The 236,062-nt window shown below is 37.7% G+C and overlaps 1 protein-coding gene across 2 annotated transcripts; it reads right to left on the reverse strand.

The window, feature by feature from the left end:
• Positions 1-26,407: 26,407 nt before the first annotated feature.
• On the reverse strand, positions 26,408-219,901 carry LOC5577431. 2 transcript variants are annotated; one of them, XM_021846967.1, is made up of 6 exons: positions 218,670-219,894; positions 185,826-185,919; positions 162,634-163,283; positions 38,594-39,158; positions 29,027-29,682; positions 26,408-28,964 (listed from the first exon to the last, which is right to left on the reverse strand). In XM_021846967.1, exons 3-6 carry the CDS (start codon positions 162,820-162,822, stop codon positions 27,189-27,191), a joined length of 3,186 nt encoding a protein of 1,061 aa, XP_021702659.1. In that variant the 5' UTR covers positions 162,823-163,283; positions 185,826-185,919; positions 218,670-219,894; the 3' UTR covers positions 26,408-27,188. The 2 variants fall into 2 exon arrangements, with proteins under 2 accessions (XP_021702659.1, XP_001663359.2); XM_001663309.2 differs by lacking the exon at positions 185,826-185,919 and having other exon boundaries at positions 218,670-219,901.
• Between the last annotated feature and the right edge of the window lie 16,161 nt (positions 219,902-236,062).

Below are 236,062 nucleotides of genomic sequence, written 5' to 3' on the forward strand. Positions count from 1 at the left end.
TTAGTTGTCTAACAATCGAACGAACCGTTTTTGCTGTGCAGCTTTTTGAATATTTTTGAACCATTTTCACATACACCCTTTTGAAAAGTTAGTCGTGACTCAACTTGAAGATTTGATATCGGAAAATGACTATTTAGATGGAACTGAAAAACTGTGCAAAGTTTCAGATATTTTTGAAATGGTCGATCAGAATCGACTTGCATGCCTCCGTGGAATCCCTCATCTTCGAGCAAAAATTTTGTTTTTGATATTTATCATTGAAAAAATAATGTTGATATCACCCTAAATGCTTTAGAATGTCAACAATCATGTGTTTATGCAAAGTGCTTGGTGAACTTTCAAGAAAACCGCCATTTTCATGCCAAACTGGAGGTGGTCCGTCTTACCCCGGCGGGCGCTCTTACCCCGTCTTCCCCTAACTGTACGGAGTATTAAACGATTTTAGCTTTACAATGTATTTTTCAAATATTATGAGATAAAAAATGGAGCTAGCTTCAGCAAATAATTTTTACTTACAAAGTTTCGTTTGGATTTGTCCTCTATTTTTGGTGAGATTTACAAAGCCAAACTGCAATGCTCTGAAGAACAGCCTACTTTAAAAAGAAGGATGAATTTATTATGAAAAGGATAGTTATAATATGCAAACAATTAGGATGTAGTAAAGTCTCCTTTTGGACGCTGCTACCCACTTCCTTCACTAATATTATTTTAGATGTCAGTCTACTAGCATTGGAATCTACCAAAATATTTTGTGGCAATTAAAGATCACCCTGATATTATCGCTGCAAGTGTTGTTCTATGGAACCCGCTTATAGACCAACCTGATAGACAAATGTTCCGCTGTGGCATAGAAACGCTCATATACTTGTACATATTAGAAAAACGGAGGCTTCTGATGGCCGCTACAGTAAAAACTTTTGTTGGTTTGATGGTCATTCAGCTGAATTTCGATAAGATAACCACAAAAATTAGTTGTATTTGATTCAAGACAATGAAGAAATGATGGCAGAAAAATGGTGAGCAGTTCGATAAGAGACCTGACTGTTTTAATTAGGAAGATTAAATAAGGGAAAATTTCTGGAATATCCTTTCTCTTATCTTCTTGTATTAAATTAAGGCAGGATTAACTTCAATGAATGCCTTAAGGATATCCTGCTTTTCATAAACATAGCTGTTCCATACGAAAATATTAGAGACTAGATCATCCAACGAAAACTTGAAAGAACAGCCTTCTAAAGAAAGAAGGGTAAATTTCTAGTAAATGCTTACAGCTATGACGTGAATAATCACTTTGACAACGTGATTCTATGCTACAACCTGTATTCATAAGAAAGGGAAATCTCTGTTTAAAAACATAATTGAATTATGAACACCTCCAAAGACTCCAAATACCGGTGAGCACGCAGCTGTTCAGCAAGATTATATGTTCTGGGTTCGAATTCCTCTTTCGCGGAGGAAATTTATTGCATTGACCATTTCCTTGACTCCCTTGGCACAGAGACACATGTACAAGAATGATAAATTGACAAAGAATGATCTCAGTAAATAAAAGGCACCCATTGTGGAAATTCAACAAATTTTGTATGAGCTGTAATATTTTGACAACAACCCTCTTGATCGTTATGAAATTTGTGAATGAGCTTTTAATAAAATAAGCCTTTTATTTACTGAGATCATTCCGGTCTCGGAAATGGCCATTTTTGGTTTTATGAATATTGTGAATGGACCCTTGAATTGGGTAAGTGCTCACTAAGCTAAGAAATAGGTTCTGTACCAGAAAAAAAAATAAAAAGAAAATAGTTGCCAACAGAATATTTCGATAGAATAGCTCACATATGAATGAATTGAAAATATAGGATGAAAACCATTAAGTTTACATTAGAGACACATACATGAATGGTCAATCTTTTATAACAGTATAGTCATCATGTTTTGTCCGCAAAACAAGAAACTACATTGCATCTCATACTATTCGGGGTAATGGCTCATTCGGGGTAGTGGCGTTCGGGGTAATGACCCATTCGGGGTAATGGCTTTCGGGGTAATGGCGTTCGGGGTAATGGGATGAAGCCGACTTTTATACACAGAACTGTTTGCATAGTCTACCCAACCTTCTGAGCAATAAAACATTTGCTGGGACAAATAGTTTCTTTTTTTTGTCTTATTTTATGAATATTAACGATTGCTTAATAAAGACTGGACTCGGGAAAAATGAGACACACAAAAATGATCACCAAAAATTCATTTTAAATCGGAGACATCTCAAATTTTCAGGGATTAAATAACTAAATATTAGCTATGTTTTGACATAATTTATTTATTGAATTTTCTCCCCCAAGCTGAATGCTCGTATAATTCTCTTAACACTACTCATGAAATCTTGGGCGAGGCTTTGCCCATCTTTCTTACAGAATTTCTCCCAGTTTTTCTTCAAAGCTCCATCGGTTTTGAATATTTTTTCCGCTCTTCTTCAACTTCTTCTTCCTTATCACCCAAAACTTTTCGATCAGCCGAAGTTCTAGTGTACTTGGCAGGTTCGCCTCCTTCGAGACCACATTGACGCCCTTTGCTTCGTACCAATCCATTGAAGCGAGATCCGGCCAGAACATCGTGGGACCACGGTGATAGTTGAGGAAGGGCAGCAAGCGTTTCTGCAAGCATTCCTCTCGATAAATCTGCCCGTTTATGGTGCCAGTTGTAATGAACGGCTTGCTGTACCGTCCGCACTCGCAGATCGCCTGCCTCAACAGGTACTTCTTCGCGAATTTGTCCATCTTTCTCTTCCGGAACTTTTCCGGAACATCCATGCGGGACGTACCGACTCGAGGCCGGAAATTTATTTGCTGTCCGCCTTGATGAAAACGACGAGACAGCCAGGTTTGACCAGCCACTCACGGTACAGCTTCCGCGCACGCAATTTAGCCACCGTGTAATGCTTGTCAGTCCGACGGTTATTTCTAAGACGGTTCTTTTTTACGATCGAAATTCAAATTAACGACCGCCCAACTAACAATTTTAGCGCTATAAGCTAAGATTATTTGCTTCATGCTGTATAACAGTTGAATTGAAGTAACAAACGCTGCAAAACATGAAAGTTGTCAGAAATAGAACGATTAGCGTTAATACAGCTGTTACGCAAACGTTTTGCAGCTACAAATCTTAGCTGAATTAATTTCGTCAGTTAACGCTTTTGCTGCTTTCACTAAGCTGTAACTCAACGCCGTAAAAGATAGCAAACCTAGTGATGTGGAATAAAAGTCCCCATCATTGATTTGACTGCTTCTATACAAAATAATTTGTTATGCTGCCATATATATAATTAAGAAGCGCTTTGTCGTCAAGTATACATTGAACATACAGCAGTAAACTGTAAAACAACTACTTGTGGCGCATCTACGCAGCCTGTTGGATGTAGACATTACGTTTGACGTTTCACACCCTTTTACAGCCTAGTGAAGTGGTGTTAGCGTTGCTATGACGTCTTTTACCATCATTATTCAATATTGTATGAACCGTTTTCGATGTAGAACAAAACGGTGTGTTTTCTTTTCCTTTTATATATACTGTAGTGGCAGCAAGGACAGCGTCGAGACTTGTGGATGCAGAGATCGTGAGTTCGATCTCAAGCGGTGGCAGCTACTTTAATTGTGTAACGTTGAGAAAGCGCCTTCCAAAGATGTTACACAGCTACTAGTCGTATAATCAGGTCCGTCCCACTCGGGCTCAGAATGGATACTACTTCTAGTACTGCATTTGGTCCCTCGGTAGTGCAAAAGGTACCCAAGTTTGACAGATCGCTGTACACTTTTCACGACATTCTTGATTACCTTATGAGCCAACAAATGTGGGCAACTGCAAGGAACATGGAAATCTTTAATTTGTCTTTGGTAAAACTGTCGAGTTAGAGCAATGATCGGGATGAATATGAGCTGCAGATTAAAAATAGCTGAGTAGATTCTCCAGATTTGTTGGTGAAAGGATCGCATAGAAGCTTTCGTTCGTATGACGTATGTACAGCGCCTTAACTCAGCATTAAGCCGGATAAAGAGGGCTTAGAGAATGTTTACATTTGCACTAATTGTTAGTTGGGCGTTTTTATAAATGATCAATATCTCAAAAAGTCATCAAAATAGAGGGTCTTGATGTTCAGCAAAGTAGTGAACAACTTATTAGATTAAGCAGGTCCGTCACACTCGGGCTCAGATTGGGTACCACTTCTAGTACTGCGTTTGGTCCCTCGGTAGTGCAAAAGGTACCCAAGTTTGACAGATCGCAGTACACTTTTCACGACATTCTAGATTACCTTATGAACCATAAAATTTTGGGCAACTGCAAGGGACATGGAGGTCTTTAATTTGTCTTTGGATTAAGGGCAAACATAACTTAGAAAGATGGCATCTTCGGGAAACTTGTTCAGTAGCTAAAGCGCTATCATTATAAATGTATTGAGAATCAAAATTCAGCCACCAGGCAGCGCTAGTGAGCATAAAATTATTGTTTTGCGGTTATATCAGGATCCGGACCGCTTAGAAAGATGGCGTCTTCAGCGCTATCGTTATAAAAGCCATGAGATTCGAAATTTAGTTCAAGTCAACAAAGTTGTTCAGTAGCTCAAGGGCTACCTTTGTTTGAGCCATGAAATTAGATTAGTGATTAGAGCTAGTGAGCATGAATCTTTTGATGATAATAAATCTTCGAGCTGTTTAGTAGCATACCTATAAGTAGATGAAAAAACCGAATTTAGTACTATACCATTTAATTCCACTAGAGTTTGTATCCTTTGACATATACGCGTATTTCGACCTCAACTGTAAGGCCGTCTTCAGTGTCGTGTACTAGACTCGAGTCTAGTACACGACACTGAAGACGGCCTTACAGTTGAGTCGAAATACGCGTATATGTCAAAGGGTACAAACTCTAGTGGAAATAAATGGTATAGTACTAAATTCGGTTTTTTCATCTACTTATGAATCTTTAGTTTTGCGAATATCTCAAGATATCATGATCACTAAGATAGATGGCGTCTTCGACAAAATTGTTCAGTAGTTCAAAAAATATCATTGTTTGAGCTTTGAAATTTATTATTTTGACCTCAGGTAGCGCTAGTGAGCATAAAACTCTGGATTTGTGCACTTAGAAAGATGACGTTTTCGGCAAATCTTTTCAGTAGCTCAAGATCTATAAGTATTTTACCAGAGAGATTCGAAAGTTTTACACTAGGTGGTACTAGTGAGCATGAAACTTTCATTTTAAAAATATCTCGTGATCCTGACCACTTAGAAGATGGCGTCTTCGTAAAAATTGTATATGCTAGCCAAGAGGTTCGAGATTTCTGGCAAGTGCCGTCTGGGGGCAAAATATTGAGTTGCATGGCTCGAACAATGATAACCTTTGACTTACTGATCAATATTGCCAAAGGCGTCATTTTTCTGAGTAGTTAAGAACCAAAGATAAATGCAAAACAAAAGTTTTAAGCTCACTTGCTCTTGATTAAAATAACCAATTTTTCGGAAGACTCCATCTTTCTAAGAGGTCGTAATCCTGAGATATCCGCAAAACAAAAGATTCATTCTAACTAGTGCCGCCTGGTGGTGAAATCTCAAATCTCTCAGTTAGAATAATGATAGCCTTTGAACTACTAAACAACTTTGCCGAAGACCCCATCTTTCTAAGCGGTCAGGATCCTGAGATATCCGCAAAACAAAACTTTCTACACATTAGCACTTGAGCAGTGTTGCCAACTACGACGAAATTTTGAAATCTTGATTAAAAACTGGATTACAGTTGAAAAGTGTTTCTATGTTGTAAAGAATTTCATTTTTCTATTTCGCTCAAGTTATATGGTTTTAATCTTTTCTGAATTATTTTTAAAGAGTGTTGCCAGCTACAAGGACATTTATGCTTCGGCCGACTATATGGCATGCAACACTTCCTTCAATTTTGGTGAACATTCGGTATCGTTATCTTTAAAATCGATAGCTGTCTGCATATAACACCCCCATATAATTGGCTCTTTTTTTAATTTCTTTATTAGTATCATTCCAAACATTACATTCATTATTTCTTATATCTAGGTGTTCTGTGTTATTAGGCAACACTATCATCCTTATTTGGTAAAACAAATCTAAGATTTTATTAACATTTTGTTAACAACATATTATATTTCATTTGCCGTAGCAGTTCAGATTTTTTACAGGTGAGTTGATTTCACCTGCTTATAAGAGAAATTTTTTTTTTAATAAACTTAACCTAACTTAACCTAAACATATAACGCATTAATCGTGGCAATAGAAGATTGTAACGATTTTTGCCTGAAATTATTGATTATTTTATTTGACATTTGTTTCAATGTTTCAACATTGGATATTCTATGTAACTCATTGGTACTATACTAGGGGCGGGACAGCTTTTGCTTTTGAGCAAGCTATTGAGTGAGATTTTGAGCAACTCTGAGTAACTCTGGTTACTTGATTTTATATGCTCATAGCAACCCGTACCCGTAATATCTCGTTGCTATTTGAAAACTGAAGCCGTCAATGATGTGCGTTCTTGATAACAAAAAACTATTCCTTCTAATTTACGGATACCGTTTTGATTCATATTACGGACAGCTTCAAATTCCGGACACTCTACTTTGTATGGGAAACATTTCACACGAAATGTTTCAATTTTTGCCGTTCAAAAGTTCCCAATTTCGAGGCTCTTTTTAGTAAGCTTTTTCCATAAATATCTTCGAATATTTATAATGCCCAACTACCTTGGATGTCTATTTAGTGGTTTGAAGATTTCAATTGATGATTTGACTGTTCCATTATTGATTATCATGAGCTGTCCGGAATTCGATTCAAAGTGTCCGGAATATGAGGCAAAATTGAGGAAGCGTCCGGAATAAGAATCATGTAAAGGCCACACATTTTGATTTATTTAAAATTATTCAAGTTGCCGAAGCGTATTCTTTACCCACCTTTCGAAAGATAAGGGCTTCCTACGCTCGATAACGCTAAGGTATCATACATAATGATTTATTTTGTATGCTCTATGCTGGGATATACTTCACTGAGTCCTTAAATGTCCGTAATATGAATCAAAACGGTAGATATTGGTTAGGAAACCTTGGAAAACGTGGAACAGTGCTTGTAGCCTTGGAATTTGTAGAATCCGAGCTACTTGAAAATGTCTGTTCCGAAAATGTTTGATTTCTATACTGAATAGTTCCAGAAGCTGTAGTGCTGAGTTAAAATGTTTTATGAAAGTGGTGCATCCGTTATTCAATTCGTGGAGCCGGGACCCGTGTGGCTACTAACATCAGATTGAATCTAAGTTTATCTAGAATTGCGAATTAAGATCCCGCTTCAGTGCACACGAAGAACGTTTTCCTACTCAATAAGCGTTGCAACTGCTATCTATGCTCTCTCTATTACAACACGGTGTAACGTATATTTTCAACTTTCAGTGGATTTTATTCATTTCCCAGAAAATAAATTTAAATTCGTTCACCATTGATCATTTTCTTACTACGATTAGATCGTAATAATCTTAAGCATATGAATGCGCTTTGTTATGTTTTGACGAAAGTTTTTCACTCCGAAGCTCACGGCAGTTGGCTTGGACGCAAGACCCACCATGGGAAACCTTATGTACCATGTTGATTCGAAATGTCCGGATGCCTCAAATCCCGGACACCGGCCTTAAAATACACATTTTTTTCGGCAACTTTTATGCATGGATAATGTAGAAGACATCTTAATTATGGATGAGCATGAGCATAGATGACCGTACAATTCGTAGTTGCTACTCCGTGATTGACCAGAGCAATCGAAGTTGCACAGAGATTTAATAAATGGGGCTTGGGATTAGTTTTCCATTCGCCAATGTGAGTAGAAGACATCCTTATGATGGATTCCAAACGAAAAAGTAGCAATTTGGTTTACAACCACCTTGAAAAAGGCCAGTGTCTGGCTTTCAAAGCGTCAGGCATTTCGATTCAGCACGGTCTTGATGAAATTAAGAAATTGCCACTTTCACTGGGACAAGCAAATGTGACCCACCGCAAACTTCATTATCATAATCTGAAATGCAAAATGAGTTAAGGCCGCACGGGACGTCATCATAATCACCCTATCCATTTCAAGAAGCAAATCCCAAGAACCACTCCATATATCGATGCGAAAATGTATCACTATGATTCTATATATGTAGTGCACAACCCGATACATTTTCAGCTTCATCGGTTCACTAAAACTCTAGATTTGCTTCCACAAAGTTTTGATGATTATTGTTAGAGTGAGACGAACGATAGGGAAAATAACACGGTCTCCCGTGTCACCTTAAATTATCTGTAACAGAAAAAAAAACATTTCACATATTTAGTACTGTGTTATGCACTCTTGACGTCAGGTACTATTCAGATCCAAGTAATCGTTATTAGTTGTGAGCAAAAAGTGAGTAACTCAAGCTTGCTCTGTGTTCAAAATGTTGCTCTGAGTAAAGCTGTCCCGCCCCTAGGTATCAGAAGGCCGGCTCCAAAGGCACGTTCCCCACCAGTTGGGAGATTTGTGCCATCGCCATATTTGAGCCTATTTCATCATCTACCCGATGGGAGAGGAAAGGGAAGGGAAAGATGGGAGGAAATAGGAGTGGGTCCCTTGAAGAGGGAAGATCGCATAAGCGAAATGAGAGCATGTAGCTCCATACCACAATGGGTTCGAACAGCGCCCTAAAAAGGGCACTGCAAAACGCGTGAGCGTAAAGAGAGCCTATAGCTCATTACCACAGCGGGTTAAGAATAACAGGATGTCCTGAAGATTCAGGCTTCTGTATTCAGTTTCACTTAATAAGTGTTTACCAAGTAATTGGAATCGCATTTGCGCAAAAACTGGACAGTTACATATCAGGTGATACGAAGTTCCATAATCGGAGTCACAACTATCACACACAAATGAGTCAGCACGCTGAATATTTGCCATGTGATAGTTGAGTCGGCAGTGGCCTGTCAACGCTCTGACCAAGAGACTGCAATTCTGCTTTGACAGATTTGTTAAATACTTCGCCACCTTTGGAGATGGCTCAGTAATATACAATTTTGTTTGACGACACGACTCCAAACTATTCCAATATTGCTTGTGCTGAGTTGCCGCCCAAGAGTTTATCTGAAGCTTCACCCAGCACTTCGAAATTGGAATAGCCGGCTCAGGGCCAATGAAGTCATGCGATGCTCCATCGCGAGCTAGCTCATCAGCCAATTCATTTCCAGCGATGGAAGAATGGCCAGGTACCCATACAAGGTTTACAGAGTTGACTGAATTCAGTTCCTCAATTTGAGTTCGACATGCGATAACAAGCTTCGACCTTGAGTTGGCCGAAGCGAGAGCTTTTATAGCAGCCTGACTATCTGAACAGAAGTATATGACTTTACCCATTACGCGCTGTTGAAGTGCTGATTGCACTCCACACATAAGAGCAAATATTTCCGCCTGAAAAACGGTGCAGTTTCTACCAAGTGAGTAAAACTGATTCAGCCTTAGCTCACGAGAATATACTCCTGCACCAGCTCTACCTTCAAGAAGGGAGCCATCAGTGTAACATACTATATTGTTTGATATACTTCTTTCCAAATAGCCAGACGTCCACTCTTCCCGTGAAGGGAATTGTGTGGTAAATGTCCTGTAAGGAAAGTTACAAGCAATTGTGAGATCACTTGGAGCAAGGACAATTTTGTCCCAATTCACCAAAAGTGGAAACAACGAAGTGTGTGTAGATCTACGATTCACTGGATTTTTCTCCAGTAGATCCAGTACCCATAAACGGTAAGAGCAAGAAAGTGCTTCTTGTTTAAGATATATGTGTAGTGGCGCAACGTCGAAAAGGGCCTCGAGCGCTGCTGTGGGAGTTGTAGAGAACGCACCAGACATCGCCATCAAGCACATCCTTTGGAGATGGCCCAATTTTGATTGGATTGTTCTCACTTCGCCCTTTTGCCACCACACAAGACATCCATATGCCAATATTGGTCGAACAACTGTTGTGTAAATCCATTTGATATATTTGGGTTTGAGGCCCCAAGTTTTACCAAAGGTTCGCCGGCATTGACCGAAGGCCATGCAAGCTTTTTTGACTCTGAAATCAATGTGAGGTGTCCATGAAAGTTTGGAATCTAGAATGACTCCGACATACTTTACTTGATCAGTCACATTAATCTCAGTGCCAAAAAGACGTAAAGGTCGAATTCCATCGCGGTTTCGTCTTTCCGTAAAAAGAACAATAGATGTTTTATTCGGGTTAACCGAAAGGCCATATTGGCGACACCAACTCTCGACTACCTGAAGAGCACTTTGCATCAGGTCGAATAGGGTGCTTATGCACATACCAACTATCAGAGCTAGATAGTCGTCGGCAAATCCATAAGTTGGAAAACCGCAATTATTGAGTTGCCTCAATAGCGTATCTGCTACGAGATTCCACAAAAGTGGTGACAAGACTCCCCCTTGGGGGCATCCGCAAACACTCAATTTTCGAATCGCTGATTGACGCAATGTCGAGAAGAGATGTCGGTTTTTGAGCATTTGATGAATCCAATTGGTAATCATTGTAGGTAGCCCATGGTTTCGTGCGGCTTCCAATATGGCATCGAAAGACACGTTATCAAAGGCACCCTCAATATCCAAGAAAACACCCAAGCACGATTGCTTCTGAGCGAATGCTTTCTCGATATCGTATACAACTTTGTGTAAAAGAGTCACAGTGGACTTTCCAGATTGGTAAGCATGTTGATTCACATGAAGAGGCATGTTTGCCAAATAAACATCACGGATGTGATGATCGATAATCCGTTCCAGACATTTCAGAAGAAAAGAGGTCAGACTGATTGGTCTAAAACTCTTCGCTTCCTCATACGACGCACGTCCTCCTTTTGGGATAAACTTTACAGTAATATCACGCCAGGATTTGGGAATGTACCCGGTAGCAAAACTGCTTACAAGTAGCTTTTTCAAAACATGTTTGATAAACTCAAATCCCTTTTGGAGCAGAACAGGATAAATCCCATCCGCTCCTGGAGATTTGAAAGGAGCAAAACTATTAAGTGCCCATTGAATCGATTCAGTAGTTACGATACTGCGAGCCGAGGCCAGAGACTCGTAACTACATGAAAAGACATTTGATTCATCCGTAGATGCTATGTCCACACATCCGGGGAAGTGTGTATTGAATAAACATTCTAAAACTTCTTCATCGGAAGAAGTAAAGTCACCATTAGGTAAGCGAATTTCGTTCACTTGGAAATCCTTAGATTTTGCAAGAATTTTGTTCAACCGACTGACTTCACTCAAACTGGAAACATTTGTACAAAGGTTTTTCCAGCCGGATCGTTCAGCAGAACGAAGAGCCTTCTTGTAAGCCTTGCGAGCTGACTTGAACGACTCTGATCCAGCTGAACGGCGTCTGTTCCAACTCCTTCTACATTGTTTCCTGAGTCTAGTCAGATCGGAATTCCACCATGGGGTCCCTCTTGTAGTCTTTACAGACCGCAGAGGACATGCTTCTTCAAAAGCTTCCATAATGTAGGATGTTGTAGTATCAACGGCATCATCCAGATCACTTGGATTTTCAATGGACGGAGAATATCCATGAAATTTGGTCGCAACCAATTCAATGTAGAGTTCCCAGTTTGTTGACCGGGGATTCCTAAAACGCAAAGTCTGCGCAGTTACATTTGAATGTTCAAAGAAGATGTAGCGATGATCAGATAATGATTCCTCATCTGATACATGCCAATTCGTCAACTCGTGACTGATTCTATTCGAGCAGAGCGTTATGTCTAACACTTCTTCTCTATTAGAAACCATGAAGGTTGGGCGATTGCCTATGTTAAGTAATCCAAGGTCTGTACTACTTAAGTATTCCATCAGACTGGAACCTCTCAAATTGATATCCGAGCTGCCCCAGATGATGTGATGAGCATTGGCATCACTGCCCACAATCAGCGGAAGGCCTTTTGTTACGCAGTGTACGACAACTCGTTTGAAGTCATCCGTTGGGGATGGTTCATCATGTGGTAAATATACCGAACAATAGACGTATTTCCTGTTGAGGTCACCAACAGAAACATCGATTGTGACAGCACATACATCTCTGGTAGTTAACTCAGAAATGAGTGTAGCAACGATTGCTTTATTAACGAGCACGCATGCGCGGGGCATGGAGCGCGAGTTTGCCATTTCAAGCTTGCTAAAAGTAGCAAAAACTGGGTCCACAAGGTTACCTAGATAGAAGTTCCCTCTACGAAAGTAGGGTTCTTGAACTAGCGCCACTTGGGCTGCACCATTTTGCATGAGTCTGCAAAGATTGATCGTTGCTGTTCTTTTATGCTGAAGATTGATCTGAGCTAACCTAACCGTAGCCACTACCCAAACTAGGCAGGATTAAGCTTTTTGCAATCTCAGCACGAAAAAGACCAGCAACGAAAAAACCAGATCGGTATCTATTTAAAGTCGCCAAAGGCGAAAGAGCACAGAATACACTGTGTAAAACGCATAATGCGAATCCATATAGGTGATAATTTAAATTAAATGTCAACATATTCATAATCCCACCCTTATTAAGCCTCAAGATAGAGACTGAAGAAGGGCAGCCGATTATCTCGGAGAAACACAAGGTCACCTGCACCATTGCTCCGGGTAGCACAGGAAGGACTCAATACTGTGGAGGGCGCCCTGGTACCCCACAGGCTCCGTTTGCGGTTAGGTTTTATTTAGACCCCCCTAACCATTCATTCTTAGGCACGGTACGCATCACACCATAAATTAGGGGTCACCTGTGAGGTGGACTTTTACCACCGGAACAGGCAATCCGTAGTGTTAATTCTTAGCCAGTTGAAACAACCGCTACCGACACTACGCGGCTATCTAGGCTGCTCGGGAAAAGGAGGTTAATATTGATGATTAACTCCTGACGTGCCCAAGCAGCCACTAAATTCACTATGATTCTATATATGTAGTGCACAACCCGATACATTTTCAGCTTCATCGGTTCACTAAAACTCTAGATTTGCTTCCACAAAGTTTTGATGATTATTGTTAGAGTGAGACGAACGATAGGGAAAATAACACGGTCTCCCGTGTCACCTTAAATTATCTGTAACAGAAAAAAAAACATTTCACATATTTAGTACTGTGTTATGCACTCTTGACGTCAGGTACTATTCAGATCCAAGTAATCGTTATTAGTTGTGAGCAAAAAGTGAGTAACTCAAGCTTGCTCTGTGTTCAAAATGTTGCTCTGAGTAAAGCTGTCCCGCCCCTAGGTACTATACCAGGGAGGAAGCTTCAGAATCATTTTCAAAATTTTATTTTGAATTCTCTGCAGAGCTTTCTTCCTGGTATTACAACAGCTAGTCCATATTGGTACAGCATACAACATGGCTGGCCTGAAAATTTGTTTGAATATCAAAAGCTTGTTCTTAAGACAAAGTTTTGTTTTTCTATTAATAAGGGGATAGAGACATTTTACATATTTGTTACATTTGGCTTGAATGCCCTCAATGTGATTTATGAAAGTTAAATTCTTATCTTGCATGAGCCCTAGATACTTAACTTCATCTGACCAATTTATTGGTACCCCTCTCATCGTGACAACATGTCTACTTGAAGGTTTCAAAAACAGAGCTTTTGGTTTATGTGGGAATATTATTAGTTGAGTTTTGGAAGCATTAGGAGAAATCTTCCATTTTTGCAAGTATGAAGAAAAAAAAATCCAAACTTTTTTGCAATCGACTACAGATGACACGCAGGCTTCGTCCTTTGGCGGAGAGGCCTGTGTCATCCGCAAACAAAGATTTTTGACATCCCTGAGGTAACTCAGGTAAGTCAGATGTGAAAGTATTGTATAATATTGGTCCCAAAATGCTGCCTTGGGGAACACCAGCTATATAATTGGCTCATTTGATAACAATCGTGCAGTGTTTCCATCTGTTACCAGAATATGAAAACTTGAATGGTCATTTTGTAAAGCTCTCAATCTAAGCAACTTTGCCGGATCGGATCGGTATTTCCATTTATTTGCATTTTTCAAAAACATAATTAAATCCCCGATTTTTTTACGACCGATTCTTTTTACGACTCCTCGATAACGGTCGTAAAAAAAAGGTTGGGGTGTATTACTTTTGGAATTTCCTAAAATTAATATGAAAGTATTGATCGGTAAAAATTTAATGCCTGATTTGCTACTGAAAAGGAATCGGTAAAGAAATTTCTCGCCGATTCCTTGCAGAAATTTTCTACAGCGACTCCCATTTGAAGTTACAGTTCTTTTCAACTGCTTACTGCAATCAGAAAAAAAGCGCATTCTTGATCTATTCCTTGCAGAAAATTCCCATGCATCAAGATAGGCCGAGAAATTACTTGTCAGCAGCGAATCAGGCTTAAATAGTAAAGGTTCAAACGCAATGATAGCAAAACGGCAACGGAAAGCGGAACCGGTTTGCCAGCATGAACTATATGCTTGTCGACTCAGACTTGGTTCATTTTCGTTCGTTGACAGCTCAGTCAGGATGGTGTGATTCATGCTGGCGAACCGGTTCCGCTTTCCGTTGCCGTTCCGCTATCATTGCGTTTGGGTCTTAAAACTATTAAAAAACACACTATTGAAAAAAAAAAAAACAACTAAAGAAATTACCTTTACAAATGCTCATAGAAATTGCTCCTAGGACTACTACACGCATTCTTCTACTTTCCTTAGATTCTTCCAGGATGTCTTCAAAGAATCATTGCTGGGATTCTTCCAGAAAGGTTCCAGGAAGTGCTTCGAATTTTCCCAATAAGATCTCACCGATACCTCTAGGTATTTTCTTAGCAACCCTTCAAAGAGTTCTTTCAGTGATTAAAGAAAAAAACTTCAGGATTAAGTGCACCAAGTTTTATAATGATTTATTTGAAAAATTACTCGTAACCATATACACTTTAAATGGGTCCTAGCTCGACTAAAAAGTGCAATTATAATATAAATGGAACATACAAATTGTAAACAAACAATTTGAACGAAAAATGAAGAAGTTTTCGCTATTTCACAGAGAAAGGAATAGAGATAAATGAAAAGTCCACAGGGATATTGCTTTTTTCAACAATTTCTTGACTTCTGGTCAAAATTAATAATACTATATATTTTCATTTACTTATGAGTCTGCTCGTCTCTAGTTGAACTATGGTATTTTTCCACATAAAGATTTTTCTCATAAAAGTGTGAGGCTTTCTTACTGCATCAATTGTGTATATAGTTGATCAAATTTCAATTTATGAATGTAATTGATTTGAGGTCAAATCATATTGACATCATTTCATATTTTCTCGGTGTGAGACAATTTATTCAAGAAATGTTGCAGAAAGGTTTGAAAAGGCTTGTTCTGTGAATTGCTCCAACTGAGTTTGAGCTGTTGGTAGCATTTCTTGTGAAAACTGACCAGATATTTGAAAAATATGTATATTTAATAAAGTTCACGAGAACATGGGGATTTGTTGTTGAAAAGTAGATGCATGTCTACGAGAAGGGCAATTCCAACATTGCGTTTCTATGTTCACATGTTACATGGACGGCTCCTAAGTTCTCTAATAAATTACAACTGCTTCACAATTATTACCCTTTAGCAGCACCTTATATTGATAGTCCATACTGTCAATGTCGCCTAACCTGATAACCATTTCTGAAACGCAATCACTTACTATTCAAGTTACTTTTGGCGGCTACCATCAATCAAAATAACTCACAACGATTCCAAAAAAAAACTGCCACATTGTCACTGCACCTTTGATTCCCAACTCTGTCACCATTTTTTACTAGCTCAACAACCATGGAGCTTCAAAACTCGCGGACGATGTCAAGCCGTGTGACGAACATTGGTGGCTTTCCCAGCAATTGTCTGCTAATTAGTTTCCCAATAATGGTGCTGAACACGACCTTGCCAGCGATTTAGCAAACAATCGAACAATTTCACAGTTTACCCCCACGAGTCAATTTGGAGTTCGGATATGGTTCCGGAGAATAAACTGAAACACTAATGGTTTATTTGTTTTGAATAAATAATAGTTTTTGCTTGGTTTATTATCAACGATCGATCATATTATACTGCTTTACATTTTTCGTTGTCTTCTAAGGGTGGTTGTCTATCCAGTTGTACAGTTCAGTATAAATTTCAAATTATGCTAAAAATCTATAATAGAAGCATGTGGGTCAGGTCCCACGCGGTGTTTAACTTACTTACTACATAAGTGTCAATTTTTCTTTCTACAATTGCAAAACTTAAAGCGTTACCGATTCGTTGTTTTATTACATGGGGTGCCGGAGTCTATGTGATTTGTTAGTTTTGCTATAAGGGTTATAATTTAAGGTTTAAATTTGCACGTACCCGCCAGTCAGAGTACCGTAGCGGCAAAGGTTTTTCGTTGTTTGCGTTTGAATTAAATACAGACATTCATTATGTGGGTCGCTTACCTGGACAACTCCACAGTTATCTCGTGTGTAATACAGTTGCAGTGGCAATGTGGCTGGCCATGTCGATAATGAATCGGCTGGTTCAAAATGTCACTGCGATGTTATTGATTTATTTAATTGCGGTCATTTGATGAACATGTTGAATTGGACTGCGTTGATCGGACCTGTACTGTCCGGTAGTGGTTGCTGATTACGATTGGTTTTTACTTATAAAGACATGGTACGGAAAGTGACAGAAATTGGTGTTCTGATTTATTCTGAATCATGAAATGAGCTATATATTTCGATAAGTAAAGATATTAATGATTGTCCATACGTGACAAATCAATTGCACCAGAGGAGATGGAACTGGTATAGTGATAAGAACTCACGCCGATTACTTGGGATCTAATTTTAATCCCGAGATAGTCACTTATGACGAAACATTATAGTGACGACTTCCTTCGGAAGAGAAGTAAAGCTGTTGGTTCCGAGATGAACTTAGCCTAGGGCTAAAAATCTCGTTATTATTATAAAAAAAGATAAAAAAATCAAATGTCTGGTGGTATTCAAAGCGATTTACGTTCGATTAATTATCTTATTTGGGTTTTTGTATCCGCACATATTATGTATAGGAAATTAAGTTCATCTCAAGTACTGGAGTACCTACTAATAGGACACTTCGAGGTGATAGATTGTGTTAGCCTTTATGTTGACTCCAGAATATGGTGTGATTTTCATGGCTCACAAACAGGGATGGTTTCCTGTTGAACGAACTAACGGAAATTCCTTACAGAAAAAAAGTTTAGAATATATTCTCTAATAAAAGTGTTGATCTATTCCAGCAAATTTTCAACAGAAAGTGAAGCATCTAGAGTAGGAGTATTATGGTAATAATAGAACCCTACATCGCAATACATGATAATTTGATTGTTTTAAAATTTTAAAATATGTTGTGAGTTTCAACAGTTAAATACACCCGATTCTGTTTTTATTTTGATGCAAAATGTGTATGTTTTCTATATTTCACACATGACTAAATAAAGAACCAATATGGCTTTAACTGGTCTCCGGATTACATAAAACAACTTCCTTGAAGTTTGGAGTCTTTCAACCCAAATAAAAATGCAACCTAAACAAAGCTTCAATGACAAATACACAGAACACACTAAAGATGTTCTTATCGACCATGTTTTAACGAACATCTCAAATTTTATGAATTTCAGAAGTTATGTGGCAAGCGATTATTACACAAGGCATGATGCACAAAACCGTTTTCATAAAACAAGACAACCTTAAAATCATAGAATACGTAATAGATTTCTATGAAAATTGATTTATCAAGATCTAATCTGTGTTCTGAATCTATCAACCAGCTGAAATTATTCCGAATCCTCTGATACACCTGGCTATCGAATTCTTCTTCGCAACTAGAATAAACATCACCTTCGGTTCAAAGATCTTCTAAAATACGATAAATGTGCTCTCAGAGGTATCCTGGAGCGATAAGAAATTCTAGGCTTTCCGAACAACTAATCTTTATTTCTTGAGGAGACGTTATGGTTCTCAAACGTCCATCAGATTTTCTATATGCTTGATAGCCATGTACGCTCGGACACAATGATTCTACTGATGATTTCACATGGAGTTTCTTTTAGAATGCCTTTGAATTTCCCCAGGGTTGTAGAAAAATTTTCCAAAAAGATTCAGAAATTCAAAAACAAAGGAAAGTACACAAAAAGTCATGAAATGTTATATAATTTCCTGCAAAGTTTTTATCAGATCAGTTCAGATTTAGAAACTTCATAACAAATCTTTAAAATTTACTCATGACAAATCTTCTGGGTGTCTACCAAATTCCATCCAGATGTCTTGATAAATTCGTTCATAGTCATTACTGAAGTCAGCTCTTACTATTCTTTTAGGGATTCTTCCAGAAATTCTTCCAGGCATATATACTAAAAGTCTTCCAGTAGTCAAAATGCACAAGCCACTACCCCAAGAATTCTTTCAGAATCTACCCAAAGAGTGCTGAGTTATTCCACAATATCTTGTCCAAGAAAATATTATTCTGAAAGCAACAAGTATTTTTGCAGAAATTTTAGAATTTTTTTAAAAACGAGAAAAAAGTACTAAATATACTTGGGGCCCTCCATACAAAGTGGCATACAACAACGGATTTCAGCCAAATTTTGGTTAATAAATGGAAAAATTCCTTATTCGGTCCCTCGATCCTATGCTTGATACAAAAGTTTGTCATATTGCAATACAATTTTCTCAAGATTCTACAATTTGCCTTAATAGGGAAGATTGAAATATGACGTTCATCGTTTTCCGCGATTTCTAGACATCAGCATCTGTCACGCTCCATTAAATATCTATAAAACTGGCGTTCTACGCATATTTCACGACGTGTATATGGGAAAGGTTTATCACAAAATCATCACTTGGGGCCCTCCATACAAAGTGGCATACAACAACGGATTTCAGCCAAATTTTGGTTAATAAATGGAAAAATTCCTTATTCGGTCCCTCGATCCTATGCTTGATACAAAAGATTGTCATATTGCAATACAATTTTCTCAAGATTCTACAATTTGCCTTAATAGGGAAGATTGAAATATGACGTTCATCGTTTTCCGCGATTTCTAGACATCAGCATCTGTCACGCTCCATTAAATATCTATAAAACTGGCGTTCTACGCATATTTCACGACGTGTATATGGGAAAGGTTTATCACAAAAAATAGGCATCGCTGAATCTTTCACCATTCGAAAATATAGGTTTTTAGCTTTCATTTGACGTGTTCCCCAAAAAAAATCCACCGAGGGATCCCGAACATTTTTTTTTATTTAAAATGTTTGTTCTTTAGAGTACATTATTTTTAAAAGTAATCATTGCAAAAGACAGCTTCGTAGGATAAAAGTTCTATTTCCATATAAAAGTTCATAAAATAAATAAATATATATATATATATATATATATATATATATATATATATATATATATATATATATATATATATATATATATATATATATATATATATATATATATATATATATATATATATATATATATATATATATATATATATATATATATATATATATATATATATATATATATATATATATATATATATATATATATATATATATATATATATATATATATATATATATATATATATATATATATATATATATATATATATATATATATATATATATATATATATATATATATATATATATATATATATATATATATATATATATATATATATATATATATATATATATATATATATATATATACATATATATATATATATATATCTATTGAGTTTCATTTTGTAAAAAACAAAACTGTCCTATGTGATTTTGAGGATTTATTGAGCTATAGGACACTTATTCGATTAGATATGTTGTAAGTTCGACTGTTCACTTATTTATACTGTGGAGGTATATCTAACCGAGCACTGTTTCTTTTCATGGTTAGAATACATTAAATTTATTCTTCTTCTGTCTGGCATTACACCTCTGCTTCCCAGCTTAGAGTTCGTTCAGTACTTAAATATTGATTGAGAATTTTCTTTGCCAATCAACCGTTAAAGATTAAAAGTAGAATAGATCAACATTACAACGGCCTACGAAAGTAAATGGAATATGCTTAAACGCCCTGTAACCCAAGCCTTAGCAAAAAGCTTAAAAAATCCTCATTAAGAATATTATCCAGGCACCCGGAGTAAGTGACACTACACAGACTTTTTAATAGTATTGAAGTTATTTTGATGTTTTTAGCTTGGAATTTCAAAATTTAATAAGAATATAGTGGAAGATATTTCCTGTTAAATCAAATCATAAAAATAATTCCACCGTGAAAGTGGTTTTCTGACAAGCAGAACAACAATAATACAATTTTCACAAATACTGCAGTAATTAAAACACGTAAGTAGCTTACAAACAAGAAAGTTTTACCATTTTATACTCCTTTTAGATTGATATCATATTCATATAATATATATTTTCAACATGAGATATGGTTAATTATGTGATTATTGGCAACGGTAAGTGTTATGAGGAAGAATAAAAAGTTAAATTTCATGTGCTCACTTGCCCCGTAGAGTTGAGTAACTGCAATTTACAATAGATTTTTATGACTTTATTCTAAGGGTTTCAATATCTCGAAAAGATACCTTCCCATTCGTGCGGACATCAGCGAATACAGGGTGAAACTTTTGCAATTTTTTGGGCTGTTTCATGAAAGCAACATCAATCAAGTGGCTGCATTATTGGTCGTAGCAAAATGAGCTCCATACAGCATGTATTTTACATTACCTTTTACATTAGGGGAAGTGGTGGTAAAATGAACAGGGGTGGTAAAATGAACACCGTGCCTTTTATCGAGTAAAAACAAATTTCGATGAATTTTTATCACGCATGGACGATTAAGAGCATAAATCTGAGTGTTCGAATTGATACGGAGGTAAATTGAAGTGAAAATGTCAACAAAAACTAAGATTTTAGAAAACCACGTTTGAAAATTAGAACTGACGTAACTTTTAACTCGGAAGACTTGGGGTTTTTCAGTGAGGTGAATATCTTTATGATATGATGTCAAATTTGATACCTTTAGAATTCTTTTTGAATGGGTTACAATCATTATTGCGTGTATTTTTGGTGGAGCAATGAAAATTTTCAGAAATATTTGTTTTGCTCACGTTTTTGGCATGGTGTTCATTTTACCACCAACCGCTGTTCATTTTACCCACGTAGTGCAGGTAAAATGAACATTTGCATCGCTTTTTGGTAGCGATGAAAATATGAGAAAATTTAGCTATTTTAGTCTGAATCCATGTAGCTACTATAGATTACATCACTATTTTTGATGTTGTGCGGTTGAACTGTACAAATTCCTCGTTTTTCTATCAGAAACAAGATGATTTCCTTAAGGTGTTCATTTTACCACCCCTTCCCCTACATTTTTGCTTATTTATGAAGCCAGATTGTGCCTGTTGACCACGATATTTTCTAGGATTTAACAGATGAGTTAACACAACTGCAAAACTATTTTCAATTCAAAGAGTCACTATTTTGGCATGTTGTTTTTTTTATATCATACTAGTGGTCCCGGCAAACTTCGTCTTGCCATCAAGTAGGCTGTTGCAAAACGTCATGTAATCCCCCATACAAAATGACACTTGAGTCTTCTCCCGTTTTCCCGGTTATTCCGGAGACTTTCCCAAACTTTTTCCTTGCACGAACACGTCGCATCCCTTGTCGAGTACAACAGTGAAAAACTTACCTCAATCCGTTGATCCTTTTTCAAGTTATTTCCTGACATACAAACACCACTCCATTTTTATTTATATAGATTAATTGTGGAAAACATGACAATATTAACCCAGCAGCAAGTGATATTGATTTGTAAAAATGGTTCAAAAGAGCTCTATTTCGTATCAATCGTTTGGCAGCGTCCATTTATTACGTAACGCTAAAATCGTTAATTTTTGACCACCTCACCCCATCCCCCTCCGTAACGTTTTTGGTATGGAAAAATTAAACGCTATCCCCCCCTCCCCCTAGAGCGTCACGTAGTTTGTGGAATTTTCAGGATGGTTGATTAGATCTCATCGGTCGAGTATATTTTTCTTACACACAATATAAAAAAATGAAACAATCATGATAGGCGAATCAAATTCTCAGTTAATGAGTAACCGAAGAACTCTTATTTGAGAACTTGGCTTTGTCTCAATAGGGGTGTAATTCCAGAAAGAAGGAAAATAAAATTAATCTTTTCTAAATATGAACAGAAACAGTTATACACTAGAATCAAATACACACTTAAATCCGAATGCCGAATGAGAAATTTCTAAACAGAAAAGCATTGCTCTGGAAATTTCCTAAGAATTGTTCCTAGGGTGCCGGTGCCATTAGTAGACTACCTAAGCTATAAAAAATCATAACAAAATAACGAAAAGTCTTAGCAGAGATCTTTTGGCGTCAACAGAAAGATTTCAACCTCTACTATATGGGAAAAATAAAAAGAGTGATAAAACTTATTTTTTAACATAAAATCGCTTGAGCCACTATTGGTACACGTGTTCTAGTAGTTGCACTAGTGCTCCAGTAGTAGACGTTCTGATCCTCACACCATGATTTACAAAGCATGAAATTTATAAATTGGTTAGGTCATAATATCAGGATCACAAATCATGGTTCCTGGAGTCATAATCATGATTCCTCATAAGCGTAACAAAAACAAGCGTACTCGAACAAAAATTCAACTTCAAATTATTTTTGAACACATTTGGATTAAAATTACTTCGATAGTTGGTAAAAATTGCTACGGTAATACTAGAAGAAACTCAAAACAAATTCCTTAAAAATCGCTTAGGAAATACTTTGTGTTTTTAGTGGAATTCCTAATTAACTTCTTGAAACATTCTTTGAAGATTTTGGTAACCGTAAAATGAAAGTTGCTTGACGAATTCAAAACTAGAATTTAGAGTAGCTCCTGAAAACTTATTACTACAATCAATTCTGCCTTACTCGAAATTCTGTATCTCGATATTTCCCGTTATCCGATGGAATGCGCGGACCCTTCAGTCTAGCATATTTTGATCTCTTACTCCCTTATTTGATCTTCTACTTCCCTTACTCGTTGCAACCTGTTTCAGTTTCCTATGAAAGTTTACCTCTCCAACTCGACATTTCCATTTTTTTTTCTAAATATCCTCCAAATTTTAACCAATTTCATGAATTTGAATATTGCTGTTTGCATTTGAGGTGCAAATCTTGACTAAATGTCCTCCAAATGCGGTAACACAAACCAATCAAAGGACTCCTAGCAACGATTATCTAAATCGCCGCTGACCTAGATAGAAAAACCTATCTTTGACATCGCATTGCTTGTGGAAAATCTTACCGCGTTTGGTGTTCCCGCATTTGATATTTGCATTTCAAATGCACACAGCAATATTATGGTTAAACCAAAAACGAAATAAAGACCTCCATGTTCCTTGCAGTTGCACAAAATTACATGGCACATAAGGTAATAGAGTAAATGCCGTGAAGAGTGTACTGCAATCTGGCAAACTTTGGTACCTTTTGTAGTACCAAGGGACCAAATGCAGTACAAGAAGTGATACCAAATATGAACCCGACTACTATGTATCTGTTAGACTCTGATTATACTAACAGTGAAATGAAGCTTCACAACACATTCCAAGGTGATACACTTTTTTAAAATTTCCAGACTGTTGAAAAAGAGTCAAATAGGTTAATGTGGTTAACATTTTTATTTTTCATGTTAATTTTACTACTTCGAATGTATTTTGACAAATTGAAGAAAAAATTTAAAAATGAAAATTATGTGCTCTGTATCTCGATACCTTCCTAACTCGACGATCTATTCAATATCGAGTCCGGAAGAGGAGTTGACTGTAGTTTAAATATATTGATTTTTCGACCTACACTGAGGTAAAAAAAAACTTATCAATTTCTCAAGAAATTATTCCTTAAAATTTGTAAATTTTTCTTATGATTTTGAAGAAGATTTCCATTATTGATTTACACTGAGGCAAAAAAACTTAACAATTTCTCAAGAAATTATTCCTTAAAATTTGTAAATTTTTCTTATGATTTTGAAGAAGAATTCCATTATTGATTTTTATAAGTCATTTAATGAATTTCTCTAACCAATACAATGACATAAACGCAATTTCAATCATAGATAGTTGAAAACATTTGCTCATTATTTCAGGCTCGTTCTAAAATTGACATGTTTTGACAACATGTGATCAGATCTCGCTTAACATGTACCCAACTTCGAAAGCGGAGCAGTTCTTTTAGCTATTGCTATGAACAAAAATTTCAAATAACGGTTCTTAAATAAAACATAACTCACACAAGTGTGTTTATGAAACATATGATCTCTTTTTCAAAATGGTTAAGCGTTCAATGAAACCATAATTTGGTTTATGGAAAAATTAAGTATTTTTTCTTCAGTGTAATCGAGTCCATCTTTTTTGAATGTTGGAAAAATGATTCAAACTTTAAAAAAGAATCTTGTTGCAATAACTCTTAAGAGAATTATTAGAAACATTCCTGGAAAAGTTGATGTTGCAAAAGCAGGTAAAGGTGAAATGTCTATTTTTTTGTAAGAACAAAATCTTGGAATTGGTTATAGATATATTTTTTGCATAATTTACGATTTTGGTCATTTCTAAAGATTCTCTGAAGAAATGGAATGCGTCGAATTATAAAATAATAAGTTTAAAATCAATCAGTCTGACCTATTTTCTTCTGGAATCCCAAATAACCATAAGCACTAATAACAATCCCACAAATCACAGGCTTTATAATAGCACTACAAATTCTGACAAGCCTAATACCGTGCACTCCCGCTAATTTGAACCGAACCTCATGCAAACCATCGGGGTTTATTTTTAGTTTGAACATGTAGTCACCCTTGGAAAATCATGGATGAGAACAGTTTTCCCGGGAAGAGCAACGATGGACGGTGTGCAAAACTGCGTGAAGATCTCGGGCGAACACTCCAGTTCGTTCGAGTCACGGCGGGGACTACGACAGGGCGACGGACTTTCGTGCCTGTTGTTCAATATTGCGCTTGAAGGTGTCATGCGGAGAGCCGAACTTAACAGTCGATTTTCACGATTTTCACGTGATCCGGACAATTTGTTTGCTTCGCGAACGACATGGATATTATTGGGAGAATATTTGAAACGGTGGCAGATTTGTTCACCCGCCTAAAACAGGTGCACCAGGACCTGGAGAGCGTGGGTCACAGTCGAGGATTGAGAGAAGCAGCCATGAACCGAGTGAATTGGCGAAATATTGTTGGCGTGGCTTTATCATAATAATCGATGTAAAGCCAAATAAATAAGTAAGTATGTAGTCACCCTAGAACTGTGTTTATGGTTACCCGTTTGGCTGTTTTGTTTTGATTCTGCATTCCGTTCCACAGCGTTCCATTTCACTTTACTCCGTTCCATGAGCTAAATGACGTTTGAACCATTTTTAATCTGAACCATGTGAAAATTAGCGGGGTACAGATTAAAAAAGTGTTCAGATTAAAAGTGGTCAAACCAATAGGGGTAACAGCACTTGCACTGTATAGGAGCCCTATTACTGCATCATTAATGCTTTTAAGCTTGATACATAGAGACATCAAATACTTAAGCACTATATTGATAGTGCCATATAGGGCATGTCTCAATGCTGTCCAGTATTTTGACAGATGTACCACTTTCTTAGTGTTAACATGTTGTGGAAAAATGGAGCAAAGCATAAATATCACAATCAAGGATTTAATGTTTGGGAAAAGTAACGGTTTAAATTGGCTTCTCCACAACAATATTCACCGCCAGTGGCTGGATGAGCAAGGTAGTAGGACTTCAATAATCCAACATTACGGGTGTCGAACCAGAAGAAATTTTCATCACCTTATAACAAGGATCAAAATGTGGCAATCATCGTAATGAAGACGAAAAACGATAAAAGTAATGATTTTAACGCAGAGAAATAGGTACAGAATTCTTCCATGATTTACCTTGGCATTTGAGTTTTTCTCGGCCGAGTTGTCTGAAGCTTATTAATAAAAACTACTTTAATATGATGCATATTGTGGTGCTATTGATACCCTGCATTCCTATTTGATACTGGGAGCTGCAGGAAATCGAAGGCTGCCTACAATAATTACCAATTGGATACCAAATACTCAAGAAACGAAGTATCATCTTTGAATTGCATGAAACAGCGATTCGGAAATTAAGTGTCTGCGGATGCGGAGGATTTATAAAAAGAGCTTTAGAGAAGCACTGATTTAGTACTTTCAAACCATTACCTAGATGCGTTATCCAATATTTTGTCTATTATGGGGTAGATGAATGTAATGCATAGTGCTTAGTTTTATATATTATTTTTGGAGAATCAGGGTGCTAAAAGTGTTAAAAAGTAGATGTTTTTGCGTGAAAATTGAGGGCGAGCCGGAATAATGTCAAATCATTCTAAAATAATGTGTAATATTTCGCAATCCTAAAATTTACTGACTGAAATCAAACTGTAACTAGCATCACCAAGCTCCTTGATCATGTGAAAGCTGGGGTCTAGTGTTAATGAAATACTTAAGAGCAACTTGAACTGTGCAAGCTTTTGCTATTAGATCCAATTTTGCAAATTTACCACGATATATAGAAAACTACTTTTAATACAATAGATGATAAATTACGTGAAACCATCCTAAACATAGACACTGCAATCCAAGCCGATTGCAAAATCTCTTTACACCCATGAGGAACCGCTCTCATGCCCACAATCCCATGGACACCAATTACATTCCATCATTTCATCAGACGTAAACATTTCCCAATCTGCACATAGCGTCCCCCACGAATTAATCTATTCAGCAAAAATTTCGCTTTCGCCGGCAAGTGATCGAAATTCCGCACAGGTTTTCGCCAACGCAAGCAACCACCACCGCACAATCACATTCATAGATGGGAACGACCATCGCGTACAGAAATTCATTGAACTACTGAACTAATTTCACGCCACAAATACGTGCGTGGAAAACGGAATTTCGTACAACAACCTACAGAGCTAGAGCTAGTCTACACAAGTAAACAACAACGGCCACTGGGGATTTCCTAAATAAATTGCCGACAGTCGGCGGCTCAAGGTCGTTCACATGGAACCTCCGATTACACAAACGGACCCGAGTAGTACATGCGCTTCTTTCGCGGTAGGATGATCGGCTTCGAGCACAGCCCGGAATCGTCCAGAAAGTGTTCGTAGTTCCCATTGGTTGCATCAACCGAGGATGATTTCATCTTCTCGATTTTGGGCGTCTCGTTCAACGTCATCAGCTCTTTGAACGACAAACTGTTGTACGGGATCTTGCCGTTTTTAGGCGGAGTCGTAGCGATGGACGAGTTCTTCTGGATGATGTCCGGTGGTTGCACGATTGGCGGCATCGATTTGTATGCCTCGTCTAGGTTGTATTCCACGTTTTCCAAGTCACTTCCACTAGCCTCCGAACTGTGACCGTTGACCGAGTTGGATTCATCCGGAGTTTTATCGGTTTGCGTCTCGGATGCGTTACCGGAGTCGGCCTCGACGATGATGTCCGGTTGGTTGGATTTGCCATACTCGGCGTCCAAATTGTACCAGTCGAACTCAGCCTGTAGCGGTAGTTTGCTGTCCTCGGCTATGATTACGGGGGGCGCCGGAGACTTTTTGACCGGCGATGTTTTTGGAGATGATCCATTCTGCGAGATTGGTGTTCCGGGAGATTTCAAATTCGGTATGAATGATCCGGTTTTGCTGGGGCTGGTTATTATCAGTTGGTTCAGGCTGCCGGAAGAATTCAGATTTGTACTCAGAGGCTTTGACTGTAGGCTTGATTTGAATGCAAGGGGTTTACTGGGTTTCGGCAGTGATCCGTTGAGTTTTACACTCATGTTAAGATTCGACAAGGACCCAGAGTTCATCTTGCTAAGGAAACTCATCTTGTCTACGGATCTCAGCTTAGATTGATAACCCAATGTTGGAATGTTGCTAGCGTTTTTGAATCCCACACCCAGATCTTTGACTGGGACGTGTTTTTTCGAAGCATTTCGTATCGCTGGGGACTGCTTATTGATCTCTGCCAGAATCTCCGATAGCTGTTCTCTGAACTCGCCATCTTTCTTCGTAGGGGTTCCTTTCGTCTTCACCGGTGTTCCTTTGGTGGACTTTGTAATGTAGTTATCGTGGCTTATGAACTTAGCGGCGGGTTCCTTCTTCGGGGGTACAATTTCAGTCACGTTTGGCAACTTGGGCACGTCTGCAAAGGATTCCTCCGGATCAGTGCTCTTCTTGCTTTCAGTTTCCTCAATTTCTTCATCAACAACCGAGTAATCGTCCTCGCAGGCTTCCTTATGAATCTCCGCTACTATTTGAACACATTTGACTGAGTCCTGTATCTCACTGATTGAGCAGTAATCCGGTTCAGACTCGGCGATATCGCTGTTACCGGAAGTCGGTTTAGTTTTGATTTGAACCATTCGTTGTTTGGATATTTGCTGTAATTTCATTAGATTGGCAGGTTTGGGTGGTAAGGCCGGTGGAATTTTACGTTTCTCAGCTGCTGCTAGTTCTCTTTCACGATCTTCCGAACCAAGCTTGGATTCCATATCGACATAATAGTTGGAATACGAGTTCTGCTCCGACCCAATGGGTTCATACTCGTTGCTGTAAATGCTCTGAATTTCGTATGTAGGAGATGCCTTGTCTTCCTTACGGGATACCGGTGTCGATTGTAGACTGATCCGCGGAACCTGAACCATGCTGTTTTGAGTGGAGAAATGTACACGCTTGGATCGAACCTGAGTTGGTTCTTTTGGTGGCTCTTGTGCTTTGATGTACATATCATCGTCGTTTTCGTTGGACGCGCCCTTTTTCTCTCCAAATCCATCCATCGATTGTTGAAGAAGTATCTAAAACGAGGGTGCACCAAATTTACTTTGATCTTTAATAATGTGTTTGACAAATAACTTACCTGATTAACACATTCCAGCACAGGATTTACAGCAGCATTGCTGTACGGCTTTCCTAGAGCTGAATCCGAGTCCTCCATATCGCTGGCACTTGCATACCAATCGTCGTTGGTTTCGATAGTTTGCTTCATTTCCATTCCTTCTGTGTACTTTTGCTGATTTCTGCTGGGATGTTTCCCACTCGTTTCTTCCTCATAAATAATGTTATCGTCGTCCAGCAGCCTAGCATCGTTGTCTTCACTCGCCTTCAAGTTACTTTTAATTCCATGCATCGACTCCATCCTATTCGAGTAGGACGGTTCAACCAGGTCGTAATTATTCGCATCGTCGACCATCGCTTTATTTTCCTTATCGCTTTCGTAGTTTTCGTAGATCACAATTTTAGGCACATTCTTATTTGGTTCGATGTTTTCGTAGTTTTCGATTGCTACGGCAGCGCTACCGAGTCCCAACCCAAGCAACTTACTCCCGTTGATACTGCTGGTGGTACTTTTGAAGCTACTGTTCCGCGAAGGTCGCGAGTATCCTTGGTAGGACCGTTTGCTCGTGTACTTGCGGCTGCGTCGAGCATCCTTGAACGAATTGGCACGAACGTATAGCGACGAGTCCTGCTCCTCGCTCGACGAAGCGTACTCCACGCTGTTCAGCGAGAGATTCTCTGAAAGAGGGGAAATTGTAGACAGATTTTAATACATATTCCCCGATTTAGGACGGTAACTAGAGCGTAGATGAACCGTAGCTTATGGTTCTCATATGGATTATCTTAATACCTTGATATCTTGACGATATCTTTAGCCTTGCGGTTATTGTCACCATGCAAAAAAGTCCATGCCTTCGAAAGAGCCGTTCAACGGACTAAGTCGGATTTAATATTCTTGAAATTCACGTTCTTCGTGTACGTTTGAAACTCGTCATCACTCGGTGAGTAGTAGACTCAGATGTAGCATTCCTGACTTATGCCGATCCGGCTCTGAGCACAACCCCCATGAAGGATTGTGTCAACCCTAGCATGGTCACCCTGCTTGCATAGACAACTATGGGATCACGAGACGAGACCCATGATCCAATCTAATGGAGCATATAATCGCTTTGGATGGTGAATCTAGTGGAGGAAACGAAGATGCGATAGTATTCGCAAGGAGCGCAAAGATGCAGAGATCGCCAGTGATATCACAGACGGTAGCAACCAGTACTAGCAGATGCAGCACACCGAGTGAGCCACCGGGAAACCATCGGGATGCAGGCTTCCTGAGAGTAGTGTTCACACCAAAGTTCGTCAAGACAATGTCCACCTCAGGATCAAGCAGCTGGTCACGAGCATCAAGTCCATCGTTACAACCGCAGATCGCAGACTGAAGGAATTAGAGCGGAAAAATCCGAAAAGGCATCGATTCCGATGAATGCAACAGTTCTCAGGCACGCCTAGGAGCATCTCCATCCATCTGCTCGGAGAAAAGAACGAGGGATACACCAGGAGAACAGCAAGATCTCAAAAGCAGAGAATTGGCAATGAGTGCGTCAACGAGCAGAATAACGGCAGTATTCAGCGCACCGTGAAAGGCGCCGTGAAAAGGTCACGTTGGCAGGGACTGTCTGAAGACACCACCTAGGTGCATGCTGTGTAAAGCGGAGGATGGTAACGCCCATTCTACGGGTGGCTACAAATGTCCCAAATATCAGAACTCAAAAGCAGGGCAGTAATAATAATGAAGATATCGCTGGTGAACCTGAGGTGCAGCTGTTATGTCCCCCAAGCTGGACACTGGAGCAGTACACCCAGATGTTGGATGTGCTATCCGACAAGCTGATCGGTCAAACGGCGGTAATCATCGGAGGAGACTTCAATGCTTGGATTGGGGTAGCGGACTGACCAACGCGAGAGGATATAGTTTACTGGAAGGCTGTAAGGCTGTGCAACGACGGTTTCGCTAGGACGGTAGGAAATTCATCATCGATATGACCTTTTGCAGCCCGTCGCTGATCATCAATATGAACTGGAGAGTTAGCGAATAATATACCTACAGTGACCATCAAGCGATCCACTACTGCGTTGGCCAAAGAAGTTGTGCAGTATGGCAGAGAAGGAATGGAGAACGTAAGTTGAAGATGAAGCATTTTGACAAGGATCATTTTGTCAAAGCACTCCGAGCAGTAAGCGTCGCTCCAAATATGGATGCAGGAGAGCCGCCAGAAGCGTTGGCGAGAGCGTGTGAAGCAAATATGCCGAGAAAATTGGAGCCAATCAGGCAGCATCCATTTATTACGTAACGCTCAAATTGGATATTTTTGACCACTTCCCCCCCTCCGTAACGCTTTTTGTATGATTTTTTTTTAATTTTTGTATGAGCCGTAACGCTTAAGGGGAATGGAAGAGTAGGGCGATTCAAATTTTAAAAATGTTTGAAAATCCAATCTCCCATTTGCTCCTTACCATCCTTACCATAAAAATAGCGTTCTGTGAAATTTTCAGCTTTCTAGGTGGTGATTTAAAGGTGGCCCAAAGACAATGTAGGTTTATATGGAAATTACTATGGAGAAATTTAAAGAAATGTTCCAAACACGCTAGTACTGTAATGTAAGTAGAAATGTATCATCCCATACTGAAAACTCATTATTCAAACCTTAATGAAGGAAGTGGCGGAAGAAACAAATCCCTTTTAGGCTAATTTTGTTTGCGATTTTTGTACATGTTTGCAGGGCTATAATCCCATATTTAGCTAAATAATATCAAACAAGCTCATGAATATCTCTTCTGCTATCCGTCGGGCTGAATTTCTCTCTTCAGCAAATTTCTTTATTATGGTTTGAAGAATGAGTTTTCACTATGGGATAATAAGTTTGTACTTACATTACAGTACTAAAGTATTTGGAACATATCTCAAAATTTCTCCATAGTAATTTCCATATAAACCTAAATTGTTTTTGGGCCACCTTTAAATCACCACCTAAAAAGCTGAAAATTTCACAGAACACTATTTTTATGGTAAGGATGGTAAGGAACATATGGGAGATGGAATTTTCAAACATTTTTGAATTTTGAATCGCCCTAATGGAAGAGCGTACCGGCTGGACAGTGCCGCGTTCAAACGGGAGATAGCGACGAATAAATCGAATTGCCACAAGGAGTTGTGCCGGGAAGCTGACGAAAATCCCTGGGGCAACGCCTATCGAGTAGAGATGGCGAAGATCAATGTCCCAGTAACTCCAGCAGAAGTTTGCTCCGACAAACTGATGTTGATAGTGGACGGTATATTTCCTACGCATACCGTTTACACCGTACGCTGACGTAGATCAAGAAAATGCCGATATCCAAATTTCTAATGCCGAGCTAATAATGGTTGCGAAAAGATTGAAGCTGAACAATGCTCCAGGTCGAGATGGTATCCTTAACGTAGCGCTAAGGGCAGCAATCTTTCAGAGGTGTCTAGCGGAAGGCTGCTTCCCAGACAGATGAAAGGTACAGAAGCTGGTATTGCTACCAAAACCGGCCGATATACTTGCTGGATACTCTTGGTAAACGTCTGGAGAAGGTCATTTTCGACAGGCTGACGATCTACAGAGAAGACGAGAATGGATTGTCGAACAGGCTGTTCGTATTTCTTAAAAAGGCTTTGACGGTGGATGCTACTCGGGCAGTCTTCGCGTTCGCGGAGAAAGCGTCCAAGCAGAAAAAGAGAGGCAATCGATACTGCGCAGTGGAAACGATAGACGTTAAGAACGCGTTCAACAGTGCCAGTTGGGAGGCTATCGCCGCTGTGCTACACAGAATGCGGGTCCCCAAATATCTGTGTTAGGTTCTATAAAACTGCTTTCAGAACCGGGTACTGGTTTACGACGAAAATAAAGGACGGATGTCAACCAAAGTAACGGCGGGAGTTACACAGGGATCCATACTTGGTCCAACACTGAGGAATATGATGTACGATTGAGTGCTAACCTTGACACTGCCGAATGGAGTCGAGATCATCGGGTACGCAAATGATGTCGTTCTTACGATAACTGCGGAGGAGATGGAGATGCTGACGGTGGAATCGCTAGACACCATTATTGAATCGTGGATGACTGGAGTCAAGCTGCAGTTGACTTCAACAGCCACGTAGACTATGCCTGTGAAAAGGCGGCAAAAGCCGTTAACACTGTAGCTAGGATCATGCCCAACATTGAAGGACCAAGAAGCAGTACGAGGCGTCTTTTGACACCCGTATTATCGTCCATACTGAGATACGAAGTCCCGGCTTGGGCTGCAGCGTTTACAACCGAACGCAATCGAGAAAAGCTCTCAGGTTCCGGCTCATGGCTGGCAAGTGCCTAGAGCACTATATCGTCGGAGGCAGTTTGCGTTATTGCCGGAATGATCTCCATCTCCATCACTCTCCCTAAGGATATTGCATGCTACCAGCAAAGGGACACTAGGAATGTGAGGAATACCATTAGATTGGATACAATGGCCAAGTGGTAGCAGTAGTGCAATAACTCGGTGCATCAATTTCGATGATCAATTCAACGGATATCTCAAAACCCCAATGAGCTGGAAGGTTGGTGTCTTTAGTAAAGTTTTGCAGCATATCAAAGGCTACCTGATAATTTATCTTCTGTATAATAAAAAATGGAATGGTGTTTGTAGGTTACAAAATGGCTAATGGCTAATCTTCCATGATTGTTATCGTGAAGTGTTCCGATGTGTTTCTGAGTACAGAAATTAGTAGATAGTCACTGGGAAAGTAGAACAAGCAGGACGACACTAAATTGTCAATTTGTATGTAATCATAATGCTGCCTACTATGTGGCAATACAATGCTTGCCGGGATAACTAGTAACAAATATAAATGGGAGTTTATCCGCTAGACGGCGCTAACAACAAATTGTCCACATCTCGAGAATTCCGGAAATACTTGGACCATATTCTCAGATTTTCAGATCCATAAAACACAAGAGTTTTCGGGAAGTTTTGAAAAATTCAACAAAATCCATTCAGAATCAAAAAAGTGATGAACATTTCAGTATTTTTCAGCATGTGAAAACTGTGTTAGCTGGATGAGGATTAATTTCTCATAAGAACACTTTGAGTTGAGAAGCATGCTCTGTCCCAGTTGGGACGTAACGCCGAAAAGATGAATACATTGACCCGGTAGCGCTGAGTAGTGATAAATTTTAAAATCTACTGGTTAAAACATAGAAGCCCTTGGTCTAATGAACAATTTTGCCGAAAACGACATCTTTCTAGGTAGTCATGAGCCTGAAAGATAAGCAAATCAAGAACTGCATTATTTACGCAACGCTTTCTCCGTCTGATGATGTCTGATACTCTCAAGAAGTCTTCTACGAAATTGCAAAAAATGTTGTACATAACTCGTTGCAGAAGTCGACTTTTACAGCACTCGTCGTAATTATTATTACATTTACGACTATTGCTGTAAAAATCATCATTCTTCAACTTGTTCCGTGAACTACTATTGTGGATGAATCAAAGCAAGCTACGGATTAAGCGAACCTGCTTTATTTACATGAAAAATCAAAAATTTTCGTTGTTGGTTTTCATGATAGGGAAATGGAAAATATTAGCTAGTGTTCTATATAATTCCAACCGTTTGCTATTTTAGAATGAAGAACGATCAACGGTGGCAGAATGTTCAAAACCAAAACTAGATGTAAGATTTCTAATATCACGAGAACTGAGAATAAGCAAGTCAACGGAACACAGAGCGGAGGAAAGTATGAATTTGCTTTACGGCTTGGCGAGCAAAGCCTACTACTATTACCATTCCCAGCACTGGTTTCAACGACTACCAACGTACCAAAGGTCTACATGCGCAAATCGTTCCAGGTGCCTAACATAAAGTGAAAAAAAATGTTATTTCTGAGAATAATTGATAAATATTGAAAATTCGATTTCCCTACTGAGCGATTTCTTACAGCAAAATTGTGAAAAATTTTGACAGACCAATCAATAATTCTAGATCATATAGGGTATCCGTCCTATTATGGAGGACTTAAGCACGGTGTTCAAATTTAAATTGTATTTCAGTGGCCAAAACCTAAATATGATAGTATTTTGCAACGTGAAGTGTTAAAACTATCCTTTATCTGGAGTACAGTGAAGTAAAAAAGTAAATTTTGGAATCAAACATACATTTTTTAACATAAATCTGAAGCTCTTCCTCTGTCCTATTATTGCGGTATTTCGTCCTATTATTGCGGTAGTGCCGTCCTATTATTGCGGTATACCAAAAATCATAGATTTTATTACATTCAGTATACATTCAATGCCACACAATGTTCTAGCATTGAAAATATACTCCCTCTATGCTAATGACATTGCACGGTACTGTCATTTTGTGTGACTTTGGACATACTATAAAAAAACTAATTCATTACTTTATGTCACGATTCGAAAACAAATCAACAGAATCGAATGATTTTCTGCCCGGTTTCGTCTCGTTTTTCATCGTTGCTGGACAATGTTATTTACATTAGACAAGGTTCTTCCATCTGAGACCACTAGTCGCAATATAAGAAATTATTTTTTTGACTTAAGTATAGCCACAACTTTAATGCTTTCAAACATATTTTCACTAGTTTTCACAAATCCAATGCAATTTTGAAAGATTGGTTCCTTGCGATCATCTTGTATCTTGGTTTTTCAACGCATTTTTGGCATGTGTTCCGATTTTCAATCAGTTTATGTGATTTTTCGGTAAAACATTGCGTTTATTTGCAATATATTTGTAAATAAGAGCAACTACAGGGTAAAGATAAACATAAATCTTTTGTTGAACTAAATTAGTGTATGAATGACACAAAATTATGTCACAAAATAGTATCCTTATAATATAATTAATGTTTCCAGCAATTACATTCAAAATGACTATTGAAATATCGAATTTTTGAATGTGATTTACAGATACCGCAATAATAGGCAGGAAGCTATTTTCATTGTCCTATTATTGCGGTATATGCTTTTTCTCAAAAATATAGAACTTTTATTCAAAATTGAATATCTATCATGTAACTACATCCATATTGAACTGATATACCCGCAGCATATAATTGGTTTGGTTCTAAACTTAAAAAATCACGCTTATGAAAACCCGTCCGTAGATAGAAGGACTGGTTAAAAATATAGGCTTTTCTTGACGCATCATTTAAAACTGATCTTCCAACGATCAAAATCGTTTATTTTCAAAGAATTTATCTAGTACGACTTGGGAATATTATAAACTTTCATCATCACCAATAATATCCATAGTAAATAGAGTTTTCGATTGTCAATGAGCGTTTAATTCTTATACCGCAATAATAGGGAATACCGCAATAATGGGCAAATTACCCTACTGATAATATATTTTGGTTTATATAATAAAATCCTTCGTTTGAGTTACGAAATGGTTCGTTGTTTTAATAAATAACATATCATATTTTTTGAATGATTGTTTCATTGTACGAATGATTTCGTGGATGATACTCATCTGTTTAGTAATAAAAAGAAGCATTTTTTAATGATTTGTACAAAAGATGTCTGGAATTGACGGGGTTGGTGGTCTGATGGCTACCGCTTCTGCTTCATATGCAGAAGGTCATGGGTTCAATCCCAGGCCCGTCCCTTTCCTCGTACTTTGTAGTTGTATATCTCTCACTTGCTTCTATCTTCCATTCTAAATATATCACACTCAAACTATTCGTTCATAGCAAACGCTAGAACCAGAGACGGACAAGAAACCGTTTCCCTAACGCTTCCTACTTCCACGCGCACGCCTTTCTTACGCCTGATACATAGGCAGTCTGCTAACCACAAAAGCAAACCTCTCTGCCCCATGCCTTTCCCCCAATCCATACACTCTCGCATGAACTGACGTGAATGCAGTGGAATATACGGTCCACGTGGGAGTCAGTTCAATGCATCATCAATTCCTCCCCCTTCCCCTCATTGGTCAGCATTCTGACGTGGCAGGTGCCATTGTTGCCTAAAAATAGAAGATCACCAGCACTTATACACTGAGGATGCCTGTTAGTCCCAAGCAGTCATTCGGTTGGTTCCTTGTGTAAGTGCAGCTGATCTGGCGATACTGGAGTGCATCCACGGGCGGCCAATCAAGCTCAAGCTCAAGCAAGCTCATTTGTACAAAAGATGTCTGGAATAATACGAAAAGTTTATAGAAGGAAAAATGTGATTTTCATGCATTCTACGAAAATGATCCGTGCATATTACGAACATGTTAATTTATTTTCCGAAAGATTCGATACACTGGTATAAATTACAAAATTACGAAACAAGTCTTTGAAACCATTTCGTTGCAGAAAACAACGAAATGCTTTCGTAGAGCTAACGATTAATTTTGTAATATAAAACAATTTCGCGTGTAGTGTTTCTTCATGCAACGAACTAATTCATGGGTCACTGGTCTATCCCTCGTGGCATGTTTTGACAGTCATGTTGAGATACTTTTGCCACGACGGTTGTTTACGTTTCTCCTTTCGCCGATGAAAAACGGCAAAACAATCAATTCCGCGGATCGCCACAACACGCACTTTGCTTTAAAAAAATGGCCGATCATGAAATGCCGCTTGAAACCAAGTTGCAATAAGAATGCACACAAAAATACTAAACTTTATTGCTTTTTACGAAATGTTTCGTATTTTTTCCTGGCAACAGTTTTCTCATCTACGAATCATGAAGCGTGTATTTTACGAATATTTCATAAAGTTACTAAATCGCAGGATTGAGCCAAATACGATTATTTCGTATGGTAAATGAAAATGGCGTAATATGTATGTAATGGCGTATATGTACGAAATCTTATTTTACGAAATTTACATCCGAGAAAACACGAAATACAGTTTTCAGTGTAGCTTACTTAGATCATACTAAAAAAACTGTAGGCAAGAAACGTCAAATTGATTCACCCCTTTCAGTTCTATTCCTAGCGTCAAAATCTGTATTGGTCAAAAAGATTGATCTACTAAACATCAAAAATGGTATGCTCATTAGCACCGCTTTGTTGCAAAATTTCAAATCTCATTACCGAAAACATGGAAGCCCTTGACGCACTAAACAACTTTGCTCAATACGTCATCTTTCTAAGAAGTCAGGATCATGAGATGTCAGTAAATCAAATATAGCGCTGCCTGGTGGCAAATTTCAATTTTATAACGCACAACCTTGAATACCCTTTACATATTGAACATCTTTACAGAAGCAATCATCTATCTATGTAAGTAATCAGGATCCTGATATATTTTTTAATAGAAAATTGAATGCTAACTAGTGTGGCCTGTTGACAAAATTTTATATCAAACGGCCCATCGTATAGTAACCGTTGACCTAGTAAACAATTTTGTAGAAGACGCCAACTTTCTAAATCTAATTCTAAAAGCTCCCATTCCACCACACTAGTAAATCGTAACGGTCACAAGATATTCCATATTGGAACCAATTAATCGAAATCTCATAAGCTACGGGTCTTCATATACACGATTCCGTCCTACATAGGAACCTATGAAATCTATATTACAATACTACATCGTAGTAAGTCAGGTGATGTGTATTGGGAAGCATCACTCTAAACACTTACCCGTATTCACACTCTCTGTTCCGTCGTCTCGATACTCTACGGTTTGCGTTCCACTGCAGCGAAACTCTACCCCATAGTAGCATTTGCGACACTTCGGACAAAACTGCGCCACGTCCGGCAGATCTTCGTCGGAAAATTCCCCTTTGGCGTCCTCCCCGAGCTTCCGTTTCATCCGATTGATTGTGCAGCTCTGTCGATTGATCACGTCGTCCTTCTCGTGCAGTTGCTGCTTGATCAGCTTGTGCTCGTTCTTGAGCCGAGTTTCGAAATAGATCAACGCTTTCAGTATTCTCGAAAGCTGATCATCCCGGAACTTGCGCTCCCAGTCCAACTCTTTACTGACTAGCTTCAGGTGGTTCTTAGTGCTGATCACCCCCTCCAGGGTGCTAACGCAGCGACGTTTTTTACCAGCCACATTCGTTGGTAGCGTTGCGGACGATCCTCTGAGCGGTAAAGTTCCTCCCATGATGACACTCCGATCGTCTGCATCGGAGCTTATGACCTCCGCATTGCGCACCTCTGTAGTCGTCGAGTAACTATCGTCGTTTGCCGTATCGCTCATAGTCTGCAAAAGAACAAAAGATAAAAAGCAAAATCAGTTAGATGTATATGATAATTTTCAATATCAAGGTAAACTACTCCAACTAGCAGACCCTGTAGGGTAAGGTGGGGCAGAAGTTCGACCTTGATAAATTAAACAACATTTCCAGAAAAAAACTGTAATACAATATATTTTTTGATTCCAAATTCATAAAGGACTCAATTATTGCATGTTTCCAGATTTGTGGAGAAGAAATAAGTGAATTCCATAACTCGGTCGTAATTTCGAAAACCTCAATAAAACAAACTTTCGTTTCGCTGTACTCTACAATTCTAGGAAGTGTAAATCGATAAAATATGTTTGCCTTGCTTATCACCTCAACAATGTTTAACCGTAACTTCCATTTGCGGTGACTTATGCCATGCATTGCAGTTCCGATAAACTTCCCATATTTTATCTTGATCCATTAAACATTTGTCCATCGTCAGGTGCAATGGCCCCTAATTGGACCGACTTGATGCCATTTCCACAACTAGGCCACCAGATCACCCAATCAGTAATGTAACACGCGCTTTCCACGCGCGCGTGAATCACTGAATATTGAATGGAGCACACGCAGCAAATGCACTTCACCTACGCTTTCATTGTTTTCGCTGCAATCCGAAAAATCCCCGCCGACTCCTCTGCGGTCCTAAAGTGCCTTTTTCAAACAGAGAGGAACAAAGCTTTTACCGGCATAGATCGACACGCACACGCGGACACGAGTGCATGTTTGCGGTATAAATGCGTTCCATTTGCACCTGAAATGCTACTAGGGTGGGTGTACCAGTGTTCGCCATCATATAGAAAACATTTTTTTGTAAATCTGATAGAGCATGTGGTGGAGTTGCTATCTTCATTCATATGCGTTTATAACATCAATTTTTTCGTAATTTGAAACCCAAATTTTTGATAATTTGGGTGTTTCTATTGAAACACGGCTTGATAAATATACATTTATAGCTGTCTATTTGCCTTTTCAATACACTGGGCATCAAGTTAATTTGGATCAAACTGATTTGCAAAAATTGACTCGCAATAAGTCATGGAATTTGTCGCAAAGCAATTCCAACAGATACGTTTACATGTTTTACCTGTTCTATAAACTCTTCTACGATTGATTTGATCTTAACCGACTCTAGTCACCTTTGTTACCAAATGAAATTCTCAATACTACGAGTCGTCTGGAAAAGATATAAAATATACATCGATAGTGATCTTGTTGTTAACATTTCTTTGCATACAATTTTTTTTACTGACGATGCTTTTGAAATTTTAACATATTCCATGTTGAAGCAAGGAGTATTGCAATACCAAAACGTGAGGTAAAATTCGAATCCGTGATAATAGACGATGCTCTTCAACTCTTGATCTGCCTTAAAAAAAACGTGAAGAGAATGCAATTTCAACGCACCCGCGATCCTGCTATAAAAATAGCAAACAAATAGCATACACAAAAAATAAAAACGTTAGACTCAAGAAACAAAAGTTTTGATATTAAAATGTCTCAATTGGACCCTGTCTATAAGCCCTTTTTGAAATTATCTAAGATTTCATAAAACCTCAGAAGCCAATTCCGGCCTTGAGAGAGGAAAACAAATTATTTCTGTGATGATGGAATTTTTACATCCTCATCAAGAAAATTCCAAATTCATTTTGAACAGAATTATGGTCCACATCAATGAAAATTCATTTTTTGCCAATGAACAATTCGGATTCCGACATGGACATTTGACCACTCATCTACTTTTACGTGTAACAAATTTGATTCGTTCCAACAAATCTGAAGGCTATTCCACTGGTCTTGCTCTTCTAGACATAGAGAAAACATTCGACATTGTTTGGCATGTCGGCTAGATTGTAAAATTAAAATATATAAATACAGTATATAACTGAGATGGCGAGTACCGGTACATCTACCCTGCACCCGTTCACCATGCACAATCAGGGTGGAAATAAAAACTGACTCACATATGTACGACGAGCAATGATTAGAGACCGAGCTCAAGGTTTCCGATTTCAACGTTGATTCACGTGCGTCATATGGGAGATACCTACTGCGAAAGGTAGGCACACGATAACGATACGTAAAGATGAGGATGTGCATTTTGTTTGATTAACATACTCCATCATCGTTGGGACAACAGAAGTGCACTTAAAAAGAGATCTCTTGATCTGGGTGATAAAAGGAACATTGGCAATTTTCCAATCGAATGCATGGTGTTCCAGAAAGCTTCTATTGATAGTGTCTTGATGGAAGGATTACACAAGTACCATTTGGGTTTTTTGTTACATCTAATAAAGCTTTTACGTTCAAGGATCCGTCATCGTAATAATCATCATCATCAAAACTTTAAATCAGTTTTCGTTTTCAAAATTCAATCGACGAAAATGTGCTAACTGCGTTTCGGTTGGAGAAAAGAATACAGTGAACACGCTTACTGGGACCCAGATAGCCGTAGCGGTAAACGCGCAAAACCAAGCTGAGGGTCGTGAGGTCGAATCCCACCGGTCGAGGGTCTTTTCGGGTTGGAAATTTTCTCGCCTTCTCAGTTAATAACTGTGGAAGTGCTCATAAGAACACAAAGCTGAGAAGCAGGCTCTGTCCCAGTGGGGACGTAACGCCAGAAAGAAGAAGAAGAACACACTTTCATGTAACGTTTCATGATTTTAAACAAATAAATACTGCTAAAATTGATGACGATTCCTTCCCCAAACAAGGCAAACAATCGATATAATTTTACTAGTAACATTGAGACCTCAAAATTAGTGTTCAATATGATGAACATTGGTTAAAGTTTCTCTCTCTTTCTCGCTCTGTTATCAATTTCATCTTTGTTTTCAATATATTCAGCAAAAAAGATGACACTTTTTTAATATTCTCCAAAATCTCTCACGAGAAGTTCGCTAACACGAATCTCAGACATATGATCGATAAACATTTAGCTGAAAGACATTTGGTCGAATGACATATTGTAGAATGACGTTTAGTCAAAAATACATTTAGCCGAATACACATTGATTAAAAATAGTTTGATTGAAATATAAAGCATATGCCATTTGGTTGAACCGACATTTCGTCGAAAAGACACTTGGTTGAATCTGAATAATATGGAAACAAAGCTTTACGTAATCACACGACGCGACGTGAGACAGGACACAACACTTATGGTTCTTAAAAACGTTAAAAGGACATATAAATTACCTTTTTTTAACAGGTTGGACATCGTCCTGATGATGGGCAGCATCAAGCCCGAAACCGGTAGTCCTAGAAAAGCTCAAAAAGGATAAGCTTGAAAATGAAAAGTCGACACTGATCTTTAAGGGTTTAACTGACACGATCGATCTTCCATACCGATCCTTTCTTTCGTTAACTTCACAAAATTGAAAATAATCTGTTATAGTTCTTGTTCATGAAGCCAGATTTAGTGATTCTTCTACAGCACGAACACATATTACGAATGAATCAGTTTTCCGGAATAATGCAAAGAGAGCAACGATGAATAGAAATCTATGAGCAAATAAGTGCTTATAAACTGTCAATGTCAAAATGCGTCTACATGCAAAAAAAATGTGCGGTAAAAGCTACCATTTTCGGGGGTTAACTTGCGCTCACACCGGCAATTTTCAGCAGACCAGAAATGCGCTCGATGTTACCATGGCTGTAGTCAAAATCAGATTGTTGAAAATTATTTCTGTCAAATGTATCAGTATGGTGGTGAAATGTACTACCAATATAGTAAATTGCTCTGAAATTCCACGGTTGTTTTATGACTGGGCGTTGTCAACTAAAAAATATTTTTTTACCACAGAATTTTGTTCCCATTTACCAGCTGGATATGTTTCAAAATCGCAACGTTTCCTATCGCAAAAATCTTTCTCGGCGTAGGAAATATTTCAAACGTATTTAAGCAACAAAATAGGTGAATGGTAATTGAACGTCCAAATAGTTTTGGATGAACTTTCGAACAAACCACAATGGATAAAGAGTTAATTCGTTATCAGAATATTTAGATTTAAAATGAACCATCTACCCATTTATATTTGGACATGTCAAATGTATGCTAATTTTTGAAAAGAACAAAATATCTTGTGGGACACGATGCTTTTTTCTTTCAAGTAACTTAGCAAGAGTATTTCAGAAAGTTTTGGAAAAATACAACAGATAAACCAAGCCCAGATAGCCGTTACGGTAAACGCGCAGCTATTCAGCAAGACCAAGCTGAGGGTCGTGGGTTCGAATCCCACCGGTCGAGGATCTTTTCGGGTTGGAAGTTTTCTCGACTTCCCAGGGCATAGCAGGTATCTACGTACCTGCCACACGATATATACACATGCAAAAATGGTCAATCGGCAAAGAAAGCTCTCAGTTAATAACTGTGGAAGTGCTCATTGAACACTAAGCTGAGAAGCAGGCTTTGTCCCAGTTTGGACGTAACGCCAGAAAGAAGAAAGAAGAAGAAGAAACCAGCCTCTTTTTAACTTGTGGTACAAGTTTATACAAAAATGCATACCTGGAGAGGACGACAAAAACTAAAATTTACAAATGTTGATTCGTCCTATGTAAATGATAGTCAAGAAACTTATTTAAATTTTTCTGCTTTGACTGGATCGAACTATTCCTAGGTGATCTCATTATAACCATTCGAAGTTTCCAAAGCAAACTTTGCTGTTCACCCAAAGTCATTAAACCATCAGCAAAGCCATATATTTGTTTAAGGCTAAGTAGCCCGTCATTTGGTGCTTACAAACGTTAACGTTCAACGCGCCGTCATCGTAATCATCGTCATCATCGAAACTTCAAAAGCAGTTTTTTTGTTCAGAACTAAGGGTATGCGATATGGATTTTTTCCATGTCGATACGAAACGAAACGATACGCGGAATATTTTGCGCTGATAATGACGAAACGAAACGAAATTTAAAAATGTTTCGTGTAACTCGATACGAAATCAATATCTCACGGAATTTTTCGAAACGAAACGAAATTTTTGATTTAGTTTCGCGGAATAAACGTTTAAGTTTTTTTTCTTGTCAAAAGCTGGAAATTTGACAATAGGCATAATAAACGTCTTGTTAAATCCTCTATCATATGGAAACCTAAGCGTTGCTCAGCGGAATCCTTACATGTTTTGGTAAGACTTTTCTCTGTTTGTTTGAAATCTTCTCAATAACTTTATAAGGTTTCATTTCAATATATCTGACACTCACACAAGGTAATGAGTGGGTTTAATTTAAATGTTACAACTAAGAAGTGGGTTGAAAAGCACTTACAAACATTTAAAACAATCTCAAAAATTTTGAGAGGAGCCCAAAATTTATTTGATTTTTAGAAATGCCCTACAATTTTTTTAGTCATGTGGATGTGATGTTATGCTAATATATACCGTTTTGATTTATATTACGGACAGCTTCAAATTCCGGACACTCTACTTTGTATGGGAAACATTTCACACGAAATGTTTCAATTTTAGCCGTTCAAAAGTTCTCACTTTAGAGGCTCATTTTAATAAGCATTTTCCATAGATATCTATGAAAATTTATAATGTCCAACTACCTGAGGTGTCTCTCTAGTGGTTTGACGATTTCAACAAATGATTTGACTTTTCTATTTACCGTTTTGATTCATATTACGGACAGCTTCAAATTCCGGACACTCTTGTTTGTATGGGAAACATTTCACACGAAATGTTTCAATTTTCGCCGTCCAAAAGTTTTCATTTTTGAGATTTGTTTTATTAGGTATTTTCCATAAATATCATTGCAAATTTATAATGCCCAACTACCTTAGACGTCTCTTAAGTGGTTAAACGATTTCAATTGATGATTTGACTGTTCCATTAATGATTATCATGAGCTGTCCGTAATTCGAATCAAAGCGTCCGGAATAAGAATCATGAAAAGGCCACACGTTTTGATTTATTTAAAATTATCCAAGTTGCGGTCGCGTATTCTTTACCCACCATCGGAAAGTTAAGGGCTTCCGACGCTCGATAACGCTAAAAAATCATACAGAATGATTTATTTTGTATGGTCCAAGCTGGGTTATACTTCACTGAGGCCTTAAGTGTCCGTAATATGAATCAAAACGGTATGATTTGTTTGACCTGTCCGAAATTCGAATCAAAGTGTCCGGAATATGAGGCAAAACTGAGGAAGCGTCCGGAATAAGAATCGTGATAAGTCCAGCCATTTCCATTTATTTAAAATTTTCCATGTTGCGGAATGGAAATCTTCACTCACCATTCCAAAGTTAAGTGTTTTGATGTTTCGATAACGCAGAGGAATCATATGGAATGGTTTAATTTACATGCTTTTTGTTGAGTTAAACTTCAATGAGGCCTTAAGTGTCCGTAATATGAATCAAAACGGTACCGTAAAACGGGGTAACTTTGATAGTTTTTTCGAAGAAAATTTGAACATTTTTGCATGCTGTTTCAAAGATTTATATTTTTAAAACAAGTACTGGCATCCTAGCTATCGATTACAGTCGATAAATTGGCAAATGATTTATTTTGAATGGATATATAATTTTTCATATAATCGAAAGTTGGTTTTCTGTTTTGGGGTAACTTTGATAATGGAGTATGATTCGAACAAAATTGAATGAATTACGAACATTTGTAGGGCATTGCATACCTCTGAGCGTTTAACGTTATATGGAAATTTCTGACTCAGATTACAAAAATGGTCACAGTTTGTGAAAATGCTTTTCGCTAAAAGATTTGAGACCGTATTCAAGTTCTATGATAACTAGGCTGTCAAAGATAAGTGGCCAACTGTTCAAAACTACATCAAATAGTGATCGTAGAACAAATTGTTTGTAAGCGTTTCGAAAATGCTAAAATCGTGTAAATTTTTTAAATTCGTATAAAAAGCCTAAAATGTTCTTGATTCAAATGAAAACCGCTCTTACATGAAGTGTCATACTAATATTCTTTAGTTTTGCATTCGTTTTGCTTGACTGATTAAGAGAAATTATGATATTTCGATTAATATGTGGTGGGTTACGCACTATCAAAGTTACCCGCATTATCAAAGTTACCCCGTTTTACGGTACCATAAAACATGGAATAATGATATTCATTTTTTTACTGTACTTTATGCTTTGTGGCTTGAATGAATGTGATTGGGGACACAAGTCGATAAGTGATCATGAAAACACTAAACTAAGAAGCAGACTCTGTCCCAGTTGGAACATAACGCCAGAAAGAAGAAGAAAAATAAGTAGAACAGAGGAATCACTGGAATATTTGCTGGAGTATTGAATTAAATTAAATCAATCAAGATAAATTTAAAAGAAGTGCAAAAGTAATGAACTCCAAGAAATATTGCGACAGCAACTTAACCAGGATTGCCTGTTGTGGTTAATTTAGAAATTCCTAATAAATTTTCTGGAAAAGCCATGCGAACTTTTAGAGTAAATCATGTAGAAAATACTGAAGGTATTGCTATTATTTTGTAGAGCAAATACTGGAGAAATGATCCTATTCCAAAATCTGTGAAGGAATTTCTGAACAATTTTTGGAAGAATTAAGGATTGTTGATATTATCTCATATTCAGATTCTTGGTTTAAAACTGACTACAAAATCACATTTTCACTAAATTTTGAGCCTATTTTAAAAAAAAAATGAAAATTTCAAACAAAAATTTTGAACCTGGACTACATAGCATAGAGGAACCGCGAAAAAGATTGACAAGTTCACCCATATTCGTTCAGACAATCCGTCTTTCAATGAGCTAAATTTAATGTTTGGCTGATGTTTTTTTCTCGAGATTTAGATGTGCGAAAATCGAAAAAAAAATTGTTGCGCTTTTCCATTTGGTGGGGTACCAAACTTGAATCTAAATCCGGAACCAATTTTGATGGTGCATGCAAATTTATAACTGATTTGTGATTTTTACTAAAACAAATCATCAAAATCGATCGAAAGATGGCGAAAATAGAGAATTTTGTAATGATATATTATCAATAATCACATTTTTTTTAAATTGGGAGTCGTGAGGAAATTATGTCACGTTATAAGAGGAGAGAGAGAGAGTTGGTGGTGTGGTACAGCGTGACTAACCTAGATTCATTTTTCGATATAAAATAATGTATGCATCTTCCTTGTTTAAGGTGAATATAAATCGAAGGCATACCTCAGAATTTCAAGAGCACAAATCTAACGTACCCGACAGCGGTTCAAGCTGAACACTTGATCTATTGGTCATCGAGTAACCAAACGATTGAGTTTTCAGCTTGAATGGACGTCTGGTTCTTTAGATTTGTGCTCTTGAAGATTTGAGGTGTGGCTTTGGATCAGCCAAATCAACGTGATTTTTTACGGCGACAGCGACAAACAATCGCTGCGGTTTCGCTGCTACATGTAGAATTTTATGACACAACATCGCGGAGAGCCTTTACTCATTGATGCGTGCTATTAGTTTTCTCTTCTATTCTCCCGCTGTTCTTATGCAGAGTCAAAAGTGACGTCATAGCGGGAAAGCAAGAGAGAGAACTAATGCGCGCATCAATAATCTGCACCACCTGAGCAAATCCAGAACTTCTGGGACTCACGCTCCGCAGCTTTTTTTTGACATTTGTGTACAAACAATTTTTGCGATATATTAACGGATTTGCTCAAAAGGACACGCGATGTTCCCCGGAGGGAACCGTGGTTTTGCTCTCTTCATTCTTATGGAAGATAACATTGCGGTAGTTCATCAAACGCAGTTGTTCCTTTCCTGGGCTATTCGCCGCGAGGAATTCAGGGCAAATGGGCGTTTTTGGAAATTTTACAACGGCAGTGCAGTTTATCATACCTGCGGACTAGTCAATACTACAGTCATCCTACGGAGAATATCTCATCAAATAGAGTAGCAATAACGCAGAACCCATTTTACCTACGCGAACAATAAATCTATACAGCATCGCAATCAACAATAACATGCTTAAGGTGATTATAGAACGAAGCCACACCTCAAATTTTCAAGAACACAACTGCCGTGAATCGCAAGTCAGTCCCATCTGCATTTTCGTCAAAATTGAGTTGAGTTCGGTTTTCACCGTCTCTTCCGATGCTCTTTCAGCTGCACCAATGAAATAATATGATTTATTCGGAAATATTAGAAAAAAAAACAGCAAGTCAAATTGTCCCATAATGAAAAGTAACCGCATATCAGTCCCACTACAAACTTTCGCACCGTGGAATACAAAAATGTAACTTATTTTGATCATCATTACAATTTTCTCGGAAAGATATCGTTGTGAAAAGAAAGTTGGTAAAGTTTCATTAAGATCGGAACATGCTCCAATCCTCTGCAATTTTTTGAATATTCGAGGATAAAACAAGTTTGAGAACTTCACAGCCCATTTTCTCAATGCCTACTTTGGGACTGACTTGCGATTCACGGCAGACAAGACTTGAGAACCAAACAGCGCTCTGCAGTTGAAAATCTATCTTATTGGTCACCACCAGCAAGCAAGCATTTTGATTAATTTTCAAAGCGAACTGTTGTCAGATTTTCTCGCCTTGTGCACTTGACAATTCGAAGTTTGGCTTTGATCCATTCATAGGAAATAAAATGTCATACATATGCCTAGAAGCGTTGATTCATATTTGTGGGGCATTGAAACCAAGGGATTGCTACAACGATCTTTTTCTGTTGCCGCTTATAAAACGATAGCGAAGCTCACCCATACGAATATGCACATCAACAAAGTAGCTGGTGCAAATGTGGGGAAATGAACCACGGCACACAAATTGAACTCATTACTTGTGTTTCATTCTAAAGAAATTGATTCACACTTTCTTTTATGTCTGTAAGATATCTATGGTTTGATTGTCCGAAGAAACATTTGCATTTCTGCAGCTCATTACCATCATCAGGTTTAGCAGATTTCATTGCGCTTCATGCGTTTTGTACCGTTTTCTCTGGTAGGAAAAGGTAAATATCCGAAAAATATAAGTGTTTTAGTGGAATTTGACTCTGGTGTATAAATCATGCTCCCGATAAGGAGGCACAGCTCAAGCTGTCAGATTCCATAGTGAAAAAATCAGGGGGGGTTGTGTACAAGACACGACCGCATGACGTTAACTACGCCAAGTGATTTTCTGCATTTGAATTTTAGTCGATTGTCATAGTTGCAGCCTTCCTTTAGTTCAAACTCTAACATAATATCGTAACGGTCGCAACATTATAGATTTTCAATTGACACCCAGTATATTGCCGTAAGACGTAGTTAACGTCAATATATTGCATTTCAACGGAACAGCAGCAGCGTCCTCGGAAACATCCTCAAATTGCCGTATTGTCAATTATTCGTAATAAATCAATTATTGTATGATGCTATGAGATGAATTAAGAGATTATAGCAAGTATGTGGTAAACACATAAGGGAATATTACATAAATAACTCTTTAAAACACATTTGTTGGCTCTGAAAAGGGCCGATTGAATTGGGGAATTTGCGTTACACGGGCACATTTTGGCGGCTTTGGTCGATTTTCTTCAGCCATCTCGTACAAACAGCTTGCCTCTGGTAGCGAGGAGCTAAGCAGGTTTGGAGGAGCTCTTACCAGCTCAAAAGCGAAAACAGAATGAAACCGAATTCAACGAAGGAGGGATGCTATATACCAGTGCTTCCCAAACTTTTTCAACTTTCGCCCCCTTGAGGCCAATATTAATCTGGAATCGCCCCCCTGATATGTGATCCAAATATTTTAATAAGGACAAAAAATGTATTCGACTCGCATATCCAAAGAATCATAAAACAAAAACTATTACGTACATTTAAGAATATTTTCCTAAATATCGGTAACCTGAGCTGTAGATTATCGATTTTAAGAACATCTTGCGTACATTACAGGCTACTGATTTAGTCGGTAAAAGTTTGGTCCAATTTCAACTTAACAAATGTAATGTATTCATAGGCGCCTTGTGACGTAGTTGGGGACGAAGTTCTCCAAAACTGAACCAAGTGCAATGTTTTCCAAGCAAACGCATTTATTTTTGCATGAATATGTCATATTTGGGTGAACTGCAATGATAATGTTCGCAATTGTTCGTTTTTGAAAGATCTCACCCAGCGAATTATGATTTATCTGCTGTTTCCAAATTTACTGGAATAATTTTCAGAAATTGTGAGTAATAAATGCCTGTTTCTAACGCTAAATCGAATTTTTCGGACATTCTGGAGGTATAAATCCAACGCATCTCTGTAATTTCTTCAAATCTATTTATAAATAGAGTTTTTTGTCTTTAACATCGCTGGGAACGCGATTTTCGTAGGTAAAATTTTCCAAAATTTGTTTATAAAATGATTAAAAACATCACAAATGGTACTGTAGATATTTTTTTTAGAAAGCTGGATGCCAGAAATATTAACTTCCAAACCTTAAAGTTCACATACAAAAAAGATCCTTATATATATTGGGCATTTGCAAAATCTCATGAAAATCTCTAATGCTGACCATTCTGACCACATGATATTTAAAAAGCTCAATGAATAACACAAATATTTTGTGTTTGACAATCATGTAATGTTGTCTATGATAATATTTAAATGACCATGATCAGAGATATTACGATCTAAGGTAAAATAGTCTTTTGGCATTGATTAACCTTCAGATGTGTGTCCTCCGAAGGTTATGAGTAATTATTTTCAAATGCTCCCATGTTAGCTTTTTCGCCCCCTTTCTGAATTTTTCGCCCCCCAAATTCTGTTTTACAAATTTTCGCCCCCTTGAGCCTGAAAATCGCCCCCATGGGGGCGAATTCGCCCACTTTGGGAATCACTGCTATATACCCTTAGAATAGCAGGTGATGCTCCTCCTTTCAATTTCTTCGTTTTCTTATCTGGGAAATAGGCTATATGAAACTGAAGTCTGGGTAAGGGATGTACAAGATTAGTATTATGCTGTTATTGCATCCCGACGGCACTGCAGCAGCGTCCTCGGAAACATCCTCAAATTGCCGTATTGTCAATTATTCGTAATAAATCAATTATTGTATGCTGCTATGAGATGAATTAAGAAATTATAGCAAGTATGTGGTAAACACATTAGGGAATATTACACAATTAACTCTTTAAAACACATTTGTTGGCTCTGGAAAGGGCCGATTGAATTTGCATAACATGGACACATTTTGGCGGCTTTGGTCGATTTTCTTCAGCCATCTCGAACAAATTAAAGAACATTACACAATCAACTCTTTAAAACACATTTGTTGGCTCTGAAAATTGTCGATTGAATTATTGAATTTACGTAACACGGACACATTTTGACGGCGCACTGGTTGCAATCCTCCTCGCCCGGTGAGATTTTCGGTGCTGATGACGATGTGCGCTTCAACAAGCGGCTTTGGTCGATTTTCTTCAGCCACCTCGTACAAACTTACCTGCGCCCCGATTCCTGCAGCGCCAATTCTGGAAGCGCGAGTCCATTGAGAAATCTTGAGCGATTTCACAATCCGGACGCTGGTGTTTTGCCGCCGCTTGATGATCAAGAGCTTGCCTCTGGTAGCGAGGTGCTGACGGCGCACTGGTAGAAATCCTCCTCGCCCGATGAGGTTTGCGGTGGCGATGACGATGGGTGCTTTAACAAGCGGCTTCAGTCGCGGCGGCGGGTTGTTGTTCCATTCGCGTTCCATTGAAAACTGAGCTGAGAATGCGAAAGGCACTCGAGACTTGCTCGCCGACCATGTTCACAGTCTGACGGCAAAAAGAAGAATGAGCGAAGAAGCAGAAATCGGTCTGCTTTTATAGTGCGAAGCGGAACGCAAAAGAAGCATGGAAAACAGCTTGCACGTGATTGGTTGCGTAAGAAAGGGGTTGACATTTTCCCAATTTTCAATAGTTTATTGTCAATAATCAATAGTTTTCTCTATTCGAGGAAATTGTTGTATACATTTCCGATCGATTGGTGGGAAATTGAAAATCTATCGATAAATGACTGATTCATTAACGTTCAAAATCTTACATAATTTCGTGACGGTCGCAAAATTTTAGATTTTCAATTGACACCCAGTATATTGCCGTAAGACGTAGTTAACGTCAAAATAGGACGTCATCCCTCTGATTGAAACCCATACGACAGTTATGAATCTAAGATAAGACGATTCCTAAAGAAACGCCAAAACGTATGCTTTCATTAGCACACCATTCGTTTGCCTCGCAGATAATTTGCTGTTATAGTGTTCTGATCCATGATATGAGTCGATTTGATCCATAATATGGACCCATTTTTGACTGTAGCTAGGAGTTGAAGCAAACGCTTTGCTTTTTTTTGTGCGAAATTCAACTCGAATTTCGCGAAATTCCGTTTTATTCCGTTTATTTTCAAGTTTCCGTGGAAATATTTTAACAATTTGGCGAAACGAAACGAAATAGCAAAATACAAATTTCGCCTGTGCGAGTTCCGTGGAATTCCGCGGAATTTCGTTTCGAAGCGTATTTGACGGAATCATTCGATATTTCGCATACCCTTATTCAGAACTAAAAATTATTCGATTAAAATGTGTTCGCTGTGTTTCGGTTGGAGAACAGAATACAGTGAACACATTTTCCTGTAAATTTTCTTGATTTTGAACGAAAGAACTGCTTTTGAAAATTCCGAAATCAATGACGGATCCTGCCCCCTTAAAAGGACATATAAATTGCCTTTTTTTTTTCAAATTGCAAGCATGGTTTAGTTTTCATGCAACAAAATCGCAGTATATATCAGGGCTCTCAAATTATCAAACCAACTAAAGTTGTTTTAACTTATTGGAATCTTCTCTATTCAATTCCTTAATCCCGAAGGAGCATTGCAAGATACCTTCGAACGGAGTAGTGGAGAGCAGTTTGTATAATAACAGTAAAGTTGTCCTATAATTATTTGACATCCACAGTTACTTCTAAGCACGTAACGCTCCTTCTGGGAACTCTGAAATTCGTTTCTAGAAAAAGTGGTTAAACTATAGCTACAACCATTCATGGGGCTATCATTGGTGAAATTGTTCGATGAATACTCGGCAATAAGACCAGTGTTGACCAGACTCATTTCCCCGAAATTCGAATTGTGAAGCCATGAACTGTTATAACTGTGCCTTGTATTCCTGAGATGAAGGGGAAGGTGGTTGGGCTTGAGTGTTGCACATGGGATCCGACAGTTTCGATCTCGGTGGGCTGCAATTCAAGTTTCGGTGAAATGATTCGCACTCACTCACTCACTCATTTCATTTCACCGAAACTTGAATTGTGGCTCTCTGTGATCAAAATTGATCGATTTTGTGTGCAGTACTCAAGCTTAACCATCTGCTTTTCTATCTTAGGAGGATATAGCATGGTTGTAATAGTTCGTGGCTTCGTAGTTCGGAAAATGTTATTTTCGGGGAAATGAGTCTGAACAACACTGAATAAGACCTGAGAAATTTTCGAAGAAATTTTTTAGGAACAACTGGATGAATTTCGAATTTGCCTCTATTTAGGTGTACCATTAAAAATAGCTAGTAGTATTTCTGGAGGTTTGTTTTGAAATAAAAAATCGGTTAACTTCTTGGGAAATACTTTTCTCTTATTTTTTACTATTGAAAAGCGATAGAAAAAAACCGTGAAGAAAAGTTTCGACATTTACATAGCAATTTCTTGGAGAAATTGAATGGAAATCCGGAAACCACAATAAGGAACTCGAGTTGAGCTTAAGTTTGAGCTTGATCCAGTATCGCCAGAACAGAACATGGATATTGGCATAGCTAGGATTTTTTTTTCTGATGGAAGGGAGCCTAACAAATTCTTGTCAGTTCAAATAATCACGATTTTCAGAAATATCTCATTTTCCATAGTTTTGTATTATTATATTGAAATTTTCTCTAAAATCGCTGCATAGCACCTGCTGTATTTATTACTTTCAATTTTCAATGTAATACAATAAAAATCTTTCAAGAATTCTTCCAGAGAACTCAACAGAATAAACCTTGCGATTTTTCCAAGAACTTTTTAAGGTATTTAGCCATTTACAGACAAACCTTTGAGAATTTCCGCCAATACTTTTTCGGAATCGTAACCATATTTTTTCAGTGGCCCCTCTACCAGTTTCAATGAGTCCCTCCTAGGATTTCCATGATAAAATAGTCATGGGATTTGTAGTCATTATTCAATGAATTTTTCTTGGAAATTCTTCAGGAATTTAGTTTATAGTCGGTATAACATTGATTTGACAATTCTGTTGAAGAACTCTGTCAGAGAGTGCTTTAGAAATTCTTTCAACAAATGCTCTTCGAGGACCATTTCCATATTTTTATTGACCAATTTCAAATGTTAGTTTAAAATGTCGTTATATCGATGTGTTAAGAATCGTCTGGAATTACTTATGATAAATATCAGAAAAAAACCAGGAGACTCATCAGAATTGCATTCAGAATCACACAGCAAGTATACTTCCCGCAAATTTTGCACATTTGCTCCCTTTGAGATACTTCTTAAAAATTTTCTTTATGTTCCTTCAACAAATCTTTCAAAAAATCCGTCGGAAATTGTTCATGGAATGCCACAAAAATCTTCAACATTTATTTAGGAATTCCTCAAAAGAACCATTGAATAGTTCTGCCAGGTGTGTCTCTGAGGATTCTTTCTAATACTTCTGAAGATTATTTTTATTAGGAGTTCCACAGAATTCAATTGTGAAAATATTCGTAATGAAATCTATGCGATAATCGATCTGTATATTTCCCACAGGAAATTCCGCAAGTGTTTTTAGGATTACACTAAAATTAAATTGGTTCTCTCACATTCCTCCAAAATTGTTTTCCAAAATATTGAATTAATGGAGCGTGTTAAAAACAGTCTATCAGGAGACAACTTCCAAGGGATTTTTGTTTTTTTTCTAGAGAAACATGTTGGATGATTCGGCGAGGAATTCCATCTGAACTTCAGTTCAGAGAAAAACAACTATTGGAAAATTTATTAAAGATTTTCCTGTTCTTCTTGGAAAAAGCTGAAGGTTTTACTAAAAAATAATGGTATTTTTGTTTTTCAGTCCCTTCCCGGTGATAAAATCGAAATGGCAATGTACTTTGGAAAAAGATCGCTCAAGAAACAGATTTTTTCATACTTGCGGGCAAACTTTTTAAGGTTATTTTGCTAAAAATTTCTGCATAGATTCCATTAACGGTTTCTAATTGCAGAAGCAAAAGGATTCGTGGATTATTTTAACAAACTTCGTCATGAAATTTTTACTGCAGGCTGGCTGAAGTTTTAAATGTGATAGATTAACAGTGGAAGATAGAAATAAGTGAAAGATTCAACTGCAAAGTACGATAAAAGGTACGGGCCTGGAATTGATCCCATGACCTTCTCTTCTTCTTAATGCATTTCAATCGAAAATGTTTCAAATCGTCAACTGAGTCCGTTACCCATTCGAGAAATTTGTTTTTCAAGAAAGCAGGTGAGAAATCTCCTTTATAGTTTAAAGATTCATATGGGCATTCAAAATAATCAAAGGTAAAATACTTCAAAATTAATTTTGGTAATAATTATTGATAAACCTTAGTGAAGGACAAAATATTTAGACTAAATTCCAAAAGATAATAAATAAAAATAAACGATAATTAAACATTATTTGAACGTATATATGAAACCTCCTAGAAGAAATCCGTGAAATCCTAGTAAGAAATCCCAAATAGAATTCTTAGCATAACCTCTGGAGAAGTTTACACATGAAATCTGGGGAAAAAAAAGTCCTATATTAATGCCCTAAGCAATTCCACTGGATTATATTGAGAGATTTTTAATACTTTAGTAGTCGCGCTGTTGTATGTTGTACAACACTGGTGAAAAAAGGTAGCTTACCATACACAACATGAGCGTGGTGGTTCTGGTGAAGACAAAGCGTGCGACGACCGAAAGGTTTTCATGATTATGATGATATGTACTTTATGCCCAAGAAAGTTATTTTACAAAAGATTCTGGAAAGTCCAGAAATGGAACCCAGACATTATAATACAGCGACCTTCCTTAGCCGAGTGGTTAGAGTCCGCGGCTACAACGCAAAGCCATGCTGGGTGTCTGGGTTCAATTCTTGATCGGTCCATGGTCTTTTCAAAAAATAATTTTCTTTGACTTTTCTGCGTATAGAGCATCGTCGTATTTGCCACACGATATACGAATGCAAACACGGCAACTTTGACAAAAAAAACAGGTTCTGTCCCAGCGAAGACGTAATACCAAAAAGAAGAAGAAATAATAATAATACTATCCAAATGCCTTCCAATAAACGAGACACGCTTCAAAATAACAAAATGCTTTCAGAATAAAATCTTTTAGAAAAATGATATACATTCGAAAAGTTTAGGCCGTTCCCAGCTCCTTATCACATAGCAACGACCACTCCACTGTTCGCAAAAACTAGTTGCACCGCATTCTCACTTTGCGTACTCGCAGCACCGTTTTCTTGTTGTACACATAAAGCCCCTTTAGAAAACAACACCTCCTGATCTTCATCCAGAGTTGGGAAGGTCCTCATCAATCATTAGCGGCACACGCAATGGTCGTCACCATCGTCATATTGAAAGCACGGGTGCATCCTCACTCTTATTTTGCAGTTATAAGAGAAAATAGTCAATTGTGAGACAGCCATTTTATATCATTCATGTTAACATTCCTTCAATTCTAATGGAACCCTAAAGAAAATTCAGTAAGAACATAACTTTTTGGCTCATATAAATATTCTACAATGATTTAAAAAATTAGGAAAATTCATGACAACAGCGACACGCAACTCAGCAACCAAAACATCATGCATAAGTTGGCTCATCCGATGACTCACTGGCACCTGCTAGAAATATAGCAAACATGTTCATGAACAATAACATTGGGTTTGGTAGATTTATGACGGGTTTGGTGATTGTATCAATTTTGACGTTCGCTCTCGCAAGAGAACTCAATGATTAAGATTTGAGTGTGAGTTTACCTACACTGATGACAAAAGCTGTGTTCGTGATTATCCTTAAATGTTTCAAAATGTTTGTGAAATAGCAATATAAAAGTTGGCCTAAAAATCAAGGTTTTTTTTCTGAGTAAATCAAATGCACCGGTGTAATTCAAAGTCGAACCTATTTTTTTCGGAGCTTGTATAGTAAAATACGTCGCTACTATTATTAATTTTCTTTAAATGAACTTACATTTTACATAAGAGGGTGACCTCAAAAAAGAATACAAAAATGTATATTTTTATATGAAGGTTTAAGAAACTATCACTCAACGGAAAATTTAGATCAATGTTCAAAGATAGTTTTTAATGAAATTTCTTGTAATTTGTCAAAAGCTTCATACTCTTCCAGGAACATTTGAGAGAGCCCAAATTTTTCAAAATCGCTTTCGCCCCACAATTGATAACCACCCCATAGCTTCCAGTTCATACTCCTCACTAGCATCAATTGCATGTTGAATCCCACTCGAACTCGGTCTGCCGCACAGGGCCCGGAGATTGCATCGGGGCCGATATAAGACCCGTTCAAGTTCAAAGTCAAACAATTACTACCATGTTTGATTTATGCCTACACACATGTGCAGACTGTGGCCACGGCTAGACTGACTGCTGGTCGATACTCTCCCCCAGTGATATCTACCGGCTCGGCGTGTCTGTGTTTGGACCAAGATCTCGTCGTCTAGTCCGGTTCCGACCGCGCGCAGCCCACAACTTTGCATTCCCTGTCCTAGCCCAGTCTATCTTCAGTTCATTGCGGCACGGTTCGATCGTGGACAGTTAGATAAATATATAGAAAAGGCTAATTATTCAACACGCAATGGGTGCCTACCGTGCGGTTCGCTTCCGACCGATGGGTGTTGTAAAGACCGATAGCAGAAGTACCGTGAAACGGGGTAATTTTGATAGCTTTCTTTAAAGAAAATCTGACTATTGCTACATTTTGTCTGAAAAATGTCATATTATATTTTTTCCAACAAGACGGGGTTGGTGGTCTAATGGCTATCGCTTCTGCTTTGCAAGCAGAATGTCGTATTCAATCCCAGGTCCGTCCCTTTCACATGTTTGTAACACTCTTCCTAATAGCTCTCTTTCTCTATCTCTCTGCGTCATTATGGCGCAAACATCATCAGTTCTATGTATCGCTAGAATTGAATATATCGACTAAACCGCTTACCACAGTGGTATCCATACGGTGGAATACTTCATCCATCACTAATCAAATACTCCTATTTCCAAGGTAGCTGTGGGAAATGCAGGAGATTCTCCGGTTTTCTAGTAACAACGGCTAACTAATTAACTTCCTTCATCTCCCCGGTGGATATGAGGACGTAGCCGGCGCCGTTATCAATCGAGAAATATCAAGGGTAGTGTGATTGTACATTGAAGATGAAAAAAAAGCTAAAACCCAAGCTATATCTGAGTGGTTCTCTGTGCAATATCACTATCCTGATTGATCACGGAGTAGCAACTACGAAGTGTATGTTCCATCAGTTCGTTGTGTATGTTCCATCGTTGATCGTTTTTGATCGAAAAATGACATATTATATTTGGTATCTTTGTTGTTGATTGCAGTAGAAAGCTTTGGTAGATAATGTTAGAGCAAGGTTTTCCGACGAAACAAAACAGGTTAATACGTAAAACGCTGGGGATGCTATTAAGAGAACTGGCGTGCAGATAAAGGGCACTATCATCGGTTGGATATGCTCATTGGCTTGGCTGATTACCAGAAATGTTGTTATCTGATTTAGCAAGCTGTGGTGTCCGCACTATCAAAGTTACTCACATTATCAAAGATGCCCCCTTTTACGGTACTTTCGCAGCCTTCGAAGACGGAGAACCCACCTCCCTTTTGGGGCCGATCGTTGTCACGTGTAGCGTGTGAATAAATGTACAGCTTACAGTTCCATAACAAATGGACGATGGGAAGTTTGACTTCGTATGCGGAGACCAACCAACCCATTAGATGCCCCAGGTCGAACGAGAGTGTCTTTCAATCATAATTGGTGTGATTTTCTCTTCCTTTCCGATATGCGGCGGGCTGTTATTATTTGGAAAGGAAGTGATTGCGACCAATGCAATGGTGGCGCAAATGACAGACCTATGTTAGATGCGGGTTGCCTGGAAATGGGCTCTAAATTTTCAAAACTGATGGGTGCCGTAAAACTGCTAATTAGATGAAGTGAAATTGGAGGCGGATGTCACATGAAGGGGCAATCGTTTTTGTGCTATTGCGTTCAGTCCATGGATGAGTGAAAGTTTGTGAAGATGATGTTGCAGCTATGTACAAACCAATTAAGCAGATTTGTGTTAGATACTTGACAATTTGTCAAAGATGATACAATCGCTAGTACGTGAGCTGAATTAATTCTACGCAAATGTATTAGAGCGCTTTAAAAGTTGTAACACTACTCGAACTCACCTTATAATAAACAATTGGTTTATTCAAACTCTTGGGAACGTTCAGAATTTTTTCCGAGATTCTACATTCTTAGAATCGTACTCCATGAACTTCTGAATAGGGAATATCTTTCAGAAATTAATACAGAAAATCAATATAAATTTATCAAATAAAATATCCCTAGATATTCTTATGAAAGTTCCTAATTCTTCTTTGAAATTGCACACTGAAAACAGCTATAACACTATTTTCAGGATTCGAACCCTGGTCTAGCGACTGGGGGCCGCGACCGGTAGCTCTCACCACGCCGAGCGAATGGCGATCAATTTTCTACGAGTTTTGCTAGTCAAAACGGGTTCCTTGGAATTTTCGTCGAACGAATCCGATAGCTTTTTAGGCGAAACATTGATGGAAAATTGATGTGATCGAAACCACTTACGTCGGATTATTGAAACATAACCATGATTTATATCGGCTATTATTAAATTATGTTGCTTGCTGTGTGGATTGCAAGAAAAATATGCTGTTAATATAAATCAAACAGTCATTCAAGTCATTGTTCCAAAGTATGAGTCAAATTTCAATTGTCTATGACTTGTTTGAAAATCAATGGAGTTACATACTTGGTATCTTAATTGACATAATACGTAAAACTTTTCTAAGCCAAACGTAAGTATGGAATTTATGAGTTATATTGATCATGAGCGGCGATTCGAGCTTCCCCAACAATCCCTCGCAAAAGCTGCTCGAAGAAACGCATTTCGCTCAAATCGCCTACAGCTTTACACACATGAGAGAGCACATTCCTTTCCCTATTACTGCCAACCAGCTCAATCCTGTCTGCCTACGTATACTCATAGCTGGACGACGCGTCGTCGCGTCTGCGCTAATCTCGAGTGTCGACAACCTTCAACAACTATCCGAACGACCAATAATAGTCGGTCTAGTGCACTGCTCGGCGGCTACGGAAACGCACCCATAGCTTAGTATTAGTTCGAAGTAGCGGTTACCGATCATCCAACCGCGTAATCCCCATCCCATGACACATAACAGCTCTCATTCCGCACGGTGAACGGTAGCCACCAAACGGTCAGTAGCACCTTACACCTCACTTGCCACAGCCTCACCGCGCGCCGTAGTCGTCGTCGTAACAACCTCGGATTGAAATTTCTAATTTGTTGATAAATGTTTTATTTATTTACATTTTGCACCTTTCATCCTTCCCACCAACCGCGAACTCCCCGTTCGGTGAGGACCAGAAGCCGTCAAAAGAGTTAGCGTGCCGCAGAGCAAAAAGTCGATGATCCCCGGTCTTTGCAGTCTCATCTGGTGCTCTCTCGAGATCGGCTTACAGAGGTGGACTATCGTTGAGGGTCATGGGTGTAGCTAGGGTTTCCATCAGCGCAATAGTTCCCGAATTTGTCCAGGTATCCCTCAAAGAGTTTTTCTGGAGTATTCCTTCAAGGAATCCTCACGAAATTAACTGGGATTCCCCGACCAGTGGATTGCATCAGAGTTGTTACTGGTTTTGTTACTCAGTAAGCATGTTTTTTTGTTATAATTTTTGCTGGTTAGTAGTTAGAATCAGGGATGGGAAAAATTATGAAATTCACACTACAAGTGTAGGAAATCACAGTCAGCGAAGCCAGTGAAACTCACGCCGTTGCTAAGGGCAACCCAAAACTACTGCAGAAAAATGTTCTATTTCCCGCATTTATAGCCTTCATTGACCCTAATGATTAAGAAAATTCATTCACCCAATATAGACTACTTACTTGATGAGATTCACACATTTTTAGTACCACGTGATTTTCCCGAAATTCAAGCCTACTACTATTACCATTCTCAGCCCTGGTTAGAATAACAAAAATTGTAACACAATTCCCCTACACTAAACAAGGTTGAAACAAAATATGTTATATTTTGAACAAAAATGTTACCCATTGTGTTTCATATCAAACAAAAATATAACTCATTTAGTGATTTTCCATAACAGAATCATAACAACATTTGTTATAAGCAATTTTTAATTATGTTTTAAATTGAAAAAAAAAATTAAACAGACTTTGTTATTGAAACTGAGTCTATTTTAATAATGTTATAATTTTTTACATCAACTCAATATGCTTCCAACAAAAATGAAACAATTTGTTATTTAAATAAAATTGTGCTTCAATTTTGATGTAATACACTAATCGGGTCCTGTAGACATGTCTTCAGGATTCATTTTCAGTTGTTCCTCCGATATGTTGTACTCTTCAAGGAATCTTTCCAGAAACTTTTGAATATTTTCTATAAAAAATATTACCTAAATTAAGATTTTTCACAAAGGAAGGTAGAATTTCTAGATTTAATTTAAAAAATGATTCCAGCGAATTATCAAAGTATTTACTGGATTAAAAAAATATACAAACGATTTTCTAAAAACAAATCTATTGTGCCTACCGTCACTTCCAAGGAAAATAATTATATATAGTAACTTTTTATAATAAATAACTGAAACAGCTTCTGGAGCAATTGTTGATGTAATTTAAGAAAACAATGACTGTAAAAATTCTTAATCTGATGAAATTTATAGTAGAGTGCTTGAAAGACTCGTGAGATGTAAAAATCCTTTGATAACCTTAGCAATTTTATAAATGTTCCAGAAGCAACATCAAATTTCTGAAGCAATCTTTAAAAGAGTTGTTGAACAAGTTTCCAGAGCTATCGAACACGTTGTTTGTTTTTTTTTTTTTTTTTTGAGTCCCAAGTCGCATTTCGGAAATAATTCCTTAGCAAATTTTGAGAGAAATTTTTCATTTATTTCATTTATTTATTTATTCCAACTGATCTTACAACGATCTCATTGAAATTTGATTTAAGACTAAATATTAACATGAAAACAACTAATACAAATACACAACGGAAGGCAAACAACAATTTACAAATACAATTTCAAACAATACAGATTGCTTATTACGTAACATTTGGCATCATTCTAAAGTTCCGAACACCTATGATCACGGTTCCCACAAGTGATTGTGAACTCCCTGAAGAAAATTCCAGCAGGCCAAGTCGATGGAAGTAGAGCAGTTTGCTTGAGGCACCCTTCAATTCCAACTTTGAAGGAAACATACGGTAATGGCGAAGGATCTTTCCATGCAGGTTTAAGCAGTTTCACTACAGCAGAGACGTTTGGACCCAGAGAATCTACAACCATCTTGGTTATATCATGTTCTGTAACATGGTTCTTCAGCCTCGTAAAGAAGAGCCAACATTTTCCATTCAACACATCGGGGACAACGGAAGCGTTAGGGTTCGTAGTATTCTTTGTTGCGCATAGCAGTTTTGGTGACGTAATCGGGGAAGACTGAGAAGCGGGCGGATCAGTATTGAAGGTTCGAAGAGATTGCACTTCAATTCCAGTTTCGTTCATAGTAACATTTCTAAGGGTATCCTGGATGACAGCAATTTGTTTCTTAATTTCCAAAATTTCATCTCCGTGTGACATCTTTACTTCCACAGCTTCTGTTCGAGGGCTCGCCTGAAGATTAACGTCTTTCTGCGGTAAACGATCATTTATCGTCGTATTTGATGACGCTTTTCACTTGTTCATCATTTTGTTTAATGTTTTACGCATCAGCGAGGTATCATTGATGTCTCCTACCCATAAAAACATATGTTTTGCCCTTCCAAAATAATCAAAACAAGAACCCTGGACGCCATGTTGAATTGATGTTGGGTTGGTAAATATTAGCTCATGCCACCCTCCTGCTCTCTTGGCTGTCTTGCTATATTATTAGGTGGGTGATGAAAGATGAACATGTTCTACCAAGGTTGAATGTATCGTAAAATTGCTTCAATGATTGGGAACGATTTAAATGTGACGTCCATGGAAATGTGACGTCCATGGATTTCTAGATCCTCCCCCCTACCCTCTATCACGCTTTATCCAATACCTTACACACGTACTGTCACACTTTCTTAGAACCCCACCCCTCCCCCAAATAATGGACGTCAATTTAAAATGACCCCTAGACGGTTTCATCGAGAAGTGGTTGAAAAAACAATCAATAGTGCGGAGCGTCCACTCGGCCGCCTGACTGTTGAGCGCAGTTGGAAGGGCCCAGATTGGTTGACAGATGGTCAGATTAACTTCAACTCTGGATTAACGCTTGTAATTTTTAAATACAAATTTTTGCTGTGTGTGTCTCGATCTCTCCCTATCTCGAGGTACCTTCGATATCGAGATGTGAAGAGTCGACTGTACTACATAAATTAGAGCTATCGAAGACGATTTTTTTTTTGTTTTTTTGAGTCTCAAATCACGTTTTGCCAATCTGCTGCTACCGAATATTCAGTGATAGCTGAACAGTACTGGGTGGAGTGTAGCATGAAAGCGTCGAAACCGATTGTGTAAAAGCGAGAATCAGAAGGAACACGAAGAGAAATGAATACCAATACACTTGTATCTGCGAGGCACGAGTGAACGCATTTAGCATCCATTCACCGAATGCATTGAACTGACTGAACGGAATCTCACTCACTGAATCATTCCGTGGTGTGGATTGCCAGTCAGTGATCGCTCATCGGCACTCAAACCCGAATGCCACTCGAACGGAATCAGAAATATAAACAATCATTCGGCTGCTTTCGGGTTAAAGAATCGGTAGCGACTCAATCAGTCGCCGTTTTTTGTTTCGCTTAATGCTCGTCGAGGAAGCAGAATGGGCACTGGAAATTGAAACGTTCGGCTTGGTTAAAGAAACTGCTTTCTCGCTCCCGACTGTGCGTGGAAGCGATTGAGGGAAACGCAAAAACTGAGTGACTGTTTCTTGTGAAAAAAATGTCTGAGGCAATATCTGGAAAAGTTGTAGAAATAGTCTGAAATAATCTCTATATTAATTAATGAAAAACAATTAGGTAAGAATACTAGAAAAACTCTGTCAAGAAGAATAATATGGGGTCTCGCAAATCAAAATTCGGGTAGAGTATTTTTGATAAATGTCATTAGAAATATTTTAAAACATTCTTTTAGAGGTTCCTACTAAAATTTTCAAACATCTGGAATCCATCTCTGTAAAATTCACATTTTTAAAAAATGCTATTGGAAAAATATAGTTAATTTGAATTTATGACAAAAGGTCAAAAAGACAGAAAATCGAAGGGTCAAGAGGTCGAAGAACAAAAAAAGAAGGGACAAAAGGTCGAAAAAATTCTTATCAAGCAAATCATTTTCGACATTTTGTCCTTTCAACGTTTTGTCATTCGACTTTTTGTCCATAAACCAGTTAATTTTATTATATATTATGGGTTTTGCCCTAGATTTGAGCAAGAAGACTTTTTTAGCAATATCATCAGAAAATTTACAATGATTTCTGAAAAAAAATAATTGTGAATTTTCTGATGACATTGCTAAAAAAGTTCCAAAAATAAGTGGAATTGCTGAAGAAATCTTAAGAAAACTTTTTTATCTTCATAAACAAGATTTTGGGAAGCCTCTCAAAGACGTCTTTAAGGTTATTTTTCGAAATTGTTTCTGGACGATTATCAAGAGTCATTAAATGCATTTTATCACATGTTTTTGGAGAAGTTGTTTTAGGCAGAATTTCACACGAATTACACTGCGGAACACGTTTTTGTCTCCAGCATCAAAATACCTCTATTTACTTAATTAAGGGTTGCTGAATTCATTGCCGTTTACAGAAAATTAAAGCACGTCTTGGTTTTGAGATATTGGCTGTTGAAAATGCAAAAATTGACTATTTCAGCCAACTTGCATGCAAGTTTGCCAGCTTGTAAGGTAATTTATTTGCTTAATTTGCCACAGAATTCAAACTTTATGTGTATAAAAATACTTATCATCAAAGTTTACAATACTTTTGATGCGGAAAAGTTATATTTTGATGGTTTAGAAGATTGTGCGATATTTGCCAGAAAACCATTCGCCAGAAAACTATTCGCCAGAATGACATTCGCCAGAGTACCATATGCCAGAAAACCATTTGCCAGAAAGTACCATTCGCTAGAAAACCATTCGCCAGAATGTACCATTCCCCAGAATTGACTATCCCCTAGTTTTTTTTTTCAATTTTTTTTTCAGGTAAAACAAGTTTGCAATTGTAGAGCCTTAAAAAAAGTGAGAGATTATTTTGGTTAATATACTCAAAAAAAAAACAGGGTCTCTTGGACACAATCTACCGTTGACTTAATGAGCCAGCTTCGAATATCCATATTTTAATTGTTGGACTAGGTACATATTATAAAAATATCGATTTCTCGAGCATTCAACGATTAACATCAATATTTGAAGTTTTATAAATATGAATTGAAAAGGCAACACTTAATAATACTGAGGGACCGTGAAACTAGAAAGAATATACAATAGAATAACAATTGCATTCATTAAAAGCTGCTTCATTATATATGAATAATACTGCTTACTGATTTAAAGGTTTGATACTTAGCATGACTGATAGCATAGGTAAGTTTTTTTTTAATATATGTTGTCCTTGTAAAATTGTATTATGGTTTGAAAGGCTTCACAAGAGGTTCACTCTTCTTTTCAGCATAAGCTGTTCTTCAAAGTTTTGTTGCTTCTTATGGACTAATTCATTTAATATTTACGAGGTTTCAATATACGTTGCAACTATCGTTCTATAGATGTTAAAGCATGAGATTATGCTATTTTATAATTATTAAATACCATGTTTCTGGTTTTTCAGTTTCAATTTTTTTTTTTCAATATTATTAAGTTTTGCTGGGAATTACGGTTTGGAATATTTCACATAAGTTTTGTTGCTAGTTCATTGGATATCTACAAGATTTCGATATACGTTGCAACTATTTGTGCCGTCAGTTCGATGAAGTAATGGATGCCACCACTTGCAAACCAAAGTTACATTTGTAAAATTAATAAGAACATCCTATATATGGAGAATTCTTATTTGCCAAAAACCATGTCAATTTTTAAATACTTTTTCATGTACTGAAATTTAGGTGACCATTATTACTAAAAACCTTTTGGTCTATTTTTACCCGAATGTTGTTCACTCGAATATCATTTCCCCGAACGCTAGACACCCGAATGACACTTTTTCCTGCAATCCATTCTCCCGAATGACCCAAAATTTTTTTTTTTTTTTTGGTAGTTGTACGAGAAATTCTGTACAATACAATATTCTGATGAAGAACAGCTCGCGGTGACAGGAATTGAAATTTTCTCAAAACTAGGTAAAACAGCTTAGAATATTGTATCAAAACCTCACAGCCAAAAATCTCGCGAGAGATGTAGAATAACAGTGACATATTGTATCCGCTATGTGCACTAGCAGAAAGCTTGAAATTAGAAAAACGAGATAGTTACCGTACTATTTGTTCAATTTAGTGCCTTTGAACATGTGAAAAGTGGCACAAGTCGAATATTGTGAAGGCCATCCTTGGATTGCGAGATATTTCATGATCAAAATCGACAAGAAAAATAATTCTGGGGAATGGTACTTTCTGGCAAATGGTTTTCTGGTAAATGGTACATTCTGGCGAATGGTTTTCTGGCAGATGTCATTCTGGCGAATAGTTTTCTGGCGAATGGTTTTCTGGCAAATATCGCACAATCGTTTAGAAAAGTATTGTATTATGCCATATAAGAGAAACGAAGAATTTTGTATGGAGACTGCAAGCATGTTTAAAAAATCGGTTTAATCTAAATTTAATCGTAAAATTTAAACTAAAATATATCTAGAACGAAAGTTTAGGTCCTCTTTCGCATGCTCGGTGGATGAAATCACAAAATTGTTTGATAAAATGGTCGGCGTTAAGTCAGAGTGGACCAAGTGACATTTTTCATATTTTGAGAAAAACGGGCTCAAAGTCTAACGCTTTGTATTTTTTTATCTCAGTAAAATTTTGGTTCAATATTTCTACCCATCCTTGTGTTACTTTCAAACAATATAATGTGAAGTGAAAAACATGAAAAATCACAATCCGAAACTCTGATAGAACGATTTTTTGATGGACTATGTGCACTTGGTCCACTCTGACTGAACAATTTTAAGAAAAAGAACAATCATTTAATGCTTGCGTGGTCAAACTGGGTGCATATCTTTAAGCTGAACATATTATCAAGACCCTTCGACATCAGTATCGTAAATTCTTCAATAATCCATATCTTCAATCTCAAAATCAGTGGCATTACGATACCTTGGAAATTAAGGTTTTGAAGGGTCAGGGCGTTGAAGACCAGAAATATTCAAATATGCGTTCAGTCAGAGTGGACCAAGTGCACATAGTCCATGAAAATCTTGAGTACTGACCAAAATATACTGGTCCAATAAGCGGGTTCTAGGACAGTCCATACATACACCATAGAACTACCATAAACTTCTATCGAACTCTGAAATCGACTCAAAAAATGCAATAATCAGTCAGTTTGTTGCTTTTTGACACTTGGTCCACTCTGTCTGCACAGAAATTGTTGCAATTTCTGATCATCTACTCAAATACGGTAAATGGCCAGATATCAAAATAAGATCCATCGAATTATGACATGTTTATGAGTTTCTATTGATGGATGGGAAGAAGAATCATTCCATGTCAAAAAATCTGGAAAATAACTTGAAATGTCTTGCATTTTCTAGAATTTCTCAGCGCATCGATCGTTTTCGTTGTTATGGTATAAAGCACTTGGTCCACTCTGACTGCATACTTTTATTGATTTTTATTGATCATCCAGAGTAGATTTGTTACATATCTCTCCCAGTTTTCAACATTCATCAAATCGGATCAAAGTGAAATGGAGATAACTTTATGTTGCATCTAATGGCAGAATAATCCAATTTTCCCAAGTTTTGTACTTGGTCCACTCTGACTTAACGCCGACCAAATATACTTCAAATTTTAGGTAAACATCAATAAAATCTATGGGCATGAGGCGTGGACTATGCTCGAGGAGGACTTGCAAGCTCTTGGGGTTTTCGAACGCCGAGTGCTAAGGACGATCTTCGGCGGCGTGCAGGAGAACGGCGTGTGGCGGCGAAGGATGAACCACGAGCTCGCTCAACTCTACGGCGAACCCAGTATCGTGAAGGTAGCTAAAGCTGGAAGGATACGCTGGGCAGGGCATGTTGCAAGAATGCCGGACAACAACCCTGTAAAGATGGTGTTCGCCACGAATCCGATCGGAACAAGAAGGCAAGGGGCGCAGCGAGCTAGGTGGATTGATCAGGTACACCAGGACCTGGAGAGCGTGGGTCACAGGCGAGGATGGAGAGAAGCGGCCATGAACCGAGGGAATTGGCGAAATATTGTTGGCGAGGCTTTATCAAGATAATTGATGTAAAGCCAAATAAGTAAGTAAGTAGTATCAATAAAACCAATGTTTTATACAACTTTGGCGACGTGTAGCTAAAAATTGTGACGTGCTGGGAAATTTCTGAGAACGGCATCAGATTCAGCAACTCCAAATCTACTAGAGACACATAATTTGATCCTTGAGACACGCATAAATGTCATTTTTGTTGCGCTGTGTTATAAAAGGAATTTGAAAGACAACCAAAGGAGCTGCTAGAGATTTTGCAGAATTATGTAAATTTCAAGAATTAAAAAAAAAACTTGAAGTGCTTACTAAAAACTTCAGCCATCTTTTAAGAAATATCAGGCGCATTTCCAGAACTTGTTCATAAATGAAGACCTAGAGGGATCCTGCTTGCAACGAAAACAAAATCTCTGGAAATTTTTTTATGAAATTTTTTTTTTAAATTCTTCCCATTTTTTTTTTAACTCAAAAATAATCTTGGAGAAACACATGGTAGAATTTTGAGAAGAAATTCTGTGAAAATATTTAAAGAAATCACCGAAAAATTGAAAAAAAGATCAGGACATTTGTTTGAAAACAAAAAACAAGTATAATTATTAAGATTTACAAATACTTCCTGGAAAAATGCAAAGAATTGAAATATTTAGAAGAATGTCTTGAAAACCATCTTCAGAGATTCCTTCCATAGTCCATTCTTTTTCGTTGATTTATTTCGAAATAGTGAGGTACAGGAGGCAGCATGAACACCGGGGGCAGAATGGACACCCTCTGTATCTCTGCAAATGCGAATAATTTGCAAATGCGAAGTGCATCGTGTAATAGGGTGTGGGTTCGATTCCCGCTTCAGCAATTAAAATTATGGCTGTGTCATTGAAGCATGCTTATCCGTTGTCTTATGTTAAGTTACAGTCTGTGCAACTGAATGACTGCAAACGGTGCTTGTGTTTTTTTAAATAATATCTGGTAGAAGCTTGATTTTTGAATGTACTCTCATGATGCAATTCTTTGTAAATATTATAATGATGGAGACAATTTATGAAAAATTCAAACAAAATAATAACCTGTAACAAACCAGTTTATTTAGAACTTATTTTCCATCAGCCAGAAGGGAATCGCCCCAACCTCCTGCCTCTCTGGCTACACTTATGAATCTTTTTATTTTTCTTTTTCTTGGCATTACGTCTTCACTGAGACAGAGCCGGCTTCTCAGCTTAGTGTTCACTGAGCACTTCCACAGTTATTAATTGAGAGCTTTCTTTGCCAAAGTTACCATTTTCGCATTAGTATATCGTGTGGCAGGTACAATGATACTCTAGGCCCAGGGAAGTCATGGGAATTTCCATTACGAAAAGATCCTTGGCCGACCGGGAATCGAACTCAGCCACCATCACATGGCTTTGCTTTGTAGCCGCGTACTCTAACTGCTCGGCTAAGAAGGCCCAACTCATGAATATAACTAGTAAATCTACTGGCAATATTATTTTCAGAAAACTTTAAAGTTTCAAATCAGATTATTGTCAGATTCAATATTTTTTCGCAAGACCTATTGCATACTGCTGATGAAACCTGCACCCCTCTCTGGCTACGCTAATGCAATGGGTCCCTATTGTTGCATACCAACTGTCTGTGAACCCGTGTACAGCAAAAACGAAAGAGAGAGTTGATTCCAATTTCGCTCGTGGTTTTTGGCCGTGTGACAAACCACCACCAACGCAACCCAAACTATCCAACAACAACAAAAAATCTCGAGGTCCGAGGTTTCAACCGTCTTGAGTGGACCAGCTGCGTTTATTCAAATGAACCCTTTCTCTGTCGCCTCTCACAGTGACACGTTGCAGGACAAAACAAACAAACAAATTGAAATTCTCAAAATTGGCTGGCAATATGTTTTTTTATTTATACATTAGTGAACGTCATTCCACAAAATTTCAGATTGATTGGTTTTGTTTTCGAAGCCACCAATTCTTTGTTTCCGATTTCAGGTTGCTTCTTTGAAAGTCTTAAAAATGTAATTGCTTTAAATTCACCATCTACAGTTGAACTAAGTATGATCTTCAAGCAGCTGTATTTCAACTAAATCTAAACCAATTGAATACCAACAGGCCTTATTTGAAAATGTTGGGTGTTTAGTTTTTACAAAAATGGTAGCGTATTAAAATTTTTGAAAATCTGTTCATTTTGTTCAAGTTGTTGGGAAAAATGAGTCACTCGTTAGTGAGCAACAAATAACACAACTTTCAAATGAGCAAAAGTTTTGATGGTTCCTTTCTGCCCGAATTTTAAAAATTTCACATTCGTGATTCACTATGTTATAACCAATTCCACATACAATATCTTGCTCCACAATTCTTCTAAAATTCCAGTTGAATTGCCTTACGAAGGTTGAACTTCTTTTTTTGTACTTATTTAAACTTAAAGACAGTCGGAATTTCAAATAAAAATCATCCGGCCAAAATACATTGCAATTTTGGAATTTAAATTAAATATTTGATTATTTTGACTAAGAAAGCAACCTTCATAAAAATAAACAATAATTGCAAATTTCTAAATTCCAGTGTAATTTGTCGAGTGATACCAACTCTACTACTTATCGTTTTCAATCGATTTGGGACAGCTTTGTCCGACTTTTCTATGAAGGCGGACCACCGTGCTGCGGTCCACCATCCGGATCACCACGCGATAATGCGAACCTTTGGTCATGCGGGAAAAGATCTCTATCGCCTAATTGCCCGTTTTCTCCCATCAGGCTCACACATAACTAGGGGGCGGTCCCATTCGGAGGGTAGTTAGCTATTTGTGGGGCTTGGAACGAAGCTTCCACCAGCATAGCTGAGAAAATAAAAATATCTCGTGTGATTAGAGATGGGCTGGGTGAGCTTAAATACCCCACCTCCCCACGTCAGGTCAGTGCATCTCACCATCTTCTATGCGCTTACATTTCTCTCGTTTGCTTTGGTATATGTGAGTGCGAAGGGGCTCGATAAAAAGTGGAAACTGAATCCGAAGAAAGAGATTAGGCATCTTTTAGACGTTTCGTCTGTTTACGCAATTCTGTGGAATGCTGCGCAGCGCTCATGGCGGGTATGCCGAAGAAAGGTCATCACCGGACGAGACGGTCACAAAACAGTTAATCAAAGCTGTTACGATGGAAAGCTGGGGGAAGGAGTAGCGGATGGATTACTTCCAGGAAATTGCCTCTAAATAATAGTTTGGATGTCCCCTTCCATTGAGGTGGTGATCAGTAGTTCGATCACCTAGCAATTATAGGATTGCGCGTCTATCAGTTGGCACTTAGCTTTGAAATAATTACAAAAAATAATAGATTCATTTCAGTTTATCAGTCCAAATAAACATATGAATTATTCAAGAAAAATAAATTGCTGGCTACACCAGTCTCTAATTATTGCAGATGCAAAAGGGAACAATTTGATTTTCAGTATCTTCTAATTACAATTTTGTAGATAAGCAAACGAGGCACATTACCTTCTAATTAAACATAAGCTTTGCTGGCGCCAGCATCAGTAAATAGCAAAAACATGACCGGAAAATCACATGTCATGTTCGTTACTCTATATTGTTTTTATACTGCCACCATTGTCGTTATGAGCATCGGTAACGAGGTACAAAAACGTCAACTTTATAAACCAGCATAAATGGCTGTTAACATAAACTTTACCATCGTCATTTCGTTGCAGTTGCTATTTTGTGTCATTGCACGTTGCTTTCCTGGAAGAACTTGTGCGATTTCTACTTTTTCATAGATTCAGTTAAATACCTCCATGCTTTGCTGTGACAGTGTAATTCAAATTGAGCTAGAGCTTAAGCCAAAATTTCATAGGTTCCTAGAGAGTTGGTTCAAGATTATAGAGACAGATAATTCTGCCAAAGATTTTTAAAGTTCGCAAGAGAAACTTACTAGCACGATCTTAACATGTTTCAAGGAACTCTCATTTCGTTCGAAAAGATTTGGAAGTTCTCAGAGATCTTCCGTAATTGTCGAAGGATTCTCAAATATTCCCGACAAGTTCCACATCACAAGCTACCAATAGTTTAGAATGTACCAAAGCAGTGAACTCCAAAGATCTCTTTTAGTATGAATATAGTTTCAGTCGAACTTTTTCGCTGATAAAGAGAACACTACAGAACTTTATACTTGAAAGAGTAACTCGTGAACTTACCAACAACTAGAAGGTTTAGAATAGGTTTAAATTAAACTTATTTCTTTCTAGAAGGTAAATATCTTTCTCTGCAAACGAAAACTTTCGTTCTCTACTTTAAAGTTCGTTTAATTACTTAAAAAGTGAGCTGATTAAGTCACAACCAAGGATGGAAATCTAGTGATCATGACAAAACAAATGATGCATCATGGTTGTCCTTTATCATGCGATCATAGCAACAACGATAAACCCTTAATCGTCAAGCCATCACAACAAACTCCGCTTCGCGAAAAATGAATCGCTCGACCTGTGAGTTGACGATCAATTGTTCGCGAATCAAAGTCATAAATTTGGAGAATTTTTCTGATTTCACTCCACGATTTGTCTCCTAGCTTGTCGTTTTTAATCTAAAAGTCAATCGTACATGGTATGTGAGAAAGATTATCCGTGAATTATAAATTGATTCGCATTGATCGCAACATGTTACAATATCCGACAAACCCTTTGTCCTACGACAAACAGTTCATCGGATGCTCGATATATCTATGATTAGCGCGCGTGGTGAGGTGTTGAAATCATGTTGCAGCAAGAGCGACGGCCCTCTTGGACCATTCATATACCGTGTTGTTTGTCGTTAGAGCTGATTTTTTTCCATCCTTGGTCACAACATGCCCTTTTATCCGAACTATTGGTGACTTGGAAAGGCTTACAAGGGTTCTCAAGAGGTTGTCAAGGGATTTTGAAGAGATTTTTAGCAGGTTACCAATCTTTCCCATGTGCTCACAAGAGGTTTCTCAAGGCACCAATGCATTCTAAAGGAATCCTTAAAAAACTTCTGAGTAGTCCCAAACCTCTGAGTTCTGAAGGTTCTTGAGTCTCTAGGAATTTTCAAAGAATTTACATGGTTTCGCAAGAGACATCAGAAGTTTATTGTGATTCCAAACCGCTCAAAATAAATTCTGTAAGTTCGAAGCTTTCTGAAAGTTTTCAAACGTTCACAACCGATTCATGGATTCAGAGGTTCTCAAGAAGTTTCCAGAGGTTCTTAAGAAGTTTGTAAGGAATTTGTAGACGTTCAAAAGAATGAAGGTTCCCATATATTTCCCAAAGGGTCCTAAGGAAATTGCCAATGGCTTCATAGATGTTCAAAAAAAATATAAAATGACTTTTCTGGGAATTTTTGGGTGATTCCTAAATTTCATAGAACTTCCTGAAGGATTCCAAAATGTTACTGATGTTTCTAAACGGTTCCTAGAGAAGCTTTAAAAGTTTTTAGTGCGGTACATTCCATGTAGTCCCCACGAGTTCCCAAGAAATTTTCTGTTAGTTTTTGAAGGGGGTTTCAGCGAGTCTCAGATGTGTTCAAGAGCCACCAAGAAGTAAGTGATTTCTATATGTTTCAGGAGCACGCAAGAGGTACCAGAAGATTCCTAAGGGTTTCAAGGGTTTATCAGAGCTCTCAAGCCTTTTCTATTCACCAAAAGTTTCACTAAAGATGTATTTCTCCACGTACTTTTCAAGAAATTCCATTATGAAAATATATAAGATTTTTTCTTGAATTTCTTGAAGTGGTGTCAAGGATTTTGTCTAAGATTTTTTGATAAATGCTTCCATAAGCACCTCCAAAAATATGTACAGAGATTTCTTTAATGATGACTGTACGAATTTCTTAAGAGATTTCTCGAAGAATTTCATCAAAAAATTCATAGAAATTCATCAGAACAATCTTCAAGAAACTGGTTGATTGTTAATCCAGAAATTTCTTAAGAAATTATTCTAAAAATTTCGCCAGAGTTGTGTTTAATAAATTCTTTGATAAAATCTCTGCAATGGTTACTCTAGGATCTTTTAGAGATTCCTTCAGTAATCCTCTGAGCATGTGTCCAGGAGTTCTATCACGGAAACTTTCCAGATTGCACCATGAATCTTACGACGAATTCTTCCTTGGATTAATACAGAATCTTAGGTTTAATTTTGCATTTAATTTTGCCCCAGCAGCTGCTGGAGGCTGGTAAATTTTTTGTACACTGTATTGTTTCATCTGTGTTAAGTGTTGCATGCATGTTTCGTTTGGTGGAAGTGTATAGGGGCTAAGCAAAATGACTGAGTGCAAGCAATGTGGGGCCCCGGTATTAATTTCTGAAATACCGACCTCATGTACAGGTTGTTTGAGTGTGTACCATTACAAGTGCACACCACTGACGAAAGCTGTTGCTAAGCTTGTCAGTGAGAACGAAAATCTGCTATTTAAATGTAGTGATTGTTTATCAAGCCAGTGTTGTGGCGAGCAGAATTTAACGCTCCCGACCGTACGAATGTTCGAAGAAGAGATGAAGAAGATTTCTTCTATTTCGGATTCGTTCAGTGGCGTTCGGGAGCAAATTGCTGCTCAGATAAACGACGCGTTAAAAACCGGGATGGAGGAATTGGTGAGAAGTCTAAATAGTACCATGGATAAAGCAATTTTTGAAATGTCAAAATCTGTGAGCAAAGAGTTGGAAAGTATGAAATGTTCATTTTTTGAATTTAACTCGAATAATAATTTAGTTGCAATGAATGATAAGCACGGTACATCAAGTACGGCATCGGAGCCGAGCCTGCTTCCCAGAGGCAAGAAACGTAAGGTTCAGGAAGACGTTTGCGCTATGTCGGATGATGTTTTTGTTCAAAGTATTAGTTTCGCGGATGTTGTCAAGAGTAATGCTGGGATTAAAATTAGGAATAAGAGTACAAAAAAGAAAAGCACTGCGAATGATGTAATGCAAGTGACTCGTAAGGCTCGTCCGGTCATTGTGATCAAGCCAAAAGAGTCCAACCAGAGTAGCGAGGATACTCGCAAAATTTTGATTGACAAATTGGATCCGAAAAAACACAAAATAAGTAACTTGAGACACGGGAAAGATGGCTCTATTATTGCTGAGTGTGCAACAGGATACAATGTTAATGTTGTGAAAGATGGCATTCAAAGCGATTTGGATGAAAACTACAACGCTGTTGTTCCCTCATCGGTGCCAAGACTTTTAGTGAAGGGCATGAGCGATCAGTTTTCCTCCGATGAATTCATTCGGATTTTAAAAAATCAGAATGAAGACATCGCGATAAATGAAGTCAAAGTAATAAGGATGTATGAAAATCCACATTTCAAGTACAAAAAGTACAATGTTGTTATTGAAGTTGATAAAGAGACGCATAGTTGTTTGTTAACGGCGCAACAAGTGAATGTTAAATTTGATCGGTGTCGTGTTGTTCCAGAGATTAGTGTTTTGAGATGTTTCAAATGTGGAGAAATCGGGCACATGAGCATGAATTGTAAAAATTGCGATGCATGCTGTAGGTGCAGTGGAAGTCACAAGACATCCGAATGTACGTCAACTGTTTTGAAATGTCTCAATTGTATAAAAATGAATAAAGAACGTAAAATGAACTTGGACGTCAACCACGGAGCATTCAGTTATGAATGTGAAGTCTTTAAGAATTTGTATCAAAGAAAAAAGAGCAGCCTACATTTCAATGAATAGCAACCAAGTTCCAGTAGTAATGTGAATCAGTTCGATATCTTGTATTTAAATATAGCCGGTTTATCTACAAACTACGTTGAATTACGTCAGATTGTAGAAGAAAAACGTCCATATCTAGTATTTTTATCAGAAACGCATATTGTTGACATAGATGCATTTGATCAATATAGTATTCCGGGTTATAATGTGGCTGCATGTTTATCACATTCGAGACACACTGGCGGAGTTGCTATTTATGTCAAAGAATCAGTTCAGTACAGGCTTCAATTGAACGAAGTTTGTGAAGGTAATTGGTTCTTGGGCATCGCAGTTGATCGTGGCATGAAGATGGGTAATTACGGTGTATTGTATCACTCTCCCAGTTCAAGTGACCAGCGTTTTATTGAAATTTTGGAAAACTGGCTTGAGACGTTTGTAGATTGTAGTAAATTAAATGTTCTTGCTGGTGACTTTAATATTAATTGGTGTGACAATTCGAATTCGAATCATTTGAAACGATTAGCTGACTTTTTTAATTTAAAACAAAAGGTAAATGTTTATACACGTATTTCCAGACATAGTCAAACTTTGATTGATCACGTTTATACTAATTTGGATTCCGTTAGTGTTATTAAAAATTCTGATTTAAAAGTAACAGACCATGAAACATTAGTTATTAATATTGATGACAATAGAAGAAATAAAAGTGACTTTGTAAAATTAAAGTGTTGGAAAAAGTATTCAAAACATGCCGTTTCAAGTCTTGTCGAAAGAAATGTTGATTTTCATACAAACGACGGTTCGTTAGATCAAAAGTCAGCTGTTCTAACTGATGTTTTAAAAACCTGTACCAATAAATTAGTCGAACATAAATTTGTTTCGTTGAAAAATTCGAACAGCTGGTACAATTTGGATTTGTTGCGTTGTAAACGCAATAGGGACAAACTGTACAAAAAATGGCGTAGAAATAATAATAATACAAATTGGAATAGGTACAAGGTCGCGCGTAATAAATACTCGCAAATGGTTAAACAAACTCGTTGCGAGTATATTCAGAGGAAAATTGATCAGCATCAAAACAACAGCAAAGAGTTATGGAAAATTTTGAAATCCTTGTTAAAACCTAGTAATTGTAAACCGCGGTCCATAACTTTCAATGGCACATTAGAAGAATCAGAACAAGTAATAGCATGTAAATTTAATGAGTATTTTGTGGACAGTGTTTCATCGATTAACCAATCCATTGAGTTAGTAGATGAACCTGACGAAATAAAACAGCCGATTAACAATAATTGCACATTTGAATGTTTTCACCCAATAACTTTGGAAGACCTACGAAATATTTGCTTTTCTATGGGAAAAACGGCTGGCGTAGATAACGTTAATGCGAGAGTAATACAAGATTGCTTTGATGTCATCGGACACAATTTGCTGGACCTGATTAATGAATCGTTACAAACTGGGCACGTGCCACAAGTTTGGAAGGAATCACTTGTGATTCCTATTCAAAAAGTTGCTGGGACGATTAAAGCCGAAGAGTTTCGTCCCATCAACATGTTGCACACATTAGAGAAAATTTTAGAACTTGTTGTAAAAGGCCAGCTGTTAGCATATTTAAATAGTAATAATTTGCTAATACCAGAGCAATCGGGATATCGGGAAGGTCATTCTTGTGAAACCGCATTGAACCTGGTGTTGGCAAAGTGGAAAGAAAACGTAGAGCGTAAAGATACGATTGTTGCTGTTTTTTTGGATCTCAAACGCGCTTTTGAAACGATTTCTCGGCCCTTGTTGTTAAGAACAATCAAGCGCTTTGGATTTTCGGGTTCTGCATATAGATGGTTTGAGAGCTATTTAACTGATAGAACCCAACGGACTGCTTTCAATGATTCTGTTTCGAGCCCCGTGGTGAACAGCCTTGGCGTACCACAGGGGAGTGTATTAGGGCCCGTTTTATTCATTATGTATATAAATGACATGCGACGAGTTTTACGTTTTTGTGACATAAATCTTTTTGCAGATGATACCGTGATATTCATTGCGGCTAAAAATTTTGATGATGCCGTTGCACATATGAATGCAGATTTACGTTCTCTGAGTAGATGGTTGAAGTACAAACAGTTGAAATTGAATATAAGTAAAACTAAATTTATGTTGATATCGCGGAATCGAACAAATATAGACGTCTCAATACAAATTGATGATGAGACAATTGATCGCGTGCGCGAAATTAAATATCTTGGCGTGATTATTGATGACAGATTAAAGTTCGACGCTCACATCGACAATGTTATCAAGAAAATAGCCAAGAAGTATGGAATACTCTGCCGATTAAAAAACGATTTAACGATTGCTAGTAAAATACATTTGTACAAATCAATCATCTCTCCACATCTGGAGTTTTGCGCTTCCATTTTGTTTTTAGCAAATGAAACACAAATATCGAGAATGCAGCGTTTGCAAAATAAAATAATGCGTTTGATTTTGAGATGCAACAGATTCACTTCCTCGTATTTCTTATTAGATGCTCTTCAGTGGTTATCGGTGAAGCAAAGAATTGTATTCTTGACGATGGTGTTCATTTTTAAAGTAATTAACGGTTTGTTGCCTCGATATTTGTGTGATCGAATTGAAAGAGGAAGTGACATTCATAGATATAATACTAGAAACGCGACTGAATTAAGAACACCACAGTTTTTGTACGGTGCTTCACAAAACTCTTTGTTTTTTAAAGGAATAAATGTTTTCAATTCGATGCCTATACACATCAAACGTGCTGCAACTCTATCACAGTTTAAGAGACTATGTATTTCACACGTCAAAGCTGCCTTCTGAACAGCTACATGTTAACTTTTTTGTACTTGACTAATATTGTATCTTGACGAAGTTTTGACTAACGGATATTTTGTATTGACTATATTGTAAAATATGTTTAATAATTATTGGGGCACTAATAAACTACGATGTTCGCCTCGATGATGATGATGGATTTTTTATATATTGACGTAGTTATAGTTTATTCCTTTTTATGTGTAGTCTACGGAGGTTTGAGTCCCGCGCGCGGTACACAGGTATAAACGACTGTTTGATGACTTATCATTTGAATTGAGAATTTATGCTGTTGGTGGATGCCATGCATTAGTAGTAAGTTTTCTGGTTGAATGTCGGAAATTTCTTGAAAATGCAAATGTTTCCGATAGTTTTGACATCATCGGCGGGGTTATCAATTCTGGCAATGTTTTGGATTTTGTTGAACTTTCTTGATCACTATTAAAACTTATGAAAAGTGTGGTTGAGACCAACAGATTTTTACCATTTTTTTTTGCTGTATAGTATGGGAACTTGTAATGTTGTTTATATCTGTTGAAATAATCAGACCGTTTATTGTTTGCAAATCTGGTTAACATTGATCATAATTAATTATCTTAAAGATATATCGTCTCGCTCAAACCTTTGTAGGGGTATGTGGTGGGACCATCATCATCATCATCATCATCATCATCATCCAAAGATTTCTGCGATTTCTGTAAGACTTTGAATTATCGCAGAGATTTTTCAAGCATTCTTACAAAAAAATAAATTCCTTCCAGAAAATCCTGCAGGTATAATTGGTATGATGCAGGCAATAATTTTAAAATCCAATGATATCAAAAGAATTTGTTGAGGGAATGTCCCATTATTGTTTTCATTGTTTGTTGTGTTTTATTGTTTTGTCCGTTTCTGTAGATAATTGTCGTTAGGTGTGATTGTTTTGATTGGCGTGAAAATCAGGAACAAATTTTAAGATCACCTCGAGGACAGTGATTAAATCACAAAATTGTGTATGATATCAAGTATGAACACATGAAGCATTATTGCAAGTACCTACACGTCTAATCACCAAACAAAATAATATTAAATTTATCACGAACATCTAAGTTCTGAGAACTCCACTGTGGGGTGCAGTTCTGCTAGGATAAATTTGCCTACGCTAGTCTTTAAAATTTTTAATTGAATATACAATCGAACCATCCAGATGGAAATGGGATTTGAACCTATTTGCTCGATGAGTAAAAATGTGAGGCTCAATTTGATTCCGTATTTGTGTTAACAGGAACGCTTAACATGATGCCTTCATGAAATCGATGTCCCTTATCTATCCTATATACTCTCTTCGTCTTCGTGATTACAATTAGCATTCCCAAGGAGGGATAGGTGTCTAACAGCATTGGAATTAATTGGAAAGATCAATTTTCAAGTTTTCTCCCAGGACCTGAAAGGTAAACCAACGATGTGAAAAGTAGTGATTGATTGATGTTTTTTTCAATAAGCCTTCAACGCACACTATGTGATTTTTGTTCTGTGCGGAGATAGCCCACTGCGCGTTATTTAAATTTCCCCGCAATACATTTTCATAAGAGATTTTTCCTTCTTTTGATTATAGGCTGTTCTTTCAAAATTTTCTACTCTCATAATTATTGACATTGAAGCTAATAACACGTTAATCAAAAATATTCGGTAGAGTGACTTCTGTCTTATAAGTGAATATTTACTGAAGTATTGAATGATAATATTGTTGTCCGATATTGCACCTTCTCACAAAAACAATATTCTTTCAATTTATGAACTTTCAGAACAAGTTATTTTTTAAACTTAAACTGCAGAGAAAGTTTGTTGTATATCAATGATAAATTGTTTATGTTTAAGAGTAACCTGTCTTATGCAATGCGCTGTTCTGAACAATAAGAGCGCATGTCAATTTTCACAGAAATTGCTCAACTTTGGCATAGTATAGTTTTGTTCCATTCCAAGTGTTGCTGCCAACACTGTTCTTTCCTAGTTTGCTTTTGAAAAAAAAAATAAATTCCTTTTGAGATTAAATTATTGTATCACAGCGTAAGTTATCACAGTGAGTTTCTTAAATCTAATTCAACCTAAAACTATATCACAGATATGTAACTATATGAGCATCGAGGTAAAAGAGAAGACGATTTTGTAACATGCTCGAAACCGATTGTTGTAAGTACAAGTACAACAAATACATGCAATAAATAAATCTTTTTAAAGCTGATTTGCACCCAATAACGGAGATTGCGACCTGCTAAATGGAAATCGGCCCGAGTCACCTCTATGCTCTCTTAACACCAAGCATCCGAGAAATTTTTCCTCAGAACTATAAATATGTTCAATTTTGCACATTTTCAAGTTATTGTAAGCCTCTGTGAAAAATCACTACTACATATGTGATATTTTTTCTTTTCTTTTTTTATTGAAAAAATATAATTTTTCCATTTTAGAATAGTTTTTCTAAAATATTTTCAACATTTTGGTTTCGGGTGTAGGTTTATTAGTTAGGTTGTGATACTAAACTTAATGTTATGCGGAAGTTTCTATTTTAAAAACTGCTATTAGTTCGATCAATTTCACATAGTATGTGCAGGGGCTCATAATGTTAGAAATCAAGTAAGAGGCTCATAAGTATTAAAATCAAACATATTTGAAGATCTGTGGAGAAAATTTTAGCTCGATTGCTTGAAATAGAACAAAACTAGAGCACGCCAAAGTTGAACATTTTGTATGAAAATCGACATGCGCTGCTATTATTCATTTAGAATAGCACTGTAGCTTCGAAATATTGATCCTTGCGGCCAAACGTCAGTCGGCCAAATGACCCGGAACCCTTTTTGAGCCATGAATTTACAAATATACAAATTATTTTCTTTGATAATCCTTTTCAAAACGTACTCTTCGGATATTAGCAAAATTTTAGGAGAAAATGTCTTATTGAATAGCCACTAGTTTTGCTCAACTTGGATAAGGTAGCGATTTGCGTTTTGAGATAAAAACGATTCTTCTGAAAAATACAACTAAGACACCTTCAACATGGTTTTGCTTTGTGGTCGCGTTACACTAGGTTAAGAAAGGCCCTATTATCAATTAAATTTTCTGAAAAATATAACATTTTACAGCATTACACTTTATTTTCTTGTTCAACAAAAGTTTTGAATCCAGAAAACCCCCTGGAAGCTTCTGTTGACAGCATCAGACACTCTTGAAATTCCTCGATAACCACTGAAATCCAACACAACTTCTGATCATTATTTCAGAACCCATTGGTAACATCGTTGAAATCTTGGAAACCTTTGATAGCTCCAGCAAATACAACTTAGGAAACAAGAAAAAAAAGTTCAAAACGTTGAGGCAAATTCAATAAGTGGTTTGAATTTCTTGACACTGCTCAGTCGAATCAATAGCATAATAAATTATTGGATCTAACTCTACTATTTAATTCCTTAAAAACATTCGGAAACTCCTCAAAATTCTGAAAATTCCTGAAGATTATCTAGAAACTTTTAGAAATCCATTTATTTTCCTTAAAATGTTTGTGGATCGCGATCTGACAAGCTATGTTTGCTTCAAACGAACAAACACGGGCCTCCGACAAGACTTGATTCACAAAATTGCCTTTCGTGAAACATTAACTTCCTAAAATGATAATTCAAGAGATAAAATTTGAAAAATATTGTTTCTGACCTCCATCTTTTTGCTTGTAGACTAGTTGTCTTCAGATTGAGAAGATCCAGCTTTTTACGAGCGTTCATGGCCACCACAAAGAAGCTCGCTTTCTGTTAGGGACTAGGCGATCTGACATTTGGATTGGGTCGTTTGATAGCAAATCGAGAAGATCGATCAAGAAATTTATTGATTAGCTGTCAAACGACCCAACTCAAATGTCAGATCGTTTGATCCCTGTTAGAAAGCGAATTGGTTGCAGCCATTAGCATTCATAAGAAGCTGTATAACATTGTAATGCAATGGTTTTGTGTTCAGATCACTATTGAGCTAGACTTCAAAATGCCGATTAGATAATGATACTGCCCATGTTCACATAACCGACGTAAACGCTATTGACAATTTCAGTATTATTCCTACATTTTTCAGCGTATGATCGCAAATAGTGAGCCGGATCTTGTTCTTGGCACTTTTAATTCACTTCGGCAGTGGGGTTTTTTGAAAGCTACTGAACTCATATTTCTCCACAATATACGTCCTATTGAAGTGCTCTTTTTTGCAAAGTTTCAGACAATAAGGATTCTACCCCATTACTCCGAATCCCATTACCCCGAATGCCATTAACCTGAAGGCCATTACCACGAATTCCAAAACCCCGAACGACCCATCACCCGAATGACATTACCCCGAATTCCAACATAATGGGAAAATGTCATCATTATCATCATGTCAAGATAATTGTTTATTCGGGGAAATAGCATTCGGGGTGATGGAATTCGGGTAATGGTACATTCGGGGTAATGGAATTTGGGGTGATGGCAATCGGGGAAATGGCATTTCGGGGTAATGGGGTAGAATCCTCAAATAAACGAAAATATGCTGAAAACGTTACTATGCGAACATGAGAGAATCAGAGAAGAATCTTTTCTGCTGGGAAAAATTCCATTACATTTTATTTACTATATTTCAAATTCGAACACAGTGTGAAAATCCTCAAATAAAAAGTATAGATACTTATTTTGGATTTACAGTTTGCAGAAGAACATTAAGGTAAAACAGTTTGGAATCAAACTTCTAAGATTGCACTAAAACTTCACTTCTAAAACTAATCTCGTGAAGAAACCATCAAACAACAGTGCGCTTTTTATTTTGGCTTTGTGAACAAGCAGAAAGGCTAAAGTAATAAGATCAGAAACGTTTGCCAACTTTTTCTCTAGTTTAGTGCCTTTGAAAACGTGATTGTGACGGCCTTTTTTGGATTGTGACAGCCTTTTTTGGATTCCGAGATGTTTCACTTTAAGGCACTCCAGTGTAGATGTAGAGTCAAAAATAAAAGAAAGCGAAGATACCGACCACAGTTCTTGGATTCAATATCACTCTTTCAATTCAACGCAATCAATCTAATCACTACATGACATCGATACACCGAACGATGCAGTCCCCTGTAATGGTACATATGTACCACCTCCCCTGAAATAATTAAATCGTGACTATTACTGTCGCGCTGCATTATCGAAATCACTACAGATAATGAAAATTATCACAATTGACATGTTGAATGACACACCCGCGCGTCGCCACTGATATTGCACATCGATCGACCGCTACAAACAGTCAGCCCATCCATCGACCGTCAGTCAATCAATCAGTGTGGAGAAGGACAAATCTGAGCCCAGCGCAGCCGGGAGCATTAGACTGGTGCAAATTTTATGGTAAACGAAGCAACTAAATCGCTACACAAGCTGATAAAATTGCATGCAAGTTGGCTGAAATCGTCAAATTTAACATTTTCAACAGCCAACATCTTAGTGGAATACCTATGTATAAACGAAAAACCGAATTAAGTACTATACCATTTAATTCCACTAGAGTTTGTATCCTTTGACGGATACACGTATTTCGACCTCAATTTTAAGGTCGTCTTCAGTGTCGTGTACTAGAATCGACTTATTTATTTTTGACGTTCTATGATATTTTCAAATACTGAAATACATTCAGTGACCCTGAACTAAGTAAATTGCAATATTTTATTGCTTAGGACAAAAAATGTGGCGTTTGCCCAGCCAATTTTCTACCAACTCATTTCAAAATTTATCAGGATGTAATTCACCAAAATCGACGTTATTTATGCAGGGAAAGTGTACCAGTTATGGCCATAGTGGTTCCCTGTTTGGCCATATGGGAAATTTTGCCAACTTTCACATTTTAAATCTTTTTGAATGTTTTAACATCAAGATATATCTTAAATCTAACTTCTACAACACACAAAAAATTTCAAAATTTGAAGGGATAAAAGTAATCACGTATGGCGAAATAGGGAACTACTATGTCCATAACTGGTACACCTACCCCATATGAGTTCTTTTTTCTGGCAATACGTCCCAACTGAAACAGAGCCTGCTTCTCAGATTTTTGATCTTATCAGCATTTCCACAGTTATTAACTGAGAGCTTCCTGGGCCAATTGATCATTTTTGCATGTGCATATCATCTGGTAGGTACGAAGATGCTTTATGTCCTGGGAAGTCGAGAAAATTTCCAACTCGAAAAGAAGCATAGGTGTCCGGGAACCAAAACTTCAAAATTTGCATCAGTCTAGTGAGCATCGATTGGCTGAATTACATCGCCGCAAGGGTAACCAGCAGACAGTTGTCGCTCATATCCAGTTCAACAGATAGGTAATTGATAAGGCTGTTTTCCGTTCGATCAAATCGGTATCGTCGTATCGCCGGCATGCTAACTAGTACCTAACTACGTTGTCGCGCAGAAGGATGGCGTTGAAGGGGCGTGGAGCAGAACCTTGACATCGATTAGGTGAAGCTTTATCGTGGAACTGCTGCACTCTGTTCTGTTGGTGCACTTGGTACACAATATTGACAGGTTGATTGCAAGAATATGAGCTGGAGCAGCAGAGCGTACATTTCGGGAAACGGTTGCATAAGGCGAGCTGTATATCGAGGATTGACTCCGGATAGATGTCAATCAGTCCCATGGGCAGATTTCTATTCCAAGCAGAGCACAGTGGCTCTGGTTTTTCTATGTTGCGGTCATAAATCATCTTATAAAATATTTGATGGAAATACCAACATGAATTGTCAAAACAAAAATGTTTTGAGTATCGAAAACACTATCGTTGTTGTTGTCATTGATATTACTTTATAAAATCTAATCAAGATTTTATTAACATATTCAATAGAAAGTATTATATGTTACATATGCATAGCATAGCATAGCATAGACTGACTGTACATGTCAATGGTTGCTACTCCGTGAATGATCGGAACTGGTAAGAATTGCACTGGGATCCAAATGAATAAGGGATGGGAGTTTCCGCTTACTCTCGAAGTGCAATTTTAGCAGATCTAATATTATTGATCAATAACGGCGCCGGCCAAGTCCTTACAGACAGTTGGGATGGGGAAGGAATGTTAGGGTGTAATGATTGTTGCTTCTAGAGACCGAGAATCTCTGCATCTCCACAATCACCACGGGAAGAGTGTTTATTAGTGAGGAAGGAAAAGATCTGGGAGTCACCTCTGGTCGGTGATGCGATCCATGGACAAGGGGGAAATATACGACTTATATTTAAAGCTAGTTTTGTTTTTTTTTGTCTCGAGAAGTTTTTGGTAGAAGATTTAAAAAATACGTCAACATCTATAATGTCGAACAATTCAAAAGAAGTTTTTATTAATAGCGAAAACTGAGAATTACATGTATATATTTTAAATCATATGAAACAGGAATAATGCCGACACTTGTAGTGACGAACCAACATAGTTTGTTTGAAAATTACATATGAGTATTATTGTGCATTTTTGTCTCGAGATGGAAGAAGTTTCAAAAAATACGTCAACATTCACAATGTCGAACAATTCAAAAGAAATTTTTAATTATGTCAAAAAGAGACAAATATATGTATTTTGAAATTGTATAAAACAAGCATAATGCCGACACTTATAGTGACGAACCATACAAAGTTTGTTTTAATATTACATAAAAGTTACGCTTTCAAGAAAAAATGTGTTATCATAAGCATGAAACGAACTCACCAGTTGGTAATCCATCCTCGACTGAACACAAATATCTCTTCGCAATCACACAGTGCGAACAGAAAAACTTCTTGGCGTCCCGAAAACGAACCGTCTTGCTTGGGCTTTCCCAAATACATACCCAGCAAGACGCGCGTAAACAAGGAAAAAAGAAGTTCTCCGTTGACGAAAACACGCGCGAAACCGAGAACAAAACCTATCCGACGACGCAACAAAGAACCATCCAGCTTGGGCTTCACGAACCACTCTATTCAATAGAAAGTATTATTTGTTACATATGTGACATAAAGTGACTTTGAAAATATTCCTTTTTTTCTGCTCAGAATGATCTTAGTTTTGCATGTTTTCAAAACGATCTATCAGGATTAGACTGGCCCTTAAACAAAAATGTTGTAAAACTCAATAGGGCACCCCCTAGATATGTGCCTTAGGGTAAGAAAAAAGCGCTCACAAAATTTCAACTCAATTGGTTGCTCCACCAGCTGGCGCATTCAATTTGAAGTTTGTATGGAATATTCGTTCCAAATATATTGAGAATTGACCCAATGTCACTGTTTCGTTCCGTATACTAGTTGATCGCGTTCAATTGAGCCCAGAATGACAAACACACTAGTTGATACGCTAATGAACATAATTGCAGAAGGTTGTATCTAGATTTAAGCTCGTTTTCATTAACATTTCAGCTATTGAAAGTTAGGCTTAGATCAGCCTCCCGTACAGTCACATATAGGCATGTGCCTTGTGCAGCAGCTCGCCCAGCGTCATAGGTGGCTATGATGCGCTTAGTGGCTATGTTGAGGAAATACAAAGCAGTATAGCATGAACTTAGCAAATCTACTTCAAATAGTTAAAACACCAACTTTATCAATTTTAATCATGATACAACCTTCTACAATATTGTTTGCTATGGTATCAGGTAGTGTTTTTGACATTCTGGGTGCAATTGAACGCGATCAACGATTTTCCTGAACCAAACATTAGATGATGTGCTCAATCCCATATGTTTGAGCCTAAAGTCCCATATTAACTTCAATTCAAATGCGTCAGCTCATAGAACGACCAAATGAGCTGAAACTTTCAGGAAGTTTTCTTCTAACTCTAAGGAATAATTCTGGAGGGTGCCCCGTGGAATTATACAACTTTAATTTTCTCTCATACTAAGCTGGGCCAGTCTAATCAGGATTATTGATTAGGGGAAGTGGTGACAAAATGAACAGGGATGGTAAGATGAACACCGTGCCTTTTACCGAGAAAAACCGAATTTGATTGAATTTTTATCACGCACGGACGATTTAAAGCTAAATCGGAGTGATCGGGTTGATACGGAGGTCAATTGAAGTGAAAATATCAACGAAAACTAAGATTTTTAGAAAACCACGTTTGAAAATAAAAACTGACATAACTTTTAGCTCGAAAGTCTTGAGGTTTTCAGTGAGGTGAATATCGTTATGGTATGATGTCAAATTTGATTCCTTTAGATTTCTTTTTGAATGAGTTACAATCATTAATGAATATATTTTCGGGAATGCAATAACAATTTTCATAAATATTTGTTTTGCTCACGTTTTTTGCATGAGGTTCATTTTCCCACCAACAGCTGTTCATTTTACCCATATAGTGCAGGTAAAATGAACGTTTGCATCGTTTTTTGCTAGCGATAAAAAATTTGTGAAAATTTAGCTATTTCAGTCTGAATTCGTGTCGATGCCATAGATAACATCCCTATGTTGATGTTGTGAAGATAGAACTGTCTGAAGGACCTTCGTACGTCTTCACTGAAGGATTTCATTCAAATCACACGCCGTAAAACTTCTAAAATTCAAGAAATTCTAACAATTTCCGCATATAATTGATAACGTATACACAATTTTTCATTCGTCCAGACTGAGAAAAAACTTATACACATCAATACGTGTGTGATATTCGGCGTAAGAACGATATATTTGGTTGTGATTGCTCTCGCTACACTGTGAACCGTCATGAATTTATTTGGTCAAAAGTAATTGTGCTTCAATTTTTGGGCTGAATTTTAATTTTAAGGGATATCCTTATATTTCATCATGCTGTAGAAATGGTGAGGGATGCTCGAAGATCTAGATTATCAAGTTAAACATTTGATTTTAACGTTGAAATGGTGTATTTTGACTACTCACTATATCACAGTGAGTCGTTAGTTGTGAGACGAAACAAAAGTTATTGCGACCGATATGAAAATGGATATGACGAATTAAGGCAACGGTAAGTAATAATTTCATTGCATTATTTCCAATAAACGATCAAGATTTATCAAAATCTAATTGCACAATGTGAAAGCCGTCTAGGAAAAGAAAAGTTTGGCATCGATTTGTATCAGCCTCATTTACTGCAATACTGGGAAAATTGCAGTTTCTCACTCATAAAAGCTTAAAACGATGGATAATAGCACATCACCCTATTTATCCACGAAAATGTATATTTTGAATTTTGACTTATGGGCGGGGTACCACTGTGCAGAGTGACTGAACATTCCCAGCGATGTGAAATGTCGCATTTTCTTTAATGAGTGCCCGCCTTTTCTCAAGCGGTATGCCTCTCGTTTGTGGAATTGGTTTTACCTTTCGCCCAAGTCACGACGTTTGCCGCATTTGTTTGCCCATGCGGTGAAATCGGAATTAACGGTGTTCCCTTTTGGGGACGACGACAAGAGACTTGAGGTGGTGGGGGTCTTGAAGGTAGATACAAGCGAAATAAATCGTGACGTCTCTGTCTCCACCCTCTCACTCTAACGTGATTTTCCAAGCTCGGAAACGGCTTTTTTCTAGCGTCGAATTAAACTCGGTGCAAGTAAACGATTTAATCTGATGCTCTTTAACACAGTTTTGCAGCGGATCATGAAGGTACCGAAACCGAGCAACTAAGGGCTTTAGCTAAAATGGAAAAGGCATTCGGTTGTTTTGAATGTTTGAAAATGCTTCTTTTTTGTCATACTTCTAGGAAGAGCCTATCGTATTGACTTATAATTTAATTTGGTGAAGACAATGTGCCATGATTAATTGTAATCTTGTTAGTTCTAACAAGTGGTTCGTATCCAATTTCATGGCTATACAAAATAAATGAACTTACAGATTGCTGTGGCATGGTAGGCAATTCATCGAGGGTGGTCTTAAGAGGATCAATATGGTACAATGGTTTTATCGACATTTATCGATATGCATGAATTCAAGTATTTGCTGTAATTTTTAGTGTAGTTGATGTCACACTTCGTAAACGTTGTCATGCAATGCATGGCAATTTTATTGATTTTCAATCCCCTTAGTAGATTTCCACTGTCAGTAGGTTTTCCCCATTGTGTTGCTGTTATGTCCCTAATCTTACTCTTCATTCAAGTCAGCATTTCTCTACTTATGCCTGACATGCCCCGTTTCAAATCAATGACAACGCACATTGAAATTTATGCTGCACATTCTTCATAAGGAGAGGGTGTTTTTTATTGCACTGCCGAAGCGTTTATGGCTTGTGCTCGAAATATTTATAGCGACATTGAGAGAGCTTGGTGCGGTCTTGCTTTGGGGGAAAACACGCAGGAAAACATGCAAGCACTGATTTTTTATGAACTCCACTTTAAAACCGAGCTCAAGCCGATAAAACTGTGCCAAGTTGCAGCACTCATCTGTCAGTGAACGATGATTTAAGGCACGTAAATCGGATTTACGACGCCTTCTTGCGGTTTTGCAATCTAACCGGGCGGCCATTCCAAGGTGAAGGACCGCGCTGCGCCGTGGTGGAATTGATTTCGACGATTACAAAATCTCGCGATTAACGAGAAAGCTCCACCGCAAAAAAGGGCCTTCGTCAGATTGAATGGAGAAGAAGATGCCGATGATGGTGGTGGCGTTGCAAATCTCTCTCACCTTCGCATGACTTAATCACTTTTCTAATGGAATTTTATTGAAAAAACGTTACCACTTAATCTGCGTTGATTCGCACATCCGCTGCGGATGATCCGCGTAAATTTTCCTTCAAGCACCAAACCACCGATCGCCGCGCGAACTTCGACGACGAGTGTAACGAAAGCTTGCAAGATTGGAAACTTTCCTCTGCTCCCACGTAGCATGGGAGGCTTCGAAAAGCATCATTGTAGAAGCGTGGCGGTTCATTCAAAAAAGCACTATAGGTATCTAATTGGCTTCTTGATTCATCATCAACAAGCGAAGCGTCGACCGCAATCTTATTAGTAGCCCTGGGGGATTGGCTGCCAATAAGCTAGGGAGCCTATCCAGCTCAAAACGCGAATCGCGTAGTTTTCAGAAATAATGTTATTTTGCGCATGGATAAGGGTTTGAATTAACTTCGTCGCAAGCGATATTATTCGAATTTATTTATTTTGTGAAAGCTGCTATAGTTCGTCCACTTGTACACCAAAAATGCAATAAAACTACTGTATTTCGATAAATAACTTCAGTTCAATTATTTACATTGCACTTTTTCACCGAAATCGCATGGACGAAGAAGTATCGAGCGAAATCTGATTAGCGATCGATTGAGCTGCACTACATTACGTTTCAAATTTCTTTCTGTTCCCCTGTGTGACTTACTTCACCAGACACTTATTTCACTATAGAAATCCTTCGTCCATCTTCACTGAAAAATTGCATTTCATTCACACACCATAACTTCTGAAATTCACGAAATGTTATAATTGAGACAAAAAAAAATTTATATGCATCAATGTGTGCGTGATGTTCGACGTAGAAAACGTTTCCTTTGATTGTGATTATTTGCGGTGCATTGTGAGCCGTCATGCATTTGTTTGGTCAAAAGTAAATGTGCATATATGTCGTGGAAGTATTTTGATGAGGCTAAAGAATTTTAAGGGAAATCCACATATTTCATCATGTCGTGGGAATGAGAAGGGATACCCGATGATCTAAATAATCTTTTTAAACAGTTTATTATAACCTTGAAGTGGTGTATTTTGACTAGCGTTGAGCGAAACTGTCTATAACATCGATGTTACTGAATCGATTCACCGATTCAATCGAATCTCTTGAATCGATGTTTTTGAATCGATTGGAATCGAATCCAAATTTAAAATATAGTTTGAAATGAGACCAAATGCAATTACATTCAAACATCGATTCAAAAAATCGATTAATCGGAATGAAAACATCGATTCAAAATCGCCCATCGCTAATTTTGACCACTCACTATATCACAGAGAGCCGTTAGTTATGAGACGAATCAAAACTGATTACGACCGGTATGAAAATGGATACGACAAACGTAAGCAAGTATGTAAGTAACGGTAAGTTATAAATTCATTGCTTTGTTTCCAATAAACGATCAATATTCATCAAAATCTTATTGCACAATGCAAAAGATGTCTAGTGTAATAATAGTTTGGCATCAGTTTGTATCAGCATCATTCACTGCAATACTGGGAAAATTGCAGGTTCTCCCTAATTAAAGTTTAATGCGATGGATATTAGCACATCCCCCAGTAGATATTCGATATGAAATTTACCGTAATTTTCCTGGATTATGTTAAGTAAAGGTAGGGCAGTTAGCGTCTATAAAATAGGAATTTTAGAGACCACATGCTTGAAAAAAAGAAGCAGCAACAAAAAAACGCAAGGAGGCCACTTCGGAATTTAAAGAAAAAGACTGGACCGATCAGGAACTAAGAGTATTTTCATAACAGTTTTTAAAAGATTCCTTAACAATCACCAAACACTTCTCAGAGAGCATTCCTTAGAATTTGGAGGTTCCTCTCAAAATTACGTACTACAGGTGTTTTGTCATGATTTCCTCTAAGGCACTTGCCTGGGATTTCTTCAAATGTCTTCAAAAATTCGTTTACTGATTGATTTTCTAAAGAATTCTTCCGGAATTTTTGTTAATAATCCCTCAAAGAATCATCCTAGAATTTATTACGATATCCTTAGAAACTACTTCAGATGTCTTTGAAAATTATTCCTAAAATTTCTCAAGAAAGGATCCTTTTTTCGCAGATTTCCTTCACAGATTCTTCCAGAACTTTCTCAAGGAAAAACTATAAGAAAAATTACAAAAAAAATGTGAGGGTATTTTTAGAAAATATCCTTCAGTACCCAGACAACCAAAATGTACGTATAACGAAATCACCTGGAGGCTTTGTATGTGCAACATTTCACATAAAAGATGTCGCGAAAAGGCTTTCTGCTTATAAAAGTGGAGGCGATATGTGTGCATATATTATGTGATGAATAATAACATACAATGCGACTGTATAAATATTCTACCGAACTACCCTGTGATCTTATGCGACTTAACTTATGATAACAAATGTTGATTTGACAGCTGCTACGAATTGATTCGGCTTACTTTGTACGAGTGTACGGGACGAAACAAAATGTACAAATGAACTCAGAATAGAAGTGTTTTATGTGAGGAAGCTCATCAATCTGACGAGTTTATCCACGGTGTTTTGCGTTTGTTGTAATTAGTATGAATAAACGAGTTGAAACGTGAACTTTCATGCGATTTTTGATTGTCTGGGTAATCTCTGATATGATGGTTTCCTGCAGGAAAAAAAAACTAGTACAAGGATTTCGAATGTATCTTTCGACACTTTAGAGCACGGCCGCCCAACGTTCGCGTTCCGAATTCGGCCTCGACTTCATTTTGTGCGGTCTGAATAGATTGAACACTGTTCTCATATCATATTAACCTTTACGTTACCGACCTCCGACATGACATTTTTAAATAGCTGCCATTTCGTCAATTTCCATTCGATTATTTTGAAACCTCCTTCAGTTGACTTTAAAAAGGTTCTAGTTATGGGTCATAAATGGACAATGCTGAATTTGGAACCATACCGGAGATATTCCGGATTGTACTGGGGTCACGTGGGTGCCAAATTATGGGAATGTGATTACACTCCTACCGCCTTGGGTTTTTTTTTAATAGTTAATAAACATTTCCCTTGTATATATCGTGAGAAATCCTTCCAAATACTTGATAAAAATGGGAAATTTTGGTGAAATGAGCATAGTAACAATCCGTGAGTCAATCGCATGAATAGCATTACAGGTCATTAATATTTTTTTTTAATATAAGAAATGATCCCTCGTTAACAAAGAAATCAGCATAGATACTCGTGACAACTCTAGTTTCATATGTAACATGCATCTACAGAATGAACAGAGTTGACACACATGGTACAGAGTTCTCAAAAGATGCATGGTCCATTGAATCTTGCATGGTTTGTGATTGCTTGATGGCCATTGGTGATCGAATGTGGTTAACGCTCTAAACTCAAAAGCGACAAACTGTACAATCGATGACCAATTGTTTTAAGCAATTACTGTTTAATTTGTGTACTGGTCACGTACAATAGTAATGATTTGGTATTACTGATGTACGCAGTTTTTATATTTTACAACTACAGTCGGCTCTCCACATCTCGATGTTCTATATCTCGATATCTCTTTTTATGTCGATGATTTCTTCGGTTCCTTCATTCTGCATACATTTTCTCTCTATATATATCTCGATATCACCACAACTCGATGTGTTCCTGTTGATTTTTTGTTCCCAATTTTCTCTCCATATGTTGATATGACCATTATCAAAGACATTCAAAACAAATTAGGAACGCGAAATGACGTCTGATTGTTTATTATTTTCTTGGTAACAGAGTGGTTTTCAATCTGGTAATCAAAAAAATGTTCATTGTCTCGATCTCTCCCTATCTCGATGGTCCCTTCGATATCGAGATGTGGAGAGGCGACTGTATAGGTAAAGTCTCATGAGCCATTAACTTCAAATGCAAACCCCTAGTCGAATTTGCGCATGTTACAGCATAGTATCATAATAATTTAACTATGTCATTGTAGTAGGGTCTATCTGGAATCAAAAGTTGATACATGCTGATACATTTTTTGTTCATGTAACAAACATAAGATATTTGAAAGGAACGGTTCATGAGGAGAGGGTATGTTTTGATTTCTTTTGCACCAGAAAATTTTTATTTCTTACATACAGAAAATATTACTATGGGGAGAGGTGAAAAAAAATCATGAAAATTGTATCGCGCGTTTAATGGGTACATAATTGCAATATGGGAGAGAGTCAGATTTCTTTTCGTTTTAGAGAGCGAGTAATGGCGCTTAATCCTAGGCTCTATAGCCAAGACACACGGAGGAAATATCTGTGCCCCATCCCAGGAAGTGGACCACAAACAACAACGGAGTGCGCATCAACATTCTTAGCTTCACCACTCCCAACGCTTTTGCCTATCTATCAATATGGCACGGTTGGTACGGTTGTCCCCGTTTCTTCCTCCTTCAAACCCCAAGTCTGCACAATGGGCCTGGCCATTTTAATATTTGTATCAAATCATTGATATGCTACAAATATTAATGCTGACAAGAAAATACTGAAAGAAATTTCGGTATTTCCAGGATGCTTTTTGATATTGGCTGTGCAAGCACTTAGATTAGATTAGATTAGATTAGATTAGAGAGCTTACGCCTATTTTTGCAATGGAGCCTAGGATGGTTGATTAGTTGTTATTAAAACTTTTGAGCAGAGCTAAAACATGAATGCTTTGAATAATATTCGGATTGTGTCAAAATATTATAAGAATGAATATTTTATTCTTAAATTCGCAGTGACAAAATGATTAGAGATGGGAATAAAATTATCATAACTAAATTGAAAGGTAATATTGCGTAGAATCCTTATAGCATGCCAAATATATCAAAAACTGGCTATTTCTTTGCATATCATCAAAAAATGGAAATTGTTATTTTCAATCATTCGATCATTTTAGACATAGTGCCAGACTTCAATCTTCTCAAGAAAATATATAAAAAAACGAAAGTTACTTTTTTGTGAAAATCAATTTTATATAAAATCTAACTTGAATGAATGAATGAATTTTCTTTATTAGAGAGACTTTCAGCCCTTGGCTGGTTCGTCTCTAAAATCTAACGTGGATTTACTATTACTTTTTCTACAAGTGTGTAAATTTTTCCTGATAACCCTTGTTATTTCCTGAAACATCTTAAAAGATGCCATTTTAATCGAAATCACCGCTTCAATTTCATTAAAATTCATGAAATCAAGTCTGAAAATGCCATTTTCATTCGCGTTTTGAAATGGAATATCATTTAGAGGCGAAATTTCCGCAAACAGAACAATGCATCTGTGGTGATCTCCGATAGCACAATTCGCTGTGTGCTTTTCGTGAGAATGCGTTCTCACGATACCTCTGAATACGTACAAGTCGATTGACTTGCGTGTGTGTCACTGAGTGAAACGTGAAATTTTCCCTTCTGGCGACGACTCGTTGTTGTAATGATGGGTTTGTAATGCTATGAAAGTAGGTGGGCACCTGCATGTAAGCTTATTGATCTCGTTCGACTTGTTGCGAGCTACCGAGCAGAGCAGAGCAGAGCAGAAGAAGAACCTAAAGCCTGCAGGTCTAATTAGCTGAATGAGCGCTGTTCTACTTTGGGCCAGACAGCGACGAACACAATAATTAGTTGATAATTTTAGATTGCTGCGTACAGAGTATGGTTGCGAGTGACATATAAGATTGTTGGGGATACTTACTCAGGTTGTAATAGAGCGGTAACAATGAAATAAATCAAACAAATTTGCCGCCCTGGTTGCGATTTTATCTTATTAATTTTACCTGAAAGGAAAAGGAAATACACTTATTAGTTTATGTGCGAGAATGTTTAATTAAGGCAAACTGCTTTGAATATGGTCAAACTATTTCAGTATAATGAACTACAGTAAGACCCCAATGATTATTATACAGCGTAACTAAAATTGCATTTTTGCGTGTCTTTAGAATAAAACGAAGTAGGGAAAGTGTACCAGTTATGGCCATAGTGGTTCCCTATTTGGCCATATGCAAAATTTGGATAACTTTTACATTTTTAATCTTTTTGAATGTTTTAACATCAAGATTTATCCTTTATTTTACTGCTAAAACACAAAAGATTTTTCAAAATATGAAGGCATTTAAGATATCACATATGGCGAAATAGGGAACCACTATGGCCATAACTGGTACACCTACCCTATGTGTCATCTGTTCCGCAAATCGTTCCAAGCATCGGATTTTTGTAATTTAAGACATACTTCAATACGTCTTACGGTTTTAATATGCAAGTGCTAAATAAATTTATTCATCACGCAAAATGAAGATTGATAAATTATTAGTGAAATTGTGAAAAATTCCACTTGCTCTGGTGGGATTCGAACTCACGACTCTTGTATGCTAGACGAGTACTTTACCAACTAAGGTGACTCAATAATACAGAAGGTTAGATGTTTCGAATAGGGTAACGGCTGTTTATTTCGTTCTTAAACGCTAACAGTTGGCGCCAGCGGCAAAAAGTACAGGCAACAACCTTTTGAACATTCAGCTTCTTTCACTGGCCGCCGATCGACGAGACACTGTTGTTTTTATTCCTCCCACTGATCGCGCTACGCTGGATTCTCAAATTTCTCAAACTTTCAACACAAGCGCATGGAAGAATGGTAGTCGGAGAACTGTCAAAACGTATGGAAAATAATGAAAAACGTAAATTACTTGCAATTAGGAAACTGGATCAAAAAAGTAGTGATTAGAAATCAAGTGTAAAGTGAATACATATCAATTTTTGTGTTTAGTTCATCTTCCGTGCTTCGGAGCCTTCTATGCTTCAGGGTTTCGTTTTTACTACCACTGAAAAAGAGCCAGCTATTGCCTTTTCAGTTTTGAATATCGCCCTATTGAAACCCCAACAATTCACGCAGACCCTTCTCATAATCCTTATCCATACATCTCATGTGCATAGATGAGCACGTGTATTTTTTTTCATAATATTACTCATAATTCATCCATCTTTACCACGTGTGATAAAAAAAACTTCACAGTAACCAAAATATTAAAAAATAGATTAAAAAAAAATCAATTGTTTGCGACATGGAATTGTCTGATATTGTGCATATCATTTCCATGATTAGATCAATTTCTCGTTTCTCATTCTGCTAACAGTACCAAAAGGTATTTCACTGCCGGGTTATTCCTTAAGTCGACCCCTAATGTCTTAACTTCGACATAATGGAAGACGCTCGTTCCGGTAAATGATATCCAATTCAAACGTGCACCATATGGAGAATGGCTGTGAATGGATAAATAATGGTCCCCCTGATTCAACCCATCCACCAAATGGGTCTTCTTTCATCCGTTATCCAAACCTACCGCAAAACTAATGTAATCGTTAGGGAAAAAAAACGCCATTTGAGCAATACTAAACGAAATTCGCACGATCCACAGGGAAACCGAAATGCTTTAAAACAAAACCAAGCTGGTGCTCTCCATTCACTATGGGTAATTTCCATATAAGCTGGCGGCCAAACATATGTTTGCTGCGAAAGATTTTGCTCTGACATTCCAGGGATATTTTCATAAAAGCATACATAATCAAGAACAAGAGAAGAACATGACATTTTTTAGACTTTTGGCCACCTGATCGCCCACTGTGCCATCCACCTATCTGCAGCAGCTGTGGTACCGAAAGACTTCTTCGTCGCTCCACCAACCAATTGTGAACCAATTATACCCTTTCGGATCATTTTCACCGAACAATGGCGTATCAAACTAACAACCGACAGCGACTAAATAACTAATAGCGCGAAAGAAAACCCAAGTTCCGATGTAGGTCGTCACTGACTGGGATGAGTCTCTGCCTTTCCTTGGATAATATACCTGCACAAATGACGGGGGTGGTGAAAATATACGGCTCAGCCCGTTCATCAGTCGGCCGCGGTGAATGGAGATAAATTGCTACTGTTTCGGAGTATTAAGGGTTTTGGGCATTACGCGTCGAAGCATCAATTTCAGTTACGCACAGATGGATCCTACGGTCAGAAATCTTTGCGACGTGGCGGTACCATCTTCGGATCACCTTCATGGCTGGATGTTCGTTTCAATGGGAAAACTCTGGAGAAACATTTGAAAAGCGCCCGAGAGGTCTTGAGCCCTGTTTCGGAAACGCTGCTGTTGAGCCCTTTTTAGCCCGCCCACGCAAACTAACACCACTATCAGAAAGATTGGTGTTAGCTCTTCCTGATAGTGGTATTGGTGAGCGTGATCGAGTGGAATTGGGCTCAACACCGTCTTGCAAAGCCAATGTTTACCAATGTCGATGTACCCTTTTGAAATGTTTGTCCAAAACTGTATGTATGGTTGCATCAACTACTACATCTTCCTAAAAATTTTAATGTTAAAGTGAACATAGTGATGTTTCCGCATTTCTGATACTTCAGAACATCGGGTTCATTCACCAACATAATCTCTCAAATTTTGATTCAAACATTTGCTCAAGAATTCCTTTGATCACAAGTCTTCGAATCATACATAACCAAAAATGTGTCGAAGTAAATGAAGAAGGTTTATGCTCATGCAGGCTCATACAGTTACAGTGAGAGGCAAAATAAAGTGCCCACCTTACCAGTTTTCGAATTTCTCTCATTGATTTGGTTCAAATTAAAGTTAACACACCTAAATCTTTTGTGATATTTTATTTTTGATGTTCTTTTAAAGTTGCACTTACGAAATTTTGATAAAAAAAAGAATTTTACTTAAAGAAAAAGAAAATCAATTTGTATTGAAAAAAAAGTAGTGACAAAAATAAGTGCCCACTTCCTTCTTGGCCCCAGAAAAGATGATTTAAGAAAAATAAAAAGCAATTTAATAGTTAATGTGTCCTCCTTTGGCCTTAAGGACTTGCTGGAGGCTCTTCGGCATGCTTTTCACCAGGTTTTGTAGGTGTTGTGGATCTAGTTCTTCCCAGGCGCGCTCCAAGGCTTCAAAATAATTATTTTTGTTGGTAACACCAGTTTTTTCAACCCTGGCATCGAGAATCGCCCACAAATTCTCGATGGGGTTGAGGTCTGGGCTTTGTGGAGGCCATTCCAGCGGTTTAATCCGACAAGACCGGAAAAAAGACTTGGTCTTCTTTCCAGTATGCTTCGGGTCGTTGTTCTAGAGAAATATGAATTTCTCTTCAAGGCCCGTCTGGATCAGCGAAACCTCCAGATTTTCCAGCAAGATGTTAATGTAGGAATCTGCCATCATTATTCCGTCGATTTTCACGAGGTTTTCTACTCCACTCCATGAAAAACACCCCCAGACCATCACATTTCCTCCTCCATGCTTCACCGTTCCTTGGATGTGGTGCTCTGCATCACACACGAGCCCGCCGCTCTCGGTTAGACAGCTCGAGCTTCAGGAGCGCCACATCCAAGGAACGGTGACGCATGGAAGTGTGATGTGATGAAATGTGATGGTCTGGGGGTGTTTTTCATGGAGTGGAGTAGGAAGCGTCGTGAAAATCGACGGAATAATGACGGCAGATTCCTACATTAACATCTTGCTGGAAAATCTGGAGGTTTCGCTGATCCAGACGGGCCTTGAAGAGAAATTCATATTTCTCTAGAACAACGACCCGAAGCATACTGGAAAGAAGACCAAGTCTTTCTTCCGGTCTTGTCGGATTAAACCGCTGGAATGGCCTCCACAAAGCCCAGACCTCAACCCCATCGAGAATTTGTGGGCGATTCTCGATGCTAGGGTTGAAAAAACTGGTGTTACCAACAAAAATAATTATTTTGAAGCCTTGGAGCGCGCCTGGGAAGAACTAGATCCACAACACCTACAAAACCTGGTGAAAAGCATGCCGAAGAGCCTCCAGCAAGTCCTTAAGGCCAAAGGAGGACACATTAACTATTAAATTGCTTTTTATTTTTCTTAAATCATCTTTTCTGGGGCCAAGAAGGAAGTGGGCACTTATTTTTGTCACTACTTTTTTTTCAATACAAATTGATTTTCTTTTTCTTTAAGTAAAATTCTTTTTTTAATCAAAATTTCGTAAGTGCAACTTTAAAAGAACATCAAAAATAAAATATCACAAAAGATTTAGGTGTGTTAACTTTAATTTGAACCAAATCAATGAGAGAAATTCGAAAACTGGTAAGGTGGGCACTTTATTTTGCCTCTCACTGTATGTTCTACTTATCTTGATTTAAACCTTCTTGATTCCTTTGACCTCTTTTGAAGCCAGACCTCCAGATCTACAAGCGTTTCCACACGGGTAGAAATCAGAATCCAAAAACAAGATTATGGCTCATGATATCATGATTCCGGCGTGTTTTCAGCTTATGAAAATACACCATGATTTGGACTCATGATATCATGAGTCAGATTGCCGTAACGCAACACAAGCATTAGGTTTTTGTAGCTGGAACATGATTCAAATGCCAAAAAAGCTGAGTCGCGCATCTGTTTAAGATCGACAAAATAAAAATAAATAAAAAAACAAAAACTGAAAATCGAACCACGAACCTTTCGATTAAGTGTCCTGTATCATACCACACTACCACTGTATCATGTTGAAATGAAGGTGATCGAAGAAGAATCATGATTATGACTCCAGGAACCATGATTTGTGATCCTGATATTATGACCTAACCAATTTATGAATATGATTTATAAATCATGATTTGGGAATCAGATTTTTATCCGCGCAATAATTTCAGGGGGCCTTCCTTGCCAAGTGGTTAGAGTCCGTGGCTACAAAGCAAAGCCATGATGAAGGTGTCTGGGTTCGATTTCCGGTCGGACCAGGATCTTTTCGTAATGGAAAATTCCTTGACTTCCCTGGGCATAGAGTATCATTGTACCTGCCGCACGACAAACGAATGCAAAAATGACAACTTTGGCAAAGAAAGCTCTCAGTTAATAACCGTGGAAGTGCTCATTGAACACTAAGCTGAGAAGCAGGCTCTCTCCTAGCGAAGACGTATTGCCAATAATAAGAAGAAAAAAAGAAGGAGGCTCTGATCCTTAAGGTTGTTTAATGCGGTCTTGAACCCTGGATATTGACTCCAATTGTAATCAATTTCTCATTAATTTAAATAGGCCTCCTATAGATACTTATAAACAGTGTTGAAGCCTCAACAAACCTCATTTGGGTTTACGTCACCATATGCCTAGTTCAACAAAAATTGAAAAAATCAGTCCCTGTTTCAATCGTCCCACTGCAATTATTCCAGCAAGTAAAACATGACCGAATCTCCTCATCAGTTTCCACCCACCATTGATTGGTTCGACTTCACCGAGTGTATGCGATGCGGACAACATCACGAATGCACTGGCGACTGACATATGGATGTGAGCTACTTATAAATTTAATTATCGACATTTTCTTATTTTTGGTTTTTGTCCGCTTCCCGGGTCTCGTACCCCACAAAATGTAGGCGCTGCTGTTCGGTGTGGTCAGTGGGCGAGAAACAAGTCCAAAAACGAAAAAGGCACACTTCTCATGTTCCACTCACTTAGTTACCGATTTTGGACGCTATTTTCGAGAGGGGGTTTTCATGCGTGGAGCAGCACCATCTGCCACCGGACCACACAATGAGAGATGTACGACCTGCGAAATGAAACAATCGGTTGTGGGCTATTGTTGTTTTTATGCTTATGAAAAACCAATTCAATTGACGCAACAACATCGATTGGTGTGGAATCATTAGAAGCTAAAAACTGATCCGAAGAATTGAACAAGATGTCCAATGTAGCGCAGAAATCGACAATCCGGAAACATAAACTCTCGTCAGCCAGTCTTCAGTATTTGCAATGCATCCATCCATCCATCTGCAGTCGTCCATTATTGCACCCATTTGGTGGTAAGAGAAAGTGGTACGAAATGCACCCATGGAATAAGCTAAACTGCCTTTTTTAAACCTCGTCCCATGTTCTTTGGAAACCTTCGATAACATTTTAAAATATTTGAGAAGGTTGATGCTATAATCTTTGGATTGTCCCCCTGTTTAATTGTTGTTTTACGAACACTGACTCATCTTTCGACGTCAACTCTGAGTTTATGCCAGATATGAATTTATGCCAAATTTATGCCAAATTTTGAGTTTTATTTAAACTAGGATTTATCAAACTTTTTAGTGATCTAATCCACCAAGCATGCAGAAAAGGTCTTATAGTTTCATGTAAGATATAACTTGGTTAAATGCTACATTTAAATTTCGATCAAACCGTTTGTTTTTTTCAACATGTTTGTAGTCTCCATAAAATGTTTTTTTTTTTGTTTTTTTTTTTTTCATATTACATGATACAATACTTGTAATGTGCATAAAAACATTGGTGCACTGAAAGCATTATAGACTTTGATGATAAGTATTCTATAACCCAAAAAGATTAAATTCTGTGGTAAATTGAGCTAATGAATCGTCATAAAGTTACATGCAAATTGAATTCGTTCAAAAATGCATTTATAACAGCCAATATTTCAAAATATTAGAAGTACTATGATACTTTTGAAAGCGGCAATGCATTTCAAAACCCTGAATTATGTAAATGGTGGTAATTTGCGTGAAACAAAACAAATCCGCGTTGTTATTCAAATTCCTGGTAACACTAAAAAAAATCTGTTCTTAAGCAAATAGTAAGCATAATGTTTGACGTAAACCAGTCTCTATCACCAGTATCATACAAAAGAAGAAAAAAGAATCGAAGTTTACCAAAATTTAAACAGCAGTTTTCTTTCGAACGGACAAAAATTCTAGAAAAAGAACACCCTTTTCTCTATTTTGTCAACTATGATAAACAGACGTTCTTATTTTTCTTGGTTTGTTGATCGTTCGGAAGAAAACTGTTTTTTTTTTCAGTTCTTACAAAGGCATCGGACACACATTACATAATGCAAGCTCAACCCTTTCGTTACTTGTTGTAACAATGAGGGAAGGTGGGTCTGATTAACATTACGTAACACATTTTAGCGATTGCACAAATCAAATGTCCTGGTATAGAAAATGTGTTTGCTGGACGAGGAAAACAGACATTTTTATTTGAAGCGAAGACAAACATTTTCACGATGCAACCTGCTTTTTATAACACATTCTTAAAATAAGGGGGGTGTCTTGAGTGAACAGTATTTAATTAAAGTAGAGAAGGCTCTGTGAAACGTTAGTTACTGTTACATAGGGGGAGGGAGTAAAAAGTCTCAATTTTTAGCGTTACGTTATTTGTGTACCATGCCAAATCATCATTAATTATTAGAGCCTTAAATAAAGATAAAACAGTCATTTCACAACAAGAGTGCTCATCCCGGAACATGTCGGGTCAACAAATCCCGGGATTTGGGAAATTTCGGGATTTCGCAGTTCTTGGGATATAAACTATGCCGTCCCCAGATTCCCGAGATTAATGTTAAATTTGATGAAAACCAGTTAATTTGTAAACCGAACGATGACATTTTTTCTCAGACTCAGAATTTATTCGATAAAATAGAAAAGAATCATGAAATAATGAGAATAGGTGGGTAATAATAAATAATCAAATGACTATTTTTTTTTCATTAGTATCGTTGGAAAGTTCTCTGGCGCCTAGGTTTAGGTGCTTCATGCCTAGGTTTTGTGCAAAAACCTGAAATGTCTTACAATAAAGATATCAACAGTGGTCATTTCTGGGTTTATTAGTTGGTTACAATAATCCAGAATGATCATCAATTTATAATCTAACTAGAAGAGTCACAGGTAATCAAAATCATGAATATTACGCCGTTGCATGCCTAGTTTTGCTACAAAATCTGAAATATCCCACAATACGGGTATCTCCAGTGGCCATTCCTGGGTAATTTCGGTGGTCACAATGAGCCAGAGTGGTCATTCATCTAAAATTGAACTAGAAGAGTCACAGGTATTTTTTTTTTTTATTTCTTTATTAGTATCATTCCAAACATTACATTCATTTCTTATATCTAGGTGTTCTGTGTTATTAGACAACACTATCATCCTAATTTGGTAAAACAAATTTAAGATTTTATTAACATTTTGTTAACAATATATTACATTTCATTTGCCGTAGCAGTTCAGATTTTTTACAGGTGAGTTGATTTCACCTGCTTATAAGAGAAAAAAAAACGCTTTGAATATACTTAACCTAACTTAACCTAAACATTTAACGCATTAATCGTGGCAATAGAAGATTGTAACGATTTTTGCCTGAAATTATTTATTATTTTATTTGACATTTGTTCCAATGTTTCAACATTGGATATTCTATGTAACTCATTGGTACTATACCAGGGAGGAAGTCTCAGAATCATTTTCAAAATTTTATTTTGAATTCTCTGCAGAGCTTTCTTCCTGGTATTACAACAGCTAGTTCATATTGGTTGAAACGGGCCAGCCTGTCGAGCTTACTTTTGAAATTGGGTAGCTTATGCGCCACTCCGAAAGGAGACCACCCAACAAAGATTGCGTTGCCCGGCTTGAGACCTTCTTGGGGAAGGGTCACTTTATTAGTGAGTAAGCTGACTAGCTGACTCAAATAGTCCGTCGTACTTCACGCTTCCGAGCGGACACAGTAACTTCAGAAAAGTTTACAAATAAATTCCTCCAATAAACGGCTGAGGACAAGTTATAAAGGCGGGATTTTTCTTCACAGGTCCAGTCCAAAAAGTTCATCTGTCCCAGCCCGCAGAAAACGAAAGAACTGTCTCAAAGTCAGATTCGGGCTGACCACCCAGTAAACGACGCAAAATCACTACAAAAAACTACAAACGAACGCGAAGCAACATAGAGACCTTAAAAGACACTAACTAAATACATTCAAAACAAATAGAGCTTTTCCCTCCGTGCATGGAGCAAACTAACTTTATTGGGGGGGACCGAATATACATGGATTACTTACTCCATTTGAAGATGTACATGGGTTTTATACATGGATTTATTTCCTCTCTTACGCTCTACATTTCTGCCTAGGCCTAGTCTGTTCTCATTCCCACTGACTTCCCTCTAGTTCTACCTGTGTGTGCGGATCAACTTCTCCTTGCGGCGCGCACTCGATGCGCGAGATCTTCTGCTGCTACGCTCTTCTTTCGCTCCAACTCCGACACTCGCTCCGGGGAGCTCACACCATCACTTCTCACTCTCGGGTGAGTTCTATGCTAGAGCCGTCGAATTATGGGCTATGACGGACTAGCAAAAATAATGTTGTTGTGCCTCTATTGGGTCACATGGCCATGGACGACACTAACAAACATGCATGCAATAGTACTCACGGTTACCTAGGGTTTTGATGTGGGTGGGGAGACGCTTACGATGACTGGGGCAGATTAGCGCACTACCTCCAGCCTGGTACTCTCGCCGGGATGGCGATCGAACGGGCGATGCGGTTGGTGGTGTCTCCCTCACCGGTGCGCGGGCTTACGCGTAAGTGCGGTACATGCACTCGATCCTGCAGTGGCGCGCAAACACAAGTTGAGGCGCCGTCGGCAATTTGCTCCGGTGGCGTGCTGGCTTGTTTGGTGCTACGATGCTCGCTGCAGGGGGGTTGGTCTCCTCTCGACTCTTGCTGGTTGAACGATATAGTAGGCTTGCCTGCCAAAGGCGCGAAATTGGCGATCGCGTCCTTCTCCGGCCACGTGTACCCCGGGAAGCTTTGAAGCCGTTGCGTGGGGTCAAAAACGGTCGCAAAACTGATCGCAGTGTGACGGCTTCGCCTATGCTGCCACGACCTATTCCGGATAGAATTTTCATGCGCACACGTGGGGAAGGAATTAAAATATTGTTTCACCTTTCACAATGAACGTCTATTACCTTCTTGAAACAATATCAACGCACACACTTCACGATCTGGTAAGTAATGATCGACCTGCACTACTTTACTACAACTATGCTTACTAGAGGGATATGGAAGAACATAAATTAGCTAAATATCTTAAGTTTCCTATGTCACTTTCACCTTTACAATCACACTGCGGCACGGTAACAAAAATTAGACCGTTCTTGCCTCTTCCACGAAACGGAACAAAGTGAACGATTCGAGGCTGAAGTAATCCTCAGATGCCGCAGTTTTCCAACATTGTCCCCAAACTTCGCGAAATTCAACGAAGTTGAATTTTGCGAAACCGAGCATCAAAGGAATTTATCTGCAATATTTCCCGAAGTCGTGCATCTCATTCCAACTGACTATGCAAACCATCTAGTCAGCTTGCTCGCTAAGCTTCGTGACAAGCGTGGAATGCCGAACAAGGAAAAGGTCAACGCATCCTGAATAGCATAGGCATATGGGTCAGTGCCCGCGACCCAAGCGGATTTTGGGTGGCGTCATGACGCTCAACAGGCTTGCAAACCATGCGCTTTCCTGGTAGCTGACCATAGGGAACTCAAGACACTCGTTTTAGGCGTGAGTAACTATGTCGTTTATTCTCTATGAGAGCAATTGGCGGTGATTGAATTGGAAATTAATTTGGAAAAACGAATGGGCATGCAAAGTTTAATAAATTAACAAATCTTCAATTGACAAATAACAAAATAACATGTAATATTTACAGTCTTAAATTTAACAAAGAATTTATAATAAATAATAAAGCGTACTTGCTACAACATTCCCCACTAAAAATACGAAAATTTGATTGGCATTGAAAATGGAGATGAAAATAGCCAATCAAATTTTCGTAGGCCAAGCAAGACGCATAAGATCAATATTTTTCGATTTTCGGGGTCATATAAGTTCATCGTTAACCGAAGTCAACTCCTTCTCAATTTACAGATCAAGTTCCATTATAGAGCTTGACTGCTACTGACCATCAGCGACGGTAGTCTCCGGTCTCCAGCGAAAATCTAAAATTATCTTTCCAATACGCTTACTGATAGAAAAAGAAAATAGGGGTAGGCCGAAAATTCGCTCGAAAGTCTAGGTAACTACATTGAGACTACGGAAGCTACTTTGTTTGACAGAACATAACGTTAATGACCTCATTCATACACAAAAATCTCAAAATTCAACATGAAAACGGCTTCAACTCCAGAATCGTGCACAACTCTGAGCAAGCTCACATAAATTATTGAAACATTATTTTACACCAGGACATTGCCGATCAACAAATAACGTTTACGAAAAACATTCACATGAACGAAACCTAGCAAGTAGGTCTGGTTGTCTCTCACCCAGCGCGTAGCGAGCATAACGAGACACCAACTTCCTCACTAAAGGGGTCCGTTTCTATTTACAGTTCGCAGCTACGGAGTCTCTCATCCGCAAATTGTGCTCACTGTAACATCGAAACTCAAATTCTTCCTTGAGAGCATCTTTCTACGCAAGAAAATATCCGACTACTAAAAGATCTCTAAGAAACACACGAAATCACAAAAATACCAACCATTCACTCATATCATACACTCAAATACGCACCGGAATCCAACTCCGACACGCGCGCACTCACTCTCAATTTGACCGGTCTATCACACATATATGTCAACACTGAACTGTACTGCCAAACTCAGAAAGAGGAAACAAAAGACGTATCAGTTCGCGATCTGGAGGACACGTTTCGCAGAAAAGTGTCGAAAATCGCGGAAAACGGCGACAACAGAAAGACTTCGCGCCTTCAGGACGTCTGGCATTCAGGAGAGTACCCTATTCTGTCGTTCCAATCTATCGGGTGTAAGTTGTTTGTTTTATTTATTTACAGGTGACTAAAAAACTATGGGCTATAGAGCGTAGGATGAAAGCGAAGTAATAGAGGAAGAAGAAGGACTTCTTATAGAACCCTTTTTGGTTGATTGGACGGAATACGAAAACGGACAAACTCAAATGACGAAACGAAAGGACGATATGACGTAATGTTTACATGAGAAACTGGGACTGGAAATGTAAACTTGCTACTACAGAAGGATCTTTGGACAAACTATATGGACGGGACCAAAAAGGACGTAATTAAAGGATGGACTTAACTAATCATACTATGGATAAGGACAGGTGCTAGGTGAAGGTATAATTCCACCTGTGAGAACTTACTTGCTAAGAGATAATGGGACTTAGGACGGAAAAGGACGTGTAAAAATTGAGAACGGAACGGTGTTTGACTTCAAATCGACAAAGGAACTACGAAAGACTAAGAAAAATAAATAACGTAAGTAAATAAATAACAAAAATTCAACAATTCTTATTTTTAGGATATTTACAACGCTGGCTGACAAGAACAAGACAAGAAACCAGACTTATATACAAGTATCGCTCGATCAACGAAAAAAGAGACAATACTACGAATCCACAAAAGGAAATCGTGAGTGAATTTGGTAATTACAACTAATTTAAGCTAAGTACTAATCTAGATTTAAGTGATAGGGAACTAGGCTAACTAACAAACTAATATTTACATATGTACAGCTCACTACCGAGTGAGAAAGTCTTGATTGGGTATTTGCGTCTTCTCTAATCATCAATCGTGGTTTGTTAGGTGGAATTCTGCCCTTTTACGGTATTTTATTGAATCTTAGTTGTTCGTAGTTGCTTTTTCAAAAGTTGCATAGCTTGTTATTAAATTGTCGAAGTTTTAGGCTCAGTCGGTACCCTCAGTGCTAGTCAGTTCAAGAACCTTCTTCACACGAGTCCTTCGATCTGTCCGTAGATGTTTTGACCCCGTAGGTGTTTTCATTCATCAAAATAGTGGTCCCTCTAAAAGAGATACATAGCTGGAAATCGCTTTACATAAATTGTTCAAAATTTGTTTTTGTATTAGGATCAGTCGGTACACTCAGTGCAAGTCAGTTGAAAAACTTCCTTAACACGAGTCCTTCGATCTGTCCGTAGATGTTTTGACCCCGTAGGTGTTTTTGTTCATCAATTAGTGGTCCTTCTTAAAGAAATACATAGCTGGAAAACCTTCCATCCTCTAGTTAGACGATGGAGAATGCAACTTTTTGAGTCGATTGGCGAAGTAAACACCGATTCTCGCCAACCACCGCAGGCTCATACTTAGGGGCTAACTTTTTGCAGAACCCTTTCCCTTTGTCTGAAAGGTCAAATGTCTGTTTCAAGACCCTTTCCCCTACCCCATACGCAGGACAGTTCAAATTTGAGCGCAAGTTGTAAGTCTTGGCGTGCCTTTTGTACGCCGCAGCAAGATTCGTTCTGATTTCGTTGAACAACTTGTTTCGCCTATCCGTAACAACATTCTCCTCGTCATCGTCGTCTTTCGGTCTGTAATTATCACGGATCCAACCATACTCCCTACCGTCAGAAACCTGATTCCGGCCGAAAACTATGAAATAGGGATTGTGCTTCGTCGAGTCATGCACTGAGGACCTAATAGCGTTCGCTATGGACTGGATATCGTCCGCCCAGTGTTTGTGGTCTCTCTTGAGCGTCGCACGAATGGCGGTCGTAATAACCCTGTTGACTCGTTCCGTATTATTGACCTGAGGATGATAGGCCGGCGTCAACCAATGGTTCACGTGGTAAGCTTGCAGCAAATCCTTGAATCGCTTAGACACGAATTGGGAACCATTGTCGGTCAAGACTATCTCAGGTACCCCAAAGAGTCTAAAGATCATGTTCTCGACGAAATCAGCGAGCGAGTTAGCCTTTGCTTCTCTGAAGGGTTGCACGAGGACAAACTTGCTGAATACATCAGTGGCCACCAAGAGACACGTACTTCGGTTCTTCCCCGACGGAGGCAGTGGACCTACGTAGTCCAAGGTCACGAACTGCCACGGATATTCTACTGGCTTCTGCGAACCCATCGGAGGCGTGACATTGATGTTCCCCGACTTACTCATCTGGCATTTTAGGCATTCCCGACAAAACTTTTTTATCTCCCCGTTCATCCTTGGCCAGAAGTAGCGCTGTTTTACCGCTGCCAATGTCTTTTCATACCCGAAATGGGCCTTGTCATGCTCCTTCCTGATGACATCCAACTTCTGTGATTCCATGGGCAGTTGCTTCCATTCAAATCTCGGGTCGCTCAATCGATCTTTGATCTTCAAGTACCGAAACACAATTCCGTCCAAAATTCGGTAGTTTTTGTACTTAACCGGGTTAGTCTTAATATCTTCCATCAGTTCTTCGTAGTCGTTGTCCGGTTGTGATGCCGTAATCGCATCAACTTCCACTGATCGAGATAGGCAGTCAGCGGTTATATTCGCCTTTCCTTTCCGATACAGCAAATCGAAATCATACGCTTGTATCCGGAGTGCCCACCTCAACAACTTAGCGTTTCCGGTCTCTGCTCCCACGTTAAACAACCAGAGCAGACTGCGTGCGTCCGTTACCACCCGGAATTTGGTGCCTTCAATGTAGTGCCGAAAATGGTGAATGGCGGAAAGCACTCCCAAGCATTCCTTTTCCACTGCTGCATATCGTCGTTGCGTCCGATTCAACTTTTTGCTAAAATAGCTGATCACGCGGGTCTCCCCGTCCTGCTCTTGGACCAGAGCCGCTCCTACCGCACGATCCGATGCATCTGACTCAATGGTGAAGGTCTTCGTAAAATCAGGGTTTCCCAAAATTGGTGCCGAAGTCAGCACCGACTTCAACTCATTAAACGCGTTTTCTGCATCTTTGGTCCAAATCACCTTCTTGTTTTCCTTGGTCAGCAAATCTGTAATTGGGGCTGTGATTCGACTGTAGTCCTTTATGAACCGCTGGTAGAATCCCGCTAAACCCATGAGCCTGCGTATATCCTCCTGGTTCCTCGGCCGAGCATAATCCAAAATCGGTTGAATGCGTGCCGAGTCGATTGCTACCCCGCTTTCGTTCAACAAATATCCAAGGTACATGACCTGTTTCCTACAAAAACGCGATTTTTCTATGGAAATCGTTAACCCTGCCTTATTCAATCTCTCTCCCACAATCTTCAAAAGTCGAAGATGTTCTTCGAAGGTTTCGGAGGCGATGACAATGTCATCTAAGTAAACGAAGACGAATGGTTCTAAATCGAATCCAATTGCCTTGTCCATTAGACGCGACATCGTAAAAGGTGCGTTCATCACCCCGAACGGCAACACCTTGAAGCGAAACACTCCTTTAGCGGTACGGAATGCGGTGTAATTTCGACTGTCCTCTTTCAGGGGGATCTGAAAGTAGGCGTCCTTAAGATCAATTACCGAAAAATATTTGGCCTTACCCAATCGCCGAAATATGTCTTGCATATTGCGCATTGGGTAAGAGTCCTTCACTGTAAGTTTGTTGATCCTTCTGGAATCCAAACACACCCGTACTTTCCCATTCTTTTTCGGGACTGGGACGAGTGGATTCGTCCACTCGCTATAACACTCTTCAATGGCGTCAAGCTTCTTGAACCGTTCCACTTCGGCATTGATTGCCTCCTGTATGTAAGGTGAGCACTTGTACATCGGAGGATTTCGAGGTTTTACACCTTCCTTGAGAACGATCTCATGTTCTATGAGGTTCGTTCTTCCCAGCTTTCCCTCTGATGTTAGCTCAAACCGCTTGATGACTTCTAACAACTGCACTCTCTGCACTTCGGTCAGTTTGTGCTCCGTCTCGATATTGTCTGGATCAGCCACGGATTCTGTCGGGCCTTCATAAACTGGAATGTCCAAAGTCTCGTCATTCTCCTCCTGTTCAATCGTTGGTAGCTCCGTCGATGGTTCAATGGTGAAACAGAGAACCTTCTTGTCCCTTGGAGTGACAGTTTCTAAAGTTTCTGGTCCACTACCTACATCGATCATCGGTTTTATCCCAAATGCATCCCAAAAATCTGCTCCAAGTATCAGATTCCGGGAAATTTCTGGGACTATAATCGTAGGGATAACTTTCGTGATGTTCTTGAACGTGAAAGGTATATTTACATAGCCAAGACATCCGTAATTAGACCCATCTGCAGTGCTTACTCTTATTGACGCAGGCTGTATCTTCAAGCCGTACTTCTCTACAACCTCAATCGAATTAAGAACGCTTATCCCCGCCCCGGAATCTAGTAAAGCTTCCCAGTCTGAATCAAAAATTTTTACATTAATATGCGGGCACTTATTAACCCGTATCTTGATGTGATACAGCTGCAATAACGGATCGTATGCTAGATTTGTCGTAGGTATTTTGGGAACTTCTCTTTGCACACGGATGTTTGCATTCCCTGACTTACACCCCTCTATTCGTTTCCCTGCTGTTCAGCCGATGGGACTCCGTAATTCCTGGAGCAACGCTCACAGGTTCGCGTTGTCCTACCTAGATTCCCACAACCGTAGCAAAATACTACTTTCGGCTTATTACATTGCCTCCAGCCATGTCCTTCGTTCTGGCAATTCCAACAGGCCATTGGCGGCGTTGTTTGCTCCCCTCTTCTGGTTTGATGGTTTGGATCACTCAGCTGTTGATTCCGTCTTTCTCGGTTGTTGTTCTGTCCTGGCCGAACGTCTCTGTTGTATCGACCTCTTATTTCATTCACCGGCGCGGACTGGTCACTGTCGTAGTCGGTGTCTTCCACCTCAATCTGGTTGATGGGTCGTCGTAGAGAGGTATCGCCAGTCTGGTACTGTAACTGGGGATCAGCTGCGTCAATCCTGTAATTCAGCCTCGTCAGTTGTTGAAGATCATTAACTTCCACAATAGAAATTTTGGTCCGATAATGCTGCCGCATGTTGTCCCAGACTATCTCGAACTTTCTCCGCGCTGACAACGGCCGAGAAAGCATTTTGTTTAGCTTTTCGATTTCCGTAACGAAAGCTATGAAAGATTCTCCTCTTTGCTGTTTGCGTTCGTGAATTTTCGTTCTGATTCCTTGGTCCTTGTTTGGGTTACCAAAACGGTAGACAATGTTGGTTTCGAAAACGTCCCATGTGTCCAAATCATCTACGAACGTGAAAAACCAATCCGACGCAGCGCCTTCAAGCAGTAAGTGGATGTCGCGAAGTAAAATTTCTTTGGGCACACCCTCTCGTTCTGCTAACTTCTTGGCCTTATAAAGAAAGTTCTCGATTGACATGGACCTAGGTTCGCCAGTGAACCGCAGCTTCCATTTCTCTATCCGATTATTCTGCTCTCGATCTCTCCTTACACCGTATCTTGGAAGAGCCCGAAATTCTCTTGCTCGATGATGTCGGTAATCGTCTTCTTCGTCGCTTGGGCCAAAGCTCTCTCTTGGTAACCGATGTATACGAGCACTGTAATTGTCCGTGCTTGAGTCCCTTGACTCTAATATTGGTCTAACTGCACGTTGCTGAAAACTGTACGGTGGTTCAATCACTCTAGGTGGTTCCTGCCTTTCTATTTCCGACCTTCGTGACCTTTGGCTATCGTTACCTACACTTCCAACCCTGTCATTCGGATTCGCACCAGCCATTCTATTCATCAGACTCATCATCATTGCCCTCATGTCTTCCCATTCTTTACGCGAGACCACAAACTCTGGCTCAGGATTCCCTACAGTTTCCTGGAGTGAATGACTCATTCCCTTAGGAATAGCACCTTTAGCATACTGAGAAAGGTCATTCATGTGATTCGAAGATTCTGACCTTTGACTTACTCCTGCGTCTGCGTTCATAGTTTTGCCAGCAGCTCCCTCTTCGCTGACTTGAACGACTGTATTGCTTTGCGTTTTGTAAGGAGATAACGACGGCCCAAATTGAAAGTCCTGCATAATCCTTTCAATTCTACAAATCAAGTCTCTTCTCATTCTCATCTCTTCATCATTCCTCGCAATAGCCCTTTTTACCCGATACCAGTAATGAATTACCCGAGATTCGAACTTGGTCTCTACCCTTTTCTCCAATGCCTTTGCTAAATTTTCTATTCTGCCTTCGATGTGTGACGCTTCCTCGCTGATTGAATAAGGCGAACGATGGTTACGCCCTTCTTTCTGATCTTCCTTGAATAGTTGTCTCAAATGTCTTTGTTTGCCTGACAATTCGAGCTTAAAAACTTCTTCTGGTTGATGTCGAATAACGAACTCATAATTGATCTCTTCGAGAGTGAGATCTTCGGCTCGGGGAAATAATTGATTCATTTTTGAATAATTTCAGAAGCTACAATCAACCAGAAATACAACAAAGACAAGAAAACTCAACCGCACTAAATTGCATACACACTTATTTAAGAACAATCGACTTAGGAGTTACCTTATTAATTAGCAAATATTCAAGGGTAAGGAATAAATAACAAATAGCAATAAATAACAGTAAGGAATAAATAATACAAATATGAACCAAACAATGTAACAAATGAACAAAATTAGACAAATGATTGATGTTTATTGAAATAAACGAAAAATTATAAACCTAAATACAAAAACAACGAAATCAAATATATTGATCGAAAATTCACAAAATTTGAGTTCCCTTACAATGAATTTCACACTTTCAATATAAATATGTGCTAAGACATGCAACAAAAATGGGTAAATACGAAAAGTTATATTACAACAGTCAGCTACAACTTAAATCTTAAAAAGCCTTGTATTGTTGGGCGCCAAATGAAACGGGCCAGCCTGTCGAGCTTACTTTTGAAATTGGGTAGCTTATGCGCCACTCCGAAAGGAGACCACCCAACAAAGATTGCGTTGCCCGGCTTGAGACCTTCTTGGGGAAGGGTCACTTTATTAGTGAGTAAGCTGACTAGCTGACTCAAATAGTCCGTCGTACTTCACGCTTCCGAGCGGACACAGTAACTTCAGAAAAGTTTACAAATAAATTCCTCCAATAAACGGCTGAGGACAAGTTATAAAGGCGGGATTTTTCTTCACAGGTCCAGTCCAAAAAGTTCATCTGTCCCAGCCCGCAGAAAACGAAAGAACTGTCTCAAAGTCAGATTCGGGCTGACCACCCAGTAAACGACGCAAAATCACTACAAAAAACTACAAACGAACGCGAAGCAACATAGAGACCTTAAAAGACACTAACTAAATACATTCAAAACAAATAGAGCTTTTCCCTCCGTGCATGGAGCAAACTAACTTTATTGGGGGGGACCGAATATACATGGATTACTTACTCCATTTGAAGATGTACATGGGTTTTATACATGGATTTATTTCCTCTCTTACGCTCTACATTTCTGCCTAGGCCTAGTCTGTTCTCATTCCCACTGACTTCCCTCTAGTTCTACCTGTGTGTGCGGATCAACTTCTCCTTGCGGCGCGCACTCGATGCGCGAGATCTTCTGCTGCTACGCTCTTCTTTCGCTCCAACTCCGACACTCGCTCCGGGGAGCTCACACCATCACTTCTCACTCTCGGGTGAGTTCTATGCTAGAGCCGTCGAATTATGGGCTATGACGGACTAGCAAAAATAATGTTGTTGTGCCTCTATTGGGTCACATGGCCATGGACGACACTAACAAACATGCATGCAATAGTACTCACGGTTACCTAGGGTTTTGATGTGGGTGGGGAGACGCTTACGATGACTGGGGCAGATTAGCGCACTACCTCCAGCCTGGTACTCTCGCCGGGATGGCGATCGAACGGGCGATGCGGTTGGTGGTGTCTCCCTCACCGGTGCGCGGGCTTACGCGTAAGTGCGGTACATGCACTCGATCCTGCAGTGGCGCGCAAACACAAGTTGAGGCGCCGTCGGCAATTTGCTCCGGTGGCGTGCTGGCTTGTTTGGTGCTACGATGCTCGCTGCAGGGGGGTTGGTCTCCTCTCGACTCTTGCTGGTTGAACGATATAGTAGGCTTGCCTGCCAAAGGCGCGAAATTGGCGATCGCGTCCTTCTCCGGCCACGTGTACCCCGGGAAGCTTTGAAGCCGTTGCGTGGGGTCAAAAACGGTCGCAAAACTGATCGCAGTGTGACGGCTTCGCCTATGCTGCCACGACCTATTCCGGATAGAATTTTCATGCGCACACGTGGGGAAGGAATTAAAATATTGTTTCACCTTTCACAATGAACGTCTATTACCTTCTTGAAACAATATCAACGCACACACTTCACGATCTGGTAAGTAATGATCGACCTGCACTACTTTACTACAACTATGCTTACTAGAGGGATATGGAAGAACATAAATTAGCTAAATATCTTAAGTTTCCTATGTCACTTTCACCTTTACAATCCCACTGCGGCACGGTAACAAAAATTAGACCGTTCTTGCCTCTTCCACGAAACGGAACAAAGTGAACGATTCGAGGCTGAAGTAATCCTCAGATGCCGCAGTTTTCCAACATTGTCCCCAAACTTCGCGAAATTCAACGAAGTTGAATTTTGCGAAACCGAGCATCAAAGGAATTTATCTGCAATATTTCCCGAAGTCGTGCATCTCATTCCAACTGACTATTCAAACCATCTAGTCAGCTTGCTCGCTAAGCTTCGTGACAAGCGTGGAATGCCGAACAAGGAAAAGGTCAACGCATCCTGAATAGCATAGGCATATGGGTCAGTGCCCGCGACCCAAGCGGATTTTGGGTGGCGTCATGACGCTCAACAGGCTTGCAAACCATGCGCTTTCCTGGTAGCTGACCATAGGGAACTCAAGACACTCGTTTTAGGCGTGAGTAACTATGTCGTTTATTCTCTATGAGAGCAATTGGCGGTGATTGAATTGGAAATTAATTTGGAAAAACGAATGGGCATGCAAAGTTTAATAAATTAACAAATCTTCAATTGACAAATAACAAAATAACATGTAATATTTACAGTCTTAAATTTAACAAAGAATTTATAATAAATAATAAAGCGTACTTGCTACATGGTACAGCATACAACATGGATGGCCTGAAAATTTGTTTGAATATCAAAAGCTTGTTCTTAAGACAAAGTTTTGATTTTCTATTAATAAGGGGATAGAGACATTTTACATATTTATTACATTTGGCTTGAATACCCTCAATGTGATTTTTGAAAGTTAAATTCTTATCTAGCATGAGCCCTAGATACTTAACTTCATCTGACCAATTTATTGGAACCCCTCTCATAGTGACAACATGTCTACTTGAAGGTTTCAAATAAAGAGCTTTTGGTTTATGTGGGAATATTATTAGTTGAGTTTTGGAAGCATTAGGAGAAATCTTCCATTTTTGCAAATATGAAGAAAAAATATCCAAACTTTTTTGCAATCGACTACAGATGACACGCAGGCTTCATCCTTTGGCGGAGAGGCCTGTGTCATCCGCAAACAAAGATTTTTGACATCCCTGAGGTAACTCAGGTAAGTCAGATGTGAAAATATTGTATAATATTGGTCCCAAAATGCTGCCTTGAGGAACACCAGCTCTTACAGGAAGTCTTTCAGATCTGGAATTCTGATAATTAACCTGAAGTGTACGATTTGACAGATAACTTTGAATTATTCTAACAATGTATGTTGGAAAATTAAAGTTTTTTAATTTTACAATCAAACCTTCATGCCAAACACTGTCGAATGCTTTTTCTATGTCTAGAAGAGCAAGACCAGTAGAATAGCCTTCAGATTTGTTGGAACGGATCAAATTTGTTACACGTAAAAGTTGATGAGTGGTCGAATGTCCATGGCGGAATCCGAACTGTTCATTGGCAAAAATTGAATTTTCGTTGATGTGGGCCATCATTCTGTTCAAAATAACCTTTTCAAAAAGTTTACTGATGGAGGAAAGCAAACTGATTGGACGATAGCTAGAAGCTTCTGCAGGATTTTTGTCTGGTTTTAAAATTGGAACAACCTTAGCATTTTTCCATTTGTCAGGAAAATATGCAAATTGAAAACATTTGTTAAATATATCAACTAAAAATGATAAGCTACTTTCTGGAAGTTTCTTGATGAGGATGTAGAAAATTCCATCATCGCCAGGAGCTTTCATGTTTTTGAATTTTTTAATAATAGTTCTCATTTCTTCCAAATCAGTCTCCCAGGCATTTTCGAAAACGTTCTCTTGATTGAGAATATTTTCGAACTCCTGAGTAACTTCATTTTCAATTGGACTAGTAAGTCCTAAATTAAAATTGTGCGCACTTTCAAACTGCATAGCAAGTTTTTGAGCTTTTTCGCAATTAGTTAGTAATAATTTGTTTTCCTCTTTCAATGCCGGTATTGGCTTCTGAGGTTTTTTCAAGATTTTAGATAATTTCCAAAAGGGCTTAGAGCCAGGGTCCAATTGAGAAATTTTATTTTCAAAATTTTTGTTTCTTAATTGAGCAAAACGTTTCTTGATTTCTTTCTGCAAATCCTGCCATATAATTTTCATAGCAGGATCGCGAGTGCGTTGAAATTGTCTTCTCCTCACGTTTTTAAGACGGATCAAGAGTTTAAGATCATCGTCTATAATCACGGATTCAAATTTTACTTCACATTTTGGAATTGCAATGCTCAGGGCTTCAACAATTGAATTTGTTAAAGTTTCAAGAGCATTGTCAATATCAAGTTTAGTTTCTAAAGAAATGTTAACATCAAGATTAGAGTCAACATACGTTTTATATATATTCCAGTCGGCTCGTAAATAATTGAAAGTGGAGCTGATAGGATTGAGAATCGCTTCTTGGGATATTTGAAATGTAACAGGGACATGATCAGAATCAAAATCAGCATGAGTAATCAGTTGGCTACAAAGATGACTAGAGTCGGTTAAGACCAAATCAATCGTAGATGGATTTCTAGAAGAGGAAAAACATGTGGGGCTATCAGGGTATTGAATTGAGAAATATCCTGAAGAGCACTCATCAAATAAAATTCTGCCGTTGGAATTACTTTGAGAATTATTCCATGACCGATGTTTGGCATTAAAGTCACCAATGACAAAAAATTTTGACTTATTGCGAGTCAATTTACGCAAGTCAGTTTGGAGCAAATTAACTTGCTGCCCAGAGCATTGGAAAGGCAAATAGGCAGCTATGAAAGTATATTTACCAAACTGTGTTTCAATAGAAACACCTAATGTTTCAAAAACTTTAGTTTCAAATGATGAAAACAGTTGATGTTTTATACGCCTATGAATGATGATTGCAACTCCCCCACATGCCCCATCAAGTCGATCATTACGATAAACAAAAAAGTTAGGATCTCTTTTGAGTTTAGATCCAGGTTTTAAATACGTTTCGGTAATAACTGCTATATGCACGTTATTAACCGTAAGAAAATTAAACAGCTTGTCCTCTTTACCATTCAGAGAACGAGCATTCCAATTTAAAATATTTAAATTATTATTTGGATCCATTAGAAAAACGTAATCCAATGACAATTTGATTTGTGAATTTTACACCTACTTGGACTGCTTCAGTCATAGTGGTGGCTTTGAACATTGCATCAATCATTGTTCAGTTAGAAAATTAAAATCAGAGGCAGACATGTCATGTGATTTCCCATTAGAATTTCCGGTAGACGAAGAAGCGGAATTACCTGTGGCGGCAGGGTTTTTTCCATTTGATTTGAAACAAGTGGAATGGGTACCCATGGATCTAACAGGGGAGGAGTTCAAATTTCCTGCTACGATATCGGCAAAGGATTTACCGTGGGTAGATACATTAGAAATTGAAAGATTCGAACGGCTACCCGACGGATTAAAATTAGTTTGTGAATGAACATGATTATGATTTTCTTGATGGGTATGATTCATGATCAAGCGATCGTTAACTGAAAAATGAGCATTGTTCGATACTCTACCAGGCAAATTCCGGAAACGACCGTTATCGTAACGGATATTATCTTTCATCTGTCTGGCACGAGCCTCAATGACCCTTTTGCGTGAAGGACAATTCCAAAAATTGGACTTATGGTTAGCCCCGCAATTACAGCATATGAATTTGGTGGTATCTTCCTTCACTGGACAGACGTCTTTGGCGTGAGAAGAACCTCCGCAAATCATGCATTTAGCATCCATGCGACAATTTTTTGTACCATGACCCCACTTTTGGCACCGACGGCACTGAGTGGGGTTCTGGTAATTTCCTCCAGGTTTCTGGAAATGTTCCCATGTCACACGGACATCAAACAAAAGTTTTGCTTTTTCTAAAGCTTTAATATTATTTAGTTTTTTTTTGTTAAAGTGAACTAAATAAAATTCTTGAGAAAGCCCTACCCGAACAATGCCAGATTGGGTTCTCTTTTTCATAATGATTACTTGGACTGGGGAAAATCCAAGTAAATCATTTATTCCATTTTTGATCTCTTCAGGTGACTTATAGTCACTTGAGAGACCTTTCAAGACAACTTTGAACAAACGTTCAGTTTTGTCGTCATAAGTAAAAAAATTGTGCTTCTTCTCTTCAAGGTGTCTGAGAAGAAGTTCACGATCTTTAAGAGTTTCCGGCAAAACGCGACAGTCTCCTTTCTTTGCGATTTGGAAGGAAACCTTGATTCCCCTAATGGAGTTCAAGATTTCCTGCCTAAATCCCGCAAATTCGGAACAACTGACCACGATAGGCGGCACTCTTTGCTTCCTCACTTGAATCAAAGAGCCTGGGCTAAAGGCTGCTTCGATTTGGTGTTCGGAAAATTTGTCTAGAGCATCGAACTGATTGCTCATTTCGATACAATTATTCATTTCACCCTTGGAAGAAACTTCGCGTTCCGGGGAAACGTCCTTTCTTCCATTCTTGCCACGTGTAGTGACAGTTTTAAAACCCACTTTTTTGGAAGGAAGTAGTGAATTCAGAGATTCACCCTTCCTTTTGTTTGTTGTTGATATTTACTTACTTATTTGGCTTTACATCAATTATCTTGATAAAGCCTCGCCAACAATATTTCGCCAATTCCCTCGGTTCATGGCCGCTTCTCTCCCTCCTCGACTGTGACCCACGCTCTCCAGGTCCTGGTGTACCTGGTCAATCCACCTAGCTCGCTGCGCCCCACGCCTTCTTGTTCCGACCGGATTCGTGGCGAACACCATCTTTACAGGGTTGTTGTCCGGCATTCTTGCAACATGCCCTGCCCAGCGTATCCTTCCAGCTTTAGCTACCTTCACGATACTGGGTTCGCCGTAGAGTTGAGCGAGCTCGTGGTTCATCCTTCGCCGCCACACGCCGTTGTCCTGCACGCCGCCGAAGATCGTCCTTAGCACTCGGCGTTCGAAAACCCCAAGAGCTTGCAAGTCCTCCTCGAGCATAGTCCACGCCTCATGCCCATAGAGGACTACCGGTCTTATGAGCGTTTTGTACATCGTGCATTTGGTGCGGGGGTGAATCTTTCTTGACCGCAGTTTCTTCTGGAGCCCATAGTAGGCACGACTTCCGCTGATGATGCGCCTTCGTATTTCCCGACTAACATTGTTGTCAGCCGTCAACAAGGATCCGAGGTAGACGAACTCGTCCACCACCTCGAAGGTATCCCCGTCTATCGTAACACTGCTTCCTAGGCGGGCCCTGTCGCGCTCAGTTCCGCCAACCAGCATGTACTTTGTTTTCGACGCATTCACCATTAGCCCGACTCTTGTTGCTTCGCGTTTCAGGCGGGTGAACAAATCTGCCACCGTTTCAAATTTTCTCCCAATAATATCCATGTCGTCCGCGAAGCAAACAAATTGTCCGGATCTCGTGAAAATCGTGCCTCGACTGTTAAGTCCGGCTCTCCGCATGACACCTTCAAGCGCAATATTGAACAACAGGCACGAAAGTCCGTCGCCCTGTCGTAGTCCCCGCCGAGACTCGAACGAACTGGAGTGTTCGCCAGAGATCTTCACGCAGTTTTGCACACCGTCCATCGTTGCTCTGATCAATCTTGTGAGCTTCCCGGGAAAGCTGTTCTCGTCCATGATTTTCCATAGCTCTATGCGGACGATACTATCGTATGCCGCCTTGAAATCGATGAACAAATGGTGCGTAGGGACCTGGTACTCACGGCATTTCTGGAGGATTTGCCGCACGGAAAAGATCTGGTCCGTTGTCGAGCGGCCGTCGATGAAACCTGCTTGATAACTTCCCACGAACTCGTTTGCTATAGGTGATAGACGACGGAAGAGAATCTGGGATAGCACTTTATAGGCGGCGTTTAGGATGGTGATTGCACGATAATTTTCACACTCCAGTTTGTCGCCCTTTTTGTAGATAGGGCATATAACGCCTTGCTTCCACTCCTCCGGTAGCTGTTCCGTTTCCCAGATTCTGACTATCAGCCGATGCAGACAAGCGGCCAACCTGTCCGGGCCCATCTTGATGAGTTCGGCTCCGATACCATCCTTGCCAGCGGCTTTGTTGTTCTTTAGCTGTTGAATGGCATCCTTAACTTCCCCCATCGTGGGAGCTGGTTGATTTCCGCTGTCCGCTGTGCTGACGTAGCCATCGCCTTCGCTGTCCTGACCTTCTGTGCCTGTGTTCTCTGCGCCATTCAGGTGTTCATCGTAGTGCTGCTTCCACCTTTCGATCACCTCGCGTCCGTCCGTCAAGATGTTCCCATCCTTATCCCGGCACATCTCAGCTCGCGGCACGAAGCCTTTGCGGGATGTGTTGAGCTTCTGATAGAACTTCCGCGTTTCTTGAGAACGGTACAGCAACTCCATCTCTCGGCATTCCACCTCTTCCAGGCGGCGCTTTTTGTTCCGGAATAGGCGGGTTTGCTGTTTCCGCTTCAGTCTGTATCGTTCCACGTTTTGCCGCGTACCATGCTGCAGCATTGCAGCCCGCGCTGCATTCTTCTCCTCTAAAACCTCCTGGCACTCCTCGTCGAACCAATCGTTTCTTGAGCTCCGTTCCACATATCCGACAACGTTTTCGGCAGCGTCGTTAATGGCTGCTTTGACTGTCCTCCAGCAGTCCTCAAGAGGGGCCCTACCGAGCTCGCCCTCATCCGGCAACGCTGCCTCAAGATGCTGCGCGTACGCATTGGCGACATCCGGTTGTTTCAGCCGCTCGAGATTGTACCGGGGCGGGCGTCGGTACCGTACATTGTTGATGACGGATAGTTTTGGGCGCAGTTTCACCATCACCAGGTAGTGGTCGGAGTCAATGTTGGCGCCACGATAGGTTCTGACGTCGGTTATGTCGGAGAAGTGCCGTCCATCGATCAAAACGTGGTCGATTTGCGATTCTGTCTGCTGAGGTGATCTCCAGGTGTACCGATACGGGAGGCTGTGCTGGAAATAGGTGCTACGAATGGCCATGTTCTTGGAGGCGGCAAAATCTATCAGTCGTAGGCCGTTCTCGTTCGTCAGCCGGTGGGCGCTGAACTTTCCAATCGTCGGTCTGAACTCCTCCTCCTGGCCAACCTGAGCGTTCAAACCTGCCGTCGTGGCTTGGGCAGCGGTCGTACTCGCGTTCGAGCTGCGCGTAAAATGCGTCCTTGTCATCATCAGTGCTTCCGGAGTGTGGGCTATGCACGTTGATTATGCTGAAGTTAAAGAATCGGCCTTTGATTCTTAACTTGCACATTCGTTCATTGATCGGCCACCACCCGATCACGCGCCTTTGCATATCACCCATCACTATGAAAGCTGTTCCCAGCTCGCGTGTGTTGCCGCAGCTCTGGTAGATGGTATGATTACCTCTAAACGTTCGCACCAATGCTCCTGTCCAGCACACCTCCTGCAGCGCTACGATGTCGAAACCGCGGGTCTTTAGTACATCGGAGAGTATGCGAGTACTTCCAATGAAGTTGAGAGATTTGCAGTTCCACGTACCGAGTTTCCAATCGCTAGTCCATTTTCGTCGCTGTGGTCTTTGCCGATTGTTCCGGTCCGTATTCTCTCGTTGACGTTCCTGTGCTGATGTGTTTTTACGGCTGGCTTGCAGGGCCTGACACCAACCCCCTAGATTTCCGGAGGACCATTCCCCCTAAATGTTCGGAGGGCCATAGTGCGCAGTTTAGCTTAGAGTCCTTCTCTGGCACTCGGACGATGATCAGCCGCCCCTGACATGGGGAACAGACGCTGTTGTGAGCCGCTCCTAACGTGGAGTACAGACGCTCCAGGTTTGCAAAAGCAAACCCCCCCTTCCCTGTCAGCATACGACCAAAGTTCCCACCGGGGGTTGGTTACCCGATCTTCCCCAAGGTTACTCGTACCCCGGCCAGTACCACGAGGAGGTAGGGATAGGAGTTGCTGGGCAAGAGGCTAAGGACCGCACAAAGGGGTCTATTTTATTCCTGCAGGTACGCGAGGTACCAATGGTACGCCATGCCCAGCCATTTACCGCGTTCATGTTCAATTAATGAACGAAAGAAGACGTGACCTTCGAAAGGTTTTTTCCCAAGACGGTGTCCAAGAAGGATTACCACCGCTAGCTTTCGCCAACGGGTCCAACGAAAAATCGAAGGCACGGGTCCAAACAAGGATCGTAAAGGGATCAATAGTAGAAAAAATAGTACTGAAAAGTACTTTTTTAGTAGCACTGAAAAGTGCCGTTTTGAATTTTAGCACTGAAAAGTACTGTTTTTGTAGCACTGAAAAGTACTGTTTTATTGCTTTAGGTAGTTTTTAAGAAAACTTCCAAGAGCAGAGAGAATTCATGTACGCACAGCACGAAGGTACGATGCGCACTGAGTCACAGGTATTCAAAATCATGAAGATTGAGTCGTCGTATGTCTACTTTTGGTGCTAAAACTTTGTGGTCCCAAATAACGGGTTTCCCGGTGGCCATGGCCGGTGCTCCAAAAGGACCAGAATAGCCATCTATTCATCCTTTTGACAAAATACATCCAAACATAAAAAATTTGAAAGAATTGGACACACACAGAAAAAAAATCCGTTCTCGTATCCGTGAACAGCAGACCGTCAACAAGCAAAAATACACTGTGAACTAGATTATGTTTATGTGAACGTTGGTGGTAGTTCATGGTGTATTTTTGACAGTTCACGTTTTCCAGAACTCTTTTTTGAGCATGCAATTCATTTAGTTTTGGGGCATGAATCCGAGTAACTTCGTCGAATTGTCCATAATGGCCACCTTCCGAGACTCCAGGAACCGGTTCTGTATGGACCATACTGGACTATTTTTTTCAGGGGATGTGCACCGGTAATTGGTTCCTTAATACAGAGAAATTTTATGCCAAAATATCCATCAACCGAATAGTACCGATGTGAATTACATATACAAAACTGTGATGGAAACTTAATTTTCGGATGTCCCGGGTTTCCGGAACCGAATATGGATAACTAAGTGATTTGAGAATCTCTATTCATTGTCCACATAAATACCTATTCAACAATATGAGGACGGTTCAGATTACTTGTTTAGTTACGAAACTACTGGTTGTCAAAGTAAGGATCTCTAAAGGGAGTTTTTTTAATGTAGCAGGTACTCGGTGGCCAAAAATGACCAAATCCGGATCTCCGGGAGGATTTCTGAAACTAGACATGTGTGCCTTTCATTTAAGTCCAACAGAACTAAATTCGGGCAACACACTGATTTTTGCGAGCTGTTTGAATGTTCGGGTCGAAAACGTCAATTTGTAACTTTATTTAGGGACTAAGGAAGGTTAAGGTAACAAAAAAGTTCGATTTTGGCAACACGGAAATGCATGTACAAAAAAATGGATCAAGGATCAACCATCAATCCTGTTAGTCTCAATGTTATGTGGACCTTTTTGAAGCTCACCTTGTTCAAAAAAGGTAAATTTATTTCTTGATCATTATTACGATGAAATTAGTTTTAATAAAATCAATCGTTCGATTTTGGCATGTTTCGTTTTAGGTAACATAAAAAATTTTGTTTGTTTGGCTAATTATTTACCTATTAGAACTTTTCATCGCGAATTATTCATCTATCCATCCCTGAACAGCATTTGTTCTGTAAAATCGAAAAGTCTGTGAAATCAAAAACAAACAATCAATAATTCTGATCTGTGTGAAGTTGAAACTTTCCTTCAATTTGGTGAGTGCTCAGACATACCGGATTAGATGATTTTTTGGCCACTAAACACTTAATAAAATCATTGAATTCACCTCATATGTGTCCGACATATTAAAGCAAGTAAAATGACATAAATTTAAGTTTACCTCGACGTAAATTTTCGTCACATTCAACTAAATTTAGTCCGAACACACAATTTTCAGCCACATTGGACGTAATTTTACAAGAACGACGTATTTAAATGATTAAAATACCATCAAATCCACGTCATTTCATTTTTTACATCGAGTGTTTTGCTTACCGTGAAATTTGCCCCATATGTTAAATTAGTTTTTCTTAGTGTGGAAACCAATGATACTGTTCCTGCTGATACAATCCGGTAGAGAACTCTCTACCCTACAGTACTTGCATAGAATATTCTAGAAGTATATTGTTGTATACGATATGGTGTTGTAAGATAACTGTTATACAACTGATGGATTGGATCTTCTGGAACTGTCAAACAGTTATGCTATGCAAAGGGTAGACAATAACAATGTGTTGACGATCTGGAAAGATCAAGAGGTAAGTGATTGGAAAATTATTTAGCATTTCAATACTAATAATTGTATGGTACGATTTCTGAATAACTAAATGAGGATATGTTACAGATGAGTATGAAGTGTTGCCAGTATGGTGATTAGAGAGTGTTTGTGGCCTCATCCTGAGGGATGTTCTTCCACTGGTTTGGTGCGGCATGGTGTACCCCGGTGGCTTGTTGTTGGCCACAACAGATGCTTTGATGCTATTTCACTACAAATGTTTTATCAGATAGAACGAGGGACGAAAATACTCAATCTACCCTCGCCTATATTGACAGTCGCTGGGTAGAATTTTCGTTTATTTTCAACACACTGAAGATGCGTGGATATTATTGATTCCGTGCATCGTATCGTTCATTTTCCGTATCACAGCATTTTTTTAATCGTTGAACCTTATTGATCCTTAGTTTTTAAAACTGATCGTCTTCTGCTTGTGATGACCAAAAGCACCATTGAAAAACGGACATATAGTCGTTTTGCAATAATGAGTCTGAAACCAAGAATTTCTTAGGATGACATTCGTTTTTACGTTTCTATTGAATCTTTCTGATAACATCAGGCTTGTTTTGGAGTCAATTGATACAAAATGACACTTTAATCAACAATATGGTCTTCAATAAACTAAAGCATATTAGGAAAGTTATTGCCAATAATATTTTATTATTCATCCATAAATTACCCTTCTTTCAAATATTAATTCTTCTTTTGAGTTTCGCTATTGGAATAATTTTTTGTACTGCAGATTTTCATATATTTAGCACAAATTTACCCTTCTATCATACGTTCTATGTTTTTTTTTTTCTAAGTATGACTTAACCATAATTATAGGTATAAAAACTGTTGATTTAAATTTTTAATAAATTTCACCATCTATTGTACATAGGTTTTCTTTGAGCTATATTTTTAAAATATTTTTCTGTTTCCAACTGACAAAAGGGCGGCAATCGATAACATTGATCTGCTCAAGTTATCAGCAAAAAAAATCGATTACTGCAGTTACTTCGATGCGTTGTGCTACATTTCCCCGAATGTCGTTTCCCAGTAGAAGCATTAACCTAAGAATGCTAATGTCGCTACTGTTCGTGTTACCAACATCTAGTTTGCCACGCGCTGACAGCTTGAGTACCGGTCCTCAAAGTGTCAAATAAATTTTGAAATCATCCACTACAACATAACATCAAACAAACAATGAATAGATACAGTTGAAGGTGATAATAAACTAATTCAGTTTTGTGAGAACAGCGGTATTAGCGTTCTACTACTAATATTTCTATTCGTTTCCCCGAATGTCGTTTCCCCGAATGCCGTTTCCCCGAATGCCAGTTCCCCGAATTTCCCGAATATACCGAATAGCACACATTATTGAAGTAACTTTATACATTTCGGGGTGGTGAACGAACTAGACATCAAATATACACCCTTCATTATTTAATTGGCGGTTCTTTTGAGTTTACCGTCCTCAGATTTTTTTCCAACATGTGTCATTATGCCGAAATAATTTTTGGCGTCAAATCTTCTATTGCTATAATATTAAATTTTGCCTTCTTTTAAAAATAGGCTGTTCTTTATATTTATACTGTTTCAAATTTTATTATTGAGTAAGTTTAGCGTTTTATCAATTCTTGCAAGACGTGCTGTCAGAATGAACTTTAGAACTTAGTTTAAAACCTGCCAATATTCAACTTTTTTTTGCAAAGGCATGATCTTCTTTCGAGATATGCTGGAAAAAATATTTTTTCAATCGCAAATTTTCCCTTCTTTCGATAAAAGACGGTGTTTTTGTACACTTCCAAAATTAAAACTTATAATGAATCGTTGAAAAGTTCAGCCACAAATATTTATTTTTAATGTGTTGTTCATTTGAGTTTTGCTGTGAGAAGATTCTTTTGCGTTAGAGCCTTAAACATTTTAAACGAAAAATAATCTGCTCTCCTATAAAGGCTATTTCTGCATTATGCTGCATTAACAGATCTTTGGATTAGAACTTTTATTATTTTGCAAATAAATTTCCCCTTCTTTTGTCAATTAATGTTCATCAAGTGTTACGTCCAAATTGGAACAGCGCCTGATCTGCAGAGAAATATTTTTTGAGCGTTATAACTGCAAACTTTTTTTGACAATTTACTATTTTCAAATAATATTATTTGAATATTATTTCAAATAGTATAACGCAACAAGCTCAAAGATACTGTATGTTCTGGGATGTAGAGAAATTTATTATTCGGAAAAGATCTTCCACCAGACCCGTCACGATATTTGGTAATGCTATCTAATGTCACAATAATGTTTGACACCCACAGAGAACCCACAATTTTTTTTTTTTTTTTTTGTGGGCTTGGTGATGCTCTCGCTAAAAACTTCAAAAATGCCAATACTTATTCTAAGTCAATCTTTATGCCAAACGGGGTACAATCTTTTGTGCCACCTTTAACCCCTCTACCGGCAGCTTCATTTTTTACCACTAAAGAAATATTCAGATCGCGATTACATTTTTGTTTCTTGATATTTTTGCACCATTTTTTCACAAGCTCTCGAAAAACTCTTCTAGTTTTAGAATATGTGTCGATATTGATAATTGGTAGTCTGGATCCGGAGATATTCCGAAATTCCTTGGGGACCGACTCGTAGCCATAACACACTTAAAAATCTCAGGCTACAAAATTTTTATCGTATTCAGATATTCACTCTTTGAAACGATACATTAATGCGAGTATGTTGTGAAAAAATGAAGCAATTTAGTGCAGCCGTCTTTGAGTGATTAGCATTTATGTTTCTGGTACCATTAGGGTTCCTAGTACCGACCCCTTTTGACGAGTACCAGTTCTACGGTACTGTAACTCTCAGTAACGGTAGTACCGGTAAAATACCGGTACCGTAATCCGGGGTAACATTGATCAGCGGGGTAACATTGATCGGAATGACTCATCTTGTTAAACGTTCAAATAAAGATTTATTGATGAAACATTTTCGAACCATGAATGGTGCCTCTCTTTCGTATATTCATAAGCTAATGATAATTAAGGTTTTTGCCAAAATTGCGTTTAGTTTATGCGCAAATTTGTCAACTTTTTGAAACAATGATTTCTATCATTTTCACTGACACTACCGAAAATTCATGTCTCACATGAGTTCTGCAGACGATGTGATAAAGGAAAATGCGGTTCTTACTAAAAATGGCCTCGCCGAAAATGATTCCGTTGTCAAATCTTTCATAAGTTTATTCAATTAGGCAACATTAACTAATTACTATTACGAATGTAGAATTTCCTGAGGAAATTGCCTACTTTTAGGCGTATTCCGCGGTTCAAGGTGTTTTTAATTTTGAAATAACTCAAAAAGTAAATGACTTGTAAGAGTTTGGTCTTCATATTCGGCTTCAGGGGCCCTGATTTTAGTAAGTAACGACATTTCCAATATTAGCGAACGTTGTTTACTTGGGTGATCAATGTTACCCCATATCAGCTGAATCAAAAAATCACTTAAAACATTTATTTAAACATGTTTAAATCTTTCGAAAAACAAAATAAAGTACATAGTTAGGAGCGGTGGGTGCCAGTACTTGTTTTAAAAATATGAAACTTGTAACATTTGTATTGTGAAATGAAAAATTTAAGAAAAACTAAAAAAAATGATCAATGTTACCCCGGATTACGGTACTGAAAGATTTTTTTTGCATACAGTATTGGACAAACATTTGCAACTTTTCAAATTCGTAAATAGACACTAATTTGCTAAAGCTTATTCTGAATTATTACACCAATAAAATATCTAGGAGATGAACCAGCCTGGGGCTGAAAATCTCGATAAAAAAGATAATAATAATAACAAAATATGGTCCTAAAATGATAATGAGTAAACCGTATTGGCTTTATAATTCATGGAATACCCTTAAAAAAATATGTGTGTTGTAATGTGTTGAAATTCAAGTTTTGTCTGATGTGGTCGACCACATTCATTCAAATCTGTCCTTAAACTACCCACAGTTGACCGTTTTAGAGGAAATTCGAAAAAGTAGCAGATGTATTGAGTAATATTGTAATAAATAAACAAAAAAGTTATCGCGATCTGTTTTTTTTAGCGGTAAAATAATGAAGCTGCCGGTAGAGGGGTTAATGGTACAATCATATTGGTGGTGATGCGATTACTTTGATGGTGGCATAAATGTCAGTGAATTGAGTAAGTGAGATTTTTTTCATCCCTGGATAGAACTTCAATATTACAGCAAATTTTACGCATATTATATAATTTCGTATGCTTCAATTACGTTTTACTGGAATCATCAATTCTGAATTATCGCCAACCATTTGTATTTGAAATTTTGATTTCGGTATTATTCATTAAACACTTAATCGCAGTGAATCAAATTGTCATCAAAACAGACGAAAAACAAACAACAAAGCAAACAAAGAGATGTATAAAACAACATGAAATTTGTTGTTCTGGATATGTTACGATTACACACACATATATATTGTCCCAGAAGAGCCCGATTTTGTGTAACTTTATTTCGAAGAGTAGGGTGCTATGTATATATACTAGGAAAAAAAATGAAAACCGGTGGTTGCAGAAATTTTACACTGTGGCATTAGAATGCGGTAAAATAGATGATTGAAACTACATGATAATGCTGAAGATAAGATAAATTGTTCGTCTAGCAGACGATCTTTACAGACCGAAAAATGGTAAACAAAGCCGTTTGTTTATAAAGAAAAAGATTTTTTAAATTTTCGACGCATGTTTTGGCACTAAATTTCGGAATTTACTATCCTATATTTTTTAATATGTATGATAAGCCATCTTTTATTTTTTTACAAATTAAATGTGATTCGGAAACTTTTGATTTTAATTGTTCAAGTAGAAATATGTATAACAAAACCAGTGAATCATAGAAACAGACTCACAAATAACAGCAAAGGAAGTGCGCTCACAATCGTTTGCTTAAATTTTTGCATATTGGGAAACAGTCTAAAAAAATGTCATGGCAAATACGGAGGGAAACATAGTTGCATTGTACCTTTTCAACTCGTGGTTAATCAATTATTTCAAACACAAAATCAAATTTGATTTATGGTTGTTATTCGCCAATGTGCCAATGTTAACCAACATGGACAAAGTTCTCGAAAATTGCAATGCAAAGCTTTGATGCAATTGTTACAACAGGTATAAAAGAAGGCAATGACTTTGTTGCTGCGTGTTGATTTGAATTGTCATTCACTGCTAAAAACATTTATTTAAGTAGTCTGATCCGTCGATACGTGCATCACCAAAACAATATTTGGCCAAAGTAATATAACAGAACTGAATCTTCAATCAAATCTCAATGCTATTTCAATTTTGTCAACATTTTCTGGAGAATCTATGTTAATAGTCCCCACTGAAATGTAATATGTGAAAAAAGCGTGAGCTCATTTTACAAAAGACATCAAAACGATAAGCCAAATAATTTACATACAATAATTTACTACAACTACTACAGTGTAAAACAGGGTGGTGCTATTATGATTCCACTGAGAGTATTGCTTCAAATTGCAAACTAAACAAAATCTATGGAAAATGTTTTGAGAATTTGAACATTTATTGAGAATTGTGTTTATTGTGATGACAATTATTGTTCCATAAAAATGTACAGATCGTATTTTAAGCAGTTTTATATTGATTGGGGGGAAACTGAATTAAACGCAATGTAAACCAATGACGTTGAATCTTGTACCACTTTCCCCCAAAATGCACTCATCGTATGAGAACAGCGTTTTACCCGGTCGCGTGCTTTCGATCGAGGTTTTGCTGCTTCTACTGAATCGACTTTTCACCGCCTGCCTGCCTGTTCAATATGCCTGAAATAGGATACGCGGAATACTCTACTCTCGAGGCATGGCGCCAACCATCAGGCCGTTTGAGCCACTACTTGTCGGTTGGATAACAGGCCAATTGTAAGCATAATCGGTTTCAATTTATGTTTGTGCCGTGTATTACAGCATTTACTACCAAACCGAATGGCGGATTGTTCCGTAGCACAAGTGAGAAACGGATTGGTTTGCCATGCTTGGATACTTCACTGGGACGGGTTTGCAGGTTAGTAGCGAAAGGAGTACAATTAACTTTTACGAACAATGTAGTTAGCAGGCTTGTTTTACTTATGGAAACTGATCCAGATTTCAGTGTTGATAGCAGCGTTTTATAAACCTGAACTCAAATGGAAACAATTCCACAAAACGACAAGCTTTTGAACAATGCAAATTAAGTACCGTTTTGTCTCAAATACCGAACACTCGGATTGTACGGTGAGTTGGTTCAACTATTTCACTGAAATATATCATCGAAACTACAGGAAATGGCAAAAAAAATTGCAACTAAATTTTAATATGAAGTAGTGATGATTCTCTAATTCTAGATCAGTAAAATTAGCTGAGTTATATTTTTTATTGCGAAACTATTCATTTGAATACAATGTATTCGTGCAGTTCGAAATTTGAATCAAGATGTTCGGAATATGAGACAGAATGAACACAGCGTACGGCATTTGAAGCAACCTATGTACCATCATCACAGAGAACTTCGAACAATAAACGTCCGGGAACATTACGCTAAATCCATAAAATTTAGAAGTATTGTTCCAGCTGTAAAAAAAAAAACAATGAATTGAAAAGCAAACATCGTATAAAAATCGTGAAGTTTTGTAAGTTCTCTGTAATTTTATCAAACAAATTTTCAAAAAATGTCTCGAAGGTTTTTGTTGATGTAATGTAAATTCCCATGATAGAGAATTCTATAACAATAAATTTGAGTGACAGTAGTCAAAAAACCACCAATAATGAACCCCACTGAATTGTATCTGACATAAATCGCTATCAGTCGACACGCGGCTGATCGTCCAACAAACTAACCACCAAAGTCTACAACACTATACCTCAATACCCATCATCTCAAAACCTTCCGGCAACGATGGTCAAAGTCATCCAGTTCAAGATCGTTTCCTAACGTCACCACCAGAGCAATTTTCCAAATTTTCAAACAATTTGGTGCAGATAATTGGACGACTTACAACCAATCAGTCGTTCTCGATCTAATAATGTGTGGGTAGGTTGCGAGAGGCCAATATATTTCCGATGGGAACCACGCGACAATACAAACCATGGGAACAGCAGCAACCTTTGGTCACGTGCTAAATTTTACACGGGAAGTAACAAGTTTATAAATAAAGCGTGGGAGTTTGGCTCGGAAATGGGGTCTTCGTGATGGACATTGTGGTAAAGCACATTGTTGACGTCTGGACCGGCAGGGCAATTTGTTCCAAATGATTAGTTGATGATCAGCACCGAATCCGGTGATGTTTGTTTGTGTCGGAGGTAATTTTCGGTTATAAAGAGCTCATCATTGGTAATAAGCAAATAATTATGGGATAATTTACTAATGTGGTCATTTAAGTATCGAAAATTGAAGTTTAACGGAAGTGAAAGGGAATCGTAGTAGTTCCTAAACATTGACACCTGATCCACGGATTGATTTGGGGTTTCAAGGCCAAATCGTTTGACAACACATTAACAGCTTTGGACAACGACAACATTCAAGTTTTTCAGCCATCCCTTCCAAACCAGATGAATCATTGGTGATGATGATGATGATTTAATATCAACGCCTTTCAAACAGCACATTTATCGCTTCAGGCTAAAAGAAATCGCTTAACCATTTGCACCATAAAATAGTCTTGGCTTTCACGCAGTCACCGTCAACATACAGCTCGCAAAATTATGGGATCTGCGAAGGATTGGTAGGCTTAGCCGCTAGGCTCACGCTCGCACGATCAGTAAATACGCGCCTTTTTCGAAAATAAAAACCGCAACCAATCCACTGTAACCAACGATCCGGTCATCGTGCGGCATTTGGTGTGTATGAAATTAGAAATTAGTTACAGACCACGATACGCTACGTTAGTGTTGACGACCTAGAGCTTTTCAAAGACAGCTGAGCGGAAATTGCATCTAAAGCATGATGGCTCAAGGTCTTTTCCAACGACGACGAACTTAATCTCCATCAGTTTTGTTTTTATTCGCAGAAACACAAGACTCGCCTTGCACGTTTCTACCTTTGACATTGTACCGCCATAAGCTATCAACCACGTCAGTAGCTGAGCAAGAATTGATTAGTACTGGAAATGGAGACTAAACGTGTCATGTCCGGGACACGATAGCGATTGAACTAGACGCCGCTGACAGCTTCAAGATCAACTCCTCATTATACCAAGTTGTCGAAAAATTGTTTGATCAAAAGAGATCAAAATTTATTTCGGGTCGGACAGTGCCGCAGCACGATTTCATCATATGGTGCAACGCCCCAGGTAATCAGGCGCAAATAAAGTTGTCACATTGAGCCACGCAGTAATGACGGTCACTTTATGGACAGAGTTTGCGACACATAGGCGTAGGATCGCCGAAATCCGAAAAAAAAGATCTAGGCCACCATTGAAACCAGTTGTTGTTGCTCATGGATGGAGTTATCTGTGAGCAAGTAAGCAAGCACCCAAACAAACGAAGCGTTGAACTCCTTCAATGTAAAAAGCTAATGATATGCAGCACCTTGGCATGCGTGTAAAGAACTCTGCTGCGCAGCGACTGTCGGCTAGCTAGGGAGTGCTGCAATGTGGAGGAACCTTGAAGGGAGATCTGTTTTTGAGGATAAAATGTAGCTCACGCTTTGTTTGGTGCGGCCGCAATGGATCGTACCCATGAATTACCGAATCCATGACGTTAGTACCGGTCAGTTAGTTGGTGGTCAGTGCGGTACCGAATTGACCCGAAGTATGACCTTTTAGAATAGGTTTCAATTTGTTGTTTCGCGTCAATAAGCTCTGAGAATGATCTGTGCGAATTCCATTGTTCTTATGTCATGTATGGTGTCAAATTAGCCAGCCATGCATCCCAACCCATGCCATACTTACAATACTTCTTCTTGTTTTTGGCATTTGGTTAATTATTTAGAATCTTCATCAATGTTTTCATTCATAGGGAACATGGTCCTTCGAAAAACCGCCGTAAAAATAACAAACAATAAAAAATCCTTGTTTTTAATTATGAATCGTGGTTTACAACTAACCAGCCGAGTGGAAGTTCAACAACTACCGAAAAGCTAAACATTACATATACTTTGCAATTGGATTAAATGGACAAATTGATGTGAAGTTTTGCGAAAAAGTTACACGTCTTCTCAGTGAGAATCGAACTCACGACTCCCTGATCTCTAGTTAGGGCGCGTTACCACTACGCCATGAGAGGACTCATGGACGCAGAAGTTAACCTGAATTCGATTTCAGCTCAATAATCACGTGGTCCTTTTTCGCAAAGTGCACCTCTTTCGGAAGAATTAGATGCCCATCCAAACACAACGCTTTCTCTGGGGGTAATCAATGCAATTCTCACAGACATTCCGGAATCGATGGAACGTTTAGCTGCGACCATTTGAACGGCTGTCCATGTCTGTCTTTGCATTTTGTCCAGAAAGCTCTCGGCATCTGAAATAAAATCCGGTAGTATTTGCCCTGCCATGGTGTTCATATTACCCTCATCTCAAGTGGTTCATTTTACCCTCAAAAAATCAACATATTCAAATCATTTGTTTTCAGAATTTAAAAGATAAAAATACTTTAAATTTCCGTCTACTTATCATAAATACTTTGAGGATATGGTGTGCTACGCAGTTCAATAGATTTTGGATGATTTAAGTCATAAAAACCTTAAATTCCACGAGTGAAAATTTACATCATATGAGAAAACGGAGAGGCGTACTTTGTTTTTGTTTATTTTTCCAGCTTTTGACAGTTCTAGATCGCTCTAGGTTTGTCGAAATAGTTCCTTAGTCTGAGGATTATATGGTGCTATATTTTGCATAGATTTATAGTATAATTACCGCAAAACACAAACCTGTTCATTTTACCCCCCCCCCCCCCTTTCATTTTACCCACAGTTCCCTTACATAAATTTAATAATAAATTTGAATGCCTAAAGCAATTCAATTAACAAAAAAAAAAAAAATCAAACACCAAAACACAATAATATAAGACTATGGAAAAAAAAATAAAAAAAAGCCTAACTATTATTTTGTTACACCTAAATCTCAAACGCAATTCAATAAGTTCACCACTAAATCAAGTACCTATTTATTCTATTTCAGATTCAGTTCCACTCAATACCAAACGGATACTATTCCCAATTTCTGTCCCAGTGGTACTAATTGAATCATAAATAGAACTTTAATGTTAAACACTATTGCAATGAATTTGAAACAGCCTAGAATTTATTCACGCGTCCGAATTACCCACACAGTTAAAAAAAATGCAGATTACTCGTCATGTAAACTTCATTTATGCGATGTAAACATGACGTCATGTAAATTTAAGTCTGGAATAATGTAAAAATGTGTTATATGTCATGTAATCACACAGAATCCTGCTGGGTTACATGACATATAATTGAAGTTTACATGACATATCATGTAAATATCCATGATATTCCACGCTCAAATTATGTGAATTAAATGTCTCAGAAATTTACACGTTTCGTTCGAACTGTGCACGATTTGGGCGATGTAACGGGCGACTTGATTGGAACCCGAATCGGCTGGATTAACCAATTCGCTTATGCGGCAAGCAAGCTTCAAGTTTCACTTGCATGCGATGAGGCGAGATTTGTGTACCCGGCAAGACTCCCAAGGCGAGTTCTTCAAAAAAAAAATTACAACCGAACCGACGCACACCACAAGCTACGAATCTTCCATTTTAGACAGGATAATCAATGGGAAACCACTGTAACATTATTCAACGTAAACGAAATCATATTATTAAAATTTCTCTCCTCTATCGATAGTCATGAATTTTAGCATAAATTTGTATTTCGGTATTAAAAGGGTAAAACTAGTACAACCTATTGTCGGGGTTCTGCTTTACCGACCAACTCTCAGTGTCTAAAAATAACTCCAGCTGAATTCTCCTACCGATAGCTACCGTACTAATGTCCCTCTATTCAAACAATTTATTATTCTAGTTGTTTAACTATTCCCACTTATTCTTCGTGTTGAAAGAATAGTTATAATTTATTAAAATGCCTAAAGCAATGTTCTGACCTGTTTTTCGCCGCGTTTTGTTGAAGACAATCGATCTGTTGCTCCTGTACTGTCAATGGTTCGTGCTTCGGCTAAGATGGTTTGCCATCTAGAACCCTACGGGTACACGATTTTTTGCTTGATGATGGCGGGCACGATGAATTCCCTCGCAAGTGTCGCTTCGAGGCCAACTATGGAGTGGAACCGGCAATTGGCGACCAATTAGCACCCCGAAAGTAGTGACAACTTCCGATGGCTCGTGGATGCACTGGGGCTGGATCACTAACCCGCCACGAGACCAGCTACAACCGGTTGGGTCTTTGGACCTGCCCAGAAGCCATGCGGCTTGCGTAACTCCCTAGACCTACCCGGACGAAACAACTTCACTTGAAGAATATTTGGTGCTTCAAGTGAGAACAAATTATCACAAATCAGGTCATATTGATTAACAAATTTTGTTCTGACTTCGACAATTACCTTGACTTCAAGCGATTTCCGCTTAAATATTTTCCAAGATGATAGGAAATTAACGAGCTTTTTTGGTAATCTAACATAGAATATGGAACAATTAGCTAACGATTGGCTAACACGAGATACTCAAACTATTACTTCCGCTAACTTTAAGACTACGTCCGTTCGCTATGCCGTTCGCGATCCGTTAAAAATGGGTGATTCAAATTCTCGCCACCCATGGCCTTTCGATTGGCTAAAAGTGTTCGAATTCAAATTTCTTTGCTTATATATATAGAGTGTTAACTCTAGCAACATTGTTACAATATGCAGTAAATATATAGATCTAGAGAGACTTTCAATAAAACAAGTCCTTGAGAAAAGATCAGCTACCAGTCTTATAGTCGAAATTTGTATTTGATGGAAAAATCATTTTATCAACAAATCAAGTTGGTTGTCCCTTTTCAATCCTCAATTATTACATTTAAATGCTTGTTTATTTGTTTATACAATTTTTATCCGTTGATTGCATAAGAGCCTTTTTCAATATAGGCTACGTATAAATAATATGCTACAAGTTGTATTATATTGTATTCAGATACCCATTCTTATAAAAAAAATGAATCATGCGTAGTTGTTGGGGGTAACAAACGGTCGTTAGTTAGAAGAGTAAAAAAAACTTAATTTTTACTCGTAACCAACTTGATTTTTACTTTTATTTTCGGAATCATGACGTAGCCACCAATCAACATAAAACAATACTTGAGTCAATCTTACACTGCACAGTACACCAGAAAGTAGATTTACACGGAAATATGCACTTAGAGCTTTTGAAATGACAACTTTCTTCAACAAAGTGGCTTGTATTAGTAAAGCTCTTTCCCAACTAGCACTTAGTGCAAATGTGATCATTCTCGAAGCTTTGTTTGCTGAATGCGATCCTTTTACCAACAAATCTGGCGAATCTACTCAACTATTTGTAAGCTGTGTATGCATACCGATGATTGCTTAGTTACGATTATTATACGACTAGTACCTTTATAATATTTTCGGAAGGCGCTTTTTCAACCATTCCGCAACTGTTGAATAACAAATTAAATTGTTTAATAAAATCAGCTTTCTATGGACCACCTCATGTGAACATAGAAAAAAAGGAATAAATCGGTCAAATTAAGAGCCACATTTTTTTGCAAAGTTTTTTGAAATTGAATACAACAATAGACAAATACTTATAATAGTTAGAACAATGAGTTAAGTGATTGATTAACCTTTACAGTACTAGGTGTCAACATCAAAGTTTCAAAATTATGTAATTTCGCAATCGTTCGATCGATTTCCTGAAATTTTCAGGAACAATCATAAATGAGTTGTATTTTTTATTTTTGCATTGAAAATTTCGAATTCGGTGATGGTTTTGGAATTAAGGCCAAATGATGTAAAAATTTAAGGAACCTTATCAATAATTTTATACAAATACGAATACAAATACGACAAACGGTTAATTTGCAAAGAAAGCTCAAAGAGCATTGATATGGAAGAGCTTTTAAAGCACGAAGTTGAGAAGAAGGCTATATTCCGGTTGGGTTGTAAAACCAAACACAAAATTTAGCAAACACACAAATTAGCATATATTCAATTCTGTGCGAAAAAGCATTATATTAAAGCCGTCACACGACAACTGCACAAGAGGTCCCAAAAATGACTATCGGAAACTGTCACCGATTGTTCAAAAATGAGCTGAACCACTTTATTATACATGATATGCCATTTATTCACTTCATAAAATTTGGAAATATCCTTTTAAGGTTCTTACCAAAACCGAGATCCGGTAACCATGTTCCCGGAACGACCACAATAGTCTCCAAACTGAAAAAGGTGATACATTCTGTCAAATAATTCAATGTTATATTGATTTTTAGAAGTTTTAGGGAATGTTTCTTGCATTTCCCCCATAATTTTCACTATAAAAAATTTGCTCCTAGTCCCAAAAGCATACCCAAATTTGAAATTTTCCACGCATGAATAAAAAATATAACACATTTATGATTTTTTTTCTGAACATTTCGTCGAAATCAATCGAACAATTAGGCGGCATCCATTTATTACGTAACGCTAAAATTTGAAATTTTCAACCCCTTCCTCCCCCCCCCCTCCGTAACGCTTTTTGTATGGAAATTTGTAAAATTGTGTATGAGTCGTAACGCTCAAGCATACCCCCTCCCCCCCCCTTCGAGCGTTACGTAATTTGTGGATGCCGCCTTACGAAATTACTGAATTTTTAAATTTCGATGTCGGCGCTCAGTACTGTAAAGTTTAATGATCGTATAGTTTATTAATTATCAGTTTATTATAATTATCAACTCCAAACAAAGTAACTCGAGCATTAACGCCTAATACTGATTTTCGCCATTGTTTTTCACACTAGAACAAAATTGATACGAGCGCCTCGAGTAAGTAGCTCACTACCAGATACAAGAACGTCGTAAGTAAATGAACAATTGGTGTATCATGGGTACATTAAGTTTTCGTGAGGAAATGATGGAAAATACGAAATTTTGCGCGCGTAATGTTTTCGAGGTACACATGAAAAGAAAGACAAAATGTGGAATTATTTTAGAATAGATTTGGAATAAGTAAGGTTTCATTACATCTTTTTTTTTCTCCAAACTGTGTGAAAGTTACTTACGTCGATTTGAACAAGTAATCGAGAATTGTTTAGTATTATGAAACTGATCGTTTAATCTATGAAATCATTCGTTGTTTTCTCAAAAATCACATTGAGGGCATTCAAGCCAAATGTAACAAATATGTAAAATGTCTCTATCCACTTATTAATAGAAAATCAAAACTTTGTCTTAAGAACAAGCTTTTGATATTCAAACAAATTTTCAGGCCAGCCATGTTGTATGCTGTACCAATATGGACTAGCTGTTGTAATACCAGGAAGAAAGCTCTGCAGAGAATTCAAAACAAAATTTTGAAAATGATTCTGAGGCTTCCTCCCTGGTGTAGTACCAATGAGTTACATAGAATATCCAATGTTGAAACATTGGAACAAATGTCAAATAATATAATTAATAATTTCAGGCAAAAATCGTTACAATTTTCTATTGCCACGATTAATGCGTTATATGTTTAGGTTAAGTTAGGTTAAGTAAATTGAAAACGTGTTTTTTTTTCTCTTATAAGCAGGTGAAATCAACTCACCTGTAAAAAATCTGAACTGCTACGGCAAATGAAATGTTATATGTTGTTAACAAAATGTTAATAAAATCTTAAATTTGTTTTAACAAATTAGGATGATAGTTTTGTCTAATAACACAGAACACCTAGATATAAGAAATGAATGTAATGTTTAGAATATGTAATGTTTCGTAGAATATGAAACACTGGACCTCAAGAAAAAAGAAAAAGGAAAACAACAACACATCGTACAAAGTGCGCGATCCCCAAGTTCACCTTCCGCTGAGTATATTTGGACCAGCTTCTGGGTAAAACCCCCCACGGAATGAGAAACCGGTCATCGTCAAGACCCATCTGCGAAACATTACAAGGTAAGAATGATATCATTCAGCGGAGGAGTTCCCGCAAGACCCAGGCAAGCACGGAAGGCTCAGTATCGGTGCCAACAACAGCTTCCGTTTTATTCCTCCGAAGTAGTGAGAGTTGACTAGTGTTTTAGATTATTCTTATATTTCATGTAAGTTGACCGAAGAATATACAAAAAGGATTGTACAGATACTAAAACTCATTTTCGTACAGTGCACTGTTCGTCATCAAATTAAAAAAGGATATCAAATGATATATCGACTTCGAAATACTTCATCATTAATGAAATTTACTTATTGTGAAAGTATTTTAAATTGTATACATTATTTGATCAGTATTTGACAAACTGGTTGTACAAACAGTGCTCTGTACACATATTAGTTTGAGTTCCTGTATAGAAAAAGAACTTTTCCCCAACAAATCGTCTATTTAGTGAAATGAACGAATCCAATTCGTCGAATGCACTAACACCTTTAAAGCACAGAATTTACGAATGATTCGTACATTGTATGTGACTGTTCGTTCTCAATACGAAATAATCGAATATCGATTACAAAATGATTGATACAATATAACAATAATTCTCGAAGACGTATTTGAACAGACTCAAGTCAAAATAGTATATAAACTTGCTTTATCAATTATATGTATTTCGCAGACGAAATTCTACACGTTCTGCTCTAAACCAACTCGATTTTTCACTTTTAGAACGTTTAATTTCCGAATTTACAAAACGACGAAAGTAAGATTCTCCACTTTTGCAACCTAAGCGCTACTTTCGCCGCTCCGTTGTATGGGAGACAAAGTGACTTAACCACGAATCAAAACAAAACACTACTTAAGTCAATTTTACACTGCTACAAAAACGTCGTAAGTAACTGATTGAAACGGCTTATCATTTTCTCATGCAGTTTTTGTGAAAAATGATAGAAACTACCTAGTGTTTTAACAAGAGTGGATTGCATGCAAAATTTAAACGATGTACACGGTTAAAAAAATGTCTAAAATGGGTTTAATTTTAAAACAGTTTTAGAAGAAAGGTTGTGATTCTTCTTAATTAACTTTCTCAAAACCGTATGAGAGTTACTTACGTCGATTTGAAAAAGTAATCGAGAATTGTTTGTTTTGATTTGAAGCTTAAGATTTATTACGAAGCTGGTTTCATACAGGCTACGAATCTGTTTTGTTGCAGAAAACAACGAATAATTTCGTAGTTCAAACGAACGATTTCGTTGTTTAAAACAATATATATTTCCAGTGTAGCATAATCCCAAATATCTTGGCAACAAATTAGGAATTTTACAATAAAATTATAATTCTTTGCGTGAAGATGTAAATAAGTGCAAGAGATACTTCATTCAAATTCAAGTTCAAGTCTCAGAAGTTGGTTATTCAAAAGTTCAATAAAAAATCTCACCCCCATGAAGAGGTGTAAATGGGCCATTTGACATCCGTTTCTCGTTTAATGAAAAACAAACGAATATCAAATAAGGTACCGTGGGGTAAGTGGATACAGAAAAATCAATAGGTAACTTCAACTTTATGTACAGCTAACGTGAATAATGTAATTGTAACTTTTTTTCTGTGGATAATAAAGGGACTAATATACTTCAAATCATCATTTGTTTCGATTTTCCTAATTGTTATGTATTGAGTATGAGGGACTTGAAAATTTACGCCAAATGATTCAATTGCCTCACCAGGGTGGTAAGTGGACGACCAATGAAAAAAAAAATCTATTCTCGAAACAAACGTGATGTAACAATGTAAAATAAGAATACTACTACTCTAATTCTTGTTATTAGTACTATGTTACATGTTTTGAAAGTTTTACAATATAAATAATCTTTATTTTATCAAAATATTATGAAAAATATTAATCTATTAGTTTTTACTTATTCGAACAAAACAATACATTGTAACTAGAAAATTTTGGAGAAAATTCATCCATTTACACTCGTAGTTTAAAAATACTAGATTCATTTAGTTTTATTTAACTGAATTAAATGTATGTATTCTGTTTGTGAATATATTTGTATCATTTTCCTAGAACAATTGATATGGTCTAATAACGTACATATGCTTTCAATTGGAGAACTACAGGGTGTCCGCAAATTATCCGTACAAACTTTGAAGACATGGTTCTATACAATCAAGCATAATAAATTCAATATTCTTGCGTGGTTTTAAACATTTGCTTGTTAAAATCTTAGGAAGTAAGTTTGACGCATTTTCGATTTCAAATAATTGCAAAACCAACCCAAATGTATTGAGGTGTCTTAAAATGAGATGCTTTCCGAGCTTTATGATGGAAGAGAAATGTCCATAGAATTCACTGGATTTGAACCGTACAATTTTCTATTTCCAGTCTAACTTGCAGCCACTTATCTATAGATTACTTCAAAAAATAATAGGACATTTGTATTCATCTCTTTTAGGTTTTAGGGATAACACATCTCTAGTATGATTGGCGACCCTCAGGAAAAACGTCGCCGAAAAATTTAAATTTGCCTATCTCAGTAACAAGCAATCAATTCGATTTTTTTTTTAGTTTGTTAACATATAGATTTATTATATAAGGTACATGGACATTGGTTTTTATATATATATATATATATATATATATATATATATATATATATATATATATATATATATATATATATATATATATATATATATATATATATATATATATATATATATATATATATATATATATATATATATATATATATATATATATATATATATATATATATATATATATATATATATATATATATATATATATATATATATATATATATATATATATAGCACATTAGAATATAACCTAAACGAAGCAATGGTGCAAAAACTTCCAAGACATTCAAGTATTTACACTTAATATGGACAAATGATCCACTTGCCCCACTGTACCTTACATGAATGAAAACCGAATTTAGTACTACATATACGATACCATTTAATTCCACACTAGGTATCCTTTGACAGATACGCGTATTTCGTTCTCAACTGTAAGGCCGTCTTCAGTGTCGTCGTGTACCGGTGCTGGGTCTAGTACACGACATTGAAGACGGTCTTACAGTTGAGGTCGAAATTCGCGTGTCTATCAAAGGATACAAGCTCTAGTGGAATTCTTAAATTCGGGTTTCACTTATTTATTGGTATTCCACTAAACAGCTTTATTATCATCGTAAGTTTCAAATATTTTTTTTTCCAGAAGCATAACCCATTTACATTTATTCAGCAGAATATTTTAAGTCAAAGTACGACAATTGTGCTACAATAAATCAGGACAAACGCATTGTTGGCTCAATCTCAACGCCAGCAACTGTGCTACACTGTATCAGTACTGTGTATCGATTTTTTAATAATAAATATCAAATATTCATGAAAATTAGAGTTCTAGGTCAAATGCCGATTGTTGTTTCAATTTGTTTTTCCCCCTTGCCATCCGGTTATCAGTATTGTTTGCCGCTTCGTGTTCGATTTCATTACAAATGCTCAATAATTCATACCTATATGTGGTGCACTTCGATGGTCGCTCTATGATGAATCCACCCCCATGCTTTTGATATGAACACGTTCGAATTGAATTCCATCATAATTTTAGAGGCACAATCACCCGGTCGCAATCGCAATCAACACACAGTGTATCATTTTGTCCATCATGACAGCTCCTTATCGCAAACTCTCATATCACCGATGAGGACCACAAACAAAAAACCGAAACACACTTTCAATTTCACACGATTCACTTTTACAATGATGACACAGCTGAAACCGATCCTGAGAAGGTGACGCCGCGAAGAGGCGACCGAGGAGGAAACAAACGCTCCGACAGAAAACCACAATCACTTATAGCTGTAGAGTTCACGTCACCTTCGGAGAAGATCGCCATTCCACACGAAATGTTTTGAACAATTTTTGCTTTGTTTTAAAATTCAGTAGGGTTTCAACCCGGGCCTCCAAGACGCCAGCGAAATACCTAGTTCAATGAATAAAACAAAACGCAACAGACGCAACATCGTCCGGGTGTTGGGTTTCGTGTGTATTTTGTATTTATTTCAGCGAATTAAAATAATTAACATAATAAAGCAATTAGCGACCCCTCAGAAAAGGCGCACTACACCGATGACGGTGGCGACCATTGGTTGAAGCGCCACGACGAGGTACGGAAGTTTAATTTTGAGAATAGTTGACAAAAAACAAGAATTCAAATGATAATTGTTTTTCAGAATGCCCAAACGTTGTATAGAGACGTATACCCACAAATCTGAATTTTTGCTCGACTACTTCATCTTTACGAAAAACTGTCGATTTCTTTTCCATAACATAAAAAACTAAGTATATTTTCAAAAATGCGCATCTCATAATTTTGATTTTCGGGTTATCTAGTCATATATAGAGTAAGGGTGGGGGTCTGGTCAAAGACCCTTTTTTTGTCTAAACCAAAGACCACGAGAAGGAGGGGGTCTAGAACTCCATACAAATGATCACGTAGCTTATGCACAGCTCCCAAGTAGTTTTTTAGTTTGAAAGAAAACCAGCAAATTTCGTAAAAAAATGTTTTTATGAAAACCAAAGAATGGTGATGACTATGCTCAAAATGATCTGTCTCCGTAAAACATGTTTTATAACACTTCGCATGGACAAAAAAGAAAAAGTTTAAAATGCGTCATTTTCATCATGATTTTTAAAGCAGGACCACTGTGCGCCGGTAACTTATCCGGGCAGCAGTTAAAAAGTAAAAAAACCTTCAAACTACAACAAACATGCATTCACCGTCGTCGTCAGCTGTTGGTTCCTCCCCACGCCATAAGCCTTTCGGAGCCGGCTGTATTCTCTCATGCACGATATCTAACTTCTATAAACGAACGAACGGTACATTGTCATCGGTTGGTTGCCCACCGCCTACAAAGAACGTTGGTTACCTATAGAGATTCGCAGTCTTGGTTACGTGTAACGCGTCGTCAGTAGATATACTTAAAACAGAAGGCACGTACGGATCCAACGATATCGCCTTATCTGGGGTATACTCTGTACTGAGTGGAAAGCTTAAATTTGTTTCCAAATGTTGTCCGAAATGCTTGCGCAAAATTTACGAGTCGTATGCATTGGCTTTCCTTGGCCTTGGTTAGATTACGCAGCTACAAAGCAAAGCCATGCTGAAGGTGTCTAGGTTCGATTCCCGGTCGGTTCAGGATCTTTTCGTAATTGAAATTTCCTTGACTTCCCTGGACATAGAGTATCATTGTACCTGCCACACGATATACAAATGCGAAAATGACAACATGGGCAAAGAAAGCTCTCAGTTAAGGTGCAAGTAAAAATGAAGCAAATGTCAAAAATGAAAAAGCAGTTTTCGCCCTTGAAATCAACAAATCGAAAAAAATTAAAACACACGTGCACTGGAAATAAAACAGCTGTGCGTTTTTATTTTTTTCGATTTGTCGATTTAACGGCGAAAACTGCTTTTTCACATTTGACATTTGCTCCATTTTTACTTGGCCCTTAATAACTGTGGAAGTGCTCATTGAACACTAAGCTAAGAAAGCAGGGTCTGTCCCAGTGAGGGCGTAATGCCAAAGAAGATTAAAACTAAACTAAAACTAAATTAAGCAAAGGCATTGGTGACCCTACAATTCGTAGAAGCAACTTCGTGATTGACCGGAGTAATCAACATTGCTCAAGGAACCAACAGAAGTAGCTTAGAAGTAACATATTGTCGATAACGGCACCGGCCACGTCCTTAGGCCATCGGGGAAGGGAAGGAATGTTAGTGTGACGCAAATTGCTACTAAAGACCGAGATCACCTCTGCATCTCCATGGATTACAGAAGAGGGATTATTGTTTTTGGGAAGGTTAAAAAGCTACTTGATCAGGATTCACTTTGATAAGTGATGCGATTTATGTAGCTTCAATTTAAATAGTGATCTTTCAGTGCGTCAACATTTTTGATGTCGAACTATTCAAAGGCAATTTTTTTAGTAATTATGACTAAAAGGAGAGTAAAAACGTGTATCTCATTATTTTATAAATGTGAATATGAGCTTTTATCGACACTTATAATGACGAATCATAAATAGTTTGATAATAAATCTTCGAGCTGTTTAGTAGAATACCTATAAGTAGATGAAAAAACCGAATTTAGTACTATACCATTTAATTCCACTAGAGTTTGTATCCTTTGACAGATACGCGTATTTCGACCTCAACTGTTAGGCCGTCTTCAGTGTTGTGTAGTCGAGTCTAGTGCATCTGTCAAAGGATACACACTCTAGTGGAATTAAATGGTATAGTACTAAATTCGGTTTTTTCATCTATTTATAAATAGTTTGTTTAGCGATTGAAAAAAATTGACATTGACAAGATACATTTTTTTGTTATTAAAAGCATGAAACGAGCTCACTAGTTGGTAATCCATCCTCGGCTGAAGTCACAACCCTCAAAAGCTGGGATATACAATCACTCCGATGGCGCGCAGAATAGGCCATCGCAATGGACTAACCCTTCAAACCGAACCGAACTGAAAAAAACACATTTCACTTCGGCAACGCGAAAAACCAATGCATTTGCTTGGGCTTTACGAAGCGCACTCTATTGCTTTATAACTCCAAATTTATGAAAAATCGAGTACCTGGCAACAAGAGGTTAACATCTACCATCATGTATCTTGTTGTAGCAGTTTTTGTTAATACTTATCAGTTAATGTCGAAAGAGTATGAAGGAAGTATTAGGCCGTTGAGACCCATCTCTTTATCCAAGATGAAGAGAAGGTCGATACTGTAAAAAATCTGACAGCATCTGAGACTGGGCTCAATTCATAAGGCTTGAGATAAGTGGTTTCCAAGTTTAAGTTCTTATCTTTAGGTAACTAGATATTGCGCTTCTTCCAAATTGGTGGAGTAGAGTCTTCTATATAAGCTTCTTATCACTTAAATAAGGTTAGAATCAAAGTGAGTAATGCGATGGAACCTTTTTACAGTATTGAAAACGACTTAAACAGACTAGAAGCTAAAATTTGCTACGCAATTCCGATGCATAGTCAAAATCATTATTATTCAACCAGATTAGTGGCCGAACCTACCTGGATAAGGGGTTCGCTTTTGAGAGTCTAATAGCGTTAGCGTAGTTAAGGGGTTCGCGTTTGAGAGTCTGATGATGAAAAACTTTTTGCTTAGATAGCGGTATGCTTTTCTCATGAATCCCTTTGCAAAATGGTAAAGTATGACACTTCATGATCCTTTAATAGTGGAGGAGTAGACAACATACATTTAATATAAGACACGGATGGATTAGAAAATATTTTTAAAAAATCCACATTGATTCATCCTGAACAAAAACAGATGTTTAGAAAAGAAGATACCCAGAAAGGTATAAGATACTCAAAGCAGTAAAATATTTAATGTAAAATGTTGCATATTTTAGCTTTCGCGATCATTGACGTATACCTTATAAATCGGTTTTGAAATGTATATAAGTAACTCCTTACATACAGATTTGACATGTATACAAGGAGACGTCACGAGGGGCCTGGCCCTCCCCCAGACTCGACGTAAGCCCCTCCAGAAAATCTTAAAAATTATTGAAAAATTCGATATTTATAGAGTGCAGAGCTGTGTAGAGCTACTTCGGCACTTCCATGATTCACTTTAGCATGGGGGGATTTTCTCGGCCGAAATGTCTGAAACTTTTCAGTAAGGAGCACTTTAATATGACGCATATTGCGGCCAAATATGAGCTCAGTAGCTTTCAAAAAACCCCACTGCCGAAGTGAGACAAAAGTGCCAAGAATAGGATCCGGCTCCCTATTGGTTATCTAAGAATATCAACAGTTTTGAATTGTAAAATGCTAAAAACACTTCATGAAGCGTGTATTCAGCAACGGGCTAACCGATCTGGTTTGAACAATTCATCAAAAAAATAAAATTTGAAGAGGCGAGAGTTATTTATCGGTCAATGTATTGAACGGTTTTCAAAAATTTTTGATTAACCATTTTTTTATTAGGGAGGAGCACAACTTGTTTGATTGAATTCAAGAGGATAATGCCTTGAATTACAATACGCATACTAAAAAACCTTTCTTAAAGGTCTCCTTCAAAAGTCTCATAGATGTTTTTGCAGCAAAAACGGCCGATGGAAAAGTGTATCAGAAAACCTGTGGTGCGTAATGAAAATAACCTTGGTAAAGTAAATAGAAGCGAAATAAGGTGCGTAATGAAAACCACCTGGGAAAAAAATGGGTGTATAATGAAAACCAACCGGGTAAAATAGGGTGCGTAAAGAAAACCACCCGAAAAAAATAAGGTGTGTAATGAAAACCACCTGAAAAAAAGGGTGCGTTATGAAAACCACCCGGCAAAAAAAATATGGTGAGTAATGAAAGCCACCTAATGTAAATAGGGTGTGTAATGAGAAGCACCCGGGAAAATAGGGTGTGTAATGAAAACCACCTGGGAAAAAAATATGATGGGTAATGAAAACCATCCAATGAAAATAGGTGAGTAGTGAAAACCACTCGGAAAAAATAGGGTGTGTAATGAAAACCCAGGAAATAATATGGTGTGTAATGAAAACCACCTGATGCATAGGGTGTGAAATGACCACCACTCGGAAAAATAAAGTTGGAAAAGAAAACGACCCGAAAAAATAGGGTATGCAAAGAAAAACACTAGAAATATATATAGTTTGTAATGAAAATCACCTGGGAACAGCGTTGATAGACTCGCACTCAAATGTCAATCAATACGCTTTCCCGAGAGAGCAAACTCATTATGCTTCGCAAATCTCACGCTTGAGATTTTGATGCAAAATCAACTCAATCAACTCAAACCGTAAAAAATGATTCAGTCGCAAAACCCGGCCAAAACTCGTGAAACCCGAATATTGTTGTTTACGTTAGAAAAGATTACTATAATTTTACCAGACTAACAAGAAATTATTGCCGTGTGTGAGTAAACTGTGGAAATACGAGACAATGAGTCAAAAAGGTGAGCCAACTCATCCGCGATTTTTTGACTGCTGAGTTGCGTGATTGACAACACACGCATGAAAAATCTCAAGCGTGATTTGTGAGAAATTGAGTTTTTCACAACACTGCCTGGGAAGAATAGAGAATACAATGAAAACCACCCAGGAAAAATACGGCGTGTAATGAAAACCATCCGAAGAAAAATATATGGTGTGCAATGAGAATCACCTGAGAAAAATAGGGTGTGTAATGAAAACCCATATAGCTGTTGCGGTAAACGCGCAGCAATTCAGCATGACCATGCTGAGGGTCGTGGGCTCGAATCACGCTGGTCGAGGATCTTTTCGTAAAGGAAATTTTCTCGATTCCCAGGGCATAGAGTATCCTCGTACCTGCCACACGATATACACATTCAAAAATGGTCAATCGGCAAAGAAAGCTCTCAGTTAATAACTGTGCTGGGAAGCAGGCTTTGATCCCAGTTTGGAAGTAACGCCAGAAAGAAGAAGAAGAAGAAGAATGAAAACCACCCGGGAGAAAAGATGGTGTGTAATGAAAACCACCTACAAAAACTGAGTGTATAATGAAAACCACATGATAAAAATAAGGTGTGTATTGGAAACCCTCTAAAAAAAGGGGTGTGTAATGCAAACTACTCGAAAATGATAGATTGTGTATTGCAAGACAACCCGGAAAGAAATAGGAAACCTTTTGGGAAAATAGGGTTTATAATAAAACCCACCTGAGAATAATTGGGTGTGTTGTAATGAAAAACCATTTCATTGAAACATCCTGACAAAAATATGTAAATGTGCAAAGAAAACCACCTGAAAAAATATGATGTGTAATGAAAACCTCCCAACAAATAGGGTTTATAATAAAAACCCACGTGAGAATAATTGGGTGTGTAGTTTTGAAAAACCATCCCCTTGAAACCACCTGAGAAAAATAATGCAAATCACCAGAAAAAAATGGTGTGTAAAGAAAGCCATCTGAAAAAAATATGATGTGTAATGAAAACCTCCCAAGAAAATGGCATGCCGGGACAAAAAAAAATATCTGAGGAAAGTCGGTAATGTTATATGATGCGTAATGAAAATCGTGTAGAAAGAGTGAAATGGTATGTCGGGACAACGGGAAAGGTTGGAATCTGTGGTGTGTAAGAAAACCTACCCAGAAGTTTATTTTTGTTTATCTAGAGATCATCATCAGTTAATTGATCATTATTTTAAAGCAGTGTTTCGCAAAGTGGGCGAATTCGCCTCCTGGGGTGCGATTTTCGGCACTAAGGGGGCAAAAATTTGTTAAGCAGAATTTGGTGGGCGAAAAATCCAGTAGTAAAATAAAAAATTTAGCATGGGAGTAATTGAAAAATGACTCATAACGTTCGGAGGACACATAATTTAAAAGAAACTTATACTAATGTATCTGAAGGACAATTAGTTTCGCTCTACCTTAAATCGATTATACCTCTGATTTGAGCATGGCCATTTAAAGTTATTATAGATGACACTTGATGATTCAGATTTTGTTCATATTATATGAGTTTTGAGAATGGTCAGTATTTTAGGTTTTCTCAAAATCAGAATGATTTCACGTTACGGAGAGCATTGATAACACAGATAACACATTTTGAAGTACAATGCATCTGACAATTTGAAATTGATTAAAATACTCCATATGTATTAAAAAAAAAAGTGAAAAAGTTTTGTATGTCACGAGTTGGCTTGAAAACAGGTCAATGGATTCGAAAAACTTTCACTGTTGCATTCGTCCTGGATTTTGACGTACTCGTCCGAAGAAAAAGTTTAAGAAAATCTCTGGAATTGTCGGAAAACGTAAGAACACTAATCTGTAATTTTGTTTTGGAAATTTCATTACTTGATGACAAGGCAAAGTTTTCCAGGATCACTAGTATTTAACATTAGGTTTTTTTTTTCAATATTTCTATTGTAAGCATCCAGTTTTTCACAGAAAATAATCTTTAGTACCGTAATCCGGGGGCAAATTGATCACTATTTCACAACTTTTTGTCATGTTTTCCTTTGGAATCCGAAAGTTGTCAAATTTATTTCGGTAAAATCAATACTTCATTGATCTCTATCAGTTTACGTAATAAATTTTTTATGAAATAAAATTTAACATTTCATAAAATTAGTTTTAATATCAAAAGTTGAAAATGACACATTGGGGCGAAATTGATCACTATATAATAAAGCATATTTTGGAATGTAAAAATTTCCTATCTACTAAATTTGGGTCTCCTGAATCTGAAAATGATGTCAAAATTCTTACAACTCGTGTATATCATCATTTTATTGCAAAATTAAACTTTGTAAATCTGCATAAAACGCCTAAATGTATGCAATTTCCCTTGAAATAAGCATGTTAGTCGACAATAAACGGTTTTATGAGCATAAAATTATACTTTTGAATGCTGTACGATTTCAAAGATGAGTTCAGTAGTTCACACTCAAGCTCACACAACATTTTTAACACTCAAAGTTTGCGTGCAGGCTTAGCACCAGCGGATTGTTTAGTATCGAGTTTTCCAACAGTATTGCCTACACATTCAAAAACTGTGAATATTTCTATGCAAAACTGACCTTAATAAAAATGAAATAGCTTAAAATCATCATTAGACATCTATAAACTAGAAAACATGGAATGTCTGTAATGGCAACGAAGCATTAAGCATCCTTGAAAGGAAATGCTATTCGGTACCGACCTGATCAAATTCACCCCAGTGATCAATTTGCCCCCGGATTACGGTACTCATTTTGATTTTAAGTTGCACGCCTTCTTACCATTCTTACTTCTTATGGTACAAATCTTTTAATTAACAGATCTCTGAAAATTTGACTGACAAAAGCGGGTTCCAACGATAAATTCTGATTTTATTCTGTGGATAAGTGAATTAATGACATATTTTGGAGTGTATATGCAAAGCAAATATGTTTAATATTTATAACACTTTTGTAGTAATATACGAGTAAACTTGATAATATGTTCGATTTTCGGTACGCTTTTGATATAATATTGACTAAATTTTCAGTACAGTATTGCGATTAATTCAAATATATGAACTTGTATATGATCATACATCAGGGGGCGATTCCAAAAAATATATTGGCCTTAAGTGGGCGAAAGTCAAAAAAGTTTGGGAAACACTGTTTTAAGAGAATAAATAAATTTAAAGGAGAATTATGGCAACTAGTATAACTGTGAACATAATAATTTATGGCGACAAAGGTTAACATAATTATCTTCTTTACCTAAAAAAGAAGCAGCTCTTATTATGTCTTTCTTTTTTTATTTATCTTTAATAGTAATATGGTGATTTTTACAGCACGATTACGACGAGTGCTGTAAAAATCGAGTTCGGCAAAGAGTTACGTACAACGTACATCGTAGAATACCACTTGAGGGTATCAGAAATTATATCTGAATGCATTCACCATTGTTTTACAATTTCTGAAAAATTGTTATGTTATGATTCATTGCGCAACTCAACACAGTTGGATAATGAGAAAGGGTTTCGTAATGAATCATTACAGCACTAGTTTCAGTTGCGTAATGTTTATTCCCGCACTGCATACTTCAGAGCAGGAAAGTAGACCGTTTCATGGCAGATTGGCGTTATGAAAAACAGCCTATTACGATGAGAAATTGCAAAAAGTATTTTAAAGATTGAAGAGAATTTCGCTAGTAGTCAGCAATATTTTCCACATTTTGAAGGACTAAGAAATTAAGTAAATTGTACGCTTGTTGTCAAAAATCGACTGAACTTCCAGCCTTTGACGTTAAAATCACCAAGTGAATCTCTGAAGAATTCATCTCAATAAAATCCTGCAAAATAATATAGCTATAGTGGTTCCAATGATGACACTCCACTCTACTCAATATTCTGAAAACCTTTTATTCGATGTTTCCGCTTTAGATTTTCTATTAGTGGCAACTAACCCAATGTCTGATCAATTATTAGAACTATTTGATGAATTTAATAAATAAGAGGGTAATAAACAAATTACAAAACCGATTATCAAATTCGGGAAAAAGTATTGTTCGTTTTGTTGGCGAATAGATTGTCGTGCAAATTTTCAACGTGGGGAAATACATACTGACACGTTAGCTTATATGGCAGTCTAGCAGAAGCACGCACCTTGCATTCAATGCACAATCCAACAGTGTGCGTTACATGTGCGTTATATGTTGATTTTGTTAGCTACGACGCCATTCAATCTATGGCAAACATGGTGGGAGAATATTTTGGTGGGACAAAAATTTTCAGGTGTGAGTCTATTGGAGGGCAAAATCGCCTATATGATATTTAATATATTTTTCGCAACCCACCAAAGATCAGCCCTCTCATAAAGTGCACCATATTATGATAGTTACAGAGAGCGATACGTGTGAGATTCTCTCAATTTTCTCAGGATTCAATCCCTGTATAGAGTACTCTTACCCCTACTTCATGAGTGCAAATTTAAAAGGTAACATTCCACGATAGACGACATGTACGCGCACGTTCCATGGAAAGTATTGCACACCAAGAAAATTGCATTGGAAGCCGTATGCAACTGTTTTCGGTCCCTTATCATACGCCACTGCAAGGGATGTGGGAGCTTAGCTTGTTGGCCTTCTGTTGTTGTTTATCTTTACGGAAACAAACCAAACTGGAGCAAAGTACAGACAACAACGAGATATAAAAACAACGGCCATCAAACCCAGTATGTTGTGGAAGAAGAGCTCCTGTTTGATACGTAAAAAGCTTGTCTGTTGAGTGTTTTTTCATTTGTTTCTTATACAAAATCAGTCGTGATTTGTTGTTGGAATAGAAAGCGAAGCTTTAGTTGTTGGAGATGCTTTCATCTTTTAATAAAGTTCAAAGCAATTGAGCTTTTCAAGATTAGCTAGGTTGCATCATATAACTAATTGGCCAAGCATATTACCTCCATAACTTTATACTTGCGTATTCGTTGTTAGTTTTTTGTATGAATTGTAAAGAAACCTTAGCTCAAGAACCTTTAGGGAATTACAAAACCAAGATTATTCTTGACAAGACAAGGATTTGTACTGAACAGTCTCAAGTATGACATGAGCAAAAAAAAACTATACATGTTTCTAAGGAAGGTTGCATTGCTTTTTTTTCTTCTCCTTCTCCTTTTTTTTCTCCTTCCTTTCGTTTTACTTTCTCATCTACCTATTCTTCTATCTGCCGTTACGTCATAAGTGGACAGATATTTGTGTTCTATTTTTTGCGTTCACTCCGCAAAATTATCTAACTAAATCAGTTTAGATCCAGGTATCAATGTATGAAATCGAAATTCGATCTCTTATGTTTTCCACCTTATTATTCCTATAGCATCCAAATTTCACTAATTGGCATCTTACGCACCAAACACCCCGTGATCGCACCTAAATTACCATACAAAGTCTCGTTACGTCAGGGGCAGGTGGTAAAGCGCGGAGTTCCAGTCGCACACACCATCACGCTTTTCTTTCCTAATTTTCCAATCACACATGGATATCGGCCGGCCAACCCCTGACTGAAATAAATAATGCGCTTCCAATTACATCCGCGGGAGGCTCCGTTTTTGGTCAGTTTAGGAATAGCTACTCCCATTAGACTGCCAAATGGCAAAAGTGCGGACCGGACGGTCAGTGGCCGACGTTGAACGGCCAATTGAGCGTTTATGCGCGTTTTACATCGGTTAAGTGGCGGCCATCTAGACGAACGTGGAGCGAACTTTTTTTTTGTCTGTTGAAAAAAATCGTTTTAGTTTTTTCTGCGTTCCCTCACCATACGTGGGCAGCTTAACCCTTACATACCAAGGACGATTTTACTGTGCCAAGAATGCTATAAATGTTGACCTTTGACCTTGTAATTCACTAATTCACTATAAACCAAACACGTCGAATTTCAAACAATTTTAACCACCGGAAATTGAAACACAGATCCCGAAGCTTGCGCATTTTATATGGGAAAACAAAATTTGGTTTTTACAGCAAATTGTACCTAAAATATTATTAAAAAAAAAACAAATTATAGCATTTTAAGCAAAGTAAGATTGTCATGGGTATTCACGGGTTAATTGGCCAACCGATACTTTCATGTGGGTAGTAGCTAGACGTTCAAGCTAATTCCAGCTCATCGAATCGAATCGCCCGTTGATGGACTACCGTTCGAAATAAATGGAATTAAACAGTTGCAACACTTAGGATGGGATTTTCGCAAGCCTAAGATGCAATCCAACTGAATGAAGACGAACCTGGGGCCCCTCATCCGTGTCATCATCATAGCCAGTTCGTTGCTGGCAGATTAGGATCTAAATGGGTTGTAAACGCCTGTCAGTCATCAGCGCAGCATAGATTCGAAGATCTAAATGGCGGTAACGCACTCCATTCGATACAACAGTTAGAAGCAGGTATAGCTGCAGTGGCATATGTGCAAGATTGCATAAACGACTACGACGATGCCAGTCGAATAGTAGTCGCAAAGCGGCACAATGCAATAATGGTGCGAAAGCTTTTTCCTGACATGGATTTGAATGGATCGTCGTCAAACCTTTCAAACAATGGGCTATTGCGTTGCATCAGGCTTCAAGATATAGATTAATTACTCATAATTCTCCCGCCAAGTACCCTGCTGGTGACGCCATAGATCGGTACGTGCGGGCGGGGGTGTTTTGGTAGTGTATAGAATAGTGGTTCCCAAGCGGCCCCTAGGAAAATCACAAACAATATTCAACAAATACATGGACAATTCAAGAAAATGTAGAGCAGGTCTGAAAGAACATCATTAAATCGAGTAAACCCAAAGTAAGAATTAAATTTTATAGACATGATACCATTCTCCTCAGATTTGATTTTCTATTAATAGATGGATAGAGACATTTTACATATTTGTTACATTTGGCTTGAATGCCCTCAACGTTTGAACGTTTTGAAAATTAAATTTTTTTCTAGCATGAGCCCTAGATACTTAACTTCATCTGACCAATTTATTGAAAAATCTCTCATCGTGACAACATATTTACTTGAATGTTTCAAATAAAGAGCTTTTGGTTTATGTGGGAATATTATAAGTTAAGTTTTAGATGCATAAGGACAAAGCTTCCATTTTTGTAATTAAAATGATATTTAATTATTAACCTGATGTGTATATTATCTGTCAAATCATATTTGTATTATTCTAACAATGTATGCTGGAAAATTGAAGATTTTTAATTTTACAATGAAGCCTTTATGCCAACGACTGTCGAATGCCTTTTCTATATCTAGAAAAGCAGTAGCGCATTCAGATTTGTTGGAGCGAGTCAAATTTGTTGCACGTAAAAATTGATGAGGGGTCGAATATCCTTGTCGGAATCCGAACTGTTCATTGGCAAAAAATGAATTTTCGTTGATGTAGACCATCATTCTGTTCAAAATGATATCAAAAAGTTTAAAAAGTTTACTTATAGAAGATAGCAAGCTAATTGAACGATAGTAGAGCTAATATTTGGTCACAACCAGTGTTGATAGACTCACACTCAAATCTCAATCAATACGCTCTCCCGTGACAGCAAACTCATTAGAGATCTGCTTTGCAAATCTCACGCTTGAGATTTTGATGCAAAATCAACTCAATCAACTCAAGCCGTAAAAAAATGATTCAGTCGCAAAACCCGTCAAAAACTCGTGAAACCCGGATGTTGTTGTTTACGTTAGACAGGATTACTATAATTTTACCAGACTTACAACAAATTATTGCAGTGTGTGAGTAAACTGTGGAAATACGAGACAATGAGTCAAAAAGGTGAGCCAACTCATCCATGATTTTTTGACTGCTGAGTTGCGTGATTGACAACTCTCGCATGAAAAATCTCAAGCGTGAGTTGTGAGAAATTGAGTTTTTCACAACATTGGTCACAACATGCCATAATGCATACTCGGTTGGAAACCACTGGTATAGAAGCTAAAGGGTTGTCGTCGTCGTCATCGTCGACGCAGGGAGTGAGCGATTATTCGACCGTTCAATTATGAAGCGTTGGTTGGTTGGTTGGCGGCAGTTGCTACGGTTTGCTAGGTAGGTAGGTGATATTTATAGGCTATTCATAATTTACATGATTTCAACATGATTTCGATCTGTTGCAAGTGTTGAATTGTGTTGAATTAGATTAACTGAGAGAATCAGAAAATGGTTCGCTGCTAGTCAGGTTGCTGTAGTGATATGCGATAGAAAGGGTACTAGTCAATGTTACTACAATAAAATATCATCAAGATAAATCGTGTTTAGAGCGAAAAAGCCGCACGTAAAACAAAGCCTTTGCGATTTCTATATGATGTGTCGAATTGCCTTCCATAGGTAACTACCAAGCAAAGCCAACTGAAGATTGCCATTGAATACTATTAAGACGCAGTCAGAAGTAGAAGTAGAAAGTGATCAAAATTAAACACAGAACTAGAGATTTACCAATCAATATACGATGTTCATAAGAACATAATCTAGTAAAATTTCCTTCTTCAAAATTATTTTAGAAACCGTGATAGAATGCCGCACAATCGTTTGAGATCAAATTTACTTCTGTGGGAAACAATACATGGTGAAAGATTTGAATATGAAAATAAAATTATTGTTACCGTATCTTACGGTGAATTTTTGCCCAAGATTAAATCTTTGAAAGTTCGATAAAAATTCCTAGTGTAAAGTGTGGAGAACCAAGATCAATGGTAAATTTCTCAAATTCTTTGTGCCTTTTGAAGTATTCAAATTTCTGGCCTATTAATTTTCTCGGAAAGACGGGTTTCTAACAAGATTTACGATTAGCTTCTGGGACTTTTAAATGACTTCCTGAATTTTTTCCATAAAGATTCCTTGAAGGATTGCTGTCTGAGATCTTATTTCATTTTTTTACATATCCATTGCTGATTTCACTTGAGACCCTCGATGAATTTCTACGAAGTTTAAGTAAATTTCAAACAAGAATGATCAGGCATTGCAGAATTCGTTCTCAATTGATTTCGAAGCACGATCAAAGCTAGCGAAAAAACAACGCATCTGTATCGGTCCATGATCGGCAATATTATGCAAGTTGTAACAAGCTTGATAAACAGCAGTAGCGAAAGAGAGCCCCAAAGAGAGAGCGATAATAAAAAACATTTTTCTCACTTATTCACTATTGGGGGTGTGGGTACTCCGGGCACTTCAACTCGGGCGGTAAGTCCCACCCCCTACATACACACAGTAAGAACCTCGGTCTCCCCGAAAACCCACTCAGGGCGACGGACTCAAAATACCACCAACGAGACTACTCTGCCCTGGGCGGGTGGCTGATTACAACTTTTTATAGGTAAAGCTCTGTCTTGTTCGGCCTCCGACCCTTACTTGCTGAGACCGAGCCCAAGTCCCTCCCAGAACACCGGCTCCAATAGATCCCGCCCCTACATGGTTCACGGAGGCTGAATCGCTCTTTCCGCGCTGTGAAATGTGAATGGCTTCTTCCACAACCTCCAGGACGTGGAAATGGTAGTACGCGATCAGCAGCCTGTGGTTCTGGGTCTAGAGCAACACCCGCAGTGATGAACAATACACTAGACAAAAAATACCTATGGTATTCCAATAATTACGCCAACATCTACCATTCGGTTGCCATCGAAGTGCCCACAGAACTCTCCGCTAGCGAGATCAATATATACACTGATCTACCGATTATTGCAATCCGCCTCCAGTGGCCCTTCCCCATCGCGGTGGTTTCTGTTTACCTATCGAACGGCGAGCTGCTCAATTTAGAATCCCGACTCAAGGACGCTCTTAAGCAAATTCCAGAGCCAATGATGTTCCTAGGCGACCTCAATGGCCACCATGGAGCTTGGGGCAGCCGCCGCAACTGTGCGCGTGGCTCCATCATTGTTAATGTTGCAAACCAGTTCAACTTAGCGATCCTTAACGATGGTTCCCCGACCTTCTCCTGTGGACGAGTCGGCACCGCAATTGACTATCTACTCAAATCACCAACTGCTTCCTCTGGTCGGCACTCGAAACAACCCATTAACCGCGCTACATGTATAAGCAAGCAAATTGGCCGGATTTTCAAACATCGAGACCGAGTTGAAACAGCACCCCCCATGTCCTTCTCGGACCTATCCGCCCCTCATTAACGAAGTTGCGTCTACCACCATCCCTAAAACAAGCCCCAACCCGGGACATTATGCGCTCTACTGGTGGACCGACGAAGCAAAAAAGCAGTCAAGGTCCGCAGGAAAGCGCTCCGGGCCCAACGGGCAAAAAGGAGACTTCTCGAAGACCATCCGGACTGGATCCTTGCTCAAGAGAACTACCAGGTCGTGATTCGGGAGGCCAAAGACTAATCCTGGAAAACTTCCTGGATGGCATTACTTGGCTAGCCTTGGCCGGCAAAGCCGTTTTCGAATCAATGATGTCAATAGTCTGGACGAGATACACATTATGGAAGGCATATGGGCGACTGAGTGGACGCGAGAGAGATCCTCCTTCCTCCAGCGAATCAAGCCGGACGTCTTACGGTTGGGTGACAAAACGTCGAAAGGACAAAACGTCGAAGGGACAAAACGTCGAAAGAAAAAAAACGTCACAAAGTAAAAAATTGAACGAAACGAAATTTCTTGGAAGAATGATTCTTTCCCGGAAGAATAAATAATTTATTATGTGCCAAACGTTATTCATAGCGTATTTAACCGACCTCAATGCGAAAAAAGAAATCCAGGAAACAATGTTAAAAATTCGCCGTTTTCGATGTTTTGTTCTTTCGACGTTTTGTCCCTTTTGACGTTTTGGCTTTCGACATTTTGTCCCTAAACCGAGCAATCCACAACATGGGGACGGCAGAAACTTCCGGAAAATTTGCGAGACTTGTAAGACCATGAATACCGTTAAACACATCATCAGCAACTGCCCTATCTACGAATACCTCAAATGGCAGTACGACATTACCCTAACCAGCCGAGCGCTTTAAAATATTATCCCGCCTGCGAGAAGATTCTACTCAACTTCCTTAAGGAAGCAGGTATTTTTGACAAGCTTTGATGAACTTTGATAAGCTTGAAGAATACACTCAAAGAGATTTTAAATTCCTTTAGGAATTGTATAGCGTATGAAAATAATACCTAGAGTAATTTAAGAACTACAGAGCACAAACTAAGTATGATAAATTCCTGTAATAGTGTCTGAATGAATACCTATAACAAACTCAAGATTTACTGGAATTGTTTTTAGACGAATTCCCGGATAAAAGCAAGGTATATTGTCAATCAAAACGTGAACTGAACTTGATTGACACGAAAATACTGCCGAAAGAATACCTGGAGGATGCTTGGAAATAAAATTGAGAAAATTTCTGGTGTAGGTCGATCAATCAATCTAATCAGCGCAGTTTTTTTTTTTTTTGAAAAGTCCCATTTCTGAAATCAAAGAACTCAAAAATTCAAAAACAAAACTTTATAATACTCATTTACTTCAGTCTAACCCCATCAATTATCTTACCTTAGGTTCTATTTCAGTGTAGAATGTGCTCTTCCTATCACTCGTACTGCTCAGGCTGGAATTGGAACTGTTCCACTTCAAAGTACCGCCGCCGGTGCTACTTCCATCACCTCCACCGGTATTGGTGATCTCTCCAAGTGGCTGCTTTTCGACCGCAACTGGCCCGATATCCGGACTGTCCGGCTTCATTGTCGATGCGTACTCTTCGGTATTGCGGTTGGCATTGAAACAATCATAAAACTGTTGCAGTTGCTGTTCGTTGCATTAGTTGTTGTTCGTAATCGTTTTGCGAATGGATACCATAATTTCCCAACGGTACCGACGACGACGACGACGACTGCCACACGTTTCGTTTTATCGGGCGCGATTAACCTAAACACACAGTGACATATCCATATCAATCACTCTCACTCCACGAGACGACCTCACGTCGCACACTTTTCCTTTCGATAGAAACGGACTGACTGACTTCTGCCTTGGGGGCACAGAAACAAATAAGGAGGCGGGCGTTGCGGAATTAAGCCACAGGCCAATCCGTACCGCGCCCCTTCGATAAGCGTAGCTAAGTCAGCCAACGATCACTGCTCATTCAAATTCCTCGCATGTGTTTGGTCGGGATTATGGTTTGGGTTGGCTTCGGATTGATCGATCTGGAAATGGACAGTAAGAGAGAAGAGACGTTAACATTAATCAATAAACTTTCGCTTTTGAAGCTTCATTAATCGTGTAGAATTGCTATGCTTAATCATACAAGTCTGTCGATGTTTTTTTTTGTGCCAAGTTTCTAGCTTCTAGAGCATTCAAGTCGCTTTTGTGCACAGGAACATAAAATCTTATATGGCATGCGCATCAAGATTATGTTCAGGAAAGTTTTGGGATTTTTTTTTGTAATTCCTACATACCTTATTTAATAATTCTAAGTATTTTGTGTTAGGCACTATCGTCCTGATTTGATAAAACAAAATTAACATTAACATTTTTTCACAATTTATTAAATATAATTTTCCTAATTTGAGGAAAAACAGATAAGCAAGATGTGAAAATATTGTACAATATTGGTCCCAAGCTTTTTTAAGTATTTTACAATCAAACCTTCATGCTAAACACAGTCGAATTCTTTTTCTATGTCTAGGAGAGCAAGACCAGTACAATAGCCTTCAGATTGGTTCGAACGAATCAAATTTGTTACACGTAAAAGTTGATGAGTGGTCGAATGTCCATGGCGGAAACTCAACTGTTCATTGGCAAAAATTGAATTTTCGTTGATGTGGGCCATCATTCTGTTCAAAATGACCTTTTCAAAAATTTTACTGATGGCAGAAAGCAAACTGATTGGACGATAGCTAGAAGCTTCTGCAGGATTTTTGTCTGGTTTTAAAATAAGTACAACCTTAGCATTTTTCCATTTGTCGGGAAAATATGCTAATTGGGTCCTAAAACTTTAAATGAATTCTTGTTTTTATTTAATAATATGAAAGAGCATGTTCTTTCAGCCACTTTAGCAATTTTTCCAGCTCAAATAACGGCTATAACATCTTTAAACTTTAATTTTAAAAATAGTTCCAAATATGAACCTTGACACTTTTGACCATGTTTGACGTTCACTTTGTCGACAAAAATGCCACAGGGGTTTTAGTTTCACCACTGGGATTGTTCCTATCAAACATTTCGGAAGGGTCACGGAAAACAAAATATACCCAAAATTTGAGTTTAAACCAAGGGGTATGACAAAATCTCAAAAATCGTTTTTTGGGCTTAAACAAACGGTAATCATTTAAAAATTGCGTAAACATGTGTTTCTGGTATAAACTCAAGCGTTTGGTACCGTAAAATGGGGTGAAGTTGATCACTTTCGAGCGATTCTGTTCTGTAACTCCTAGTAGAATGCATGTATTATTATCCAAATATTTTTAAAACATGTACTGGTTGGATATCTATCAAATTATACAAACTAAATTTCGACGAAATGTTCGCTTAATAACAAAATCATTTATTTTAAACCAAATAGTGAAGTTTTTGATTCCGGGGTGAAGTTGATCAATTATTGCGATAAGTTTCCTAAAATAAAGAGATATGCTATTCACTAAATTTGGGGTCACTGAATCTGCATCAATCCTCAAAAATCTTACAACTTAATGATATATCGGTCAATTTTTAATTTGAATGTTGGAAATTACAGAACACACCACATTAAACGCCTAAAGGTATGCAATTTTCTTTGAAATTAGCAACTCGCGCACAAAAAAGTACATTTTTTACTCAGAAAATGATTGTTTATCCACAATGCAAATTCAAAACTGGATTAACAGAATATATCTGCAATGTAAGAAACAGTTTATTTAAATGTAGTATTTATATAGCCTTGTCAATAGTCGATTGTTTGGAGAAGAACCCTTCAACAGTTCATCAACCATTCCATAAAAAATCTGTTTTCCCGTGGTATAATTATCTTGAATGTCAAACCGAACTTAGGAACATCAAGGGCAGCCATCAGGTACACGACGTCACAAAAATTGTGCTAATTGAAACCCAATCATAGATCTCTGATCAACTACACCCCGAATTACGGTAACAAAATTGAGACAGGGCTTTAGGACCCTATTGAAAATATTTGTTAAATATATCAACTAAGAATGATAAGCTATTTTCTGGAAGTTTATTGATGAGGATATAGAAAATAGTTCTTACTTCTTCCAAATCAGTGTCCCAGGAATTTTCGAAAACGTTCTCTTGTTAAGAATATTTTCGAAGTCCTGAGTAATTAAATTTTCTATTGGAATAGTAAGTCCTGAATTGAAATTGTTCGTGCTTCCAAACTGCATGGCAAGTTTTTAAGCTTTTTCGCAATTAGTTAGTAATAGTTTGTTTTCCTCTTTGAATGCCGGTATTGGCTTCTGAGGTTTTTTCAAAATTTTAGATAATTTCCAAAAGGGCTTAGAGCCAGGGTCCAATTGAGAAATTTTATTTACAAAGTTTTTGTTTCTTTATTGTGGAAAACGTTTTTTAATTTATTTCTGCAAATCCTGTCATATTATTTTCATAGCAGGATCGCGAGTGTGTTGAAATTGCCTTCTATTCACGTTTTTAAGGCAGATCAAGAGTTTAAGATCATCGTCTATAATCACGGATTCAAATTTTCACATTTTGGAATTGCAATGTTTCTGGCTTCAACAATGGAATTTGTTAAAGTTTCAAGAGCATTGTTAATATGATGTTTTGTTTGTAAAGAAATGTTAACATCAAGATTAGAGTCAATATATATTTCATACTAGTGGTCCCGGCAAACTTCGTCTTGCCATCAAGTAGGCTGTTGAAAAATGTCATGGAACCTCCCATACAAAATAGCATATGAGTACTCCCCCGTTTTACCAAATTTTCCGAAAACTTCCCTAAACTTTTTCGTCACACGAACACGTCGGAACCCTTCAAGAAGACAACAGTGAAAGAATTGTGCAAATCGGTTGTCCCGTTCTCAAGCCATTTCGTGACATACAAACACCACTCCATTTTTATTTATATAGATACCGTTTTGATTCATATTACGGACACTTAAGGCCTCAGTGAAGTATAACCCAGCATAGAGCATACAAAATAAACCATTCTGAATGATTCCTTAGCGTTATCGAGCGTCGGAAACCCGTTACTTTCGAATGGTGGATAAAGAATACGCTTCCGCAACTTGAATAATTTTGAATAAATCAAAATGTGTGGCCTTTTCAGGATTCTTATTCCGGACGCTTCCTCACTTTTGCCTCATATTCCGGACACTTTGATTCGAATTCCGGACAGCTCATGAAAATCATAAATAGAAAAAACAAATGATCAATTGAAATCGTCCAACCACTAAAGAGCCATCTAAGGTAGTTGGGCAATATAAATTTTCAAAGATATTTATGGAAAAAGCTTACTAAAACGAGCCTCGAAATTGAGAACTTTTGAACGGCAAAAAATGAAACATTTCGTGTGAAATGTTTCCCATATAAAGTAGAGTGTCCGGAATTTGAAGCTGTCCGTAATATGAATCAAAACGGTATATTTCAGTCGACTCGAAAATAATTGAAAGTGGAGCTGATAGGATTGAGAATCGCTTCATGGGATATTTGAAATGTAACAGGGACATGGTCAGAATCAAAATCAGCATGAGTAATCAGTTGGCAATAAAGATGACTAGAGTCGGTTAAGACGGTCAACCGTAGATGGGTTTCTAGAAGAGGAAAAACATGTAGGGCTAGCAGGGTATTGAATTGAGAAATATTCTGAAGAGCATTCATCAAATAAAATTCTGCCGTTGAAATTACTTTGTGAATTTTTCCTTGACCGATGTTTGGCATTAAATTCACTTTTCTTAAATCAGTTTGGATCAATTTAACTTGTTGCCCAGAGCTTTGAAAAGGCAAATAGGCAGCTATGAAAGTATATTTACCAAGCTGTGTTTCAACAGGAACACCTAAAGTTTCAAAAACTTCAGTTTCAAATGACGAGAACAGTTGTTGTTTTAAACGCATATATATGATGATTGCAACTCCCCCACCTGCTTGATGGAGCATTACGTTCATTACGATAAACAAAATAGTTTGGATCTCTTTTGAGATTGGATCCAGGTTTCAAATACGTTTCAGTAATAATTGCTATATGCACGTTATTAGCTGTAAGAAAATTAAACAGCTCATCCTCTACATTCAAAGAACGAGCATTCCAATTTAAAATATTTAAATTATTATTTATTAGATCCATTAGAAAAACGTAATTCAATAACAATTTGATTAGTAAATTTTATACCGACTTGGACTGCTTCAGTCATAGTGGTGGCTTTGAACATTGCATCAATCATTAGATTCAATTGTTCAGTTAGAAAATTAAAATCAGAGGCAGACATATCACTTGAGGTGGGTACATTATCTGATGATATTCCGTTTAAATTTTCGGTAGACGAAGAGGCAGGAAAGAAGTTTCCTGTGGCGGCAGGGTTTTTTTTTCCATTTGATTTGAAACAATTAGAACGGGTACTCAAAGTATGTAAAGGGGAGAAGTTCAAATTACCTGCTACAATATCGGCAAAGGATTTTTCTTGGGTAGATCCATTCGCAATTAAAAGATTCGAACGGCTACCCGACGTATTAAAATTAGTTTGTGAATGAGCATGATCATAATCTTCCTGATGGGTATGATTTCTAATCAAGCGATCGTTAACTGAAAAATGAGCATTGTTCCAAACTCTACCAGGGAAATTCCGGAAACGACCGTTATCGTAACGGACATTATCGTTTATCTGGCACGAACCTCGATGACTCGCTTATGCGAAGGGCAAGCCCAAAAATTTGACTCATGATTGCCTCCGCGATTTGCGCATATGACCTTATCGGTATCTTCCTTCACTGGACGGACGTCCTTAGCGTGAGATGAACCTCCGCAAATCATGCATTTAGCATCCATACGGCAATTTTTTGTACCATGACCCCACTTTTGGCACCGACGGCATTGAGTGGGGTTCTGGTCATTTCCTTCAGGTTTCTGGAAATGTTCCCATGTCACAAGGACATCGAACATAAGTCTAGCTTTATCTAAAGCGTCAATATTATTTAGATCTTTTTTGTTAAAGTGAACTAATTAATATTCTTGAGAAAGCCCTTTCCAACAATGCCAGATTGGGTTCTCTTTTTCATAATGATTACTTGGACTGGGGAAAATCCATGTAAATCATTTATTCCATTCCATTTTTGATCTCTTCAGGTGACTTATGGTCACTTGAGAGACCTTTCAAGACGACTTTGAACAAACGTTTGTGCGACGACTTTGAACAAAAATTGTGCTTCTTCTCTTCAAGATGTTTGAGAAGAATTCTTTAAGAGTTTCCGGCAAAACGCGACAGTCTCCTTCCTTTGCGATTTGGACCTTCATTTCCCTAAAGAAGTTCAAGATCTCTTGCCTAAATCCCCCAAATTCGGAACAACTGACCACGATAGGCGGCACTCTTTGCTTCCTCACTTGAATCAAAGAGCCTGGGCTAGAGACTGCTTCGATTTGGTGTTCAGAAAATTTGTCTAGAGCATCGAACTGATTGCTCATTTCGATGCAATTATTAACATTATCCATTTCACCCTTGGAAGAAAGTTCGCATTCCGGAGAAACGTCCTTTCTTCCAATCTTGCCACGTTTAGTGACAGTTTTAAACCTCTCTTTTTTGGAAGGAAGTTGTGAATTCAGAGATTCACCCTTCCTTTTGTTTTCAGTTGCAACCATGTTTAGTGAATAAACGAAAAGAAGACGAGACCTCCTAAGAGGTTTTTTCCCAAGATGGTGTCCAAGAAGGATTACCACCGGTAGCTTTCGCTAACGGGTTCAACGAAAAATCTAAGGAAGTTCAAACAAGGATTGAAACGGGATCTATAGGTATTAGATGTACCACTGAGAAGTACTATTTTGTAGCACTGATAAATACTGTTATATTGCTAAAATTCCATCAGCAGAAAAAATGTATACACACAGCACGAGAGTACGATGCGCACTGAGATATTCTTTTGTTCAATTTCCTAGTTTCTAATGCATTTAAATCACCTACACGCACTGCTTTAGTAACATACAATCTAATATAACGCTCTAAGCTTGTGTTTAGTTTGATATTTAAATATAATGAATAGTATTCATTGAATACTGTTAAGTCGATATCCGCAGTCTGTCCTATTTTTTCTTACCACAGAGGGAACGGTTGCAATCTACGTCTCGAACTATCAACTATTGTACTAACCTCCCACTTATTGCTTCTATTTTTAGAACTCACTTACAACTGAAAGATTCATTCAGTTTAACTGTTTATTCAGCTCTCAAGAAACGGAACACTGCCCCAAAATAACATCAATTATGCAGTGCATCAATGCCAAAAATCAGCCTTTCCGAACACGTACCGCATCGAAGGCGTGAATATCTAATCACATAATTAAAATTTCTTTATGCAATCACACGCCATACCGCGCGTGCCTGCCATCCCTGAACTCGCTCTTCGCGGCCAACGTCGCACAAGAAAGTTGCGCACTTTTTGGCAATGAGTGTCCATTAAGGGTGAATGTTGTCGGTAGGTAGGTAATACACGCTTTGTTCCGAACCGAAGCAACAAAGTAGGTACCCACCCGAAGTAAAGAATGTGCCAATAATGCTTTCGGACCCCCGGTCAATCTAATTAATGGACGGATGGAAACGCAAACAATGAATAATAATTGCCGATTCCGCGAGTGAAAGACTCTCTGTGTGTGCTTTTCTAAGACACGTGTGAATCGGAGACACGGCCGGCAAATGAGTAAATGAAGTGGTGGCGGCAGAAAAAAAAAAAAAACAAATCAAAACAAAAAATCCAACAGAAGAGAATTACCACCAATATCTCGATGCAGAGCTTTGGTGGAGCAGTCCCGATCAGAAAAGTATGACAGATCAATAGCTTAATTATATCAGAGTTTGTTATTTATATCAACGTTTAGATATTTTTCAGAGTATCAATCTGAAAACACATTACCTATAATGGTATAATTATGAGAACTTCAAGATATGAAAATATACATCAAAATTGTGTATCAAACGTATAACGACCTTTGCTATTATTGTATCATATTTTGTATTATTTTATATAAAATTGTATCATTGCATGTTATATTAGTATGATTGTTGCTCGTATTTTTGTTATATTTTGGTTATTGTAACGCCTAGCTTTCTATAATTAATAACAAATTATGTTGAACAATCCATTTGAAATAATATCTAGGCAGTTACAATTTTGAAATTCCTTTCTGATCGGGATCGCTGTCTGGTTGATCACTAAAAGTCAGCCTGCCTGCGGGTGTTCCACAAGCGGCCGTCGCACCATTCCTTCATTATTATTGTGTCTGTGTCAGATTCGCATTCCATCCAGTCAGCAGCAGCAGCAGCAGCCGGGAACCGGAAATCGAACGGATGGCAAAAGACACTGCTGCCGACAACTCAAGTCTGCTTGGCATTTTATTGGATTGTGGAGTGTGCTGTGAAAGTAGTACCGTAAAACGGGGTAACTTTGATAGTTTTTTCGAAGAAAACTTGAATATTTTTGCATGCTGTTTCAAAGATTTACAATTTATATTTTTAAAACAAGTACTGGCATCCTAGCTATCGATTACAGTCGATAAATTGGCAAAAGATTCATTTTGAATGGATATATAATTTTTCATATAATCAAAAGTTGGTTTTCTGTTTTGGGGTAACTTTGATAATGGAGTATGATTCGAACAAAATTGAATGAATAACGAACATTTGTAGGGCATTGCATACCTCTAGGCGTTTAACGTTATATGGAAATTTGTGACTTAGATTACAAAAATGGTCCCAGTTTGTAAAAATGCTTTTCGCTAAGAGATTTGAGACCGATTTCAAGTTCTATGATAACTAGGCTGTCAAAGATAAGTGGCCAACTATTCAAAACTACATCAAATAGTGATCGTAGAACAGATTGTTTGTAAGCGTTTTAAAAATGCTAAAATTGTGTAAATTTTTTAAATTCGCATAAAAAGCCTAAAATGTTCTTGATTTAAATGAAAACCGCTCTTACATGAAGTGTCATACTAATATTCTTTAGTTTTGCATTCGTTTTGCTTAACTGATTAACAGAAATTATGATATTTCATTTAGTATGCGGTGGGTTACGCACTATCAAAGTTACCCGCATTATCAAAGTTACCCCGTTTTACGGTAATTCCAAAAATAGATATACCTAAATAGCAAGAAAAAAACAGATTGGCGAGAGGAAAATATACTCAGGCTGTTAATCAGATCAGGGCGATGAATGTTTATCATATTTAGGAGACTGTATGGTCAGTTAAGATTAAATGGAAGTGAATTGTGTGTGTGTTTACATGGAATTGCTAGCATATTGCGCAATCAAAATTAGTTACATTGTGGCAATAAGTACCTTCTATTTAAAAATATCGTTATTTTTTTTAATCGAATCTCACATTTTTTTATGCTCAATGATGTATATGTTACGTTTTGTGCCACTCATTATTCTTTCAAAATCTCGTTATTCTATATCACGTGCTAAAGAGAATTTGTATGTAGATTTTTTGTAGTGAGTTTCGAATTTCAGTTCTCAAGAAAAAAAAATAAATACTGAAATCATGATGAACAAATTTATTAGGATTTCTAACTAACTTCGTTCGTTATTTCTCCTTTCTCCATTTTTCGTGGTAGGTAAGAAATTCGATATGCTACCTTACCAGGGTCGCGATACCTACATCACGATGGTGGGGCTGCCACCTTAGGTGTAGCTGACGTGATACAGCATTTCATACTCAGCCGCTGGATGCCAGAACAGACGCTGTTTGAGCCGCACCTCCTTGGTGGACAGACGCTCGAGACGCACCTCCTCACTCTAGCTGATGTCAGAAGGACAACAGTGCCCAGGCTGCACTACCAGCTAAGTACGCAACCCTTAGCTGGCGGTCTTTGTCATCATTTGACCCGTGGAAGCGTGAGGTAGGGACTTGTGAGGACCAGAGCTATGTTGGACGCTCCTTCCTAGTTGTCCGCTCACCATTTCACAGCCCAAGAATGTTAGTGTCTGGTACCCGGCAGAATAAAGAGCAGTACAAGGAAGCTAGAGCAGCCGAGAAACGAATTCACCGCAGAAAGAAAAGGCAGTATGAAGAAGACATCATTACTGAGGCGCAAAACAGCATCGAACAAAACGATATGCGGAGATTTTACGAAACTGTCAATGGCGTACGGAGAAAAACTGCGCCACCTCCCATCATGTGCAATGACCGCGAAGGTAACTTGCTGACAGACAAAATCTTGGTGGCTGCCAGGTGGAAAAAACACTTCGAGCAATTGTTGAATGGAGAGAACACGAGCGAGTCTGAGAACAGATTAATCATCAGCAACGATGGACAAGCTGTGGAGCCCCCGACGCTAGATGAGGTTAGAAGAGCGATTAAGGAGTTGAAGAACTGTAAGGCTGCTGGAAAAGACGAGCTCCCGGCCGAACTTTTCAAGCACGGTAGTGAGCAGCTGTACGAAATACTGCACCGTACTCTGTTAAGGATATGGGAAGAAGAAGAATTGCCTGCTAGCTGGCTGGAGGGCCTCATCTGCCCTCTGTATAAGAAGGGCCACAGATTGGAGTGCGCCAATTATCGAGGAATAACGCTCCTTAATTCGGCGTACAAAATAATGTCGCGTGTTCTGTTCAACAGATTGAGACCGCTGGAGGAGTCGTTCGTCGTCGAATACAAAGCTGGTTTTCGTGAGGGCCGATCAACGACGGATCAAATGTTTACCTTGCGACAAATCCTTGATAAGTTCCGGGAATACAACTTGCAGACTCATCATCTGTTCATTGATTTCAAGGTTGCGTACGATTCAGTAAAGAGAAATGAGTTATGGCAGATAATGGTAGAACACGGTTTTCCGGCAAAACTGATTCGACTGATTCGTGCAACGTTGGATGGATCGAAATCAAGTGTGCTGGTTACGGATGAGATTTCAATCTCCTTCGTAACCTTAGATGGATTGAAGCAAGGAGACGCGCTTTCGAATCTTTTGTGCAACATTGCTCTCAAAGGAGCTATAAGGAGAGCGGGCGTGCAAAGAAGCGGTACCATCGTCACCCGGTCGCATATGATCCTGGGTTTTGCGGACGATATCGATATAATCGGAATTGATCGTCGAGCCGTAGAAGAGGCATTCGTGCCTTTTTAAAGGGAGACAGCGAGGATTGGACTTACCGTCAACACCAGCAAAACTAAGTACATGATCGCTGGTAGACAACGTGGTTCCAATCGTGACGTTGGTAGTGAAGTGGTGCTAGGTGGTGAAAAATTTGAAGTAGTGGAAGAATTTGTGTATCTTGGTACTTTAGTGACTTGCGATAATGATGTTACCCGCGAGGTGAAAAGGCGTCTTGCAGCTGCGAATAGGACTTTTTACGGGCTCCGTAACCAGCTTAAGTCCCGTAGCCTGCAGACGAAAACAAAATTCGCGCTATATAAGACTCTTATCCTTCCGGTTGCTCTATACGGCCATGAATCCTGGACGTTAAAAGAGGTCGACCGGAAAGCGTTTGGAGTTTTTGAGCGTAAAGTTCTGCGAACAATACTCGGCGGTAAACAAGAAAATGGCATCTGGTGGCGTCGCATGAATCATGAGTTGTACCAAGTATATAAAGAAGTGGATATTATCAAGCTCATAAAACACGGCAGGCTGCGTTGGGCTGGTCACGTGGTACGAATGCCGGAAGAAAAACAAGAAAAAATAATATTCAGTAGAGAACCCGGACGAGGCCGTCAGCTTCGTGGTAGGCCGCGCACACGTTGGCTTTTTGCAGTTGAAGAGGACTTTAGGGCATTTAACGTTCAGGGCGACTGGAAGCGATTGGCTCAGGACCGAGCCCAGTGGAGAAGAATTATCCATTCGGCGTAGATTCAACGTAGCGGATTGTAGCCCATCAAGTATCAAGTAAGTAACTAACTTCGTAATATTACACTGCGAAACAAGTTTTGTGTCTCAAGATCCAAAATTCCGTTTCTTTTTAATTTGGAGTCCCTGAATCTATTGCCGTTTTCGAAAGTTCTAGTTTCTGAGATACTAATAGGTGATAATGCATAATTTATGGCAGGGTTTCCCAATCGGTACGCGGACCCCTAGAGGATCTTGATATCATCTTAGGGGGGTCCGCAAATCCATAGTGAATAAGTATATTATTTCTCGATTGATGAATAAATGTAAGATATTCTTTAGCTAACTGATTTTGTATGGAAGCATTACAACCAAGTTGCAGTTTTTCAAATGTTTATGTTTATTTTTTATCAAGTTCTTGATACGCCAATGCTGATGAAATAACTTGAACGAATTTGAAATTGAATTTTTTGAATGACGACTTTAAGCAAAAAAAAAAATGTGACGTGCTGGAACATATCTGAAAGCAGTAACAAATTCAGCAAATCCACATAATTTTATCTGTGAGACACGTAAAAAGATTATTTCTATTTCGCTGCGCTAATGCAATTTTTGGCAGTGGTACGTGCTCAATCACTCTTTTTTATGGCAGCTACGTTTGTTGCTAGATTTTCTGCCAACATTCAATAGTAGCTCATTGAGACCCCGCAAAACGATATTTCTGTTTGTAAGTATCAAAACATTTTCAGGGGGACGCAATTATCGTGGAAACAGGGTAATTATGTTATATTCTTGTAATCATCTGATGTAGGAGCAATCGTCGAGCTTTAATCGAAATTGTTCATTGGAATGCCCTTTCATTTTGGAAACAGAATTGTTTCTAAAGCTTCTTTAAGTCGGAAATTATCAGTGATTGAAAGTAGCGAACATGTCTGCTGAGCCAAAACAAAAAACGCGCATGCCATATAAGATTTTATGTTCCTGTGTACAAAAGCGACTTGAATGCTCCCCGATATTCATTCTAACTCAATCATTATGCCAAACGGCCATTATGCCAAACGACCATTATGCCAAACGGCCATTATGCCAAACGACCATTATGCCAAACGACTTTATGCCAAACGACCTTATGCCAAACGACTTTATGCCAAACGGGGTACAATCCTGTCTGTCGTTCATTGCAGTTACCTACTTGGGATTCTAGCTAGAATTCTGGTTTAATTGAACAAACTTAATGTATGCTATACATCAGCTTTAAAGGATTGTCTTCCTTCGGTAATGTGGAAAAGATTGGCCGTGGAACAAAATTTTAAAATTATTACTTAATTTAGAACAAGAGAATAAACAATTTTGAATTCGGACAACAAAATTTTGGGTGACCGGCTGTTATTTACTATGGAACACTAGATTAAAAATCTCTGATTTGACATCGGCTAGAATCAGAAGAGGAATACCGTTTTGTCTCATATTCCGAACACTTAGGGGCTACAGTGACTTCAAAAGCATCTGATAGCCATAAATTAGCTGACGTTAATGTTTGCAATACTGTGTTTTAAATTGATAATTTTTGTAACTGTTTTGTATCTTTGTCCGTGCTAGAATGTCCTTGTCTTGGGCGGATTTGTTTAGACGAGTGTAATCCTTAACTATGTGGGCATGGTATAGCAGATTTAGAACGATAAATCGTTCTATAAAACCACAATGAAACGTTTCAGCTTGAAAAGTAACAATTTTAAATATTTCAATCCGACATGACGACAAAGCTATCGGTAACAGTTAAGCCATCTTTCAAAGCGTAATCACTTTAGAGTCGCCTTCACACCCTCCGTGCATCTCAAATCAGCGTAGATGAAAAGTGGTGTGCTCCGGTAAGGCGGCACCCATAATCAAACAATTAACCCTGTGAAACGCAAATGGCCGTACCGAGTTTTTTTCACTCCATTCATTGTCAATTAGTTCAGGCTATTGTTTTCGCGCCTAGCATCATGAAAGCGAGCAGGTAAAAGGTGAATTAATCAAGCGCGAAAAATATTTTCGCAACTCATACTCAATGGGCTATTCCAAGGCGCCGCCGCCAAACAATCGTTCGGCTAGACATTCGCAGAACTTCAACTTTGTTCTCAAACCGCATTGGCCAACACTACGAACATTGATATGCCGCGGTCAGTTACCGGGTGTTTTGTGTGGCGGCTGCCGCGCAATCTTTTACATCCAATGGAACTGTCGTATTAGAATTGAAGCAAAAACGATTCAATACGTTCAACCCGGGCTGAGAATGTCCTTGAATGTCGCGGCACGCGCGCCATACTTTGTTCTACTTATATAAACCGGAGTTCCTCCAGTCCGGGAGCCTTCCACCGTGTTGTTGGCGTGACTCATTTCGAGCAAAGTACAAGACACCATTCGATATTCGCCACTGCCTTTGAGTCGCCCAGAGGGTCTTATGGCTTGTCTAGAGAAGCCGGATTTATGCTGCTTCTGGTTGGCGGCCGTTCGCAATCGGTCCTCCCATAACCAGGCTCGAATTTAAGGGGGGCAAATCCACGGGCACCTCGAAGATTTAAAATTAGGGAAAACGGAAAAAAAATATTCAACGATATTTTTTATGTAAATAATTTAAACTGTATGATATAATATAATAGTTGTTTATGCAATAAGTTGCAAAATGAAGATTTTGCCACATAGGGTAAGTGTTCCCTTCGTTTTGGGTGTTCCTGTAGTTGCGGTAGAGCCGTTTTCACTGATTTTATTACATTAGCCACATAACCGACACTGCCAATTGATGTATTGGCTTGTTGTTACACGAAATAGTTGAAAAGAGCGTTCAAATTGCTTTAAAATTGATGAAATATCTCTGAAATAGCTGAAGCTTTTCTTAATTGTACCAAAAGTTGTGGTGAAGTGTTCCTATAATGGAGAATCCCATAAGAAAACAACGTATACCGCAACTATAGGAACACAAATTAAAAATAAACCGCAACTAAAGGAACAGTGTACCAATAGTGGAGGTATTATTTTTCACTGACATGCCGTGGGTTACTGCGATGTAATCATTTTTCTCATTAAGTCAACGGTCGTTACTTTCCGTTACAACATTACAGTCGCCTCTCCACATCTCGATATCGAAGGGACCATCGAGATAGGGAGAGATCGAGACAAAGAAACAATTTTTGATGAATACTAGATTGAAAAACACTCCGTTACCAATAAAGTAATACACAAACAAACGTCATTTTGCGCTCCTAATTTGTTTTGAATCCCAAATCTTTGGTCTAGTAACCTTCGATAATGGTCATATCGACATACGGAGAGAAAATTGAGAACGAAAAATCAACAGAAACACATCGAGATATGGAGATATCGAGATATGATTTATGAAACCATCGACATAGGGAGAGATATCGAGATGTAGAACATCGAGATGTGGAGAGTCGACTGTAACATGTACATTAATTGTACTTCTAAAATTTAAGCGGTTAAATGAAGTTCAATCGTCTTTAGTACCTCCACTATTGGTACATCTACCCTAAATACAACAAGTGCTGAAAACAAGTTTGGTTTTGTTGGATTATTTTAAGAATCCTAATTTCACTCAGAATCCTTCACCTGAGTCGAATTCTAGGCATTGAGAAACCAGAGTAATTTTATGGAGGTACTCATATATTAACCCTTTTACGCCCAGCGTCCTATTTTGAGGACATATGCGCCGAACGCTCAGCGTCCTCAATCGAGGACAGTGATTTGCGCAAATAAAGAAATTAATATGGAGAAATTTTGAAAAATGTTCCAAATACGTTAATAGCGTAATGTAAGTACAAACTTGTCATCCCATAGTGAAAACTCATTTTTCAAATGGCAATGAAAGATTTTGCTCAAGAAACAAATCCCTTATGAGCTAGTTTTGTTTGGGATTTTTGTTGATGTTTTAAGGGCAATAATCCTATATGAAGCTAAATAATAGCAAACAAACTCATGAATATCGCTTCTGCTATCCGTTGCATTGAATTCTTCTCTTCAGCAAGTTTCTTCATTATAGTTTTAAGAATTATCTTCCACTATGGGATGACAAGTTTGTACTTACATTCCAGTACAAACATGTTTGGAACATTTTTTAAAATTTCTTCATAGTTATTTTATAGAGTCAGAAAATCTGACCTGGGCCCTCAAAACCCAAATCCGGCACTGCTCATAGCAGTGCACCAATGTATCAAGCGGTTAAATATCCGTAATAAAACTGAAATGAGTTTTCCATATTGCAGCGTGGAGCGTAAATCCGCTTGTTGCAACGCAAATGCTATTCAGCGTAGTAAACGGCACAAGAGCCTAAATTAATTAAACGTCTCCCTCCACGTGACTGCCCCCACTAAAAACCAGCCAAACCACACAGACACCTTCGGTTCGGTTTTTTGGGTAAAAATATTGCTATCACCGTGTTCGAATCTTTAGTGAATCACTTTCGAAGCCATTCACACAGCAACAGTGCCAAACCCGCTGATTTCGAGCCCGACACCGGCAACCGATCCAACAAACTACTGCAACTGGGGTGAGAATTTGCTAGATCCGGTTCCGGGGAACACGCAAAAAGTGCACTGCTGTTGTGCCTGCATGATGATGCCATTGCGTGTTCCTACGCGTTTTTTTCTGTTGAGATAAAACAAAAAACAAACCTGTAGCCTTTATGAGAGTCATACTGTGGCACGACAAGGCGAGGACATACCTAAATTATGTATGACTAGGGTGATTCAAATTTAAAAAACAAGTTTTGAAAATTCCATCTTCCATATCTTTTTCACAATTTTTTCGATATAAATAGCCAAATTTTCAGCTATTTTACTGACCCAAAGACGTTTATAGGAAGAACTAAAATGATACTTCTAACACCGCTGGGCCTTCCTTAGCCAAGTGGTTAGAGTCCACAGCTACAAAGAAAAGCCATGTTAAAGGTGTATGGTTCAATTCCCGGTCGGTTCAGGATCTTTTCATAATGGAAAATTTCTTTGACTTCCCTGGTCATAGAGTACTATCGTACCTGCCAAGGGAAATGCGAAAGCGAAAATGAAAGCTTTGGCAAAGAAAGCTATGAATTAATTACTGTGGAAGTGCTCATACGAACACTAAGCTGAGTAGCAGGCTCTGTCCCAGTGCGGACATCATGACAAGAAGAAAAATAACACCTTTGAAACTATCATATCCTTGTTGATGCTGTACTATAAATTTCTGAACCAAGTTACTGAAACAACAATAAGAAAGTTTATTGTTAAATTTTACTGGACTTTAATTCCACATGGAGCTAAATAAATAAGAACAAACAAAATGAAATAAATCTTGCCTTTACGTCAGTTGGAATTTCTATCTTCAAAACCTCTTTTATTATAGTTTTTATAATGAGCTTTCACTTTGAGATGATAAATTTGTACCTACATTCTAGTGCTAATGTATTTGGAACATTTAAAAAAAAAATCCATAGTATTTTTTACAAACCTACTTTGCCCTTGTGCCATCTTTAAATTACTACCGAAAATGATGAAAATTTCACAGAACACCATTTTTATCATGAGAAACAAAAAAAAAAGATATGGGAAATAAGATCTTCACCTTTTTTAATTTGAACTGCCCTAATGTAAGACACACCATGGTAGAAACGCACGCAATGCACATGAAGTAGTCGGTCGGCTGAGATTGGTTACTCCAATGCGTTTGGCACTGTGAAAAACAACGCTGAATCGCCACAGTGCGCGATTTCTTTTATGCTGATTCGGTCAACACCAGCTGGCCGGAGTTGGACGGTTAGTGCTATGCAAGGGGAAAAAACTAAAGACCACTGCGTTGGGAGTATCATTATGGAGCAAAAATTATATTCCACGAGAGGAAAGTAGAAATTTAAAAATAAAATTTTGCGTGGGCGCTGAATTTTTGCCACACATAATTTTAAAGTTGGGTTCTGTTGCGTTGTTGGTTGCATTTCACCTTATTAACCCGTATAGGCCTGAGTGAAAGCAAAACTACTAAAACCCTCACCACTCAGCGAATACTTAACGGATTCAAATATTTTTTTGTCAGTATACTGGCCCACATAGCTAGTTTCTAGAAGTGGCCGAAGGAACTTGGGAATACTTTTGTAGCCAGAGTTATCGTGGTGGGTCAGTGGGTCAAGTTGGGTAGAAAAAGGCGATTTTTTGGGACATTCTAAGTTATCTTTATTTATTTCTAATGGCATTAATTTTATTTTGCATGAATCAACAAGATCTAATATTCAACATTATAAATGAATAGTTTTGTACTGTTTGGAGTGTACAAGATGCAGCCACTCGGACTTAATGCCCTGAAGAACCGGCTCTAGATTTGTTAGGTATTAAACCGCTTCAAATCTCTAAAAGTGTAGATAGAACATAATAGTTTACTAAAATGCGTTCGCATAAGCTTGACACAGATGTGAAGATACAAATTGTGCACTTTATCATCATTTTGAGGCATCCCGGAGATTTGAAAATGATCATTTGTAGGCTCAATCAAATGCAATTGACATAATTATTCAATTTAATCGATTATCAGGAGGTTTGCGCTGATGCATTTTTCTTGAAACTACTCGATATAGTGGCCACATTAAAGCAGATTCTGTAAATTATCTGTGACTTGAAATTTGCCTACCTCCAGGGGCACATAAGTACAGAACCCTTGTCACCCGACCTGACCCAGTGATCCACCGCAATAACTCCGGCCACAAGAACATTCCCGAGATTCTTTGACCACTTTTAGAAACTAGATATATGTACGAATATACTGACAAAAAATAATTGAAATCCTTTAAGCATTCACTGAGTGGTGAGAGTTTTAGTTATTTTTCTTTCACTCAGGCCTATACGGGTTAAACAAATGGTCATGGAATCGCAGCTCAAGTCAGAAAATCATCCAGGAGTTTTATAGAAATTTCTAAAAGGATACCTCTAAAGTTCTTTTGATTTCGTAGCATACCATAGCATACAAACTGTGTGTGGATGATAGTACAATAAATAGTCGAAACCACAAAATAAGGCCATGATGGATGGTTATCAACCAGTCTGTTTGGCATCCCATTTTAATTCATGTTGGGCCCTGGAAAATGTTCACTACGGAAGGGTCCAACACTTATGATAACACATTTTTATTGTGGTAATGTTTCGTAAATGTAATTTTCATACAAACTAGGGATGTTTCGTCACTGCAAGAGTCGATATGAACTCTTATCCCTGTTTTATGTCACTTTGATATGCACATAACTTTATTTTTTCGTAATTACCGTTTTGTCTCTAATTCCGAACATTCGATTTTTGTATGGCGATTGCGTCGAAATGTTTCGCTGAAATATGTCTTCAAATGACCAGCAAATGGTAGTCAAAGTTAACATCTTCTAATTTATTTCATACCTCGGGAGAAGTGATAATTCTCTAGTTCGAAGTCAGTAATAAATGCTCAGATAAATCTATTTGCAAAATTATGCATTTGAATACGATTTATTCGTGCTGTTTGAATCAAGGCGTTCGGAATATGAGACACAAGAAACACAGTGTTCGGCATTTGAATCAAAATGTTGTTCATAATTTTACGAAAAAAATAATTCTGAACAAGTACAAATAAACATTTTTATCAGCACACCCAACAGCTTACACTTAAGCTTTGCGAAAAAAAATAAAACTCTCTCAAATCTCAGTTAAATTATGCCCATCAGATGCATTTAAAGTCACTGTTAGCCTTAAGTGTTCGGAATATGAGTCAAAATAGTACTATAAACATTATAAATGCTAGCTAAATCTACCAATAGATTTTCACCAAGCGAAAAAAAATGCAAAGCTAGTTTTAAGTGATTGACTCCCAGATCATTTTCTTTCCTCAATAATCAACACCCTTCCTGTAGTGATTGTGAAGATGCAGAGGTATTCTCGGTCTCTAGAAGCAACAATCATCACACACTAACATTTCTTCCCCATGCCAATTTACTGTAATATAAGAACTGCTTAATTGTGCACTTTGAGAGTAAGTGGAAAGTCACATACCTTGGATCATTTGGGTCGAAATTCATTTCTCATTAATTGCGATCAATCACGGAGTAACAACCATTGACATGTACAGTAAGTCAGTCTTCCCAAACAAACACCGAACACGTTGGTTCAAACGGTTTCGTACTCTCCTTGTTCTCAATTCTTGTGTGCAAACCGAAACGCTCGAACATGAACCTAAACGGTTGCATCCGAGGTTCAGAACGATGGCACAAACGGACAAACAGAAAACAGTAGATATCCACGCTTATCAATTTCTACTTATCGTGTCTTGTTGTATGATATAGTAAAATCCTTGGTTTTTCATAAAGTTGCCGCTAAATGTTACTTAAAATATTGATCTTAGTTGATCGGCTAACATAAAACATTTATTCAAGCCCCAAGGGTCTTGCGATTTGAACCTCATATATGATCGTATAAATTTATCCGCGTGGAATTCAGCCGTTCTCTGTCTGCCTGCTTTGTGCCAATTTTTGAACCTAAGTTTGAGCCGAAGTACATATGTACCGGGTTCGGTTTGATACACTGGAACAGAGACGAAGCTCGTTTGCGGGTCAACACAAGTTTCAAAGTTCAAACCAAAGCTACACATCGGTTCTGTTCATGTAAATACTGCAGTCAGTCTATGTTATGCTTAAGAGGCTAGACATGTTCATGCAAACCTGTAGACATAAACTATTAAACAGAACACTTGAGAATATTAAGGTCCCATTAAGTTCAGAGGAGCATTCCAAGCAGCTTGATAAGGGCTACACTTCGAACTTCAAACATAAGTTCCTAACAAGTTCGTTACGTGTCTCTTAAGCAGCTTTACAACTCACATTAAATTCGACGTGGGCATCTTAAGCAAGCCCATTTTTTGCATGAGCTATTTTTGTTGTTGCATGAGCAGATAATTTTTCCACCTTTTCTGTAGCAGTCTAAGCCTACCTGTTTTCTCCTAAGAAAACTCCCATTCAACCCATTGATATGATTTTTAAGTTATTTTCCGAGTAATTTCGCTAAAAAAAATACGAACAGTCAAAATCAACTGAGCTTTGCTCGAGGGATAGCTCACTAAATTCTCCAGGGATTTCTTATGGTACAGTCGGGGTTCCTATACGACGTTGCCACCCACTTTTCTCTTTCCGCATTCGTTCAGCTGTTTAAAATTGGATGTAGTTGATCTTTGGCCTGTGGTTGAGACATAAAATGAACTTATTACGAACCAATTTTCACCTGAATCCATTCGAGGATAGCTGATAAATTGCGATAGACGTCTAGTAGAAGACCTGTCTGCACTTCTTGTTGAGTTCTATTAGGAATAAAACAAATTATCTCTCTAAAAAATTCACCAGGCATTCATCTCGAGTATGACGAATCTTAAAGAAAAGAAAGGATAGAGGATAGAGTCTGGCGGCATTAATAAACAAAAATGACAAACTACAATAACTGCAAATTTGTTTCAGATGAGTGAAACGCCATTCCATGACAAAATAGTAACTTTTTGGGCCGGCATTCACTTCAAAACATTTATTGGGCCATCCTTTTTCAAACAGTACGAAACAGTCGATGGAAATCGAATCTTTGGATGTTGACTCATTATGTCTGTCCTCAAATTCGTGAAATTGGTCTTGTCAGTGCAAATCAAATTGATCCATTTTTGCAAAGAAAATTTCCTGGATGGCTAATGTCTCAAAGAAAATACATTTTATTTGAATTTGGGTCTCCTCTTGAATTATTTTTTTGAGCTTTTTTACAAGCAAAGTGTATGCCTGCGATTCTCAGATCATTGGCGAGACGGCAAACACTCTTTTCGAAATTATGAAAAGCTTTAAAAAGTCATGAAAAATTCAGTAAGAATAGTTCATTTCGTTATGTTCTTTAAGGACAGCCATTTGATTGATAGTGTTTCATGAAATAGTGCAAATAAATTGTAAAGGTTCATACTAAATAAAAATAACTCACATATAGAAATTGTTTGATTTTGTACAAAGGTATTTAATTTTTACACACCAACGTAAAATATGGCGCACTCTGTAGTAGGGATTGATCTAGGTTTTAACTTAGGATTGTTTACATTGGAATACAAATACGGAACAAATTCGAACACAACAACCTACAATTTTTTTGGAGGAATTCCTGGTAGAATCTCTATTAAATCCTCAGGAGGATTTCCGAGGTAATTAATTTAGAAACAATTGAATACCGTCAAACGGGACTACTTTTGATTCCGGGGGCTACTTTGGACACTCGCCTTCTGGACTTATTTGTAGCATAAATATTAATCTGAGCCATTTTGTATTTTCAGTACTTTTATCAAGCAATAACAGGATAAACAAAAAATGTTTCAAAAAAGTCCGAACCAATATACGCAAGGTACAAAACATTCGCTAGGTAAGTCTTGTTGGAATTTTTCACATATTGTGCAAAGTTGTTGGGACATCACGAAACTATCGAATAGTCATGTTTCAAAGAAACTTTCAATAATTTAATATTGAGAATTGCAGTTTTATAAAAAAAAATGATAAAAAGTCTTAATTTTACGACCTTTATTTTAGTTTAGAGTGTTGGTTTGTATATTTTACAACACAAACCAAATTAAACTAAGGATTCAGAAAAGTGACTAACAATCAAACATATATATTCCAATACTTATACACAGCAAACTCAAAACATTATTTTAAAACAAAAATGTTTGGTCATATTTTTCATGAATCCGCAGTACATAGTAATTACATACTTCATCTGTTGCATATAAACTATTCTCACGTCATCTCAAAACTATTGAGAACCAAAATGCATGTAAGATAAGCAAAATTTTAATTGTTTACGATCTTGCGAAACATTATTCTCATTCCTTATGCATGGCACTTTAAATAAAAATTACTTTTATTTACAGGAATTGATGAGATTATTCTACATATCATTCATATAACATTAAGAATAAGAACGAATGTTTTTGTAAAAAACACATTCATCATCACAGTACTTGGTAGTTACATCATTCGTGTGTATCAACTTAAACAGTCAAACATTCATTACAGACAGTTCCATTTTAAAGAAGGTAAACTTGAAGTTACAAACTAAAAATTGTGAAGAGCAGTTTGGCAGAAGAGTGTTACATATGTGCAATTTTTTTAGCTTTACAATTTTCTAAATTATGTTTGTCGATGAAAAACGTTCAAAAACATCATAATGAACGATAATCTATAGAATCTGTTTCAAATTAATGAGAACAAATCATTTTATTATAAAGTTGTATTGATTTCTAAATGTATCCAAAATAACCCCTTTTTTGTTTTTAATGAGACATTTTTTTCGCTATTCAAGCAATATTTTTTACTTGATGGATTTGTCTCATATTTTGCACATTTGTTACGCACATATACAACTTAGATATAGGCAAGAATTATCGAAATCTGTCGATAATTCTTCAAGCTACAAATTCTCAAAATTGAAGAATGTGGACATAATGTCAAAAGAAGCCCCGTTTGACGGTATATGACAGGAGAAATTTCTGATGAAATATCTTTAGCATATCCTGGTGATTTTATCTGTCAAATTTCTAAGAAATTTTCTTCTGGAACAGTTCTTGCATAATTTAATGTAGGAAGCTGAGGAGGAATTCCTTGTAAAATCCCAAGACAAACATCTAAATGGATCCAGCAAGAGTTTTCGAAATTTATCCTAGTAAATTACTGGAAAAAAAATATATTTAGCATTCATGGAGCTCATCGAGGAGAAACTGCGGAGCCTCTGCAGAAATACCTGCTTTCACTTGTGCAGAAGTCCTCGGGAATACTCCTGCAATGATCTTTGGAAGAACTCCTGATGGTTTCTGTAGAAATTGCTGAGTAGGAACCTGAAAGAATAAATAATAGAAATATTTTATTAATTACTGCAATAATAACAAAAAAATATTTATAAAATAAACTGCTGAAATTCTGTTTCTTCGGGATGGGGATTATGTTGAAATAGGTATTTTAAATATTCCGTGATCCCTGAATCTAATTTCACGGTGTATTCGGATCGGATTTTTCACGATGTTTTCGGACCCAATTCCGTTTTTTTAACCTAGAATCCATAATTAAGAACTTTTCTATATTCTTCATGCATAAAAGATGCCGAAAAAATAATTTTTGGGTGATTTGAGGCTGGTATCTGGGATTCGAAGCATCCGGACACTTGGAATCAATCAATCAAATCAATGGCGTTGTGAGTTATTCTGCAAAAATTACTGTAGAAATCCTTTTTAGACAAAAAATCAAAAAGGATTCTGTGAAGCAGCATTCTTGGACAAAATGCTGGAGGAAATCCAGGAGAACTCCGGAAGGACCTCCACAAAAATGTTTCGAAGAATTTCCAAGGAAGCTGTGTAAGTTCTCCAGGAAAACTCGATAATTCTCGACGGATTGCCTTCGTTTTGATTCGAATAGAATCATCTGAATGTCTAGTTTTTCGAAGATCATTGGAATTGGAATTTGAATTTTTTGGAAATGTCCACCCGTTCGGAGTTATTTCGGTGGGTCACTGGGTCAAGTCGGGTGAAGAATGTTTCCACTTCCTTTTCATTCTACTTTTTTCCGACTTATTAGTTTAAATCTGACTCCAACTCAACTTGTTTCTATAGGTTCGTCTACGGACGTTATGGGAGAGCTTAATTAGAAGCTGAGACTAGCTTTGGCCTTGGATATTTTTTGCATTTAATTATTGGCCCTCTAGATGAGAGATCCGGTGACTCAGTCATGAACCAGGTTTTTTTTTTGGAAAAAAAAACCTGAAGTTTGTAGACACAAAAATCAATTTGGACAAATTGAGATGTAAAAATTGTGAAAAATATACGGAATCGTTCTGGTGGGCTTCGATCAGACGACTCCCAATACGCTAGACTGGGCGCGTTAACCAACTACACCGCAGAACAAGTAACGATTTTACATACATCTCCTTCGGCTCTCTGAGATGCCCAATTCGACTGTTCTAAGCGTACCTGTCGCAACTGCAGCATAGGCTACTTCTCAGCAAAGTGTTCTTACAGGCACTTCCACAGTTTTAAATTGAGCTATCTTTGCCAAATGACCATTTTTGCATTTGTATTTCGTGTGATTGGGACAGGTACGAAGATATCTATGCGCTGGAAAGAGAAGATATTTCCAGCCCGAAAGGATTCTCGATTTGAAGATGCCCTATTCAAATTTTATGTGATGATATGCACCTCTGGTCACAAAATACTCAATTCCAGTAGCGTTGAACAGGAATCACATGAGGTGACTGACATCAAGTCCACCACAACCAAAGGAGTGGAGAAACCCGCCGATTTGGTTACCTAACAACATTTCGAATTGATCACATTCCCCGTCGCGCAAGGTTCATCGGTTGCATGAGTGATGAATTTTGTGTTTCGTTGCATTCCGTCAATGCAAAGAATGTTTGCCCAGTCCACGCAACCTCACCGATCCACAGTGGTCGCACCCCAGACAAGTGGGTTAAAAGTACAAAACTCTGTCAAATAATTCAAACAATCATCTTTCATTGGCAAAATTTGAATGTTAAAGGTTGTTTTATGGAAAAAGTTCGACGAAGCCAGTAATCATTCAACTTGTTTTAAATTGATTGGCTTAAAATAGTTTATTTCGATAATTTAACCAATAAAACCGTAAAAACATCAAACTTGCTTGAAATGCTATTTCTAAAACAAATGACATGAAAGATTTTCTGAATAACAGATATATATTTTGTTGTTTTACTTGTGGACAACTTCGAGCCACTGTGAAAACGAGGAATGTTTTTGTGAGCGAAATTCCGCACAATCGCCACCTGGTGGGATGGTTTTGTTGGGCGGGCGGTCTAGAGAGAGAAAAAAAAAAACAAATTTATTGTTATTGTAACTCAGCTCGACGCCGGGTCGTGGCATTTTCAGGGTTCCATTCTGTTCTAGTGCAAACCGCCGCACGCGAAGTGTGGCGCTGCCCAACATGAGGACCTTTGTACTTTTATACCGCGCGCGCGTCCAAAAAGCTTTCCATCGACTGCACTGACTTCGGCATTAAAATGAATGGGGTAACCGCTTTGTTTTTGTAAATTATACAACGCAAGAATTTTTCCACGGATGAAGCATTTACAAACATTTTGCTCCACAGCGTTATTACCCTCCTCTGGTGACCGTGTATCAAAGGTTAGGTACGAAGCGTGCACGAACTGTGGTTGTTGATGTTTGGAGAGATGGTTCTGAACTTGCTTTGTTTTAGTTGGTGTAACGGTATGTGTGGTAGGTTAAAATGTCAGCCTGCAAAACAAACAACACTGAACGTACTACACATAAACATAAATATTTCATGAAACCAAATTCCATACACTTGTTTTTGTTTTTCAAGATCTTACTGAATGCGTTTCATTTCAAGCTAATCAACTGAAACGTATTGACTGTATAAGAGACATGAAGAAGTTACAACTGATTAAAAAAAATGTATCATACGGTAAAACTTTTAATGAAACACAAACTTTTCTTAATTTCTTTATAATTATTATTCCAAACATTACATTAATTTCTTACATCTAGATTTTATATGTTAGGCAACACTATCATCCTAATTTGGTAAAACTAAATTAGGCTTTTATTAACATTTTGTTAACAACATATTACATTTCATTTGTCATTGCAGTTCAGAATTCTTACGGATGAGTTGATTTCCACTGCTTATTCGAAAATAGAAACAAAAACGCTTTCAATTTACTTAACCTAACTTAACCTAAATATAAAATGCATTAATAGTGACAACAGAAGATAGCAACGATTCTTATCTAAAATTACTAAAAATTTTATTCGACACTTGTCCCAATGTTTCATTATTGGATATTATATGCAACTTTTTAGTACTATACCAGGGAGGAAACTTCTGAATCATTTTCAAAATTTTATTCTGAATCCTCTGCAGAGCTTTCTTTCTGGCATCTTTCTGGCTAGTACCATGGGGTCCCCCTTGTAGTCTTTACAGGCCGCAGAGGACAAGCTTCTTCAAAAGCTTCCATAATGTAGACCGTTGTAGAATCAACGGCTTTATTCAAGTCACTGTACGTAGTTTTTTTGCCGTGTAATTGGGTAGCAGCCAGTTCAATGTATGTAGAGTTCTAATTTTGTTGACCGTGGATTCCTACAAAAAAAAAAGTTCAAAATAAATTAAGCGGTGCACAGATAAGGATTCCTTATCTGACACAAACTGATTCGCGAAATTGTGATGTGACTAATTCACGATTTTGTAAATGCAATAGATATTTAGCAAAAAAAATAGCTCGTGGCAAATTCGGTGACTAATACTAAAAGTAAAACCATCCCCGCGAAACGCGATTTCTCATCCACTTACCAAACCACCAGTATCTCGAATCCACGTTTGCCAAATACCATCCATCAAGTGCCACCATTGGCATATGTTCCGCCAAGGGACCTCTTTAAATAGTGTTTTGCAAAGCTTACCCTCCCGCACCCACCTCATGTGTTACAATGTGTTAAATTGATGAACGAATATCTCTAATTACTATCATCCCACATCTTCAGCGAAGCAAAAGCATAGAGGTACGTCATCGCCGGCGAATAACCAATAATGGATATACCGCGAGTGAGTGCGGCATATGCTCCGACGAAAAGATCTGCGAAAGGTTACGCGCGGCTCACTACTAATGAGGCGCCAACCTTTAGGCCTCCGCTGCCTATCGTATCGTTGCATGCAACAGTTGTGCAGTCAATTTGTTTCGAACTCACGTCACTTTGGCTCGGGTCTTGCGCCTCAGCTCAAGCGTATTTTATGGAGGTACGCTAAGGTGGCCCATTTTTTGTATGAAAAAATGAAAGTGTAAAAATCTAAATTTGTTCACTTGGACCCCCACAATCTACTGTAAAAGTTTGAGCGAAATCCGTCAACTCTGAGGGCGGCTACAAATTCGAGCAAATATCTCCGTTCTAACTAGGTACATATTTGACCATAGGATGCACTCTAATGGATAAAATTCTTTCGTAAGTACCGTAATCCGGGTTATCATTGATCAGCGGGGTAACATTGATCGGAATGACTCACCTCATCAAAAGTGCGTATTATCATTTATTGATTAAACATTTTCAAATCATGAATCGTGCTTCTCTTTCTTTTATTCATAAGCTAATAAAAGTTAATATTTTTGTGAAAATTGCCTTTACCTTATGCGTGAATTTGTCAACTTTTCGAAATAATGATTTTAATTGTTAAGGATGACACTACCGAAGATTCATGTCTCACATAAGTTCTGCAAACGATATAAGCAAGCAAAATGTGGTTCTTACTAAAAATGACATCGCCAAAAACGATTCCGTTGTCAAAACTCTTATAAGTATGCTCAATTAGGCAACATTACTGAATTACTGTTAGGAATGTAAAATTTCCTTAGGAAATTGCCTACCTTTAGGCGTATTCCGTGGTTCGAGGTGTTTTTAATTTTAAAATAACTCAAAAAGTAAATGACTTGTAAGCGTTTGGTCTTCATATTCGGCTTCAGGGGCCATGATTTAAGTAAGTAACGACATTTTCATTATTACCGAACGTTGTTTATATAGGTGATCAATGTTACCCCATATCAACTTAATCAAAAAATCGCCTAAAACATTTTTTTAACATGCTTAAATCTTTCAATAAACAAAATACAGTATATAGTCTCGAGCTATAAGTGGCAGTACTTGTTTTAAAAATATAAAACCTGCAACATTTGTATTTTCAAACGAAATATTGAAGAAACATTCAGAAAAATGATCAATGTTACCCCGGATTACGGTACCTTGAAGATTCTCCTACCAATAAAGAAGAGACTGCAGTAAACCGGAAACCTGTTGGTTCCATGCAATATTTTACAGTAACTCCTAGGGGTCCAAATGAACGGTACTGTAACTTAAGATTTTTGTAGTTCGATCATTATGGGCCACCCTAAGCATATGTTGCTTTAGCCATCATAAAAGGTTCCCTACTTCTCGGGACGCGGTGGAGGGTCTACCATTTCAAACAGTCTTTTGATATTTCGCACACAAATTGCCAATTTGACGGTGGCGTCTGACAATATTTGAACATCCTTGATATTCTTCTCGACAAATGCCATTCTAAACCGCCAATTGGAAGCCCGGAGATGCGCTAAAAATGGCACCGAACAGCCTTCAGTCGAATCGCGCGGCTTGTGCCCTACAAGATGACTAATATTCAATCGATCGATGACTGCATTGTGTTACCATTAACCTGCTGTCAGTGTCAAAAAAGGCTACGTTGTTTGTGCCTTGGGGTCATATTGACCCCAAATTTGAAACTGGCTTGGTGAACAACATTTTTTTTGCTATTTTTATTAACGAGATTTTTAGCTCAGGGCTATTTCATCTCGGGACCAACGGCTTTACTTCCCATCCGAAGGAAATCGTCACTATAACTATTACGTCAAATATGACTATCTCGGGAGTGGCGTGAGAGGCGAGTATTCTAACCACTACACCAGATCGGTCCCCATAGGTGAACAACATTTTTGCGAGATTGTTGTCCAGTATTCTGTTTGCAACGTGCCCCGCCCATCGTATCGTTCCAGCTTTGGTGATACTGGGTTAACAGTAGACTCGCGAAAACTCATTGAAAGTATATTTACCAAGCCTTGTTTCACAAGAAACACCAAAAATATCTTAAACTTTGGTTCCAAATGACTAAAAAGATAGCAGTTCCACCACAATCTACCTTAAGCCGATCATTACGATGAACAAAAAAGTTCGGATCTCTTTTGAGTTTGGATTCAGGTTACAAATAAGTTTCCGTAATAACTGCTATACGTATGGAATAAGCTGTTAGAAAATTGAACAAAAATGTCCTCTTTTCCATTCAAAGAACGTACATTCAAATTCAAAAAATTAAAAAAAAATCGATTAATTAGAGAAACGTTATCCCTCCTAAGCCGAGTGGTTAGAGCCCGCGGCTACAAAGCAAAGCCATACTGAAGATGTCTGGGTTAGATTCCCGGTCGGTCCAGGATATTTTCGTAATGAAAGTTTTCTTGACCTTCTTGGGCATTGAGTTTAATCGTACCTGCCACACAATATACGAATGCGAAAATGGCAACTTTGGCAAAGAAAGCTCTCAGTTAATAACTGTGTAAGTGCTCATAAGAACACTAAGCTGAGAAGCAGGCTATGTCTCAGTGAGGACGTAATGCCAAGAAGAAGAAGAAGAATCCAACAACAATTTTTTTTTAATTTACACCAACTTGAATTTCTTCAACTAAATTGGTGGTTTTGATCATTGCATCAATTATTTGATTCAATTGTTGAGTTAAAAAACAAAATTGAAGGGAGATATACAGCTGAAAGTAGGTACATTTTCGGCTTGTGAATGAGCAAGATTATAATTTACCTGATGGGTATGATTATTAAGCAAGCTATCGTTAACTGAGAAATAAGAATTGATTGAGATTCTGTTTGGGAAATTCCAGCTACGAAAATGTTGCCATGCATCTGCTACGAGCCTCAACGTTTCGTTTGCATGAAGGGCAATCCCAGAAGTTAGACTTGTCTAGAAATTTTTCCCAGGTATTGCTCTTGGCTGATGATAGCATACTTAACCTTTACAGTACCTTTAACTTGCAATAACTTTGACAATTCTCAACCGATTTTGATGATTCCACCACGATTAGATCGGGAATCTAATACAGTTTTCAGAAAGTTATGAACGATTTTGAAAACTAGCGTAGTTAAGGTCATGGATGGATACTTAGATATAAAAATACTATCCTAAGTAGCTTATTGGACTGTTGTGGCCACCTCGTCATCTGGTACAGGTTCCGATAGGAAACCCAATGGAACACTTAGGGAATGGTAGCGTTTGACTTAGAGTTCATGATTTTTCATTTGTAAGTGAATTGACATGGTGCCATAGACCATTCAGAGTGACCAGCGCCCCGGGAAATTGGGAAAACCGGGAAAAGCCGGGAATTGCACATTAGCGGGAGAAAACCGGGAAATATACGGGGATTTTCAATAAACGCCGGGAAAATGTTGCATACTAGTACTTATGGAACTGTTTAGTGAATTTTTACAACACATTCAACATTTGAATCCCAAGCTAATCAATAAAGTCAGAGTGTAGAATATGGGAACACAATATCTATACAAAAGTTACCAATTTGAACTGATTTGATCGATATTTTAGAAATAGTCTCAACGAAGACTAGATTAATCCTGTAATTGATTGACCTTTCTCTTCTTAGCTAGAAGCTCATCCACAAGATAACTTAGGTTTTATTGCTAAAATTATGTTTTTAGCATCCTTAGGATAATATTATTTCAATCATTTTTAGGAAGCAATTTATGGTAAAATTTACCTAACTTCTCAAAAACATTATTTCTATGAAATTGACATATAAATAAAGATATAACAACGATTCTTTTAGGAACTTTGAAAATAGCTTTCCGAACATATTTGGAATATTTAAACCTATGCTGCCCATAACTGCAAAACAGTCACATTCGACATTTTTGACAAAATGGAGTTAATACCATGGAGAGTCATCAAATGATAAATACTTTCGATCAACTTACTGAAATCTGTGAGATTGTTCTAAAAAATTCGAAAAAAATACCAAGTTGTTTTGTCACATCGGTAATTATAACCGCATAACAGTCACATTGAGATTATAAATAAGCCTCGTAATGTGATAGCAATGAAAATTCTATCAGAATTATTTTCTGACAATTCACCTAGTATGCGATATGAGTTGTACAAAATATCAGCCTCAAATAAGCACTTTTGAGTTCCTGGCAATTTTTAGAAATTTTAGTTTCCTGCCATATTGCCATAAAATGCACACTTGGTATTCAATTTACTCAATGCCTACTTTTGTCGAATGTTACAAATATGCAATTATGGGCAGTATGATCATGAGAAAAGATTTGATATTCACTTCTTGTTTTATAATGGTAGAAAATATTATAAAACTAATCCATTCCAGAATTATAACTATCTGTGTTATTTTGTCAGAAATAATTGCTCTGAGAAAAACTTCTGTGTTTTTAGGGGCATATAATATATTGAATTAGTTTCAAATGCTTTGTGAATTTCCATGTCGATGAACGAAATTTTCGACAATTGATAAACTCTTTTTAAAGTCTTTCAAGACTGTGTGGCTGTTTTGAAATAAAACTATGGTTTATTCTGAGGATGGCTAGATCATCATAAAGCAGCGGTCAAACTTCTAATGAAACAAAACATTTTCATAAACATAATAATTTCCATGGTTAAGTTAAGTTTGCTGTTCCCTCAAGAAAGGTAAACATTTCTGCGACAGAATTGGCTAAGAAAATTTCTACTGCGAGCTCGAAATGAAATGAAATATCACCTCAACAGCGTATTGCAATAATAAAATGATTTTTTTGGTCATTTCTGAAAAGAAATTTAAAAGTCGCGGCAACAAATATGATTTTGTTTTTTTTTATTTTGGTTTACCCTAATAGTAATGCTTTGGTTTATAATAAAAAAACTCGTACTTGAAGTCGTTTGAAATGGTTTTTTTTTTTCTTGATATTCTTGGAGGAATCATTGGAAATGTTCCAGAAGAGATCTTATGAGGTATTACTGGAGGAATTTTAAAAGCATTTTTTTACACTTGGAGAAGCTTTTGGAGGTACTCCTTGATAAATTGGATTATTCTTGAAGGAATTCTTGGTAAAATCCCTGGAGGTAAACCTCCAGGAATCCTTTGAGGTAGTCCTGGAAGAATCTCTGGAGGTATTCTTTAAGAAATTCCTGGAGGAATTCCTGTAGGTATTCCTGGAGGAAGTTTTGGAAGTATTCCTAAAGGAATTTCTGGAGGTATTTCATGAGGTAAACCTAGAGGAAGTCATGGAGGTATTCCTGGTGGCCGATTCAAAAAATGTCCCATTTGAGCCCTACCGGAACCGAATTCAGAATACCTGGATAAATACAAGTCCGCCATTTGATTTATACCATCATGCATAGTCAATACAATACAATACAATACAATCATGAATATCGAGTTGTCAGATAAGTCTGGTACCGAAAAGTCGATAAGTGTCTCATATGAGGCCTACCGAATCCGATATAGGAACATCCATATAGGGTCATGTCTTGTTATTGGTGTATGGCACCATGGGGATATTCCACAAGGAATCCCAGGAGGTAGTCCTGGAGGAATTCCAGGAGTAATCCCTGGAGGTAGACCTGGAGAAATCTCTGAAAGTATTCCTGGAGGGATTCCTGAAGGTATTCCTGGAGGTATTCTTGGAGATATCCCTGGAGATGTTCCAGGAGAGATCTTAGTAGGTATTACTGGAGGAAATTTTGAAGATACTCTTTGAGAAAGTTTTGGAGGTGCTCTTTGAGAAGCTTTTGGAGGTATTCCTATATAAATTGGAAGTATTCTTGAAGTAATTCTTGGAAGAATCCCTGGAGGTAAACCTCGAGGAATCCTTTGAGGTAGTCCTGGATGAATCTCTGGAGGTATTCTTTGAGAAATTCCTGAAGAAATCCCTGGAGGAAGTTTTGGAGCTATTCCTGGAGGTATTTCCTAAGGTATTCCTGGAGCAAGTCATGGAGGTATTCCTGGAGGCCGGTTTAAAAAATATCCCATTTGAGCCCTACCGAAACCGAATTTAGAATACCTGGATGAATAAAAGTCCACCATTTGATTTATACCATCATGCATATTCAATTGAATATGAAAAATCATGAATTTCGAGTTGTCAGAAAACTCTGGTACCGAAAAATCGTTAAGGCCGGTTCCAAAAATGTCCCATTTGAGCCCTACCAGAACCGAATTCAGAATACCTGGATGAATCCAAGTCCGCCATTTGATTTATACTCTCATGCATATCCAATACAATATGAAAAATCGTGAATTTCGAGTTGTCGGAAAACTCTGGTACCGAAGAGTCGAATAGTGTCCCATATGAGGCCTACCGAATCCAATATAGGAACATCCAGATAGGGTCATGTCTTATTATTGGTATATGGCACCATTTATATTTACCTATAGATGAAAAATCATGAACTTTAGGCCGACAAATGCTTCCAATGGACCGATGCACGGGTTCACTATTTGACGTTTTAGCGGTGCCGTGTTATTTATGTCACCATGGAAACTAGTGAATTCGGCACCGCTCAAACGTCAAACTAGTGAACTCGTGCATCGGTCCATACTGTAAATTTTGCATCTTATCGAACGTGACGATTTGTGATCGTCGCAGATGAAACCGTCGCCAAAATCGTCGTCAGCCAAGCAACTGCTGTGAATTTGACGTTTCAGTCTTACCAACCCAATGAACCAATGCACAAGTTCATTAGTTGACGTTTGAGCGGTGCCGTGTTATTTATGTGATCATGAAAACGAGTGAATTCGGCACCGCTCAAACGTCAAATTCGTAAACACGTGCATTGATCCATAGCAAATCACCTCCTTTGATTCATTTTCTGGCGTTTGACATTCCACCAGTCTTACCCACGGTAGACACAACAAGGTAGGCTGTTCCCACGTGTAAACAACGGTAAAAGAGAGCAAGCCTTGCTTTCTTTTGCACTCTTTCGAGTTTGCGATAGGAATGACGTCACTGCCAAATGTCATCTTTCGGAGTATAATACCTTGCTTCTTTTTACCGTGAGTCTTACCAACATAAAGGCAACTCACCTCCTTTGATTGGTTTGCCGGTGACGATTTTTTCTGTCTGTTCGAAAGTTGGCGGCTGTTTGCTTGTGAATGAAACAGAAAACATGTGAAATTCCCTAAGTGTCCCCTTGGGTTACCTATCGGAACCTGTACCAGATGACCATGTGCCACAATAGTCCAATATGATCCTAAGCTGCTCAGGATAGTATCTTTATATCTAAGTGTCCAATTCAAGAGTGATTCAATTTATTTAATATTTAGTATCCTGTTTTGGCTGTTTCAGCTACCCCACGCGACTTTGACCCTAATTTGGAACTACGCCAGTTTTCAAAATCATTCATAACATTTTTGAAACCTGTATTAGACTCCCGCTCTAATCGTGGTGTAACCATCAAAATCGGTTGATAATTGACAAAGCTATTACAAGTTAAAAAAAAATCGATTTTTTATGTTGATTCTGTGAAGGTTAACTCCGCTTATTGAAGAGTTGCGTCTCCCTCATCCACCGTATCGAAGAAGCCATTCCTCCTACTGCCTTATTCTTCCACATCTGTGCCATTCACGTGTTCATAATAGTGCTGCTTCTACCTTTCAATGGCCTCACATTCGTCCGTCAAGATACCTCCATTTTTATCACGATTCAACGAGCAACTTTGCTGGATCTTTTTTCTTAATCTTCAGAATCTTGATACATTGGATATTATAACTAATCTGGATTCCATCAATTCACTAACAAAAAAGTTACAGCTTTTTAAAGTTCGCTTAGCTTATATTGACCCCAAAGCATAGACAAAGGGTAGCCGTTTTCTAAGGAGCACTCCACACGGCTCGTTTTCCAGCACTCGCTCGATTTGAGACCGCTCGTTCACGCCAACTGGTTGCGTGTAGCATTTGGCTTAACCTTGTGCGGTTCAGCAAAGTTTTTACCCTTTCACAAAAGTATTGTACCCAGCGGCCTATGAGCTTTCAGCTTCTATGTTCTCGCCATGACGGCTGGCTAGCTGGCGCTAAGCCATTCTCCGCGAAGTAAGCGGAGCCCCGGAGATAACTCCTTCCATGATGGGGCATCGCCGTCGCCTTCGGGCACCACATTCCGCGTTGGTTAAGAATAACCCAGATGTCTTGTCGAGCACCCATTTACATTCCGATTTCATATATATTTATGTAGCGAACCGGAGCACACTGACTGTGTTTGGTAAATAAACATGCACGTCTTCGGCAACCCGACCAGTGGATTGAAGCAGAACTGTAACAGAGTTTGTTACTCTGTTAGTAGGTTTTTTTTTCTGAAAAAAAAATATGATGTTGGCTAGTTAGTACTACTAAACTTAGTAGATAAAAAACAAAAAATATAAAAAAAATAACATAACTACCTCAACATTAAGCAAAATTCAAATAAAAAATAAAAATAAAAATTCAATTCATTGTGTTACTATAACAAGATTTCTTTAAGAATATTTCTCATATCCTTTATACTAAATAAAGCTATTCTATTATTATGTTTTAGTTAAAATGAATTCAAATCAGATTTTGAAATTATAACTGACTTTCTTTTAATTGTTTCATATCTACCTAAACCAACTCATAATCCTTCTAAAAAAAACAATACAAAACGAACAAAATTTGATAATTGAAACAAATTTTGATTGATAGATTTGTGACACAATTTTGTTGCAATTCACTGCTCGGGAACCCATCAGGCAGAGTCAGTCAGTGGTGGCAAAGTATCGTTTGCCTTTACTTGTCGGGAGGAACTAGAGTACACACAACATATACCGTGTGCACAAACAGTATCTACCTACTACATTATAAGTTCAAAGACGGGGCTCACCATTTGCATGCTTATATTACGTGCAAATAGAATTTCTTTGCATGGTTCGTTATGTAGTTCAACGAGAATCCTCTTTTGCACATCGCCACCGACTTCGGTCTCGCACATGGATTTGAAAGGCTTTAGAAAAGGCACACCTAGCGTCGTCTTGCAACCGATCATACTTCACCGCATATTTGCACAGCAGCCAGCGTTCCAGTTCTTGCCTATAATAAGTAAAAAAACGGAAAAAGAGAAAATATGCATGTAGGCCATGGCTATAAAATTGGATGCATTTTCATTTCCTTTCTACAGCAGGAACAGGAATTCAACAGATTAATAAGATTAGGATACAACAGTTCCCTTTTTCTCATCGACCATAAACTGGCCATTTCTATTGAATTGAATTTCTTTTGCAATGAAACGATACGTGTAGTATCTAGAAATCACGTAATTGCAAAAAAGGTAGAGTTGAAGTTAATAAGCTCAAAACACATAAGTTCTGCAGAGTGACTTTATAACGTTTCGTTAAACAACAAGTAATGAGTAATTTTCGTTGCGATAGGCCCACTATTTACACTTGGTCTTACAAAATGTTCAAATTTATGCTCATTCGAAAGTTCCTGAGCATGATCATGAGAGCATGGATGACCGCTTCGTAGTTGCATTTTTGATGGACCAGAACAATCGAAGTTGCACAGAGATTGAATTACTGAAGCGTGGGATTAACTAACCATTCTCAATGTGCACAAATCAAGAGTTCAAAGTCAAAAACGGTGTCGGCCACGCCCAATGCGGTCATCGGGGAAAGGAAGGAATGTTAGTCAAACAACCATTCAACGATTGAACTATCGAACGGTTGAACGATTGAACGTTTGATTGATTGAACGATTGAACTATTGAACGATAGAAAGATTGAACGATTGAACGTTTGAACGATTGAACGATTGAACGATTGAACGATTGAACGATTGAACGATTGAACGATTGAACGATTGAACGATTGAACGATTGGACGATTGAACGATTGAACGATTGAACGATTGAACGATTGAACGATTGAACGATTGAACGATTGAACGATTGAACGATTGAACGATTGAACGATTGAACGATTGAACGATTGAACGATTGAACTATCGAACGGTTGAACGATTGAACGTTTGATTGATTGAACGATTGAACTATTGAACGATAGAAAGATTGAACGATTGAACGTTTGAACGATTGAACGATTGAACGATTGAACGATTGAACGATGACGATTGAACGATTGAACGATTGAACGATTGAACGATTGAACGATTGAACGATTGAACGATTGAACGATTGAACGATTGAACGATTGAACGATTGAACGATTGAACGATTGAACGATTGAACGATTGAACGATTGAACGATTGAACGATTGAACGATTGAACGATTGAACGATTGAACGATTGAACGTTGAACGATTGAACGATTGAACGATTGAACGATTGAACGATTGAACGATTGAACGATTGAACGATTGAACGATTGAACGATTGAACGATTGAACGATTGAACGATTGAACGATTGAACGATTGAACGATTGAACGATTGAACGATTGAACGATTGAACGATTGAACGATTGAACGATTGAACGATTGAACGATTGAACGATTGAACGATTGAACGATTGAACGATTGAACGATTGAACGATTGAACGATTGAACGATTGAACGATTGAACGATTGAACGATTGAACGATTGAACGATTGAACGCTTGAACGGTTGAACGATTGAACGATTGAACGATTGAACGATTGAACGATTGAACGATTGAACGATTGAACGATTGAACGATTGAACGATTGAACGATTGAACGATTGAACGATTGAACGATTGAACGATTGAACGATTGAACGATTGAACGATTGAACGATTGAACGATTGAACGATTGAACGATTGAACGATTGAACAATTGAACGATTGAACGATTGAACGATTGAACGATTGAACGATTGAACGATTGAACGATTGAACGATTGAATGATTGAATGATTGAACGATTGAACGATTGAACGATTGATCGATTGAACGATTGAACGATTGAACGATTGAACGATTGAGCGAGTGAACGATCGAACCATTGAACGATTCAATGATTAAACGATTGAACATTTGAATTATGCTCATTCGAAAGTCCTAAACTGCAACAGGTCAAATGGTGGACCCCTTTAGTTATAATCAAGGGGTGGTACATCCTACTGATCTTGAGCTAGATCATGAGTTGCTTTTGAGCAACTCAGAGCAACTCGACTCGTTCGTCGTTCTGTGCTGAGCAACCGTAAGTGTTGAGTTGTTTGTTTTGCAATAAAAAGTTTTCGTAAAGTGTCGTATGCAACTGGTAATCCTCAACAGAGATATTTTGCTGAATGAAAACATTTTCTTTCAGCTTTTCCCAAATAATATATGGGCTTGACGTAAAAGTACGCAGATGTAAATGTACTGGTACAAAAGTGCATGCAGTGAATTTGATTTTAAAATGACATGCAGCAGGTGAATTCGTCGGCTTGGGGGAACCTTTAATCTATTATTTAGTATAAGAAAGTGTTACATTTAATATATTGTGTTGATTCAAAGTGTGTAGATGCTTCGAATACCGGACACCGGCCTTACATCACCCAAAAAAATCTTTAACAACTTCTATGCATGGAGAATGTAGAAGTATTATGGTTTGTAGTCGAAAAAAACCGGAATTTGGACCAAAAACACCGTGGAAAAGGCCAGTGTTCGGCTTTCGAAGCGTCCGGCAAATCGATGCAGCAAATTAAATTAAGCAGCAATCCCAGACAACCGAAATAAACGTATAACGAAATCACCTGGCGGCTGTGTACGTGCAACTTTTCACTTATAAGATGTCGCGATATACGTGCATATACTATGTGATAATTAACAGCATACTATGCGAGTGTATAAAATTTCTACCGAATTACCATGTGATCTTATGCGATTTAATTTATGATAACAAATGTTGGTTTGACAGCTGCTACGGATTGATTCGACTTACTTAGTACGAGTGTACGAGACCAAACAAAGTGTACAAATGAACTCAGAAAAAAAGCGTTTTATGCGAGGAAACTCATCAATCTGACGATTTTATTCACCGTGTTTTGCGGGTTTGATGTAATTTGTATGAATAAACGAGTTATTTCGTAAACTTTGATGCGACTTTTGGTTGTCTGGGATATCCTTCATTAGTAATATATTCCATCTCTTTGTAAAATCCCAATATCCATGGAAAATTCATAAACTAACAATGCCGACGAAATCACTAGGACTAGTCCCATCATTTGAATTGCATCTGACATTCTTGAACATTTTGACAATGAATCCCCTTTATCGTAACGACAATCTATAAACCCCAAACATCCATCCTAGGGAAAAGAGATTTGTTGATTTCTGAGCAAATGGGAGTAACTCAGAGTTTGCTCGATGCGCATAGCCTGCTCAGAGCAAAGCTGTCTTCCCTTTGGTTATAATTAAAACTGTTTTTGAATGCCCCTCGATTTTCGACAATTCTTGTATCACTCAAACTGCCATAACTAAGAAATTTCCTCAAAAACCCCTTCTCAGTTAGATGAATCCGGATAGAGAAAATATGGGTGCTTAATTTTCAAAAATAAAATCATTTGGCAGCCATATTAAATTTAGTCGCCATACTGAACTTTATCGGAAAAATTAACAAAATGTATCTTCATCTAGTACTTTCTGCCGACGGAAGTTTTGAAACGTCCTAAAGCAAATTTACTTCTCAGTGCTATTAAAACGTTACTTTTCAGTGCAACTTTTTATATCTATTGATGCCAATAAAATCCTTGTTTGAACCTGTGCCTTCGATTTTTCGTTGAGCCCGTTGGCAAAAGCTTAATAGTAAGAAGGTCACATCCAAATGTTTACTTGATATTATTACTATCACGAACTAAAAGAAGGATGAATCTCTGAACTTTCTTCTAAAAAATAAGATCATATAATATAAATAATATATAATATAATAGAGATCAAATCTTATGAATAGGTGAGTTCAATTTACTTGCAAAAAATGTTGATAATCGTTTAATTTAGTTCTACCACATTTTGACGGTAGTGTTGCCTAATACAAAAAACCTAGGTATCAGAAATGATTGAAATGTTTAAAATTATAACTTATAAAGGAAATAAAGTCAATTTGTATAATCCTTATTTACATCAAAATACAAACCAAGAAATTACCCATTTTAGTGTTCTATAAGTCCAATTAAGTAATCAACACATAACACCAGTGAGTCACACCCTCACACCAGATGCCAATCGTCCAACAAGTACCTTGGTCAAAGTCCCCCAAGCAAAACCACACCTCGGCTCAGCTGTTTTCCAATTCCTCTTAGGTTCACCCCAGAGTCGCCACAGCATCCGATTTCACAAAACTGATGGCTGGACTGGCGCGCGCACTCACACACCCATGGCCACGTGATCGCATTTAAAAACAAACTCTCCAGTCCAGACCTCCACCTCCGGTACAATTACGAGAAAGAGAGAAACACGAAAAAAACTCACAAACTGTGCGACAAAAAAACGATCATCGTAGCTGCCGTGCGGATCCCAGAGACCAAGACTCCAACACGCAGACAGCTCCTCGTTCAAGATTTTGATGTTTTCTTGTGGTCCGGATCTCTGCGCGACCAGGGACCACAAACCAACCACTGGTCGGTCCAGTGCCCACAGTATTGGGCAATAAATTTGCAACTTTATCGATTTTCCATACAAAATGTTCAACTTTGGTAAGTTTGATCTCTGATTTTTAATCACGTCAGTTATTGAAATTTGATAATAAATCTTCGAACTGTTTAGTGGAATACCTATAAGTAAATGAAAAACCTAATTTAGTACTATACCATTTAATTCCACTAGAGTTTGTATCCTTTGACAGATACGCGTATTTCGACCTTAACTCGTGGGCTTCGTAGCCGTGCGGTTAGTGTCACCGAGGCATTTAGCCGCATCGTGCTAAGGAGTGTGGGTTCGATTCCCGCCTCAGGCCGAAAAACTTTTCGAGAGGAATGTTTTCCGACTGTGCCACTGGGCGTTGCATGCTAGTCCGTTGTCTAGTGTGGTGCTTCCTTCAAAGGGCAACTAGCCCACTGGAAGCATTAACGTGTAGTGTCTTTTTTATTTTTTTAACTGTAAGACCATCTTCAGTGTGTCTTCTAGTGGAATTAAATGGTATAGTACAAAATTTGGTTTTTCAATTACTTATTGAAATTTGTCAAAAAATAATTCTATTGAAATCGTTATATTTGAAGGAATTTTGGCTTGCAGTCTTTAATCCTTAATTAAAACAGTGTTTTTCTACTGTCCGACGTTTCGGCAACTGTATTTTGCCTTCTTCAATGGGAAAACTGAAAATTTGTTGTTACATAATAGATAGTTTACATAGTTCTTGTCTTGTGCTGTACTTACTAGTGATCTGTTTATCGTCAATAATGTCTGTCTTAACATATGTCCGTCAATCTGTCGTATTCGTATCACTGTTTTGTTAAGGAATGGTTTAAAATATGAATATAATATAACAACATAATTATTGTACTAACGTGTCATTGAATAAATTTTACTAATTTTGGTCTATCACTGTTGGTTCTAGGTGCACTCTGTTCTGTTTACTGTGGGGTTCTGTTAGTTTGCCTATGTCTATTGTTGTGTTGTGACTGTGTATGTATTTTATTTATAATTTCGGTGTAATTTGTGTTGAGTCCTTCTGTATCTGTTCGTTTGTTTACATTTGTTTCTTCGTTGTGTATCCAGATCATCTCTAAGAATGGTAATGTACTTTTCTTGTGTGTTTCGTCTATTATTGTTGGATTGGTGAGATTAAATCTATGTTCATAGTCAATACAATGAGCGATGAGGGCTGTTTTCTCCCTGAGAGCGGTCACTGTTTCATCTGCGTATGAGTGTCCAGTTGTGAGTAGTCTCTCAAGTTTGTTTTGGTCACTTTGATGACCACACATTCTTGTTTTCAGGAGATTACTCGTCATTCCTGTGTAGGTGCCATCGCAGTCTTTGCACTGCAGACGGTATACTACGTTGTGTCGGTGGTTCATTGGCAAGGGATCTTTGATGCGTGTGTACAGGTTACTGATCGTGTTGTTGTTTCTTGCTGTTACGGATATGTCGGGGTAGTTCTTTTTTATTAGTTTGATGATTCTGGGTGTTAGTGTTGCGATGTATGGTAATGATCTGTATACGGTTTCAATGTTGCTGTATTCCGTAGAGGTGACGGTATCATTTCGCTGGGTGCTGTTTGCTCGGGCTAGACAGGGAAATCGTTATAGTTAACATTCCATCTTCAGTGGAAAATTCTAGTTAGACATGAATCGCATCACCAATCATATATCCTTACCTTATCACACTAACCCACTATCCTTTCCATGACAACTGTGGAGATGCAGAGGTATACTCGATCTCTAGTAACTAACATTCCTTCCCTTCCTCGATTACCGTAAGGACGTGGACGGCGCCATTATTCTGTTTTAAATAATGTTTGTTCTCGATTTGTGTACATTGAGAATGGTAAGTTAATCCCAAGCCTCATTCATTGGATCTGTGTGCAACTTCGATTGTTCTGATCAATCACGGAGTAGCAACTACGAATTCTCGCATAACTTATGATCTCGTCCTAAAAGCCATTGGTAACCGAGTGTGTAGCTCCTTGTTTCTAAGCAAATGAATGGAGTAGAATAAAAACTATCACCACTGGGAGATAGAGGAAGTTCTTCTCTTCATCGTAGCATTGTTGAATAACGTGTAAATCCATTCGTTTGCTCGGTAACAGCAAGCTACACACTCGGTTACCAATGGCTTTTAGGGCGAGATCTCAAGTTATGCGAGAATTGTTCTGTTATCTATGCTCATGGTCATGCTCAAAATAGAAAAGGTCGCAAATGTATTGTCCAATACTGTATACCTAGCGCCAGAACTGGTTTATTGCTCTCTGGCTGGCTGCATGCTGCTTCGCGCTGGGCCATTACCTACCTATAGCAGTAGAGAGCGCGTAGGTAAGTGCAAAAGTTTAAAGTCGTGGAAATGACGACGGCGACGACGATAAAGATCTGTTTGTGAGGGTTGGAAGGAATTCGGCTGTTCGTGTGGGTTTACGTGGCGGCGGGTCTTGGGTTTGTATGCGCAGGACAGTGTTTATGAAAGTTAGTCCGGTTGCCACTGGTCACACGAAACGTTCAACGCTTTATTGGCGGCTAATTCATGCAAACTTATGGAGAACAAACTTTTACTGTTAAATAAATTATGATACACTCAAATGTGGAAATATACTAAAATTATAAATTCTATACTTCGATCTACAAACCATACCTTTATTATAAGTTTACTAAGCAAATTGTACATTAGGGCGATTCAGATTTTTTTCTAAAATTCTTTGAAAATCCAATCTCCCATATCTTTTATACTACAGTCGACTCTCCACATCTCGATGTTCTACATCTCGATATCTCTCCATATGTCGATGATTTCATAAATCCCCTCAGTCTGCATACATTTTCACTCTCCATATCTCGATATCCTCCTTATCTCGATATCTCCATATCTCGATGTGATTCTGTTGATTTTTCGTTCTCAATTTTTCCTCCGTATGTCGATATGACCAATGTCGAAGGTTACTAGACCAAAGTTTTGGGATTCAAAACAAATTAAGAGCGCAAACTGACGTTTGTTTGTGTTTTACTTTCTTGGCAACGGAGTGTTTTTCAATCTAGTATTTTTTAAAATTTTGTTCTTTGTCTCGATCTCTCCCTATCTCGATGGTCCCTTCGATATCGAGATGTGGAGAGGCGACTGTATCATAACCATAAAAATAGTATACTGCGAAATTTTAAGTTTTTTCGGTGGTGATTAGAAGGTGACCTAAAGACAATGTAGGTTTATATGGCAATTATTATGGAGAAATTTTGAAAATGTTCCGAACACGTTAGTACTGTAATATAAGTAAAAACTTATCATAGCATAGTGAAAACTCTTTCCTCAAAACTTTATGAAGAAAAAAATCCTTCCGAGCTAATTCTGTTTGTGTTTTTTGTAGATATTTGCAAGGCTATACTCCCATATGAAGTTACAAAATAGCAAATAAACTCACCTATCTGTCGGACTGAATTGCTCTCTCCAGTTAATTTATTTATTATGGTTTGAATAATGAGTTTTTACTATATGATGATAATTGTGTACTTATATTCCAGTACTAACGTATTTGGAACATTTTTCAAAAGTTCTTCGAAACTATATAAACCTCGTTAGGCCACCTTTAAATCACCCTCGAAAAAGTTAAAAAAAAATCACAGAAAACTATTTTTATAGTAAAGTAGATATGGGAGATAGCATTTTCAAACTTTTTTAAATTTTTGAACCACCCCATTGTGCATAACCTCTCCAAAATTCTAAATATCTATGTATACATCTACAATGCTTCAGCATGAGAACCCACGCAGTACTAAAAAATGTACCGAAACAGTTGTTTCTGCATTTTATTGATCAATCAAATAATAATACTCTGTTCGTCTAAGTTTTGACCCAACTGCAATTCGATCTGAAACCAACAAAAAATACGACGAATTAGAATGATAGGGGAAGTTGCATGAAATATAATGCCATACAGGATTAAGGGTGAATGATAAAAAAAAATGTATCCGTAGATAACACTGCCCCCGTATATCATAAAAAGCGTAATAAACCTTCTCGTGTGACAGCTCCGTGTATGCATTTGTTTACAACTGCCGAAAAGCGGTGTAAAATGCAAAACTGTTATTTTCGAAGAAGAAGAACTGTCAAACAGCGAAAAAGAAGGACTGTCAAACGTCGATCCCTGGAATCCCAAGAATTTTACTGAGATTCTAAAACTTAACACTGAATTCTCAAAATTTCAACACCACCACCCCGGTGGAGAAGTACTACAATATTTTCAGGAATTTTTACCAAAATGTATAATCAATATCATTTAAACATTAGCTACAGGTGTGTAGAAACTTTCAATAGTACGTAATACAAGCTCAGAAGATTTCTTAAAACTTCATACTTTTTGATTCCATAATAAAACTATTTGAGGATTAAATGAGATTCAGGCATTAAAACAAAAACTTGTTCGGACTTTCAAAACAGACTTTCCAGAAAGGATTTTGAAGTATTGTAGAGTAAATGAAAAAAAAATGATAACTATTTTAAAGTACAAATATGGAGATAAACCAGTTCAATTATCTTTGAACATGAAATTATTTGAAAGAATATGACAGATTTTAACTGGAAAATTGAAACAATCCCCCCTAGCATGTAATATAATCAACTGTTTTGCAATCGAAACTGACAAATAATAAGATTGCAAAAAAAAAGTCAAAGAATTTCTTCAAATAAGCCTGGAAAACCTACAAGAACTTCTGCGAGAACACCTTCTTGGTTCAGAGATTCCTTCAGGTATACTTTAGGAAAACCTGCAACCAAGGATTCTTCCAGAATTCATGCCAATGGTTTCTCCAGAAATTCTACTAGGAACAAATACTAGTACAGTGGATTCTCCACATCTCGACATCGGGACTATCGAGATAGAGAGATATCGAGAAATAGAACATATTTTTGATGAATACTAGATTGAAAATCACGCCGTTATCATGAAAATTAAAAGCAAACAGACGTCATTTAGTCTTCGCAAATTGTTTTGAATCCCTAAAATCTAAAAAAAAAATTGATAATGAGCGTATCGAAACACAGAGAGAAAATCGGGAATGAAAATCACATCGAGATAGGGAGATATCGAGAAAGAGAGGATATCGAGATATGAAGAGTGAAAATGTATGCAGAATGAAGGAACCTAAAAAATCATCGACATAGGGAGAGATATTGAGACGTAGAACATCGAGATGTGGAGAGTCGACTGTATATTTAAACGGGTTTTCATTGGTCGTGATTAGCAGAATAAATATAATATTACAATTTTATTCGAAGTTGGTTTATATGGTTGTTTGCAACTTCTAGACAGAGTTTTGAATGAGAAGATCAATAAAAGTTGGAGTTACGCTCGTTTGGAAGGGTGTTCAGTAAAAGCTCTAATTTTAAATAGATTAATTAGTCATTCTAATACCGTCAAGCATGTTCAAATGTTTTCAATGTTACATTGCACCAACCTGCCGCAGAAGTATTTCACAATCAACTAATTTTTGCTTAGGCTCAAGTACTATAAGGCATTACGGAGCTAATTTTATCGTGTAACCAAATTAGTTTTTGTAGCACAATACCCGGGTAGAGGTGAATAACAAAATAATGGTAAAATAAGAACAAATTTTGCTATCATATCCAGTTTAACCATTATTATGTTATTAATATATTACATTAAATATCTCATCAATAGCAAAACATACTATCATAGCAAAATTTGTTATTGATATGTTATACTTGAAATTCATGCAATAACTAATCAATAACAAAATATACTATCATGGTAAAATTTGTTATTTGTACAAAAATACTAAAAAACATTAAATATCTAAAGAATAACAAAAATCGCCATCATAGTAAAATATGTCATTATTTTGATATTTGAAAACTTTATTTAAATAATTTATGAGAACAAACCAATATCAAATTTTGCCATAATAGCTCGTTTTACTGTTTATATGATATTCATTAAAGATTCAAAAAGCAAAAGTTTTTTAGCAAGAGAGCTAAAAGTTTATTTTTTAATCATGCTAAATTTATATATTAAAGTCAAATAACTAAAAGTATCGTTATTTTGATCTACTCGTGAATAGCTTATTTAGTTATTATTTTGTTATCAATATCAAAATAATAACATATTTTGTTATTTACGGTTGCTTATATTTTTGCTATTATTTTGTTATTACAATGGCAAAATATGTTATTATTTAGTTATTATGCCATACAAACTTAGTTATTATTTTTGTTATTTTATCTCTTATTTCAAACAAACAAAGAACAAATTTTGCTATTCAAACATTCTATTTTAATGGTAAATTTTGTTATTCTTTTGCTATTCTCCTCTACCCGGGTATTCTGACTAGATTGGTGAACCCATGTACTCACGATTGAGATTAACTCGTTGGTATATCGAAGTACAAGTACACGTAAAGGAATACTTTCGGACTTCAGTTTTCGGTTATGGGTAACAGTGTATGGAATAACATAAATTTAGCGACATAGAAAGCAGCAATATAAAATGGAAGAAAGTAATGCAAAGTTTAGAACATCTGTTATTGTTTTGTTAAATGGGATTCAAAATCGTAACACTTACAGAGCTTAATTTCAAATGTTTGTCTTCGTTTGTGAAGAGTTATATCAGCTGGTGAGTCTTAACTTCACAAACACAGTTTACGATCGAAAAAATAAAAGTTTACATAAAAATCTTCGGTTTGCGTAGGATTCAAAATATGTTGGGGTAGGAAGACCAGCAGGTTACCACATCCATGAAAAACTCTGTTTTTATCTTCTCAAGAGAGGTTTAATTTTTAGGGAAGATATATAAAGTTAAGCTCAGCTAGTGTTATGATTTTTAATTCAATGATACAAAATAATAACGGATTTTTTTTTGTTTCAATTTCTTTATAAGTATCATTCCAAACATTACATTCATTTCTTATATCTAGATGTTCTGTGTTAGACAACACTATCATTCTAATTTGGTTAAACAAATTTAAGATTTTATTGACATTTTGTTAACAACATATTACGTTTCATTTGCCGTAACAGTTCAGATTTTTTTACAGGTGAGTTGATTTCACCCAGCAAACCAGTGATCATATAAGGATGTTATTGTAAAATTGTATAAATATTCAGTTTGCGTTGTAATTGGATACGATGCAAAAGCCTATTGATTAGCGATTTAAAGATCATTGCATGGAGGCTTATTCCTACTTATTTTTTATTTTTTGCTTGTTAAAACAAAGTCATAGGGGGGTCCGTAGCCTTGAGGTAACGCTTTCGCTTCATAAGCGGAAGGTCATGGGTTCAATTCCCAGCCCCTCCACAAAAAAAAAACAGTCCAGCCACCAGAAGACGCCGCACGGAGGACCGTGCTTTGGGGGAGCACATCCATCCTCCGTCAGTATCAGATGGTGACTGAGACAAACTGAACCTCTTCGTAGGCAACTAGCCTCAAACGACTTAGGAACACGGCAAAATGAACCACCGCAAGAGCAAAGGACTAAGGCTTATGGAAATCGATTGGACTGAACAGCAGAGCTCTCTCCTACCTGCTCGGCGTGAGAGTAGAAGAGAGTGAAAGCAGATGTAAATATAGATTAGTCAAAAATAGATCTGTATCGGTATAGTAGATACAGATGAACTGATTCCGGCACAGTAGTGGCCACGAGCACGGAGTGCCTTGAAAAAAAAAGAAAAAAAAAACAAAGTCACATAAAATACAAAACATTATTACATACGAATTCACAGAAATCACCAAACGAATTCTTACGAAGTTGTATTTACTACATTGAATTTTGGGGAATATACATATATGGCCTCCACTTTTGTACACATAGAGGGAATCTATGCATTTTCAACAATCTTTCATTTCGGAATAAGCGTTCACTTTCCTGAGCTGAATCTCAGTTATGTGAACAAATTTGTTGGCTGAGTACCTGCTTATAAGAGAAAAAAACACGTTTTCAATTTACTAAATAATAACGAATATTTCTTACATTTCTTAAGCGAATTTCAAGTATTCAAGCTTTCTCTTCACGAGTTAGCTTGAGAATAGGTTGATTGATTTGTCCAATTCTTTTAGGGGCGGTCCACGTAACACGTAAGACAATTTTGACGGTTTTTCAACACCCCTCCCCCGTGCTAAGATTTTTTGTTTGAAAATTAAAAATAATATGAATGACGCGTAAGAAATCACAAACCCCCTCCCCCCTCTCCTCCCCCCATTACCCCTTACGTAATTAATGGACAGCCTCTTACTATTCTGGACAAACATTTCAAAAGGGCACATCGACATTGGTAAACATTGGCTTTGCAAGCTGCTGTTGAGCCCAATTCAACTCGATCACGCTCACCAATACCATTATCAGGAAGAGCTAACATTAATCTTTCTGCTAGTGGTGTTTGTTTGCGTGGGCGGATTAAAAAGGGCTCAACAGCAACGTTTCTAAAAAAAGGCTCAAGACCTCTTGGGCCCTTTTCAAATGTTTGTCCAGTATTGTATTTATCAAGGTCTCTTACATGTTTGTGTAATCGAAAAGACCGGGAAACCCATAGGTAAAATTCTAGATTTGTGGAAAATCTGAATGTAGTAACGTATGCTAGAAATGACCACAAAAGTATTGATAAGTTGGTCTACAGTGCCAATAAGTTTGCCCAATAATGCATTACTAAGCAATTGATGCTTAAGTTCTGGGGCAGGAAAAAGTTGGCCAGAAGAGCCGAGGGTGTAGCTTGTTCGACTGGAGCTCTTGAAAAAAAAAAATTGTGGTTGAAATGTGTAGACAATATGTTGTTTCTAACATTGCTATAAATTTCTGTAGTTATTTTTTTATAAATTCATGGAGAAAATTCAGACACATTTCAAAATAATATGTGGGAATATATTTGTAGATAAAAAAAATAAATTGCAATTCTATGCGATACCCCTGAGAAGATTCATATTGAGATTTTTTTTAAGGAAACCATAGAGGAATTCTGTGCTCACCGCATCAAAACAAAGGCACCACTGTATATGGGATTTAACATTGTGACAGCATTGGTGGCGCTATCTATGCTTTCCATAGCGGCCGTTTTGGTTATTTTAATGATCCATTAAATTATCATTTGGGGATTTTTTTTTATTATCGGACAATTTGGGCCGGAGGTTCTCCGATTTGCATGAAATTTTCACCAGAGGTAGAGCTCGTGGATACATGACCAAAAGTGAAATTCAAAAAAATTATAGTGGCCTATTTTCCCGGAAAACTCTAGATGAATTTTCACGATTTCTCTATATACCTCAAACTTTGAAAATTCATATCTCCTGAACTATGCATCGTAGAACAAAAGTTTTTTAGTGAAATCGAAAGGAAATTTTTTCAGCAATCTATTAAAAATATAAAAAGAAAAACATTTCTCGGAAAATTTTTCACCATGGAGAAAATTGTCAGAAAAATAGCGAAAAAACTATCGTCTGTATCAAGAAAAATTTTCAAAAAAATATTTTTTGTTTTATCAATCCACACCCTAACCCCCTAATCAATCCATAAATTTCCTTTCGATTTCACTAAAAAACTTTTGTTCTACGATGCATAGTTCAGGAGATATGAATTTTCAAAGTTTGAGGTATATAGAGAAATCGTGAAAATTCATCTAGAGTTTTCCGGGAAAATAGGCCACTATAATTTTTTTGAATTTCACTTTTGGTCATGTATCCACGAGCTTTACCTCTGGTGAAAATTTCATGCAAATCGGAGAACCTCCGGCCCAAACCTGTCCGATAATTTAAAAAAATGCCCATTTGTTAAGCACCGTAAACCAGTGGCAAATTGATCACTTCTTTAAATTTTTTTTGTTATATTGTCCTTTGGAATTGAAATATTGTAAACTTAATTTTGACAAAACCAATGCTTTGTTGATCTTTTTCAGTGTCCGTAATTGAATTGAATTGAATATATCATAAAACCAGCTATAATATTAAAAATTGAAAATGACCCACTGAGGTGAAATTGATAAAAAGATATTAAAACAAGTTTCAGAATAAAATGTTTCCTTATCTACTAAATTTGAATCCCCTTATTCAGAAAATGACGTAAAACAATATACAACTCGTGTAGTTGAGTTGCAAAATTAAACTTTGAAAACCAGTATGATGCGCCTAAATGTATACTATTTAATTTGAAATGAACACGTGTTTTGAGGATAATCGGTTTTATGATTAAAAACTATGCTTGTTATGCTGTATTAGTTCACATTTTGGGTTGCAAAACCAATCGTACACACAAAGTTTTCATATAGGCTTATCATCAGAAGATTCTTTAGTACTGTCTTTTCCAGTTGTATTGATTAAACCTCAAAAAATTGTGAATATTCCTGTGAAACACTAACCTTATAAAAAACATTGTTTTAAACTAGCATTTGACATCTAGACATCTGGACTAGAAAACATGGAATGTCTTTGAAGCATTCCATGACGCTCAGCATTCTTGGAGGAATTGCAGTCCTGTATCGAGCTGATCAAATTTTCCCCAGTGATCAATTTGATCCCGGGTTATAGTAGCACATTTTAGAAGAATTCTGAAAGAAATTTATGAACAAAATCAAATTCATTGTGAGGACTCCTGGTGATATCACTGAAAGAATGCTGGGAACTCCCGGAAAATTCGTCAATGAATTTATGGTCAATATTCTTAAAATATTTGAGAAGTGTTCACACGAAATTTTATTACTTTTTACAGGATATAATCAAAACACTACGTCAAAGAATAAATGCAGTAGCACAACCAGGATATGACTCTAGGGGGGTTTTGTGAACTTGAACCTTGGATAGATGTAATAATTTTCGAGAAGAAAAATTTAAAAATGTTGCTGGATTAACATTAAAGGAATAACATAACACCATATGCAAACTTAAGTTTTTTTGTTCACTCTTATATTTTTTATAAAAAAAAATACAATTCTACTCAAAGAAAATCTGTTACACCTGGTGAAGTTTTCCAAAAGTTTTCCGAAATACGTTTTTTGAGTATGGAAAAATCTTCGGGTTCCAAAGAACATTTCATTCTGTTCAAACATTGTTATAGATTGAACGTTTTAAATATGAATGATTAAGGTGAAGATGAATCGAAGCCAAGCTTCAAATTTTCAAGAGCACGGATCTGGAGAACCAAACATCCGTTTAAGCTGAAAACTTAATCGATTGGTCACCACCAGCGACTGACCAATCGATTAAGTTTTCAGCTTATACGGATGTTTGGTTCTCCAGATCCGTGCTCTTGAAAATTAGAAGTTTGGCTTCGATTCATCTTCACCTTAAACGGGTTTACAATACTCTGATATCAATGTATTAATTTTTCACGAATGTCTTCAGGGGGTTCTTTACCTTTTCACTAAAGATTTTGCCTAGAATTTCACCTTATTTAGAGTTCTTCTATCTTAAAGAAATTTCACGAATAATTCCTACATAGATTCCAGGAATTTTTTCTCAATAATGCATAAGAAAATCCCTAGAGGACGTTCGGCTGATGGAAATCCTGGCTACTCCCCTGGGCAATATTGTTTCTATCTATCATTCTAGTTTGACGGTAACTCACTAGAAACTGTTCACGAACAACATTCCACTTCAAAAGCAGAAACACATTGCAGCCTGCGATGCCCGCACTTCTTCTGCCTTCCCAAGGGTTAGTTCAATGGATCGTTAAAAGTGTTGAAAGAATACCGGCCGTCATTGTCGTCGGTTCAAAAATCCCATTCCCATTTGAATGAACTACAATTCACAAAGAACCCAGAAAAGAACCTTCTCGATATTTGTTGTTTCATTTTCCTATTTACGCAGGGTTCCGTATTTTCCCCTGCTACATCTTTCGGAAATTTAAACTGACGACGCACAATGAGCTTAAAACCATTCGGAGCTCTTGATTTCAGAAAGCTTTTTGTTAATTCATTTGCAAGTGCACGGCCCGTAAAGATCATGGTGAGTGCGGTAACCGGCTCGTACAAAGATCGACGACTTCCAAGTGGCTTTAAAAGGCCTTGCTCTATTCGTCGTTTGTTTTTGTGGCAGAACTAGCGGAAACTTAAGCCACCTGTACAAGGCTGAGCAGGCACATACCTACCTGTCAGTACTTTTGCCCGCAAATGCGATGTTGGAAAATTGAAAAGTGTGGAATCATCATGATTGAAGATTTCAACCGTTCAGTGCAGCTCGGAAACGGTACAGCTATTGAACGCTCTCTAGAGCGTAAGCACCAGGTTGAAGGCTTTATGGGTATCTATATAATTAATTAGAAGAAAATTTTTTGCCGCTTATCTCGTAAAACGGCTATAATCACGACTGTTATTCAACATCAAATCTGTGCATTTCTTGCTGAAAACAAACATTGGCTGTGATTATTTTGAATTAGCCTGGTTATTGTTTTTTACCGTAGAAGAAAATTGTTAAATATAGAAACTATTTTCACTTTTTGTGTCTTTATAGATATGCAAGTTTTTAGACTTTTCGTTAATAAAACTGCGGAACACGTTTTTGTTTCAAGCAACAAAATACCACTATTTACTTAATTGAAGGTTGCTGAATCCATTACCGTTTTCAAAAATATCATAGCACGTCTAGTTTTTGAGATATTTGCTGTTGAATATGCAAAATTTGACTATATCAGCCAACTTGTAAACAAGTTTGCCAGCTTGTATGGCATTTTATTTGCTTAACTCACCACATAATTCTAACTTCATGTGTATAACAATACCTATCAGCAAAGTTCATAATATTTTCGATGCCTAAAAGTTATTTTTGGTGATTCAGTAAAGTATTGTATTTTGTCATATAGGAGAAATATTGATTAAATAATAAAATAAGCCATTTTCATTGATTATTCGCGATTCTCCATCAATAAAAATAAGTAAGTGGAAATAAATATGATTGAAATATCAAGATCAAGATTCTTTAGTGAATCAAATATCAAGATTCTATGGTGAAAATTTAAAATATTAAAAATGAGGTTTTTGTGTAATTTAAAATTTAAGTTTTATTTTCATAAAAAATGGTAGTGTATATTTTTTTCTTGCAGTCCAAATGGTTCGCTGCAATTTTCTCATAGAACATTTTTCTCTAAAACCAACAGTTTCGAATTTTTCAATATATTGTATGCAAAAGCTTGTAGGCCATTTTCAAAAGTTATTCTTGAGTCAAAATAATAGATTTTTCTATGGAAAACGCTTATTCTACCATACCGAAAACATGTGCAAATCGTAGATGGTCGATTTCTGTGACCGATTTGACATGGAATTCGTCAATGACTCTCTATTGACTCATTCATAAAAGAAAAACTTAAAACTTAAAGGACCTAACCTTAGGCCAAGATACGCTAACAAAATTCTAGCCAATAAGAAGGCCCATGCCCATCATCATTGATTTGATGAATTTGGTGAGTTCGTTCCGTTCTCTTTAAATATTTGTATTTTTGTAATGAAGACCACAAGTCGATTGATCTTCTATAATTCCACTGAATTTATCGAAAAAAGATAGGTTTTCATCTCTTTCCAGAGAGCGTGAAAAGGCGCTTAAGCCTAGACTCTTGAGCCAGGGCACAAGGGAGAAATACCTGTGTCCCATCCCAGGAGAAGCAACTCATGGGGTTTGCATTAACATTCTTAGCAAAGCCACCCAACGGTATTATCGATCTCCCTGAAATGCAACGGTTGTTCCCGTTTCTTCCATTGAAAATTCAAACATTTGCGTTTATCATGTTATTCACACGTGGATAAACTGATCGCCGTAATATTTTGAATTGTCTCCGAACCGAAGTATGTACAGTGGACCTGGCCATTTTAATATTTGTGAAATATCACCGATATGCTGTAAATATTAAAGCTGACAAGAAAATGCTGGAAGAAATTCCGATATTTCCAGGATGCTTTTCAATATTGGCTGTGCAAGCACTTAGAATAGAATGGAAAAGCCAATGGATCTTTAGTGTAATGTCAACGATTTCTGAAAATAAATCCTGTGTTTCCTACTTAAATTTCCGGTTTTATTACTGATGACATTCTGGACGAGTGTCTTACTGAAATTCTAGGAAAACCTATTTTAGTGAGAACCTTACTGGATTACGATTTAAGTTATGCATAGAAGGATCTTCTCTCTATCGTAGCATTGTTAAATAACGTGAAAATCTATTGGTTTGCTCAATAACATCAAGCTACACACTCGGTTATCAACGGCTTTTAGGACAAGATCATAAGTTATGCGAGCAGCGTATCTATTTTTTTTTTTTTGCAAATTTTAAATTTACGTGGAAAATTGAACCAAATTCCAAATTGTTTTTAAATTTAAAAGTTAACTACAAACTATTTTGAAAACGCATTCAAATTAGAATATAAATATTTTTTGGATCACCGCTCTGTAAATTTCACTTCGGCATGAAATGTCATTCTGTAATTGTAATTGTCATTGTGGGAAGACATTGAAAACTTTTTTAATTAAACAAGATACGTAAATTAGGATTCACTTGAAACATAGTTAAATTGTGTTACGCTTAGAAAAATGAGTTCTTTTGTCATTTTTAGAAATTAATACGCAAAAATGTCTCTCAAATTTCTGGTATACATTCGTTTCCTGTCGATATTCAAAGACTTCCAAAATTCACTCACAAATTCCTTCAATATTTCACTAGGACTCTTTTGTTTTGAACTCCTGATTTCTAGATCAAAATTAATGCTTCTATAGTTAAAATTACGTTAGTTATCATTACTTTTAGTTTAACTTCAGCCGCGAATCCAAAATTTCATAAACTAATATAAAAGCCTAAATATTCGCTGCAGAACTCATAGCCATTCATTAAGATCATAAAGGTTGAAAATTTTCTCGATATGTCAACATAAAGTATATGTGTGCCTGCCGTATACGATGTACAATCGCAAAAATGATAAAAGATCACATGCATTTAAAAACAGTGAAAATATCAAAACCACCACGCTTCGTTGTTGCTTCGTATGAAAAGCACGATTTTCCACATATCTTGTACAATATGCATTAGCATGAAGTGATCTCTTGTCACAAATAGCGACTTTTACGATGAAGAACAATAAAAGCCTGATCTGGAATTTGCAAGAGCACATATCGGAAGGGCCAAACAACCGATCAAGCTAAAAATTTAGTGGTAAGCTTGATGGGCTCTTTGATTCTCTAGATTAGTACTCTTGAAAGTTCCACGTTACCCACCCTGATAATAATTGTTTTGACACTAATGTCAAAAATAAGTCAATGCAAATTTAAAATTTTACATTTTTCTGTTTAACAGCACAATTTTATTATTGAACAGCGACGTACTTATTTCAGCATTTTGCATAACTTATAATTGCAAATGAAGAATGATGTATACCCAACAGCACATAAAATTCGCATAAGCGACAAACCCCATAAAACATAAAAATAACAATTTCTTACCTTATGAAATGCTCTTTTTACGCAAACCGCTTTCCAGTAGAATCCAGTCCGTTTCCTTGCTTATAATTTTCGTCTGTTGTAAGCTGTTATTATTTTCGCTGCAATCGATGCCATTCTTCTTTGCCACTTCTGTTGGATGGTCACTTCTCACACAAACTGTTCCACACTTGAGACATTCACCGGAGACGTTAGCAGTAGTCGGTGTTGTTGTTCCCGTTGGCCGTACGTCTTCTTCACTGGCCACAAATGCACCGCCTAACCACACCACAACACTATGCTGCTCTTTCGTTTCGAATCGAGAAAAGAATCATCCAACCAAGACCACTGACTCCATTTAATGTCGTCGGTTATACCCCTTAGGTTACGTACTGCTATGCTAAGATGTAGCAAGATCACTGAACTGCTGCATTCTTATTTTCCGACGATTCATCCACGATCAATGGGCATTCCAGAGGCATGGTTGCATAAAATGATCTTGCAACTCCAAATCGTCGAAATCGATGCAAAACGCTCACACAAAAATTGAAACTTCCGAAAATTGTTTGCTTCGCTGCACACTTCTTCTACCCAAATTAAGGAATTATCTTTTCTGTTTTCACATCCATTTCACGGTGTGCATCATTCATTCGTACACTTGATCTTCACCGGCTGTTGGTTTCTCAATGAAACCCAAAAAACGAATCGCAAAAACACCCAAGTTTCCTTTTCCTGCTTATAAATTCACTTGACTACGCTCAGTTCGGAAATTCGCATCCGAGGACTAAACACGCGAACCAGCGAAAAAAAACCTTCGAAACGTTTCACTTTTCAGGTGGACACCTCACATTAAAAAAACCTGAACCCGACACTTTCACGCCATGAATTCAAACTGTTCTTCAATCCCAAAAGCGAGCTTGAAGTCTCGTTCTAAGTCACCTGTGTCCACTGCATGCACTGAAAGAACAGTTCTGTGAGCTCAGAGCTCCTAGACAGAGAGCTTTGTTATCGTTTCGATTAGAACAAGGCTCTTGGATGATGAGGGCACCTCGGATAGACGACGAATTGGAGTCACCTCCTGCGCGGTTCCGCACATGAATTCGAATGAAATCGTATATTTAGTTTCTTCTTTTCTCTGGCCTGCATTCCACAGAAAAGCGCTTTCTGCTCGTTGGCTCTGGCCAGGCTCCTGCTGGCAGTGGTGTTTGTACAATCGATCCGTCCCGTCCAAGCGAACGGGCTACGCTACGCAAACTGAACTGAAAAGCGAAGCGAGCTCGCCGTTCGTCGGGCTGTTGATGTTCGGAAACCTCCACACCAGTTGAGGTGTCTCGGCGAAGGTACGTGTAGGTAGGTGGTACAGTCACCCCACACATATGAATCACCCATAACTTATAAACCAGCTGATTTCAAAAGACAAAATTATAATACAATTCATCACAGAACATCACATAATCAAGAAAAAGGTACAGTATGGCCCATACAAAAATGCGAAATTCGTGTTTTATGGTATGTTTTGATTTGAAAAATAAAACCCATACAAGGGATTTATATTCGAAGCGCTGAAGACCTAAACATTGTTTTGCCTTTACTGATTATTCTGATAAACCGTGATTAAGGTTTTTATTTATGTGTGATATGCGGCTCTGTCTTGCTGAAAAAATGTGAGCAAGAGTTTATCTAGAATGCCTCTAAGCTAAAGAATAAGTCTTTGCTTTTTTAAATCGTATACAGTATGGCCCATAAAAATGCGAAAATCGTCATATCATGTTTAATGCCAGTTTTTATTTAAAAAATGAAAAATCCATAACCTTGTTATGAAAGCTTCTAAAACGTAAACGATTGGGCGATATTCTCCCCAGACCTTATCGTGAACATACTACCATGTCAAATAGTAGAATGAATTTAAACCTGGAGTGCTGGAAACATGAACATATTTAGGAAAAAACGTCTCATTTTGGAGATCTGTGGTTAAACCTCCATATAAGTGTGAAAAGCGGCTCTGTTTGGCTTAAAACCTATGAGCCAGTATTGATCTAAGTTGTATCTAACCAAATAAACAAACTGACGGATTTCACGCCAACTCGACATGCGATTGGCAGCACCCCTTCAGAATTCAATGAAACTTTCTGGATGTCAAAAGTATGTGAAACTAAGATACTTTGCGTATTTTGATTTTTTCAAAATCGAAAAAGTTTTGTGAAAAATAACTTACTAAACGTACCTGCGTTAAACGCCAGATGAATAAGAAATAATGAATATGTTTATATTGTTATCTACCTAAAAAAAGTTGATAAGCTCATAACTCATGATTTTATTTGCAAATAACAGTCTTCTTTTTCACGAAACAAAAAAGACCCCTTAAAACAAGGTTAAATACTGGTAATTAGCGACTTTTCTGAAAATTATAACGCTGCTCAAGGATATCACTGAAATAATTCCCGGTTCTAAATTTATCATAAAAAAGATAATAAATTGGAAAATGTTAGTTTTATTATAATATCAGACCCATGACTCAGTATCAGTTCAGCTATTTATTACAAAATTGATAAATTTTGTTAAACAAATCAAAAGTTATTTTTAAGTCAGATGGAGCTGCAGCTCATTATAAAAATAAAAAAATGCCAGCTTATGTAATTTCAAGAAAATACATGGATTTTAAGCAGAGTGGCACTTTTTTGCCACATCCCACGGCAAAGGCCCCTGTGACTCTATTGGTGGCACTCTCAAGCGAATGGCAAAAAGAGCAAGTCTTGCAAAATACTATGGAAACACAATCGCAACTCCGCGAGAACTATTCGACTGGACAGTGAAACAAACTGATACATGTATCACCAAATTAAATTTCTGTTATATATCTAATGAACAATATGTTAAAATGTCAGAGGAATTGGTGGAATTGTTTGATAAGGTTAAAACTGTCCCTGGTACCCAAAAATATCATTGTTTTATGCCTACTAGTGATACACAAATTGCCGCCAAACGGTTTACCAATTCAGAGGATGAACCAAAAATATTCAATTTATTCAGTAAAGCCCAAAAATAATGTAAATATTCATGTGCAGATACTACGTTTTAGGATATATAGCAATAATAAAAATAAAAACAAATCACGACTTTTTTCATAAGCATAATATTGACCCTTTCCAGACACCTGTTAAGATTGGCTTTGACCAAATAAGAAATTAAATATTATTGTGATATCTTTCCAACCATAAAAAAAACCCATCGGATTGTTAGAAGGAGTTGATTTTCTCATAAGCGGTATGGTGCGAGATCAATTGAATTTAATTTAAAAAAAAACTGTATAATTCCGTTTTATTTCTTTTAACTACTCCCAATAAAACAAATATAATCTATTTTGTGATTAAAACTCATTTATCACTTGAAAATATGATCATACTAGACGATTTGAAGCGAAATAAAAATTAAATAAAAAGTTCATTTTGGATTTTGATGTTAGAAAAACTTTTTTCTCTAAAATATGCCCAATTTTCAATGTATGGACAACTTTTAGTAAATTTAATTACGAAACTTTTTGCTTAAGGATGATCACAATCAGAAGTGGCCGTTTTTTTAAATCGACTTTAAAGTTTTGAATATTTTTTTTTCAGTGTAGAAAATGTGTTTTTATTTTTTCAATATTTTTCTCTAAAACGTCAGGAAATTTCACGACAGTCCCCCATACAACACTTTTTTGTAGGTCTTACCGTTTTCGAGTTATACGGATTTATAAAAAAGTAAAAAACAACTTTGGGACTTGAAAATTTAGATGTTAGAAAAACTTTTTTCTCTAAAATATGCCCAATTTGCAATGTATGGACGACTTTTAGTAAATTTAATTACGAAACTTTTTGCTTAAGTATGATCACATTCAGAAGTGGCCGTTTTTTTTTAAATCGACTTTAAAGTTTTGAATATTTTTTTTTCAGTGTAGAAAATGTGTTTTTATTTTTTCAATATTTTTTTCTCAAACTTCAGGAAATTTCACGACAGTCCCCCATACAACACTTTTTTGTAGGTCTTACCGCTTTCGAGATATACGGGTTTATAAAAAAAAGTAAAAAAAAACTTTGAGACTTAAAAAATTCGATGTTAGAAAAACTTTTTTCCCTAAAATATGCCCAATTTGCAATGTATGGACGACTTTTAGTAAATTTAATTACGTAACTTTTTGCTTAAGGATGATCAAAATCTGAAATGGCCATTTTTTTTAATCGACTTTAAAGTTTTGAATATTTTTTTTTAGTGTAGAAAATGTGTTTTTATTTTTTTAATATTTTTTTCTAAAACGTCAGGAAATTTCACGACAGTCCCCCACACAACACTTTTTTGTAGGTCTTGCCGTTTTCGAGTTATACGGATTTATAAAAAAAAGTAAAAAAAAACTTTGGGACTTGAAAATTTCGATGTTAGAAAAACTTTTTTCTCTAAAATATGCCCAATTTGCAATGTATGGACGACTTTTAGTAAATTTAATTACGAAACTTTTTGCTTAAGGATGATCAAAATCTAAAGTGGCCGTTTTTTTAAAATCGACTTTGAAGTTTTGAATATTTTTTTTTTTTCAGTGTAGAAAATGTGTTTTTATTTTTTTAATATTTTTTACTAAAACGTCAGGAAATTTCACGACAGTCCCTCATACAACACTTTTTTGTAGGTCTTAACGTTTTCGAGTTATAAGGGTTTATAAAAAAAGTTAAAAAAAACTTTGACCCTTTCCAAATGTTAGTCTAGATCTATTTTGAAAAAACAAAGTATGCAAAGTATCTTAGTTTCACATAGTCTTCACACCCAGAAAGTTTCATTGAATTCTGAAGGGGTGCTGCCAATCCCTTTGTCGAGTTGGCGTGAAATCCGTCAACTTGTTTTCTCAAAAACTCCTATAGACCTCTGTATATGGTATTTATTCAGCTACAAAAAAAACAATATATTCACATCAAACCCATAGGATGCAAATGCTCCCTAAACCATGACCCTGGCCAAATATTTTGTTGTGATCAGGAAAAACACATTTTCTAAGACTTATTTCATCCTCTGATACCAAGAAAACCAATATTTTTAACGATGAAGTGTGACTTTCGAAGGTGGAAAGTTCATCAACAGAGTATACGACAATCAAACATTTTTTCTGACTTTTAATGAACAAACCTCTTCAACTTTTTCGCTTTAGTATATTATTCAGGTTAGTAAAAAAAATGTAACAAAAATGTTCCTATACAGCAAAGTAACCATAGAATATACTGCTTTCATCAGAACAAATAAAAATAATGATTGTGTATGCTAAATTCACGTTCAAACAATTTTCGCATTCTTTATGGGCCATACTGTACACCTCAGTATGTATTTTTTATTAGGTTGTGACGAATTATAAGACGCAGTTGTCTCCAAAACTTCTGTGTTAATGTGTTTTTTCATTATTTCAATCGTATAATTGTCCATTTCAATTCTAAAACTACCTCAATGGTTGCCTTAACGCAATGCAGCTACATTATGGCCTAAACAAATGGGAATATGTATCTCATATCATGTTTTATGGTTGTTTTTATACGGGAAATGAAAACGAAACAAAAATGTCATTGCTTCTTTGCATTGTTTAATCTGTTTAAAATGTGACTTTCGCTTCGGAGATTACTTTTATCTCTTCCTTTCTCATTACTAGAGCGATATTAGAATTACACCTTCAAATTATTATCATGCAATCATCGAGTTCAATATCTTTGTGATGAAAGCTTTTAAAATGTCAACGATGGGGAGATTCAGTGAGACCTTGTCTCAAATATTCGTCAATGTTCAATGATAGAATGGACTTATATCTGGATCGTTGGAGACCTAAGGATACAGTCAGTGAGTACAGTAAGTTAGTAACCAAATGCTGTTTTTCCTTACAAAATGCCCAAGTTGGGTGATCTGTATCTCAGCTTGTAGTAGTTTGAATTGGTTGCAATTTAGATGACGAACTACAAATAACCTGTCTGTCTACTATATTAATCTAATTAAATTTCAGTAATTTTCCATGACTCATTAAAGAGAGCCGTATTTGATCCTTTTTAGAAGTGTGATAAGCAGCTCTGTTTTGCTAAATCCTATGAGCTGAACACTTCTGTAGTTATTTATCTTAAACATAAACAAACAATGAAGCAGTGTTGCATTTGAACGCGTTCAGTTTGCGCTCCTGTTCATTCTCTTGGAACGAGGGTTCAAGTAGGCTTGAACAATGAGCAGTTCGAAAACTTGAGCCCGTGCGAGCTGAAATGAAAACTGTCTTCATCGCAAATACACGATATATTTCAATGCGGAAGTTCAGCAAAGATGTTAGGAAACTTTAAAGCTTCCATATTTTTGTAATGCCATGAATTTCTTCTTTTTTTTCTGGTTTTCAGCTTCGTTGTGCATTTTGAAATGAACGGGCCGCTCTGCAATGCTTACTAGGTTCTCGTGCGAAATTATAACGTGTTCACTTTTGGCTCGTGTTCAGCTCAAAATTCATCACTGCAAGGAAGGCATGTCAAATCCATAAGGTTCAAATGCTCCCAAAACCATCATAGCAATATTTTATGGTGACTATGAAAAACACGTTCTATCAGACCATCTCAACATTTAAGTGTGATTTTCGAAGCTGGAAAGTTTATCAACAGGGTATGTGACGATCCAACATTTATTCTGACTTTTAGAAACCTTCAAACTCTTTTGCTTGGCGTTTCAACAAACTGATTTAGATTTGTTGAGCTCTTGCGATTTTTTAAAGTATTGCTGTTTGCGTTTGACGTGCAAATCTTCTTCAAAAGCGTTCCAAATGCGATAACACAAATTAATCAAAGGACACCTAGCAACCGTGATCCATACCACTGCCAACCTAGCAAAGAAAAGCTATCTTTGACTTCGCCTTCCTTGTGAAAAATCTTATCGCGTTTGGTGTTCCCGCATTTGATATTTGCATTTCAAACGCACACAGCAATATAAAATTTATCACCAGAGACAATCGAATCTGACTCTTTAAGCTCCGCAGCTTGTAGATTGAAGTGCCCAACTTGCAAATAAGGAGTGGTGGGTTCGATCCCCACTGGAGCACGTGATTTCTTTTCGCATTTTCAATTTCGTTTTGTACATTGGACACGTGGCGTCGTGTTCATGTTCTACTCCGAAACCTTACAAAATATTAAAAAAATACATCTTGTTTTAAGCTTTAATTTCAGATACTTGCTCCGAGTACTCGGAACTATTCCGCTGGATATTACTTACGATGTCCGAGGCAGTGTTATTATGAACATATTTAGCAGCTGATTCAGCTGATTGATAAATTGTGTTCACATTGATTCATATATATGGACAAGTATATGCTCAACTATATATGTATATGTGAATGCATTAACAATGCATACATTGTTGATTTTATCTAATTTGCGCATAGCAGATCGTTAAGTTAATCATGATTAAAAATTGTATGACTAGTCAGTTAATCATGGGTAAAGCTTTCCGATTTCAACTTTTTTCTTCAATCATGAGTAAAACCAATCATTCTCAAGTGTATAACAAATTCGTTGCATACTTCAAGACATTTGGGATATCTCCAAAGTAATTTAATCATTATTTTTATGATTAATCATTGATTAATGATTAAATGCCTGAAAGTATGCACTAAATGCCTTGAAGTATGCAACAAATGGGCTATACACTAGATAACGTTGGATATTACTGTTGTTGTTGTTTGAGAGGGACTTTAACCCGAAGGTCATTCGTCCCTCTTGGATATTACTCATGATTAAAGAAGAAAGTCATATACAAATATTTAGAATTTTGTTATAGCAAATTAGTCACAATTTTTAATCACAAATTTTGATTAAATTTTTGATTAATCACTAACGCTTTTGCGCATAGACTTAAATGATTCTTAATTTCGGGACCACTGTAGATATGCCAGGAACATAAACATTCTCACCTGAGCACTTCACTCACCCACTGTGGAGTAGAGCTTGTATATTTAGATATAGCGAGGTGTCCGTCCCGCACTACCACAATGGCTTTTCCGAACGCGAACGCCGCATGATGATGAGCGGGAGAGAACTCCGAGGAGCCTTCGTAAACATAAAAGCTCGCGTTGAACATGTGCTTGTGGGAAACTATGATGCGGTGGAGCTTTCGAACTGCGATCGGTTCCTATAGGGGTGCAGTCGAGCAACGTACAGTGGAAATATCGAGCACTTAGGCATTATTCGTAGATTGCGTATATAACAGTCACTTCTCTTCTTAAGTTTTACTGTTGCGTGGGAGGTGAAAGACTGATAAATCAGCATAAAGATAGAATTACAGCTATCCTACCACCTCAAGAGTTCATTCACGAAAGTTATGCAAAAACGATCATTTTAAACTACTTCTGTACTCTGTTTTGCATGACACGTTAATCTATCTTTACACTTTTCAAGCAGTTCTCCTAGAGCCTCCTCAATGTAATTCTATCAAAAAATAGCTTTATAATGCCGTAAACTACTCTACAGATCTCACTGGTATTTTTCTCTAGATTCTGGTAAGTTTGACTAATGATACTAATGTCAATGTTTTTTTTTCACGAATAAATTAAATATTATTTCAATAATTTCTTCCAAATTTTGTCTAACTTTTTTTGGGTTACAGACATTAATCCATTTAATTTGTATGGCACTCTACCATATACTTTCCATAAATTTGGGTTTATTCTACGAGTGACGTAAGGTCAGAGCTGTCGGTCTCGTATAGTGAGGTGACAATTTCGACTTGAGTGAAATGACTCTCCATTTGATTTGCACGGCGAATCCCTATTTCATTAATTCAACACTACGGCAGCCAAAATGAAGCATAAAAAGCTGGATCCCGACAAACGGCACACAAGTCACATCACTAATAGTGATTTGCTATTCTCACTACAACTTTTTTTACAAAACATGAGAATTTCAATATAGTATAAAATATTATATAAGCCCAAGAAAAGGCGCGGTAAATGGCTGGGCATGGCGTATCATTGGTACCTCGCGTACCTGCAGGAATAAAATAGACCCCTTTGTGCGGTCCTTAGCCTCTTGCCCAGCAACTCCTATCCCTACCTCCTCGTGGTACTGGCCGGGGTACGAGTAACCTTGGGAAAGATCGGGTAACCAACCCCCGGTGGGAACTTTGGTCGTATGCTGACAGGGAAGGGGGGGTTTGCTTTTGCAAACCTGGAGCGTCTGTACTCCACGTTAGGAGCGGCTCACAACAGCGTCTGTTCCCCATGTCAGGGGCGGCTGATCATCGTCCGAGTGCCAGAGAAGGACTCTAAGCTAAACTGCGCACTATGGCCCTCCGAACATTTAGGGGGAATGGTCCTCCGGAAATCTAGGGTTGTTGGTGTCAGGCCCTGCAAGCCAACCGTAAAAACACATCAGCACAGGAACGTCAACGAGAGAATACGGACCGGAACAATCGGCAAAGACCACAGCGACGAAAATGGAAAAATATAAAAATATGGAGAAACTTTGCCGAAGACACCATATATCTAAAATTGACGGTTTAGGCGCAATCATTTTTGTCTTCCTAGATATGGCTTTGGGACCAATGTGGATTGGAAACTCGGTACGTGGAACTGCAAATCTCTCAACTTCATTGGAAGTACTCGCATACTCTCCGATGTACTGAAGACCCGCGGTTTCGACATCGTAGCGCTGCAGGAGGTGTGCTGGACAGGAGCATTGGTGCGAACGTTTAAAGGTAATCATACCATCTACCAGAGCTGCGGCAACACACGTGAGCTGGGAACAGCTTTTATAGTGATGGGTGATATGCAAAGGCGCGTGATCGGGTGGTGGCCGATCAATGAATGAATGTGCAAGTTAAGAATCAAAGGCCGATTCTTTAACTTCAGCATAATCAACGTGCATAGCCCACACTCCGAAAGCACTGATGATGACAAGGACGCATTTTACGCGCAGCTCGAACGCGAGTACGACCGCTGCCCAAGCCACGACGTCAAGATCATCATAGGAGATTTGAACGCTCAGGTTGGCCAGGAGGAGGAGTTCAGACCGACGATTGGAAAGTTCAGCGCCCACCGGCTGACGAACGAGAACGGCCTACGACTGATAGATTTTGCCGCCTCCAAGAACATGGCCATTCGTAGCACCTATTTCCAGCACAGCCTCCCGTATCGGTACACCTGGAGATCACCTCAGCAGACAGAATCGCAAATCGACCACGTTTTGATCGATGGACGGCACTTCTCCGACATAACCGACGTCAGAACCTATCGTGGCGCCAACATTGACTCCGACCACTACCTGGTGATGGTGAAACTGCGCCCAAAACTATCCGTCATCAACAATGTACGGTACCGACGCCCGCCCCGGTACAATCTCGAGCGGCTGAAACAACCGGATGTCGCCAATGCGTACGCGCAGCATCTTGAGGCAGCGTTGCCGGATGAGGGCGAGCTCGATAGGGCCCCTCTTGAGGACTGCTGGAGGACAGTCAAAGCAGCCATTAACGACGCTGCCGAAAGCGTTGTCGGATATGTGGAACGGAGCTCAAGAAACGATTGGTTCGACGAGGAGTGCCAGGAGGTTTTAGAGGAGAAGAATGCAGCGCGGGCTGCAATGCTGCAGCATGGTACGCGGCAAAACGTGGAACGATACAGACTGAAGCGGAAACAGCAAACCCGCCTATTCCGGGACAAAAAGCGCCGCCTGGAAGAGGTGGAATGCCAAGAGATGGAGTTGCTGTACCGTTCTCAAGAAACGCGGAAGTTCTATCAGAAGCTCAACACATCCCGCAAAGGCTTCGTGCCGCGAGCTGAGATGTGCCGGGACAAGGATGGGAGCATCTTGACGGACGGACGCGAGGTGATCGAAAGGTGGAAGCAGCACTACGATGAACACCTGAATGGCGCAGAGAACTCAGGCACAGAAGGTCAGGACAGCGAAGGCGATGGCTACGTCAGCACAGCGGACAGCGGAAATCAACCAGCTCCCACGATGGGGGAAGTTAAGGATGCCATTCAACAGCTCAAGAACAACAAAGCCGCTGGCAAGGATGGTATCGGAGCCGAACTCATCAAGATGGGCCCGGACAGGTTGGCCGCTTGTCTGCATCGGCTGATAGTCAGAATCTGGGAAACGGAACAGTTACCGGAGGAGTGGAAGCAAGGCGTTATATGCCCTATCTACAAAAAGGGCGACAAACTGGAGTGTGAAAATTATCGTGCAATCACCATCCTAAACGCCGCCTATAAAGTGCTATCCCAGATTCTCTTCCGTCGTCTATCACCTATAGCAAACGAGTTCGTGGGAAGTTATCAAGCAGTTTTCATCGACGGCCGCTCGACAACGGACCAGATCTTTTCCGTGCGGCAAATCCTCCAGAAATGCCGTGAGTACCAGGTCCCTACGCACCATTTCTCGATTACTTTTTCAAATTGACGTAAGTAACTTCCATACGGTTTTGAGAAAATTAATTTAGAAGAATCAAAACCTATCTTCTAAAACTGTTTTAAAATAAATCACCTTTTTAACATTTTTTCGCCGTGTACATTGCTTAAATTTTTCATTCAATAAGCACGCATTCAAAAACTAGGGAGTTTCTGTTATTTCCCACAAAATTTTTATTAAAAAAAGATAAGCCGATTTATTCAGTTACTTTCGACGTTTTTGTACCAGTGTAAAATCGACTCAAGTAGTGTTTTGTTTTGATTCGTGGTTGAGTCACTTTGTCTCTCCCTACAGCGGAGCGGCGAAAGTAGTGGTTAGGTAGCGAAAGTTGAAAATCTTACTTTCGTCGTTTTGTAAATCCGGAAAGTAAACGTTCTAGAAGTGAAAAATCGAGTTGGTTTTGAGCAACATGTGTAGAATTTGGTCTGCGGAACACGTAGAATCGATAAAGTAAGTTTGTATACTTTTCTGATTTGAGTCTGTTTGAATACGTTTTCGAGATTTGTTCATCGATTTCAAGGCGGCATACGATAGTATCGACCGCATAGAGCTATGGAAAATCATGGACGAGAACAGCTTTCCCGGGAAGCTCACAAGATTGATCAGAGCAACGATGGACGGTGTGCAAAACTGCGTGAAGATCTCGGGCGAACACTCCAGTTCCTTCGAGTCTCCGCGGGGACTACGACAGGGCGACGGACTTTCGTGCCTGTTGTTCAATATTGCGCTTGAAAGTGTCATGCGGAGAGCCGAACTTAACAGTCGAGGCACGATTTTCACGAGATCCGGACAATTTGTTTGCTTCGCGGACGACATGGATATTATTGGGAGAAAATTTGAAACGAACCCGGTATCGTGAAGGTAGCTAAAGCTGGAAGGATACGCTGGGCAGGGCATGTTGCAAGAATGCCGGACAACAACCCTGTAAAGATGGTGTTCGCCACGAATCCGGTCGGAACAAGAAGGCGTGAGGCGCAGCGAGCTAGGTGGATTGACCAGGTACACCAGGACCTGGAGAGCGTGGGTCACAGTCGAGGATGGAGAGAAGCGTCCATGAACCGAGGGAATTGGCGAAATATTGTTGGCGAGGTTTTATCAAGATAATTGATGTAAAGCCAAATAAGTAAGTAAGTAAGCACAAGAAAAAAAAAGTTATTTATAGTAATGCTTGACCCAACCAGTATCAAAAACTCCTAGGGCAAATGTACCATTAGTGGTGCACCTAAGCGAAAACTGCTAAAAAATGGTGATAAAATCAAAAATTATATGATTTTAGCGTATCAATCGCTAGATCTCAAATCCTTCTATCATTCAAATGTATAAAAATCACGATTCATTTGAAATTTCCCTGCAAAAAGCCTTGCACCAACAATAGGAACACTGTCCCTTTAGTGGAGGTATGTTTTAAGAATGGTTCCTTTAGTGGCGCAAACCATTGATTTCTTATGGGACCCTCCACTATGGGTACTGATGCACCACTATAGGTGCAAAGGAGCAACAAATTTAAGCAAAATAATTGTTTAAAATAGGTTTATGGTTAAATTTCATGAATATTTTTCGATAACTTGTATCATTTTCACATCGTACATCATAGAAAAATATCACATAGCCATAAAAAAGTGCGAAACATGTCAAAACACACTACCTCCACTATTGGAGCTACCTCCACTAAGGGAGCGTTTGCCCTAAAGCGTCGTAAGAGCAGCCCTTAGCATCTCTTTCATAAAGTTATTTTTTTGTTGTTTATAAAATTTATAAAAAACGATCAGCTCATTCTACCTTACTTGTACGATTGCCAGTCTATTTCAAATTTTAGTAAATCAAATGTCAAAACTCAAATTAAGTTGCTATCAGCACATTTAAATATTGCAGCATTCAATTGCATTATTGTGTCAAGTCTTATCCAATTCCCCATAGCGGACTTTGGGGCAAGTGTGCCATAGGGGCAAGTGTGCCACCCCTGCTTTTTATAAAAACTACAATATATATTTTTTCTTTGAGCTTAACAATATGTTCCTTCATAGTTCACAATATAATAATCAAAATATGATGAACATTGCTCTATTTTACACGTATTTACATCGATTTTTGCAAAGACAACCAAATTTGAGTGGATTTTTATAAGATTTCGTTGTTTCCAAATAGCATGGTAAAAGGTAAATTATTAACAGATTTTTCTAACGTACTATACATTGTGAAACTATTCAAATGTGTAAGTTATTGTGGCATTTCAACGAAAAAAGTATGTAGTTTTACATACAAAATCCAGTTTGGTTGAAATGTATAGTTATTGGGGCAAGTGTGCCACCTATTTGGTAAACAAAAATTGTTGAAGTGAAATTTATAAAAATGTAAACATCATCAACAAAATCATAATAGTAAACTAAAATGAGGCACCGGTAGTGGTTTCTGAAGCATAGTAGGGGAATAACTAACATGTTTGCCCCCCAAAGTGATTTTATCTCAAAATATTCAATAATAACATGTTTTTCGGCTTATTAAGTACCGTTTTACATATCTACATCAATATTTTACCGTTATTTAGTGCTGATCTAGTGTAATATTATACATATTTGCCGTAATATAATGGTACTACTTATATTGTATTGAATGGAGACAAAAATAATCATTTTAGTTATTCGAATGAGTAATAGAGAGTTACGCATGTTTTGAACCTTGTTATAAAGCACCACCTTATTACGATAAACTTAAAATTATTTTTAAATTATCGATTAGCGTCTGCTTTTTAAGTCATAGTAATATGAAATAAAGAAAATTTCATTACAAGTAGAATTACATGCGATGTTCATTCGGTGGCCGTCTTGCCCCATATGGGTGGCACACTTGCCCCATAGTGTGGAAAAATAGGTTATTTTGGATGATATTTGAGAAGCTCAAAAACTAATACTTTTTGAAATTATTTTCATTTAAAATGGCACAGTGGTTATGAAAAGATGTGAAACTATCATCATGAGGCTAAATTGGTGGTTTTTATAAGCCTTGGACAAAGTTAGAGAACAATTTGCTTAAGGTGGCACACTTGCCCCAAATTCCGCTACCCTACCCCATCGACCTTTTCTTTCCGATGGTGTTCAAGCGGTCCGCATAGACTATTACGGCCATTACCTATCCTCGCCCCCGGCTATGGACTGACTTGCGCTCTCATTGCCCCACCAAACGCTGCAAAATGGAAGTGAAAAATTAAAGTATCTTACATTTGAGTTTATAATTTTCATTAAGGTGAAGATGAATCGAAGCCAAACCTCAAATTTTCAAGAACACGTATCTGGAGAACCGAACATCCGTTTAAGCTGAAAACTTAATCGATTGGTCACTCGCTGGTGATGACCAATCGGTTATGTTTTCAGCTCAAACGGGTGTTCGGTTCTCCAGATCCGTGCTCTTGAAAACTTGAGCTTTGGCTTCGATTCATCTTCACCTTAAAACAAGTGAAAGTCTGATCATTAATCGTATCGACACTGATAAATATCACTACACTTTTTTATATTAAATTTAGGGGAGGGATTATTAGAGTATGTTTAAAACTACAAATTAAACTTTAACACTTCACTTTTTGCAAAAAAAAAACTAAAATCACTAGTAAGGCGAGCAAATACATTTAAACTCTAATATGTGTTGCTTATCTTGACAGATAGACCTTTTTCGTCTGCGACTTACAGACTTCTTCAGTGTCGAGTGCTTGATAAATATATTTTTTCAATCGACTGATAAATATATTTTTTCAATCTTTTATTTTACGTACTTTATGACCTAGCACAAATTTCGTACATTAAGGTGAAGATAAATCGAAGCCAAACCTCAAATTTTCAAGAGCACGGATCTGGAGAACCAAACATCCGTTTGAGCTGAAAACCTAATCGATTGGTCACTCGCTGGTGGTGACCAATCGATTAACTTTTCAGCTCAAACGGGTGTTCGGTTCTCCAGATCCGTGCTCTTGAAAATTTGAGGTTTGGCTTCGATTCATCTTCACCTTAAAGTTGCTCAAAAATGACGAGATAAGAGGAAAACTGATAAAAGGAGCTTCTAGAAATGTAACGCTATCAACAAATAGATAGTGGAATAAATCGCTTAAAAATCAAAATCTGCTCTTGATAAGTGCAAGAATAAAATGTGTGAAAATTAGTTTTTTATCTGCATTAGTTTTTAAATAGCAGAATGATGAAGTCGTGCATATACTTTCTGGGACACCCTTTTACAAAATTAATTCATACAATAAGAACAATTGTGAATTTATAGTATGAACAAAAAATGTTTCAGTATTGCACAAATATTCAACATTAAAAATGTAACTGTATTGTACAACATTGATTTCATGATTATATTATTTTTAAACTACTGTCGTTGGGGGTGACAATGGGTCAAAAACGGATATGTACGATTTATTTATTGAATAACTTTCGCAATTTAACTCCAATAAACTTCAAATTTGGTGTGTATGTACTTTGATGGTACTTTAACAAATGTCCAAAAAATTATAGAAAAATATGTATTACCTGCGGCGCAATAAGTGAATGAAAAATGATCTAGTCTCACCCCATAGAGGGGGTGACATTGGGTCACTCTAATTGAAATAACTTGTTTTTAAGAATATGACTGCAAAACCATTCACAGCTGAAAAATATTGATCAAATACGATGCAAAAAAGACGAGAAGACATCTAAGATGTTTCACAAGTATGATAAACCCACTTTAAAGAACGATTATAGCAAAAAATTGAAAAGCTATGAGAAAAAATATTTAAACCCAGCATGTATCGTCAAGTTTTTACGGATTTTCTTGCTTTGCCCCTCAAATTGTCTTCAATGTTTCATTCCCATTGCCATAGAGCCTATTCAGTTTCCCCAAAAGTTGATAGAAATAGTGATTATTTTAAACCTTCGCAAGTAGTTAAATTTCGGTGCGACATTCCACGATCAATACATTGTAGGCAGATGTTGACATCATAATTTCATTGGTATTTCAGCGATCCAACTCATTTATACTTCCGTGAGTTGTTTCTATAATATGAAAACACTAATAAATAATTAAATAAAAAAAACTCTTTGATTAAATACAACAATGTTGTTGAGCACGAAAAACAGTTGCTGGTTTGAGAAGTTGTCAAAATGCGTTGCATTGTTATTCAATGCACGGAATCCTCAACTAGACTTGTTTGATGTTTCAGCGATGCTGTATTTTGAAAGAACAAACACATCTTAATGAAAAAAGTGTATGCTCTTTTTGGCACCGTAAAACGACAAAAAAGTAGACTTGTGATTTCATTCACCATCGTTCTTCCTTGACCCAATCTCACCCCCATTTTTAATGTTTTAGACACCGTACCGAAAAAATGAAATTTTTGTGGAAAAATCAAATAGATTCCGGAAAATACATGCGAGTTGTATTGAAAAGACTTTCAACCTTCTACTTCTAGAACAAAAGATAATAAAATACATGCGTTATACTTTGCACAGGAGAAATTTAATGTTGTAAATTTTGTCTAGTTTCAACATCCAAGTTTATTGATATATTAAACAAAAACAATGTTCCCTAACATATGAATTATAAATTTTAGTAATATCAGCGTTATTAGCTGAAATATTTCATAAATCATATTTTTCCGTTTTGACCCAATCTATATCTATATCATATAGTGATACTTTTCCGGATCAATTTAAACTTTGCAGACTGAGTTTTATCATATATTTCAACATGGCTACTAAAACGAATGATGACCTTAAAGATCGCGAATTTCTTCTTAAACATCTTGAAGAGAAGAAGCGCAATTTTTTTTACATATGACAACAAAACTGAACGTTTGTTCAAAGTCGTCTTGAAAGGTCTCTCAAGTGACTATAAGTCACCTGAAGAGATCAAAAATGCAATAATGATTTACTTGGATTTCCTCCAGTCCAAGTAATCATTATGAAAATAAGATCCCAATCTAGCATTCTTCGGAAAGGGCTTTCTCCAGAATATTAT

Source organism: Aedes aegypti, chromosome 2 (assembly GCF_002204515.2).
Source record: "Aedes aegypti strain LVP_AGWG chromosome 2, AaegL5.0 Primary Assembly, whole genome shotgun sequence".
Taxonomy (NCBI): domain Eukaryota; kingdom Metazoa; phylum Arthropoda; class Insecta; order Diptera; family Culicidae; genus Aedes; species Aedes aegypti.

Coding starts and splice junctions, on each gene's coding strand:
- LOC5577431 (XM_001663309.2), bottom strand. CDS start 162,822: ATGAAGCCGGACAGTCCGGATATCGGGCCAGTTGCGGTCGAAAAGCAG. Junction 39,159..162,633: donor ACACTGAAATAGAACCTAAG/GTAAGATAATTG, acceptor GTTCTTTTGCAG/ACTATGAGCGATACGGCAAA. Junction 29,683..38,593: donor AACAGAGAGTGTGAATACGG/GTAAGTGTTTAG, acceptor CCCCTCTTTCAG/AGAATCTCTCGCTGAACAGC.